This window comes from Bubalus kerabau, chromosome 11 (assembly GCF_029407905.1).
Source record: "Bubalus kerabau isolate K-KA32 ecotype Philippines breed swamp buffalo chromosome 11, PCC_UOA_SB_1v2, whole genome shotgun sequence".
In the NCBI taxonomy this organism is placed as follows: domain Eukaryota; kingdom Metazoa; phylum Chordata; class Mammalia; order Artiodactyla; family Bovidae; genus Bubalus; species Bubalus kerabau.
Window position 1 is genome coordinate 24,864,159 of NC_073634.1, and position 288,358 is coordinate 25,152,516.

The 288,358-nt window shown below is 40.8% G+C and overlaps 2 protein-coding genes and 1 long non-coding RNA gene across 15 annotated transcripts; 2 read left to right on the forward strand and 1 right to left on the reverse strand.

The window, feature by feature from the left end:
- Nucleotides 1–4,168: 4,168 nt before the first annotated feature.
- Nucleotides 4,169–146,555, forward strand: TMEM178A (transmembrane protein 178A). Of its 11 annotated transcripts, none has more exons than XM_055539899.1 (6): nucleotides 4,169–4,193; nucleotides 6,557–6,645; nucleotides 116,180–116,293; nucleotides 119,330–119,467; nucleotides 131,116–133,167; nucleotides 146,465–146,555. In XM_055539899.1, exons 2-5 carry the CDS (start codon nucleotides 6,585–6,587, stop codon nucleotides 131,355–131,357), a joined length of 555 nt encoding a protein of 184 aa, XP_055395874.1. In that variant the 5' UTR covers nucleotides 4,169–4,193; nucleotides 6,557–6,584; the 3' UTR covers nucleotides 131,358–133,167; nucleotides 146,465–146,555. The 11 variants fall into 11 exon arrangements, with proteins under 11 accessions (XP_055395874.1, XP_055395878.1, XP_055395870.1 ...); XM_055539895.1 differs by lacking the exons at nucleotides 4,169–4,193; nucleotides 6,557–6,645 and adding exons at nucleotides 72,744–73,206; nucleotides 135,804–135,955; XM_055539897.1 differs by lacking the exons at nucleotides 4,169–4,193; nucleotides 6,557–6,645 and adding exons at nucleotides 109,306–109,377; nucleotides 110,356–110,404.
- Nucleotides 60,147–61,196, forward strand: LOC129622960 (uncharacterized). The gene is made up of 2 exons (XR_008700203.1): nucleotides 60,147–60,284; nucleotides 60,360–61,196. It is a non-coding gene; the product is annotated as an uncharacterized LOC129622960 (long non-coding RNA).
- A 5,825-nt stretch (nucleotides 146,556–152,380) lies between the features above and the next one.
- Nucleotides 152,381–196,186, reverse strand: THUMPD2 (THUMP domain containing 2). Of its 3 annotated transcripts, XM_055539891.1 has the most exons (10): nucleotides 195,929–196,185; nucleotides 190,368–190,503; nucleotides 188,623–189,026; nucleotides 187,642–187,719; nucleotides 184,223–184,275; nucleotides 181,078–181,165; nucleotides 172,613–172,684; nucleotides 171,990–172,104; nucleotides 162,174–162,282; nucleotides 152,381–153,257 (listed from the first exon to the last, which is right to left on the reverse strand). In XM_055539891.1, exons 1-10 carry the CDS (start codon nucleotides 196,052–196,054, stop codon nucleotides 152,933–152,935), a joined length of 1,506 nt encoding a protein of 501 aa, XP_055395866.1. In that variant the 5' UTR covers nucleotides 196,055–196,185; the 3' UTR covers nucleotides 152,381–152,932. The 3 variants fall into 3 exon arrangements, with proteins under 3 accessions (XP_055395866.1, XP_055395867.1, XP_055395868.1); XM_055539892.1 differs by lacking the exon at nucleotides 172,613–172,684 and having other exon boundaries at nucleotides 195,929–196,186; XM_055539893.1 differs by lacking the exons at nucleotides 152,381–153,257; nucleotides 171,990–172,104 and having other exon boundaries at nucleotides 162,211–162,282; nucleotides 195,929–196,183.
- Between the last annotated feature and the right edge of the window lie 92,172 nt (nucleotides 196,187–288,358).

The window sequence follows — 288,358 nt, forward strand, 5'->3', positions numbered from 1 at the left end:
GGCTATTATAAACAGTGCTGCAATGAACATTGCGGTACACGTGTCTCTTTCAATTCTGGTTTCCTCAGTGTGTACGCCCAGCAGTGGGATTGTTGGGTCATAAGGCAGTTCTATTTCCAGTTTTTTAAGGAATCTCCACACTGTTATCCATAGTGGCTGTACTAGTTTGCATTCCCACCAACAGTGTAAGAGGGTTCCCTTTTCTCCACACCCTCTCCAGAATTTATTGCTTGTAGACTTTTGGATCGCAGCCATTCTGACTGGCGTGAAATGGTACCTCATAGTGGTTTTGATTTGCATTTCTCTGATAATGAGTGATGTTGAGCATCTTTTCATGTGTTTGTTAGCCATCTGTATGTCTTCTTTGGAGAATTGTCTATTTAGTTCTTTGGCCCATTTTTTGACTGGGCCATTTATTTTTCTGGAGTTGAGCTGTAGGAGTTGCTTGTATATTTTTGAGATTAGTTGTTTGTCAGTTGCTTCATTTGCTATTATTTTCTCCCATTCTGAAGGCTGTCTTTTCACCTTGCTTATAGTTTCTTTTGTTGTGCAGAAGCTTTTAATTTTAATTAGATCCCATTTGTTTATTTTTGCTTTTATTTCCAATATTCTGGGAGGTGGGTCATAGAGGATCCTGCTGTGATGTATGTCGGAGAGTGTTTTGCCTATGTTCTCCTCTAAGAGTGTTATAGTTTCTGGCCTTACGTTTAGATCTTTAATCCATTTTGAGTTTATTTTTGTGTATGTTGTTAGAAAGTGTTCTAGTTTCATTCTTTTACAAGTGGTTGACCAGTTTTCCCAGCACCACTTGTTAAAGAGATTGTCTTTTCTCCACTGTATATTCTTGCCTCCTTTGTCAAAGATAAGGTGTCCATAGGTGCGTGGGTTTATCTCTGGGCTTTCTATTTTGTTCCATTGATCTATATTTCTGTCTTTGTGCCAGTACCATACTGTCTTGATTACTGTGGCTTTGTAGTAGAGCCTGAAGTCAGGCAGGTTGATTCCTCCAGTACCATTCTTCTTTTTCAAGATAGCTTTGGCTATTCGAGGTTTTTTGTATTTCCATACAAATTGTGAAATTATTTGTTCTAGCTCTGTGAAAAATACCGTTGGTAACTTGATAGGGATTGCATTGAATCTATAGATTGCTTTGGGTAGTATACTCATTTTCACTATATTGATTCTTCCAATCCATGAACATGGTATATTTCTCCATCTATTAGTGTCCTCTTTGATTTCTTTCATCAGTGTTTTATAGTTTTCTATATATAGGTCTTTAGTTTCTTTGGGTAGATATATTCCTAAGTATTTTATTCTTTCCGTTGCAGTGGTGAATGGAATTGTTTCCTTAATTTCTCTTTCTGTTTTCTCAGTATTAGTGTATAGGAATGCAAGGGATTTCTGTGTGTGGATTTTATATCCTGCAACTTAACTATATTCATTGATTAGCTGTAGTAATTTTCTGGTGGAATCTTTAAGGTTTTCTATGTAGAGGATTATGTCGTCTGCAAACAGTGAGAGTTTTACTTCTTCTTTTCCAATTTGGATTCCTTTTATTTCTTTTTCTGCTCTGATTGCTGTGGCCAAAACTTCCAAAACTATGTTGAACAGTAGTGGTGAGAGTGGGCACCCTTGTCTTGTTCCTGACTTTAGGGGAAATGCTTTCAGTTTTTCACCATTGAGGATAATGTTTGCTGTGGGTTTGTCATATCTCTTGCTTTTTTTGATGATCCAGTGGATGTTGACAATTTGGTCTCTGGTTCCTCTGCCTTTTCTAAAACCAGCTTGAACATCTGGAAGTTCACAGTTCACGTATTGCTGAAGCCTGGCTTGGAGAATTTTGAGCATTACTTTACTAGTGTGTGAGATGAGTGCAATTGTGTGGTAGTTTGAGCATTCTTTGGCATTAACTTCAGTGTTGAGCAAATCTGAATTCCACCAAATTTTCAAATATGACCCCAAACTGTCATTCTCTTCTTTGACTTGGTTTTAGCTCCAACTGGAAGCATGAGTCTAAGCATTTAGTTTCATGGAAGAGAAATGCAAGAGGCACTCTCTAAAGTTACTACCTTCTATCCTGTGGGCTTTGGGCAGCCCAGAGTAAGTTTGTTTCCAGAACTAGGAGTCTGGCACAGTGACCTTGACTCAAAAGGATCCCTGTCCAGGCCAGTTAAGTGTGGAGTACCCTCTTTCAATGCCAGGCAGTTCAAAGAGGTACAGAAGAGTTGTGACCTGACTTCCTAATCCTGTGACTTGTGGGCACCTGTGTGCCTGCTTGGTTGTTGTGATGTCACACGGACTTCAGCTTCTATAGTTAGAATCGCAAGCCTCCATGAGGTAGTTGAGTAAACCAGGAGAACTTCAGAGCTGGAATGGACCTTTAACTTGGTCTAGTTCCATACTGCCTAAGGAAAAAAAAAAAAAGAAGAAGAAGAAAAGAAAAGCTCTGTCTAGCACCATGGTCAGAAACAGGTTTAAATACTTCCTGGGGAAGGAATACTACAATCTCTCCCCTTTAATTGGTACATTGTTAGGCAGCTCTGGCAGCTCCGAAATTCTTTTAAAATTAGATTATATATAGCTCTCTATAATTTTCAAGTTCTTCACCTGATTGATTTTCCTCAATTTTATCAGAAACTGATTGCTATAAAGTTGATCCATCAACCAAGTAGCTGGTGCAGATAGTTTGGACTAAGCAAGGTTAGTTCAGGCAAAACTTACAAGGCTCTCCAGTAGAGTTTACTTTCATTGTCTTAATCATGCTACCTTTCTTTAGGGACAACCCCTTCTCACCCTCTCCATTCTTTCTTCCTCCTTCAGAATTCCTGCTGTTATGAAAAGTTTGGAAACTTAGACACCATTGTGACTGATAAAAACATGACTGTCCCCTCTAAGGAGAAGGTTACATCTTGAATTTTTTTTTTAATTTTTTAAGGCTAAAACCTTGAAAGGTTTGGCATAAAGGAACAAATTCGAAATGAATCTTAGTATTCAGGCAGTTTGAGGGAGGGTGGGGCTAAGTGAATATAGATTCCCAGCACTTTTGATATTGAAACAGCATGTAAAACATCCATCAGCTTAAGCTAATTTTGTCTCCTTAAATAACATGTTAATTAATCAGATTGAAATGGCACCAGCTTACACTGGTTTTGTCTCTGTAACTAAGTTGATTAATCAAACCTGGAGACTTTAAGTGACAGGACTGAGCATGTGCAGGATGGGAACCCATGTCTCCACTATAACCCGGAACCCAGAGCCAGAGATCTTCATGCCACGAAACTCAAAGATGAGATATGTTGCCACGGTGCTCTTTAGGAAGCACTATGTCCTTCAATAAGGAAAATCTGGTTTCCTGCAATATGGACTAATTCAAGACTAGCCAATAAGCTTCCAAGTTTGAAACTCCCCTAGCTCCTTAAATGTCACTTGAAGCCTGGGTGGAAACGAGAAATTTGAGAACTTTGCTTCCAGTTTCCTTGCCGGTTAATCTCATAATAAAGCTCTTCCTTTCCTCAAAAGCTGATGCCATAGTAACTGGCTTCTGTGTGCCGCAGGCAGCCCGCCCTTTCTTGGTAACAATTTCGCCTCAGGTAGGACACCTGACTCACCAAGGTGAGCCTGGTTCTACATGTCCATCCTGGTCTGATGATGCTCTCCACTTGGTGAATACTGGTGGTCTCACAGGAGGATGGAATAGAGTGTAGGGAGGTTAGTGACCTGTGTTGCTGCTGCTGCTAAGTTGCTTCAGTTGTGTCCGACTCTGTGAGACCCCATGGACTGCAGCCTCCCAGGCTTCTCCGTCAATGGGATTCTCCAGGCAAGAACACTGGAGTGGGTTGCCATTTCCTTCTCCAAGTGACCTGTGTTACTTGACGTCTAAGTTCAATAGAAAGTGGCTCATTGGCTCAAAGAGTGTAGAGCCTGGTCCCAAGCAGCCCTTAGCATGCAGCGCCATTAGCCTCTCACCCAGTCAGAAGGAGTGGTAGGTAATCCTGCTCAGTCACTGGTCCAGGTTGCAGTGGGCCCCACCCACAAAGAACCAACTGTCAATGAGCTGCAGGATTCTTCCTCAGCCATTGGTTGGGGCTGCAGTGGCCCCGCCCACAAGCAACCAACTGTGACGGAGAGCCCATTAGTGAGGGGATTTTTCAGCCAACCATTGGTGGAGTGCTGGTCTTCGGGTGGAGAACGAGGTAAGAGGTTGATCCTGGGCTTCTCCTCTGGGGCCTTCCAGTTCACCTTGCCTTGGGCCTACGGATGACCTGGGGGACAGGGGGCAGGTGCAGGGAACATCCTGGGGATGTGTCCTGCAGGGCTCCAGAGCCCTTGCCAAGGCGAGGCCCAGGCCTTGAGGCAGCGGTGAACCTCCCTCGCATTTCTGCCTCCACAGCCTAATAGCAGTGGCAGTCAGCCTGGGTCACAGCCTGTGAGACCTGGCCCACTCTGTACAGGTGGTCTGAGGAGCCTAAAGGCCAGTTGGGTTGGGCACCTGGCTCCCTCAGCAATGACTGCTGGGCAGGGACTGAGGACCTAGTCCTGAGGGTGCCACCAGCTGAGATCTTCCTCTTCTCAGCCATGACCTGGACCTCAGAGGGTGGCAGTTGTGCCTTGGGACCTTGCCCATTTTTGTTAGAACAGAGAATAGCATTCATTTGATGGAGATTTACAGGAACATCCTTACCTGACCATGACCTGGCCTCAAGAACAAAGGATCTGACACCAAGAAGTTGGCAATAACTAACCATGCCCCTCCCTTACCATTCCTAGAAAGGGGCTTTGCTGAAAGCTTTCAGGGAATTTGGGGTTTTTAAGGCATGAGCCATTTGTCTTCTTGCATGGCCATCAGTAAACCTTTCTCTCCTCCAAATTTTGACATTTGGTAACAAAAGTAAAGCCCAGTAGGATTTGAATAGCCACCCTGGGTTTGACTGATGATCTGCTTTAATTCCTTTCTCAAAGATGACATCTCCCACAGCGCAGTCTATACTCCAGCGCTCATGCGGCCAAAACAGGAGCCAGCGATCATTTGGAGGGAAGTTTTCCTGAGAACAAACGGCTGCGTCTCTTGATGCAAGGCATAGATATTCCTTGAAAAGCTTTCTGTCGAAATACGCAAGGTCCCAGCCTGCCTTCCTTTCAGAGAGATGAAAATATCACAGCCTGTGGTGGTTGAGGGTGCGGTGGAAACTAAACTCCTTAGCCCTGAGGTTTAGGGATGGGTGTGTGTGTTTTATTTATTATTTACGGAGCAGCCTGTCCAAACACTGCGTTTTAGGAACTGGTAAGAAATACTGATGAAAATATGAGCACTCGAGGCATGAAAGAGCCTTTGAAACTAGGACAGACTTTCATTAGAGCCCTACCTGGATGGAGTCTGTGGGTGAGGCAGTTTGTATGCGCTACCCTCTCATCCTCACAAATCAATTTTTAAACTTGGTTTAGGCTCTGGGAAGCAGCGAAACTGGGGATTTCAAATGAGCCTCTCAGTCCAGATGTGTCCATAATAAAAACCACTGGGCAGTAGGGCATAATTAACCATCTCTCCTTCCCTGAGACCGCAGAATGGCATTCATTTCGCCAACTGGGCTTGACGTGAATTGGCTAGAATGTCTGAGTAGATTTCCAGCTGCTGCTCATGTAGTGCTGGCTCCCAGCAGTATTTGCATTCCAAATAAAACGAGGCCTGAAATAGATGTGCGATACATGTTCAAAGCTATTTTTAATCAATGATCACTTGGTTTGCTGTGAAAGATTATCAGGAGGTCACAATCCATTTTGGGTTTTGCTGTGTCCTGCAGAACTGATCTAAACACCCAGTGACTTCAGCTTCTCCTCCCATCCTTCTGCTTTGTCAGCTCGATGGATGAAGGGGAGGAGGGGCTTTAGTGGACAGCACAGACTTGTTTACAGTTACAAGTAGCAGAGCTGGAAAGCCATTTACTTCAACTGTTTAAGTTTGTCCTGGTCCCACACAGAAATTTTGTGGAGCAGTCGTAAGCCTGAGGAGTCTGTCCTCTGAACCTCCATCCTGAAACTCACCAGGCTACTGTCCAGCAAGCCAATCAATTTCAGTTCAAAGGAGGGCTCCAGAGAAATGTTTCTCATTTGCTAAGCCCCCTCTAGCTGTGCGGATGCTTCGAGCAGTGCACATTTCTTTATAGATAGTATCTTCCTGGAAGCTTGAGCTTTCTGTAGGGACTGCTGCCAATATTATCCACTAGTTATTGTTGTTGTTTTAAATAATGGCACCTTACATTTATTTAGCAGGATTACTGTTTGCAAGCAAATCTATAATCTCATTTGCAAAATGCATTTACATAGTGTGAATACTTAAATGCTTACAATTGCATATTAATTTTGTTTAACAGAGTATGCTAATATTACTTTCCCCTCCCCTGTTTCTCTCTTTTTCTGTAATGTGTTTTTCTTTTTCAGGCAGCTTTTCTGACTTTTTTTTTTTTTTTTTTTAAACTCATGCATTGGCAACTATATTTCAACGGATCCCCAGGATCAGTGAATGTTTGCTGTTACTGTGTTGTTTGTCTTCCTTCCCTAGAATATGGGCTTTGTGAGATTTGTGCTGAATGGCCTCCCTCCAGGTCCATGCTCTGCTTTCTCCAGCCTGCGGGTTGACCCAGCAGACAGGTGTGTATGGACCGCATTAACTCCTTACGTCTGGCTTCAGGTTGGCTTTTGCTCCTTGTGGAGCACTGGCAGGAGCCTGGAGGCAGTGGGGAGAGTGCGTTCAGGGCGTTTGTTCCTCTGGCTCCTTCCTTGGGGGAGTCACACCAGGATGGCTGTGTTCTTGACTGAAAGTCACGGGTCCTACCAAATGGCCTCTCCACAAACTCTCCAGGCTGCACTAACTACTTCCTTCCCCCTCAAGCCCCGTGCTGGTCACTGTGACCATCCTTTGTGATTCCCCTATGTCCTGCCGACCCTTTAAATTACCCCTGTTTAAAGTCCCCTCAGTTAAAAAAAAAAAAGTAATAAAGTCTCTTCAGGACTTCGCTGGTGGTTCAGTGGTTAAGACTCTACCTTCCACCGCAGGGGGCGCAGGTTTGATCCCTGTTCGGGGAACTAAGATCCCACATAAAAAAGTCCCCTCGAATTATCCAGTGTGAACATGCCTTTCTTGGTCTTCTATGACTTTGATATTTTTGAAGAGTCTGATCAGATATTTTGTAGAATGTTACTCAGTTTAGGTTAGCTTGTTTTTTCACATTGTGCTTGCAATTATGCATTTTGGGAAGGATACTTTAGGGGTTTTGTACCCCTCTCAGGGTATGTATTGGTGGATACATGAATCAGTATATTATTAGTGATGTAACCTTGATCATTTATTTAAGATGATGTCTGCTTAACTTCATTGTACAGTTACTATTTTCCCATTGTAATGAATAATTTTTTGATGATATTTTGGGACTATGCAGATATCCTGTTTCTCTTCAAGCTTTCATCCATTCATTTGAGCATTCATCAGTAGATCTTGCCTGTAGCGATTATACAGTAGTGTTCTAATGGTGATTTTCTATTTCCCTCATTCCTTCTACATTTCTTAATTGGAATTCATTCTCCTGTAAGAAAGAATTGTATCTTATTAATTTCATTGTGGCCTTGTCAATATTTTATTCTCTGGATTTTACACAACCCTATGCTATGATTATTTATTTTATCATGTAAGTTTCTTCAGCCTTGGCTCCTGGGAGCTCTTTTAGATTGGATCCTGTGTTCTTTTGACATACACACATTTTATTTTGAGCAATTTCTTATTTCTTGCACCAAAATATACTTCTGCTAATTATATTTTATTTGTTTTATTTAAATGAGTAGACTTTATTTTTTAAAGCAGTTTTAGGTTAACAAAGAAAGTGAAAAACAGTAGAGAGAGTTCCCAAATACCCACCTCAGTTTCCCCTGTTATTAGTATCTTGCACTGATATGGTATATTTATTACAGTTGATGAACAAGTATTGATATACTGTTATTAACTAAAGTCCATGGTTTAAGTTAGGGTTCACTCCTTGTCTAGTTCTATGGGTTTTGACAAATTCATATCATGTGTCCATAATGACAGTAGCATATAAAACCGTTTCCCTGCCCTAAGAATGCCCTATGCTTCACCTATTCATTCCTTCTTCCTCCCAACCCAAACTCCTGGCGACTGCTGATCTTTTCAGATTTGCCATAGATTTGCCTTTTCCAGAATTTTGTATAGTTGGAACCATACAGTATGCTGTGTCTTCTTTCATTTAGCAGTAGGCATTTAAATTTCTTTTATGTCTGTTCATGGCTTTATAGATCATTTCTTGTTATTGTATAATATTTCATTGTATGGATATACCACCATTTATCCATTCACTGACTGAAGGACATCTTGAGTGCTTCCAAGTTTTGGCAATTATGAATAAAGTTTCTATAAACATTTATGTGCAGGTCTTAGTAAGACATACGTTTTCAACTCATTTGGGTAAACACCTAGGAGTGTGATTGTTGCATCATATGGTGAGGCTATGTTTAACTTTGTGAGAAACTGCCAAATTGTCTCCTGAAGTTGCTGTGCCATTTTTGCATTCTCATCAGCAAGGAATTCTTGTTGTCTCACATCCTTCAGCATTTGGTGTTATCAGTATTTTGGATTTCATCCATCCTAGTAGCTATGTACCAACTATGTTGTTTAACTGGTCAAATCCAATAAAAGGTGCTATCTGAAATGTTTGATAAAGGATACGCCTGGAGAATCCGATTTTTTGGAATTGGGAAATGAGCCAAAGCAGAAGCTAAGTTGAAAACAAAGAAGAGGGACCAAATCTTAGCCTAGGATAGCAAAATCTACCTGAAAGCACAAATAAAACTTATTTCCTAAGTCTAGGGTCAAACTGAGGAAAGGAAGTATACTGGTGTTTGTTTAGTATCTGGACATGTCCTGTATTAATGCCTTAATTTTGGTTAGCTGGGATTCTTCAAGTACATTTTTTCAGAAAAGATAAGTGGATTATGAGCTTCCCAGGTGGTGCTAGTGGTAAAGAACCTGACTGCCAGTGCAGGAGACTTAAGAGATGTGGGTTTGATCCCTGGATTGGGGAGATCCCCTGGAGAAGGGAATGGCAACCCACTCCAGTATTCTTGCCTGGAGAATCCCATGGACAGAAGAGCCTGGTAGGCTCTGGGGCCATAGGCTTCCAAAGCATCAGACATAAGCAACTTGGCACACACACACAAATGGATTATATATTTTCGGATCTCACGAATATTGGGAATGCCTTCAGGCATTAGAAAACAAGTAAGTTAGAATAGTGAAACATCTCGGGTTTTCTGCTCAACTGATCCTATTTTGTTGTTTGTTTCCAGTTGAGGAAAATTTACTCCTTCAACCCATGTATTTTTGGTGTAATTATCACTTCAGAGTAGGTATGTACCTAGACCTGGTTAATTGTAATAACCTGTCCTTAATGTCCTTAATACAAGGGGTCAATTGGGATGACCTGTCCTTAATTATCCTTAATACAAGGGGTGGGCATATGATTCAAGTAGGGTCAGTCAGGGCCCTTGAGTTAAATTACATATATGGCTTGTGAGCTGTATGGAGGTAGAGCTGGACTGCCAGGGGCCATCTTCCCTGCCATGTAAACAGCGTTCATCTATGTAAGAGACAATGAGGCCAACATAAACAAAAGGAAACCAACAGATTTTAGAAATGGAGAGAAAGCAGACAAGCACTGGAGGGAAGAGAATGAGAAAGATGAATCCTGATGAATTGTTTGAGATGTTTGATCAGCTATGCTGGAAGTCTTGGACCTTCCAGTCAAACAAATCAATAAATTTTCTTTGTTTTTCTTAAGATAGTTTGAGTTCTGTCTTTTACAACTGAAAATGGTAAGCATAGAATTGTTATTAGGAATAGTCCAATGCTAGAAGCAGACTCTACAATGTAGATTTGGTTGAGTATAAGTGTAGCACAGAATGGAGAGGACCCCTATACTAAGGGCAGGAAAATTGTCCATCTTTGTTATGCTGTTTTGAAACACAGTTAAAGGGCCACCTCTTCTCTTTGGACTCAGACCATGTGCCTGCGCTGAGATTGGAGCTTTAAAGGAGTTGTCAAAATTCCAGGATGTTACCTGCTTCTTGCATGTCTTTCAAGAAAAGAAAGTGCTTTAGTGTAAATTGGTCCTTGTGAAAGTACGAAGGAGATAGTATATAACTTTGTTAAGAGATGCCTTTCTTTCCTTTGGATGTGGGCAGTAATCTAGGACTGCTAGGGATCAGATGATCATGTACTTCATGGAACTACAGAAGCCAAAACCCCTGCCCTAAGCTTGAGTTACTGCTGGCAGAAGTTGGGAGGTGGGAGATGGAGTAGGGGATATGAGTGGGACTCAGGAGGAATTTGAGAAGTCCAGAAGCCTGATCCTTTAAGCCCCTCCTCAAACTATCCTGCTGAGCACTGGCTGGTGGTGAAGGTAACAACAGTTCATTCCCTATTAAACAGCCAATGAACAGATTCAACCTGGGCCCAGCACTGCTGAGTTCTGCCTCAAGCACCTCAGCCTGAGTCATTTAGGACTCACTTAGCTGAGGGTTAAGACATGCTGCCAAGAAGCAGACATGCAAAAGAACCTGGTCTATAATCAAGGACAAGACCAGATTTCTGATTTTCACTTACAGAAATAGACTCAATCAGTAGATGACTAGGATTTTAAAAGTATTGGATTGCCAGAGAAATGTCAATCTGAAAGCACTTGGGATTGTTGGATTTCTAAGGCAATCCCCAGGTCCTTGTAATAACACCAAATACAAGAGAGTTGTTAAGGGGCAGGACCTCCAGAAGGATTTTTTTCCTGCATTCTTTGTTTTACTCACAGCTTTGAAGGATAATGAATTTGGGTGGTCTGTGCACAGGGAGAAGCCTGGTGTTGTCAGACTGGTTTCACTGTCAAGAGGTAAACTCTTGCTGTGTTATTCTGAAGGATCTGGTATGTGTGGCATACATTATGGCATACTATCTGCCTGGGGTTTTAATTGAAGATACCCAGTTTTCTTCCTCTACTGTCTAATGGAGGTGTAGGGGATCATTACATTGATCATTTAAACCATAGTTTTTTTTTTTTTTCATTATAACTATTACTATTGTAACTTTACAGTGAAAAATTTCAATCATAATCACAATAAATAGAATATTGAATGCTGATGTATCCAACCTCAATGATTGTCAATTTATAGTCAATCTTGTTTTATGCCTACCTTGACTTACTAGATTATTTTGAAGCAAACCCTACATATCATATAAATATTATTTTTAAAAACATGTAATAATAACACCTAAAAAGTGGTTATTATTATTAAATATTCAATGAGTGTTCAAACTTCCAGTTGTTTCATAAATATAACTTTGAAAGTATAAACTGCAGGTTATTGAATCAGAGAAGCCTATCTGTTTGTCAGAGGTGTGTGTATCACCCAGAGATCCTGGGCATGAAGATGGGGTGGTAACTGGGTGTGATTCTGTGTTGTTTCTCTTTGGAGTAAGTCTTTATTTATACATTCATTGGACAAACATGAGGTGGAGGGACTTTTGAAATTATATGAGTTTGTGTTAAGTGGGCATGGGGAAATGTAGTTGATATTTTCTCCTATTGTCTGCCCACCCCTCCCCCCACCTTTTTTTGTGAAGGCACTGCCTCCCTCCTATCTCATTAGGTTTTTGTGAAACTGTTAATCACAGTGTATGTCCTGGCCACAAGAGCAGTGTGTGGCCCAGATCTAACCAACAATGGACCAACTTCTCATCCACGGTGATTAGACATGATCTGAGTACAAGCAACCAAGGTACTCTCATGAGATTGAAAATATTACAGATACAGGGGAGTCTATCATCCATTTGAATCATGAACTAAAACAATATGTACATGGAATTGTTTCCTGGGTCAGTCTTCCTGGAATAAGGAAAGAGCATACATACTGTGTGAGAGAATGAGGCCAATATAGATAGAAAAGCAGAGACAGGATGAAGCAACAGTTGTGGGAGTTGATGGTAGGGAGGAAGAAGAGAGAGATGGGCACTGACAATATTTGAGCCCCTGGGTTTAGCTCTACCTAAAGTTACCTTGGACATTTTTTTGAACCAACTTACTCATTTATTTTACCTTAAGATAGTTAGAACCAGGTTTCCTCTCAGCTGCAACTAGAAAAGTCATAGAAGCTGGGTATAGAACCTTACATTACTTTTGCCCCTCAAAATTCTGTACGTTCTGCTTAATTTCCTTCTAATATCTAATAATACAAAGGAGAACTTTGTGACCAGCCTGATCCCTCCCTTTATTATGCAATTTATTACTCCTGTCTGGTTACTTGAAGAGTTTTTTCTTCATATGTATGTTTCCCTCTGAAACACTGTAGGCTCCTTACATTTGCATAATTGAGGTTTTTTCCAATTGGTGATTTTTTTTTTTTCATTTGTATCTTAGATTATAATTTCTATCCTACTTACTTTGGCTTATTTCACCTGTGTTTCATAGGCTGGATGTTTATAAATTGGGGAAGCTAGGAAATAACAATATTCTGGCAGCCTCCAAAAGCAGCAGCTAGTCAATAAAGCCTAGCTGTCTAGTTCCTGGATTGGAAGTCTTCATTCTTATTCTAGGAAGCCAGACAAGTTGGGAGAAATGAAAAAGCCTAGCTGTCTAGTTTCTGGATTGGAAGTCTTCATTCTTATTCTAGGAAGCCAGACAAGTTGGGAGAAATGAAAAATTAACCATTTTTCAAATGGTTAATCTTTCTATTAAGGCATCATAACACGAGTTATGTAGACTTAAGAGCCAGTTTCTCTCATGTACTTTGTGTTTTCAGCATTCACTTAATTAATTCAATTCTCAAACCAGTGTTATTAAAACAACTTTTATGTGTCAGACCCTGTGGTTGGCTAGGCTATCTAATTTTCAAGGACCTTGTAATCTAGTGGGTAGGTAAATGTATAAGACAACCAGCTACAGAGAACTGGTAAGCTTATGCTACACACAGTGGCAGCAAATTGGAGAGGGCTTCACAGGGGAGGTGACAAACATTTGTATCCAGCTTTGTAGAATCAGCAGGAGCTTACAAAATGAGAAGAAATTGCTATGTTATTCTGTTAACGTTGACATGTGTCCTTTGAATGGAATGTGATGGGGGCTCTGCCTGCATGTTGATATTTCCTTTCAAAGTTTCACTTCACTGCATTTGAATTTCACAAGTGTTTTCGTATGACTGACAGATCTGCGTGCCACAGACAGTATATGGAATGAGCCGGGCAGCTTTGTCTCTCTGTCAGTTTAATTTCTCTTTCTCTCTACCTCTAGGTAGAGGGATGTTGTGTTTTTACACATTTTAGTTGCTTATCTGTTGTAAAATATATTTATATAATTTTGAGGAAAAGCAATGATTTACATTAGCAGAGAATGCTATACTGTGCTTAGTCTCTCAGTCATGTCCAACTCTTTGCAACCGTATGAACTGTAGCCCTCCAGGCTCCTCTGTCCGTGGGGTTTCTCCAGGCAAGAATACTGGAGTGGGTTGCCATGTCCTCCTCTAGCGGGTATTTCGAATCCAGGTCTCCCGCTTTGAGGCAGATTCTTTACCAATTCAGCCACCAGGAAAGCCCTCCTCATTTCCTCTTCCATTTTCTAATGGTTAAGGTCATACAGGGTTTCTATGGTGGCTCAGTAGTAAAAACCCCACCTGCCAATGCAGGAGACATGAGTTTGATCACTGGGTTGGGAAGATCCCCTGGAGAAGGAAATGACAACCTACTCCAATATTCTTGCCTGGGAAATCCCACAGACAGAAGACTGGTGGGCTATATAGTCCATGAGGTTGCAAAAGAGTTGGACATGACTTAGTGACTAAACAACTAAGGTCATATACCTAAGTAGGACCAGAGTAGAAATAATAATCGTGATGATAAAGATTGCATCAGTTCAGTTTAGTCACTCAGTCATGTCCGACTCTTTGCAACCCCATGTACTGCAGCACACAAGGCCTCCCTGTCCATCACCAACTCCCAGAATGTATTCAAACTCATGTCCATGACTCGGTGATGCCATCCAACCATCTCATCCTCTGTCATCCCCTTCTCCTCCCACCTTCAATCTTTTCCAGCATCAGGGTCTTTTCCAGTGAGTCAGTTCTTCGCATGAGGTGGCCAAAGTTTTGACGTTTCAACTTCAGCATCAGTCCTTCCAATAAACACCCAGGACTGGTCTCCTTTAGGATGGACTGGTTGGATCTCCTTGTAGTCCAAGGGACTCTCAAGAGTCTTCTCCAACACCACAGTTCAAAAGCATCAATTCTTCAGCGCTCAGCTTTCTTTATGGTCCAACTCTCACATCCATACATGACTACTGGAAAAACCATAGCTTTGACTAGATGGACCGTTGTTGGCAAAGTAATGTGTCTACTTTTTAATAAGCTGTCTAGGTTGGTCCTTTTCTTTCAAGGAGCAAGCATCTTTTAATTTCATGGCTGCACTCACCATCTGCAGTGATTTTGGAGCCCCCAAAACAAAGTCTGCCGCTTTTCCACTGTTTCTCCATCTATTTGCCATGAAGTGATGCAACCAGATGCCATGATCTTCGTTTTCTGAATGTTGAGCTTTAAGCCAAGCTTTTCACTCTCCTCTTTCACTTGCATCAAGAGGCTCTTTAGTTCTTCTTCACTTTCTGCCATAAGGGTGGGGTCACCTGCATATCTGAGGTTATTGATATTTCTCCCAGCAATCTTGATTCCAGCTTATGCTTCATCCAGCCCGGCATTTTTCATGATGTACTCTGCATGTAAGTTAAATAAGCAGGGTGACAATATACAGCCTTGACGTACTCCTTTCCTGATTTGGAACCAGTCTGTTATTCCATGTTCAGTTCTAACTGTTGGTTCTTGACCTGCATACAGATTTCTCAGGAGGCAGGTCAGGTGGTCTGGTATTCCCATCTCTTTAAGAATTTTCCATAGTTTGTTGTGACCCACACAGTCAAGAGGCTTTGGCATAGTCAATAAAGCAAAAGTAGCTGCACAGCACTGGAGTGACTGTGAGGAGATACCCTACGTCCAAGGTCAGAGAAGCCCCAGCAAGATGGTAGGCACTGGAATGGTGGCTGCATGGCACTAAAGCAACTTTGAAGAGATAGCCCATGTCCAAGGGCAAAGGAGAAGCCCCAGCAAGATGGTAGGAGGGGCAAAATCATGTTTAGAATCAAACGCCATACCCGCCAGAGATGCTCAGAGGGCTCAAACATACCTTGTACGCATTAAGACACAGAGACCTCACAGAGACTGAGAGCAAAACTGTGTTTGGGTGTCTCCTGAGGAGGTATGGGTCAGGAGTGGACTGCTGCAGGGGCAGGGGCCCTGAGTGTAGTAGACCTGGGTATGACATAAGCCCTCTGGGAGGAGGTCGCCATTAACTCACCATAGAGCTGCCAGAACTTACACAGGACTGGGGAAACAGACTCTGGGAGGGCACAAACAGAACCTTGTGTGCACAAGGACCTAAGAGAAAGGAGCAGTGACCCCACAAGAGATTGACCCGGACTTGCCCATGAGTGTCCAGGAGTCTCCGGCGTAGGCGTGGGTCAGCGGTGGCCTGCTGCAGGGTTGGGGTAACTGAGTGTAGCAGTGCGTGCATGGGACCTTTTGAAGGAGGTCACCATTATCTTCATTACCTCCACCGTAGTTTGGCCTCAGGTCAAATAACAGGGAGGGAACACAGCCCCACCCTTCAACAGAAAATTGGATTAAGGATTTACTGAGCATGGCCTAGACCAAGTTTCCCCCTCAGTCAGTCTCTCCCATCAGGAAGCTTCCATAAGCCTCTTGAAAACCACAATCACAGAAAACTAACCAATCTGATCACATGGACCACAGTCTAACTCAATGAAACTATGAGCCATGCCATGTAGGGCCACCCGAAACGGACGGGTCATGGTGGAGAGTTCTGACAAAATGTGGTCCACTGGAGAAGGAATGGCAAACCACTTCAGTATTCTTGCCTTGAGAACCTCATGAACAGTACGAAGATTGCATAGCACTGGCAATTTTCACAAACATCGTTGCATTTAATGTTCACAAAGATTCTCTGAATGTATTACTATTATTATTATACCCAGTTTGCCAGTGAAGAAATCAAACTTAGCAATACCAAGATATTTGTTTTAAAATGTTTTATTAAATCTCTGGACTTCCAGTCTGGTACTTTGCCTGTTACTCAGTGAAACCCCATTGATTTTTGTTTAATTGAATTCTAATTAAAAATACTTTTCAAACTAGGATCTAGGATTATCTTTTTTCTTTTAGTATTATCTTTTAAAAAACATAATGAAATACATAAATAGTATCTGGTTCAATAGCTGATTTTCTATATTTCTTATATTCTGTATCACAAGTAATATTTCCCGTGTTCCTTGATATTATACTGCTTGTGTTATTGTCTAGTTTGTATTTACATGATTAGTGTTGTCTTAGCAAAAATCCTTTTCCCTGCTTAAAATCTAGTAAATTTCTTTTGTACCCTTTCTTTGTGACTTAAGTTCACCAACTGTCAGCTCTTTCCTGCCTCTCTATGGCAGACTGCCAGATTGCATAAATCATGCCTTTGGCTGTTTTTGTCAGCCACTGAAGCAGAATTTTTGCAAAAATCTTGTAAACAGTGTGTTGCAATGTCAATGGCCTCTGCTACCAATGTCTCCCTTTTCTTTTATTTAAAATGATGCTCAGTTGCCTTGTTTTATGAGGTGGACCATTCCAACTTTCTTCCATGTGCAGCTAGCTAGGCTTTTCTCACGGATTTAGTAGAAGTCAACCTTGAACTTTTCACATTGATGCTTCTCCTCTTGCTCATTTACTTTCCATCAGGATCCCCAATGTGAGCAGGGTTGAATACCCATCATGTCAAAGAGTCCTGTTTTTGAATCCTGGCCCTGCCACTTTCTGGTTGGGTCACCCAGGACAAATGTTTCCAACCTCATCTGAAAAATGAGATCACATTGCACATACCTAATGACAGAATTGGGAAGATGGAATTAGATGAGAATAGTGTCAGGTGCATAATATTTATTTTAAAAATGTTGATTTCCACTTTTATTATTCCTGTAAATAATTCTTTCTTTGGTTGAAGTTTCTCTTTGTTGTCAAGCTAACCATTCATATATCACAAACTTACCACTGCCCTCTCTCTTTTGAAACATTCTAAGTCAGTTGTTTTGTTTTTGCCTAAACTTTATTTCTTGAACATCTTGACTCAACTTTCTTTTTAATAGTGTTTCTTCATTCTTTCCCTACAAATTTTAGTGTCTTCTGCTCTCTGGCATCTTTAGATTGGAGCAAATGGTTCCTTCAGGTCATTCTTCTGACATTTTTAGCCACTTTTTATTTCCTAGGTAGTTTGCTTACTCCATAATAATCTGATAAACTGGTTCCCAAGAAGTCTGTTTTCAGATAGTGGAAAATTGATATCACTTTACAGTGATATTTTCTGGTAGTTCTACTGGCTCATTTCCCATTTCCCCCCAAGCTTTTAGAAAATTCATTTACATAAATATTCTTCAGTTCTGTGTTATTCATATTGATTTCACAGGCTGTGATTGATTATTTCAAATCCTATTCCTTTTAGCTGAAGGACAGTCAAGATCTTCTTCCAGTTCTTCTTTTTGTATTCAGGAAACTCACCATTTAATAAATATAATAACAACCATAAATGCTTGGATACAGAGACACAGAGATAAATAAAAGATAGTCCATCCTTCAAGGAACTTATAATTAAGTTATCCCTTCCTTAGTTCTTTAAAAGATATTTATATTCTTTTATTTTTATAATCATTAAACTTGGCTTCTTACATAAATGAGTATATAGTCTTACATCCTTGGAATAATTTTCACCATCAGGATTATCCTAAGGCTTATATTAAGGTGAAAAATATTTAGATGGTTCCTCAAAGAAGTGGTTTGGGTATAATTTGCTTAGTATTTGCATTTGCTTATTTTGAAAAGACTTCTTGTTTCCAGTTATAATACTAAGGCTATAAACGAGGCTAGACTTCTTGCTTCATGTTTGGCTGCCATAATTGATACAGATTAGATTGCTTGTTCCAGAAACATATAGCCTAAAGTGAGTCAACAGTTAAATGGAACAGAAACGGGTGGGGGTGGAGAAAGTCTCAAGAAATCTTCTAAGACAGCAATAGCCCTCATCTGGAATTTTCCTCTCCTCTGCAAGAGTTTTTGCAGCTAGAGTGCAGTGTGACCAGACTGCATGTTGTGAGCTGAGGGTTACTCCAAGTCTGCCCCATGCTCAACTGTTTCCCTTACTGGCCTTTGAATTAGAGCATGGAAGACCCCCTGTCAAAGTAGAAATGTTTAAACACAGAATTTTACTGTTGCAAGGGATCTTACAGATGAGTATACCACAGAGATTCAGAAATCTTCAAGTGTGAGAATCCCTTTTCAACCCCAACGTTGTTGGATTCCCATTCAGTAGGACTTAAACTTGTAGTATCCATGGATTGAGAAGGTGTATAATGACAATATGCCACTATGAATTCAATAATCATTTGCCTGAATTTAAATTTGTTAATCAGAACAGCAATTACATATATTTGAAACAAATAGCTACACTGGATGAATGAGACATATTGTTTATTTAACTGTAACCTATTAGGTGTACACATGGACTTGGAGATGCCATGAATTTAGAAGCCACCAGGGATCTGCACCTTGGAAATCATTGGTCTAATCTAGTCTCCTGTTTTAACAGATGAAGATAAATGTGGTTTGTGGGTATTAAGTGACTTTCCAAGGATACAGATAGTTAATGGCAGAGTCCAGTTCATTGGCACCTTTTCCACTTTGCCTCATCTGTCTTAAACTTACCTGAGATGATTATTCATCCAGGTCAGCAGAGAGAAGTGTAATAAATGAACTAGCTCAGAGGAAACTATGATTGTGTACCACACTCAGGAAAACATGCTCCTATATTTAACAATAATAAAATACCTTTCGGTTAATCAGACTGTATATATATAGAATTCTTGTATAACTTGTATTACTTGACAATTGTATATTTCTTTAGGATTTCAAAGAAATAGGGGCCTATGTTAGGTACTTTAGGAACTATAGAGTAAATTTGAAAACTATGGAATTTCTGGCCACAAATAATAACTCCTCTCAAAAAAATGCAGAGGAAAAATGAAAAATCTTAAATATTATGGGTTTCTGGCAATGAACAGGCACAAAAGTCAGCAAGAATGGACATCCTCAACTTCTGCCAAGTCAGGAGGAGCAGTTCTGGCTGCTGAGTTGAGAAGAGAAATGAGAAAAATCACCAGCCAAATAATGCATTATAATATTGGCAGACATAGGAAAGGGAGTGTGTCAAAGATATTAAAAAGCCATTCAGTATTAGAATGACTTGATTCAGCAGGGGGAAGATGAAAAGAATAATTGATATTTCTTGGATATTTATTAGTGTTTAGATACAAAGGGAGTATTGAGAGTAGCCAAGTCTTCAGTGCAAGGTCTCTTGAAGTGATTGATATGAGGTAAAAAGATGCTGGACTGAGTGCTGTTCAAATCCGTGTTCTCCCTGGGTGACTCACTTCTGCCAGTACTGCATTGGTTTAGAAGACTTAAGGGGTTTACTAGACTAGCTTTAGGTCTTTTTTGGTCTGGATGACCCTTGGGAGTCTAGTTGATTGTGATTCCTCAGAACATTTGGGTTATTTGCATGGTCCAATCATATCTCTTGTGTGGCTATAATAATAATAAGGATTTATTCAGTTAGATCCTGGAGTAGGAAATGGCAACCCACTCCAGCATTCTGGCCTGGAAAATTCCATGGACAGAGGACACTGGTGGTCTATAGTCTATGGGGTCACAAAGAGTTGGATATGACTGAGCTGAACAGTTAGATGCAGCTGTGTCTCAAGATGATCCAGGCTACTTAGCTAGATGTTATTGTTGTTATCTATTGTCCATAGATAGAGGCATCTATTTTATGAGCAATGTTTTCCATCTTCATTCCAACCAAATGATTCAAAACTATATTTCAGGGATTTCCCTAGTGGTCCAGTGGCTACAGCTCCAGTAGCAGGAGCCTGGGTTCAATCCCTGGTTAGGGAACTAGATTCCACAGACTACAGCTAAGTTCATATGCCACAACTAAAGATCCTGCATGCCACGACTAAGACTTGACACAGCCAAATAAATAAATACTTTTTAAAAATATGAGTTTCACAATCTTAGGGAAGATAGTGCTGGACATGAGCAAATCATTCTCACCACCAGAAACTGTAACTCCACCTGGATTGTCTTTGGGAAACATCCCATCTGAGTTCTTAGAGAAGCACAAGGTAGCTATAACTAGTGTTGACAGGAAAGCTGTACAAACAGATCATGATTAATTCTGTAGCCCCTACAGCTGAATATAATAAAACTGCTGTCCAGGGAGTGTTGCTTTGCCTCCGTGTCTTCTACCTTCTCATTCCCAAGACTCTAGGTGTCAGAAGGAGGGAATGGTCTTTGTCACAGAGCGGAATCCTTCCTCTTCTCAGTAACTCTCCTGTTAGAACTGCAGTGCTGGCAGAGATCCTGAGAAGGGCTCTGCAAAGTGGGCTGGTTAGCAGGAGCGTTTTCACCACAGGCAGATTCCGTTGCCTTGGTGAAGTCCCCACGCATCTGAAGAGTGGCTCATGTGTTTCCGGCTGGGGATCACTTGTGTTCACCCAGGCACCCACAAGAAACCTGGGAGACTGGTGAGCAGGTGCTGGGTGAACCAGGAACCTTGAAGAATCACCCAACAAAATAGATCATTTTATTCACTATAATTCCAGAAGGACTAATTCTTGGAGGAAAAGCAGTCAGAGAAGCATTTTCAGTATCAGGGGCCTAGGCCAGTAAAAGCAAGTTGAGGAGGAGGGAAAAGGAAGAACAGAACAAAGCAGCGAGGGGGTGAGTGGGGTGTGAGATTCTTAGCACTTGCCTTGGGTGGAGAGAGTTGTCTAAGAAAGGTTTTAAAGATGTAGCCCTTATGATATGCTTGTAAAAACTTTCACTCTGCACCTTCATGGGAATCACAGTAGACATCTACATTCTTCTCTTTCTATGTGGACATTAGGGCCGACCTTTGCCCATTGAGCCATTAAAGTGTGGCTGGTCCAAACTGAGACACGCAGCAAGTGTAGCATGCACAGGGGATTTTGATGACTTAGTGTAGAAAAAAGAATGTAAAATACCTATTTTGTTGACAATTTTTTATATTGAATACTCATTGAAAAGATAATATTTTAATATACTGGGTTAAGGTACATCTCCAACATTAATTTTAGCTGTTTCTTTTTACTTTTAAATAGTATCTATTAGAACTTTTAAAACATAATGTGACTGATGTTAATCTACATGATTCTTCAAAGCTACTGGAGTTAGATTTGTGTTTATTTTGGGTTGATAATGGTGTTGCTGCAGGGTTGTCCAAGCAAACTCTCACACCCATGTCTATTGAAGGGAGGGTCAGACTGGGTGTATCTCAGGCTCCAAAAGAGCATTTGTTAACAGTCTTTGATAAGAACATCTATGTGCTGAGACCTGCAGACATTTGGAAAGATTCAGGGAAATATCTGGGAGAAATGGGGCCTGACTTAAATATATCAAAAGGAGACCAAGTTTTCCTATAAGAATAGAACTGGTTTAAAGGAGTAAGCTCAGAAAGCAAGGATGGGAAATAGCAGGGGTGGGAGAGAGGGTGCAGCCTTCTCTGAGAGTGTCATGCCTCAGTAAGAATGCGTGGGAGGGAGGAGGAGGAGGAGAAGAAAGGATGGAGGGGGAATGGAGGAGAAGGAAGGAAATAGAACTGAACTGAGAAAAACAGCCAGGCAAGGCTAGATACGGTTCATGTGATTCCTAATAGATCTTGTGAGTTTGAAACAGCTTGAGAAATGACCATTCCATGGAGTAGAAATCCTCTGTAAAACCACCATGAGTAAAGAAAAGCAGGTTTCCTGAGTGTTCAGTAGCAGTGGTCCTGAGTCTGTTTATTTGTGAAATGGCTTTGAAGCTGCCCTAATTCTTTGTTAAGACAAGACTGGGGAGAAAGCAATATTGTGTAAGTGATGAGGTAAAAGAGCTCCTGATATCCTCAAAGTCTTGAGTGCTTCCCAGGGATGCTTCTTTTAGCATCCTCCACAGATTGGCCAGGAGTGCCTGGCTGCACCCCTGGCATGGCATGGTGTTATTCTGTAGCAGTGTATATAACTCAACTATTCAGAGCATGATCAGACCCTTCAAGTAACCAGAATAGCATCCTTCATTTCACTTTATGGTCAGCAAAGACACTCATTCCAAAGAATCAGTAGAAACACATAAAACCCTTCAACGGAGTTCAGACTATGCTCTGGGTCTGAACAAATTTAGTCCAATTTCTTACCCCATAACTCCTGTGTCTATGGAGCCAGGCAATGAAAATGAATGCTCTAAATAATGACCAGAGGCACTGTAAGAGTCTGAAGTGCCTCACAAATCATCCAAGAAAGATTAAATTATGTCCTGAACTTACCAAAGCCAAAAAGTGAACTAATAATATATTTTAGAAGCAGTTGCTCTGAAAGCTGAAACTGAAAACATGGTGATGTTTAACTCCAATTTAGTGAGACCATCTAAGTAATTAAAAGGTCCTACTCTTAAAACTTTCCAGTTGATTGGGGGTTCTTTTGCACATTGGAAACAAGTATGAGAAGGTTTTATGCGTTTCTTTGAGGCAGAAGTGTTAACACTAACACAGCTTGGTGGATTAGCTGCTTTGGTTTTACCTAGAACTAGTTGGAATTGCAAATTCTGAGCCCACCCCAGAATCTGCTTATTAGCAACATCTTTAGGGAATTCTAGGCAGGCACTCTGAAGTTTGAGAAGCATTGGCCTAAGGGACTAATCTGTTTCTTGGAAAGTAAGGAATACCTTTCCTTGAATAGGGCCTCTGGAGACCACAACTAATGCTTATTTTATGTTCTAGTTCCTATGCTAAGAACTTTACATGAGTTCAGTTCAGTTCAGTTCAGTTGCTCAATCGTTTCCAACTCTTTGCAACCCCATGAATCGCAGCACGCCAGGCCTTGCTGTCCATCACCAACCCCTGGAGTTCACTCAGACTCACACCCATCGAGTCAGTGATGCCATCCAGCCTTCTCATCCTCTGTCGTCCCTTTCTCCTCCTGCCCCCAATCCCTCCCAGCATCAGAGTCTTTTCCAATGAGTCAACTCTTCGCATGAGGTGGCCAAAGTACTGGAGTTTCAGCTTTAGGTGGATTTCCAAAGAAATCCCAGGGCTGATCTCCTTCAGAATGGACTGGTTGGATCTCCTTGCAGTCCAAGGGACTCTCAAGAGTCTTCTCCAACACCACAGTTCAAAAGCATCAACTCTGCAGCACTCAGCTTTCTTCACAGTCCAACTCTCACATCCATACATGACCACTGGAAAAACCATAGCCTTGACTAGATGGACCTTTGTTGGCAAAGTAATGTCTCTACTTTTCAATATGCTATCTAGGTTGGTCATAACTTTTCTTCCAAGGAGTAAGCATCTTTTAATTTCATGGCTGCAGTCACCATCTGCAGTGATTTTGGAGCCCCCCGAAATAAAGTCTGACACTGTTTCCACTGTTTCCCCATCTATTTCCCATGAAGTGATGGGACCGGATGCCATGATCTTCGTTTTCTGAATGGTGAGCTTTAGGCCAACTTTTTCACTCTCCAGTTTCACTTTCATCAAGAGGCTTTTGAGTTCCTCTTCACTTTCTGCCATAAGGGTGGTATCATATGCATATCTGAGGTTATTGATATTTCTCCCGGCAATCTTGATTCCAGCTTGTGTTTCTTCCAGCCCAGCATTTCTTATGATGTACTCTGCATAAAAGTTAAATAAGCAAGGTGACAATATACAGCCTTGACGTACTCCTTTTCCTATTTGGAACCAGTCTGTTGTTCCATGTCCAGTTCTAACTGTTGCTTCCTGACCTGCATACAGATTTCTCAAGAGGCAGGTCAGGTGGTCTGATATTCCCATCTCTTTCAGAATTTTCCACAGTTGATTGTGATCCATACAGTCAAAGACTTTGGCATAGTCAATAAAGCAGAAATAGATGTTTTTCTGGAACTCTCTTGCTTTTTTGATGATTCAGCGGATGTTGGCAATTTGGTCTCTGGTTCCTCTGCCTTTTCTAAAACCAGCTTGAACATCAGGAAGTTCATGGTTCACCTATTACTGAAGCCTGGTTTGGAGAATTTTGAGCATTACTTTACCGGCATGTGAGATGAGTGCAATTGTGCAGTAGTTTGAGCATTCTTTGGCATTGCCTTTCTTTGGGATTGGAATGAAAACTGCCCTTTTCCAGTCCTGTGGCCACTGCTGAGTTTTCCAAATTTGCTGGCATATTGAGGGCAGCACTTTCACAGCATCATCTTTCAGGATTTGGAATAGCTCAGCTGAATCCTTCAGCAGTCCTAAGGAAGCTGTGTAAGAATTAATCCCAACCGTCTTACACTGTTGGTTGGAGTGCAGACTAGTACAGCCACTATGGAGAACAGTGTGGAGATTCCTTAAAAAACTGGAAATAGAACTGCCTACTGCTGAGTATACACACTGAGGAAACCAGAATTGAAAAAGACACATGTATCCTAATGTTCATTGCAGCACTGTGTACAATAGCTAGGACATGGAAGCAACCTAGATGTCCACTGGCAGACAAATGGATAAGGAAGTTGTGGTACATATACACAATGGAATACTGCTCAGCTATAAAAAAGAATGCATTCGAGTCAGTTCTAATGCCATGGACGAAACTGGAGCCTATTATACAGTGTGAAGTAAGTCAGAAAGAGAAACACCAGTACAATATATTAACACATATATATGGAATTTATAAAGACAGTAATGACCACCCTATATGCAAGACAACAAAAGAGACACAGATGTAAAGGACATGCTTTTGGACTCTGTGGGAGAAGGCGAGGGTGGGATGATTTGAGAGAACAGCATTGAAACACGTATATTACCATATGTAAAATAGATGGCCAGTGCGAATTCAATGCACAAAGCAGGACACTCAAAGCCGGTGCTCTGGGACAACCCAGAGGAATGGGGTGAGGTGGGAGGGGGGTTCAGGATAGGGGGACACATGTGCACCTGTGTCTGATTCATATCAATGTATAGCAAAAAACCACCACAATATTGTAAAGTAATTATCTCCAATTTAAACAAATTAATTAATTTAAAAAATTAATCCCATTTCACAGATAGGGAGATTGAGCTATAAAATCATTAAGCAGTTTTCCCAAACCCTCTTGCTGGTGTCCTCAGAAGAACCAGGACTCACATCTAGACTGCCACTCACTGGCAGGGCATGATTCAGTCTTTTTCACTTGGGTTTTGAGCCACGTTCAAGATGGGCAGACAGGGAGTTCTCTGGGTCCAACCCCTATGAGTGTGCTTTGTCCTTTCTAAAAACCTGGGATTTCCTGCTTGAAAGTCTCACAGAATCTAGATGGTGGAATGACTTCTCCAAATCACACAGTTAAGTGCATAATCCTGGGTGGAGTGCAGGCTTTTTGACCTTTCATGTCATGTTACAATTTAAAAGAAAAAGCGGAGAAAATTGGTCTGAAATACCATCTTTCAGGGATAGTATCTGTTAAATTCAGAAGTTTACTCTTTATGTGATTCAAGATAGTTCAATGAAAGGTTTAAAAGTTAGGGAGAGGACACTCCTCCTTCCACACATCATAGTCTTTTGAAGCTCACGTTCTGTTTCTCTGTTCTCCTCCTTTCCTTCCTGCAGACAAGGCTCATTCAGCTACTCTTCTGCTTGCGAGTGAGTGAAAATGGCCATCCCTGCCCTAATTGGACAGCATCCTTCAGTTTATTCCTCAGCAATCATGAGAGCATGGTATTGTGTCTGTTAGTTCTTATCCTCCAGTCAAAGAATTCTGGCTATTTACTGATCCCACACTTTTATCAGCCAATGTCAAGCTGTTACTAAAACAGGACCAGGAAAGCCACCCCTTTCAGGTAGGGTTGTGGGAGTGATTCCCAATAATGAATTACAGACTACGCAACTGTGCCCAAATAGTCTACTACATTTTTTAAAAACAAAAATGAGGTCATACCTCTTATAATTATTATTTAAATTGAATTTTTTTTGCCAACATATTAAATACTCCCCCATCTATAAATATCATCATACCTCCTCAGTTTTTTGTGACAGTGCGATATATCCGTTGTATGTCTCTGCCTTAGTTTGCTTAACTATTTTCTGTTGCTGGGTTCTTTTCTCCAGGTACTTGCCAGTATAGTCAGTGTTATAATGAACAGTCTTGTCATAAATCTTTGTGCCCAGTCTTAGTTCTTTTTTTTTTTTTTTTTAGGATAAATTCTTACAAAGAAAAAGTGCTAGATTAAGAAATGTAGCCACTTTTAAGACTTTATAAGTACATAGTCCAATTACCTTCTGGAAAAGCCATCCCAATTTATACTCCTTTCAGCAAGGGAGTCAACCTTCTCACAACCTCACCAGCACTGGGGATTATTCTTTTTTTATCTTTGCCAATTTGATAGGTAAAAAAGGAGCTCATTCTTTTAATTTGTATTCTTGCTGAGGTGGAGCAATTTTTTCATATGTTCACTGGCCTTTTGTATTTCTGATATATCTTTTGAAAACCTCAGTAGTGCTTTACACAGGAAAAAGATTTTGGCAGTTGTCATTAAGTATCTGCTTGTTCCTTAGTTTATAATGGTATCCTTTAGTTGATAACCCCAGCCTGAAAATAAACCAGCATTGTATTATTAGGATAATATCATGTGAGTCTTAAAACAATAGGTAAAGCTAAGCCTTTAATTTGTTACATTGTCCTTTATGAAGCTGTTTTAGGAGTAGCACATTGATCTTCTAAGCTATGTGATAAAATGCTTGAGACCAGAACACCCAGTTAACTGAAATGGTGGGATTGGGGTGAAGTGGGAAATGGCAACCCATTCCATTGTTCTTGCCTGGAGAATCCCAGGGACGGGGGAGCCTGGTGGGCTGCCGTCTCTGGGGTCGCACAGAGTTGGACACGACTGCAGTAACTTAGCAGCAGCAGCAGGGAATGTGAAAGATGTCAAACTCACCTATTGTCAAGGCAGTTGGAGTTCTTAAAGGAAGAGAGTTTTTCATGCTATCCTAGTCTCTAAGGAGGGTAGGGAAATCTGTATGGAAAGTTGACTATTTCTTTTTGATCCAAAAAGAATTAAAAATCTTTGGGCCCCAAGATTTTCCATGCTGTTTTATTTTTCCATGCTTTGGGCCCAAATCTCCTGTGAAAGTCGAAGTGTGGGTAATGTTGAGTCTCCTCACAGTTACTTCCTGAGACTTTGAAATGATTCAGGATAGAAGACTCCCAAGAAGACTTCCCTGGTCCAGAGGTTGAAAATCTGCCTTGCAATGCAGGGGACGGGTTTGATCTTTGGTCCGGGGAGATCCCACAAGCCGCTGAGCCACTTAGCCCCGAGAGCCGCAACTGCTGCAGCCCGTGTGTCCTAGAGCCCGTGCTCTGCAACAAGAAGAGCGGCTGCAACGAGCAGCCCATGTGCCACCAACCGGACAGTAGCCCCTGCTCTCTGCAGCTAGAGAAGCCCTGCACCTGGCAACAAAGACCCAGTGCAGCCAAAATAAGTAAATTTTCTTTTTTTTTTTTTTTTTAAAGAAGACTCCCAAGAGATCAGATTGTGGAAAGAGTAGGCTCATTGACAATAATAGGTCAAGACACTTTGAGAAATGCAGGATGGGAGAGTTTGGCTACACAGGTCAAACATGTCCTTCTGTATAGGCAGTAGGCTCTGGTTTGATTCAACGGAGTTTCCCAAGCTTACCTCACGATAATGATCACCTGATGTAGTTACTAAAAATAGACATTGCCGGGTCCACTGATTCAGACTTTTCAGTCTAGGGTCTGATGATTCTACCCTCAGAGAAGTTTGGAAAACACAGATTCAAAAGTTCTGCAGGAAGGTCCTTTATAGCAGAGCTTTTAGGATATCCATTTAGCCTGTATAATACCTACCAATACAACTCCCTACCCCTCGGTAGGACCTTAGTATTCTGGTTGGGCTGTGTCATACCCATGTCCCTGGCCGCAAAGGAAGCCGGGCTGTGCCAGTCAGATTTTCTCCCTGTAAATTAAAGATGGCATTTAGAGGTAGTCAGTCAGTCTCTAGAACTGCAATGTGGAATCTCGAGAGCATAGTACAGCTTTATTCTGCCATGTAGATAAAGAAATTGTTAAAATGGTTTTTAGGGAGACAGAAAAATGAAACCCAGTTTCTCTCTTGGCTTGTGGTAGGTTGACTTGTTTTCAATAACTTGTATCTCTCACTAAAACACTCTCATATAAAAAATATTCTCTATATGTAACTAAAACCTTTACACTGACCATCAGTTGAATTTATTGGGTCTTTTATTGTAAAAATGAAAATTCTTCTGGAAACAGTAGGGTCATCAAAAATCTGTAATTTAATATTAATTACCTTAACCAGATTACTGCAAACTCTGGGAATAAGAGTGTAATTTGTAGGGACAAGTGTGAGGAGTGGGCCATGAAGGTGGGGAAAGGCATACTAGGTGAAGAGTCATAGCGATGGTTTTAGAAACCGAAAAGGGAGCGTGGAGCCTGGATAAGGTCACCTCTGTGGTGTTTACACGTTTTCTCCTTGTGCTAGAGAGTGTGCAGGTGTTTCCAGTCTAGGCTGATTTAACGACCCTTGTGGATATCAGTTGGCATTTGGGATCTGTCAGTCTCAGTATTTGTTGTAAATAATACCTGGTTAGGATTTTTGACTTAAAGCTTAAAAACATGAGTGGGTTATTTGAAGACAACTCCATGTACTCAGAAGAGTTGATTTAGTGTTCATTCAACTAGTCAACTCATTGCACAACTAGTTATGTTTAGCTCTTGCTCATCATACAAGGGCAAGACAAAATTTTCCTCCCTAACTCTCAGGGCTCTTCTGGGTGTCTTGATCCATTGTTCCCTTTTGTTCATGAGGGCTTATGAACTCCTTCAGGAAGTTGTCTCAGTGTTCCATTATGATCACAATTTCTAGACTTTTCTACCAGGTCAATGAATTGTTAGAAGCTCACCTTCAGGTTCCTGAAATACTCTTTTGCTTTCCAAACATTTGGTCCTCATCAATTCTACTATCTCCTATTTTCCCCACTATTTTCCTATTTATTATTTTATTTGTGTAGCTGGAAGGGGAGCTCCTTATTATCTTCCAGGAAAGTTTGATGTTGAAGAGCAAAACATCTGACTTCCCAGGACCTCTTTAAGGTTCTTCATGTCCTTTTAAAAAAAAAAGCCCCAACACTTGGAAAGAGGTGAAACCACTGAACTTCAAAAGTGTTGACAAACTTTTCAGTATCGAAGGTATTCCTGCCTTTAACACTTTATTGCCACATCTTTGATTCATTTTATTTTCTTAAGGACTTTCCTTCCTTGCTAGGGGCTTCCCTTGTGGCTCAACTGGTAAAGAATCCGCCTGCAATGAGGAAGACCTGGGTTCAGAAGATCTCCTGGAGAAGGGAAAGGCTATCCACTCCAATATTCTGGCTAAGAGAATTCCATGGACTGTATAGTCCTTGGGGTTGCAAAGAGTCAGACACTACTGAGCAACTTTCACTTTCAGTCTCTTTTCTTGCTAAGGAGGTAATTTTGGATTTCACTCTATGTTCCCCAGAAAGCTACAAATGTGAGCTCAATCTTAATTGTTTGATGGAATTATAATTTTCTCTGATGGTCTGAACAACAAATTTTGAAAAGGAGTATCTGAGGGCTGGTCCTGGAAGTCCAATTCTAGGTACCTGGCTGAGTTCACAAGGAAAACATTGCAAGGAGGTCATATCTGATTTCTGGAAGCCAAAGGGACCCTGAGGCTACTTTCTGCCTGAGAATGGCTGGCTGTGGCTGTCTGATGCTGGCTCTTCAGCTGTGGGCTGGAAAGGCTTATGAGAATGAAGCTTAGAAAATTTGTGCTTTCTCGAGAATTTTTTAAAAAATTAAAAAAAAATCATTTTAATTGAAATATAGTTGATTCACAATATTGTGTTAGCTTCTGGTGTACAGCAAAGTGATTCAGAGATAAATATATATAAAAGAATATATATATATATATGTTCTTTCTCAGATTCTTTTCCATTATAGGATATTGTAAGATATTGAATATAGTTCCCTGTGCTATATAGTACGGCCTTGTTTATCTATCTTTATATACAGTACTGTGTATCTGTTAATCCCAAACTCCTAATCTTTCCCTGCCCACCCCTTTGGGTAACCATAAGCTTGTTTTCTATGTCTGTGAGTCTGTTTCTGTTTTATAAATAAGTTCATTTGTATCTTTTTTAGATTCCACATATAAGTGATATCATATGACATTTGTTGTGACACCTTCTTAATGGGAAGGTGTAAAAATATGGAGATTTCTGTGTGCAATAAATTTTTATTAAGTCTTATGTGGGTTTTCAGGGTACTTGTTAATGTTAACTCCCAACTCTACCGTGCATGATTTTTCTTGTTTTATGGCTGGGCAAACAGAAGCATAAAGAGCAACAGTGACTGGTCTGAGATCACCAAATTAGTGAAATAGGCAGAACTCATAGACTGATTATCCCTTACTACAGCCCTTGCCCAGCCAGTCACCCTCACACTTAGTGTTCCCCTAACAGCTGCTATCCACAGCTCCTTAGGAAAAGGGAAATTCAAATGCAGATGAAGGAAAAGGAAATTGTTTCAGCCCAGTGTTCTCTTAACATTTAATTCAAAGCTGTGCTGTTGGGACTAGCCATCCCCATGTGACTTAATAGTCACAATTAAACCAAGTCTAAGGAGGAAAGTATATGTACAGTAGACTAACACTAATGCATTTTCAGGGTAGGGGGGACACTGCTGACTCAAGCGAAATATACATTTATTTCAGCCACATGAACTGTAGTGACTGCTGTTTGTTTCTTTCTGCTCACTCAGGGATTAAATTGAGTTTAAGCAGCCTGGAACAGTTTGATGTCTCTTCCTCTCAGCCGTGGAAAGTGCCGGGTGTCTTACCTCTAGAATCTGACATTCAATGGAGGGGGAGAACAATCCACAACTGAGATCTTTCAGCTCTTTTTAGGCCCATCTATAGACTGATTTAGGCTTCCCAGGTGGTGCTAGTGGTAAAGAACCCGCCTGCCAGTGCAGGAGATGCCTGAGACCAGGGTTTGATCCTTGGTTCAGGAAGATCCCCTGGAGGTGGGCATGGCAATCCACTTCAGTATTCTTGCCTAGAGAATCCTATGGACAGAGGAGCCTGGTGGGCTATGATCCATGGGGTTGCAAAGAGTAGAACACAACTGAAACGACTCACACATAGTCTGTTTTACGTTAGAGTTGGCAGTGACATAGGAAATCAGAATGATGCAGAGCTAAAATCATGAGCTTTGGGGACAAATAGTTTTAGGTTCGAATTCTGCCACATAGTAATGGAAACTTTGAAAGCATTTTCTTTCAGGTGATGATTAAATATTATTTGATAGGTGGGTAATAATGATAGTAGAAATAATAATTGTTATTCAAGCAGCTACCAGTAAATGAGTACTTACTACACACCAACCACTGCACTAAGTGGTCTCAATCTTGACAACATCAGTAAGAAATGGGCCCTCCTAATGAATGTATACTTAATCAATGTCAGTTTCTTTCTTCTTTGAGTAAGTATTGGGTTGGTCAAAAGTTCATTCATGGTTTTCCATAAGATACTGAAAAATCCCAATGAGCTGTTTGGTCAACCAGATATTTACCGAGCATTGGATACATGCAGACATTGTAATAGGTACTGGTGGCTCAGCATTAACTGGGTTGTGATACCATCTCTAGAGGAGTTCTTGTATTCCTGGGGAAATGGGGAAGAAGACAAAGAAATGCAGTATGGTAAGGACTCTCAGGGAGTATGATGGGAGCAAATGCAGGGGAGACTATGAGACAAACCACGAGTTGGGGAAGGTTGAATCTTCAAGGCTCTGTGGCCCAGGAGGTTGTTGGACTGCTAGAGGTCATGGACTTCTGAGTTCAAGTCCAGTGCCCTCTACTAATCCTTGCTTCCTAGATGAGCGTCATCACTAAGATAAGACTCTGGGAAGCTTCTTCCCAAGGAAAGGATTACTTTTGAGGAAAAAAAATGAGCCTTTATTGTGAAAGTTTTCAAATTCTCAAATAGATTAGAATAATAGACCCTTTTACCCACTCCCCCACATTCAACTATTATCAACATTTTGCTTCGTGCAAAGGGCACATTTAGTGGGGGGTGGCGGGGGGCAAGGGGAAGCTTCTGCTGATAATTCCAAAATAGCATCTCCTTTTAAGCTAAAGAATGGGCTATTATTGAGGTAATCATATTTGCATTTTGCATATATGCACTTTTAAAAAACATCAGTCATGATGCCTGGTTTGGTGAACATTGCCTTAATCATCACATGGTCAGTGTACTATGGGCATCTTTAACAAATGGATCAGAAACAACGGGCATCTTGGTTAAGATGCTAGACCTCATTGGGTGACTGTTGTCAGTCACATCTATTACTTGGCAATCATCTGTTGAATGAAAGATCTGATTGTGAAAATAGGTTTGCACTTTGTCTTTTTTCTCCTTTTTCTCTATCAGTCCCAGTCCCTGGAAGGGAGTCTATGTTAGGCAGCATGCTCTGAGTGGTGGTTTCGAAAGCAGGGAGAGGAAAAAACAAACAAACAAACAAACACGTGCTTAGACTTCTAACCCATGGAATTTATTTCAGGGTGCATATTTTGGATTACCAAAGAATTGATTGAGCTTATGAAACAAGAGTAAGTCATTTCTGGAAGGGAAATTTTTTTCTAACATTCAGTAGAGAGATTGATTGAGTTTGCCAAAGCTAGAATAAGGCTGCTTTTGTTTAAAAAGGAAGTGATTAGGTAAGGAGAAAGCTTTTTGGATTGTCAGATAAGCGTCTTAAGTCCTAGGCTCTGCTTTGATGAACCAGGTGATATTTGTCAAGGCACCTCACAACACTAGTTTCAGTTTCCTTACCTGTAAAACACACAAAATCCTCTTAGTTTCTGTTATTTTGTGACTTTAAGAGGGTTTAATGCAAGGCATTAAGACTTCCCTGGTGGCTCAGACAGTAAAGCGTCTGCCTGCAATGCAGGAGACCCGGGTTCCATCCCTGGGTTGGGAAGATCCCCTGGAGAAGGAAATGGCAATCCACTCCAGGACTATTGCCTGGAAAATCCCATGGACAGAGGAGCCTGGTAGGCTACAGTCCATGGGGTCACAAAGAGTTGGACACGACTGAGCGACTTCACTATATAATGCAAGGCAGTGATTAAAAGCAAGGTCCTTGGGAGTTGAATAAAGCTGGTTTTCAGGTCTATGTCAGCTGCTACTTAGCTGTATGATCTTGGAAAACCCACTTAACCTCTCTCTTCTCCATTTTCACAGTTTGTAAAACTAGTACAGTAGTAATAGCTCAGCCAAGAATTCCTGTGCTATACAGTAGGTTCTCATCAGTTATCTAGTTTATACGTACTATCAATAGTGTGTGTATGTTAACCCCAGTCTCCCAATTTATCCCCCTTACTTTCCCCCCTTGGTGTCCATACATGTGTTCTCTACATTTGTGTCTTTATTTCTGCTTTGCAAATAAGATCATTTATACCATTTTTCTAGATTCCACATCTATGCATTAATGTATGATATTTGTTTTTCTCTTTCTGACTTATTTCATTCTGTATGACAGTCTCTAAGTCCATCCAAGTCTCTGCAGATGACCCAACTTTGTTTCTTTTTATGGCTGAGTGTAGTATTCCATTGTGTATATGAACCACATCTTCATTATCCATTCCTCTGTTGATGGACACTGAGGTTGCTTCCATGTCCTGGCTGTTGTAAATAGTGCTACAACACCAGTTCTTTCTTTCTTAGTGCTTTCTGGAAATTCAGATTTGAAACTCAGAAGCTGCACCCATTTTTAAGGTTGCATTAAGTCAGATTCCTCTATGATCTGAGGTTCAGATGCTTCACCTGGTTATCTTCTCAGTCCACATAACTTCAGAATCTGCATGTTGAAGTTTATAATCAATTCAATTCTTCTCTTTCTAAAAAAGAATTTATTTGGAAGAATATTTGAAACAAACGGAAAATGTATAGATGTTTGTATGGCTATTTGAAACAAACAAGCAAACAAATGAAACAAGAGGAGTAAGTAGCCTGGTTCCACTTTGGAAAATAAAAACCTTAGTTAATTTCTGCTAAGTCCTTTCCTGAAGCCTGGCAGTGCTTGAAGCAATTCACATATAGTCACTTATTAACCCTCACAGCAGCCATGGTAAGTAGATTTGAGGATGATTCTCAGTTTTGCTGGTGAGAAAAACTGAGGGACTGACAGGGTGAGTCATTTGCTAGTCAGACAGCTAGGATGTGGCTAAATTGGGATTTAATCTCTTAATATCTGACCCCAGAACCAGGATCTTTTCCAGTGGTTTCTGAATGGCACAAATACTTGTAATAATTTTCTATTGTTTTATTAAATATTGAACTCAAGAAAATTAAATCACAGCAGACTGGAAATATAATTCAAACTTTTATTAAATGTCAGAATATCGGATCCTTGGATGCATTTTACTTCTGGGCATTGATCCAGGTTGGAAGCGTATATTTAAGTATTTGCTGCTATGATTATTGCATTGATGTACAGTGGCAAATTAGATTACTGTGTGAGGATTACGTTACTGACACATACATTGAGGAGGACACTTTTTGATCTTGGTATGGGAGCTCAGATGTTCCCAGCAGGCCTTCTGGGCTGACTATTTCCTTTGAACTACCTGTTCTATGGAGAAAGTTGTCATTTAACTTGAACTTGTGAGTTCTGAAAGGGATATTTATTCTTTTTCCTTCTTCAAGGTGCATGCCCACCAGAAATAAATGCTCTTGGTTTGTGAGTAAGTTTATAGCTACTATAATAACCATTTTTTGTTTAGTTTGGAAAACTCCAGACTGCTACCTACTCCATCTTTTTTTTTTCCCTCCTAAAAGTTCTTCCAAACATAGTTCTTTCAGTGGAAATAAAAGATTGTTTTCTGTCTTAATCTACTATAAATAGTCATCTTTTAAGTCTGTGTCTCCTGCAAGAGGAATCCAATCACTTGCTTCTTGGACCCTCTTTATTCTTCTGACTTCTTCCTCCCTAACTCCTTAAGGATGGACTTAAAAATAGCCCCAATTCCAAACTCCTGTCCACCTCAGTCCCCAAACCAATCCTGGTAGGAAGTGTGATAACCTCACCTCTGGGATTCGTTCACATTCCTGGCCTGGGTGCCCAGTGATATGGCCACAAATGCCGGGCCCATGCTCTTCCTTGTCACCCAATTCTGAAGCAACCTCTTACCTAACACTGCAGTTGAGCCTGTCTAAGACTCTCTTGTTCCTGTGTTCATCCTTTCAGGCTGCAACTCTTCATAGCCATAAAATCTGAACTGTGCCTGACCTCATTACACCCTTGGATGATTATGCCTTGAGACTGAGTCTGACTCTCTCAGCCTAGAGCGAAGAGCAAAACATTAGCTGAATGCTGGGCTGAACGCTCTGGTTGCTTAGGGGGGTAGTTACAGGACTGAGTGCCACAGACAGGCTCCAGGGGCCATGATGGCTGTGATTCTAGAAAAGCAGCTCAAGCATCACTAAATGATGAGCGAAAAGAAATGTCGTGAGCTTAGAGGTAAAGGGGTACATTACTGTAGAAAAGAACAGGTAGATGGAGGTGTCCAGATTGAAACTGGGGTTGAAATGAACAGGTGGCTAGCAGAGAGGCCAGGCAGGGGTCTAGGTGAGGGATGGTGGTAGAAGGAGTGAATCTGTGGGCCTTGTCACCCCATTATACACTGAGGAGTGTGTACCGAGGAGTCAGGCTGGACTCAGGACCTTCAATTTTGCAGCTGGCCTGGCTTGCATCCTGGTTCATGATGCCCATTCCTGCCTGCTCTTGGCTGCCAAGGCCCCAGTAAGCCTCCAGCAAGCCTCCTGCCTGCCTGAGTCTGGGTTCTGTCCCATTTTCACTTTAATAGAATTGATGCTACTCAGTGCTCCCAGGACACGTGGCATTGCTGTCTTTGGCTCTGGCCCTGATTTCAGCAGAAGGGGAAAAGAAACGAGGACTGCCAACAAGGCAATTTCCTTCAACTCTAAGTCCCACCATGCACCCTGGTTCTTATGAGCAACAAGCCTGAAGGATTCTGAATAGCATTTTTGAATTAAAGTATTTTATTTTATGTTTGCCTCATGGCTGTGAGGAGATATCCCACGTCCAAGGTCAGAGAAATCCCAGCAAGATGGTAGGCACTGGAGCAGCTGTGAGGAGATACCCCACGCCCAAGGGCAAAGGAGAAGCCCCAACAAGATGGTAGGAGGGGCAAATTTGTGTTTAGAATCAAACCCCATTCCTGCCAGAGACACTCAGAAGACTCAAACAAACCTTGTGCACACCAGGACCCAGGGACCCCACAGAGACTGAGACAGAACTGTGTTTGAGGGTCTCCTGTGGAGGTACGGGTCAGCAGTGGACTGCCACAGGGGCAGGGGCTCTGGGTGCAGCAGCCTTGGATATGGCATAAGCCCTCTTGGAGGAGGTCGCCATTAACCCTACTATAGAGCTGCTGGAACTTACACAGGATTGTGAAATAGACTCTTAGACAAACAGAACCTTGTGCACCAGGACCCAGGAAAGGAGCAGTGACCGCACAAGAGACTGACCCAGACTTGCCCAGGAGTGTCCAGGAGTCTCCAGTGGAGGCGTGGGTCGGTGGTGGCCTGCAGCAGGGTTGGGAGCAGTGAGTGTAGCAGTACATGCATGGGATCTTTTAAAGGAGGTCAATATTATCTTCATTACCACCATAGTTTGAAAGTGAAAGTGAAGTCGCTCAATCGTGTCCGACTCTTTGCAACCCCGTGGACTGTAGCCCGCCAGGCTCCTCTGTCCATGGGATTCTCCAGGCAAGAATACTGGAGTGGGTTGCCATTTCCTTATCCAGGGGATCTCCCCAACCCAGGGATCGAACCTGGGTCTCCTGCATTGCAGGCAGACGCTTTATCCTCTGAGCCACCAGGGAAGCCAACCATAGTTTGGCCCCAGGTAAATATCAGGGAGGGAACACAGCTCCACCCATCAACAGAAAATAAAACGATTTTAAAAAATTAAAAATTAAATTAAAAAGTTAAAGATTTAATGAGCATGGCCCCGCCCATCAGAACAAGACCCAGTTTCCCCCTCAGTCAGTCTCTCCCATCAGGAAGCTTCCATAAACCTCTTATCCTTCTCCATCAGAGGGCAGACAGAATGAAAACCACAGTCACAGAAAACTAACCAATCTGATCACATGGACCACAGCCTTGTCTAACTCAATGAAACTATGAGCCATGCCATGTAGGGCTGCCCAAGACAGATTGGTCATGGTGGAAAGTTCTGACAAAATGTGGTCCACTGGAGAAGGAATGGCAAACCACTTCAGTATTCTTGCCTGGAGAACCCCATGAACAGTATGAAAAGGCAAAAAGATAGGACACTGAAAGATAAAACTCCCCAGGTTGGTAGGTACCCAGTGTGCTACTGGATATCAGTGGAGAAAGAACTCCAGAAAAAATGAAGGGATGGAGCCAAAGCAAAAACAATACCCAGTTGTGGATGTGATGGGTGATAGAAGTGAAGTCTGATGCTGTGAAGAGCAATATTGCATAGGAACCTGTAATGTTAGGTCCATCAACCAAGGCAAATTGGAAGTGGTCAAACAGGAGATGGCAAGAGTGAACGTCGACATTTTAGGAATCAGCAAACTAAAATGGACTTGAATGGGTGAATTTTACTCAAGACGACCATTATATCTACTACTGTTGGCAAGAATCCCTTAGAAGAAATGGCGTAGCCATCATAGTCAACAAGAGTCCGAAATGCAGTACTTGGATGCAATCTCAAAAACGACAGAATGATCTCTGTTCGTTTCCAAGGCAAACCATTCAATATCACGGTAATCCAAGTCTATGCCCCGACCAGTAATGCTGAAGAAGCTGAAGTCAAACACTTCTCTGAAGACCTCCAAGACCTTTTAGAACTAACACCCAAAAAAGATGTCCTTTTCAATATAGGGGACTGGAATGCAAAAGTAGGAAGTCAAGAAACACCTGGAGTAACAGGCAAATTTGGCCTTGGAGTACAGAATTAAGCAGGGCAAATGCTAATAGAGTTCTGCCAAGAGAACGCACTGGTCATAGCAAACACCGTCTTCCAACAACACAAGACTCTACACATGGACATCACCAGATGGTCAATACAGAAATCAGATTGATTATATTCTTTGCAGCCAAAGATGGAGAAGCTGTATACAGTTAGCAAAAACAAGACCAGGAGCTGACTGTGGCTCAGATCATGAACTCCTGATTGCCAAATTCAGACTTAAATTGAAGAAAGTAGGGAAAACCATTAGACCATTCAGGTATGACCTAAATCAAATCCCTTACAATTATACAGTGGAAGTGAGAAATGGATTCAAGGGATTAGATCTGATAGACAGAGTGCCTGAAGAACTGTGGATGGAGGTTCGTGACATTGTACAGGAGACAGGGATCAAGACCATCCCCAAGGAAAAGAAATGCAAAAAAGCAAAATGGCTGTCTGAGGAGGCCTTACAAATAGCCATGAAAAGAAGAGAAGCAAAAAGCAAAGGAGAAAAGGAAAGATATACCCATTTGAATGTGGAGTTCCAAAGAATAGCAAGGAGAGATAAGAAAGCCTTCCTTAGTTATCAGTGCAAAGAAATAGAGGAAAACAATAGAATGGGAAAGACTAGAAATATCGTCAAGAAAATTAGAGATACCAAGGGAACATTTCATGCAAAAATAGGCACAATAAAGGACAGAAATGGTATGGACCTAACAGAAGCAGAAGATATTAAGAAGAGATGGCACAAATACACAGAAGAACTATACAAAAAAGATCTTCTTGACCCAGATAATCATGATGGTGTGATTACTCACCTAGAGCCAGACATCCTGGAATGTGAAGTCAAGTGGGCTTTAGAAGCATCACTACGAACAAAGCTAGTGGAGGTGATGGAATTCCAGTGGAGCTGTTTCAAATCCTAAAGGATGATGCTGTGAAAGTGCCACACTCAATATGCCAGCAAATTTGGAAAACTCAGCAGTGGCCACAGGACTGGAAAAGGATTTCATTCCAATCCCAAAGAAAGGCAATGCCAAAGAATGCTCAAACTACTGCACAATTGCACTCATCTCACATGCTAGTAATGCTCAGAATTCTCCAAGCCAGGCTTCAGCAATACGTGAACCAAGAACTTCCAGATGTTCAAGCTGGCTTTAGGAAAGGCAGAGGAACCAGAGATCAAATTGCCAACATCTTCTGGATCATCAAAAAAGCAAGAGAGTTCCAGAAAAACATGTATTTCTGCTTTATTGACTATGCCAAAGCCTTTGATTGTGTGGATCACAATGAACTGTGGAAAATTCTTCAAAATACAGGAATACCAGACCACCTAACCTGCCTCTTGAGAAACCTGTATGCAGGTCAGGAAGCAACAGTTAGAACTGGACATGGAACAACAGACTGGTTCCAAATAGGAAAAGGAGTACATCAAGGCTGTATATTGTCACCCTGCTTATTTAACTTATATGCAGAGTACATCATGAGAAACGCTGGGCTGGATGAAGCACAAGCTGGAATCAAGATTTCTGGGAGAAATATCAATAACCTCAGATATGCAGATGACACCACCCTAATGGCAGAAAGTGAAGAGGGACTAAAGAGCCTCTTGATGAAAGTGAAAGAGGAGAGTGAAAAAGTTGGCTTAAAGCTCAACATTCAGAAAACTAAGATCATGGCATCTGGTCCTATCACTTCATGGCAAATAGATGGGGAAACAGTGAAAACAGTGACAGACTTTATTTTTTGGGCTTCATAATCACAGCAGATGGTGACTGTCACTATGAAATTAAAGACTCTTATACTCTTTGGAAGGAAAGTTATGACCAAGCTAGACAGCATATTAAAAAGCAGAGACATTACTTTGCCAACAAGGGTCCATCTAGTCAAGGCTATGGTTTTTCCAGTGGTCATGTATGGATGTGAGAGTTGGACTGTGAAGAAGGCTGAGCGCCAAAGAATTGATGCTTTTGAACTGTGGTGGTGGAGAAGACTCTTGAGAGTCCCTTGGACTGCAAGGAGGTCCAACCAGCCCATCCTAAAGGAGATCAGTCCTGTCTGTTCATTGGAAGGACTGATGTTGAAGCTGAAACTTCAATACTTTGGCCACCTCATGTGAAGACTGACTCATTTGAAAAGGTCCTGATGCTGGGAAAAATTGAAGGTGGGAAGAAAAGGGGACAACAGAGGATGAGATGGTTTGAATGGGATCACCAACTCAATGGACATGAGTTTGAGTGAACTTCGGGAGTTGGTGATGGACAGGGAGGCCTGGCGTACTACAGTCCATGGGTTCGCAGAGTCGAACATGACTGAGTGACTGAACTGATCATAGAATATGGGGCTTCCCAGGTGACTTAGTGGTGAAGAATCTGCCTGCAATGCAGGAGACATGAGTTCAGTCTCTGGGTCAGGAAGATCCCTTTAAAAGGAAATGGCAACCCACTCCAGTATTCTTGCCTGGAAAATCCCTTGGACACAGGAACCTGGCAGGCTATAGTTCGTGGGATCACAAAGAATCAGATATGACTTATCAACTAAACAACAATTATAGACCATAAATAAAGGAAGGAAGAGATCATCTCTAATTAAAGTTAGCAAGCAAGTGTTTATCTAATGTCTAGTAGTTATCAGTTTTATTTATATCCCTAACCTTGTTATAAAAGCAACAGAGGCTAAAATAATGAAATATGTAGTTTCAGTCTCAAGGGTGTACCCAGAAATGTTTATGACTTAAAGTCATTTATTGTATTATAGAAATGTAACCAATATCACAATATGGTTCATGGATTTAAGTATACCATGACTTAAATTATGCTGAATGAAAGGAAACCACAGAGAAAACCTTGGCTGTGATCTTACTTTCCATAATCAGTCTTTAAGTTCTAGGAATCCTTTTGTTATAACTAGTAATGAAATCTCACACACATGTGTGTACACACACACATACACACACTTCTACCTTGCAATATTACTAGCAAGTTGGATCAGCCATAAGCTAGCCAGTGAATAGCTCCTGACTGACTGAATGATCAGCCTATACATTGTTTGGCAAACTGGATCAGGCCACAGAAAGCAGCCTCAGATAAAGTGAGTGATTTAACATGATTTACTTTCTCACAGTGAGAGGCTCTATTTAATTTTCATACCCCTGTATCTGATGTCTTCCCATGAAATATAGTAGACTACTTCTCCAAACTTCCCTGCTGGTGAAAAGAATGCATTTTTGAAAAATCCATTCTTAATTTCTGGTCCATAGGCATAAACCATGCCTCTGGGAAAGAAATGCATTGCATGAATGCACTTGGTGAAGGTAAACGCACAGAGGCATTCTACTTTCTGTTAATTAATGACAGAGATGCCAAGTTTTTATAGAAAACCAATTTTGCTTTTGAACATCAAGGAGATCTTTGAGCTTAAGAAACATTTCAATTTAGGAAAACTATAGCATGGCCAAAAGTCCAAATGTAACAAATAAATCACAGTTGGTGTGAAAAATTGGATGCATCAGGAATTGGTCCATGATTGTTCAGTAAATACAACTGGACTCCTGTAAACATTTTCTCAAAGCTGAAGACAACTCCAAAAGTTGGGATTTGTTTCAGCATTTTCCCAAGAGTTGGAATTTACATTCATGGGCTGGGACTGTGGGAGCTGAGAAAGGCTGCAGTTGTGAGCAACCCACTGGGTGGAACCATGCCTTAGGCGAGCCAGGGCTTTGCCTGGCTGATGAAGGATGGATGGTCACTGTCTCCAAATGGAGACTGAGTCTGACCTTTTTGCAGGATGGGAGTTTCAGTTTCCTCTTGTTTTTCTTCATTAAGAAGTCATTTATGAATACTCACTGTGACATGACCTCCGTGGTGTATTTAAAACAACCCTATGCTGATATTGTCATAAGTTTCATTGTACACACAGATGATTCGAGTCAGCAGGCACATGGACAGAGTTGTCAGGATGAGTGGCAAACAATGCGAGGGCTGAAGCACTGCAGAGCACGCCACACAGCCCATCTTATGCAATGGCTTCTATTCTCGTGTATTATAGACTCAGGCCCATCTAGATTGCATCTGCCTTGAGCTCCTGCAAATTTGTCTGCCTAGAGGTGCAGTTGGTGATGAAGAACAGTGAAAGTCAGGACAGTTACTTAAAGTGGAAAACCCCAAGTCTAGGTACTCTGAGCCTCCCAAACGGCGTCTGCCCTTTGACTTCCAGTAATCAATTCTAAAGAAATACTTAAGCAAGTGTTTCCATAAGTCCATCCACAATGAAGTTAATTACAGCATCATAAAGGCAATGGCAACCCACTCCAGTACTCTTGCCTGGAAAATCCCATGGATGGAGGAGCCTGGTAGGCTACAGTCCATGGTGTGGCTAAGAGTTGGACACGACTGAGTGACTTCACTTTCACTTTTCACTTGCATGCATTGGAGAAGGAAATGGCAACCCACTCCAGTGTTCTTGCCTGGAGAATCCCAGGGATGGAGAAGCCTGGTGGGCTGCCGTCTATGGGGTCGGACAGAGTTGGACACGACTGAAGCGACTTAGCAGTAGCAGTACAAGAATGAAAAATTGGAAACAACCTAAATGGGGGGGGGGGGTGATATCAATTATGGTGTTATTTATGCTGCAGAATATTATGTAGCTGTGAAAAAACAGTCAAGCAGCCTTATCTGAATAGAGTTGTCCACAATAGGTTGCTGTATAGCCGTTTCTGTGTTTAAAAAACTGTGTGTGTAGCAGTGCTGCGCTTGGGGACTGGAGTTGAGGAAGCTGAGGGAAGGATCATCACTTTGGCATTCTACATTTCTGCTTTATTGGAAAGTTTTCAGCTAACATGTATTACTTCTGAAGCTAAATATATATTTGCAAAAGGAGATTAAATAATTTAAAAGCTTTTCAGTCAAGATGCCCAGAGTAATCCTTGGATTACACAGTAGCCAAAAAGAATAAATCCATAATTACAAACAGAGGCTATATGGTTGTTTCAGGCTCTTGGATGAAGGATTTCATCTGAGTGTATTTCTAGAATATGTGTTCTGTCTTCTGAGAGAAGGTGGGACTGTAAGTTCAAGACGTTTATTGGCCTGACCCCTTTGTTCTATCAGCCTGTGCATGCTTTGTGTGCCAAGTCGCTTCACTTGTGTCCGACATTGTGCAGCCCTATGGACAGAAACCTGCCAGGCTCCTCTGTCCATGGGATTCTCCAGGCAAGAATACTGAAGTAGGCTGCTGTGCCCTCCTCCAAGGGATCTTCCTCACACAGGGATTGAACCCTCATCTCTTAAGTATACCTGCACTGGCAGGCAGGTTCTTTATAACTAGCACCCCCTGGGAATAACCTTAATGATACTCTTAATAACATTCTTAATGATACTCTTAATAACATTCCAGCTGAGCTATTTCAAATCCTAAAACATGATGCTGTGAAAGTGCTACACTCAACATGCCAGCAAATTTGGAGAATGCATCAGTGGCCACAACTGGAAAAAGTCAGTTTTCATTCCAATCCCAAAGAAGGGCAATGCCAATGAATGTTCAAACTATCATATATTTGCATTTTACCTGCTAGCAAGGTAATGCTCACAATCCTTCAAGCTAGGCTTCAGCAGTATGTGAACCAAGAACTTCCAGATATGTAAGCTGGGTTTAGAAAAGGCAGAGGAACCAGAGATCAAATTGCCAACACTGTTGGATCTTAGACAAAGCAAGAGAATTCCAGAAAAACATATACTTCTGCTTCATTGACTACAGTAAAGCCTTTGACTGTGTGAATCAAAACTGTGGAAAATTCTTAAAGAGATGGGAATACCAGAACACCTTACTGACTCTTGAGAAACCTGTATGCAGGTCAAGAAGCAACAGTTAGAACCAGATATGCAACAATGGACTAGTTCTAGAATTGGGAAAGGAGTACATCAAGGCTGTATATTGTCAACCTATTTATTTAACTTCTATGTAGAGTACATCATGCAAAATGCTGGGCTGGATGAAACACAATCTGGCATCAAGATAGCTGGGAGAAATATCAATAACCTCAGATACGCAGATGACACCACCCTTATGGCAGAAAGTGAAGAGGACTAAACAGCCCTTTGATAAAGATGAAAGAGGAGAGTGAAAAAGCTGGCTTAAAACTCAACATTCAGAAAACTAAGATCATGGGATCCGGCCCCATCACTTCATGGCAAATAGATGTGGAAACAATGGAAACAGAGACAGACTTTATTTTGGGGGGGCCTCCAAAATCACTGCAGATGGTGACTGCAGCCATGAAATTAAAAGACTCATGCTCATTGGAAGAAAAGCTATGACAAACCTAGACAGTGTATTAAAAATCAGAGACATCACTTTGCCAACAAAGGTCCACCTAGTCAAAGCTATGGTTTTTCCAGTAGTCATGTATGGATGTGAGAGTTGGACCATAAAGAAAGCTGAGCACTGAAGAATTGATGCTTTTGAACTGTGGTGGTGGAGAAGACTCTTGAGAGTCCCTTGGACTGCAAGGAGATCCAACCAGTCCATCCTAAAAGAAGTCAGTCCTGAATATTCATTGAAAGGACTGATGCTGAAGCTGAAACTCCAATCCTTTGGCCACCTGATACAAAGAAATGACTCCTTGGAAAAGCCCCTGATGCTGGCAAAAATTGAAAGCAGGAGTAGAAGGGGATGACAGAGGATGAGATGGTTTCATGGTATCACAGACTCAATGGACATGAGCTTGAGCAAACTCGGGGAGATGATGGACAGGGAGACCTGGCATGCTGCATTCCATGAGGTCACAAAGAGTTGAATATGACTGAGCAACTGAACAACAGCAAGCAATAACAAACATTATTCATTTTCTGTTTTATGGTTTGCCAATCACTTTTCATATCTTGAATACTACAACAAAGCCGTGAAGTGGTACTATTATCTTTGTTTTCAGGAAAAGTAATTAAGGTTTAGGGAAGTTTGTAGACATGTTCTAAATCACACAACTAGTTAGGGTAGAGAATCAGTAGGAGTTAGGGATTTTATCCCCAGTTAGCCATTAATTCTAGAAAAATCACTCTTTTTCTAGGTCTCTGATTCCTCAACTATGCAATTGGGATGGAGAAGTTTTCTAAGTATAAAAGTATACAATGGTTAAAATAAAACTTTATAGACCCTCCTTATCTATACTGCCCAATTAACTTTGGGACAATTTTATGGATGTGTTTAAAGATACATTGTAAAGACATGGCAGCCATCCTTGCTGCATATTAGCATATTTGGGTATGAAGTTAAAGGCTGTATATTTGTGAGGTGATTTAAAGGACAGATTATTGCAGATTGGTTGGAAAGAATCCAAGGTCACATCATCCCTGTCATGGCTCTGCATTCCAGGTGGCACAGATGATCATGGTGTGTCAGAGGTGAACTGTGGTTCTTTCCTGGTCTAGGTAATTCTCACTACTTACATAAGCATTCTATTTGAATTAGAATAGAGAGATGATTCAGAGAAGGCAATGGCACCCCACTCCAGTACTCTTGCCTGGAAAATCCCATGGATGGAGGAGCCTGGTAGGCTGTAGTCCATGGGGTCACTAAGAGTCAGACACGACTGAGCGACTTCCCTTTCATTTTTCACTTTCATGCATTGGAGAAGGAAATGGCAACCCACTCCAGTGTTCTTGCCTGGAGAATCCCAGGGATGGGGGAGCCTGGTGTGCTGCCATCTATGGGGTCGCACAGAGTCAGACACAACTGAAGCGACTTAGCAGCAGCAACAGAGAGATGATCATTTACAGAACTAGTTGGTACATGGTAGTTCTAAGGAAATATTTGCAAATAACTGGATCTGCAGTGTGAATATTTAGCCAATGGGTCATAAAAGAAATTGACTTTTCTTATAACTGAACTATTGGTCTTATTAATACCATCTCCCCAACAGCTGAATCCTAATCTTTTCACTCATCAACACAGTTTTCATGAAACCTATTCCCACAGAGGGTAGGTTTGTTTTTATTCAGGAATGGTGAGGACAATAGATCAAGAGATGATAGCGGTTGAGAAACTAGTTTGTTATTCACAGTTCCCAAGGGCAGGGGCATACCGGAGAGCAGCAGGATAAGACAGGAGACAGACAGAGCAGGGGAAAGTGAAGGCGAGAGCCCTTACTGTGGTTTCTGCAGGAAGAAACAGGTGAGGCAGGGTGAACAAGTTTAGGATTGACTAGTCTGAATAATTCCAGTGGGTTCTGGGATATAGGGGCTGTCTCTTTTTGATATTCTGGCCCTGGGGTGACTAGGGCACAGGAACAGTGGCTCAGCTATAAAAATCCACTCAAGGAGGTATTTAGGGCAAGGCTCTGAGTTGGTTGGTTTGTGTATGAGAGGTGCACTCCCACAAGTCCTTAATTCTCTCTGAAGTTGGCTAGCCCTCAAAGCGACAGGCTCTCTGGGGTCAACAGGACCCTAGGTGTTCAAGCTTCAGAATAAAAAGGCTGATCTAAATTAGGGTAGCCTTGGGGCTTCCCTGGTGGACCAGTGGCTAAGACTCAGAGCTCCTAATGCAGGGAGCATCCCTGATCAGGGAAGTAGATCCCATATGCCACAACTAAAGATCCCATGTGCCACAAGGAAGACCTGGCATAGCCAAGTAGATGTATATTTTTTTTAAAATCAAAGTAGCTTTAAAAGGAAGCAAAGAATGGGCAAGCAGGGGTGGGTTGGATATAACCTATCACTCTCTATAATATTATGTGTACTGACACAGCATACTTTCATCATGGATCACTGGTTTGGCATTACTAAGTTTGGAAAAGGCTTGTTCATGTTTTCTTCCAGGACCACTGAATTGCTTTGTCATTTGAGATAGTTTATTTTTTCAGTTCTCCTTTAATGAAACTATACAGTTACCAGGAGGCAGTGGGTTCTTAGTGATGGGATTTTTCTAGCCCCTCCCACCCCTTCCTATGTATACTTATATTATTAACTTGTATATATTGAGAGGTAGTATATGTAGTGCTGGGCTGGATGAGTTACAAGCTGAAATCAAGACAGGCAGGAGAAACATCCACAATTGCAGATATGCAGATGATACCACTCAAATGGCAGAAAGTGAAGAGGAACTAAAGAGCCTCTTGAAGGTGAAGGAGGAGAAAGAGCTGGCTTAAGACTAAATATTAAAAAAACTAAGATCGTGGCCTTTTCATACTGTTCATGGGGTTCTCAAGGCAAGAATACTGAGAAGGGAATGGCAAACCACTTCAGTATTCTTGCCTTGAGAACCCCATGAACAGTATGAAAAGGCAAAAAGATAGGATACTGAAAGAGGAACTCCCCAGGTCAGTAGGTGCCCAATATGCTACTGGAGATCAGTGGAGAAATAACTCCAGAAAGAACAAAGGGATGGAGCCAAAGCAAAAACAATACCCAGTTGTAGATGTGACTGGTGATAGAAGCAAGGTCTGATGCTGTAAAGAGCAATATTGCATAGGAACCTGGAATGTTAGGTCCATGAATCAAGGCAAATTGGAAGTGGTCAAACAGGAGACGGCGAGAGTAAACGTCGACATTCTAGGAATCAGCAAACTAAAATGGACTGGAATGGGTGAATTTAACTCAGATGACCATTATATCTACTACTGCTGGCAGGAATCCCTCAGAAGAAATGGAGTAGCCATCATGGTCAACAAAAGAGTCCGAAATACAGTACTTGGATGCAATCTCAAGAACGACAGAATGATCTCTGTTCGTTTCCAAGGCAAACCATTCAATATGACAGTAATCCAAGCCTATGCCCCAACCAGTAATGCTGAAGAAGCTGAAGTTGAACGGTTCTATGAACACCTCCAAGACCTTTTAGAACTAACACCCAAAAAAGATGTCCTTTTCATTATAGGGCCCTGGAATGCAAAAATAGGCAGTCAAGAAACACCTGGAGTAACAGGCAAATTTGGCCTTGGAATACGGAATGAAGCAGGGCAAAGACTAATAGAGTTTTGCCAAGAAAATGCACTGGTCATAGCAAACACCCTCTACCAACAACACAAGAGAAGACTCTACACATGGACATCACCAGATGGTCAACACCGAAATCAGATTGATTCTATTCTTTGCAGCCAAAGATGGAGAAGCTCTATACAGTCAACAAAAACAAGACCAGGAGCTGACTGTGGCTCAGATCATGAACTCCTTATTACCAAATTCAGACTGAAATTGAAGAAAGTAGGGAAAACCACTAGACCATTCAGGTATGACCTAAATCAAATCACTTATAGATTATACAGTGGAAGTGAGAAATAGATTTAAGGGACTAGATCTGATTGATAGAGTGCCTGATGAACTATGGACGGAGGTTTGTGACATTGTACAGGAGACAGGGATCAAGATCATCCCCATGGAAAAGAAATGCAAAAAAGCAAAATGGCTGTCTGAGGAGGCCTTACAAATAGCTGTGAAAAGAAGAGAAGCGAAAAGCAAAGGAGAAAAGGAAAGATATAAGCATCTGCATGCAGAGTTCCAAACAATAGCAAGGAGAGATAAGAAAGCCTTCCTCAGCGATCAATGCAAAGAAATAGAGGAAAACAACAGGATGGGAAAGACTAGAGATCTCTTCAACAAAATTAGAGATACCAAGGGAAGATTTCATGCAAAGATAGGCTCAATAAAGGACAGAAATTGTATGGACCTAACAGAAGCAGAAGATATTAAGAAGAGGTGGCAAGAATACACAGAAGAACTGTACAAAAAAGATCTTCACGACCCAGATAATCATGATGGTGTGATCACTCACCTAGAGCCAGACATCCGGAATGTGAAGTCAAGTGGGTCTTAGAAAGCATCACTATGAACAAAGCTAGTGGAGGTGATGGCATTCCAGTTGAGCTATTTAAAATCCTGAAAGATAATGCTGTGAAAGTGCTGCATGTAATATGCCAGAAAATTTGGAAAACTCAGCAGTGGCCACAGGATTGGAAAAGTTCAGTTTTCATTCCAATCCCAAAGAAAGGCAATGCTAAAGAATGCTCAAACTACCGCACAATTGCACTCATCTCACATGCTAGTAAAGTAATACTCAAAATTCTCCAAGCCAGGCTTCAGCAATATGTGAACCGTGAACTTCCAGATGTTCAAGCTGGTTTTAGAAAAGGCAGATGAACCAGAGATCAAATTGCCAACATCCGCTGGATCATGGAAAAAGCAAGAGAGTTCCAGAAAAACATCTATTTCTGCTTTATTGACTATGCCAAAGCCTTTGACTGTGTGGATCACAATCAACTGTGGAAAATTCTGAAAGAGATGGGAATACCAGACCACCTGATCTGCCTCTTGAGAAATTTGTATGCAGGTCAGGAAGCAACAGTTAGAACTGGACATGGAACAACAGACTGGTTCCAAATAGGAAAAGGAGTACGTCAAGGCTGTATATTGTCACCCTACTTATTTAACTTATATGCAGAATACATCATGAGAAACGCTGGACTGGAAGAAACACAAGCTGGAATCAAGATTGCCGGGAGAAATATCAATAACCTCAGATATGCAGATGACACCACCCTTATGGCAGAAAGTGAAGAGGAACTCAAAAGCCTCTTGATGAAAGTGAAAGTGGAGAGTGAAAAAGTTGGCTTAAAGCTCAACATTCAGAAAACAAAGATCATGGCATCCAGTCCCATCACTTCATGGGAAATAGACGGGGAAACAGTGAAAACAGTGTCAGACTTTATTTTTGGGGGCTCCAAAATCACTGCAGATGGTGACTGCAGCCATGAAATTAAAAGACGCTTACTCCTTGGCAGGAAAGTTATGACCAACCTACATAGCATATTGAAAAGCAGAGACATTACTTTGCCAACAAAGGTCCGTCTAGTCAAGGCTATGGTTTTTCCTGTGGTCATGTATGGATGTGAGAGTTGGACTGTGAAGAAGGCTGAGTGCCGAAGAATTGATGCTTTTGAACTGTGTTGTTGGAGAAGACTCTTGAGAGTCCCTTGGACTGCAAGGAGATCCAACCAGTCCATTCTGAAGGAGATCAGCCCTGGGATTTCTTTGGAAGAATGATGCTAAAGCTGAAACTCCAGTACTTTGGCCACCTCATGTGAAGAGTTGACTCATTGGGAAAGACTCTGATGCTGGGAGGGATTGGGGGCAGGAAGAGAAGGGGACGCCAGAGGATGAGATGGCTGGATGGCATCATTGACTCGATGGACGTGAGTCTGGGTGAACTCTGGTGTGAACTGAGTCTGGGTGAACTCCGGGAGTTGGTGATGGACAGGGAGGCCTGGCGTGCTGCAATTCATGGGGTCGCAAAGAGTCAGACACGACTGAGCGACTGAACTGAACTAAGAGTACATCATGAGAAATGCTGGGCTGGAAGAAGTACAAGCTGGAATCAAGATTGCCGGGAGAAATATCAATAACCTCAGATATGCAGATGATACCACCCTTATGGCAGAAAGTGAAGAGGAACTAAAAAGCCTCTTGATGAAAGTGAAACAGGAGAGTGAAAAAGTTGACTTAAAGCTCAACATTCAGAAAATGAAGATCTGGTCCCATCACTTCATGGGAAATAGATGGGGAAACAGTGGAAACAGTGTCAGACTTATTTTTGGGGGCTCCAAAATCACTGCAAATGGTGACTGCATCCATGAAATTAAAAGACGCTTACTCCTTGGCAGGAAAGTTGTGACCAACCTACATAGCATATTGAAAAGCAGAGCTATTACTTTGCCAACAAAGGTCCGTCTAGTCAAGGCTATGGTTTTTCCTGTGGTCATGTATGGATGTGAGAGTTGGACTGTGAAGAAAGCTGAGTGCTGAAGAATTGATGCTTTTGGACTGTGGTGTTGGAGAAGACTCTTGAGAGTCCCTTGGAGTGCAAGGAGATCCAACCAGTCCATTGTGAAGGAGATCAGCCCTGGGATTTCTTTGGAAGGAATGATGCTAAAGCTGAAACTCCAGTACTTTGGCCACCTCATGTGAAGAGTTGACTCATTGGGAAAGACTCTGATGCTGGGAGGGATTGGGGGCAGGAAGAGAAGGGGATGCCAGAGGATGAGATGGCTGGATGGCATCACTGACTTGATGGACGTGAGTCTGAGTGAGCTCTGGGAGTTGGTGATGGACAGGGAGGCCTGGCGTATTGCAATTCATGGGGTCTCAGAGAGTCGGACACGACTGAGCGACTGAACCGAACTGAACTGAAGATCGTGGCATCTGACCCCATTACTGCATAGCAAATAGAAGGGTGAAAGGTGGAAGTAGTGACAGATTTCCTCTTCTTGGGCTCCAAAAGCACTGTGGATGGTGACTGCAGCCATGAAATCAGAAGATGATTGCTTCTTGGCAGGAAAGCGATGACAAACCTAGACAGTGTGTTAAAAAGCAGAGACATTACTCTGCCAACAAAGGTCCATATAGTCAAGGCTATGGTCTTTCCAATGGTCATGTATGCTTGTGAGAGCTAGACTGTTAGGAAGGCAGAAAGCCGAAGAATTGGTGCCTTCAAACTGTGGTGCTGGAGAAGACTCCTGAGAGTCCCTTGGATAGCAAGGAGATCAAACCAGTCAATCTTAAGGGAGATCAACCCTGAATATTCACTGTAAGGACTGATGCTGAAGCTGATGCTCCAGTATTTTGGTCTTCTGATGCCAACACGCAACTGATTGGAAAAGTCCCTGATGCTGGGAAAGATTGAGGGCAGAAGAAGAGGGTGTCAGAGGATGAGATGGCTGGATGGCATCATCGATGCAATGAACACAAACTTGGGCAAACTCTGGGATATGATGAGGGATAGGGAAGTCTGGCGTACTGCAGTCCATGGGGTTGCAAAGAGTTGGACACAACTGAGCGACTGAGCAACAACGTATATTTACAAATATGTGTGAGCATATACAAGCTGATATATACACATATCTTTTAAAGGTACAGGAAGACAAAATATAAGCCCTAAGTGCCAAGGAATTTCAATAAAAATGCATCTTAAAGTTGAAAAAGTTTATCACTTTATTGCCCCTCCACTCTCAACACCTGCCCCTTCCCTTGTCTAATTAGAGCTCTCTGAAAAATGTACAAATAAGCACACATCTTTCATCTTTTGAGGAATGACTTATGTAAAGACATCATCAGGATCAATAGATTTGTTTTCTGTAATGTAACACACTCTTAAGCAAGTCTACTTAAAAAATTAGCCCACATGTATTATTGAATACTGGTCATATTTTTACAATGAGTGATGAGTGTCACTGACTGCCTCTTCTACATGCACCCACGCGGCTGGCACACCCTCTTCAATATCAGTAAGGCAGAGCAAGTCACCAGCTTCTACAGAGCACCGCTGGCTGTGTGCTGAGAAATTTCTCCCATGCAGACCTGGCAAGACAATGCTTATACACAAACACATTGTATAGCCATTTGCTGGCTCCGTCAGAGCAGCAACAGGGCAGGGGCAGGGGGTCTCTGAGCCGGCAACTCTCTCTGTTGGAGGAGTCCCTCTTAACCCTTTAGAGGTAACTAATTTCATGAGGTAACTAATCTCATTCATGGCTGCACAACTGCCTTCCTCTAAACCCCTCCTAAGATCTCTCAAAATGGTGCTAATTAGACATCTCATGCACTTTTTGTCTTATCATAACATCATTAACAAGGGAAGTAAGCCCCAATGCTGACCAGCTAGGTGCTAGGGCATACCTTCTGCACTTTGTCTATACCCCACCTGTGTTCTTGACACATTTCACTTATGGTGCTAAGAATATACAGTTTCTCTTTCTTTTGTTTGTTTGCTTTTGGCTGTTTCTCCATAAAGTATTCATGACCTGTCCACATTCTCCTGGATTTATTAACTTAGCTCCTTTTATATCTACTAGTTAACCTTGATGTCTTCCCTTCCTCCTGTACAATAAATCCCTTTTCTGGATCAATACTCCTTATTCAGTACACACTTGCCTTATAAGTAACTCTCAAGATACTTGGGTCCTTTTACAGAGTCCATGTTTGCAGTTCAAAGGCAATCTCTCAGGCTTTAATAACTTGGATTCAGGTAATCAGGGCGGTAGCTACATATGCTCCATTCTGTTAAATGCCAGGTGGAAATCCATTCTGATTGAGTTCAAAGTGAAATTAGGAAAAAAGTCTTTCCAGCTCTTTGGTACAGGAAACAGCTCGGGGTTTTGCACAAATCTGAAGAGCTCATTGAATGCATCTTTCCTGTGACTTTAGTGGACACAGTCACTGGAGCTTATTGGTACTCAGGCTTCTCTGTTGCTTTCTGGAGCATTCACTACAATCATCCTCCAGCCTTTCCTATTCCTGGGTGGCAGGCAGAGCACGCCTGGAGGGAATGAGTGCTCAGCTGAGATAAAGGCACGGAGAAAGTGGACGCCAGGATCTAAGGGAAACTGGCGAGACATTCACTCTCCAGCTGTTAGGAACTTTAATTGTTATGTCTGTTGGAATTCCATAGACCCTTGGAACATGATCAGAGGGGTAAGTGGGTCAGAGAAGAGGGGAAATAGTGGTGAATTGTGGGCTACCATCTTATAAAGAAAGCAATTTAAAATACTGGTTTCCAATTGCTGCTATAACAAATTACCACCAATTTAAGGACTTAAGACAATTCATTACCTTACAGTTCTATAGGTCAGAAGTCCAAAGTTAGTCTCACCAGGCTAAACCCAAGGCGTCATCAGGGCTGCATTCCTCTCTAAAAGCTCTATAGAGACACAAATGTAGAGAACAAACATATAGACACCCAGGGGGAAGGAGGGGATGAACTGGGAGATTGAGATTGACATATATACACTATCGATACCACGTATAAAATAGATAACTACTGAGAACCTACTGTATACTTCAGGGAACCCTACTCAGTGCTCTGTGGTGACCTAAATGGGAAGAAAATCCAAAAAAAGAGGGGATATATATACACACACACACATACATATAGCTGATTCACTTTGCTGTACAGTAGAAATTAGCATAACATTGTAAAGCAACTACACTTCAATAAAAATTAAAGATAAACCTGAATATTGAAATAGTAAAAAAAAAAAAAAAAAAAATCTCTTGGGGAGAATCTGTTTGCTTGCCTTTTCTAGCCTTGAGAGGTTTTCTACATCCCCCAGCTTGTTGTTTACTTCCTCTATTTTCAAGGTCAGCAATGATGCATCTCGCTAACTCTTTTTCCATTTTCCACCTGCTCTAATGGTACTCAGGAAAGGTTCTCTGGTTTTAGGAATGCATGGGATTTGCTTGGACCCACTGGAATAATCCAGGATTATCTCCCCATTTCAAAACTTCAAGACCTTAATTATATCTGCCAAGTTCCTTTTGCCATCTAAGGTGACATAGTCATAGGTTTTGGGGGTGGGATGGGCAGATTATTCTATCCTACTGTGAAGAAGGCTGAGCGCTGAAGAATTGATGCCTTTGAACTGTGGTGTTGGAGAAGACTCTTGAGAGTCCCTTGGACTGCAAGGAGATCCAACCAGTCCATTCTGAAGGAGATCAGCCCTGGGATTTCTTTGGAAGGAATGATGCTGAAGCTGAAACTCCAGTACTTTGGCCACCTCATGTGAAGAGTTGACTCATTGGAAAAGACTCTGATGCTGGGAGGGATTGGGGGCAGGAGGAGGAGGGGACGCCAGAGGATGAGATGGCTGGATGGCATCACTGACTCGATGGACGTGAGTCTGGGTGAACTCTGGTGTGAACTGAGTCTGGGTGAACTCCGGGAGTTGGTGATGGACAGGGAGGCCTGGTGTGCTGTGATTCATGGGGTCGCAAAGAGTGGGACATGACTGAGTGACTGAACTGACTGACTGACCACAGCCACAAATGGAGAAGTAAATGGCAGCCCACTCCAGTATTCTTGCCTAGAGAATCCCATGGACTGTATGTAGCCTGTCAGGCTCCTGTGTCCATGGGGTCACAAGAGTTGGACATGACTTAGCAACTAAACCACCCCCCACCCCACAACCACAGAGTTGATATCCTCACTGAGATAGAAAAGGGAAGCGTCTACCTTTAGACCTACCTTTTTTTGTCTCCTTCAGGTCTAATGGGGCTTCCCAGGTGGCTTAGTGTTAAAGAATCCTTCTGCTAGCTGCCGTCTATGGGGTCACTACTGAAGTGACTTAGCAGCAGCAGCAGCAGCGGAGATATGGGTTTGATCCCTGGGTCAGGAAGATCCCCTGGAGTGGGAAATGGCAACCCACTCCATTATTCTTGCCTGAGAAAGAGGAGCCTGATGGGCTACAGTCCATGAGGTGACAAAAGAGTCGGCCCAGATGGTGCAGGGGTGAAGAATCCGCCTGCCGATGCAGGAGATGCAGGAAACCAGAGTTTGCTCCTTGGGTTGGGAAGATCCTCGGGAGGAGGAAATGGCAACTCACTCCAGTATTCTTACCTGGAAAATCCCATGGACAGAGGAGACTGGTGGGCTACAGTCCATGGGGTTGCAGAGTTGGACACAACTGAGCACGCATGCTGTGCTGTGCAGATCTAATGAGATAACCATAGATTGTTAAAAATTCTTGATTTGACCAGTTAATCTATGATAAGTGAAATTTTATTATTGGCAAGCAATAATAATATTAATTCCATAATAATTTTTCTTTATGCAAATTATTACTTTAGTTTCAGTTTGGGGGATAACTTTCATTTCTCCTCTCCATGTCTCTCCTTTGAACATCCAGGAGCTTTCTCTGCCTTCAAAATCTTTAATCTTCTTGACCTCTCTAGCTATGGAATGATTTCTTCTACAGTTGACTGCCAAAGTTCTCTGACAATTCATCAACATGTGTTACTGTGTTTTCACTCATCTTCTATCCATCCCTCAGACCCCAGAAGTTTGATTCCTGCCTTAACTCCTCTATTGATGATCACTTGCCAAAGGTCCCAGGTATTATGTCACTGAGACCCTTTCTTACTCTTCTGTCTGCTGCTAGATATTCCCATGGTTCTCAACACCCTTGACCAGGCCCTTCTTGAAACTCCCCGCCCTTGGCTTGCGTGGCTCTCCTGACTCACTCACAGCATGCCGCTAGGCCCTGGTTCCTTGTCCTCCTCCAAGGTCTACCTTCAGACACCACCTCTGCTCTTCTACCCCAGTTAATCATGGGCTTCTCAACATGTTTGCATCTACGTAGATACCTGCCAAATCTGCTTTTCTGACTATCTGGTGGACATTTCTATACAGGTATCCCTCTGTCCTCTCATATCCAAAAGTCCAGAGCTTAAATCTCCAAATCTGTTCTCCCTCCTGATTTATATACCTACTTACTTATATAAAGGTTGTTTATTTATTTTAGTCAACAAATCCATCATGGTCCTAGTCATCTTGGCTTGAATCTCCAGCATTGGCGTCTGACTCTTTTAATCCCCTCTGGTTAACTTATTCACTATTTTTATTCCTAGTACTTCTGGCATCTTTTCCTTTGCTTCCAGTACTGCCCTCCTGATTCTTATCACACATGCCTGGGTGATCTGAAGTCCTTCTCGGCACTTTCTTCACCACCACTGCTAAAGCAGTTCTTAATCTCTCTTCTTCCATCATGTCATTCTTCTTTTCTTCATTGCCTAAGATCTTAGTGCTGTTTGAACCCTCTACTCTCTCAATCTAATCGGTATTTCCATATTTATCTTAAACTTTTCATTACAAAAATTCTAGGAGGACCAGGCTGTTCACTCTCCCATAAACATAACTTGTTCATTACTGTTTCTGGGTTCACATGGTTTTCCATTCCTGAAATTCAATCTCTTTCTCCACTAGTTTACTCTCATAGACCTTTCAAAGCTCAAGTCTCAATTTCCCCATCAATACTTCTCTGGCCATCTCTGTTTTAAAGACTTTTTTCTTCCTCTGAACACATTCACATTTGTAGAGCACACTGCAAATCAGCAGAGAACTTCCATAAGGCACAGTCAACCACTCACCTGTCTTTCTGCAACTGTTACCATGTCCTAAATTCTTTCCACTGTTACTATGGATGAACTCTGCAGGTATCTACCTAAGTCAGCCTGTCCACTTATCTACCAGATTCCACTTCAGCATTTCTGCTTCTCTTTTCTGTATCAATTTCTCCATCCCTCCTGGATAATTTCCATCAGTACATAGCATGCTGTTATCTTCTCATTTTCAAAAAATCTAACAAACCCTCTCTTAATCCCACTTCTGCCTCTATTCATTTCTTTCTCATTCCTTTTACAGCAAAACTCCTTGAAAAAGTAGCCAGTCTGCACTGCTCTAACTTCTCTCTTACTGTTCTGTCTTGAACGCATTCCAGACGAGCTTGCATCCCCAATGGTCTGCTGAAAATGCTGTTAGTAAGGTCACCAAAGACCTCCTCTTTTTCTTAAATCCAATGTTCAATTCTTATTTCTCATCTTGCTAGACCAATCAGAAACGTTTCAACCTTGATGACTTTCTTCTATTTGAAACACTGTTTTCACTTGGCTTCCCAGACTTCTCTCTGGCCATGCCTCTCCAGTCTTTTTGCTGGTTCCTACTCATCTCCTGGACTTTCCTGATGGCTCAGATGGTAAAGCATCTGCCTACAATGCAGAAGACCTGGGTTTGACTCCTGGGTCGGGAAGATCCTCTGGAGAAGGAAATGGCAACCCACTCCAGTACTCTTGCCTGGAAAATCCCATGGATGGAGGAGCACAATAGGCTACAGTCCATGGGGTCGCAAAGAGTTGGATACGACTGAACGACTTCACTTTCTCATCTCCTAGACCTCAACTTGTAACAGTTTTCTATGTCTCAGTCCTTGCCCCTCTTGTCTCATCTCATCTCATGGTTTAAAGTAACATCTATAAGTGGATTCTGTTAGCCTCCAAATTTATATCTTTACCTGAACCTCTTCCCTGAGCCTTAGATGTGTGCAATCCAATTGCTCACTCAGCATCTCCACTTAGACCTAATAGGTATCTCAGTGCATCCCAAATCCAGCTACCGAGACTGTTATTGCTTCAACCTACACTTTCCATAGCCTCCCTGTGTCCATTGCTGATAACTCCACCCAGTCCCTTTCTTACTCTCTCATTGTATGCACTAGCAAATCCTTTTGGTACTGCTTTCAATATTGATCTGGAATCCAACCACTTATCATCGTTCTACTATTATTACCCAGTTTAAAACATTGCCATCTCTCTGCTGCTGCTAAGTCGCTTCAGTCATGCCCGACTCTGTGCGACCCCATAGATGGCAGCCCACCAGGCCCCTCTGTCCCTGGGATTCTCCAGGCAAGAATACTGGAGTGGGTTTCCATTTTCTTCTCCAATGCATGCATGCATGCTAAGTCACTTCAGTCGTGTCCAACTCTGTGCGACCCTATGGACAGCAGCCCACCAGGCTCCTCTATCCACAGGATTCTCCAGGCAACAATACTGGAGTGGGTTGCCATTTCCTTCTCCAAGTCATCTCTCTATAATGACACAAATAACAGGTAAGAGTGAAGGTCCTGAAGTCATAGCATGCAGGCTTCAGTCCAGGCTCTGCCACTTACTGAGGGTATAGTCTTGGGCAAGTTATTTACCCTTTCTGTGATTCAATTTCCTTATTTGTAAAATAAGGATAATGATGATAATGATTGTTACAAGGTTAAGTAAAAACAATATATATATAATAAAGCGCTTAGAACAATGCCTGGCAAATAGAAGGTGATCAACACATGTCAGATGCATATCATAATGTATGTATAATCTATAAAGCCATAAAAGCTCCATGACCATAGATGGGAAATAGTAGGCAAGAAGATAAGGGGAACTGTCAAAATGGCCATTCTCCTAAGCATCAGCCATCCAAAATTTTAAATACCCAAACCCATACTGAACTAGGCTGGGGGATAATTGTTCCCACCCACTCTGGACTGTGCCTAACGCTTGATATATTGCTTATTTTGTGAAATTTTTACCTACAGATTTATAGAATGATGGCATGTAGCGAACATCTCCTGATCACGCTGTGCTGTGCTTAACTATTAGCTATTGTCACCTCTTTTTCCTTTGTCTCGAGAGTACTTCCTATGCTACTCTTCTCCAAATCTCCTTTCAGCTCCCAGGAATCCCAGACAACCTTAATTCTGATCCTGGCTCTATTCTGGGTTGACCTTCTCTTTTCAGGATGCTATATGTAGTTTGCTGTCATTGCTACCAAATATAACATTTAAAAGAGTGTTCTACAAACCCAGTTAACAATGCTGCCCTGAGAGCCATTTTCAGTTCTCATTTTATTGACACAAAGAACCTGGGATTCTTTGCAAAAGTGGTTGATATGGAAAAGGCTGAACTGCTGAGTGAGGATGGAAAAAGCAAGTAATTCAAACTATGTCCATACTATTCAGGACCAAAAAAAACAGGTAGCTTTCAGAAAAGGAAATTGAGAAATGAAAGAATTTCCCTAAATATTCAGCAAGTCCTGAAGCAGGGATCAAACCTCACTGTTTAAAACTTCAGGTATTTCTTTTGGCTAAATTCCAAGATTCTTTGGAGAGAAGAATCTGTTGTGTTTTTGTTTCAGTGGGGCTCATAAGGGCACATGGTGGCCTGGCTGGGAAACACTGAGCAACATCTCCCCCACCATCTGCCCCCTCCATGACCTGCCACTTGTTCAAGGCTCTTGATCACATGCAGATCGCAGACACCAAATAAATTAGGCAGATGGAGCTCATACATCAAAGCCACCTACTTGGACTCCTTTTTGACCATTGGTGCCTTTTCTCTCTCTCTCTCTCTTTTTTTCTTTTTTCAATCAGCCTCATAAATCTGACCCTGACAAGGTCCTGTCTCTCCATACCGATAGTCAGAGGTGAAATGGTCATTTGTCCTCAGGCTTTCATCTGCTTCTCCACTTGAGTGACCATCAGCGCCATGTGGTAGGTGGCTCAGTGGTAACGAATCCACGTGCCAATGCAGGAGACCCAGGAGATCGGGAAGATCCCCTGAAGGAGGAAATGACAACCCACACAGTATTCTTGTCTGGAAAATCCCATCAACAGAGGAGGTTAGTGGGCTACAGTCCACGGGGTCTCAAAGAATTGGACATAACCGAGCATCCACACACACCCATTTATTACAGGGGCTCAGGTGTAGCTGCGCAGAGATGTGTGCCAAGTCCTGCCAAACTGGTGACTCCTTCCAAAAGAACGGGATGGTTCTCCAAGCACTGTGCACATCTGATGATTACACTGCCAAGAGCTGTAAAGAACACGATACATTGTTATGTCTTCTTCAGAATATCTGCTTCATTATAGCTATTCATGTACTGGCTAATGATTACCTGGAGTCAAATAATTTTTCAAGAGGCTTATCCAAGTCAAGGATTGAAGGAAAAAAACAGAGTATCCAGGGTGGTAACATTGCTCTCTGAGGGGAGGAGGGCAAATGCCTCTGTGTTGAATTCACCATGTTCAGGGACGTTTGACTCAATTGTTGTGCCCTGGTCTTGAGCCTGTGAGTCTGGGATGTCAACTTTGGTCGTGTGTGCAAAGTTTAGATTTCTCATCACTTGTGGAGAGCTGCCTTCTGCCTTCTGGGAGCTGCATCTTGGCTGGGTCTTGGGTCATTTCTGAGTCTTTGCCTTTTTCTGCCTGCTCTTCTTAGAGGAGGCTGTCTCTTTTTCTCCTCTCGTCCAGATGCTATTTATATGTGGCTTATGTTCCCCTGTCCTCTCTGGGTTTCCCCAGCTCCTTGCATGGGGACGGGACACCCAGGTTCTCCCTCTGTTCCTCTGATGTGATTTGTATCCATAAAAATGGGCAGTCATTTTCTACAGAGGCCTTTCTATCTAGTCCATTTTAGAGACCTTGAGGGTTGGAGATACCTTATCATACTCTGGCAGCTTATTTTGGCTATTTACAAAATACCATTAAACTTCTTTCATTGGTTCATAATAAAATAACCTATTGAAAGAGCATCATGCTTTCTCATACTTTTGAATGCCCATCATTCCACCAATACTATAGATGATTTATGTTTGCTGGTGCTGTATGGTAAACTCCAGGCTTTTCACTGGGTACAGTCCTTGGGAGAATAGTGTTCTGTACCCCGTGGAGACAGTGGCCTGCAGGTGTGAGCAGCCACAGGATACCTGTGTTGGAGATGATGAATAACAAGCCATAACTGCTGCCATGCACATGGTGCAGTTATTACAGGCCAGCCTTCTCATTCTCTGTGATGCTAATGCTTCATTTTCATTATGTGTTTGGTTCTCATAGCAGCTCTAAGAAGGATATTATTACTCTGATCCCCATTTTACAGATGAGGAAACAAAGGCTTGGAGATGCTAAGTAAATCCTGCTCCCCACAAAACAGAGGAGCTTTGCAGGCTACAGTCCATGGGGTCGCAAGAGTCTGACACAACGTAGCGACTAAACCACCACCACCACAAAACAATCACATAGAATTTGAACCCAAGCCCCTCTGACCTCACACCCTGGACTCCATATGTCTTGTTGCTATGTCATCAAAGCATATCACTAGACTCTCCCGGCTTGGCTTTGGGGACACGCATTTTATTGGTTTCCTTCCTACCTTTCTTCGTGGTCTCTTCTGTGGCTCTTCCTCTCCCTGTGGAGCTTTCAATGCTTGAGAGTCTTAGAGTCTTGACCAGAACCTCCTAGTTTTCCTAGCTACACTCTCTCCTAAGCAATCTCACCTAGTTATGTGAACTTAAATATCAACATGCATTTAACACCTATCTGCTGACATCTCTACAATCAAAACTTCCTTCCTTGACTCTCAGATTCATGCATCCAACTGAGATTTCTAAATGGCATCTCAAACTTTTGTCATTATTCAATTGCTCAGTCATGTCCAACTCTTGGCGACCCCAAGGACTGCAGCACACCAGACTTTCCTGTCCTTCACTATCTCCCAGAGTTTGCACAAATTCATGTCCATTGATGTCAATGATGCCATCCAACCGTCTCCTCCTCTGTTGCCCCCTTCTCCTCCTGCCCTCAATCTTTGCCACCATCAGGGTCTTTTCCAGTGAGTCGGCATTTTGTATCGGGTGGTCAAATTATTGGAGCTTCAGCATTGGACCTTCCAATGAATATTCATGATTGATTTCCTTTAGGATTGACTGGTTTTATCTCTTTCCTCTCCAAGAGACTCTCCAGAGTCTTCTCCAACACCACAATTCAAAAGCATCAGTTCTTCAGCACTCAACCTTGTTTATGGTCCAACTCTCGCATCCATACATGACTACGGGAAGAACCATAGCCTTGACTATACGGACCTTTGTCAGCAAAGTGATCTCTCTGCTTTTTAATACACTGTCTAGGTTTGTCATAGCTTTTGTTACAAGGGAGCATGTGTCTTTTCATTTCATGGCTGTAGTCACCATCTGCAGTGATTTTGGAGCCCAAGAAAATAAAATCTGTCACAGTTCACATTTTCCCCCCACCTAGTTGTCATGAAGTGGTGGGACCAGATACCATGATCTTAGTTTTTTGAATGTTGAGTTTTAAGCCAGCTTTTTCACTCTCCTCTTTCATCTTCCTCAAGAGGCTCTTTAGCTCTTCACTTTCTGCCATAAGCATGGTATCATCTGCATATCTGAGGTTATTGATATTTCTCCCAGCTATCTTGATGCCAGCTTGTGCTTCATTCAGCCCAGCATTTTGCATGATGTACTCTGCATAGGAAAGGCAAAATGATAGGATACTGAAAGAGGAACTCCCCAGGTTGGTAAGTGCCCAATATGCTACTGGAGATCAGTGGAGAAATAACTCCAGAAAGAATGAAGGGATGGAACCAAAGCAAAAACAATATCCAGTTGTGGATGTGACTGGTGATAGAAGCAAGGGCTGATGCTGTAAAGAGCAATATTGCATAGGAACCTGGAATGTTAGGTCCATGAATCAAGGCAAATTGGAAGTGGTCAAACAGGAGATGGCAAGAGTGAACGTCGACATTTTAGGAATCAGCAAACTAACATGGACTGGAATGGGTGAATTTAACTCAGATGACCATTATATCTACTACTGTGGGCAGGAATCCCTTAGAAGAAATGGAGTAGCCATCATGGTCAACAAAAGAGTCCGAAATGCAGTACTTGGATGCAATCTCAAAAACGACAGAATGATTTCTGTTTCCAAGGCAAACCATTCAATATCACAGTAATCCAAGCCTATGCCCCAACCAGTAACACTGAAGAAGCTGAAGTTGAATGGTTCTATGAAAACCTCCAAGACCTTTTAGAACTCACACCCGAAAAAGATGTCCTTTTCATTATAGGGGACTGGAATGCAAAAGTAAGAAGTTAAGAAACACCAGGACTAACAGGCAAATTTGGCCTTGGAATACGGAATGAAGCAGGGCAAACGCTAATAGAGTTTTGCCAGGAGAACACACTGATCATAGCAAACATCCTCTTCCAACAACACAGGAGAAGACTCTACACATGGACATCACCAGATGGTCAACACGAAATCAGATTGATTATATTCTTTGCAGCCAAAGATGGAGAAGCTCTATACAGTCAGCAAAAACAAGACCGGGAGCTGACTGTGGCTCAGACCATGAGCTCCTTATTGCCAAATTCAGACTTAAATTGAAGAAAGCAGGGAAAACCACTAGACCATTCAGGTATGACCTAAATCAAATCCCTTATGATTATACAGTAGAAGTGAGAAATAGATTTAAGGGAGTAGATCCAATAGACAAAGTGCCTGATGAACTATGGAATGAGGTTCGTGACATTGTACAGGAGACAGGGATCAAGACCATCTCCATGGAAAAGAAATGCAAAAAAAGCAAAATGGCTGTCTGGGGAGGCCTTACAAATAGCTGTGAAAAGAAAAGAAGTGAAAAGCAAAGGAGAAAAGGAAAGATATAAGCATCTGAATGCAGAGTTCCAAAGAATAGCAAGGAGAGATAAGAAAGCCTTCCTCAGTGATCAATGCAAAGAAATAGAGGAAAACAACAGGATGAGAAAGACTAGAGATCTCTTCAAGAAAATTAGAGATACCAAGGGAACATTTCATGCAAAGATAGGCTCAATAAAGGACAGAAATTGTATGGACCTAACAGAAGCAGAAGGTATTACGAAAAGGTGGCAAGAATACACAGAAGAACTGTACAAAAAAGATCTTCATGACCCAGATAATCATGATGGTGTGATTACTCACCTAGAGCCAGACATCCTGGAATGTGAAGTCAAGTGGGTCTTAGGAAGCATCACTACGAACAAAGCTAGTGGAGGTGATGGAATTCCAGTGGAGCTATTTCAAATCCTGAAAGATGATGCTGTGAAAGTGCTGCACTCAATATGCCAGCAAATCTGGAAAACTCAGCAGTGGCCACAGGACTGGAAAAGGTCAGTTTTCATTCCAATCCCAAAGAAAGGCAATGCCCAAGAATGCTCAGAATACCACACAGTTGCACTCATCTCACACGCTAGTAAAGTAATGCTCAAAATTCTCCAACCCAGGCTTCAGCAGTATGTGAACCGTGAACCTCCAGATGTTCAAGCTGGTTTTAGAAAAGGCAGAGGAACCAGAGATCAAATTTTCAACATCGCTGGATCATCATAAAAGCAAGAGAGTTCCAGAAATACATTGATTTCTGCTTTATTGACTATGCCAAAGCCTTTGACTGTGTGGATCACAATAAACTGTGGGAAACTCTGAAAGAGATGGGAATATCAGACCACCTGACCTGTCTCTTGAGAAACCTATATGCAGGTCAGAAAGCACCAGTTAGAACTGGACATGGAAAAACAGACTGGTTCCAAATAGGAAAAGGAGTATGTCAAGGCTGTATATTGTCACCCTGCTTATTTAACTTCTATGCAGAGTACATCATGAGAAACGCTGGGCTGGAAGAAGACAAGCTGGATTCAAGATTGCAGGGAGAAATATCAGTAACCTCAGATATGCAGATGACACCACCCTTATGGCAGAAAGTGAAAAGGAACTAAAAAGCCTCTTGAAGAAAGTGAAAGAGGAGAGTGAAAAAGTTGGCTTAAAGCTCAACATTCAGAAAACGAAGATCATGGTATCCGGTCCCATCACTTCATGGGAAATAGATGGGGAAACAGTGGAAACAGTGTCAGACTTTGTTTTTTTTTTGGGCTCCAAAATCACTGTGGATGGTGAGTGCAGCCATGAAATTAAAAGACGCTTACTCCTTGGAAGGAAAATTATGACCAACCTAGATAGCATATTCAAAAGCAGAGACATTACTTTTTCAACAAAGATCTGTCTAGTCAAGGCTATGGTTTTTCCAGTGGTCATGTATGGATGTGAGAGTTGGACTGTGAAGAAAGCTGAGTGCTGAAGAATTGATGCTTTTGAACTGTGGTGTTGGAGAAGACTCTTGAGAGTCCCTTGGACTGCAAGGAGATCCAACTAGTCCATCCTAAAGGAGATCAGTCCTGGGTGTTCATTGGAAGGACTGATGCTAAAGCTGAAACTCCAGTACTTTGGCCTCCTTATGCGAAGAATTGACTCATTGGAAAGGACTCTGATGCTGGGAGGGATTGGGGGCAGGAGGAGAAGGGGACGACAGAGGATGAGATGGCTGGATGGCATCACCAACTTGATGGACATGAGTTTGGATAAACTCCAGGAGCTGGTGATGGACAGGGAGGCCTGGCGTGCTGTGATTCGTGGGGTTGCAAAGAGTTGGACACGACTGAGTGACTGAACTGACTGACTGACTCTGCATAGAAGTTAAATAATCAGGGTGACAATATACAGCCTTGATGTACTATTTTCCCAATTTTGAACCAGTCCACTGTTCCATGTCTGGCTCTAACTGTTGCTAGTTGACCTGCATACAGGTTTCTCAGGAGGCAGGTAATGTGGTATGGTATTCCCATCTCTTCAAGAATTTCCCACAGTTTGGAAATGGCAACCCACTTCAATATTCTTGCTTGGAAAATCCCATGGACAGAGGAACCTGGCAGGCTACAGTTCATGGGGTTGCAAAGAGTCAGACACAACTGAAGCGACTTAGTGCATACACAGTCAAAGGCTAACATGCCCCAAATAGAATTCTTTATTTCCTTCTCAAGAACATCAGACACCTCAATACATGATACCACCATGCAAACACTCAAACCAGAAGTGTCAGCCTGGTTCTTGATTTCACCTTTTCTTCTTCTAGACTCCCAGTAATTCTGTGAGTTCAACCTTGACCCACTTTTCTTCCTCCGCTGCTGTGTCTTTAGTCTAAGTACTAACATCCCTTGTCTGAACTATTGCAATAGCCCACTTTCCCTGGTTTGCCTGCTTTCATACTTGCCATCCCCAGCCCCAATTCATTTCCCACTTAATGATGTTTACAGTAGGAATCAGGGAGTTCCCTGGTGGCATAATAGCTAAGGCTCCACGCTCCCAAAGCAGGGGGCCAGGGTTTGATCCCTGGTCAGGGAACTGATCCTGTGTGCCACAACCGAAGATCCCTTCTGCCAAAGCTAAGACCCGGCACAGCCAAACCAATGAATTTACTAATTTTTTTTTTTTTAAAGAAAGAAGAAAAGGACTAATTACATATACCTATAGGTCCAATATTGCCCATGGGCCACCAATTTAAAAATAATAATAAATACAATTAAAATAAAATATAAATCAATTTGGGCCCCTCCCCTCCTTGAAACTCTCCAAAGATTTTCTTTTGACTGAAGACCAAACTCTGTAGAATGCCCTTCAAGGCTATGCATGAACTGGCAGTTGACTAACTTTGCAACTGAATCTCATAGCTCTCATTGCCTCATTCACTGCTCTTTAGCTACAGGTCTGTCTTTCCAGTTCCTCAGTGATATGAAGCCCTTTTATGCCTCAGGACCTTTGCACTGGCAGTTCCCTCTCCTTGGAACACTCTCTCCCTGACCCACAGGTTCTCACTACATGTTAACTGAACAAGTGAGAAGAGTATGGATAGATTGCCTCTCCTACAAGAATAAGATGAATAATAACATGAAAAAAAGTATGTCATTAATAACTTGTTTAGCTATTAGTATTTATGACATTTAAGCGATATGGGCTTAGTATGATTAGGCTATGGGTTTTCTGAAGCATGTTTCAGGGAGGAGTGGGAGGAAACATATTTAGCATGTGTTAACGATGACTCATTAATTCTGAGAGGTAGATGCTGATATCCCTGTTTTTCAGAATTTGTGTGGCTCGGCGAGGTTAGGTAACTGGCTAAGGATGAGTGGGTAAGAAGCAGTGGGTCCGGAATTTCTAGGTGGTCTGAGTCTAGTGCTTGTGTGTTTCCCGAATCCTGGTGCCTTTGGGAGGGTAAAACTCAGAGAAGAGATTCGAGGTAAAAAGGAGAGACACCTGGAGACACTAGCTTTTTTTGTTCACCTGGACAGCATCTCTAGCTGCTGTGATCAGAGAGACTAGGTATCTCTGCCTTGGTTGTCAGATACGGCCTGAGTGAGCTGAACTAGCCCGCAACTTAGAAACCCAGTATCCATACACACAGATAAGGCAGGGAATACAGTTAGGTATGGCAATTAATGAGCCACCATCTGCTAAAACATCACACTCTGAGTGGGACTTAACATGGTTATGGGTTTCTTTGAACGTGGTTTTTTTTTTTTTTTCTTCCCCACCATATGTGCTTAAAGGCTTTAAAAAGGAAACAGCTTAATCCAGGAATGTGAAAAAGAATGGTGACATTCCGTGGTGTGTCAGTGAAATGAGAAATTTATCAGGCACCATCTATTTTGGGGCTTTGTGGTATTTTCTGGTTCCAGGCTTCCAGTTAGTGATAAAATGGCAAGATGAATTGCCACATGTGTGGGGTAGGTAGAGAGGAGCACCATAGTAGGTGCTAATTCTAAAATTTACTTTTGGCTTTGCCCTGGACTCAACTGACACATATACAGAAAATACCCTGTTTCCTCCAAGGCCTCTCTGAGATAGCCTGTATTCCACTTGGCTTAACCATGTTCTTCCCACTGAAAATGGATCTGTCTGTGCCAGATTTCCCTATCTGTCTGTGTTGAATATTGTTTGCACCTTCATGATAGCACTCAGTCCAAGCATCTCTCTTTATAGCCTCTTGCGTTTCTCTCTTCCTCCTCCTCCGCTAACCTAAAGCTCCCTGAGGGCACAGGCCATGCTTTTCATCATTTCAGCATCATCCAGTACAACCCAGCAAAATAACTTACATTGGGGGTGCTCAATAAATGTTGAATTAAAATAAAATTGTTACAGGGGAACAGTTTAGAATGATGACATTAATGTAAGATACCTCAATTATTTACAGAAATGACATATTGTAGGTCAACAACATATTGAGTCTATCTTTACATTAAATGCTGGAAAAATGTCTGATAGTACCAAGAATAAACCCCTACTCTTTATGAAAGCCAGTGTGTGATTTTGGTTAAACTTCACATTTTAAAATCTGTGGAATCGAAACATTTGAAATGAGGAAAGATATTACTTTTGGTCTCAGCACTGGGGCAAAAGGGCCTTTTAGAATATTCATGGTTATAGCATGGTTAACTTAGCATGGGTATGTCAATAAATCATTGCCATAGCTCTGTGATGATTGGGTCTCTCTCTCTCCCTCTGTGTGTGTGTGTGTGTGTGTACATTTTTGTAAGAAAATTTAAGAACTTCCTGACTATATAGAGAAATGCAATGAATGTCATAAAGCACCTAGATATTATGATAAGTGTGAGAAGGCAAAAGTGTTTTGTTTTCTAAATATTTAAAGATAGCCAACACATCAGTTGGTATATTTAAATGCTATGGGAATATTGACAGTAACAAAGAAGGCTCTAGAGTAAGATAAAGGATATTTCTTTTTAACTTAGAAAGGAGAGTTGGACACTGAAGGATGAAAGTCACGAAGACAACACTGGAGGAAGATGCATTGGGCAACAATGTCCAGGATAACTTCAGGAAGAGCTGCCCACGAACCCAGATGTCCTGGAATTATGGGAGCCAAGGAGGGAGCTGGAATAATAATCCAGATGTGAATGATAGAGGCATAGTGATAGCAAGAGGTAGAAATGTAGAGAAGAGATTGGCTAGAAAGATATTTCAAAGGAAGAATCCCTACCACTTCGTGAGTATGATAGAAAATTCTAAAATATCTACTGATTTGTCAACACCAGAAAGAGGGATAAGTGAGGAGGGGCAGTTGAGCCATAGGGGAAATATAAGAACTGACCTTTGAACGTACTGAGTTCCACAACACAGTGAGATGCCCAGGTGGAAATTCTCTAGCTCTGTCCCTGTCACTTTAGGGTACTGTTACTCTCCAAGGGAGGTACTGGTAATGTCAAATCTGGAGATGGAAGAGGGAAATTTAAGACAAGTGAAGAACAAGCTAAGTTTGAAAGCACTGTGGGCACAGCACTGCCACAGCCAAGACATGCCTTGGTGTTCCGGATGGATATTTGATCTCCCATCATTTTGACTCCCTGCCAGGCTAAATGCTCTCCTGAATCAGCTGTATTCTGGCTTAGGCTTCTGGGTAGGGTAGGCTTTTCCTGGTCTGCAACTACTTAGCTTGTATTCAGGAATTAGAAGATGTCAACGTTATGATTTAAAGATGTAGAAAAATATTCTTCTTTTACAGTGGCCTCAAATATGGAAGCCTCCAAATCTGTCAGGCAGATATATAAATCAGAATTATATTGTGGCCACAATGCCAATCTTTTATCTAGTCCTCCTGGCAAAGTTTAACACATCCTTTGAGAACTTACTCAGAAGTTACTACCTCTAAGTAACCTTCCTGACTCCCCCAGGCAGTTAGTCTTTTCATTGGCCACATTACCACACACTTTGTTCTGATTTCTATACTACAGGGCATAGAAAAAGCTCTGTCTCTCTCACTACTAGTCTGGGAGCATCCAGAAGATGGGAACCATCGATTCATCTTTGTATTTCCCACTCCCCCAGCAGAGTGGATGACAGTTCATTGTTGGAAATATCCAAAAGAGAAATTTTGAGAACATAGATGGAGCGATGCTCAGTTACTGTAGCAAAACCTGTGTTCACATCATATGTCACATCCCCGCTGATGCTGTTAATGCTGCACCAGCAGAAGCAGGGCTCTCATTACATGCTGCTGGCCCATATTTGTAATGTGTGACATTTTTTATGAAATACTGTCAAGGGTAATCCATCATATAGTAACCTTTGGATTATATGCTGAGACTGGTCTTAAACATAGACATAAATGAACTTCAAGGATAATGCTGTTTTCAGAGAAGAGTATGATCAAAGGGTTCTGGCTAAGAAAATAAAGCAGAACATTATTTTCTTTTAAGTTAAACAGAAGTGCCTGAGAAAGAGTTTTCCTTCTGTTGGCTCCAGTTGGGGACATGGTTATTGTGTGAAGATAATCAGGTGACTCTGAAATGTGGCAGAATATTTATTTGTTGGAGTACATCAGGATTTGTAAAGGGAGTGAAGAGTTGCTTAAGGTTTGACTATCCTTGGGACTTGCAAGGTTTGTAATATCTTGATCTCAAGAGGCATTTTCAAAAAATAAAAGGACATATGACAACTAGAGTGAGTTTCAGATATCAGCTGTGGGTTCACAGTGAAAGATATTCTTTCTGTGTATCCATAAAGATCGAGGATTTTACACATATTATAGAGTATAAATAAAAGCAAGCTTCTAAGTCTCATCATTTTTTCGTGTAAATCCAGATAAGACTCCTTTGATGAGCTTAGCATTTCCTGTTAAGGAAAAGCTTATAGGTGAGAGGAACACTAAAATTATAATTCTTTGTCTTTCTTAATTAGACTGAAGCTCACCATAGATCTTGCTGAGACAATCCAAGTAATAATTCACATTGTCAGGTCAGCAGAAATAGGCAGGGGGTGCCCAATATGACTGAAAGATTTGCTCCAGTGATCTATCTGTGAAGGGAGGTACACAGTCTTCATGCGCAATATACCCTCTGAAGATGCTGAGTACAAACAGCAATGAAAACAAATCCCAGAAAGATTCTTATACCACCTTTACAGATGTCATTTCAGAGGAAATATATAAATCATATTCATACCAACTGATGTGGGGCACTAATTAATAAGTCCCATTAAATCGTGGAGTAATGACATTTAGCATCTAATGAATGCCTCATCATCTTTTGATCATTAATATAGCAAAAGAATACAAAACTTGGTATCCTTGGGCTCCCGCACCATGGTTTTCTGTCTGTGATGTGGCCTCCTGGGCATTAAGTGGCAGGAGGGTATTGCTCCTCTATCATCAGATTCCACACAACACAGCGATTAACTCTTTCAGGACCCTGAGTCCTAAGGTTTCCTCATTTTAGAAAATGTGAATCTGCCTGCTATTCTCAATTAATACCTCTGAGTGCCCTAGAAAACAGAAGCAAGCTGAGATGTTGACTTTGGTGTGTAGTATTGCCACGCTATTGACCCTCCTAGCCCATCTAAGTTGCACAGGAGGAAAAAAAAATCATTCCCTTTATTTATTACTAAGGACTTTCTTTATTTAAGGACAAGAATCACCTCACAGACCAGGTGCCATTGCAAGGGCTTATTGATCACTATAGACTTGTAGAAATTCCAGGAGGCCGTCATTCCAGCCTGAGATGGAGGTGGTCGACGAAAAAGAAGTCCATCTCGAGCAGGCTGGAGTGGGAGAAAAATCTCTAGCCATTGGTCCATCGCTCTAGAGACACTCGGTGTCTTTTCTTTCAGAAGAGGGTCTGGAGCGGACAGAGTGCTGAGAGGTTGCCGTGGGGGAGGGAGAGGGAAAGCGGGGGATGGCAGGGTGACAGAGCCGCCCAGGGGTCTGAGAGGCTGCTTTCTTCAGTGGAGGGAGAAAGGGTCTTCGGATCCCGCTCCAGATCGAGATTCCTGAGTTAAGTATCACCGTGCAGCCCGACCCAGATGGGATTCGCTTCTGGTTACAAAACGGGACACTGATCAACATCAACTTGGACAAGTGACAAGACTGAGTCTGATGTGGGTGGATGTCTTTTCAGGTCGTCGGAGGGGAGAGGACGGCTGAGCGCTCGTGGGTAGCTGGGGAGAAGCGTCGCGGCCAGGGCAGGGACAGAAAGGGACAAGAGCGGGGAGACAGGGACGAAGAAGAGGGAGGACGAGTTGAAGAAAAGTAGGGGCAAAGTAGGGACTGGGTGAAGGGGAGAGAGGAGGAGACAAGGGAAAAGTGAGGGCGAGGAGAGGGATTCGAAAAGGAAGAAGAGTCGCGGGAGGGCAGGGCGGAAGGATTGATCGATCAGGCGGTGTGGACAGCTAGGGGTGAGAAGGGTGGGGGGCTCCAAGAGGGAGGGGAAGGGGCTGCGGGAGCGGCGGTGAAAGCGGGGTTGGGGGCAGCGAGAAAGTGCTCGAGGCTCGGGGTGGCGCGGAGCGGCGGGCCCGGGAGGAGGCGGGCGCGCGGTCGGAGGGAGCCGAGGAGGGAGCGCGCCGGGCCGGGAGCCGGAGGCCGCGGGCGGCAGGGGGCAGGTGGGGGAGCGCGGGAGAGAGAGAGCGGAGCGAGCCGAGGCCAAGTGCATTGTGTCTGGCGGCGGCGTGCGGGCCCACTGGCGGCGGGGCGAGCAGCCATGGAGCCGCGGGCGCTCGTCACGGCGCTCAGCCTCGGCCTCAGCCTCTGCTCCCTGGGGCTGCTGGTCACGGCCATCTTCACCGACCACTGGTACGAGACCGACCCCCGGCGCCACAAGGAGAGCTGCGAGCGCAGCCGCGCGGGCGCCGACCCCCCGGACCAGAAGAACCGCCTGATGCCGCTGTCGCACCTGCCGCTGCGGGACTCGCCCCCACTGGGGCGCCGGCTGCTCCCGGGCGGCCCAGGGCGCGCCGACCCCGAGTCTTGGCGCTCGCTGTTGGGGCTCGGCGGGCTGGACGCCGAGTGCGGCCGGCCACTCTTTGCCACCTACTCGGGCCTCTGGAGGAAGTGCTACTTCCTGGGCATCGACCGGGACATCGACACCCTCATCCTGAAAGGTGAGCGCCGGGCGCGCCCTGCGCCCCAGACGCCCGCTCGCGGAGCGCAGCTCGTGGCTCCCCAGGGGCTCCGGTCCCCACGGCCGCCTCCCTGCCGCGTCCCCGGCACACTCTTTCGTCTTCCCCGCCGCCTCCTTTCTTTATCCGTCTCCCTTTCTTTCTCCCGTCCCTCCCTTCTCTCTCGCTCTTCTTTCCCCGACTCTTCTTTCCTCTTCATCCTCTTCCTTTCCCTCTTTTCCCTCAAGTCCCTTCAGCCCTTCACCTCTGTCTCCTTTCCTTCCTCGACCTCCTTCCTCCCCCTCTTCTCCTCTCTCTCGTCCTTCGCTCTCTTTGTACACCTGCCCGACTTGGAATGCATGTGTCGATTGTCGCTGGCGAGGAAGGGAACCCTCAAAAAGACCCGACCTTGCCCAGCTGGGCTCCTTCCCTCAAGTTGTGCTTTCCTTTTAGAAATACCTTTGGAAGAAAAGTGGTGCAAATCTCAGAAGAGGAGGAAAGGGCTTTATTCTTGTCCTGCTTTAATGTTGGTAGCAGACGGGACTGATGTGGTCATGCCAGTCTGACCGGCTAATGGGGAGCTCAGGAGGCTGGAGGAACCTTCCTCTAAACCCTGAAGTGCGGGGTTCCTTTGGGTTAGACCTCAGACGACAGTAATGCTCTGGTGGAGGCAGCTGAATGCAGCTAGGACATCGACTGTTTTGCAGCCTTCCTCCTGATGACTGGGCACACCATCCTCAGTTCTGGGCGAGCAGAGTGGAAAACCTGCCCAAGCGTTTTAAAGTAGAGCTTTTTGTATTTGCACACAGAGTCTACAGAATCACCCTCTCAGATTTTGATACCTTGTTAGCCTGTTTTGTTGCTGTTTTGTTACTTGACACTGAGTTGTAGAACATCAGTTTGCTCTTCTAAAGTCTAGACGAAACCTGGCTCCCATGGGTGTTGGATCCATTGAATTTATTTATTTATTTATTTTTTGTAACCTCATTCAGTGTGACAGTCCTATTGCTGAAGCTTTCTTCTAGCTGTCAGAGCTTGACCCTTATGATAAATTCTTTTTCTCTGAGACGGAAAAAAAAAAAAAAAAAAAAAAAAAACACCCCACGTTCTTCCCTGGAACTCATTATTGCAAAAGAAAAAAGAAGACGTATAAAATCAGTACATCTACATTTTTAGTAGCCATTCAGGAAAGCAAAGAAGCAGATTTGTGTTGAATTCTGGTTTGGAATGGAATTACATAAAAAGGAGGGAGTTAATAACATATTGGCCTCAGAGTCTTCTTAGTTGGCGTATTCCTCATTTCTCAAACATGTCAACTTCCTCCTTCCCATGGCTAGCTCAGCTGGGGACTGCCATCTGAAATCTGTCTGTGGTGGAAGGACTCCAGTGCTTTGGGGAGCAGGGAGCAGATACAATAACCTTCTTTTGGAAACTGCGCTTTATTCTTTCCTCTCCTACCTCACATCCAAATCTGGTTTCTCCTCATGAAGATGCTGCATAATTAATGTTGATAGTAGCAAAGTACATGAGCAAACTGTAAAAGCTCAAAGTGGAAGCTCAGTTATGGAATGCTCATTTAGGCAAGGCAGTTTTGAAAGCTAAGCAGTGAAGTCTGTCTTTGGGAATGAACAACAGAGCTGCATTTCCTTACACTCTTCCTGTGCCCAGGGTATTTGATTGCATGTAAATTGGATATGGAATAATGCCTGAAACAGCAGGGTAGAGTTCATTCAATCCAAGGGCAGGAGAGGATGCCCCTCAGGACTATTGCACATTCCCCACCTCCTCATCCGCCCTGGCTAGCTGAGCTGTTCAGCTCCTGGGAAGTTCAGAATCCAATAATCCTAGAGGCTGAAGGGACTTTAGACGTCATTCAGTCCAACTTCCCACCTATTGTTTGAACTCCCTTCTACATCTTTCTGACATGGTTGTCCACCCTAGAACTTCCATAAGATGGAACTTGTGTTCTAGTTCAAGCATTACAGTTTTCTCATCATAAACACAAGTTTAGATTAAAATGATCTCAGCTTTGTAATATTGATGGTGTTTAGCTAATTCTTTGTGTGGAATACTAAAGAGGTTGTCATCAGAAGACCTGGGCTCCCTTGTTGCCCGTACCACTAAATCTCAGTGTTTCCTCCAAGTCCAGGCCTCCTTGGTCTTCAGTTTTCTTGTTCCTTGTAAGAAGGCTCAGTATCCTTTAGGGGATTTTTTTTTCTAGTTCTGAAATCTGTCATTGTTGTACTAATAGCAATGTAAATTTAGCTTCCTAGGAAGTTAACGAGCTGCCATTATTAAGACGTGAAGAGTTTGGAGAAATGACATTCAGTACATTGTAGGATCATAATTTGTTATTTGGGAGATGGCCGAAAGGGCCTGCGATACTTTCAATTTTGCTCCCCATCTACCTTGGGCTACTTACGTAACTCTTTTGGATCTCAGTTTTATCATCTGTGAAATGAATGGGTGAAATGAATAGCTTTAAAATTCTGTGATTCCAAGAATAGTTTGAACAGATGATTTTTGACACTTCTATTAGGTAAACATTACTTTTGTTTTGGCATCTGTGGTATAATTTGGCGTTTGTGGTATGTGCTGGCATTTGTGGTGGTGTCTGAATTTCTTAAATGAGCCCCCTATAACTAGAAATTGACATCACAGCTAATTTAACAATTTGGACCACTAGTGTCCCATGTTTCGTCCTTACTTCTCTGAATTACCTTATGAGACTCAGATAAGAGAGAGGGGAGGGATGGGAAGGGCCACAAGAAGTACCTGACTTGTTTAGTGAACTTTTGAGAGAAAAAGAGATCAGCTTTCTTTGTGTGGATTTAGAGCACAAACAGGAGTTGGGTGAAAGTTGCAGAGGGGAAAGTATAGAATTTTTAGTATGTAAAACTTCTCACAATTTGAACTGTTTCCATTTCCTGTTATGAGAGGCAGGGCAAGTATTTCTGAGAGATGTAGAGGAAAATAAACAGACAATGTGGACTATAAGAGACTGGCTTAGAAATGCAACATAAAAGTCTATAGAATGTCCATCTACTTTAGAGAAATCATATGAGCCAGAAAAGCAGCCGTCTTTTTGGGACAGGTATTTGGGAAAATTGTCAAACTCTGAATGTCACCCTTTCATTGTGATTCTAGTTTACTTTTAGCCCAGAGTGACCCTAGAAGGTCTAGATTGGACCTCCAACCAGGACCTTCAGTCAGAGTGGAGGTAAAGTTATTGATAAACCCATTAAGGACCAAGACTAGAACTCGATGCTACTCTCTTAGGCTGAGGAAGGACCAGTCCCCAACACAATTTGAATATAGGTTTTCCAGCACCAAGTCCTCTTACTATATTGACTAATCCACATTTTACTATCTTGCCCACTGGGATAACATGGGAACTTACAAATGCTGTAGAGATATTAAGTTTGCACTGCATTATAGGAATAAATGCCCATCAAAACCCTGTTATTTAGTCAGTTAATATTAGGAAGATTTCAGCTACACATGTGAGAATTCTTTTGTATTTGAGTTGGTCAGTTGACTAACTTATTGTTCCTTGTAGATCCTTCTTGCAGCTAACTCTTGTTGCTAACAAAGCTTTGCTATTCAAAGTAAAGACAGATTCTGGTAAGTTTGCAAATTAATCATCGTCCATCCAGCAGCAGGAGGGCTAGAACAGTTAAAGAAGCCTTGTGGTAGAAACTTGAAAGAATGGGTTTAAAGAGGAGGGCCTCAGGCCCCTTTGTGCCCCTGGGAATACCACATTGGAAAGAAGCCTTTATGTATAAAAGAAAGCCAGGAAGGCAGGTGGCATGGATTGTGTACAGAGCCCAGGAAATGAGAGGAGGTGACCTAAAGATAGATTCTTTTTTTCCACCATTCACCCAATTTATTTACTCTGTAAACATGTATTGAATGTCAGGTATTGTTCTATGTATAGAAAATTTGGCTTCCCTTGTGGCTGAGCTGGTAAAGAATCCGTCTGCAATGCAGGAGACCTGGGTTCAATCCCTGGATTGGGACGATCCCTTGGAGAAGGGAATGGCTACCCACTTCAGAATTCTGGCTTGGAGAATTCCATGGACTGTATAGTCCGTGGGGTCGCAAAGAGTCGGACATTTCTGAGTGACTTTCACTTTCACTTCAAAAAATAGAAAATACAGAAGTGAAAAAAAATGGATAAAAACACCTGCCCCGATGGAGTTTCTGTCAAGTACTGTAGTTATTTTCTAGTAGGTTATAGAGTAACTACTTTTAGTTAGGCTGTGGGATAAACACTTTGGGCAGGCTGCTAGCACTGGTAGGTAAATGACAGAAAATACACTGCAAAGTGATGGAGAGCCGGAGCCTTCGGGTGACACCCAGGCATTCTGTTCCCAGTGCAGTTCTTACGTTTAAACTACTTGATGAACAGTAAAATAGGAGGAGAGATGGAAAGAGACTCAGTTGGAAACATTCTATAATGCTTCTTTCAGTTACCAAAAACACTGACTTTAATAAATAAACACTGATGAGTCTTGTGAATACATTATATGGAACTTTGGAGAAATTAATTTTGAGTAGGGATTAGTCATTGAAATGATATCAAAAGTGCCAACTGTTCTTACTAGCCTTAAGTTTAATTGAAAAAAAATTTTAATTAAAAATTTTCATTAAAAACAATCCACACTACTTTTCAAATATATGTTCCTTGTTTATGTAAACTGAATCCTAATATATATTGCCTGCAATAAACAAAAGGGAAATGAATGTGGTAGTGTTCTGTTTTTATGAAGTTAAGAATGATAGAATTTTAGAAATGTGAAGATTACGATTCTGTAGTCATATTGTTCACTTGTATAAATCATTTGGGATTGAATTCTTAAAACTTGAAATAGAATATGTCCTTGTGGTTTCAGAAGCATTTTTCCTTTAATGAGATAAACAGAGATATCAAAGACAGTGGGACATAAATACTTTGTCATTTTACTCTCTGCAAGAAAGAGAAAGTAGGAGGGTTGGTAGGCATTTATTTGGTCTCTTCCTCACTCTGCTAATGATTTATCTGTTTTCCCTGTTGGCTTATTTTCCATGAAATTAATAGTCTGTACAGGACCCACCAAGTTCTACCTGACACAAAAATAGATTGATGATTTTCTCCAGCTCATTTGTAGACCAAAGTATCATTTGTGTTAGAATAATTATCTCCCAAGAGCAGATGTATCTGGGAAATCTGAGAGGCGAGCACTGTTTGTCCTTCCTGACGCATTAGTTTACACATTGTTCTTGGACCTTCTCTTGGACCAGAAGATGCTGCTGGCAAAGGGATTCTTCAGTTTTGGGGGTGCTGGGGATATCATTAAGACTTCCTTTTTCTCTCTCTATTTCTCAAGGCAGTGGTCTCTGAAACTGTTTTAAACCCCACTCTATGTAATTTATATTTTTTTATTTAAAAATTAGATATAGGAACTGTACTTTCATGGGCTTCCCAAATGATGCAGTGGTAAAGAATCCGCCTGCCAAGGCAGGAGCTGCAGGAGACATGGGTTTGATTCCTGGGTGGGGAAAATCTCTTGGAGGAGGAAATGGCAACCTACTTCAGTATTCTTGCTGAGATAATCCAATGGACAGAGGAGCCTGGCCGACTACAGTGCAAGGGGTCGCAAAGAGTCAAACACGACTGAGCATTTGAGTATGCTTGCACACTCTGTTCACTTTCACTTTCATGCCTTGGAGAAGGAAATGGCAACCCACTCCGGTGTTTTCGCCTGGAGAATCCCAGGGACAAGGGAGCCTGGTGGGCTGCCGTCTATGGGGTCACACAGAGTCGGACACGACTGAAGTGACTTAGCAGCAGCAACAGCAGCACACTCTGTACTGAAATATATTGGCTTGTCCAAAAATTTCATTTGTTTTTTTGTACACTTGTGTGGAAAACCAAACAAACTTCATCATGAAACATGAATGAACACAAACTTTGAAGGGATGGGGTAATATTAATAAATAGAAAAAAAAGTTTATCTATGTTCCAGGGGGTACATAAGAGGACTGCTTATGTACCGCCTGGCATATCCCCCTTTCTCTTGGAAGACTGCTTCTCTCATTGCCCATCAGCAAAGCCCGGGTTTCTCATCTGGGCAGAAGATGGATCGTTCCTTTACTATCGTGGCTGATCTCTGTGGTGGGTCTCCCAGCACCATTGTATCACATATTCATCTTGCACAGGCAAGAGAAGAAGATGCATTTTATTTCTGTATCATTTCTGACATGAAACAGTATTACCTGCGACTTTATGATTAAACAAGTGCTAGCTCATATTACACAGCTCTTAATGACTAGATTTGTAGATTTGTGCTGCAGTGTCTTGGGGCTGAACATACCTGAGTGTGATATCCTATGCTTCAACACATCCTATTGATAACACTCCTGAAGGTTATCTTGCATAGAAATTAAATTCTCACTTGCCTCTCTGATATCAAAAAAAGACATTTGCTTCTATTCTTTCCATCTGCACAGAGAAGTCACCTTTTAATAGTGATTCATAAACACAAAAGTGGATGGTGCTTTAAGTGGTTTGTGATCAAAATTGCCAGAGTCAATGACATTTGTATCTACCATGTCTCATGGATTACATTTAGCAATGGCCTTGAGGGGAACAACAGAAGTGTTTTTTGCTATGCCATAGAACATTCACATCCAATCATACTAGAGTTGCTGCGATTTTTTTCTTAGCTCCTGATTTCTCTTCAAAGCTCAGAAAGAGCCCTTAAACCCCATCAGGCAGACTACTCATAATTGCAAGTGTTCTTGATTGCAAGAGAAGATAGCTTTTGTTGGGGGAGCATCCGGGAGTTACATTTCATTGAGGGAGTAACTGAGACACCCAGTGTCAATGGTAAATGGGAAATGATGGTGAGTGGCCACATTAAAGGAATTTAGGCTGGTCCTAGGGTTTTCCCAACAGTTACCAAGAACGAACCCTCCTTTCCTCTTTGAGTACACCTGCAGGGCAGTATACCCCAGGTAACTGAGCTGTGACCTCTGCCAGCTTACAAGCAAGCTGTAACATCAGGTTGGCAGTGTCCTTAAGCCCATCTTTCTTGTGTCCATCTTATCTTTCAGAGAGATTCCATTGTCCTTTGATACTCAATTATGTGACTGACCATCTGAGGCCTATTTTCCTGTATTATTTTCTGGTTAAAAGAATAGAAATAATCTGATTTGGTCATCCCCTTCACTTCCCTGTCCCTTGCAGAAGCAACTGGTGAGATGGAAGGAAAAAGTTGAAAACAACTAAGCTGGAGGTTTGGCAAATAGTACAAGTAGTAAATGTGTCTCCTTTGGAGTAAAACATTAGCTCAGTAATTTGGGGGCAATTCAGACAAGATTATCTTAACCCTGTAGACTTGCTTTAAGTGTAACAAATTAGTTTTTTCTACAATTTATATATATATATATATATATACACATACACACATATATATGTATTTTAAAAACAACATACCATTACTATTGTCTAAAGCTTTGCACAACTGGTTGTAAAGATTTTTATCAAAATAAAGGCATCTGACAGTAGAAAATGGACTTTGTCTTCAAAACCTGGTAAAACTGATGCTGGTTTATTTATTTATTTATTTATTTTCACTTTCTTATAGTGCTTCCCTGTGGTTAAAAGTGATTGCAGTGATTAATCTGTTTTATTGCAAGTTTTAACTAAAAGGATGTAACTGAACTTCTTGGAGCCCGAGAGAGTCCGCATCAGCCATCATGAAGCTGACAGCCTTTGTTTGCTGTAGAGTACCAGGAAACTCCAGGCTGCACTCCATCTTTCTTGTAACTCAGCCAGATAAGCTGATTGCAGACCAAACAATAATGTCATGGGGACACCCATCAGGAAATGCATTAGCAAGTGAAAAAAGGGGAACAATACACACCATATTTCAGTTTCCGTTATCTTGACTGACTGAAGACACGCTGAATTATTTCTACAACTTGCTGGATGTCCCCCAGTGTTCAGACTTTTAAGTGTTTTGTTCATGGGAAAAAAATCAATCAACTCATTTCTCCTCTAAGGACCAAAAGGATGTAATCTGTTCCCTTCTGGTTCCACCAGGTTGTTTAATACCATACAGGTAGACAGGGAAGTGATTCCAGAAATATGTGAGAAACTTTGAATGTATAGATAATCCAGAAGGCTTTAGTGTCCCTTTAAATAGGTCCCTCAACTGTAAATCAACACTGATGCTTCCATCTGCCATGCCAGAGAACACTGACGTATATTCTTAGGGTCTTTAACTGGCAAGATTGAGAGAATGAGGGTGGGGGTAGGGGTAGGAGGCTGTATGTGACTTGGATCTCTTTTGCCTATATTTTAAGGAATTTTTATTTGGTGTAGGGGATGTAAGCATTTGCTTCATTCAGAAATCAGTCAGCAAATGTTACTGAGTGTTGAAAAGAAATGCTTTTGAAAATAAGAGGCTGCTTAGTGAAACACGTGGGTGCTGTGTCCTTGCCCTGTGAGATTTTGCTGTCTCTAAGGACACCCTCAGTAGTGAGGAAGAGGGTCTGAGGAGGTGGGCTGGGGCTTTTGGTTAATTTGAGTTTGAATGCCATTCCTTATGTTCTCACAGTTTTGAAAACTCCTTACAGTAATGTTTATAGTTGTCATGGAATTTTTAGCATGGGCATCCCATTAAATGGTATTTAAGGAAGTTATCCTGAAAAACAACAGAATTGATCACTTGTCATGGAATTGAAAGATTATGAAACTGATCATCAGAGCAACAATTTGACTCAGCAGAAGATAAACTGTAGGAGAGGAGAAACTAAAAATAGAATGGCCAAGGGCAGTAATGGAGTCTTTGTCAAAGTCCAGTATTTGCTTTATGCCACTAATACTTAGTCACTTATTCCCGGGGGTTTGATCCTTAGCATCTAGGGATCCTTAGCATTTTAGTTTGATCCTTAGCATTTTAGGGAAACTTCGATGTTCAGACAATGAAAATGTTGGTTTTAAAGAAGCTAAAACTAACAAATACTAGAGAAAGAAAGAGCTAGGCTGAATTCAAGTGGCAGAAGAAGCAACAGTGACTGCCGATAAGAACGTTTCTGAAAAATATTGTCTTTTTGTTCAGTTTTTTGAAAGAAACAAAACCAAAAAGGCACAAGAAAATCGCTTACTATTCAGCAGTAGAAGATAGAATCCAGCCAGAAATGTCTGCTGAAGAAGCATCAAAGTCATGTATTTCTTTCCTTTTTTCCTCAAGGGTTACCTTTTGTTTCTGAAAGAAACTCAAATTGGTTGGAGGACAATGGGTAAGCACATGTTGAATTAAAGATTCATAGAGTTGAAAGGAACTTTGAGCTGTGATCCTCACCCAGTTTTTTTACTATGATGCCGTGATAGAGAATTTTCTTGTGCGCTGCGCACTTCTGCCCATTACATGTAATTCCTGGCACACCAGCTCTAACTCACTGTTTTTCGCTCAGAAAGTGTTTTTAGAATGTCTGTGAAGGAGGGAATGTTGTTATCAGCAAAATCTTAAATAAGTTTTAATTTATAAAATAGACTCTAGCTTTTGCACAGGGGAGGTCCTTTGATCTTATGTAGAAGAAACTTAGAGAAAGCAGTCTGATCGGCTGTGGGAGTGGAGGCTTTATCCAGTTTGTGTATTTTTTAGGAGCGAGGCTTGTACAGGAAGCTGATGGATATAGTGAGCATGTGTACTTCAATCTCCCAAAGTCGTCCCCAGGCACCATCTCTGATTTGGAAATTGGGAACTTTATTAAGAACTCATTACCTGTTAGTCTTCTGAACCCATCCCAACACACTTGATTTGAGAAAGTTAAAAACAAAATGACAGGAGGAATCATAAAAGGTCATAGTTTTGTTTGCCCTCCAAGTGTAACAGAGTTATTGAAATAAATCTGTCTGAGAGACCCTGAGAGGCATTAAACAGAGTTCACTATTCAGTAAACCCATGATTTAAACTGATGATTCTGCAGTCACATTTGAATAGGCCATGGGGGAAATTGAATGTTCCTTACTAATATGCCCCAGATTTTCATTTTGGAAATTTGTGGCATGGGTGTTTTTTAGAGCATGTTTTTTATTTTTTCAATTATCACACGGTTCTTGTTTTAGCACTCTTCCTGTTCTATTTGTAGGTTAAAATGGCAGACCTATTCCTCCCCCATCCCCCAGCTAAGTATTGTCCCATATATGTAGGTTTCCGGAGTTTTTAATTCCTGAAAAGGTCAGGTATGAAACATTATAATTTTGGTTGTAAGTCTAATTTTTAAAAATGCTATTAATAAAATGCTTGATAAACATTTATCTACTTGCGTAAGCAGGTTTACTAAAGATCTTTTAGAGCTAAATAATAGAAAACCCAGATAAAAATGACTTAACCTACAAGAAGAATGTGTTTTCTCCCATAACAAGAAGTCCAGAGGAAGCCTGTACCTAGGCTGGTCAATTGAAGATTGAATTCTGTTGGGCTTTAGTTGTTGCAGCATGGGCAACTTTGCCTTCAGGCTTGTCTCTTCCTGGTCACCAGCAGGACTGATGGTCACTTCCTCATACAACAGTAGTTCAAAGGCTAAAGCAGGAGAGAGGCCATGCCCCTTTTCTCCTAAACATTCTTAGAATGAATGTAATGCTCCAGAAATCGCCCAGATTTCCCACAGACCTCATTGGTTAGAATTATGTCACATGACCATTCATAAACCAATCCCCAGTGAATTGAATGGAATTATCATGAGCCCCTTAGACCAATCAAGCTTCTCATGACAGAGGCTAAGATTTCAGTGTCCCCAGGAGGCACTTGCCTGCCTGATACCTGAAGGAAGTCTGGCTACTGTTAGCTAAAGGAAGTGTGGCTGCTTTAGTGCTGCTGCAGCTCGAAGTCCACACAGTGGTCCAGTCCTACCTGCGATCGTTCCATAGGGAGAACAGGACTGAGAGAACCCAGATTTCTTGTTGGTGCTTCCAGATTTACCACATTCCCTCTCTACAACCTGCCCTGATGGGAATGCTGCTGCTGCTAAGTCGCTCCAGTCGTGTCCGACTCTGTGCGACCCCAGAGACGGCAGCCCACCAGGCTCCCCCGTCCCTGGGATTCTCCAGGCAACAACACTGGAGTGGGTTGCCATTTCCTTCTCCAATGCATGAAAGTGAAAAGTGAAAGTGAAGTCGCTCAGCCATGTCCGACTCTTAGCGACCCCATGGACTGCAGCCCACCAGGCTCCACCATCCATGGGATTTTCCAGGCAAGAGTACTGAAGTGGGGTGCCACTGCCTTCTCCTCCTGATGGGAATAGGGAAATAAAAGAACATCTTTTCCTCTATATCCCTAAATTCTCAGATTGTTGTTGTTTTTCAGTTGCTCAGTCGTGTCCAACTCTTTGTGACCCCATGGACTGCAGCATTCCAGGCTTTCCTGTCCATCACCATCTCCTGGAGCTTACTCAAACTCATGTCCATTGTGTTGGTGATGCCATCCAACCATCTCATCCTCTGTCGTCCCCTTCTCCTCCTGCCTTCAATCTTTCCCAGCATCAGAGTCTTTTCTAATGAGTCAGCTCTTCGCATCACGTGGCCAAAGTGTTGGAGCTTCAACTTCAGCATCAGTCCTTCCGATGAATATTCAGGACTGACTTCCTTTAGGATTGATTGGTTTGATCTTCTTGCAGTCCAAGGGACTCTGAAGAGTCTTCTCCAGCACCACAGTTGGAAAGCGTCAGTTCTTCAGTGGTCAGTCTTCTTTATGGTCCAGCTTTCACATCCATACATGATTACTGGAAAAACCATAGCTTTGACTGTACGGACCTTTGTTGGCAAAGTGATGTCTCTGCTTTTTAATAGTGTCTAGGTTTGTCATAGCTTTTCTTCCAAGGAGCAAGTGTCTTTTAATTTCATGGCTGCAGTCACCATCTGCAGTGATTTTGGAGCCCAAGAAAATAGTCTGTCACTGTTTCCATTTTTCCCCCATCTATTTGTCATGAAGTGATGGGACTGGATGCCATGATCTTAGTTTTCTGAATGTTGAGTTTTAAGCCAGTTTTTCCTTCTCTTCTTTCATCTTCATCAAGAGGCTCTTTAGTTCTTCTTCACTTTCTGCCATAAGGGGGGGTGTCATCTGAATATCTGACGTTATTGATATTTCTCCTGGCAATTTTGATTCCAGCTTGTGCTTCATCCATCCCAACATTTTGCATGATGTACTCTGCATAGAAGTTAAATAAGCAAGGTGACAGTATACAGCCTTGATGTACTCCTTTCCCTATTTGGAACCAGTCCATTGTTCCATGTCTGGTTCTAACTGTTGCTTCTTGACCTGCATACAGGTTTCTCAGAAGGCAGATAATGTGGTCTGGTATTCCCATCTCTTTCAGAATTTTCCAGTTTATTGTGATCCACACAGTCAAAGGCTTTGGCATAGTCAATGAAGCAGAAGTAGATGTTTTTCTGGAACTCTCTTGCTTTTTCGATGATCCAACGGATGTTGGCAATTTGATCTCTGGTTCCCCTGCCTTTTCTAAATCCAGCTTGCACATCTGGAAGTTTTTAGTTTACGTACTTTTGAAGCCTAGCTTGTTTACGTACTTTTGAAGCCTAGCTTGGAGAATTTTGAGCATTATTTTGCTAGCGTGTGAAATGAGAGCAATTTTGCAGTAGTTTGAACATTATTTGGCACTGCCCTTCTTTGCGATTGCAATGAAAACTGACCTTTTCCAGTCCTGTGGCCACTGCTGAGTTTTCCAAATTTGCTGGCAGATTGAGTGCAGCACTTTCATGTCATCATCTTTTAGGTTTTGAAATAGCTCAGCTAGAATTCTGTCACCTCCACTAGCTTTGTCTGTTAAATTCTCAGGTTGGGTTCCTGTAAATTGACTGGTAAAAGACAGATGAAGAGAGAAAAACAGAAGTTAACATGTGCATCACGCATATGGAGCCCTCAGAGACTGGTAGCTCAAAGTGGTGTTTAGGACTTAGGTTTATATGGCATCTTAATGAAAGAACAGTACATTTTTAGAGAAGTGGTAAGACAAAGGAAAAGGACTTTGAGTTTCCAGGGCTTACAGATTGTGGGAAGGCAAATATTAGGAGAGACTGGTAGTAAATCAGGGCTAGAAATTAGCAAGGATTGTCATGTAGATTCCTCTGCTACCATCTCTTCACTGATGAGAATCTAGAGTTATCCCTGGTAATTAACTTCTATCCTTGGTAGAAGAAGGAAGCAGCACCTTTATAAATTTATGTCCTGCTTTTAGGCAAGTAGGAGAAGGGCAGAGTTTTTCTTGTATCTGCTTCTTCTCGATTGCCTTCAGCTCAAAATGATTCTTGTATCAGAGTGGCATATTTGGGAGCAGCATATTCTATTTTTCATGGGCATATCGAAGCACCCTGAAAGCTCTGTGCTTTGCTTTTCTAAAGGCTGGTTGGTAACTCTTTTATCTGTAGTAACCCAGGGACTGAATGGTTGTTTTATGGCGGCTTCTTCATAATTGCAGTTAACAAAATGGAATGTGAAATTTTCAAAACTGTACATTTTAGAGAATTTTGATGCACTCTTAAGATCTGATAGTGCAGTTGCTATAAATTTAACACAAATTGGGTTGATGAGGTCAGTGTTGTTCAAACCTGGAAGGTCACCTAAGGAAGTGGTTGTTCAGCAACATGGAATTCTGTGTTTGGAGGAGTGGGATGGAGAGAGAGCGTATTAAGATGAAGCTCAAGCATCTCAGCAGGAATGTTCAAGTCACAACACTCCAGGGCACTTCACCTTTCCTGATGGAATTTTTGTGCTCCTCTTGGACCTCTTATTTGAAACTGAGAGGCCTATTTATTAAAGCTTGATACCTCTTTACAGCAGGAATTACAAAGCAAGAAAACAATCTGAACTACTGCAGATGGGCTGAGCTAGCAGGATTTCAGCCCAGAAGCCTCAAAAGATGGTGTAGAGCCACAAGGTATGTGGGAGGACATATTTTAGGACCACCAGATTGCATGCCAATTTGCAGGTTCAAAAAGAAAAAAAAAAAAAAACAAGTGGAGAGGCAGGAAATAAAGGAAAGCAGGAAAGAGCAAATGAACAACTATTCGGTAGATCTTTGGGGAACCAACCCTCTAAGATCTTGTTTCTTTAAATACCTATCAAGTTCATTTATCTTTCTGAAATACAATCTTACCATGCCTTTACTTTGATTAAAAATCACTGTCTGATGGATTCCCCAATAAGGTAAAAATAGACTGACCCAATGATCCAGCAATTCCATTCCTAGCAATATACCCTAGAATGGAATATACTCTAGAATGGAAAACAGGGGCTCAAACAAAAGCTTGTACATGAATATTCATAACAGTGCTGTTCCAAATAGGCAAAAGGTGGATACAACCCAAGTGTTCATGAGCTGATGAATGGTTAAAGAAAATATGCTATGTCTATATCAGATCAGATCAGATCAGTCGCTCAGTTGTGTCCGACTCTTTGCGACCCCATGAATTGCAGCACGCCAGGCCTCCCTGTCCATCACCAACTCCCGGAGTTCACTGAGACTCACGTCCATCGAGTCAGTGATGCCATCCAGACATCTCATCCTCTGTCATCCCCTTCTCCTCCTGCCCCCAATCCCTCCCAGCATCAGAGTCTTTTCCAATGAATCAACTCTTTGCATGAGGTGGCCAAAGTACTGGAGTTTCAGCTTTAGCATCATTCCTTCCAAAGAAATCCCAGGGCTGATCTCCTTCACAATGGACTGGTTGGATCTCCTTGCAGTCCAAGGGACTCTCAAGAGTCTTCTCCAACACCACAGTTCAAAAGCATCAATTCTTCGGCGCTCAGCCTTCTTCACAGTCCAACTCTCACATCCATACATGACCACTAGAAAAACCATAGCCTTGACTAGACAAACCTTTGTTGGCAAAGTAATGTCTCTGCTTTTGAATATGCTATCTAGGTTGGTCATAACTTCCCTTCCAAGGAGTAAGTGTCTTTTAACTTACTCCAGTCACCATCTGTAGTGATTTTGGAGCCCAGAAAAATAAAGTCTGACACTGTTTCCACTGTTTCCCCATCTATTTCCCATGAAGTGATGGGACCGGATGCCATGATCTTCGTTTTCTGAATGGTGAGCTTTAAGCCAACTTTTTCACTCTCCATTTTCACTTTCATCAAGAGGCTTTTGAGTTCCTCTTCACTTTCTGCCATAAGCGTGGTGTCATCTGCATATCTGAGGTTATTGATATTTCTCCCAGCAATCTTGATTGCAGCTTGTGTTTCTTCCAGTCCAGCGTTTCTCATGATGTACTCTGCATATAAGTTAAATAAACAGGGTGACAATATACAGCCTTGATGAACTCCTTTTCCTATTTGGAACCAGTCTGTTGTTCCATGTCCAGTTCTAACTGTTGCTTCCTGACCTGCATACAAATTTCTGAAGAGGCATATCAGGCTATGTCTATATAATGGAACATTAAAAAGGAATGATGTACCGATACATGCCACAGCATGGATGAACCATGAAAATACTATGCTCAGTGAACACAAAAGGCAAAATATTATATGATTCCATGAATATGAAATATCCAGAATAAGCCATAGAGATAGAAAAATAGGGGGGAAGAATGGGGAAGTGACTGATTCATGGATATAGGATTTTCTTTGGGGTGGATAGAAAAGTTCTAGAGATAGATGGTAGGAATGGTAATGTACTAAAGAACAAGAGATTACATGCTTTAAAATGGCTAATGGGGTCAAAACCAAAACAAAATCATTACGTTGCCCATATCTAAAAGTCTAAACTTCTTCGAAGTTCATAAAAAAGCCTTCTCCATGTGGCTCCAACTCCTTTCCTTGTTATGTACTCAGACACTTCTCCTTGCAATCTGGGGTCAGGCTTCACCAGGTCATTTGCTCTTCTTTCAGTACGTATGCCCTTCACTCTGTGTCACGGTGGAATTTGTTTCTTCTGCCTGAAATGCCACCGCTCCTTGTCCATTTGGTCACTCCTTAAAGGCTCCCATTGTTTTTTCCTCTCTAGATTTCCTTGACTCTCCCCTTAGTCTCTCATTACCTGCAGAATTAATTGCTTTATTAGTTAGGACCCCAGTGTGCTTTGCACATACCTCTATATTATTACTTTCTACATTGTATTGTGGGGTTTCCCAGGTGTTGCAGTGATAAAGAACCACCTGCCAATGCAGGAGACACAAGAGAAACGTGGGTCTGATCCCTGGGTCAGGAAGATCTCCTAGAGTAGGAAATGCCAACCCACTGCAGTATTTTTGCCTGGAAAATTCCATGGACAGAGGAGCCTGGCAGCCTACAGTCCATGGGACTGCAAAGAGTTGGACACGACCGAGCCACTGAGCATGCAGGCACATTATATTGTGGTTTATTTCCTTGCCCACTTTGCTCCCTACCTAGGTTGGGAACAGATGCCACTTAGCTCAGTATCTGGCACATGGCTATCTTCCCATGGAATAGTTGTTGAAAAAATTCCACTGGATTGATTCAAATACCATCATATTTGGTCCATTCTTTTTCACCCACTCATTCAATTCAAGGAAAGGGAGAAGAGAGACTTATTCTGAGCTTTCAAAGACTATGCTATGCTAAGTCACTTCAGTCGTGTCTGACTCTGTGCGACCCCATAGACAGCAGCCCACCAGGCTCCCCCGTCCCTGGGATTCTCCAGGCAAGAACACTGGAGTGGGTTGCCATTTCCTTCTCCAATGAATGAAAGTGAAAAGTGAAAGTGAAGTCGCTCAGTCATGTCCGACTCTTAGCGACCCCATGGATTGCAGCCTAACAAGCTCCTCCGTCCATGGGATTTTCCAAGCAAGAGTACTGGAGAGGGGTGCCATTGCCTTCTCCAATAATTCAAAGAAGGCAAAGCAATTGGTATTTTAAAAAAGCAGTTATAGTATTACGTAAAACATAATATTTATGGTTGCTTTTGTTTTTGATGTATTCTAAAAACCAGTGTAAAACCTAACAGGGTGCTTCTCTATGGAGGATTTTCCTCACAAAATGTTCTCCAATTCAGTTCAGTTCAGTTGCTCAGTCGTGTCCGACTCTTTGTAACCCCATGAATCGCAGCACACGAGGCCTCCCTGACCATCACCAACTCCCGGAGCTTGCTCAAACTCATGTCCATAGAGTCCGTGATGGCGTCCAGCCATCTCATCCTCTGTCATCCCCTTCTCCTCCTGCCCCCAATCCCTCCCAGCATCAGGGTCTTTTCCAATGAGTCAACTCTTCACATCAGGTGGCCAAAGTATTGGAGTTTCAGCTTTAGCATCAGTCCTTCCAAAGAACACCCAGGGCTGATCTCCTTCAGAATGGACTGGTTCAATCTCCTTGCAGTCCAAGGGACTCTCAAGAGTCTTCTCCAACACCACAGTTCAAAAGCATCAATTCTTTGGCGCTCAGCCTTCTTCACAGTCCAACTCTCACATTCATACATGACCACTGGAAAAACCATAGCCTTAGCAAAAGGATTACATTTTTGTTATGATTTTCTTGTCTTTCAGCTTATATCCCGTAGCAGGAAGTCCCTACCTTCAAGGAACTTTTCCTTTATTCTCTCACAGGACCTGATTTGGTGGTTTTTCAGATACCAGGAACTCAATAGATACATAGTGTTTTCCCAGGTTTATTCTAAGTATTTCCTTGTACAGTTTTGGCTTATTAAATGTTCTGTTTTTCAGTAACGCTGTTCAAGTCCAGTTACATACTTCCTTTCACCAGGAAGCACAAGAGCTAGAGTGAATCACTGAAAGACTCTTGGTGGCTGCCCTTTGTCAGGCTCATTTCTGAGCTATTTAGATACTGTGTCAGGTGTCTTAGGCAGGAGGCTGTTTGCTGACAAAAAGCCTGGAAGACCATGTAGGGTTCAAGTGTACTCTTCAGACTCTTCAAACTGAGATAGCTCTCCAAGAGACTGGTGCTTTTCTGGCATGCTGAAATCATCTCCCTCTCAGCAAGTTTATTTTGCAGTTTATTGAGGTGACGAGTCAGAGACTCAGGGCATCTCCTTGCCTCTGCTATTAACTAGCTATGTGACCTTGGGCGAGTCACCACACCTCTCAGATCTTCATTTTCTCATTTGTGAATATAGGGGTTGGATTGGTATAACCTGCTGGGTCTTTTGCAGCATTAAGTGGCAGTAATTATAGGATGCCCAGCAAACAGCAGCTTAATTAACTCAGCAAACTGTAAGGATAGAGAAAGGTCATTTCTCTCTAGAAGCAGGTAAGCATTAGGACAAGCCAAATCTGAGAACCTTTCTCTCTTTTCAATTGTTCACCCACATTTCTTTCCTTTGCTCTTTTGAATGTGACATGCTTTCTTTTTACTAATTTTCTTTTTCATTTCCTGAGGGTTTCAAAGGAGAAAGCGGGACTTTCCGCATTATTCCAGGAATTCTTTTCTGCCCGAGCAATGTTTGCCATTTGGTTGGAAGGAGTCAACTGTGTAATTTTTTTTTCTTCTTAGATAATTTCACAGGGAATTGGTAATAATAAGTTATACCTGGCTTTAGGAACTGAAGTTAGAGTTTATAATAGAGAGCAAAAAAGAAGTGCCCTTTAGAAAATTGTATCGTATAATTTAAATTTTGCTTTACTTGCTCATTTTAAACTTCTTTGAAGAAGCTTGAAAGATTTCGATGAAAGAAAAAACTCATACACATTTTTTTTGTTATTACAAGTAAAAAAAAATCCTACATTTATTACTTTTTTGCTTCATGACAGTATTTAATACTCACAAGCCACGTGAAGTCAGAGAAATCCACAATTATCTACTATGATTCATTTTGTTCAAAGGTTTTAGAGATGTACTCTCTGAATTTAATAATCCACTGTGTTAAATACCTGGAAGTTATATTTGATCACTTTAATTCATATTATGAATCTTGATTATTCACTTGGTTTTTTTTTTCTCCCCTCAAATGATATTTTAGGTGGCTTGCCACATATTGTAACTGGCATAATAGTTAATTTCACTGGCATAATAGTTAATTTCACTGAAAGCCCTATTCAAAAAATTTGAATTTGATATGACTTTCCTTGCCCCCAAATTTTCTCTTTAATGTAGATGAAAGGATATGCCCAGGTAAGCTTCTTTAGGCATCCATGGCAATGATTATAATGGTAGATCTGTTGCTCCACTTCTGATGTTTGATTGGACCAGTTGTTTTCACTTAAATCCTTCCAGACAAAGCAGAGATGGGTAGACAAGATCATCATCTGAGTTATCCCCATCAGAGTCGGGCTGATTCTTACTGAGAGAGAGCGTGAGATCTAGAAGACTGTGTATATGGTCTGGAGGTTGAGCGTACCACCACCTCACCTTTCCCCATCATAAGCATTTGGGTCATTTGGAAGATTTAGAAGTTTATCTAAGAGGAAGGAAAAAAAAAGAAGAGAGACCTGTTTTGATTGGTGATGGTGAAGATGGGGGAGACAAAATTCCAAGGAGAAAGAGTCATCACATAACGGTCTTCACTGTGGTCTGCTGATTTGGGGATATATTTCTTAGAAAGTCTCTTCATTCTTTTGGAATTTGTTTGTTTCCTTTTACAAACAGTAACGCTAGGAAGACTCTTACAAAATCTGTGGGAGATAATGCACTAGGAAACTGAAATTACTCTGTAGAAGCCATATGACAAGGAGTGTGATATTCATGGAATTGAGGAGAAAAAAACACCTTAAATTTACACAGCAGATTCCTTCCGTATAACTCAGAGCAGTTTTTACAACGAGAAAAAGGAGACATGTTCTCTGACTCAGCGCTGAGGAGAATAATGTAGGGACTGCCGTTAATTACTGTTTGTATACGGACGGAGGGGAAGATGGCCACGTGGAGTGGGGAGGAGATGAAGAACCCTGGGAACCGGGAATTGTGGGCCTGGTCCTGGCTTTTGTGCCACCCGTGGGACCTTGGCAAGTCATTTAAACCTCTCTAAATCCAAGTTTCTCATTTTTAAAGTTGAACTTCATGATTTCAGAGTTTTCCAGATTATTACTTTTTATGGCTTATTTATAGTGTCAGGAAGGAAAAGGTGAGTTTTCCAGAGGGCTAAAACCTACCTTTCTGTGCCTCAGAAACTTGTTTTTATCTAACTGGATGGATCTATTATTCAGTGCATTACACACTTCTCATCTGCCTTCTGAAACAGAGAGCACTAAATTTAACTTTTGCTGAATGACTCAAGGTTGTTGCTTTGAACTATGATATAATAACTGGGATATAGCATATTAACATGATATATTCCTCTTGGGCAGCATAGAGGTATGTGGAACTATGTGCCTCAAAACCAAATGACACGGTAACACTATACTTTTCACGAAAATGATTGTGTTGGTTCTGATTTTTTTTTTTTAATGCTTGCTGCTTTCTAAATATCACTTCCTTCTGTTTCCAATGTCTGTCTTGAGCTGTCCTTTCCTGTAGTCCACCTTGCTGCTTCTAATGGGCCAGGAACAGGGAGCTGTAGGTGAAGCAAGTTGGAGTTAGGTCTGAAGTTTGGGCAAATTGTCGCAGGTGAGGTTTCTGGAGGGACTCCAGCGTGTGAAGGTTTGGAGGCATCCTCGGGTCACTGCCTGAGGCCTTTGGGGTGTTCTCTGTTGCAGTAAGAGACCCTTGGATAAAGTGTCCAACTCTTCTTGTTTATGGAATTATCTAATGTTTGTGACCATCCTTGCGGGGGAGAAAGTAAGACTGAGAGCTGGGCAGAAATGACATAGCCCAAGGGACTAAAAAGGGCTCAAAAATAGAAAGGCCACTGAGAGGGCAGATGTGTGGGTCTGTGAGAGTATCCAGGAGACTGACAGACAGGGCTAAGTCATGTTTATAGGGCATTCCACAAGGTCATCCTGTTCACAACCTTGACTTGCCAGCCATGCTCCACCATGACCTCCCATTTCCACCTTCTTTAGATGAAGCAAAGCATGTACATGGGGGTCTACTGTGGCAAGGTTAATTTAGGACCCCTGGATACTGAACTTCCAGTTAATTGTTATTCTATTGGTCCTCAGGACCACTTGCCGGGTAGATTGAGAAAATGTAAATTGGTTATTCATTTTCTGTATATTTACATGTAAATGCCATTTTATTAGCTTGCAAAATCCAGTGTTGTCCATTTTAGCATAAACTTGGACACTGACTAATTTGTGCTTCTTTAATCTGCAAGCTTGGCAATTTGGGGCAGCCTCTTCCCTTTCCCATCCTCCCTCCCCGTGACCTCACCCCTCCCATCCAGCAAAGCCAAGAATGTTATTTTAGGCTGTAGGAACTATATTAAAAAATACCACTGGGTTTCTCTAAGCTTTTCTAAAGTTTTTAAACAAATAAATGAATAAGGATCACATGGGCCAGTCTCCCATGAGGCTGTTTTTGCTGTGTTTTCTGGGCACTCATGGAAGCACAGCGGTCAGGCCTGGTGCTATCCTGGGACCACAGCTGCCTGGCCTAGGATGGAGATAGGAACTCATCCTAGGGAGGAGGGAGCCAGGAGGGTTCAGTATATGTCACTGTGGCTTCAGCCAGGATTATGTAGCTCCTGGAGCTGTGGGGAAAGCCAGGAGATGACCAGTAATTAGAGAAGTAGAACCATGCTACCTCTTCTGGCATGGGAGTTAAGTGAGCAACTACTGTGTCCCGCTTGTGTTGGAATTTTCCTCTCTTTTAACACCATCGGGAGGCATGAGGATGGGCACAGTGTGGAAGCAGCTTCTGCTGTCTTCCCTTATAAGGCTGGCCCCTCCTCACTTCTAGAAAAATACTGTCATAATCTCACTCAGGATTCTGGAATCACAGTCCTTGTAACGGTGTAGCCTGTGGCCTTGTCTATCCACAGCTGTGCATTGGCTTCTTCTTTATTGATCTGGGCTGATAATCGTGCAGTCTGTTGGGCTGGTTCTAATTATTTTGGCTGTCTTAATTATGGGATTGTGCATGAACTGTTGTGTTCAAATAATTTCTCAGCAAAAAAAGGATTTGAACCAGCTCAAGGGTCCATGCGTCTACCTTGTTCCTGTCTGCTTCTGCCTCCAGCCCTTTGTGTCAAGTTAAGTGAATCATTTTCCTTCCTTGTTTTTCATTTTCCTCTCTTTGAACACGGAGAGAATGATATTTATCTTGTGGCTTAAGATTTAGGGTCACTAAACATCATGCACTCACGAAATGTAAATTGTTGCCATCGGTGTGATAGGATGGTTCATGCTGTCTCCGTGGTTTATATCTTTCTTTCTTAACTATGAACTTTCATTAACATGCGCTCGTTATAGAAAATGCAAAAAACTGCAAAGAAAAAAACAAACATCAACTGTAGCCCTCCAACTTACTTATATAATCCTGTTCAAAGTTTGATTTCTTTTCATCCAGTTTTTATGCAAATATATAAAGACACATATATATATATTTACTTTTTATGTTATATGGGAGTATAGTTGATTTACCCTGTTGTATTAGTTTCAAGTATACAGCAAAGTGATTCAATTATACATATACATGTATCCATTCTTTTTCAAGCCCGTTTCCCATTTAGGTTGTTACATAATATTGAGCAGAGTTCCAGTGCTATACAGTAGGTCCTTTTTGGTTATCCATTTTAGATATAGCAGTGTGTACATGTCAGTTCCAAACTCCCTAACTGTCCCTTCCTCCCACCCTTCCACCCTGGTAACCATAAGTACAGAGACATATTTAGATAATATGATATATACTGCCTTGTAGCCAGCATTGAGCCACAAGAGTTTTCCAGTTTTAATCTTTTTTTAATATCTGCAGAGTATTTTAATGGACTCATAGCCTTCTAGGTAACTAATCTTTCTGACTCTTGTCTCTCCTCCTATCCTCTTTTTTGTCCGCCTGACGGAATCATCTACTGGAGAGAAAACTTGATCCTATCACTTCCCTGCTTAAACCCTTCTGTGCTTCCTGATAACACTGGATGAGGCCTTGCATCATGGGGGAGGGAGCTTTTCCTGTTTGGTCTCTGACAACCTCCCCTCTTAGCTCTTTATTTCTCATCATGCTCCATCTCACACAGTACTGAACCTCTGATCAGTCCCTGTAAACGCTCCTTGCCTCTCTGCCTTCCCTTTTGCTATTCTTCTGGCTGGAATGCCCATTGCTGCCTCTAATGTCACCACCCCTGTGACCTGGCTAACTCTGGCTCTGTTTTAAGATTCACCACAGGAGATCTTCTCTGCCTTCCTCTGGTCGGGAACCTGTTTCTCTGGGCAGTTCTGTAGACACCTGCTTGTATCTCCTTCACTCAAATGACTCTGCGCCCCCTCCCGTCTATTCTCCATTTAGGAGAAAAAAGGGAAGTGTTTTCTGGCTGTTTTTTTTTTTTTAAAAATCAATTCTCATCATCGATTCTGGTCATTTACAATCTGGGGTGGTTCCACTGAGGCTCACAGTGGAGTTTCACAGTAGAGATCCACCTTCAGGCTCTCTGTGATCTAGCCTCCACCTCCCCTCTGGTACCATCTTCCCTGACCCCTCCTCGGCCTCTGCACCCCAGTCTCACAGGCCTCCTTCTTCAAAGCCCTCGTGTGTGCCTTTCCTTCTGCTCCAGGAGGATAATCCTGCTCATCCTCGAGACCTCAGCGTTCCTGGACTATCTCCACCTTGTCCTCAGCACTCAGACACACTCCTCTGTGGTTTCCAGTCACTGCGTGCATCTCCTTTATGTCAGAGTCATAATTTTGCATCTACTTGTCCTATTAATTTCAATAATGCCACTGTCCTTCACTAGACTCGCTGAGGGTAAGACTTGTGTTTGTTTTCACTTACAGGTAGGATTGGATTGGGGGGAAGTCACAAGGTTCATTTGCTGATGTTAGAACTGTTCCCAACACATCAAACTAGATAAGGCCAGGTCAGTCCCATGCCCCCACGTGGGGGCAATGCAGGAGGTGATCAAGCATCAAAAGTACCTGTGCTCCCTCTAGTCCTTGGAATAGACTGTGAAATTAAAGGTAGCAGGGAGTGGGGTCGTAATTTAATGTTAAGCCAATTGCGAGGAGAATGGAATGAATAACATGCTGGCCCAGGCTGTCTATTGGGAGCTGATGGATTACCTGGTGTGTGGTAGTGGAGGTGTGTGTGTGGGTGGGTGGGTGTGTCTGTCTGTCTCAGGGTGTATTTTGGCAGCTGGCAGGCTCTGTTTATGGTTTTAAGCCAGCCAGGCAGCTAAGTGGTGCAGCCAGATGCAGGGAGCACTGCACGGGCGCTCCTGGGGGTTCATGGGGTTCTCTCAGTCCTTTTGCACTGCCTGATAAAAGTGGGGGGAACTGCTGGCTGGGCTGCCAGGGTCCTTAGAGGGTACTATGCGAAGTCCTGAGCAAGAAGTCTCCAGGTGCTCAGACCTCAGAAAACTCAGATACTTCTGAGCCTGAAGGAGGAATGGAAGTGGCCTTTCTGCTTCTAGTCCAGGGCTTTTAAGTTACCTTCAGAGGAGGCTGGGGGCTGTGGATGCCCTCAAACAGTGGCGATCTAGCTCTGGGCTTTGAAAAGCAGACAAAGGCAAAACCGAGGTCTCTGTAAAAGAGGATAATCCATAAAGGATGTTGCCAGAGGGTTTTAAAGCATTTCTTCTGAATTTTCTTAAATTAGGTTTTTCTTTTAATTACCTAGTTATCCTTCAGAAACTTGGAACAGTCCCACTTCTTATCAACATATTCCTTGTCAATTATGCACAGGCTCAGGCTTATGGTGCTGAGGGTGATGCTTAAGTATGAGGCAGCTGGAAGTTTTTCCCCTTGGATTGAGGAGAGTGATAGGAATGCTAATGGGCTATAGCTCTGGGCTGAGCTGGTAGCTGAAGGAGAGAGCTCACTGAGCACAGGCTGGGGGGCCGGGTGGGGAGCAAAGGAAAGGTTCATTGCTGCTGACCGGACTAAATGAGTGGGGGCTAAGGGTTAACCTGTAATTTTTGTCATTCAGATCAACTCTGCCTACTTCCTGGATTCTTAGCTCCATATCCACAAATAGCTGATTGAAGTGATACTTAGCCGAACTGCCTATTAGCACTTTTTTTTTTTTCCTGCCCGGTTGTCTGTGTCTTTTATTCTGACTGATGTAAAATTAGGGCTGGAAACATTTGGTGGGGTTGTTTGGATGAGATGTGGGCTGAAATCTGGCAGTGTGTATAAGTGTGTGTGTGTGTGTGTGTGTGTGTGTGTGTGTGTGTGTGTTATAAGGTGCAGTGAGAACCGTAGTAAACAAGATACAGTCCTGGACTATATTCAGGTTATCTCGTCCTGTGCTTGTCCTCCAGTAAGGACTTGTGATGACTAGATGTGATAAGCACAGGTGGAAACAGAGAATTACAGCTGTCCTTCACACTATCACTGGAACTGGACAGAGGCACATTTATGCCTCAGGATTAAGCATCCAGTGGTAATTTTGGCTGCTTGGACTGTGTGGGTAGGTGGTTAGTTCTGGTAGGGGGAAGGATGGGGACTTCAATTTAGAGTAGGGAGCTGGGGGGTGGGCCTTCCCTCCTCCTGCCCGTTCCCCCTCCCAGCCCACACAGAGATTCCCATCAGAGGTAAGTTCTGCTTGGTCAAGGGGGAAGTTTATCCTTTCCATTCTCATTTTAGGTATTGAACCCCAACACCCCCCACCCCCACCCCCGCCACTGGATTTGGGACCCATGTGTGTCCAGGGCTCTGAGGTGGAATCTCTGCCTCGAATGGCCCTCCTGCCCCTCGCATCCTTTCTACACCTTCCTTTCTCTCCCCAGCTACTCCTGTGCCCTTTTTGTTTTTCCTCTGCCTCTGTGGGCACCTGGAAACCTGCTCGCCGAGCAGGGAAAGAAATTTTGTCTGCAGAGCTTTGGATAATGGTTTCCTTCGGTCTTTGTTTCTGCTTCCTTGAGGGTAAAGGGCAGTATGAGAGCAAAGAGGATGGAAATACACACATTAATATTACAATAAAAGCAACGCCATATGTCCATCCATGGCTGCCTGCTTTGTCCTTGTTCATGTAAGAGGACTAATTAGTTATGATCAGATGTGGTCAGATATGATCATAGTGATGCTCATCTGACAGAGTCTGTTAAGATATCTAAGAACTGGTTTTGGAAGCAGATGCAAATTCAGTGCCAGCTCTGTCACTTGTTAGCTGGGGGACTTCAGGCAGATCATTGAACCTCTGAGCCTCTGTTTTCTCCTCTGTAAAACAGAACCTATCTCACGGGGGAAATGTGGGTTAAGCTCTCAGCATAGACCCTGGCACAGAACAAGTCCTCGGTAAACTATCGTCATCACCATTTAGTTGTGTGGCCTAAGGCAGACCACTGTGCCTTCTTTGTGAAGGGACAGGAAAGGTGCCTTATGTAACGTATAAGGATGCCCGAGAAGGCACGTTGACTATAGCGTCACAGGCTATATAATAAATAAGAGCATGATTATCATTTTCCTATAACTACACTATAGCAATTCTGGGGGGTCTCAACAGTGTGCTATCTGGCTGCAGATTTATGTCATGATTTAGAAATGCCCATAGAACTGTCGGAGGAGCCAGAACTCATGGGAACTGGTGTAAAAGCTGCTGGATACAGGGGCATCTTGCCCTGCCTATTGTCTTCCTGCTGCGGCTACAAATGACTTTGAGATTTGGCTTCTTCTGCTATAAGGTTCTTGCCACTGGAAGGTAGTGAGTGCCATCTTCAGCTCTTGTTGGAGTGAATAATAGATAATTCATCCAATTTGGAGATTTTCTTGCTCCTTTGCTTCCTGCCTCTGGAACCTACCAGGCCACCTAACTATGAGAGGGTAGACTGAAACAGTAAAGGGAGTGAAGTTCAAACCTGTCAGTTTTGCTTAAAATTGCTTCAGTTCAGTTCAGTTCAGTCGCTCAGTCATGTCCGACTCTTTGCAACCCCATGAACCTAGCACACCAGGCCTCCCTGTCCATCACCAACGCCCGGAGTTCACCCAAACTCATGTCCATTGAGTCAGTGATGCCATCCAACCATCTCATCCTCTGTTGTCCCCTTCTCCTCCTGCCCTCAATCTTTCCCAGCATCAGGGTCTTTTCAAATGAGTCGGCTCATCAGGTGGCCAAAGTATTGGAATTTCAGCTTCAGCATCAGTTTTTCCAATGAACACCCAGGACTTATCTCCTTTAGGATGGACTGATTGGATCTCCTTGCAGTCCAAGGGACTCGCAAGAGTCTTATCCAACACCACAGTTCAAAAGCATCAATGCTTCGGCACTCAGCTTTCTTTAGAGTCCAACTCTCACATCCATACATGACTACTGGAAAAACCATAGCCTTGACTAGACAAACCTTTGTTGGCAAAGTAATGTCTCTGCTTTTTAATATACTGTCATAACTTTCCTTCCAAGGAGCAAGCATCTTTTAATTTCATGGCTGCAATCACCATCTGAAGTGATGTTGGAGCCCAGAAAAATAAAGTCTGACACTGTTTCCACTGTTTCCTTATCTACTTGCCATGAAGTGATGGGACCAGATGCCATGATCTTCGTTTTCTGAATGTTGAGCTTTGAGCCAACTTTTTCACTCTCCTCTTTAACTTTCATCAAGAGGCTCTTTAGTTCTTCATTTTCTGCCATAAGGGTGGTGTCACCTGCATATCTCAGGTTACTGATATTTCTCCCTGCAATCTTGATTCCAGCTTGTGCTTCCTCCAGCCCAGCGTTTCTCATGATGTACTCTGCATAGAAGTTAAATAAGCAAGGTGACAATATACAGTCTTGATGTACTCCTTTTCCTATTTGAAACCAGTCTGTTGTTTCATGTCCAGTTCTAACTGTTGCTTCCTGACCTGCATACAGGTTTCTCAAGAGGCAGGTCAGGTGGTCTGGTACTCACATCTCTTTCAGAATTTTCCACAGTTTATTGTGATCCACACAGTCAAAGGCTTTGGCATAGTCAATAAAGCAGAAATACATGTTTTTCTGGAACTCTCTTGCTTTTTTGATGATCCAGCAGATGTTGGCAATTTGATCTCTGGTTCCTCTGCCTTTTCTAAAACCAGCTTGAACATCTGTAAGTTCACGGTTCACGTATTGCTGAAGCCTGGCTTGGAGAATTTTGAGCATCACTTTACTAGCGTGTGAGATGAGTGCAACTGTTCAGTAGTTTGAGCATTCTTTGGCATTACCTTTCTTTGGGACTGGAATGAAATCCTTTTCCAGTCCTGTGGCCACTGCTGAGTTTTCCAAATTTGCTGGCATATTGAGGGCAGCACTTTCACAACATCATCTTTTAGGATTTGAAATAGCTCCACTGGAATTCCATCACCTCCACTAGCTTTGTTCATAGTGGTGCTTCTTAAGGCCCACTTGACTTCATGTTCCAGGATGTCTGGCTGTAGGTGAGTGATCACACCATCATGATTATCTGGGTCATGAAGATCTTTTTTGTACAGTTCTTCTGTGTATTCTTGTCACCTCTTCTTAATATCTTCTGCTTCTGTTAGGTCCATACTATTTCTGTCCTTTATTGGGCCCATCTTTGCATGAAATGTTCCCTTGGTATCTCCAATTTTCTTGAAGAGATCTCTAGTCTTTCCCATTCTATTGTTTCCCTCTATTTCTTTGCATTGATCACTGAGGAAGGCTTTCTTATCTCTCCTTGCTATTCTTTGGAACTCTGCATTCAAATGGGTATATTTTTCCTTTTCTCCTTTGCTTTTCGCTTCCCTTCTTTTCACAGCTATTTGTAAGGCCTCCTCAGACAACCATTTTGCTTTTTTGCATTTCTTTTCCATGGGGATGGTCTTGATCCCTGTCTCCTGTACAGTGTCATGAGCCTCCATCCATAGTTCATCAGTCACTCACTCTATCTATCAGATCTAGTCCCTTAAATCAATTTCTCACTTCCACTGTATAATCATAAGGGATTTGATTTAGGTCATACCTGAATGGTCTAGTGGTTTTCCCTACTTTCTTCAATTTAAGTCTGAATTTGGCAATAAGGAGTCATGATCTGAGCCACAGTCAGATCCTGGTCTTGTTTTGCTGACTGTATAGAGCTTCTCCATCTTTGGCTGCATTGAATATGCTGCTGCTAAGTCGCTTCAGTCATGCCTGACTCTGGGCGACCATATGGACAGTAGCCCACCAGGCTCCTCTGTCCACAGGATTCTCTAGGCAAGAATACTGGAGTGGGTTGCCATTTCCTTCTCCAGCAAAGAACATAATCAATCTGATTTCGGTGTTGACCATCTGGTGATGTCCATTGTAGAGTCTCTTCTTGTGGTGTTGGAAGAGGGTGTTTGCTATGACCAGTGCATTCTCTTGGCAGAACTCTATTAGCCTTTGCCCTGCTTCATTCTGTACTCCCAAGGCCAAATTTGCCTGTTACTCCAGGTGTTTCTTGTCTTCCTACTTTTGCATTCCAGTCCCCTATAATGAAAAGGACATCTTTTTTGGGTGTGAATTCTAAAAGGTCTTGTAGGTCTTCATAGAAGTGTTCAACCTCAGCTTCTTCAGTGTTACTAGTTGGGGCATAGACTTGGATTACCGTGATATTGAATGGTTTGCCTTGGAAACGAACAGAGATCATTCTGTCGTTTGTGAGATTACATCTGGGAACTTAGCCTTGATCTTTACTCAGAAAAAGTTGAAAATATTATTTTAAAATAGTTTGTATGGTTTTTGAAATTGATTTCAATCATCTATCAAAGCCCAAGACTACAACCCTGTTAGTAATCAAGCCAGCAATAGAACAGGCTCTCTCTTGAGATCCTAAGGGCTGGTTTTAAAGGGGCTTCTAGTTTCCATTTATCTTGATGTGTGTCTGTGACACATCCCAGCATAAATCCAGCAGCCCATCTGGTGAAGGGGACATGAGAACATTGTTCATGATAGTAAATATGTTTAGATTTTTTTCACAGTCTGAGCAGAGCTATTGCTCTTGTCCATATTTTCATAAATTAGCTCTACCAAACTGCTTTCCTCATCTCCATGTATAGTAGCAATTAGTCAGTTCAGCTCGATCCAGGGCTTATCTTCATGGAGGAAACAAACTTTTGAAAGTGTAGTCAGTTTGAAGAATTCTATGAAGGCACCTGGAAAGGGCCAAGAGTGCATTGTTTTTAAGGATAATCTGCCCTGGGACACTGCCAACACACTCTACAATTGGCAGCTTTTCTCCAGAAAGTTGCTCTTTTTTGAGTAGTTGGCGAATTGCTAAAGCCATCAGTATTTATAGGTCATCATGTGGCAGGTGGGAGATTGCTCCCTCTCACTCCCCATTCATCCTCCACTCTCTCCCCCTTTCCCCATTTTAGAGTTGTAGTTTGGTTTGATATTGTTAGTTTTCAGTTTTTGTGGAACCACGTTCTAGATTCAGAAAGCAGGTTCTCCATCTAAAGGGCACTTGCTAAATGAATGTTGAATGAATGAGCAAATGAAATAAAGAATAAATGATGAGGTGATTGACTCTTGATGGCAAAAGATAGTGATTGACACACAGCCAGTATTTTTTTCCCCAAATGCTGGTGACGAGGATGAAATTCCTGCCATCTCTCAGGTCAGGACTCACACTGTAATGGTCCTGCTTATGAAAAGGGCGGGAAGAGAGAGATGTGAATGGACACTAGCGTTTATGAAGCATCACTTATGGGCTAGGCAGTGTTAGAACACTCCATATATGTGACCTCGTTTGACCCTCGTGAACAGTTCTATGAGATTTTATCACCTCTGTTCTACAAATGAGGAAACGGAGGCTCAGGGTAGTCAAGTGTATTGTTTAAATTACACAATGTGCTGGTTCCAAAGCTGATCTTCTAGTTTGCACTCTTGCATGAAGCTTCTTTGTGGGGCTTCCCAGGTGGCTCAGCAGGTAAAGAATCAGCCTGCAATGCAGAGACGCAGGAGATTGAACCCTGGGTTGGGAAGATCCCCTGGAGAAGGGAATGGTAACTGACTCCAGTATTCTTGCCTGGAGAATCCCATCGACAGAGGAGCCTGGCAGGCTACTGTCCATAGGGTCACAAAGAGCAGGACATGACTGAGGTGACTGAGCACAGTACTGCACATGCTGCTTCTTATAGACATATATTAAATGCACACACAAACCCCGCATATTCCCAAGTTTCTCCCAATATGTAGAGTATAAGGGTTTAACCTTCTGATTAAAAAATATATACTCATTGACATTCACATGAATTGAAAAAGTCCTGGGGACTGCAGGGGGAAGACAGCTTCGATGTGCTTCCCACACTGACTGTTTGGATGCCTTCCTGAGTCCAGGAGATTTTAACTTCAGGTATGTATTAACAGCAGACCCAGGTACTATTAAGACAGCTATTGTCCAGACTGTATTGATCTCTTTGAGGTCAGCATGTTGTGACCAGAGCAGGAGTAACTAGAAATGACTGTTGGCCTGTCCCTGCAACACGGTATCCCCTGTGGGTGGCAGGGAAAATACACAGCGTGTGATGCTCCTGTATCCACTAGCTGATGGCTGTATTTGGTTTCACATGAGCCGGGGCTCAGGGAATAGGGCGAGGGAGGGAGTATCGGTTACTAGTGCATCTGCCTTCTCTCCAGTGGTGGAATCACTCCCCTGTTTCCCATCCTGCCGCCTCTGAGATGGAAAAAAAGAGGCCAGGACCTGTCTCTACATTTCAGTTCTCTCATATCCTGCTAGAGAGAGCGGGTAGAGGAGGGAAGAGAAGAGGGAGGGCGGGGGGGAAGGAAGGGAGAAAGAGAGAGCTGTACAGAGTGTTCAGCTGGGCTAACATCCCCCATAAGCCACAGAAAATCACATCCTCTCTTCAGCCTCTAATTGTAAATCCCGAAGCCACCAGATACGTCCCTGATGGTGTACCATTATGGTTCAAAACTGAGAATCCCTGGTTTGCAAGTTTTAAATGTTTTATTATGTTTTAGACCCAGCAACATAACTAAATTCAAGGAAAGTTAAATTCAGCAGACCAGTCATCACCCTAACCCAGTGACAGTGTCCACCTTTACACAGGACTGGGCCTGTTTGACCAGTATTATTTCTGGTTTTCTCCACTGTCACTTTTTAAAAAAAATTTCCTGTGTTGATGTTCACTATCTGTGCAGTAGGTTGAATCCATCAGACTTGGCATTGAACTGTCCCTCTGGCATTGAACCCCAGAGATCATGTGTTTCCTACAGTTCAAGGAACTCACCAGCATCTTACCTTTAATAGTGTGGTTGTCTGGGTTTGTTCAAAATAGCAGCAGTAGAAATAGTAACAGTAGTAGTATTAACAATAGTAATAATAATTGCACTAATAATATGACATGAGTATTGTAGAAGTACTATATATTTACTCCTCTGTGTGATAGATGAACTGTCATTGTCTATATATTACAACAGAAGAAATTGATGCCCAGAGAGGTTAAGTAACTGGCCAAGGGCACACAGCTAGTGAGTGGTGAAGCCAGAATACAAATCCAGGTTGTCTGGCTCCAACAGATTGAACACAAAGACAATTCCACATTGCTAAAAATTGACTCTCCACTAGTATTAATCATAAGTAATTATAGTAGAACAAGCTAGTATATTGTAGAGAAAGAGTCTCAGCAAAAAATAACATTCACATCTTTCAGGCACTTCCAGTATCCAACCTTCTTGCTCTTAGTTGCTTTTATAGAGTCTTATTCACCTTCATCTGGAAACTTCCTCTCTCCAGTGCAAGAGGCACCAGCCACAGGAGACTTATGGGTGCTTGAAAGGAGACTTCCAAAAGGAGATGTGCCATAAGGGAAAAACAAACACCAGGTTTTGAAGACTTGGTGTAAAAAAAAAAGCACATCAGATATCTCATTCATAATTTTCAAAATCTTGATTGCTTGCTAATATATATTAAAATTAATACCCCCTGTTTATTTTTATAATGTGACTATTAGAAAATTTAAAATTATTTATGTGGTGTGTTACATTTCTAATGGACAGCAACACTATAGGTTTACTGATTTTATATCTTTCTCCCTTCAGTTCTGGACACTTCATGATGGGTTTGCTCTTCAGGACTGGTTTTGGTCATTTTAGGCTTAAAAGTCAGCTTTAAGCTACTAGGCTTGCTGTACTTAGTTTATTTATCTAAGTGAGAGCTGTTCATGCTGATTCAAGGAGGTGATGAGGAAAACCTTTCCTTTTTCCTGTTTAGTACCTGACTTCCTCTGAAATTAAATCTCTTAGGGAAGAACGTGGTGGCCACCCTGCCCTGTGACCCCACAGTTGATCTTTCCTTTTAACCTGGGATGTGTGCAGGTAGTGCTGGTGGGGAAAGAGTTCTTCATTCTTCTGCTCATGGGCCAGTTATGGAATTCCAAGTTGCTTTTGAAATGTTTTAGGAAACCATGCACACTATTCACCAGCCCTTTCACCTGCTAGAGGACCCGAAGTATCAGTTACACTGCATTCGTCAACAGCTGTGGCCGATGTACCTCTTAAACATCACAGACCCAGAAGGGAAGGCACAGCCTGGCCCTTAAGGAATTTGAGATTTTGGGGGGAGGCAAATTTGCTGATTTGTTAGGAAATAAAGACTGAGTAATTAGAGCCAGATTGTGTGGCTCAGCCTTGAACATCAAAATAAAGCCAGAGGAGGGGGTGAGCTGCATGGGCCATGTGCTCAGAGAAGACTTTTTGAATGAAGACTTTGAGCCTTGAAGGCTTAGTAGGTTGTGGGTTGTTCTAAGGGGAAGGTTGGAGGTATAGGAAGAGATGGGACATGTCTGGGAGGGGTGGGGGGAGCCACTGGGGACCAGTTACAGGTAAGTGAGCTGGGAGTCAGGGATAGAAGGTAGGGGCTTGTAACCTGGGCTTGACTCAGGAGGAAGCTGATGGTATGGTCTCAGAAGGAGCAAGACGAGTTGGACAATGAAAACTCTGAGCTTATTGCTCTGAGTCCCCTAGAAATGTTCTTATCTTCTGTTCGCCTAAATGTGGACACTGCTACATTGGCACAGCTTTAAAGCTATTCATTATACAATTAAATGGCACCTACCTTGTGCAAGACACCTTGTTTTCAAATAAATACAGAATTCTAAAACAAATACAATGTTACAGGATGGCAAATAAAACTGTCCCACTTCAGTTCAGTTCAGTTCAGTTCAGTCTCTCAGTCTTGTCCGACTCTCTGCGACCCCATGAACTGCAGCACGCCAGGCCTCCCTGTCCATCACCAACTCCCCGAGTCCACCCAAACCCATGTCCATTGAGTCAGTGATGCCATCCAACCATCTCATCCTCTGTTGTCCCCTTCTCCTCCTGCTTTCAATCTTTCTCAGCATCAGGGTCTTTTCAAATGAGTCAGCTCTTCACATCAGGTGGCTAAAGTATTGGAGTTTCAGCTTCAGCATCAGTCCTTCCCATGAACATCCAGGACTTATCTCTTTAGAATGGACTAGTTGGATCTCCTCACAGTCCAAGGGACTCTCAAGAGTCTTCTCCAACACCACAGTTCAAAAGCATCAATTCTTCCGCGCTCAGCTTTCTTTATAGTCCAACTCTCACATCCATACATGACCACTAGAAAAACCATAGCCTTGACTAGACAGACCTTTGTTGGTAAAGTAATGTCTCTGCTTTTGAATATGCTGTCTAGGTTGGTCATAACTTTCCTTCCAAGGAGTAAGTGTCTTTTAATTTCACGGCTGCAGTCACCATCTGCAGTGATTTTGGAGCCCCCCAAAATAAAATCATCTACTGTTTCCACTGTTTCCCCATCTATTTGCCATGAAGCGATGGGGCTGGATGCCATGATCTTTAGTTTTCTGAATGTTGAGCTTTAAACCAACTTTTTCAGTCCTCTTTCACTTTCATCAAGAGGCTCTTTAGTTCTTCTTCACTTTCTGCCATAAGGGTGGTGTCATCTGCATATCTGAGGTTATTGATATTTCTCCCGGCAATCTTGATTCCAGCTTGTGCTTCCTCCAGCCCAGTGTTTCTCATGATGTACTCTGCATATTAAGTTAAATAAGCAAGGTGACAATATACAGTCTTGACATACTCCTTTTCCTATTTGGAACCAGTCTGTTGTTCCATGTCCAGTTCTTTTTTTTTTTCCATGTCCAGTTCTGACTGTTGCTTCCTGACCTGCATACAGGTTTCTCAAGAGGCAGGTCAGGTGGTCTGGTATTCCATCTCTTTCAGAATTTTCCACAGTTTATTGTGACCCACATAGCCAAAGGCTTTGGTAGAGTTATCAATTTAAAGAAACATATTAAGTTCATGATACTGTGAAAGGCAGGTGGATATAGCAACAATCATAAAGGTTTTCCTATCCTACCTTATAGATGAGCACCTAAGGCTCCAGAGGCCCCACACCTTCACACAGCAAGTTTATCTGTGGCATGCAGGGTAGGGTAGAAGGTGGGGAAATAGTGGCAAATTGGCCAGTTAGCCAGCTGTTCCGGTGTGAAGTGAAGACTTGATAGGAGTCTTGAGAGGTGGTGAAGAAGGAGAGGAAAGAGGAGAGCCACTGGTTAGACCATTGTACAGTCAGGTGTTTCATGAGTGTGTGTATTTCTCTGTGCATTTGGGTTGATGTGCGATGCTCATTTTGGAGAAGGCAATGGCACCCCACTCCAGTACTCTTGCTTGGAAAATCCCATGGATGGAGGAGCCTGGAAGGCTGCAGTCCATGGGGTCACTGAAGGTCGGATACGACTGAGCGACTTCACTTTCACTTTTCACTTTCATGCATTGGAGAAGGAGATGGCAACCCACTCCAGTGTTCTTGCCTGGAGAATCCCAGGGACAGGGGAGCCTGGTGGGCTGCCGTCTATGGGGTCGCACAGAGTCAGATACGACTGAAGCGACTTAGCAGCAGCAGCAGCAGCGATGCTCATTTAAGGTTCAGACTCCTAGTGTGTCTGATTGTTCTGGTGGTGAACATGGGCAGATGCTGAGAGATAACTCGTAATCCAATGCTGACGTTTACTGAGCCTTAGAGTGGGCCACATCCTGTGCTATCTCTGTTTCTCACAATAACCCCATGAAATATCTGCCATTGTTCCCACTCTTTTACAGATGAGGGAACTGAGTCGTAGAGAGGTTACGTAATTTGCCCAAAATCGTACAGCTGGGATTCACATCTGAGCCTGGCTGACTGCAAGGCCTTTAGCCACTGCATGTACTGCCTCATCATTGATTGATGATTTTTTACAGCATCTTCTGCTGTTTCTCACTTTTCTCAGTCATTTTACCTAGAGTATGTGTTTCTGTAACTTAGCTCAGAATTTGATTCATTTTTCTTAAGCATCAGAAACAACAGAAATTCACCAGCCCCTAAGCCCCGTCTTTAGCATAGTCTATATATCTTATTCTGTGGTTTATATCATCATTAGAGTGGCTCTGTTGTTGGTGATGGACAGGGAGGCCTGGCGTGCTGCGATTCATGGGGTCGCAAAGTGTTGGACACGACTGGGCGACTGAACTGAACTGATTGGCCCTTTAAGAAGCTAATTAATCACTAAATATAGACCACGAGTTGTTCTTTTCAACCCCCTGCGTGTCTCTTCCCCCCATTGTGTGATGCCATCTGGTGCTATGATCTCATGCTTTTTGTGTTCCTTTCCAGAGAACCAGATTCATTGCTCTCTAAGCCCGGAAAGCCAGTTAATTTCAAAGTTTGCATGCATGGCTTTGAAAAAATTTGCATCTAATGCCTCCTTGTGGATTTTCACAGTATCGCTCTTCAATATATCTCACGGAACTTCTATCTTGACCACCCTCTATGTATATACATATTCTTGTCTTTTTATCAGAACTTTGTCTTTAGCAAACCATCAAGCAACTGCAGGTCTTTTCCTGTGTGATTTTCATGAAGTTTCATTTTGTCAGTTTTACGTGCATGCTATAGGAAATTAGAGCTTAATAATATACTTTCCTTTTCAAATCGATTTGACTTTCTGCTATGATGGTGGAACAAATGTTTAAAGGATATAAAAGAGCTAATGGCAGGCCTCTGACCCTACTGCTGATCTGTCCTTTCTCCATCTTTACCCCCACTTCTGCCTGAAATCTCGAATAATCTTTCAAGGGAGTGTAACTCCTGGGCTGTAGAGCATTTTCTTGCAAACTCAAGGAAGTTGCTCTGGGTTCCCCACCATACTCCTAATCTTTGGGATTTTAGATGCTCCATTCAGACCTTGTCACTCTCCCCACTTCCTATGTCTTCTCATTTCAGAGTTCTTGGCAGTTTAAATTTAGCCTGGAAGCCTCCTGGGGAAGGAAAGGTAATTTGGTTGTGTGTGCACTGCTTACCTCACTCCTGGCACGTGTGGGAAGCAGAAGAACACCGGGCTGGCAGCCCGCCTCCTTTCTGCTACTGCCTCTGCCCCCTGGGATCACACCCATTTCCAGCAGGGGTGGAAGAGGAGATGGGCTCTGAGAGTATTAGTAATGATGTTTAGCAAGGGACCAAAGATTTTCTTAGCACAGGAGATGGTAGAAGGCCAGCCCTCTAAGTCTGAGAGCAATCTTCCCAGTCCAACCCCATATCTAGCCTTAAGCAGCTTCTGTGAGATGCAGGAAGGATGAGGCCACTGAGTCAACCATGAGCCAATGCAGTCTCTGAATAATGTGTGTTGAAAGGTATGGAAAATGTACAGACAGAAGCCTCAATTTCGGTATCAGGTTTGTTTCCAAAAGAGCATATGCTTGTACTAAACTGAAAAATTTGTTTTTCACTTCAAACTGACAGTTCATTTAATAACTACAGTTTTTGAATTTATGATTACCAGGGGGGAAGGATGAGAGGAAAGGATAGATTGGGAGTTTGGGATTGACATTATATACTCCCGTGTTTAAAATAAAATGCCTTTCCATGAAAACAAACTAACTACAGGTCTCACCACCCAGAGAATTAAGAGGCATTTCTAAAAGAGTAAGGATTCCTAACTTTCCTGAGTGAGCATTATGCAAAGTTTGGGTGACATTGTATATGTTAAAGTGTGGTTATTGCTTTGTACTTTGTACTATTGCTTTGGTCTAGTTACTTAACCTTTGTGAGCATCAGATTTTTCCTCCCACCTAATGGAATTAATAATACCTATTTTATGTCTAGTTCTTAGGGGAATTGGTGAGTATCAAATTTTGACAAATGCTTTTTTTTTTTTTCATTTATGAGGTGGTTTCTGCACTTCATTCTATTGATAAGGCATATTATATCAATTCATCTTATGTTGAACCAATCTTACCATCCTGGCATAAATTGCATTTGGTCATGATGTTCTATCCTTTTTATATGTTGGTGAATTCAGTTTGCTAGTACTTTATTGAGGACTTTTGAATACATAATCATAAGAAATGTTTTGTAATATTCTTTTCTTGTGATGCCTTTGTTTTTCGTATCAAGGCAAACCTGGCCTCATCCAATGATTTGGGGATTGTTCCCTCCTCTTTTTTTTTTTTTTAAGAGTTTATGAAACATGGTTAATTTTTCTTTAAACATTTGGTAAAGTTCACCAGTGAAGCTCTTTGGTTCTGGACTTTCCTTTGTGGGAATTCTTTTTTTTTTAAACTAAGTTGATAACTAACTCAAGGCTCTTTAGTTGATATCGATCAGTTTACATGTTCTATTTCTTCTTGAGTCAGTTTTGGTAATTTGTGTCTCTCTAGGAAGTTCTCATATAATCTGTAGTATCTAATTTGTTGACATATAATTTTTTCACAGTATTCTCTTGTTACCATGTTTTGTTTTTGTAAAGTGTTGTCTTCTGTTTCGTTCCTGAATTTAGTAACTCAAGTCTTCTCTCCTTTTGCCTTGAATGGTCTAGATAAGGATTTATCAATTCTATTAATCTTTTAAAAAATCAATTTTTTAAAAAAACTTTCCTCATTTTTCTAATCAGTACTAACTTTACTTCTACCCTAATTATGTAATCTCTCTGCTTTGGGTTTAGTTTGTTCTTCTCTTTTTAGTTTCTTCAGAAAGTCAGGCTGCTGATTTGAGACTTTCTCTTTTAATATAGGCATTTACAGGCGTAAATTCCCTCTAAGCAGTGCTTTAACTGCATCTCATGCTGCTGCTGCTGCTAAGTCGCTTCAGTCGTGTCCGACTCTGTGCGACCCCATAGATGGCAGCCCACCAGGCTCCCCCGCCCCTGGGATTCTCCAGGCAAGAACACTGGAGTGGGTTGCCATTGCCTTCTCCGAGCTGCATCTCATAGATTTTCCCATATTGTGATTTTGTTTTCATTAATCTCAAAGTGTTTTTAAACTTTCCTTGTAATTTCTTTTTGACTCATTTATTGTTTAGAAGTGTTACTTAATTTCCACAAATTTCTGAATTTCCAAAATTTCCTTCTGTTATTGATTTCCAATTTCATTATATTGCAGTCAGAGAACATACTTTGTATGACTTTTAAATGCATTGAGACTTATTTTATTGCATAAAATATGGTGTATGCTGGGGAGTGTCTGATGTACGCTTGAAAATTACGTATATTCTGCTGTTTGGTGGAGTGTTCTGTAGATGCCTGTTTTGTCGAGTTGGTTTATAGTGTTGTTCAAATCTTCTGTTTATTTCTTGACTCTCTGCTATTCTACCATTATTGAAAGTGGAGTGCTAAAGTCTCCAAATATTACTGTTGAATTGTCTATTTCTTCCTTTAATTATGTCAGTTTTGTTTTTTTTTTAGTATTTTGGGGCTTTGTTGGTAAGTGGATAAAATGTGTTTAAAGTTGTTATATCTTCTTAGTGAGTTGACCCTTTTATCATTATAAATTGTCTTTCTTTGTCTCTAATAACAGTTTTTGTCTTAAAGTCTAATTTTGTTTGATTTTAGTATAGCTATTCCATCTCTCTTTCGGTGACTATTTTCATGGTGTATCTTCTTTCATCTTTTACTTCCAACCTACTTGTGTCTTTGAATCTAAAGTGTGTCTCTAGTGGGTATCACATAAGGATCATGTTGTTTTATCTGTAATGCAATCTCTGCTTTTGTTGGAATGTTTGGTCTATTTATATTTAATGTAATTCCATTTATGTTTCCCTGTTTTGTAACATTACAAATGGTTTTGTTGTTTGCTTGTTTCTCCATGTGGATTCAGTTACTGTTGCTTCATTCAGCCTGAAGGACTTCCTTTACTATTTCTTATAGGCCAGGTCTGCTAGTGACACATTCTCTCAGTTTTTGTTTAACTGGAAATGTCTTCATTTCCTGTTCATTTCTGAAGGATAACTTTGCTGCATTTAAAATTCTTTGTTGACAATCCTTCTTTCAGTGCTTTGAATATGTCATTCTACTCCCTCTGACATCCATGGTTTCTGATGAGAAATCAGTTTCTAATCTTTTGAGGAGTCCTTACATATGATACATTGTTTTATTTCTTGTGGTTTTCAAGAGTCTCCATCTTTGGCTTTCAAGAATTTGATGATGGTGTGTCTGAATATGAGTTTGTCCTTTTTTTACTTCATCAAACTTCTTAGATGTATAGATTCATGTTTTTCACCAAATTGGGAAAGTTCTGACAATTATTTCTTCAAATATTCTTTTTGTCCCTTTTTCCTCTCCTCATTTCTGGGACTCCCATTATATTCCTCAGACTGGATAATATCAATTGATCTATCTTCAAGTTGACTGATTATTTTTCCTGCCTGCTCAAAACTTTGTTGAGCCCCTCTAATAAATTTTTAAATTTCAGTTATTACACTTTTCAACTTTTGATTTTCTATTTATTTTTCTTTTCATACATTTCATCACTTTACTGATATTCTCTATTTGGTGAAACATCATTCTCACACTTGCATTTAGTTCCTTGGACATGGTTTCCTTTAATTCTTTTAACATATTTAGAACATTTGATTTAAAGTCTTGGTTAGGGACTTCCCTGGTGGTCCAGTGGTTAAGACTCCACATTTCCACTGCAGGGGGCAGGGGTTCAATCCATTGTTGGGGAGCTAAGATCTCACATGTTTTGCAGTGTGTTAAAAACAGAAAACAAAAACCAAGAAACAAAGCTTTGAATTGTGAAGTCTTGGTTAAGTAAATCCAGTGTCTGGGCTTCTTCAAGTGATAGTTTCTATCGACTGACCTTTTTTTTCCTATGTATGAGTCATATGTTCCTTTTCTGTGTTTGCTTTGTAGTTTTAAGTTGAAACTGGGCATTTAAAATTATATAGCAATTCTGGAAATTAGATTCTCCCTCCTGCTCAGAGTTTGTTATTGTTTTTGTGTCACTGTTTTTTTTTGTTTGTTTGTTTGTTCAGTGACTCTACTGAACTAATTCTGTGAAGTCTGTATCCTTTGTCATATGTAGGCCCTAGAGTCTCTGCTTGACTAGCTTAGTGGGAAGCTAATGACTGTACAGAAATGTCCTTAACTGCCTAGAACCAATAAGTTACCAGTCTTTGCTGATGGATGGTGTGTGTGTGTTGGGGCATGTCGTTCAACTCTGCTTTAGCCCTTCAGTTCCTGCTTAGAGCCTCAAAGTTAGCCCAAGGATGAGTATCAAGTAGAATGATAATTTTGAAAAACACAAATGTAAACCATTAATACATTTTCAGTCTGTTATCTATTATTATTCTCAGCCCAGATCATTTGCTCTTTGTAAGCACAGGAATTTTCTGACTTATAAACACATAACATATATAAACACGGAACTTATATGCCTTATAGACCTCACAACCAAGGAGAAAAATAAAAGGGAGCTTTGAGCTTTTTGGAGAATCTGTGGTTTCATAAGGAAAAGAAAAATAAGCTTCCAAAAACCAGAGATAGTCTTGGGTAGTATTTTTCAGCTGCCTGTATCAAAATTACTTGGGATGTTTGTTAAAAGTCAGGTTTGTGGCTTTGTCCCAAATCTTTTGATTCAGAAGATCTTTGGTGAGGTCCAGGGTCTGCATGTTAAACTATCTCCCCAGGTGATTCTTACGTACACTAATGACTGAGAAACTATTTATGAGAGATGATCCTGTAGGTGCCTTCATATCAGGGGCTAACTGGCTCATGATATTAACTGTGCTCAAATATTAATCTCCCTTTTCAATGTCTGATCTTTAAAAAAAATTTCACTTTATTATTACATTTACTCAAAGTCTACCAATTAGAGATTTATTTGCATCTATGAGAATATTTTTTAACAGCTGCTTGAGTTAAAGGATTAACATTTACTCACAGCTCTTTAAAATTAATCTAATCAGTTTGCATTTATCCAAACAACTGATCACGGTGATTTACAAGGAAAGAACAAAGTTTTGTTATATTGTACTTCGAAATGAAGATAGATACTTTTGTTGGATTCAGCAAATTTTAGGGGAAAGAATAGGCCTGTGTTAATCTATGCAATAAAAGCATGGATTGGAAGGGAATATAGAAGAAGTTGCTAGATAAAGTAGTGAGTATTTTCCCTTTTCAAAATATTATGCAAACAACCAGAAAAGGGAGGAAACACATTTCTTTCTCCTTTTAATATTACCCTTTCTCTTAGGACCTTGAATTCAGATCAATAAAATTTGTATTAAGGAATTACTTCAGCTACTCTAAGGCTAGTTAGGCTCTTGTGGGTTGTCTGGAGACCTAATTACCACTTAAACCATCATGTGGAAGGCTCTTTATGGAAAAATGTCTTCTGGTTTACAAACAACACACTTCCTGATGTACTTTTTGATTATTTGAGAGTTTGAGGTTGGATCAAATTTGGATGCATGAGATTTATCTGTGTTAACATTCCAAGCTGATTTCTCCCAATCCTCTGTATACTTTTAGACCATGTCTCCTTGAGGAGTTTTGTGTTTAATTAACACAAATTCAGTGTTGAAAAAAACAATTAAGGGAGTTTAGATTCTTATCAAATTTAATACATTCAAAGGTAGAAACATGATTTAAAAAATTATTTCATGTTTTGGGTTTTTACTGCTTTGACGTGTCTCTATTAATGAGAGTAATCAATAGATTCTTCTCCCTTGTCCCTTCAAGCCAGTTTAGGATGCATTATCCTGCCTTCAGTTTCCAGAATTCTATTACAAATGCACAAACTAGTAGCTCACATTTCTTATTTCCTTCAAGGTATTGCACAGCGATGTACAGCCATCAAGTACCACTTTTCTCAGCCAATCCGCTTACGAAACATCCCTTTCAATTTGACCAAGACAATCCAGCAAGATGAATGGCACCTGCTTCGTGAGTATTTCCGGGAAAGGGTCAGAGAGGAAGCGGTGTCTTTCTGAACAAAAAGCATTCCCACCAGCCGTTTCAGATCTGGACTGAAAGATGCTGTGCTGATCCTGCGTGGGCCTCTGGGCCCCATCTGACTTGGGCAGAGACTCAGAGGGTCATGTCACCATGCCAAGGTCACAGCTTGTTTGCAGATCGGACGTGTGAGAGTGAGGCTTGGGGTTCTGGGAGACAGTGCAGAGAGCTTGTCTGTCCTGGTGGCATCTGTATACAAGCCACATCCTGGGTGTTTCCTTTACCAAGTCATGGGGTACAAGGCCCTGATCTGGTAATTGTCTCAATGAGCCCAGGAGATTATACCTTAGGTGCTCTTATTTTTGTTTTGTTTATCCAATATTCATTTTAGTTACCGTTTCTGTCTCAGACCTTGGTTTTTCTACTCAAATATCTTTATTGAGTGTATGTTATAATTTTCTCAGAAGGTGTCTGTTACCTCCACATCTTGATGGCAGGAACTCTTTTGTTACTGTCAGGAAAATGTGAAAGTCAGAAAGGATTGTCAGAGTGACACTGAAGAAAACTGATATTTACCTGAAAACTATTGATTCACGTTGCCTAGGGATAGCTAATACAGGAAAGTAAAAAAAAAACTAGGCCTAATTCTTTTTAGTGTTTACCCCAGTCAGAGGTTGACATTGTCATTTCCAATGCAGTGAGTGCAAGGACTTCAGTGATCTTGTTTGGTGACCAAAGTCACTACAAAGGCAGAGTTTTATTTTGCAAAGTAAAATCTCTCTGCAGAGCAAAGGGCTCTATTTTGAATCTCAAACACATAAATGGAAGCTCTTAAGATACTGCCCACAGCAGTGGTATAATATTATAGATATTGTGATCGGCACATTTAGAACTTGGAAAGTCCTTGGCTTAAATGTGGTTTATTTCTTAATAAACCTGAAAATTCCTGAAAATTATTTTTGGCTGGCTGATCTTAATGGTCATTTCTCAACAGACCTTAGTTAGAGCCTTATCTAAGTGTTCTTATAATTACTTTTGAGCATGTTTGGGGTTCTTTGCCTTAATCATCTATCCAGAAAGCCACATAGTCATTGGTTTTAGGTGAGAAAAGATCATTACTGGGTCCTGAAAAAGAACCTTATCTCTTTACTCTGAGTTTGTACCCTGTCACTGCCCAACAAGACCACGTTGAGCACTGTCCTAATCCTCTTTGAGGTTCTCATGGAAAGATGCTTTCAGCAGTCTCAGGCGTGGCTCTTTCCAAGACAGTCACACTTGGTGATCTGTACCATGTTTACCAGATAAGCTTAACATGTCTGGTACTAATACAAATCCCATGTGGATTATATCTGAACCTTGTGTGTATACGTTTTAATGGCCATAGAAAATAAAACTTGAATCACAGGGAATTTAGGAGGTTGTGAGATTATGGTGGCTGAGCTATGATGATATTGAATGTCTCAAAATGACCTACACTGTAATATTAAACAACCCCTTTAAATGAACTGTGTCTGTGACCCCTAGCTCTGTGATGTATACACTTTCCCTTCTAGGCTGCAATGCCCTGATTCAGTATAGATGCTCTGAGCTGGAAATAAGAAATTCTTTTGAAAGAAAGGGATGAACCATGTGTGACAAGGCCAAGACCGGACGCTACTGTAATTCACCGTGTATACGCCACCTTGAGTTGCCGGGGAGCCGCAGGAGCACACAGTGAGGTGGTGTCTGCCTGGGCACCCTGGCAGAGCCGCCCACGCTCATGCAGCAGGGTGTGCCTATTGCCTGGGCTCTGTAGGTGCATAGGTGTGCATGATCCACCTTGCCCAGGACTGGTGACTGGCCCCAGGGTCAGCCTTATGTTTGGGATCTATTGCTTTAAGAGGGATCAGAGAAATTTAGCCACAATTTTTAAAAGTATCTTCATTCAAATTTTAAAAAGGAGAGAGGAAAATAGAAAAAATAACAGGAGGGTGGGCAATCAGAGTGTGTTCTTTGCTCAGTCATGTCTGACTCTTTGCAACCATGCGGACTATAGCCCACCAAGCTCCCCGTCCATGGAATTCTCTAGGCAAGAATAGTGGAATGGGTTACTATTCCCTTCCCCAGAGCATCTTCCTGACCCAGGGATTGAACCTGCCTCTTCTGTATTGCAGGCAGATTCTTTACCATCTGAGCCACCAGGGAAGCCCAGTGCACCAAAGTACATGAAGTCAGTCCATCTCTTGGTTATGGCCCAGCAGGTGGGGAGGGGATGGGTTCCTGGCCCCGTGATCACAACCATTGGTGGTTTTGTGATAGACCAAACTTGACAGTTGCATATACAGTGGGCTTGGCCATGAAAACAGCCCTTCCTTAACCTGAGTACTTGGATGCATGAGTTGTAGGACCTGTGTTTAGGGGAGAGGGCCTTTATGAGCAGATGTCTTATATGTGCATCTTGGGTCCCATTTTAGGTACAACTGCTTTCACTTTCTCAAATTCTTTTTGAAAATAGGCAGGAGGAACTATAACTGAAAAATAAAATAATTGGCATCCTTGGTGTGCAGGTAAAACCATGTTTCACTGTAGCTGACTTTTTAGACTTTTTCTCCAAAGTCAAATTAATTAGTCACTGTAGTTGGTGGCGACCTAGGTTTCTGTTGCTCTTTGAAGGATAATAAAGATCTTTTGCAAACCTTCTTCAGTTTGTTCAGTACAACCTTGTTTGTTTGCAAACAGACTCTTAGTTTGTTACGTAACTTGTTATCTATAATCCTTGTTTGCCCTGGTGTCCTCTGGTCTGTGTTCTACTTGGTATGGACTTTTCCATGGATTTAGAGAAGGCAGATGCTGATACCTCAATTCGTTATACCCCATCTGTCCTCTTACTGAATACCTGGGAAGTTTATTTCCTAAATCACCTTGGCCCTATAGACGCTATGCCTATCCATGCAACTTATTAATTTTCACAGTGTATACAGAGCTCTTCATTCTCTAATTTTCAATAACTCTCCTTCTTGTTATTTTGATGTTTGTATTTGAGATTAGATTTAAGAAGAATCACTGCTGGCTTCCTGGGCATGGCTGTGGCTGTCCTGCTTTGTGGCTGCATCGTGGCCACGGTCAGCTTCTTCTGGGAGGAAAGCCTGACCCAGCATGTGGCTGGACTCCTTTTCCTCATGACAGGTACGTGGAGCACCTCTGACACCTTTCCCAGAAAAAGTGAAGGCTATTCTGCAGCATGTAGCTTCACTTTGTTATCTCTCTGTTAATTTTATTTTCACTTGTGAGAAAAGCAACCAAAAGGTTCTTTGGCTTTGGTAGGCAATACAGAATTTAAAGAAAATAGCAATGTTAAAAACACAGTCCTGATTTCCCTATTGTGGTGCATTGCAAGATTAGATGGAGATGTCTTGGGTTTAATCTCCGTATGAGGCAGATCTGATTTTTCTGTCCCATTCTTTCATATTGCCCCCTAGCTCTGATGTGGACTCTTAGCAAAAGTGGACCATTGGTTCTCAGGAACCCTCTAGCAGAGGATGATAGCTCAGCACAGTCCACGCCTCTGGGCAGAGGGTCAGCTCAGTCCATCATTAGTGATGGAGTCCCTGGTATCATTTTTATGCACAAAAACACATTCATTCATTTTATTCTACAGATATTTTTTGAGGACTTACTGTGGGCCAGGCACTGCTTTACATACTAAAGACACACAGAGATTAAGGCAATAAAATCCTTCTCCATTTCTGTTGTGGGAAGACACAAATGATCATTTATGACAGCCATAAAAGCTGTGAGAAAGAGAAATGAGTTGGCCTAGGGGACCCTATTCTAAATGGGGAGTGTGCTGCGGGCAGAGGAAGGCACAATGCCACGCCCCAAGGAGGGCTGGGGTGATGCTTGTGTTTTGAGCTACTGAGAGACCAGTGTGGTGGGAGAGCAAGGAGGGGAGGGACAGCATCCTGTGAGGCAGAGAAGCAGGCAGTGGCTTGGATTTTAATCCAAGGGTGATGGAAGTCACCAGAAGGTTTTAAACCGAGCAGTGATTTCATTTCAAAGCAGGAGGTTGGGTGGGGAGTGTGTGGAGAAACAGCTGGTCTTACCAATTAGCAGGTGAAGGACATTTTTGCCTAAGAAGGAGTCAAAAGAGCTGAATTGAAGGCTGAAATTGAACGTGGCTTTGGGGAAAAAAATCTTTCCTCCTGCTGCTTCTCAGGACATGAGTGTGATAGTGATGAGTGAGTGCCAAGTTAGCAGTCTCACCCGAGTACACTTAGCATCTGGGCGCTATTACTCTAGATGTGCAGGCACTTTGAATAAGCCTATTTTTGCTTCTCTGGAGTCCTGTTACTCAAGTGAGCATGACTGGGTTTTCTGACACTTCTCATTGTCATGGCCACTTACTCAAGCCGGTGTTAACTGGAGGCAGCAGCACCCGTTGGTGGTTGGCACTGTCTTCTCTGTCTTTCGTGACTGACAGGTAAATGGTCAACCAGTCAGCCCGCCTAACCCAGTTCTGCCACAGAGGCCCTTCCTTCTAAGTTCTGTGGGTGCGTTTTCTACCTGGTGATATGAGGCTGTAACTGGCAGTGATCTGGAATCTGGATGATCACTGTAAACAGAGCACTTAGAAGTCACCTGGGTCTGGAAAAGTTCTTAGAACATCAACTTTTCCAAATTTGGGGGATTACACAGAGACTGAAGGACTGTAGCCCTGGGAGGCTAAAAATCTTCTCCCTTTTCTTCCCTTCCTTTATTAGCTGAGGCCTCATTTTTCAAACTCGCGTCCTCATAGACATCAAAGTACAGATTCACTACCCCCAGCCCTGAGAAGGCCCCACGTTGTATTCTTAGGAAAATGAAAGGGGCTGAGGGTCAGACAAAAGCCTCAGTAGTACTAGTTTTTAAAGGACACTTTTAATGTGGGTAATGCATGGATAATTTAGGATGCTCTTAGATATAAAACAATTGTTGCCATAAAAATAAATCATAGGGCCATAAAAGCCAGCCTCAGTGAGCATTCCTTGGGAGACGGAGGGGCTTGTTTAGTTTTAAATGAGAGGAGGTGGGAGTTCAGTCTTGGGTCTCTAGGAGCAGAGTTAGGAACAGAGTTTCTTGAGCCAGGCCCACCTGCCTCCACTCAACCCTCAACTGAGTGTGTAACTTTGGGCCAGACTGACTCAGGACTCAGCAGGATTTATCATTCAAAGTCCTGTGCAATTGTTAAACAAAAAAGAATAAGCAGAACAATAGCCACAATAGCAAAACCCCACTGCAATCCCCCTCCAAAATCCCAAACTTGTGAACTTGAAGTTTGATGACCAGTCCCAGAGGATAAACAGACACCACATAACACTGTTTGGCTTTTTTGTTTTTGACTTTGATTGTCCAAACAACATTTTTTTTGGACTAAAGGGAAAATCCACTTATAGATGTCACCATCTGAAAAATTAGGTTGTTAAAATATTTTCCTTATCCTAAACCAAGTCTTGCCCACATCTTTGTCTTATGAAAAAAGTAAACAAAGGGGAGAGAAGTGGCTATGGCTGTAAAAGGGTAGATAGTTCAGGGCATTCTCATGATGGAAATGCCCTGTATCTGGACCATGAAAGTGGTCACATAATCTGCACACATGGTGACATTCCGTGGAACTAAGTGTGCACACACACAAGTGAGTGTATAAAAATGGTGAAATCTGAATAAGGTGGATGGATTGTATCATTGTCAGTTTCCTGGTTGTGCTATTATCCTAGAGTCATATAAGACATTACTGTTTGGGGAAATTGAGTGATGGGTAATGTAGGATCTTGCCTACACACAAGTTATTTTTTAATTGGGTTATAATTACAATGTTGTATTAATTTCTGCTGTACAACATGAATCAGTTGTAAGTGTACATGTGACTCCTCTTTCTTGAGCCTCCTTCCCACTCATCCTCCATCCTACTCACCATTTTACTTCTTTCAACTGCATTTGAGTCTACAGTTATTTCAGAAGAAAAAGTTTAAAGAAAAAAAGAAGAAAAATGTTTGCAACCTTCATCATTTGGGAAGTATTTTGTTTTCTAGGCTTCCATTTAACATTCTACCAAATCCATTCCCCATGTCCCTATATTGTTCTGTGTTTTGTTTTTAATCAATTTTAATAGCTGCATTTTCTTCCATGGAGGGGATTTGCTGTGCTGTAGTCCTGTACTATGGGATTCAGGGAGGTTTGTTTCATTTTTGCTACTACAAATAATACCTTTCCATTTCCTTGTAAACACTGAGATAGCTGTGTTAATCCGCTGCATGAGATAAATTAGCTATAGGACCTTTCCATGTAGCAGCAGCAGATGAGAGCAAATAAGGGTTAAAAGAATTGATTTTAATTAAGCAGAAATGTCTTCGGCAGTCCTAGTCAGCGTCACTCCCACCGATTTTTGATGCTAATCTTAGCCTCTTCTAAGGCGCTGGCATCTTCACTCTACCTGAATTTATTAGTCAAACCTTCAATGAAGATCCTCAGTGATGTGACAGTTAAGATGTTAAAATGGAAACTTGGAAACCATCTCTCCTTCTGCCGTATTGCATACAGACAGCTCTTGATTACCCACATGTGGAACAGCAGGGCTGTAACGCTCACTTATCCTAATTCCCTTGGGGCTCTCAAGCAGTCCGCCAGCAGGGCCAAGGGCACAGGGCCCCAAATAAAACCTTCTGACTTCATGTCCTCTGGGGTTACACACCCTGTCACTGAGGCGTATCCAGAGGACAAAGGAAATAAGACTAATGATCCAGGGTGGGAGGCTGCCCTTGACCAGACAGCACTGTCTTTGGGCACTGCTAGTGAGTATGTGCCTCAGCTTCAAATGATGCTTTCATTTGATCACCATTGTGATAGAATGATGATTATCATTTGTTACACATATAAATCACCCCATTCCAGTACTCTTGCCTGGAAAATCCCATGGACGGAGGAGCCTGGTAGGCTGCAGTCCATGGGATCCCAAGGAGTCGGACACGACTGAACGACTTCACTTTCACTTTTCACTTTCATGCATTGGAGAAGGAAATGGCAACCCACTCCAGTGTTCTTGCCTGGAGAATCCCAGGGACGGGGGAGCCTGGTGGGCTGCCGTCTCTGGGGTCGCACAGTGTCGGACACAACTGAAGCGACTTAGCAGCAGCAGCAGCAGCAGCAGATATATAAATATTTTCAAAAGTTAATTTATTCAATGCAAATATTTTGGGGCCTCCATTCCCCTTTATAGGCTGTGCCAGGAGTGACCACTGCTAACAATACAGGGCTTTTGGGACAGCAGAGAAAGAAGAAACAGTCCAGGCCACCCCAGCCAAGTTCCGGGATGGGTAAAACCCACATTAGGCAATCCATTGTTTTGCTTCAATACATTCAATTTTTTTTTTTTAAAAAGGCCTCCTCTGTAGGTATATTGACTTATCTAGGGTATCCATTGATTATTTCCTAAAACTATAGGTTCTTAATGCTATATCTGAGACTCTTGGCTCCAGGTGCACTTTGGAATTCAGGATTTAAAAAATATATATTTTTTAGATTTTTAGAAAGGTAATATAGTGCATGTATTCTGTATTATCTAACACCCTAAGCAGGGTCTAAAATCAAATACATTAACATTTTTGCAGCCAAACATATGAATATTCACACTAGGCAAGATCGATAAGGACTGTCAATAGCCTTGTGTCACATCAGGCCAAGATTTGCTGGTCAATTACACTGCTGCAATCTCTCAGAAGACAATTGGATGCTTTCTGGGTTTAGTAGTTTACAGCCTGTGGATCATGTATTTGATTTTTTCAAGAAGTGTCATCTGTCTCTGTTAGTCCTGCCCAGTCATTTAGTTAAGGCAACTTAGCAATGGCTCTTTGAGTAATCTGTGTGAAAAGTAGCATGAAGCTTTGTGTGTGTGTGTGGAATTGCAGAGACCAGAATGATGGGCAGGCCATCTTTTGAAGGAGTAGGGGAAGAAAAAAAAATCAATGTTTATGCCTTTGGGTGTTGCAGCTATGTTATTTATCAAACAGGCTAACCAGGATGAAGCAACTTCCGCTCTCTTCTGCCTTTCAAGCACATCAAAGGAGGATGGTGAGAAGAGTGGGCCCAGTTACCCTAATTATACTGTACCAGCTGGCCACGGGCACTGAGAAGAGTTTAGGGAAGGAAATTAGGTTGATGATCTGAGATGCAGCATAAATTCACTTCTTTCCTGATCTGAAAATATCCCTTCCAGTCTTGTAATTCTGTGATATCACCGTATCTTCTAATTAAGAATTTTGGCAGAAAACCTTTTAATATTTTATAAGAAAAGTAACTGCCTACAGGGCTCTTCAGAACCAGTAATTATTCACCCTTTTGATGATGCTACCAGCAATAGCCAGGACAGAGGCTTGGGGCTTATAAACTCCTTTCCCTTGGCACCACTAGCTGGGCTGAAAAGTATCAGTGCTGGTTGCCCCAGGGAGCTCCTGGTTGGTCAGGAGAGAGGAGAAAATGAAGGAAAAGTCTAAGAGAAGAAGAAAGAGAGGTGACCTCTCTCCTCGTGGATTTTTAAGAAGGATCATTTGATTTAGAACTTTGAAATGCAAGGTTGGTACCTTATCTTTACATGCCCTCATCCCGTATCTTGCATTAACTAAGTTGCTGCTGACAAAAAGGCAACATTATCTGAAATAACTTGCTACCTAGATAAACCTTGCATGCTAAGTCACTTCAGTTATGTCTGACTCTTTGTGACCCCATGGACTGTGACCCGCTAGGCTCCTCTGTCCATGGGATTTTTCCAGACAAGAATACTGGAGTTGGTTGCCATTTCCTTTTCCAAGGTAAATGTTACAGAAGGCAGTTTGGAATGAATTGGTTCTTAGGTGTGTAGAACTCACTGCATTGCAGAACTCAGTTTTGTTCAGCAGGTTTTGCTGACTCCCATATCCTCTGTGCTATTAGGCCCCATGTGGAACTTACAGGAAGTCTGGGGTGGGGAGGGGTCTCTACTCCTTTTCCCTGAGATGCGTGCTTGGAAGTGAATGGAAAGAACATTTGGGGTTCATGATCACGTTAGTGTCAAGAAAATGATGGCTGTGGCCATCAAGAACTCATTCAACTCAGCTACCTCTATGATAACCAGAACTGGGTCTGGAACCTAGGAGGGGCTTACAAATAATTCTTTTTTATTTTTTGGCTACGCCTCACAGCTTGTGGGAATTTAGTTCCCTGACCAGGGACCTGTGTCCTTGGCAGGGGGAGTGCAGAGTCCTAACCACTGGACCTCCAGGGAATTCCACTTATAAATAACTCTTGAACAACTGAGTGAAAGTGAAAGAAAGTGAAAGTCGCTCAATCCTGTCGGACTCTTTGAGGCACCATGGACTATGCTGCTGCTACTGCTAAGTTGCTTCAGTCGTATCTGACTCTGTGCGACCCCAGAGACGGCAGCCCACCAGGCTCCCCCGTCCCTGGGATTCTCCAGGCAAGAACACTGGAGTGGGTTGCCATTTCCTTCTCCAATGCATGAAAGTGAAAAGTGAAAGTGAAGTTGTTCAGTCATGTCTGACTCTTAGCGACCCCATGGACTGCAGCCTACCAGGCTCCTCCGTCCATGGGATTTTCCAGGCAAGAGTACTGGCGTGGGGTGCCATTGCCTTCTCCATAGTCCATGCAATTCTCCAGGCCAGAATACCAGAATGGGTAGCCTTTCCCTTCTCCAGGGGATCTTCCCAACCCAGGGATCAAACTGAGTAAATAACTCTTAAAATAGTAAAGTTTTGCTTAGGCCTCAAAGGTTCGTCTAGTCAAGGCTATGGTTTTTCCTGTGGTCATGTATGGATGTGAGAGTTGGACTGTGAAGAAGGCTGAGCGCCGAAGAATTGATGCTTTTGAACTGTGGTGTTGGAGAAGACTCTTGAGAGTCCCTTGGACTGCAAGGAGATCCAACCAGTCCATTGTGAAGGAGATCAGCCCTGGGATTTCTTTGGAAGGAATGATGCTAAAGCTGAAACTCCAGTACTTTGGCCACCTCATGCGAAGAGTTGACTCATTGGAAAAGACTCTGATGCTGGGAGGGATTGGGGGCAGGAGGAGAAGGGGACGACAGAGGATGAGATGGCTGGATGGCATCACTGACTCGATGGATGTGAGTCTGAGTGAGCTCCGGGAGTTGGTGATGGACAGGGAGGCCTGGCGTGCTGTGATTCATGGGGTCGCAAAGAGTCGGACATGACTGAGTGACTGATCTGATCTGATCTGATCTGATAAAAGGGATAGAAATGTACTTCATACATTGAACACATGCACACAATGTTATCGGCTGGATTGTGTGGCCCGCCTCCCATTCATATGTTGAAGTTCTAACTCCTAGAACCTCAGAGTGTGATTGTATTTAGAGGCAGAGTCTTTAAAGAGGTAATTAAATCTAAATGAGGTCATTAGGGTGGGCCCTAATCCAAGGTGATTGGTGTCCTTATAAAAAAGAAGAAATTTGGACTCAAATAGTTATCAGGGGAAGGATGTGTGAAGGCACAGGGAGAAGACCACCAGCTTTAAGCCAAGGAGAGAGGCCTTGCAAGAAACTCACCCTTCTAGGACCTTGATCTCAGACTTCCAGCCTCCAGAACTGTGATAAAGTAAATTTCTGTTGTGTTAGCCATCCAGACTGCTGCTACTTTCTTAAGGCAACCCAGGCAACTAACACACATGAAGACTATAAGACATGTGTAGGGAAATAAAATAAAATTCAACAGGGTCAAAACTGACCAAGACTACTAATCTAGCTGCACCAAAGATGTTTTCGTCTTTTAAACACTTTTCCTTAGCGTCTTTGAAGTTAGAAGGGTTTTTCTTTCCTCTTCTTATATCTTGAAAGGAGTAGGCCTCTTTTCCAAAAGCTGGTTTCAAGCATTGGAAACACTGCTTTGTCTCCTGTCCCTACATTTCTTTGTAATAATCAGAAACAGTGCTGCCCAGCCCATGAATAAGAGCTGTGGCAGCTATGTGTGTGCAAACTTCCTTAGAGCTGTGAGGGCCAGAAAGGGGAAATTCCTACATATGCTCTTTGGCTCATCTTTACTTTTCTCTCACTCAGAACCACTTCAGGAGCATCTTGGAGGGAGAAAACAACGTCCCCAGAATAGCAGCCTCTGGGGACAGTTGTGGGGAGGGGGAGGGGCAGATATCCGGCATATTTATGGGCTCATGGAGTCTCTTCTACCCCATCCCAGCTGACAGAGTAAAGGCAGAAGGAAATAAAGCAGGTTTTCATCAAGGTTTGGTGATGTCCTATTCCAGAAAGAACTTAAGTGGCACAGAGATGTGTATATTTCAAGATAAGATAAATAAAAATAAGAAATACAAATAAGACAAAGAAGCAGTCACGTTTGCGAGGCAAGATGGATCCAAGGGTGAGGTCAGTAGCCAGAAAGCATGCCATGAATTTGCCAGTTTTTGCTGCTGGGTGTGGGGTGTGGGTACAAATGTATACATTAGGGGAGTTTCAGCTCTCTGGCAACTTGGTGGGGGGAAAAAAAAACTTTTATTAGTGATATCATTCACAGTGTCCATGAGGTGAGCACAAAGTAAGTGCCCTGGGCATGACACTCAGGGCAGAGAGAGATTAAATCCTTAGGTTACAATCTTTTTCTATTCAGTATGAGCTGGTGTTGTTACGCTGAAATTCATTTCACTCAATAGATGACCAGCCCAAGTTTCGATGCATGAAGCAGGGTACTTAAAGCTGGTGCATTGGGACAACCCAGAGAGATGGGATGGGGAGGGAGGCGGGAGGGGGGTTCAGGATGGGGGGTGGGGGACACATGTACACCCGTGGCTGATTTATGTCAATGTATGGCAAAAACTATCACAATATTGTATTATGTGCATTTTCTAATTGTTGTACAATCATTGTTTATATAATAAAATGAGAAGAAACCAAGGGAAAAAAAATTCATTTCACTCAAAGCAGTTTTGGGTGTTGGCAGGGGATAGATGCCAATAAAATCTAAGTTTAGTATAAAATCAAAAGGAGTACGTGCAGAAAGAAAAATTCATGACTCTTTCAATTTTTATTTAGCTGTATAATACTGAGTACTAGATTCACTAGGAAATTTTGGGAAATGGCCTGGCTCTATGCTATATTGTGGAATAATAGAGTCTCTGAAAATTGGCACAGCGAGGGACTTCAGGAACCAAGCCCTCATTTTCTTTCCTAGATGAAACTCAGAGAGGTTAGGTAATTTCAAGGTCACACAGTGATTAGTAGTAGAGCTGGGGACCAGAATACATATTACTTTCATCCCAGCCCAATGCATTTGGACATCAAAGGCTGCTTAAGTCTTAGTTTGAACTCATACTTTCTGAGGTCATTAAAAATATATTACTTGTAAAAAGCTTCACTTTCAAGCACTCAGCTGTGTGCAGACACATAAATGCAGATTAGAGTTGGTTCTCCTGTGAGCAGGTTACTGTTCTATTTTTAGTATTTTACCTGTTGATACTCTAGAGATCAAATTCTTCTGCCTATTGTTCTATTACCAGCACTCATTAGACGGGCCTTGTATAAAACATTGTCTTTGTTTTGCTGCCAGTGAAAACATTCATGTAGATGCAAGAACATTTGCTCTTTACATGGTTTGAAAAAAAAGCAGAGTAGTATTCTGGTTTTAACTGGACCAATCCTTTATGAAAGACTTATTTCCATCATGATCTTTCTTTAGAGAACTCAAAAAGCAATGTGTTTACCATAATAATTTGGAGCAAGAAGTCAGAAAATAAGATTTTATAAAACATAATTGCTTTAGAGTCTAAAAATAGAATTATGCCAAGAGTAGGCGATATCAAATCACCTCAGATCAAGTGTCCTTTTCATTTAAAATATTTCTAAATGCACATTTGGAAAAGGATTCAGGCAATGTGTCCTTATGCGATTTAAGTGCAGACAAATTCTAGCACTTAAAAATGTCATTAAGGGGGAAAAAGGAGGCATTAAGGTGATCTTTATTTCCTCCTGGTTGCTGCCTGTTCTGAGTTTGTTTTCTTCTGGTGTTTCTGATCCCCAAAGCTCTATTAAAAAGGGATGCAGCGGTCTGTTACTTTTCACCCTGTCTTTACAGTTCCAAACCTGTCTCCGAATCCTATGGAGATGCTGCAGAGATCCCTAAGGTTACCAAAGCAATTTTCCAGCAAATGGATATAACCTCCTTTGTACACAAGGATAAACCAAAATACTAAAAACAGATGTGTAGGACTCAGAGCAGAACGAAACATTCTGATACTTGACTGGATTTTTGTATTTATTACCCACCTTCAGCTCGGCAACTGCCTTATTGCAATCCCATGCCTACCAAAAAGGAGCATCCTTGGGGGTCCACTGTGGTGAAATAGAACCATCTACATCCATGAGTACTAAGAATCCTGTCTTTTGGGCTTTTGAAGCATTTTTATCAGAATGCTGATTTTAGTGTTCTGAAAGGACAATTGTATATAACATGTTGACATGAACAAATTAAATTGTTCATTTTCCTTCAGTTCAGTTCAGTTGCTCAGTTGTGTCTGACTCTTTGCGACCCCATGAATTGCAGCACGCCAGGCTTCCCTGTCCATCACCAACTCCCGGAGTTCACTCAAACTCATGTCCATCGAGTCAGTGATGCCATCCAGCCATCTCACCCTCTGTGGTCCCCTTCTCCTCCTGCCCCCAATCCCTCCCAACATCAGAGTCTTTTCCAATGAGTCAACTCTTCGCATGAGGTGGCCAAAGTACTGGAGTTTCAGCTTTAGCATCATTCCTTCCAAAGAACACCCAGGACTGATCTCCTTTAGGATGGACTTGTTGGATCTCCTCGCAGTCCAAGGGACTCTCATTTTCCTTAAGCCACCCAAATTGCCTGCATTCTGAGCGGTTGAGTTATAGATCTCCTATATATGATGTCAGCTATTTTACATCAACTCCAGCTTCTTGGATTTAATTTATGTTATTTTAAATTTTTGTATCCATTCATTAAAAAAAAAAAAAGATTTTTGAAGCCCTAGAACATGCCAAGCTCTGTGCCTTAAAAGAAACTTGTAAAAATTAATTTGAGATATTATTCACAGACAACCAGAGAAATTTCAAGGATAACGTTAATTGAAAAAGAAAGACTTGGTATGACTGCAGCTCTCTAAAAATGCATCAACTCAGGTATAGAACAAAGGGAAATGAGACTTGGGACTTCCCTGATGGTCCAGTGGTTAAGAATCTGCCTGCCAATGCAGGGGACACAGGTTCAATCCCTGGTCCAGGAAGATCCCACATTCCTTGGAGCCACTAAACTCGAGCACCACATCTACCGATCTGGCACCCTAGAGCCCGAGCACCACAACTAGGGAGTAGCCCTTGCTCACGGCAATTAGAGAAAGCTTGCACACAGCAAAGAAAATCCAGTGCAGCCAAAAATAAACAAAAATAATCAAAAGGAAATGAAAATTGTTTGTATTAGGGTTGAGTGATTATAGAAGATTTTTTCCTTAAAAATAATCAAAATTTCTAAGTTTTTAAGAAGAAAAAAATTCATATATACATACCATTTAATTTAGATAATTCTGAATAATTCAAGTTACCAGAATTTCCTATATCTTTTTTTTTTACTCCTGTGTCTCCAGAACCTAGCAGCATACAGTCTGGCACATAAAGGTTTTGCCAATGTTTGTTGAATGAAGTAATTCAAGTGAAAGAATTGTGGGTCTTTTATTAATTTGGACTCATCATCTCATCTGTTGATCTGATGTTCACAAAGGCCTGTCTGGCAAAACAGTAACGGATCACTCTGCTCTCTTTGTATTATTTATAGGAATATTTTGCACCATTTCCCTCTGCACTTACGCTGCCAGCATCTCCTATGATTTGAACCGGCTCCCGAAGCTAATTTATAGCCTGCCTGATGATGTGGAACACGGCTACAGCTGGTCTATCTTTTGTGCCTGGTGCAGTTTAGGCTTTATTGTGGCAGCTGGAGGTCTCTGCATTGCTTACCCATTTATCAGCCGGACCAAGATTGCACATCTAAAGTCTGGCAGGGACTCCACGGTATGACTGTCCACACTCCAGTTCACTGCTTGGTGGCCCCGTCCACAGTGCGGAAGACTCTTGAAGGGGACGGAGCAGAGTTTGAGTCAGGATCCCAAGCACAAATACCATCTTTTACATTCCAGTCTGTTGCCTGCCAGCCCCTTGTGGATGACTGATATCTAATCATGCAAAACCTCCATACTTTTCTAAGGACAAGACTACTGTGGATTCAAGTGCTTTAATGACTATTTTGCTTTGACTATGAGGAGTAGGGAATAGTGCCATGGAACATTTCTCGGTTTAGAAAGAGAGGAAACTGCAATGGAAAAATTTGTACGATTGCCACTTATTTCAGAAAGTTTGTATATAACAATTACCCGAGAGTCATTTCTATTTGCAAAAGGATTCATAACAAAGCGAGTATAATTTTCTTGTTGTTGTACCATGCTTGTTAAATTTTCATGCTGCACCTTCAGAACTTGTCCTAACGGTGTCTTGTTGCGTCAGCTCCAAATATTTGTGCATTATTTGTTGATGTTTTTTGTTACAGGAAGATTCTTCTGTTGCCTTATTTATTTTTAATTGAAGTCTCTTCTCCTTCTTCGTACTGGAATCAAAATCATAAGAGAAACAGACCAACTGTGGAAGAGTTACCCTGTAATACTATGCAGTATTGTTTGAAGTCCTATCTGTTGTTCAACCTGTCTCTTTATGTTAACCGGATCTCTGCATTAAATGACTGACTCCTTGTTAATCTGGGTGTGTTTTTCTGTCTTTCAGCCGTGGCAGTAGGTCTTCCTAGCCATTTGGACAGGTGAGAACTCTTTAACAGACTTGTTTCATTTCAGTGAGGTTGGTCATTTTTATTTATCTTTTGTGGCACCCACACATATGCTATTGACAAAAGATATCATTTTTCAAGCTTCTTTTAAAACCTCAGTGAAGTATTTTGAGTTTTCTTCTCTCCCTCTTCCTGTTTGCGGTCTGCCTGGTATTTAGCCAGTGATAAGGATTTACAGTTTCTGGCCTTATCCTTGGACCCCCTAAGCCAATGGGTTTCAACCTTGGCTGCACATCAGAATCACCTGTTAATCATCTTCACTTGTACCTAAACTGGGCCCTGTCCCAAACCAGTTATCATAGAATATCTGCAGCTGGGCCTCAGCTTGAATAATTTTGGAAAAGAAACACCTCAGGTATGATGTGCAGCTGTGATAAAGAGTCACTGTACTGTGTCAGAGCTGTGGTTATCTCCTTAATAGCTAACATTTATTTAGCACGTACTGTGTGCCAGTAACTGGACTGTTTTTTCCAGGTATAATTTCATTCAAATCCTCTCAAAAGTTCTATCAGGTAGTGTTAGGCAGCACCCTGCAAGCCTTGTGGATGACCAGCCTCAAGATGGAAGAAAGAGCCCAGAGACAGCGACAGAGAGACATCAACAGTTTATTGGACATGAAATCTTACACATCTGAAGCAAAAAGGATCTAGAGCAATACCCCTCAGTAGATGGCAGGCAGGCTATGGCAGTGGTCTTTGCTACCTGGGGGAGAAGGAGGCTACCATTTCTCAGGGAATTGATGTCAGATTGGCTCATTAGTTACCAGGGAAACAAGAAGCTGAGACACCTTCCCTCATAGCCCCCGCCCCGCAGGTTAACAACTATCATGAGGATGTATGGTTCCCTTTAATAAACTAGCAGGTGGAGCCATTCTGGCCTCAGGGGCAGGGGGGCAAGCATATTCCCTTGAGTAGGGTGTAGGTAAAGCAGGGATGGATCAAGCAGAGGATGTGCTGAGAGCAAGAGACTATCTTGAGTGGCCTGATCATCCAGGTAGATACTTTTATTCCATTTTACTGACAATGAAGCTGAAGGGCAGACTCAGAGCATTTGCTTCATTTTTTTTTTTTTTTTAATGTGTGGGTATAGGACAAAATTAAAACTCTTTTATGGCGTTTCCTTATCTTTTAAATGAAAGAGTGTGTATGTTCAGTTCCTAAGCTGTGTCCGACTCTTGATGACACCACAGACTATATATAGCAGGCTCCTCTGTCCATGGGTTTTTCCCAACAAGAGTGCTGGAGTGGGTCGCCATTTCCTCCCCCTGGGGATGGTCCCAAACTAGGGATTGAGCCAGCATCTCCTGTGTCTTCTGCATTGGCAGGCAGATTCTTTACCACTATGCCACCTGGGAAGCCCTAAATGGAAGGGTGGGTTTACTAGCTAACTTTTTTGCTTTTCCTTTTAAAAACTTTGGCATTATCTGATATTCTACACACAACATGTGAGAAAGATGGTCTATAAAAGAGAAAAGATGTTACACCAGGAGTACAGCAGTGTTTCAGATTTTAATTTTGTAAAAGATTTTTCTCTCTTCATGATGAAACTTGATTTGGTGATTGTAGAAGGACAGTGATAATCTACCTACCCCTGCCCAAAAATCAAACTTGATTTCCAAGAGATGGTGTCCGCATATTTTCACGTAAGCCTTTCAGAAGAGGTTAGATGATCTGGGTGATCTCATAAGCTCTTGTTGAGGCCTGTGGCTATATTCCCCGACAATCTCTCAGGCCTATTTAATAAACCCATCCCTCTGGATGAGATCAGAGATGTATAGAAAGGGGCAATTATTTTCATTTATTACTTATGTGGGAAATTTTCAAAGCCGGAGAGCCGTTTCTTTGAAGTTTTCTTCAAAGAGTCCCATAGAAGATGTCAGGACTCTTGAGCATTTATATTCCAACCACCAGAGCAGCGTCTGAGTAAGTGACTTTTGAAGTTTCTGAAAAGCTTCCCAGGGGCTTGAGGTGTGAGTGGAAGAGAGCCTCAGAGTGACAGAAGGTTGAAGGGTTCATGTACTAGAAAGATTTGCCCAGAAGCCAGGGGAGTACACTTAGGATTCAAACGTGTGTTGGCAAGAACAGAGCTTCCCTGCCTTTCAGCCAAAGGGAGCTCAGAGCAAGGTTTCTTGCTTTCTATTTACTATCTTAGAGTGTGAGTAAATGTTGCCAAAGACAGGCATTTGGCTTCCAGTCCTTAGGCTTCTCATAGAGGTGTTTTCTTAATTGTCTTGCAAATGAGGAGTGATTGAAATGGCCACACAGTACTGCATGTGCAGAAGAATTAATTAATGTTGTTCTCATGTTCTCTCTCTCTCCCACTTGGAGTTGCATGCCTGTAGCTAGGCTATGTGTGTGTGTGTGTGTGTGTATTATTTTTTGCCTCAGGTATTTTTGCAGAGCAGAAAGCAGAGGTAGCTGATACCCTTGAAGAGAGGATGCAGAAGTCCAGAAGGGAGGCCAGGCTAGAGGACTGACTTTGTGGGCGAGAAGTGCTCAAGGGCATCCCGGAGACTGGAGAGAGAAAAGGGTGGCAGGCCTGTGATTAGCTGGGTCTGTGCATTTCTTGGAAGGATTTGACCAATGACTCGGTGAAAGAATCCACCTGCAGTGCAGAAGACCAGGTTTGATCCCGGGGTCGGGAAGATCCCCTGGAGGAGGAAATGGCAACCCGCTCCAGTATTCTTGCCTGAAAATTCCCATGGATGGATGGAGTCCAGAAAGGTCACATGGAGTCGGACACAACTGAGTGACTAAGCACAAGCACATGAATTTCTTGAGGTTATCAGGACCTTGGGAAGGATGGCTGTGTGGGTGTCCAGAAATACTGGGCCCTTAGTACAATGGCTCTCATGCCCCAACCATGGTTTCAGAGCAACAGAATCAATGGGCTGGGAGGGACCACTCCTTGGAATAATGGACCTCTCAGTGGTGGCCTGTCTGACCCTTGGGAGGTCTGGGAATGTTGGTACAGTTTGTGTGTGTCCCCAGTAATGACTGAGAGCAAATACCCCCTAGACCTGCAAGGAAGGGCTTTGAATAAAAAGTAAATAAATTTACAGAACACCCGAGATTGTAGACTAAGATTCAAGTCCATCTGCCATATATAGATAACATTTACCGAAAAAGAGAGCTCTACCCAAAGCCTTGATGAGATAATGATAGGCTACATGGACCCCTCCTTTTATCAGTATCATTTTTGGTTTATTTGCAATGTTAGAACATTGCTGCCCACTCAAAGGAAACCCTATCCCCTCCTTCTTTGAAGCACCATGGACCCTTAATAAGCAAGAGTCCTGGTATACTTTAAATATTTGTTGAATTCTAAGTGGTTTTCTAGGCACTTGGGGAACACCAATGAAGCAAAACAGACCAAAATTATTGCCCCTGTGAAGCTTTTTCTAGTAAAATGCAATAAAGTACAAATAAAAAATTTGTTACCCTTTCAAGCCCCATGTGGATGCTAAGTCACTTCAGTCACAACTCTTTTCAACTATATATTTCAACTATATATTCAACTATATATTTCAACAACTCTTTTCTTACTATATATTGTAAGTCGCCATGTTCCTCTGTCCATGGGATTCTCCAGATGAGAATACTGGAGTGGGTTGCCATTTTCTCCTCCAGGGGATCCTCCCGACCCAGGAATCAAGCCTGCATCTCTTGGATGTCCTGCATTGGCTGGTGGATTCTTTACCACTAGCACCACCTAGGAAGTCCCTTCAGGCCCCACACGATTCCATAAATCCAGGATTAAAGTAATTCAATCCAGTTATTAAGTAATTTTCTTTTGAATTATGTTTTCATTGGCTATGTACTTCACTTCATATCATTGTTATTTGAATCTATCCTCAGTAACATGAAAAGTACATTATTAATTTTTTTTGGCGGGGGGGGGGGATGAGTTTGCCTCTTGAAGACTTCCCAGTTGACTGATCACCTACTCACCCCTAACTGGATGAGAGACTCTTGGAAGGTGTAAACTGTGTCTTGTTTGAGTTTTGTCTCCAGTGTTTAGCTCTGGAACCCAACAGGTGCTTATAAACCTTTGTGGAATAAATGTATGAGTTCAGTCATAAAAACAAACTCTCCTCTTCTCTGGACAGAACTGACTTTGTTAGCACCAATTTTAGGGAACCCATAAAAAAATAAACAGTAGTATAATAGGCTAAATGGAATGAGAATATAGCTTGGCAAGCAAGGAAGTCTCATTAGAATAATTAAAAGGACTATGAACCTAAACTATCCCAGATATAACTTGAAATGTGTTACAAACTAAGTACCATGGGACATTTATTTGATGGTTCAAACAGTACTACATTAGTGACCTCAATATGGTCCTGCACCTCATTTAAAGTTTTTCCATTTATGTGCTGATATGTTTCAAATCTCTAATTGGAATTCTGAAAGGAATGCTTCAAAAATGATTTCCTTTGAACGTAAATAGCTATACGGACCAAGAACCCTTTTAAATTGCATTATTTGAATTTCCCTGGGGCCCTGTCGTTTGACCGGAAGTTCTCCTTGCTGTAGGACAACCACAAATGCCTGAAGATGCTCAGGTCACCCCACTGCATACTGGAAACATGGCCATCCACTCTATTTCCTCTTTGTATACAACCTATATTTTGCCATCCTTCAAAAGAAAGATTTCTAATTGTCCTAAAATCTAATAGAATATGTCTTCTTACAACATCTGTAAGAGGAAAACAAAATGGTTGGCTATAAAATAAGATACTTTTCTGTCTTCCTATTTTTTCCTCTGTCAGCATGTACCGTACTATAGAATACTGTCTGCTATGTGCAAGGCCTTGGGCTCCACGTGGACTTTCGTCAGGGTCTGTCTGCAGACAAGAAATGAGGGAAGACCACTGACTGGAGGGGCAAGAGCAAGGGGCAGTGGTGTAGGAGAGACTTCCAAGATGGGCAGGGCCTTCCTGGTCACCATAAGGAGATGAGGTTTTATTCTGGCCTTGAAAGGCAATGAAAGTCTTTAATGAAGGACAACAATGGGATCTTATTTCTGTTTTAACAATGTCAGTGTTGTTGCTGGATGGAGAATAGATTGGAAGGAGGCAAGACTTGAAGTGGAGAAGCCCATTGAGAAGGGGGGGTGGTTGTTGCTGGAGTTCTGGAGGTGTAATGGTGGGTACGAATATGATGAAGATAGAAGTGGGGAGGTATACTTTATAGATGGAATTGACAAGGCATGCTGATAAGGTAGATGGAGAGGGGGAAAAGAGGGGACATTATCAAGAATGACAACTAAGTAATTCTTGGTTGTTCAGTTACTAAGTTGTGTCTGACTCTTTGTGACCCCATGAACTGCAGCACACCAGGCTTCCCCATCCTTCACTATCTCCCAGAGTTTGCTCAAACTGTGTCCATTAAGTCAGTGATGCTGTCCACCATCTCATCCTCTGTTATCCCCTTCTCTTGCCCTCAATCTTTCCCAGCATCAGGGTCTTTTCCAATGAGTCAGCTCTTCCCCTCAGGCAGCCAAATTATTGGAGCTTCAGCTTCAGTCCTTCCAGTGAACACCCAGGACTGATCTACTTTAGGATTGACTGGTTGGATCTTCTTGCAGTCCAAGGGACTCTCAAGAGTCTTCTCCAGCACCACAGTTCAAAAGCATCAATTCTTTGGCACTCAGCCTTCTTTATGGTCCAACTCATACATCCGTACATGACTACTGGAAAAACCATAGCTTAGACTATTATGGACCTTTGTCGGCAAAGTGATGTCCCTGCTTTTTAATACACTGTCTAGGATTGGCATAGCCTTTCTTCCAAGAAGCAAGCATCTTTTAATTTTGTGGCTACACTCACCATCCACAGCAATTTTGGAGCCCAAGAAAATAGGTTATTTACTAAGGAAATTATGGTTCTTATATCAAAAAAGCATATAGTAATTTGGAAAAAAGAAAACAATACAAAGTTTTATGGCAAACACAGTGTCACCTAGGATGGCACCTGGGTTAAGATAGATCTTGAGTGGAGCCCAGGATTGAAAAGCTGTAGCTGAGAATGTGTTCTAGTGACTGCAATGTGCCTTCTCTCTAATTGATCCAATGCTAGCCTCGTCTTCTTTGGTTTATAGTTGTTTTCCAAAAGTGCTTAAACCAGTGTTGGCAAATAGGATTCAGTCTGAGTGGGAACTTGATCAATTACTGGTGTTTGGGAAGATTTCAGTCCAGCCAGAGAGGAAAGGATGTAGTGATTGTAAGTGAATGGGGAAGGCAGATGTCATGCCCTGGCTACCCCTAGCTTAAATTCGACCTGACAGACTATTGGCCTGCTCTCATTAAGTCTCCATCATGTCTGAGGGCTGGAATTACTGACATTCACCAAATGCACAGACCACTACCCCATCATCTGCTTGTTCTGGATGGCCAAGTCTTAGATGATGCCACCACCTTGAGAGTGTGGGTTGTGAGTGTAGAGAACTGTATTCTCAAGCTATTTAGGAAACATTCTAAATCTACACAGGCCCCTAGAGGTAAATCCCCTAAATACTGTTTAGATGTGGAATGACATTCTCTGGGAATTCTGGAAAGTGTATGGAATCTTTGCTGGAACAGGGGTTCATGAAGACTCCACTAGATCCTGGCAAGAAGGGCCTGGGACCCCACTGACAGTGCCCCCAGAACACAACAGATCCCTCAAAAATCACAGAGAGATGTCAGGCTCTGGATGTTTAGTTCTTGAATTATAAAACACCATTTATTTTTATCCTCCTGGCTTTGCCTGTCAATCAAGTTGACTGTGATGAGACCTCAATACTTGCTTTGGGAATTGGGCCATGCTGGAACCTAACTTCACTGGATGTGGCATCAGTGGGCTTCAAACTAATTCCGCACACATGAAACACATCACAGCTCTCCACACCGGTGGAAGCTGTTAAGCACTGGGCTGCAGAAAGGGACCCAGGCAGCTGCATAAATTGTTGAGGTTTTCTCATCTCTCTCTAAGCCCTGGTTTCCATTTGTTAGTTCTGGACTCTCTTGGGTGCTCAAAAAAACCACTTCCCATTTTCAAAGCACTTGAATTTAAGAGGCTGGTGCTGGAGTTTTATTCCTGTCAATTTCCAGGTCTCCTTCATTCTTGTAAATGTTAGATATAAATGAGAAGTGGTAAAGAAAGCTCTGATTTTTAAGTCCTCTCCAGTTTTGTCTCTTGACATTGATGAGATGCTGAAGGGAAGGACTGAGTTTTCTTAGGGACTGTTCCAGGCCATCTTCCTTACAAACATTTAGTTCAGTTCAGTTGCTCAGTCATGTCCAACTCTTTGCAACCTAATGGACTGCAGCATGCCAGGCTTCCCTGTCCATCACCAACTCCCGGAGCTTGCTCAAACTCATGTCCATTGAGTTGGTGATGCCATCCAACCATCTCATCATCTGTTGTCCCCTTCTCCTCCTGCCTTTAGTCTTTCCCAGCATCAGGGTCTTTTCCAATGAATCAGTTCTTCACATCAAGTGGGCACAGTATCGGAGTTTCAGCTTTAGCATCAGTCCTTCCAATGAATATTCAGGACTGATTTCCTTTAGGATGGACTGGTTGGATCTCCTTGCAGTCCAAGGGACCCTCAAGAGTATTCCGCAATACCACAGTTCAAAAGCATCAATGCTTCTGCGCTCAGCTTTCTTTATAGTCCAACTCTCACATCCATACATGACTACTGGAAAAACCATAGGTTTGACTAGACAAACCTTTGTTGGCAAAGTAATGTCTCTGCTTTTCAATATGCTGTCTAGGTTGGTCATAGCTTTTCTTCCAAGGAATAAGCATCTTTTAATTTCATGACTGCAGTCACCATCTGCAGTGATTTTGGAGCCCCCCAAGATAAAGTCTGTTACTGTTTTCATTGTTTCCCCATCTATTTGCCATGAAGTGACGGGATCAGATACTATGATCTTAGTTTTCTGAATGTTGAGTTTTAAGCAACTTTTTCACTCTCCTCTTTTACTTACATTACTTTCATAAGTTCTTCTTCACTTTCTGCCATAAGGGTGGGGTCACCTGCGTATTGGAGGATATTGATATTTCTCCCAGCAATCTTGATTCCAGCTTGTGCTTCATCCAGCCCAGCATTTCTCATGATGTACTCTGATATGTAAGTTAAATAAGCAGGGTGACAATATGCAGCCTTGACATACTCCTTTCCCGATTTGGAACCAGTCTATTGTTTCATGTCCAGTTCTAACTGTTGCTTTTTGACCTGCATACAGATTTCTCAGGAGGCAGGTCAGGTCATCTGGTATTCCTGTCTCTTGAAGAATTTTCCAGTTTGTCATGATCCACACAGTCAAAGGCTTTGGCATAGTCAATGAAGCAGAAGTAGATGTTTTTCTGGAACTCTCTTTTTTTCGATGATCCAACAGATGTTGGCAATTTGATCTCTGGTTCCTCTGCCTTTTCTAAATCCAGCTTGAACATCTGGAAGTTCATGGTTCATGTACTGTTGAAGCCTGGCTTGGAGAATTCTGAGCCAGAATTTACTAGCATGTGAGATGAGTGCAATTGTGCGGTAGTTTGAGCATTCTTTGGCATTGCCTTTCTTTGGGATTGGAATGCAATCCTTTTCCAGCCCTGTGGCCACTGCTGAGTTTTCCAAATTTGCTGGCAGATTGAGGGCAGCACTTTCACAACAACTTTCACAAGATTTGAAACTTGAAGTCCATCACCTCCACTAGCTTTGTTTGTAGTGATGCTTCCTAAGGCCCACTTGACTTCGCATTCCAGGATGTCTGGCTCTAGGTGAGTGATCACGCCATCGTGGTTATCTGGGTCATGATCTTTTTTGTACAGTTCTTCTGTGTATTCTTGCCACCTTTTCGTAATATCTTCTGCTTCTGTTAGGTCCCTACAATTTCTGTCCTTTATTGTGCCCATCTTTGCATGCAGTGTTCCCTTGGCATCTCTAATTTTCTTGAAAAGATCTCTAGCCTTTCTCATTCTATCGTTTTCCTCTATTTCTTTGCATCCATCACTGAGGAGGGCTTTCTTATCTCTCCTTGCTATTCTTTGGAACTCTGCATTCCAATGGATGTATCTTTCCTTTTCTCCTTTGCCTTTCGCTTCTCTTCTTTTCACAGCTATTTGTAAGGCCTCCTCAGACAACCATTTTTCCTTTTTGCATTTCTTTTTCTTGGGGATATTCCTGATCCCTGTCTCCTGTACAATGTCATGAATCTCCATCCATAGTTCTTCAGCCACTCTGTCTATCAGATCTAATCCCTTGAATCTATTTGTCATTTCCACTGTATAATCATAAGGGATTTGATTTAGGTCATACCTGAATGGTCTAGTGGTTTTCCCTACTTTCTTCAATTTCAGTCTGAATTTGGCAATAAAGAGTTCATGATCTGAGCCACAGTCAGCTCCCGGTCTTGTTTTTGCTGACTGTATACAGCTTCTCCATCTTTGGCTGCAAAGAATATGTTGCTGCTAAGTTGCTTCACTCATGTCTGACTCTGGGCGACCCTATGGACAGCAGCCCACCAGGCTCCTCTGTCCACAGGATTCTCTAGGCAAGAATACTGGAGTGGGTTGCCATTTCCTTCTCCAGCAAAGAATATAATCAATCTGATTTTGGTATTGACCATCTGGTGATGTCCATGTGTAGAGTCTTCTCTTGTGTTGTTGGAAGAGGGCATTTGTTATGATCAGTGTGTTCTCCTGGCAAAACTCTGTTAGCCTTTGACCAACTTCATTTTGAACTCCAAGGCCAAATTTGCCTGCTACTCCAGGTATCTCTTGACTTCCTACTTTTGCATTCCAGTCCCATATAATGAAAAGCACATCTCTTTTGGGTGTTGGTTATAGAAGGTCTTGTAGGTCTTCATAGAACCATTCAACTTCAGCTTCAGCATTACTGGTTGGGGCATAGACTTGGATTACTGTGATATAGAATGGTTTGCCTTGGAAACGAATGGAGATCATTCTGTCATTTTTGAGACTGCATTCAAGTACTGCATTTCAGACTTTCTTATTGACTAGGATGGCTAATCCATTTCTTCTAAGGGATTCTTGCTCACAGTAGTAGATATAATGGTCATCTGAGTTAAATTCACTGATTTCAGTCCATTTTAGGTTCTATAGCTCCTTTCTAAGTGGAGAAACTAAGGCTCTTTGTGGTTAAATCACCTTCTCTAAGGTATCAAATGGCAGAGCCAAGGTTTAGATTCTGGCCTGCTGACTCCAAAGTCATTGCTTTTTCCACTTTTCCACATGACATCCATACCACCTACTGGAGCCCCAGGACAAACACTGCCAGTCCACTTTTAGCTATATTTGATTTTATTTTTCAAAGTTGTGTACATCTAGATATGTTCATACTCCCCCACATTTTTTTTATGGTTCCCCTTGGAAGTTATTGCTCTGCAGTTTTTAATCAAGCTACTGCATTTCTAAACCAGAGCACACACTGACCTTTGTAATTCCCTAAAGAATGCCAGACCTATTTTTACAAGCACAGAACCTCTCCTTACATGAGTGACCTTCAGCAGCCTAAAGGTATGACAGCAATTTTAATTACCTTCTTGGCACTTCCCCCACTGAACATTTTGAGAAATTCCCATGTCACCAGGGTGGCTCAAAGATTAATATTTAAGTGGGTGGGTCTGCCTTCTTTTGTCCTGAGAAAGCATTCCTGATGGCTTTTTAAAAATCATTAAATGAGAGCAATGACTCAAAGGAGGCTATACGGTTAGGAATAGTATCAGATTTCAGAGACTCATGGATTTTAGTCCTTGTTTTGTGACTGTCTTGATGTACAGTATTGAAAACCAGTCACCTCTCCTGAACCTCTAGACACATCCATGAGCTTATGTGATTTCCAGGGATGTTGGCAATCACCACACTTTTGAGAAGCCCATGAAATACTTTGAATACTTCTGTAAACGTCTATTTATCCAAGTTGAGTGCAACTTTGAAAATATAGCATGGCGATTACACAAACAGTAAAGTAAAGCCATCTGATGTTGAGTCAAAAAAGGATATCCTACAGGTTCTTCTTATTTTTTTTCCTAATGAATCAAGGAGGGTACTTCATTTTATGTTTTCTCTTGGAGAGGTTGATCACTGAGTGGTGAGTTCAAAACCAAACCAAACCAAACCAAACCTCAAGGCAGCCTTGGAAGGTATATGGAGGCCCTCATCGTCATCCCTGTTGACAAGAGAGGAAACTGAGACTGAGTATTACCTAAGATCTCTCAGCCAGTCTCTAGTGTGTCTAACACTAGACACCTCTGTTAGAGGTGTCTAACACCCTGAACAGAACAGCTAAGTAGATTTTGAGGTTGAATAAAGTAAGCATCTGTATTCCTGCAAACATGTCAATCGGGCATCTGTGTCTGCTTTATATGCCTCTGCTGTGACTACAGTAAATCACTATTGTGCCAACACGTTTCTCAGATAAAGTGGACTGGGGGATGGAAACTAAACCAAGTGTGAAAGGTAATCTGGAGGAGATAACACAAGTGATTAATGCGGTATTGATTCAAAGGATGAGCCAGTTCTTAAAGAATTTTCCAAATCAAGTAACAGTTTAAAGAGTGTTCATAGGAGTGAGGAATGGTTTTCAAGGGAACTGAGGTGAAGGAGAGGGAGTAATGAGGGTGAGCTGGAGAGAGATGGATTAAGGGGCTAAGAGTTTTGTGGAGCTGGACAGGGCCGGCTGCATGGATGCCCGCTTTTCACATCCTTGTCCAAAAAAATACCAGTGACTGCGGGAAGCCAGAGGAGTGAAGAATGCAATGGGTTAAAGTGAAATTTAGTACAACTTCATTATTTTTAAAAGCAGTCAGCCTGTGGGGCTGTGATACGCCTACATAATCAAGAAGGGTGTCACAGAAAATGTCAAGCTTTTACCTAGTAACGATTGAGCAGCTGGTTCTGGGCTGCGCGATTCCATACATTCTAATGTCACAAAGGAAAAGAAAGCGGGTGGGGTGAATTTCCCTTCAGGGAATAACAGTTGAACATTTCTTCTTTTTTGGAGTGCATGTGTTTGTTCAGAGTGAGGGGGAACTTGGTCTAGCACCCAGGCCTTTCTGGCTCTGTTCATCTGGTTGGCAGATGACCGTGGAATGGAATCTTCATGTGGTCTTTTATTGACCAAATCTATATTGAGTGCCTAGTATGTGTCAGAGACTGACTTCAGTACAGGAGAGAAACTGTGAGCAAATCAAGAAGGCCACTGCCTTCAAGGACCCGCCACTGTCATGGTGGGCAGAGAGCCAACACACAAGCATGTCATACATACAAAGAGAAATGGAGAAAGAGCTCTGAGACTAGGTGTGAGGGGTGAGGTGGTGGCTGGCTTAGGTAAGGAGGCCATGGATGGCCTTGCTTATCAGAGGGCATTCAACTGAGAGCCTGAGCAGTGCAGGATAAGGGGAGGTGCCCAGGGAGAGGGCTAGCAAGTCCAAAGGCCTGAGATGGGACAGAACTTTGCACATTCCTGGGTTGGCAAGGGGTCAGAATGAAAGAGGATGTGTCAGAGATGAAGTTAGATGGGTACCAGGGGCCAGATCAAGACTTTAGGTTTTATTCTGAGAAAAATGGGAAAATCACTGGAGGGCTTTGAGCAAGACAGTCATACATATTATCTGACTTCAGTTCAGTTCAGTCGCTCAGTTGTGTTCAACTCTTTGCAACCCCGTGGACTGCAGCACGTCAGGCTTCCCTGTCCATCACCAACTCCTGCAGCTTGCTCAAACTCATGTCCATTGAGTCGGTGATGCCATCCAACCATCTCATCATCTGTTGTCCCCTTCTCCTCCTGCCTTAAATCTTTCCCAGCATCAGGGTCTTTTCCAAGGAGTCATTTCTTTGCATCAGGTGGCCAAAGTATTGGAATTTCAGCTTTAGCATCAGTCCTTTCAGTGAATATTCAGGACTGATTTCCTTTAGGCCACCATCGTTTGGTCTCAGGTCAAACAACAGGGAGGGAACACAGCCCCGCCCATCAACAGAAAATTGGACAAAAGATTGACTGAGCATGGCCCCACCCATCAGAATAAGACCCAGTTTCCCCTACAGTCAGTCTGCCCAACAAAAAGCTTCCATAAGCCTCTTATCCTTATCTGTCAGAGGGCAGACAGAATGAAAACCACAATCACAGAAAATTAATCAAATTGATCATATGGACCACAGCTTTTTCTAACTCAATGAAACTATGAGCCATGCCATGTAGGGCCACCCAAGATGGACAGGTCATGGTGGAGAGTTTTGACAAACCATGGTCCACTGGAGAAGGGAATGGCAAACCACTTCAGTACTCTTGCCTTGAGAATCCCATGAACAGTATGAAAAGGCAAAAAGATACAACACTGAAAGATGAACTATCTGACTTACATAAAAACAAAACCAAAAAACCTCTGGCCCAGTGAATCATGTTAATACACAGAGTCCAAGACTGGGCATTTGGGGGCCCCTGGCAGAACACATGGTTAATATGCCCACTCTTCCGAGGTGAATTCAATCTAAATAGTGTAGACATATCAAGGGCAGGAGCCACAGAAGGGCAGCTAGGAGGAGAGCCACTCAATGGTAAGAAGAAATGTGAAGAGGAGGATGGGCAGGGAGAGGACCTGGTGTAATTGTTCTCATTTATTACACATTTGAGAAGGCCATTACTTGCTGAAGGAACTTGATGAAAACTGACAGTACTAAATGGTTGTGGCATTCGGATGGCAAAACAATACTTCAAATTCTTGCATCTCTCGAGTATCATAAATTCACAGACTTTATATGAATGAGAGGGCAGTGCCCGGGGGACAGGAGTGGGCTTCAGTAACCCAGGTGTGCAGAACAGGGTTCCCAGCTGCAACTGACAGAATCTACTCTAGGTAGTTTAGCAGAAGAGACGTCATTAAAAGATGATGTAACTAAAAGATGAAGCTAGCCACACCTAGCATTCAGTTTTTCTTAACTCCCCACAAATCCATTATTTTTTGCTCTCAATCCTGGACTCTGTCCATCTTTCTCTGTCAAGCTCTTTCAGAGAGTGATTTTGTCCCTCTGTCTGGAGGTCGGGGATAGCCCTGTCATACGTGGAGACCTCTGGCTGCTGTCTTCCTGCTCCCTGCCCGCCTTTTCACTTTACTAATGAGCATCCCAGAGCCTGACACACAGCAGGTACTCAGAGACGCTTGGCAGTCCAATGAATGAAGGAGCAAATGAATGAGTGAATAAGAGAATTGAAAACGCTATAAACACTATGTAAAATTGTGTTTGTATAACATGCATGAAAATACTCACTTAAGATTTCTTTATTACCAGGATTTTTCTGTGAAGACCTCTCGTCTTGCTAATTTTGCCCCAAAGCTTTCTTGCATGGCTCCTTGAACGCTTATATTTACCCAATATCCAAGTGAGTGATTCCTCTTGAAAAATCAATATATTTAGAATCCCTGAGGAGGCTTAGTTTTCTAGGTTATGTAGAAAGTAGGCCTCTCCCCAGACAGCTGTCTGTCTCTCACATGGCTTTCTGGGTGTCTCTTTAATTAACTGTCCTCAGATCCACAAACATCTATTTGTTCCCTTCCAACAGGAGCCAGTTTAATTTTGTTAAAGGATTATTAACTGTTCTTGGGGGCCACACCCTGTGCAAAGGGTGGGGGAAAATACGATAGCATACTCCCACTAGAAGATATCCTCAAATTTTGGAAACTTATTTTAAAAAGCTTTATCATTTTGTGCATTTGATTATTAAAGCTGTTTTGACAGACACTGAAACCATGATTTAATTCTGCCAAGTATGCAAAGATAGTTAGAACCACTGTCTTTGAGGATGTCCACCAACTGTCATTCAAGTCCATGAGGAAACACATTTTCTACCTGCCATTTGCTACATCTTGGTTACACACACAAAGATGTGCAACTTTGCACATTTCTTTTTTCTCTTCTAAATATTCAAGTAAGGTTTAGGCACAGAGTGAAAAAGACTGTATTATTGTTCAATGTCTTTAAGAGGCCAAAACATTAAAAGTAATTTTGGTGAAGGGGGGGGAGTGTGGAAATTATATAAAATTAAGACCTGTGGCAAAAGGACAAATGCACACCTGGCAAAAGGATAAATGCAGAACAGGTGAGTGCACCCCACCGAGCAGGAGAGGGCAGTGCCCGGAGGACGGGAGTGGGCTTCAGTAACGCAGGTGTGTGGGACAGGGTTCCTAGCTGCATCTGACAGAATCTATTCTAGGCAGTTTAGCAGAAGAGATGTCATTAAAAATACGTACATTAAGGTGTTCGGGAGGGCAGGAAATTAGTTTGTGTGGCTACACAACCAGAAACACCATCCAGCTGCCATGACAGGGCTGCTGTCACAATGAGCCATTGCAGCCTCTGCTGGGCTCCCACACCGCAGCTTGTACCGTTGCTTTGGGGCCCTATGACTCCTGAGGCCAGATCCTTCTGCTGACACCCTTCCAGAGAGTGGATTCCATCATGGTGCCTGCTTAGATGGGGTATGGTAACAGGCTTGCCTTCCACTTTACCCCCGATCCCTTTTTTCTGACTTCGGGAGAAAGAGCACCATCTATTGGTGTCTGGCTCATAGTGCACATAGCATTCTGCAAGGAGGCCTCTCGGCCTCTCAAGGACTTCTCTATGCTGGCACAGTCATTGAGTGTCGAGTAGCCCTTCCACCCTGCCATCAGGACTTCTGTTTTAGGTGATGGGGCAGATGGTACAAGACTAGAAATTCAATGAACCTTGGTCTCACAGATCTCATGGTGGTGTGTCTCACACACAGCACTGTAAATGAACTCCGATGAGAAGTATTGTTGCAGGGAAACACGGTCCACGAAAGGCGTGGCTGGTCTGGAGAGTTGGGGTCCAGAGTGAGCAGTTAGTCTAGTGAGAACAGATTCTTGCCCTCCCTACCAGGGAAGGGTCTCCACTCTAATTCCCCTCCTCCATGTGGTATTATATTGAAGTCTTAGGGCTGGTCACTGCTGCTGAAAATTCATCAGCTGGGGCAGTAGGCAATCAGCCTTGGTGAGAAGTCCTTGTTGGGCCAGCACCTCATCTCTGTGTCTGAAACCACGCCCACTTTGTCCATGAGGCTGTTGAGTGAAAAACGGGGAAGGCACAGGTCAGGCAATCTGCTGCTCACACACTTGAGTCTCATGCGTGGTGGGAGTTCTTGACCATTCCAGTGACTGAGACCCAGTGATTCTCCCATATGGGGGCCCATCCTGAGATGTCCATCCACATTCCTCTTCCCACACTTCATGTTGCTCACCATCCTTTCAAACTGGTAGTCACTGCCCATGACATGGGGGGCATCCTCCTCCCAGGCCATCTCTCCTTTTAGGTAAAGTGGACATTGCAGACCACTTCAAGTGGTACTCCCTGGGAATGTTTCCTTTCCCCATCATCCCTTGACCCCAAGTGGGGCTGAAATGCTCTGGGAGTTAAATGCCAGTAGATAACAGCTAAACTGGCAGAGCCATCTGCAAACCAGATTTGGCTTTTTTTCCTCCTTGGTGATCTACTCATTGGGAATTCCCTGTGGGACCATGATTATGAGGGAGGGGAGTGGCAGGCAGGAGGCGCCTCGCTGGATGAGGACTGTCAGTCACACACACTCAGTGCTGGTGTATGTCACTCCCATCTGATGAAGGCATGCTGTCAGACTGAGCCCTCTCACTCTTGGCTTGCTGGATCGAATCTCAGGATGGATAGTTTAGGTCACATGGTCACCTAAAATCCTATGGTCAAGCCCTTAGCAGCAAGAGTTATTTCTAAAAGAATAACTACTTGCATAAGAAAGCTTGGCTTTGCTCCAAAAGCCAAGAGGCTGCAGCTGCACTTTCCCTTTTAGGACCTGTGGCAGAGTCCACGAAGCATCCAGGCTGATCCCAGACTGTCTGGGCATCATTCACTCTCCTGGGTCCTAAGGGCAAAATGCAGAGCTGCTTCCATTGTGCCTGGACCAGCTAGAGAGCCGTCTCCTACCCAGGCCTCCAGGAGAAGTAAATGAGCCAGAGCAGCAGACCCAAAGCTGACACACGTTGCATTCAGATGCCACGTGATGGGATCTGTGCCCTTGAGCATCTGTGCCTCATTCTTCTTGGTGGCAGCAAGATCTGCAGTTCCTACAGACGTACAGTGTTGCTTTTGTTTGGTCATTTTGATAGGAAGGGGGAGCCTAGGGAGTATGTAACCTTAGTCCTTCAATAATAGACACCCCAAGCCCCTGGTTTGGAACTCATTGTGTGGATTCTTTCACTGCACAGGGAAGCTGTTCCAACCACAGACTCAGAAACTGGAGAAATAACCACATACTTTTTCACTGAGAAAATGGAAGTGGTAGGAAGACTTCAACAGTCTTTCACCACCACATCCGCCCACCTTCCAGCATCTGCTCCCACTTACAGTCTGTTCTCCTACGCTGTGTGTTTCTGTGACAGGCATTAAATATTATTGCTAAGTAGGGGGATGATGTCACTGTAATATGGAAATTGGGCTGGATCACAAGTGATTTTTTCCCCAGCACATTAATATTTTGTTCCACCAGATAAAAGCTGCCGAATGGGAAGGACGCCAGTGGGGTGAGCTGAATGGATGAGCTGCAGAATAAGGTACTTGACGTAACGCCGCTCCTTCCTGGTCCTTCCTGGTCTTGGTGGTTTGGCCACAGGTTCTGTCTTGGAGGGGGCTTCCCTGATAGCTCAGTGGGTAAAGAATCTGCCTGCAATGCAGGAGACACAGGAGATGTGCATTTGATCCCTGGGTTAGGAACATCCCCTGGAGAAGGAAATGGCCACCCATTGGCGTGACTCAGCAGTTCCTATCTTTCCTTCTCCTAAATTCTAGCAGGCTGTCTTTGCCCTTTTCTTGGGAAGGTGGAGTCCTTTATTTTCTGATTTATTTATATGAAATATAAGGCTTTTAAAAACAAAAAACAACTATGTCAGTTTTTGCTAGCATGCAGTTTGCAAAATTGGATAGGTTTGGAATGGTCTGCCCCAACCCTACTTTTCCATAAATTGTTATTTTTAGTGCATGGATTTTGGATTGAAAAAGTGTTCAGAAACACATTTATCATGTTATAGCAGAAATGCCTGTATGTTTCTTCCCACTTGTCACCATGGAGAAATTATTCATGCTCTTATCAAAAGCTTATTCCTCCATGTATGGACTCGTACCATCTCCTTATTCAAGGATGTTCTAGCATTTGGCCCCTTTTTCCTGGCTCATCAGTTTTTTACCTTTCTTGGAACAGTCTCATCAACATAAAAAAATGCTGCTACTTCTCTCATCTTAAAAAAAAAAAAAAAAAATCATTCAACACCACGTCCCCGACCAACTATTACCTCGTTTTTGCTCTTTTCAGCAAAACTAGTTGAAGGCGTTGCCTATACATACTACCTCTGGTTCTTTTCCTGTTTTCTCTGAAGCCCAATCCAGTGTGGTTTTTCTCCTTCTCTACAGCACCAAAACTCCCATTACCAAGGTCCCATATGACCTCTTCATTATCAAATCCAATAGTCAATTTCCAGTCCTTCTCTTACTAGGCTGGTTAGCCGTGTTTAGTAGTTAGTCACTCCCTCCACCATATTCTTTATTTGCCTTCCAGGCAACTGCTCTTGTTTTCCTCCTGCCTCACCGCTTGTTCCTTCTCAGTCTCCCTTGCAGATCTCTCTTCTGTTGAAGGAACCCAGGGCTCAGCCCTGCTCCTCTTTCTTTCCTCCACTCCATCCTATGGCGACCCCATTCAGTTTCATGGCAACTTTATGCTGTAAATTCCCAAATTTCTATCTCCAGAACAGACTGTCAGCTTAAACTGCAGATTATTTATTCAACTGCCTATTCAGCTCCTCCACTTGAGTGTTTAATATATATCTCAAAGTGAGCAAGTCTGAACCTGAACTTCTGATATCTCACACCAAGCCTGCTCCTCCTGTGGTGCTGTTCCCTGGTGAGTTGACTGGAAAACTCCACTGTTCCAGGTGCTTGGCCAAAAATCTTCTGGTTATTCCTGCATCTTCTCCATCAGCAGATCCTGCTGGTTCTGCTTACAAAATACATCCAGAATGCAGCTGCTTCTTACTACTTGTGCTGCCACCATCCTGGGGCAAGCTACCATCTTCTCTTGCCTGGATCATTGCAAAAATTCCCAACTGACCTCTCTACTTCCACCCTTGCCTCCCTACAGTCGCTGTGCAATACGGCAGTCACAGTGATCCTATACAATGTACGTTAGATTGTGACTTGTTAAATACTCTATACTGCTTTTGAGTCAAAGTCTTCCTGTAGTCTTCAAGGTCCTATGTGATTAAACCCACCCACCAACCCCTCCCACCCTTACCTGCCCCTCACTTTCTCTTTAACCTCTCATTCTCCCCATTCACTCTCCTACAGCCACATGTGCTTTTCTGCTGTTCCTCAAACACATCAGGCACTCTCTTGCCACAGGGCCTTTGCAACGGCTGTTCCATATGCCTGGAACACTATTCCATGTCCTTTAAATATCTGCTCAAATCTCACATTTTCAGTGAAGCTGGAGCTGTTGTAAGCAGAATGCAAAACATTTGCCCCCATCCTCCTATGTTCCCGTCACTACTCTGCTTTATTTTCTCCCTGCAAGGTCCCTCCACTTACCTAGGTTATCTTTTAACCTAGCAAATAAATGACTTACTATGTCTATCATTTCTTATCTGTCTCCCCCACTAGATTTAAATCCTATGAGGGTAGGGATTTGCTTGGTTCACTGATAGCTCCAAGGGCTGAGAAGGTGCCTTGGCAGATAGTAAGTTTGCAATGAATATTTACTGTATGAATACATAACAGATTACTGTCCCACTGGGCCCACTATGAGGTGCTCTGGGTAAAAGTCCCATGTATCACCTACCCCACTATCCCACCTATCGCACGTACCCCACTCACCCCACAATGACAGTGGACCTTGATAACTGAGCTGAGGTTACACGTTGCACCCTAGCCAGAAAACAAGTTTTTGCTTCTATTTTGGAGAGGTGGGATTCACAAGGTGAGAATTTTCTCCAAAATGGAAACATTGTTCAAATGGTACTAAAGCAGCCATGAAGCTATATTAGGCTATGGAAAAAAATATTATTTTTCATCAACTTTAAGAAGTGAACACAAAGGATGCATTTAATTTAAATAGGAATGAAGTGACAATGCTTTTAGAACAAAAACAAAACTTTACTTTCCATCATGTTGGAGAATATTGGTTTAATTCATATTATTATTCCCACTGATGCTTTACGTAACAGGGGACATAAAAAAATGTACTGTGAATAAAAGTTCTTTTCATTCAAATGGAGAAGAAAATTATAGGTTCAAAAAAATCGAGTTAAATATCAAAAGAAGTTAATATCAAAAAATAAAAGTTTCTATGTTTCAAAAAACCTGACAATGAAGATAGTATCAAATTTGTGATGATTGAGATACACTTGATGGTGAGCCTCTGAAAACCTTGGCTTTGAAGTTGAAGCTTCTGCTTAGAAACAGCGTGGGCAGAGCAGACCTGTTCACATTTTGACAGAAGGGCAAGTTTAAGAGTTCTTTAGTTCAAAGATCTGTTAATTATCCTCTGTTAGAAACACTCTTCGGAGTGTTAAACAGAATTCTTATGGAAGAACAGGCGTCCAGAAGCCACAACCCTGTTTTAGGGGAATCTGTTGACTTGGAACTCTCTGGCACTGTTAAGATCCCTGAAACAACGTCCCTCTACTCTGTTCAGCTGACAAGTAAGGACTCAGTAGCAGCAAGCCGCTATCGCCCAGGGGAGTACGACTTCTTATACTTGGAGATGAGTGCGTCTGTTTTTCCAAGGCTCACTCTGTAGCAGTCCACTGGCACCAAAGAGCCAAGCGGTGGCATTCTGTCCAAGCACTCCTGGTTACTGGCTGCGAATGAGGATGAAACTGGCTCTGATACAGCAGCTTTTTCTGCAGGAGTCAAGCACTCTTCACCTCCAGGTTCCTCTGTGTGGCCGCCCTGGGAATTCAAAGGGCCGCTACTCGCCTCACCACCCTTAAGGTGCCTGTGGTGATCTTCACTGAGCAACAGCACGATGGTCCCACCAACACGAAGCACTCTGGCACAAAAAAAAAAAAAAGGTAATTAGTATGAGTATTTCTTTCTTTGTAGACAACAAACAATCCCACTTTGTTTAAAATATTTGGTGTTCTTAATTTGAAATTTAATTTTAGCCATTTAAATGCGAGGATTTTGATAATTAGGTAGTATCTTCCATAATGCATATTCATTATAGTAATTATGAAATCACTAGTACAAATCTGCTTTAATTATCTATTTTTACTCTATTTAAAAGGCAAGCCTCAAAGTAATTTGTAGTCAGTTTAATAAGTGATTGTACAAAGGAAAAGGCAAATGAAAGGATCCTGAGGAATCTGAGCACATGAAAGGCAGCAGGCTGAACAACAGCAGAACAAAGTCCCCAGGAAGGACTGAGGACAAAAACAAGAAAGGGCGACAGGGAAGGCCCGGCAGTGTCAGCCTGTGGAGGAGGATTCGCTTTCTCAATCGCTTGACCAAAGTCTATACAGCACTTACATGGAAACAGTGATGAATGAGGACATACAGTCCCGAGTTGCTAAAGAGACGACTGAGCAGTGGTGGGGAGAGGCAAGGAAAGAGCTAAAGAGCATGTGTGGCAAACGCCACTATCGAGGCAAGGGTGAGGGGCTCCGGAAACACCTTAGGTGGGACCCAAACCTGGGCACTCGGAGTGGGGGAGACTCTCAGAGGCTGAGAATAGCTGCAGTGGGTGTGAAGGACAAGCAGGAGTGAGCTGGGCCGAGGGACTGGGGGACTGGAGCAAGGGGGTGCCCGAGGCAGGGAAGGGAGCAGAGACAGGAAGCTGTGGAGAAGAGCACGTACTGAAGGCAGTCCAGCTAGGGGAACCAGAGCGGGGGAGACGAGGGGATGGAAGAGCTCAGTGTGGAACATGCTGAGCGGGGGGGCCAACAGACAGCTGGGCGTAGGGCCTGGAGCTCGTCAGAGAGACCAGGGTCGGAGGTGGAGATTTGAGTTTCCCATAATAAATGGTAGATAAAGCCAGGTGGTGCTAGTGACAAAGAACCCACCTGCCAATGCAGGAGACATGAGAGGCAGGTTCCATCCCTGGACGGGAAAGATCCCCTGGAGGAGGAAATGGCAACCCACTGCAGTATACTTGCCTGAGAAATCTCATGGACAGAGGAGCCAGGTGGGCTACAATCCATGGGGTCGCAAAGAGTCCGACACAACTGAAGGACTTAACAAACACAAAGCAATAATGGGGGATGAGATCACCTAGGGTGGAAGAACAGAAAGAGGAGAGAAAAGGGGTCAAGGAGCAGGGACTTAACATTCAAGGAAGGATGGAGAAGGAAGAGCCCATGAAACAGCCAAGGAGAAGGTCTGAACTATGGTGATAGCACGGAAGCCAGAAGAGCAGAGTTTCAAGACGGGAATGAATGGTCTCAACAGTGTCAAATGCTTCAGGACTAACAAGTGATGAGGTATTAGTGACCCTGGGGCCGCACTCCTAGTCGGGGCCAGGAGCCAGTACTGGTCTGCAGAGGCAAGGCGGGGGTGGGAAGGTGAGGAGAACAAGTATAGACTTTTCTCTGAAGAACTTGGTTGCAGAGGTTAAGAAACCAGGTGCCAGCTGGAGGACCAAGACTTAAAGGGAGCCCTGCCCCCACCACACCCAGAAATGAGGTCAGGAGCTGAAGTGGCATTCCCTCATCTCAAAGGTCCGCCAATCTAAACGAGTCTGTCTGCAAACGACATCACAGATTCATCCACTTCATTCTATGCTCTCCTCTGCCCACACTACCGCAGCCTGACAGGTCTTATTTCCAAATCTGTCCTCATCCCCCAACCTCCCCTTCTGAGTTTCCACACCAGACAAAACTGTACATCCCTGCGAAGCTCTCCACCATTAAACTTCAAATAAACTCTAGACTCCCACTTGCCTGCTTCCCTTTGCTCACCGTGTGTTCCACAAACTGACCGCCCTTCTTCTTGCCCCAGGACATCCAGCTCTGCTGTTCTGGGGCACTGACACCCACTCCCTTGTGTGCTTCTCATCATTCAGGTCTCAGAGTTGAGACGCCTCCTTGGAGAGGCCTTTCCCTGATCATCTATCTAAGGAAGCCACTGCTGCTCTCTCAGTCACTCTCTGGCAAAAATGTCGTCTTTAGTGTTCATCGTATCTATCATGATCTGAAATTACTCTGTTGATTTATTCATGATCTGTATTCCCACGCTGGAGTGCCAGCCCCACGTGGGCAAAAACTCTGTCCTCTTCACAGCCAGATCCCCACGGCCTAGTACAGTGTGTCAGTATGAAAGACCACAAAACTGTCTGAGGAAGGGATAACTGGATCTGGACAGAATGAGGAGGTGGACAGGTTGAAGGTAAGAAAGAAGTGGGCAGAGAACAGTTCCTGAGGAGGCAGAACCACGGGGATAAACTCTTGCTACTGGGAGAGGAGGAGGTGAGATAACAGGTGTGGCTGGACACCAGGTAAAAGAAACAAAAAACACAGGTATCTCTGAACACATAGGAAAAAACACAATTAAGATAATAAATGAGATTCAATTTTTCACCTACCATATTAACAAAAATAAAAAGACTACCACACTCAAGATGGCAAGATTAGAAAAAAGAAGAGTATTCCTAAAGACAAAAATTGATATAACTTTTTTGACAGTAGTTTAGCAATAATATGGAGGCTTGACTATTGGCTCAGACGGTAAAGCGTCTGCCTACAATGCCGGAGATCTGGGTTCAATTCCTGGGTCAGGAAGATCCCCTGGAGAAGGAAATGGCACCCCACTCCAGTACTCTTGCCTGGAAAATCCCATGGATGGAGGAGCTGGTAGGCTACAGTCCATGGGGTCGCAAAAAGTCGGACACGACTGAGTGACTTCCCTTTCCCTTTAGCAATAATATATCAAAGATATGAAATGTACATAACCTTTGACCCAGCAATCTCACATCTAGGAAATTATTCTAAGATATAAGAGCAGAAGCTGTAGCAGTAGTAGAATAATAGTGACAATTAATGGCAAAGACGGCTAATACTTATCAGTACCAAGGGCTTCCTAGGTGGCACTAGTGGTAAAGAACCTGCTTGCCAGTGCAGGGGATGTAAGAGATGCGAGTTGGATCCCTGGGTCAGGAAGATCCTCTGGAGGAGGGCATAGCAACTGACTCCAGTGTTCTTGCCTGGAGAATCCCATGGACAGAGGAGCCTGGCGGGCTACAATCCATAGGCTTGCACAGAGTCAGATGTGACTGAAGCAACTTAGCACACACGCATGTATTATGTGATGAATGCTGTTTTAAATGCTTTGTATATCATTTAATCCTTAGAATTCAAGTATATTCTGTTGCCATATCCATTTTGCAGATGAAGAAACAGAGGCACTGTGGTTTTAAATAACTTGCTCATTATAGTCAGTTTGAAAAACTGTTTGTGCAAAGATGGCTCAGAATGTTATTCTTTATTAAAATGAAACAGTGGAAGTTACTTAAATACCCATCCCTAAGTTCTGTAGGCTACATAAAGGTATATACATATAATGCAACCACTGTGGCAACCACTGAAAATTATCATGTACATTATTATAACGACTCATCAGAATGATTTCTGACATATTTCTGAGTGGAAAAAACAAAGCAGATTATACAGTGCAGTAAATTAAGGATGATCCTATTAAAATAAAGTTGAAAACGTCTATTTGTGTATGTGTACATGGAATGATGTCTAACAGGACGTTCAGCAATTAATTTATTTTAACTTTTTTCACATAATGGAAGAAAATAAGAAAGTAAAAATCACCTGGAATCCTGCTATTCAGAGGTAACCATTTTTGATAAAATGTCCTTCTAAGCATCTTTCCACATTCATATACACATAAATTTCTTACTAAGAAAGCTATTCAGAAATTATAAAGCAATATGTCTCAAACTGGATTCCTCTAAACACTAGTATAGTATGAGAGATTATTTCTTGTATATATAAAAAAGAAACCAACTAGAATTATGTGGTCAATAAGTTGGGGAAGCTCAGTATCAAACAACATAAAAGAGATTTCTCTTTTACATGTGAACCTGCAAGGCTAGGGGTAGATGACACAAACACCCAACTTATTTGGACTTGGATGGCATTAGGCCTTAACCTTCTACCACTCATCTCTATTCCAAGCAGTCTGGTATATTCATTGTTTTTTGAACATTCTTTTTGCTTCATTATTACCCAAGAAGTACTTGCTGGAATATCTGCATGTATAAAACATGATGTGGTCTCCTTTTTCATTCTTTGCAAATTTCTAAATTTCACTGAGATCATGCTTCTTCCATGAATCCACCTCAAATCTTCTGGGCATTTAGTGACTTCTTCCTTCAAGCCGAACAAGTTAGATTTCTAATTTTGCTCATCTGGTTGAGAAGAAAGCTCAAATATTATACTTCTCTGTATTTCTCCTTTGCATACATGAGATTGTTATTGCTGAAGTAAATTAAAGGAGGAAATAATTGAGCTGAGAGTGCAGTGCTCACACCACCAGAGCAATCATCTGTCCGACAATTTAAAATTCTGATTGCATGTTCTTTCTTGAAGAATCCAGTGCTCTGTTACACTCAGGACCCAATATTTCCATTGCCTATTATAAACATGTTTATTTTGTATTTTTTCTTATATTTAATATAATTCCCCTCCATTCCCTTCCACTTTATATCTAGAGCCTAAACTACTGGTAAGTCATTGGGAAAAAAGGTATGTGTACTTTAGACATATTTATGTATATCCCCACCTAGTTCTCAAAAGCACTGGGACTGTTCTACACTGAAAAATCAGCTCTGAGCTAACAGTTACTGAGAGCTTTCAAGGCACCTAGCACTGTCCTTGCTTCCCTAGTGGCTCAGCTGGTAAAGCATCCGCCTGTAATGTGGGGGACCTGGGTTTGATCCCTGGCTTGAGAAGATCCCCTGGAGAAGGGAACAGCTATTCACTCCAGTATTCTGGCCTGGAAAATTAGCACTGTCCTAAGAGCTTTAAATCTACTGACTCTTCAGGCTAACGCTATCAAGTATGTACTATTATGTAAAGATGAGCACAGGGTGATCAAGCAACGTGCCTAGGACAGAAATGACAGAAGAACTATTGAGTATTCTGACTCTAGAGACTATGCTCTTCACCATTGTGTTACGATATATGGCCTGTATAAAACCTCAAACCAGAAAAAGTCAAAGGCCAAACCATAAAGGCTGAGGGCATGTGGCAAGGAAGTTTGGGCACAGGAGCCAGGAACGTTCCTTATGTCCATAAGCATAATTTTTTTTTCTAAATTTTATTTTTTAAATTTTTTGCTTTTTAAATTTTTACAGTGTTGTGTTGGTTTCTACCATACAATTCGAATCAGCTGTAATTATAAATACATCCTTTCCCCATCCCATCCCTCCCTATTCCATCACAGAGCACCAGACTGCGCTCCCTGTGTTACACAGCAACTTCTCACCAGCCATCCATTTTACACATGATAGTGTATATACGTTGATACTACTTTTTCCGTTAATCCTACTCTCTCCCTCCCCGACAGTGTCCGTAAACCCATTCTCTACATTTTCATCTCCATTCCTTCCTTGCAAATAGGTTCATCAGTACCATTTTTCTTTCTGGGAGGCACCTGAATCACACGGGAAATCTTGAATGTCTTCCTGATTCTCGCGTAAATATTTAAATTTCCCAAAACAATGTGAGGGTGGTCATACCTGTTAGTTTCATTTTCAGTTACTTAGAATAAAAATCAAAACTGACCGAGAGAAAGTCAGGTTGGTCTAATTTTACTAGCGATGAAAGGACAGTCTACTCCAAACACTGCCCTCCAGTGACTTGTGAAGATGTTTAAAACACACAGCACTAGATCATCAGGTAGGCTAAGCTGCCACCTCTAGTGGAAAGTTCCAGGTTGGGTGGAAAGTTTCATATTAAGTATAACATGCTCTTACAGTAGTATCTCACCACGGGCTAGCTTAATAGTACAACTGGTAAGTTACCTCGCTAGGCACAAATGCTGTGGTTATTAATCCTGGGGGCACCACAGAATCGCCTTGGGAGATATTAAGAAATACTGGATGTCCAGGTTCTACCCTGGACTGATTAAATCAAAGTGTCAGTGAGGAGGAGTAGAGAATGGGTATCAATGTTTCTCAGAAGCTCCTGAAATGATGTTAATATGAAATCAGCATTGCAAAATCTCGAGGGGAATGCTCCATCAAGCAGAAGGGGATATAGGAGCTCAGGAAATGTCTGAGTTACAGGTGCTGAGACCCCAGGTGACGTCACAAGTCAGGTAACTGTGGAACAGGGTTACACACAGGCTCCCGACCATGTACTACGTTGTCTTGCACCATTACACGCTCAGTTGAGACAATTTAATACAAACTGACCCCTTATCCATGTCCCTTCATTCCTCTGTGTTCTAGGTTCTCTCCTTTATCAGCTGAAATGATCAGGAAAATTTATATTCAGGTCTCACTGTTTGAACCTCTCAAAGAAACACTTTCACTTCACTGCATTATATTCCCTGAGGGTTGACCTTAGAAACATTACATGACTAGCACTTCTGCATTTTCATTTCAAACCAATAATGAAGGCATCCATTCTATATGACTGAATGTTTCGTATGTAAATTCTGTCCTGTTACTCAGTAGCTCTGTGATCTTGAGAAGGATAATATTACTGGGTCCTGGTTTCTCTCCGGTAAAATGTGGGGGATTAATAAAATACTTAGGAATATATCTACCTAAAGAAACTAAAGACCTATATATAGAAAACTATAAAACACTGGTGAAAGAAATCAAAGAGGACACTAATAGATGGAGAAATATACCATGTTCATGGATTGGAAGAATCAATATAGTGAAAATGAGTATACTACCCAAAGCAATTTATAGATTCAATGCAATCCCCATCAAGCTACCATCGGTATTCTTCACAGAGCTAGAACAAATAATTGCACAATTTGTATTGAAATACAAAAAACCTCGAATAGCCAAAGCTATCTTGAGAAAGAAGAAGGGAACTGGAGGAATCAACCTACCTGACTTCAGGCTCTACTACAAAGCCACAGTTATCAAGACAGTATGGTACTGGCACAAAGACAGAAATATTGATCAATGGAACAAAATAGAAAGCCCAGAGATAAATCCACGCACCTATGGACACCTTATCTTTGACAAAGGAGGCAAGAATATACAATGGATTAAAGACAATCTCTTTAACAAGTGGTGCTGGGAAAACTGGTCAACCACTTGTAAAGGAATGAAACTAGAACACTTTCTAACACCATACACAAAAATAAACTCAAATGGATTAAAGATCTCAACGTAAGACCAGAAACTATAAAACTCCTAGAGGAGAACATAGGCAAAACACTCTCCGACATACATCACAGCAGGATCCTCTATGACCCACCTCCCAGAATATTGGAAATAAAAGCAAAAATAAACAAACAGGACCTAATTAAACTTAAAAGCTTCTGCACAACAAAGGAAACTATAAGCAAGGTGAAAAGACAGCCTTCAGAATGGGAGAAGATAATAGCAAATGAAGCAACTGACAGACAACTAATCTCGAGAATATACAAGCAACTCCTACAGCTCAACTCCAGAAAAATAAATGACCCAATCAAAAAATGGGCCAAAGAACTAAATAGACATTTCTCCAAAGAAGACATACAGATGGCTAACAAACACATGAAAAGATGCTCAACATCACTCATTATCAGAGAAATGCAAATCAAAACCACAATGAGGTACCATTTCACGCCAGTCAGAATGGCTGCGATCCAAAAGTCTACAAGCAATAAATGCTGGAGAGGGTGTGGAGAAAAGGGAACCCTCTTACACTGTTGGTGGGAATGCAAACTAGTACAGCCACTATGGAGAAGAGTGTGGAGATTCCTTAAAAAACTGGAAATAGAACTGCCTTATGACCCAGCAATCCCACTGCTGGGCATACACACTGAGGAAACCAGAAGGGAAAGAGACACGTGTACCCCAGTGTTCATCGCAGCACTGTTTATAATAGCCAGGACATGGAAGCAACCTAGATGTCCATCAGCAGATGAATGGATAAGAAAGCAGTGGTACATATACATAATGGAGTATTACTCAGCCATTAAAAAGAATACATTTGAATCAGTTCTAATGAGGTGGATGAAACTGGAGCCTATTATACAGAGTGAAGTAAGCCAGAAAGAAAAACACCAATACAGTATACTAACACATATATATGGAATTTAGAAAGATGGTAACAATAACCCTGTGTACGAGACAGCAAAAGAGACACTGATGTATAGATCAGTCTTATGGACTCTGTGGGAGAGGGAGAGGGTGGGGAGATTTGGGAGAATGGCATTGAAACATGTATAATATCATGTATGAAACGAGTTGCCAGTCCAGGTTCGATGCACGATACTGGATGCTTGGGGCTGGTGCACTGGGATGACCCAGAGGGAGGGTATGGGGAGGGAGGAGGGTTCAGGATGGGGAGCACGGGTATACCTGTGGCGGATTCATTTCGATGTTTGGCAAAACTAATACAATATTGTAAAGTTTAAAAATAAAATAAAATTTAAAAAAAATGTGGGGGATTAACACATAGGAGGCAGGGTTGGGGGGAGTATTAGAAGTAAATATGTAAATTAACTAGCTCAGTGACTGAAATATATGTCACTATTTTAGATTTTCAAATTTTTGGCTATAATGAAAAATTATTTTTTCCTGAATAAAACTTATAGTATGATGATATAGAATAACTGTATCAAGTTTATAACTATATAAACTTCTGATTTTAAATCTTAGAACATTAAGCTATAAAAACACGAGGAAATTACTAAAATGTAATCAAATCTTAACTGAAGAGCTACAATACATTTTGCTTAAATGCCCCATGGCTCAAAGATTTTGGAAAGAGACTCAACAACTTACCTTTCCATCTCCTGCAGTGTCCTTTTGATGTCTTTTCCTAACTTAAACTTTTTTCCAAATGGAATATCAGAAATAATAATATCGACACTTTCTGAAGGCAATGGCAATTCTGAAATACAAAAATGAGAAAATTCTATTACAGGCTTCTTATATTATTTCTAAGAAATGACAGGATCCTGAAGGCTTTCAGAATCACTAAAAATAGATGTTACAATTGTTATATTTTGTTCTTTGAAAAGTGGTTTTTCAAGTGTGATAAAATATGACATAAGCAGAATTTTAAATTAACCAGAAAATTAAACTCTTTAAAAATATTACATGAAAAGAAAATTGCTAGATCCAAGAAGAAATCTATTAGGATACCTAGAAAAACCTTTTACAAAATTATATCCTATAATTTTCATTTTTCTTTTCCTGATCATATATAAAATCCATTTGTAGATCTATTTGTTTTTAAGAAAAGTGACCCATATGTTTCATTGTATTTTTAATGGCAACCCCAAAGGTTAAGAACATCCACTTAAGTCCTAAGACTAGAGAAAAAGTTAAACAATCAATAATCAAGAAAACGACATCACTAAAACAAAATATAGTGTTTGATTATCAAATCTAAATTTCTTTCTCAACTTTACATTTTATTCTCAGAAATTAATTACCACAAGGTAATACCCCAAATCTCAACTTTCACATTTTCTGATTATACTTTTCACTTTGCACTCTTTATACTACTACCACCATCTAAATTTAAATAATTATTTTAATTTCAGACAGCACCTAATTCTATAGAAATACAATAGAATTTAAATAATCTTTACTATTCTGAATACAAATTTTTGTTGGCAGGAAATTTAAAAACAAAACAAAAAATCCTGTTATCTGAGCAAGTCTAATGAATGAACATTTGCTAATAGAAGAAAGAGTGGGTTGTTAGAAAACAAGTAATGGGATAATATTTTGTTAGAACTAGGCAGGAAATCTTTTTTTCCCCCCAAGTCACGTTTTAACGTCATGGTGGCTCAGAGGGTAAAGAATTCGCCTGCATGCAGGAGATCCGGGTTCAATACCTGGGTCCAGAAGATCCCCTGGAGAAAGGAATGGCAACCCACTCCAGTATTCTTGCCTGGAGAAACCCCATGGACAGAGCAGCCTGGTGGGCTACAGTCTATGGAGTCGCAAAGATTCTGAAACAACTTAGTGACTATGACTTTCACTTTCTTTTTTCATTTAGTTTTAGGGTGTTGATATAGAGTGGGGCTTCCCAGGTGGCTCAGTGGTAGAGTCTGCTTGCTGACACAAGAGATGTGGGTTCTATCCCTGGGCTGAAAAGATTCCCTGGAGGAGGAAATGACAACCCAATCCAGTATTCTTGCCTGGGAAACCCCATGGACAGAGGAGCCTGGAGGGCTCTAGTCCATGGGACTGCAAAGAATCAGACATGACTGACCAAACTGCACACGCACATACTGATATAGGACACATCCACTTGAACACTGTAACTATACTTGTAAAACTACTCAAGACAATGAGCAAACATGGTTATCAAACGTTCATACGTGAGGAACCAGGCAGTAATTTTATCTTGAGATTGAGCCCAAGTCTTTTGCTTACATAAACACACAACAAACACGAGCTGCCCATCTTCCGGTTTGGATTTTTTCCCCTGCTTGTTAGTCTATTTTCATTTGCAAGTTTTCTACTCTGTATTATAATTTACCGAACTGCTTTAAATCATTTTAGAAGATGAAGGAATAAACATCACTGAGACAGAAGGGAGTAATTTTTTACATAGAACCAGTGTCATCTTCCAATAATAGAACAGAATAATCTGAGCTTTTGTGCAGGCTCTGGTGTCAGCTTGCATTTGGCGCTGCCACTTACCAGCTGTGTGACTTTGGGAAATTATTGCTTTACTTTTCTCATCTGTAGAATGGGATAAGAGTACCTATCTCAGAAGTTAACATGTGAGGAACCTACAGAAAGTATCGACAGACATTGCCTGGCACACAATGAGCAGTCAGTAATTGTCAGCTGTTGTCAGCATTTACAACGTCCTCTCCCGTGTGTATAAGGAGATGACAGCCAGGGGGAGCCAGTGGGTCAGAATCCTTCCAGGAAGCGCTGCAGAGCTTCACAATTCCTTCTCAGGGCTCCTCAAAGACCTAGTGGGGCTGCTACTTCCAGATGGGTCTCTTTCCAACTTGCCTTTCCCTTAGCAGTGGTTCTCAACGTGCGGTCCCCAGAGAAGCACCGTCAGTATCACCTGGAACTATAAACGCAAAACCTTGGGCCCTACAACCAACCTTGATGTTTAATGTGGATCAGAATCAACTGAAGGGCCTGGAAGAACGCAAACTGCTGGCCCTACTTCCAGGGATGCTGATGTATAAACTCCTAAAATCACGAGCATCTGACCCATAAGAGTCAACACACAGTAAAATCTTTTAAATTATTAAATGTTTGAATTGCCTGTGAACAAAGAGTTTGTAACTAAGGAGATAAAATTCTGAAATAGAAACATAGCTTAAAACAAGTAAAAAAAATCATCTTTTTTACATCTCTGCAGGATGATTCAAAAACATGAAAAAAAAAAAAAAAAAAAGGTAAAAGACTGGTATGTCTTGAATAAAACTGTCCTATTTACTCCCTCCTTCTGGGATAAGTTTGAGTAAGAACTGCTTAAAACCAGGATATAGCCCTAAGATATTTTCTCTCCAAAAGTTTTAAGAGCCTTTAAAATAACTTTCATGTATATATGTAGACAAGAGACTGGGTAAACTGAGAACTTTTACAAGGTTGAGCACATCCTTTTTATATTTTCTTTCATTGTACTTTGTTATTCTTTCCATCATCTAGGTTTATAACAATGGCATTCTATCTTGTAATTCTCAGTTGCTCATATAGTTGTATATTTGATTTAATCCTCATGACCGGCCATTTCACCTTGACTTTTTCTATTCCTCAGTTGGTTCATCTCTTAAATGTCTGGGTTTTAATAATTTTTAATAATTTTTTCCCCCCTGACATGCTTGTTAGTGAAACGTTGCCTGAACTTTTTATATTTGAAAATATATTTGTACTAAAATGATATCTTGGTTGAGCATGATATTTCTGGGTCCCACTTTGCCTTAGTAACCTTGTGCTGCTGCTACTGCTGCTAAGTGGCTTCAGTCGTGTCCGACTCTGTCCGACCCCATAGACGGCAGCCCACCAGGCCCCGCCGTCCCTGGGATTCTCCAGGCAAGAACACTGGAGTGGGTTGCCATTTCCTTCTCCAATGCAGGAAAGTGAAAAGTGAAAGTGAAGTCGCTCAGTCGTGTCCGACTCTTAGCGACTCCATGGACTGCAGCCTACCAGGCTCCTCCGTCCATGGGATTTTCCAGGCAAGAGTACTGGAGTGGAGTGCCATTGCCTTCTCCTGGTAACCTTGTAAGTAGCCACTATTTCATTGGCTATTGCTCTATAACTTTGTTTCCATTGTGGGCAGAGTTTGAAGTTTACTGCATTAGATTATGCCTTTTCTTTGATTGCTGCTGGTGAAATTTTTCTCTTCTGCTATCTTTCTCTTTATACTATTCTTTTTGATTTCATAAAATAGAGAATACAAATACTTCAATGAAGTTGAAATTTCTATATGTATTGCTAATTCAGAATTCCATAATTAGTCTTGAATATGCAAAATGTAGTTTGGCATCTGGGAGATAATTTTAAAGTGCTGTTGCCAGTTTTGTTTTTAATGACTGCAATTTATCAAAAACTTTAAAAACTTAAAAGTTTTTTTGCACTCCATTTGTTGAATTCTTTGATTACAGATTTCCAATAAATTCTGAAAAAACTGCAACTACAATTAGGCAACTTCTTTATTTAAAAAAGTTTATAGCACAATTATAAGATACTCTGGCTAGGTACATCAGCCATCAGTACATCTTCAAAAATTTAAACATTTTTAAGAAAACTGAAGTATAGTTGATTTACCATGTTGTGTCAATCTCTGCTGTATAGCAAAGTAACTCAGTTATACACATACAGTTCTGTGTTTATATCCTTTTCCATTATGGCTTATCCCAGGAGACTGAACACAGCTCCCTGTGGCATACAGTAGAACCTTGTTGTTTATCTATTCTAAATGTAATAGTTCACATCTACCAACTCCAAACTCCCAGTCCATCCTACTCCCTCATCTCTTCCCCTTGGTAATCACAAGTCTAATCTCCCTGTCTGTGAGTCTGTTTTTGTTTTGTGAACAGGAAGACTGTTTTCTGTTTTGTTCACTGTGCCATATTTTAAGATTCCGCATCTAAGTGATGTTATATGGTATTTGTCTTTCTCTTTCTAACTTACTTCACTTAGTATGATAATCTCTAGTTGCATCCATGTTGCGGCAAATGGCATTATTTCATCTTTTTTACGGCTGAGCAGCATTCCATTACACACACACACACACACGTATGTACCACATTTTCTTTCCCTATTCATCTGCTGATGGACATTTAGGTTGTCTCCAAGTTTTGCCTATTGGGCATAGTGCTGCTGTGAACCTTTGGGTGCATGTATCTCTTTGAATTATACTTTTGTCCGAGTATATATGCCCAGTAGTGGGATTGGTGGATCATACGATAATTCTATTTTTAGTTTTCTGAGGAACCTCCCTATTGTTTTCCATAGTGACCGCACCAACTTACATTCCCACCAGTGGTATAGGGAGGGTTCCCTTTTCTCCACATCTTCTCTAACATTTGTTATTTGCAGACTTCTTAATGAAGGCCATTCTGACCAGTGTGAGGTGGTACCTAACTGTAGTTTTGATTTGTATTTCTTTAATATTTAGTGATGCTAAGCATCTTTTCATATGCCTATTGGCCATCTATCCTCTGGAGAAATGTTTATTAAGGTATTCTGTTCTTTTTTTTTTTCTCGGATTGCACTTTTTTTTGTGGTTGTTGTTGAGTTGTATGAGCTGTTTGTATATCTTGGAGATAAAGCACTTGTTGGATGCATCATTTACAAATATTTCTCTCATTCTGTAGGTTGTCTTTTTGTGTTCTTTTCTCTGTGCAAAAGCTTATAAGTTTGGTTAGGTCTCTTTGTTTATTTTTATGTCTATTGCCTGGGAGAATGGCTGAAGAAAACATTAATACGATTTATGTCGGGGAATGCTTTGCCTATGCTTTCTTCTAGGGTAGGAGTTTTATGGTATTATACCTTTTTTTTTTTTTTTAATTGGAGGATAACTGCTTTACAATGTTGTGTTGGTTTCTGCTGTACAGCAATGAGCATCAATCACAACTGTACATATATCTTGTCCCTCTTAAGCCTCTCTCTCACCTCCAGGGTTATGTTCATCTTTAAGCCATTTTGAGTTTATTTTTGTGCACAGTATGAGGATGTGTTTTAACTTCATTGATTTCCACGCAGCTGTCCAACTTTTCCAGTACCACTTGCTAAAGAGACTGTCTTTTTCCCATTTTAAACTCGGATTAAACATTTTCAGTTCAGTTCAGTTCAGTCGCTCAGTCATGTCCGACTCTTTGTGACCCCATGAATTGATTGCAGCACGCCAGGCCTCCCTGTCCATCACCAACTCCTGGAGTTCACTGAGACTCACGTCCATCGAGTCCGTGATGCCATCCAGCCATCTCATCCTCTGTTGTCCCCTTCTCCTCCTGCCCCCAATCCCTCCTAGCATCAGAGTCTTTTCCAATGAGTCAACTCTTCGCATGAGGTGGCCAAAGTACTGGAGTTTCAGCTTTAGCATCATTCCTTCCAAAGAACACCTAGGGCTGATCTCCTTCAGAATGGACTGGTTGGATCTCCTTGCAGTCCAAGGGACTCTCAAGAGTCTTCTCCAACACCACAGTTCAAAGCATCACTTCTTCGGTGCTCAGCTTTCTTCACAGTCCAGCTCTCACATCCATACATGAACACTGGAAAAACCATAGCCTCGACTAGACGGACCTTTGTTGGCAAAGTAATGTCTCTGCTTTTGAATATGCTATCTAGGTTGGTCATAACTTTCCTTCCAAGGAGTAAGCATCTTTTAATTTCATGGCTGTAGTCACCATCTGCAGTGATTTTGGAGCCCAGAAAAATAAAGTCTGACACTGTTTCCACTGTTTCCCCATCTATGTCCCATGAAGTGATGGGACAGGATGCCATGATCTTCGTTTTCTGAATGTTGAGCTTTAAGCCAACTTTTTCACTCTCCTCTTTCACTTTCATCAAGAGGCTTTTGAGTTCCTCTTCACTTTCTGCCATAAGGGTGGTGTCATCTGCATATCTGAGGTTATTGATATTTCTCCCAGCAATCTTGATTCCAGCTTGTGTTTCTTGCAGTCCAGCGTTTCTCATGATTGACTCTGCACAGAAGTTAAACCCAACAAATGATGGGCAAACAAAAAAGCATGTACTGTCAGGCTGAATTTTTTTGCATTCAACCATCTTTATAGATAGTCTACAGTTTAGTTACTCTGTGTATGTTAAAAAAAAATTTTAAGTCTATTATTTTGATAAGTTACTATTTCAATTCAGAACATCACAGCTTGTTTGGAGGTAATTATGAATTATGTAGGTACCATGTCAAATTCTAAGTACATTTCTCTGTCATAGATTTCTTTAATAAGAACATTAATCTTCGCCAGGATTCTGTGGTCTACCAAACAATGCATAAACAGACACAGGTGCAGTGCTGAGCTGAATCTACAGTAGCGTTCACAATAATGAAAGATGTTTCATCTCTGACAGAAAAAAAATTCCTAAATTCACAAGTATTGGGAGGGGGTAGGAATACTAAACCATTACTGGTTTGACTTAGCTAATTTTCTTTTTGAAGGATCTGGTAACACTGATACAAAACTGGTAACATTTAACTTTCTGCAGAGGTCTTCTGCTAATGGAGCCAATGTATTAATAGCTATAGCTTCATTTTGTTTATATACATAAGAAAATTTGGAATTGAAAATGAACAAACTTAATTTAGAAGAGTGGTCATTTGATCTAAATGAAAAGTCATGCTTCACAGAGTGATAGTTAAATGCATTTCTTTCTGTTGCATCTGATAAACACTTAATTTTGGCTTGCTCTCCTTAAAATAATGACTAAGTTTTGAAGTAAATGCTAGATGCCTCTATAAACAAGTTTATTTCATTTGGTTACTGCTCTCACCATGGCCCTCACAGTGCATGATAAAAGTAAATAAACATTTTACTCTAATTGTATGTTCATCAACAGCTTTCTTGAGAAACAGTAACTCAGTATATAATTTTTCATTAAATATGCAGTTTTAAAAACTTATTGCTGCTGAAAGAGTTTGTTACAGAACAGTGTCGCCAAACAAAGGGACTTATAGCATATGATATATGATAAAGCCACTGTAGCAAAAACACTCAAATTCTCTAAGGTGGGCTTCTCACCCCCTATTTCCCACACATATTTCACACCCAGCCTATCACTTCTCACATCTCCCCTGACTTCCCAGATGCCAGGGCAGCTTGGCAGCTTCATGAATTGTGCAGAATATGGTGTGAACCACAACACACCTGGTAGAACGCCAACTTTCCTGTTTCCCTTACCAGCCCAACTACCCAAAAGAATGATGAGAACTAGCTGTCTTCAAGTTACCTCTTCCCGTTCTCTCCAGGTCCCATTCAGGCAGGCAAGCCTTTGTTCCTGCTGTTTCACGGGACCAGTTAGGCCTGAGTTTTGCTCCATGGAACCGGTCAAGCCTGAGCTTTGCTTCACCAACCAGCAGCATCTGACACAGCTGCTCATTCTTGCTCAGATTCTCTTTTACTTTCTCATCCCTGGTTGTTCCTTTACTAGATTCTCACTCTCCAGAACTCTAGGCATTTCATCCTCAGAGAAAGCCTCTCTCTTCTCTATTTGTGCTCATTTCCTAGGTGATCTCATGGATGTAAACATTATCTAGACTAGTGACGTGCACTGTCTCCCCTAAACTCCAGATTTGTATGTTGACTACTACCTTGAGATCTTAACGGTTCTTAATCATCATGTGGAACTGAACAAGCCCCCAACTCTTGTTCCTCCTGCAGTTTTCTGCAACTCAATAAACGGCAATGCCACCCTCTAGCTGTTCAAGCCAGAAAGCTTAGTCATCCTTGTTCTTTTTCTCACATTTAATCCACTAACAAATCCTGTTGGCTCTACATTCGATGTATATATACATATACATACATATGTGTGTGTGTGTGTGTGTATATATATGTCTGACCTCTTTTCAACACCTCCACCAATGCCACTTTGTCCCAAGCCACCACCATTTACCTGGATTAATGCAACAGTCTTGCAACTAGTCTCTTTGTTTCCATCCTTGCTCTACTACTGTCTGTTCTTAACAGACAATAAAAAGACTAATTTTTTAAAAAGCTAGGATTTATTTGGCTACTAGGTATAATAGAAAACTTTAAAAAAAAAAAACAACTTTTCTTTATTAACAATTGAGCACTTAATGCTTGTTTTTAAAGTGAAATCTTATGGGAAATACCCAAAACATGAGAACTGATGAAAGCTGAGCTGGTACAGCAGCGATGTTCTGATGGACAAATTAGTACTTCCTTTCTCACGCAACCAAGGCACTTTTGAGACTGTAAAGGGTTGGAAAAACCACTGCTCTGGAACAATTTATAGAGCTATTCTATTTTTCTTGAAGATCTCAAAAAAAAAAATAAAAAAAAACAGCTTTCTTAAAGAAATGTATATGAAAACTTGATTTCAATCTAATCATCCTTCAGCTTCCTCTAGAAACTTGTGTTGCACAGAGTCCATTTAAAAACCTCGACAGAAAGATTGAAAAGATAGTCACTGGCAGCAAACAATTATGAAACTTCAACCAACAATACAATTTCTTCTTTGAGGCTACTTTATTATGCATCTATATAGAAAAGTTATCCTAATATTTTGTTAACAATGCATTTCTACTACTTTTCTACTATCGTAGAACAATTTTTTTTAACAATATACTGTTTCTCTAGATTACAGGGACTTGTCTATCACCTATTCTCACTGTGCCAAGAGAATATGATTTTCTTAGCTGAGAATTAAATGCGGTCACTTTTAGGGAGACAGGCACACTGATGGAAAGATAGGAGGAACGTGAGGCTTCTCTCAGTCTAAACACCATGGTGTTGGTAAAATATTATTTTGGACTCCACAGACTTGATTCCTTATAATGTTTCTTGCTATTGACTCCCCATCAGTAAACAGGGAGTAATGGCTTTCCTCTGCCTCACAGGGTGATGAATCCTGGTTTGCCCTAGAATTTCTGTTTTAGCATTAAAAGTAGTACTGGTGTAGCAAACTGGGAAGGCTTGTTACCTCATTCCCCATAACATAGGAATACTATCCAACTGAAGCAAGGGGAAGGTAAGATAATTCAAAACATCTCATATAGTTTATTGCAAAGAATTCACAGATTCTCAACAAATTATTGTTGCTATTATTCTGTTTATTTTATGCCTATACTAAATGATCCCTTGTTATCATATGAGAAATGGTTCAGATGCAACAAACACATCTTAAAATTTCTTAAGATGCTTTTACTTTGTACCATGCTTTTAAGGCATGCCTTTACTTAGGGAAACTACATAAATATAGTTCCTGACAATGAGTCTTTTGAAAAAATAAAAAAGTTACAATTATCATATTGGAAGTAAACTGAGTATTGGCCCCACAGATATATCACAAGGTATAAATAATTCAACCTTTATATTAACATATGAAAAGGGAGTGGTATTCTATATTATGATTCTAAGTGTGTTTACACATGTTTATTTCCCCCCAAAGTTTGCATTTTTAATATCTTACCTATAACAGAGACTTTAAGTAACTCAATCTTATCCTTGAGGCCTGCAGCTTTCAGATTGTCATATGCACCTGATAACTGGGAGTCACTGACATCAGCACCCATGTAATACACATCCTAGGAGGGGAGAAATTCAAATTATAAATAAAACCATATTTTATGTAGTTAAGAAAATCTACTTGCATTTTTTCAAATGATGAAAATGAAATCAATAGATTTGTTAATTCACATTAAAAGAAATTTATGATATTTCTTAAATAACATTCAAGGACCAAAACCCGAGAAGTTTTTGGTAAAATGTTAAAACATTAATTTTTAACATTTTACAATTAATATTTTAAAATACAAATGTCTAAGGAATTGAGGGATTTATATAATGTAGGTCATGACTAGTTATTGGAATTCTGTCATAATTTCCTAAATTTATCACAGTATTTAAAGAAATAACACAGTAATTTAATTAACCTTTCATAGTCTACTTTGACTACAATTAAATAGTAACTCATATAATTAAAAATAATAATCCCTAAACAGACAATCTACCTATAAATAATTGTTAAGCGTATACACAACACACACTGATTAAAGTAAAACACTGCTTGGTTTACCAAACTTTAGAACTTACTGGCCATTCCTTAGCAGCTTCCAAAAGTATTGTTCCAAGTCCACACATTGGATCTAAAACAACTGCACCAGCCTATAGATAGAAATGTGGATTTGCTACTGTTAAATCTACTGTAACAGGTATTATACAAGAAGCCTAAAACTTGAGCAATCAATCATTTCAGAGTAAAGATTCCTTTCTTAACTTTATTAGGAATTTCAGGTAGTTAAAGCCGTAGGGCAGGTGTCTGCTTGGCACATTTAAAGATTAGGCAGGAGACCAGTGTGGCCAAAGCACAGTGTGGGCCAGGCAGCTCCACCAAGATGGGCTGTGTAGAATTACAACCACCACGTCCTACAGGTTCAAAACACTGTGCAGCTCATGGTACAAGCCTATAGTATGACACCTGGGGCTTCTGCTTCTTACCCGGAAAGAGACACACTGAAGGGGTCACCAGCAGAGGCAAAGAAAAACACAACAAATCAGGCAAAGGCTTTTAAAGTGCCATCTGGAAGTTGACACACATCATTTCCACCAACATTTAATTGGGGAAAGCATGTCAGTCGCATGACACACACAATGTGAAGAGGTTAGGAAAGGGGCCGTCCTCTCTGTACCTGAGAGGAGAGCAGGAAATCTGGAGGAAAGAAACTAATGACTCTCCCCTCTGGGGGACAGAGGGTGTCACACCATGTCTGATCTTGTAGCTGTTACCAGGATTCTGATTCTATTCTGAAGGATGGGAACTACTGCAGGGTTCTGAGCAGAGGAGAAACATGATGTTAACATTTCAAAGGGATCATTCTGGCTGCCCTGGTGAGAAAGGACCACAGAAAAGTAGGGGAGTTACAAGGAGGCTAGTTAGGGAATCCAGGCAGAGATAATGGCATCCCGAATAAAGAGTGAAATTGGTGAAGGTGGGGAGTAGTTGGATTCTGGGTATATTTTAAAGAAAGAACCAACAGGATGGATGGCACTGTGGAATATTACAAAATGACAATGGTCTGATGTGACTGAAGTTTTTAAGAGAAGGTAAAAAAACTATATAAGCCTATCATCTGGATGCTGGTGATCTCCTAAGTAGCAACGTTTGGGAGATAAAGGCCCAGCAGTGCACCCTGACAGCAGAGGACCCTGACACAGAACCTAGGCTGGTCCTCAAACAAAGGGGAAACATCCCACAGGCAGGAGTGGTGACAGCCTACCACGTGCGGGTAGGCTAAGCAAGGTGAGTGGTTTCAGTGGTGCTAGTGAGAAGAGCCTGAGGGAAGGGGGGCACCAGAGAGCACGGGAAGGAAGACGTAGACACCGAATATGGATGGCTGGTCCTAAGTGTTTCTCTAAAGGGAAGCAGAGGAGGGGGTGAGAGCTGACGGATCATGTGGGTTCAGGAGAGGGTCAATTCATTTTTAAGTTGCAAGATATTATAGCACATGCACATGCTGATGGGAATGACCCAGTAGAGAAAAAAGTCCTTAAGGAGGCACGAGGGATGGAATCCAGCACACAAGTAAGGGAGCGAAACAAGGACAGTTCTTTTATTATAATGATTATAATAATTATAAGCCATTGTAATTCCAGTATGTTGGTAGACCTCGTGAGAACATGTTAAACTTCTCTTTTGATTCCAGTATTTATGTCACTTAAGAAGCAGAATTACAAGTATGCTCAAGGGAATGACTGTAATCATAGAGCCTAAAATCCAAGTGGGGAGGGAGGGCTGAGTACAGGTGAGCAGGGCCGCCTACTGGGCTTCCTTGGTAGCCCAGCTGGTAAAGAATCCGCCTGCAATACAGGAGACCCTGGTTCAATTCCTGGGTCGGGAAGATCCCTGGAGAAGGGCATGGCAACCCTTACCAGTATTCTTGCCTGGAGAATCCCATGGACAGAGGCACCTGGCGGGCTACAGTCCATGTGGCTGCAAAGAGTCGGACACGACTGGACTAAGCACAGCACAGCACAGGGCCACCGGTGACTAGAGGTCTCATGGAGTTAAAAAACGATGGCAGGGCACAAGAGAAGTGCGTGGGAAGGAGGAGGAGGATAAGAGCAGCATTGTTGGGATTTGGGGAAGGTATACTTTTCTGGGTATGATAAATCCTAGGATGTGACTATAGCAGATCGTGAGAGGCAGGGAGAGCAAGACACTAAGGGATCAGATAGCGCAGACACTGAGTTGATAAAGATTTCTGACAGGAATAATGCTGTATACTAGTACAGCGGTGACAAGAGATCTGTAGATGACCAGGATAATTGGATGGCACGTGCTTCTAAGGCAGCGAGAGATCCTGGGCAGAAAGGGCAGCGAGGTGCAAGCCGGACACCTACCCCAGCGCCAGGCCCAGAGGTCCCTTGGTCTGTCTACAGAGGAGGCAGAGTGCTCAGAAGACAGCGGGGTTCAGCCAGAGCCAGGGGTTACCTGATGAAAAGAAACAAAATGTCCTTCAGAAGCTTCTCCCTGACACTAAATTCTACCAGAGTGTCATATGTATCCCCCATGAAGGGGCAGAAAAGTAACAAAAAGAATAATGATTTAAATGACAATTTTAAGATTAATAGAGGTATGAGAACTAATTTTTATTAACGACTTAAAATGTACCAAACTCCATGCTCTTTCTCCCCACAGTCCCTCTTTGATGAGGTGATCTGCCCTTAAATATTTTTCAATGTCCTTATTTTACTGCAGGACTTTTCTAGTCATGACACCTGGGGACATAGACAGTGGCAGAGAAGTATTTCCATATCCTTAAAGTAATAACCAAGATTTACATAGAACTTGATTTTCCTTGCTTTTATGATCTGTATGAAGGAGAATGGTTTACATTGAACATGAAAAATACCTAACACCCCCAGGTTTAAATTTCAGTTTCCATGGCATTGGCCTACTCAAGGTTGAGCTGCTTGTGCAGAGTTTTAGGTACCAAGTTCCAAAGAGGGGCCGCCTGGATCAAGGCTGGATACTGGGATCATTTATACGGTGGGTCACACTGTGTTCTCCCAAAGAGAACCATGCTGTGCACATCTAAGGGGAGGAAGTCCCTCAAAAGCTAGAGCGAAAACAGGCAGAACAAACAATACACATTTAGTGAAATGAAACTTCTGAAGGGAACAGATAAATATGTGAAAAAAGTTAAAGCTGCTAGAGATATCAAATATAGCATGTGATGTGTGCTAAGTTGCCTCAGACTCTGTGTGACCCCATGGACTGTAGCCCTCCAGGCTCCTCTGTCCATGGGATTCTCCAGGAAAGAATACTGAAGAGGGCTGCTATGCCTTTCTCCAAGGGATCTTCCCAACTTAGGGATTGAATCCAGGTTTGTTCCGTTTCCTGCATTGGCAGACAGTTCTTTACCAAATATAGTATGCTGCTGCTGCTACTAAGTCGCTTCAGTCGTGTACGACTCTGTGCAATCCCATAGATAGCAGCCCACCAGGTTCTTCTGTCCCTGAGATTCTCCAGGAAAGAATACTGGAGTGGGTTGCTATTTCCTTCTCCAATGCATGCACGCATGCTAAGTCGCTTCAGTCGTGTCTGACTCTGTGCGACCCCATGGACAGCAGCCCACCAGGCTCCTCTGTCCATGGAATTCTCTAGGCATACACATACACAATTTCCCAAAGCTAAAAAAATCCATGATTTTAAAACTAAACATTTCAATAAAGTACAGCACATTTTGGTTACTCTGGTTATCAGTTCAATTCAGTTCAGTCGCTCAGTCGTGTCCGACTCTTTGCGACCCCATGAATCGCAGCACGCAAGGCCTCCCTGTCCATCACCAACTCCCAGAGTTCACCCAGACTCACGGCCATCGAGTCGTGATGCCATCCAGCCATCTCATCCTCTGTCGTCCCCTTCTCCTCCTGCCCCCAATCCCTCCCAGCATCAGAGTCTTTTTCAGTGAGTCAACTCTTCGCATGAGGTGGCCAAAGTACTGGAGTTTCAGCTTTAGCATCATTCCTTCCAAAGAAATCCCAGGGCTGATCTCCTTCAGAATGGACTGGTTGGATCTCCTTGCAGTCCAAGGGACTCTCAACAGTCTTCTCCAACACCACAGTTCAAAAGCATCAATTCTTCGGCACTCAGCCTTCTTCACAGTCCAACTCTCACATCCATACATGACCACAGGAAAAACCATAGCCTTGCTAGACGAACCTTTGTTGGCAAAGTAATGTCTCTGCTTTTGAATATGCTATCTAGGTTGGTCATAACTTTCCTTCCAAGGAGTAAACGTCTTTAATTTCATGGCTGCAGTCACCATCTGCAGTGATTTTGGAGCCCCCTAAAATAAAGTCTGACACTGTTTCCACTGTTTCCCCATCTATTTCCCATGAAGTGATGGGACCGGATGCCATGATCTTTGTTTTCTGAATGTTGAGCTCTAAGCCAACTTTTTCACTCTCCACTTTCACTTTCATCAAGGGGCTTTTGAGTTCCTCTTCACTTTCTGCCATAAGCGTGGTGTCATCTGCATATCTGAGGTTATTGATACTTCTCCCGGCAATCTTGATTCCAGCTTGTGTTTCTTCCAGTCCAGCGTTTCTCATGATGTACTCTGCATATAAGTTAAATAAGTAGGGTGACAATATACAGCCTTGACGTACTCCTTTTCCTATTTGGAACCAGTCTGTTGTTCCATGTCCAGTTCTAACTGTTGCTTCCTACCTGCATACAGATTTCTCAAGAGGCAGGTCAGGTGGTCTGGTATTCCCATCTCTTTCAGAATTTTCCACAGTTTATTGTGATCCACACAGTCAAAGGCTTTGGCATAGTCAATAAAGCAGAAATAGATGTTTTTCTGGATCTCTCTTGCTTTTTCCATGATCCAGCAGATATTGGCAATTTGATCTCTGGTTCTTCTGCCTTTTCTAAAACCAGCTTGAACATCAGGAAGTTCATGGCTTACATATTGCTGAAGCCTGGCTTGGAGAATTTTGAGCATTACTTTACTAGCACGTGAGATGAGTGCAATTGTGTGGTAGTCTGAGCATTCTTTGGCATTGCCTTTCTTTGGGATTGGAAGGAAAACTGACCTTTTCCAGTCCTGTGGCCACTGCTGAGTTTTCCAAATTTGCTGGCATATTGAGTGCAGCACTTTCACAGCATCATCTTTCAGGATTTGCAATAGCTCCACTGGAATTCCATCACCTCCACTAGCTTTGTTTGTAGCGATGCTTCCTAAGGTCCACTTGACTTCACATTTCAAGATGTTTGGCTCTAGGTCAGTGATCACACCATCGTGATTATCTGGGTCATGAAGATCTTTTTTGTACAGTTCTTCTGTGTATTCTTGCCATCTCTTCTTAATATCTTCTGCTTCTGTTAGGTCCCTACCATTTCTCTCCTTTATCGAGTCCATCTTTGTTCCCTTGGTATCTCTGATTTTCTTGAAGAGATATCTAGTCTTTCCCATTCTGTTGTTTTCCTCTATTTCTTTGCATTGATTGCTGAGGAAGGCTTTCTTATCTATTCTTGCTATTCTTTGGAACTCTGCATTCAGATGCTTATATCTTTCCTTTTCTCCTTTGCTTTTCGCTTCTCTTCTTTTCACAGCTATTTGTAAGGCCTCCCCAGACAGCCATTTTGCTTTTTTGCATTTCTTTTCCATGGGCATCGTCTTGATCCCTGTCTCCTGTACAATGTCATGAACCTCATTCCGTAGTTCATCAGGCACTCTATGTATCAGATCTAGACCCTTAAATCTATTTCTCACTTCCACTGTATAATCATAAGGGATTTGATTTAGGTCATGATTCTGGTTATACCTTGGAAATGATGTCTAAGGAAAACTCAAAATACACAGGCAAAATAAAGAGATGGAAAACATGTGAGAAAGGAAGCTTAACATGTTTATCACAGGAACTCCAGAAGCAAAAAAAAGGAAGTTGTTTAAGGTAAAAGACACTAAAGCAAAATAGTTGAGGAAATAATGAGTAAATAATGGATGAAAGAGTACCTGAGCTGGAGGAAAAAATGATTTCTATAATTATTATATATACTAAATAATAGTTATTATAATTATTATTATTGTTGAGGTCCAGGGCAGGATGCCTCAAAATATGCTTTAATGGCATACTGATTATTTTGAGTTAAAGTTACTTAAGAAACAGCAGGTAAAAATAAATGATATTAAAAAGAAAATACACTCTGACCCACTTCTCTTCTCCTGAAAACAGGAATTTAATCTCCCAAGTGAAGATATCTTCCCTCTATCAGGAGGATAGAAAGCATGTTTATCACCTGAGTTAGGGAATTCAATGCTGTATACATGAGAGAGCGGGATAAACAAACTGTTACTTCTTCACTAGTCTGCTACAACAAGCACAAACCCCTTTGTTTTGTTAAATCTCCACAAGTGTTTCTTTGTCTAAAAATAATACATAAATAGCCTGCTTCCATCACTTCAGGGGTCCCACTTCTATGAGAGTTTCATGCATACAAATTAAAAATTTTTTTCTCCTGTTAATCTGTCTTGTGTCAATTTAATTATTAGATCAGTCAAAAGAACTCAAGAGGGGATAGCGAGGTAATTTCTCCCTCCTTGACATTACCATAGCAGAAGTTAACACTTAGGTACCTCCTATATGCTAGGTATTGTTCTAATCCCTTGATAAATGCTAATTCAGTTCGTCCTCACATGGTCCTATGAGATGACTATTTTCATCCTGGAAATGAGAAACTGAGGCACAGAGATGTTAAGTATCTTACATGAAGTTTCCCAGCCTGTAAGTGGTAGAGTTGGAAAGGGAACTCAGGGAGTTGGACTCAGCTAGTTCTGGGCTGAATAGAAAAGATACTTACACAAGTACATCTGGTAATATCCGTGAGATTAGAGGATTAAAAAGAAAACTCTTACAAGCTTGCAAACAAAAAGAACAAGATAGCTATCAAGGAAAAGAAAAATCTTACCGGCAGGAATTGCTCCCCTAAAACACTGGAAATGAAAGGATAATGGAACAGCATCTATAGACCTCTGAGATAAAAGGACTGGAACTCAAGGATATCATACCAAGCCAAAGGCGGATACCCAGGTGACAGGAAGAAATGTAAGGAGATACTGGAGTCCAGAGCGTATATTATTCAAATACCAAGTTTGAGGAAAGTACCAAGAAAAGACTATCCAAGCAACAAATAAAGCAGAGCAGAGACCTCAAAGAGAGAAAGATAAAGTGAAGAAGAAAGGTGAGAAGCAATGTACCTCACACTATACCTGTGTGTTTATACAGAAATGCATGTTACACATACTGCATCTTAATGATTACGGATGGGTTGTGTAATATAAGTGCAGTATAAGAACTTTTGAAAACAGGGATATACTTGGAAATTTTGATGCATAATAAATAATTTAGTTCAAGCTGGTAGTTGGGAGTGGAAGAGGGTAAACATGTTTCAAAGGTCTCACTGTAGGGAGGAGCAAAGGTGGGACAGAAGAAGAGAAAAAATACCCTGGAGGTCTCATCTCATGACAAGGAGGAGCGGACAGAGGAGGAAGTTCAGAGTGTCGGTGGTAAAAACAGTGTGTTGGCAAAGAAAAGAGTTGACGTCTTGTTTTAAAGTAAGAGTCAAGTCTCGTGTGTTTAATTAAGAGAGCTGGGAGAGGGAGCCATGATCCAACCTCAGGGAAAACAATGAGATGATTCACTTGATGAAAGTAGCATAAATAAAGAGTAAACTGCAAGAAGTTGCAAAGCAAATCTATCATAACTGGTGTATCTATCATAATACTGTACTGAATTCTCTCACTGAAAGAGCCTATCATTGTGGGATAAAGATAGAGTTCTACGTTTATGAAAAATACACACTGAAAAAAAGTTGAAAACAAAGCAGAACTACAAAGGAAAATGCAAAGAAAAAAAAGAGTGGAAATACTAAGACATGGTGAAATTTAAGTTTAAACTTACAAATCAACATGATGAAAACTTTAATAACAATAAAAAGGAACACTTTACAATGAGGCAGTAATAGTCAAAAGAGTATAAACCAAGCTATAGAACAAACTATCGAATGAGGTGACAATGAATAAAAATGCAAAATCTTAAAAAATATAATCTAATAAATTTCAAAATACCTCTTTCAGTACTGAGCAGATAGTAAAACAGCAAGTAAAAGATACAGAGGCCATCTCTTGACTAGAAAATAAAATTATTTTCTTATGTTCATGGAGCATTTACAAAAACTGATCAAGATCTTGGTTAAATTTTAAGTAGAAGTTGTACAGGCCACATGACTGTGACAAAAAATTAGAAACAATAAAATGTAGTTATCTTTTGACTCAGCATTTTTATAGCCAAAATACTCCCAGAAGTTTGACAAAAGCCTATCTCTGCAGTTCGTAAGTGTAATGGCAAGAAAAGAAATAGAAAAACAGAATAAAAAAGGTTAAAAGAACCAAAGAGAAAAGAAAGCAACCATCAATAAGAGGCTGTGTAAATTAATTATGGATAGGACCTTGGTATTCAATTAAAAGGGACCAGAACAGGTTCCTTACCTTAATTTCTGCGAGGGAGGCCATTGCCCAGGCTATGGTAGATCTCAACCCTGCTGTCTTGATGTAAGCTCTGCAGGCTAAAGGAACCCTATTAATAGGATACAAACAAAAATAATTAACCCATTCATACCTGTACATCATGCACTGAAGTATTGCCTAAGTTAGAGAGTATATAACCTTTTTATTAATACAAAATTACCTTCTCTAACTGGTACCTTGTCTAACCAGCCAGTGTGGTATTTCAGAAAGGAAAATTTTTTAGATAACTGAAATTTAAACCCTTAAGTGCTTAACTTAAAAAATTTAATCGTATGAGTGAAGTCTTTCTAACTTTATATGCTTCCCTGACTTCCCATGTAGAATAGACCTTTTCTCACTGATCCAGAGTCATCAAGAGTGAACTGTACTGTGCTACAGATGCAGTATAGGATGCACGGCTGAATGGATGCCAACCCTTAAAGAATTTCTAAAAGGTCCCTTTCATAAGTTTGCCTTTTGCTCATTTGCACCTTTCTCTAAAGTTGGAATGAAGCTTGACACTGCATTGTCGAAAATAATTTATTGAATGAAATGCTGAAGCAGAGGACTCCCCAGTGAGTTCACTGGTCTCCATTACCTATCACTTCATACTTGATCTTCTACCCCATTATTGCTAATATCGGTGTTTCCAGATTTGATACAGATTTTCAAAATATTATTTCTATGTTTCTGGTGCAGTGAACAACATTGCCTTGCAAATTTCAATGCACTTATCTATTTTGTGTATACAATTTATTGGTAAGACATGATGTATGATTTCAAAAATCAATGCTTGGTTGTTTTGCGGTTAGGCCTGTTTTAAAGCCACTAAGAGGGCTCTTCTACTAACAATACACCAAGCCACAGTGTTTTCCAAACCCTATTTCCTTTCATCATTTTCTTTCTGCTCTTAAAGTTTTCTTGTTTTGTCTGTATTTATTGCAAGCCTCTTAAGATCTTAGAATTAGATGAGGTATGTCTTTTAAATAAAACAGTGTAATTGTGTATTTAGTATTATGATGAAGAAGCCTGCATGATAAAACTACGAGAGGTTGTTTTTGTTGAAAAGGTTTTTCAGGAAATAAAATTTCATACTGTAAATAGTACTATATCCAGGGATTTGGAATCTGGGATATAAACTTTGTGGGTAGAAGAATTATAAAATAATCTGATCAACGAATCTTGCTTTAGCAGGCTAAGTGCAGCAATTATCTCGCTACAAAACACATCAGGTAAAATCAAAACTGAGAAATTACTTTCACTCTAGACACACACACATAAATAGAATTGGTATGGAAAACTGTCTCTGTCCATACACATTACGAAGTCCTTTTCTACGCATCGGGGATTTATATAGAACCTTTGAAATTTTTGACTATTGTGTGCATACTTTTGCTAATAGAGGTTTATTTTATGGTAGCCAACTCTATTAATGTGTGACACAAGGGTACCCATTCTTATTTTGCTTGGACAAAACTAATCTGCTATTACTTCAACAAAAGCGCCTCATTATATCAGTAAAATAAAATTATTCAGGGAAAAGAACTGTTCAGAAATAAACTCTTTGAAAATAAAAATAATTCTCTACTTTCATAAGACCTGGCTAATGTGTTTATTCGGAGTTTTGGCTGGCTTTTATCCCAATACAAAAATAAATGGCTTTTGATCCTCTTGTCCTTATATATGAATCTCTTCTTTATTTTCTTACACACCATTATCACCAAGTTGAAGACATTCTCATCTCCATCTCTAGCCTAGATCAGTCCCCTGAATCCCAGATCTTTATCTTCAAACGTGTGTTTGGAGACCTTTGACCTGGAAGTACTGCAAAACTTACAGATATAAACTAAGCATACTCTCCTTTCCCTGTATTTCATATCTTATGAAATATCTTTCATATCATTTCTTCATTTTCTTAGGCCATTTCCTATCTACAATATATAGGGTATCCCCATCTACATCTGTAGGGGTTAGGGCCTGGCACTCCAAAAGGCACTGAAGTAGGGAAGCCTGGACACGTCGTAGGTGTATATGTGAAACAGTGGCTTAGGTTCGGTCTGGGGGAGCTGGGAGGGACTGGAGTAGGGGGCCAAGGGAAGCCGACAGGGCCTTGAGGCATGTGGCGACCTCGTGTGTGGTAAAGTGCCTACTGGCGCATGATTTCTGTGATCTCGAGGCTAGTGCGGCCTGCCCTATAACTAGCACACAGAGAGAACTCAACCATTCAGCATTTCTTGAACATCCAGAATGTCCTCAGCACTGTGCTCATCAACTGCCATGGTGCACCATTTGATAAAACTGTTACAATGACCTTAAGCATTCTTTTTACATCCAGATCCGGGCTTACACATGTACAAATGTGACCTCAGGGTCAATGGGATCTTTCCATAGGATTTTTATGATTTTAAAAATATTCCATACCTAGAATCACCTAGAGAAAAGATATCTAAATCACTTTATACTATGTAAACATGGCTATGCATGTAAAATGTTTTGAAGATGTCAACAATATTTACATGCTCCCAAGAAACTGCAAATCACTATTTCCATCATCCAACCATCCATTCCTTCCCAAAGCATCTAAGAAAGTACTGCTGTATGATAAACATTCAATAAATATTTCTGAATGATAAATATTCAGAAAAATTCAACTGCATTTATTATTATATAGTACCCTACATAACTAGGGAGAAAACCTGAAGAAGATTTTAAAAATTGGAATTACTCTCCCACAAAAGAAACTGCAGTAAAATGCGAAGTATGTTCAAGATGAATTTTAAGAACTGTGATGTATTTTCTATTTTAATGAAAAATCCAAGAGGCCAATGGACTAAAATTTAGTTTAAATGTGGGCCTGTGAAAATCATTTAATAAAAAAAGATATGATTTTCAATATGAAAAATGTAATCAGTCGACTATTGTGATCAAATCTTTCACAACTCTAACCAGTCCAATCAGGATCCAAAGTTCCATGCAAATACTTTACTGGTTCAAGCAAAGAACTCAAAGGCTTTGATTTAAGCTCCCTCTGATATATCAGTGTTTCATACTATGAATAAAAACACAAAGTTTTTAGTTTTACAAACTCTCCTAAGACACAAACCTGAAGCTTAGAAATAATACGTACCTGAACACAGGAATTCCCAGCACAGAGTAAATGTCACTTAGATGTATAAAAATCTGAAAGAACAAATATTGACGTTAGAATGGACCAGGTAATGCATTACCCAATGAGTGACAATTTGAAAGCTTCCATTTGGAACCTATACAATATATATTTTAATAAATTCCAAGGCCTCTTCATATCTGAAAAAATGTTCCCTAGTATTTTTTATTGAGCAAAGTAAATTTTAAGTACATCTCATAGAAAATTCTGAAGTCAATTTGGTAAACAACTTATATTGAGAATCACATTACAAACAACTCAAGATCACTTTTCTTTACAGTGATTCTTTGAATTACCCTAACTAAATTAGATTTTTAAGCATTTTAGGTTAGAGCTGCTGCTGCTGCTAAGTCGCTTCAATCGTGTCCAACTCTGTGCGACCCCACAGATGGCAGCCCACCAGGCTCCGCCGTCCCTAGGATTCTCCAGGCAAGAACACTGGAGTGGGTTGCCAGCGCCTTCTCTAATGCATGAAAGTGAAAAGTGAAAGTGAAGTTGCTCAGTTGTGTCCGACCCTTAGCGACCCCATGGACTGCAGCCTTCCAGGCTCCGCCGTCCTTGGGATTTTCCAGGCAAGAGTACTGGAGTGGGTCGCCAGCGCCTTCTCCATTTAGGTTAGAGACAATTACCCAAATCTACCCTAATTCTAGCCTCAAGTAAGACTTGATACCATGGTTAACAGAAAACCTGCTTAAGCTAATATACTGTAGCAAGAGTGACCTTTCACTCTATTATTTATAGGGACTGCTTTTTCTTTTCTTTTTAAGATTTTTATTGGGGTATAGTTAATCCACAAGCTGTGCTACTTTAAGGTGTACAGCAAAGTGCATCAGTTATATGAAGAGTTTATTCCTTTCTATCATGGCATCTGGTCCCATCACTTCATGGCAAATAGATGAGGAAACAGTGGAAACAGCATCAGACTTTATTTTTTTGGGCTCCAAAATCACTGCAGATGGTGACTGCAGCCATGAAATTAAAAGGCGCTTACTCCTTGGAAGGAAAGTTATGACCAATCTAGATAGCATATTCAAAAGCAGAGACATTACTTTGCCAACAAAGGTTCGTCTAGTCAAGGCTATGGTTTTTCCTGTGGTCATGTACGGATGTGAGAGTTGGACTGTGAAGAAAGCTGAGCGCTGAAGAATTGTTGCCTTTGAAGTGTGGTGTTGGAGAAGACTCTTGAGAGTCCCTTGGACTGCAAGGAGATCCAACCAGTCCATTCTGAAGGAGATCAGCCCTGGGATTTCTTTGGAAGGAATGATGCTAAAGCTGAAACTCCAGTACTTTGGCCACCTCATGCAGAGAGTTGACTCACTGGAAAAGACTGATGCTGGGAGGGATTGGGGGCAGGAGGAGAAGGGGATGACCGAGGATGAGATGGCTGGATGGCATCACTGACTCGATGGACGTGAGTCTGAGTGAACTCTGGGAGTTGGTGATGGACAGGGAGGCCTGGCGTGCTGCGATTCATGGGGTGGCAAAGAGTTGGACATGACTGAGCGACTGAACTGAACTGAACTGGTCATCTTTCTCCTGTTATTTTCCCCCCAGTTTTATTGAGAAATAATTGACATACATCACTGTCTACGTTTAAGGCATACAGTATGAAGGTTTGATTCATGTATATTATGAAATGATTATCACAATAGGTTCAACTAACATCCATCTTCTCATGTAGATGAAAAGAAAAGCAAAAAAGGGGAAAAAAATTTCCTCACCATGAGGACTCTTAGGATTTACTCTTCACAACCTTCCTATACCACACAGCAGTGTTAGCTATAGTTCTCATGTTAGGTCATGATGAGGATTTAAATGTCTCAAGTTGAAATTAGTAGCCCACATAAATTTTAAAAGAATCTTACTCCTTTAGCCTGATGAGGTTTATGGAATATTCTAACTCTGCTCTTTGACCTCAACAACATTTGACTCCTGATACTTTTACCCCAAAGGTATTTTAATATAGTTTAATCAGAACGATTCCAATATTGATAAGCTTTTACTAAGAAAAGAATAATCTGGAATGAATTCCATTTAGTTTAATTCTTTGATCATTGAAGCTAAACTTTACAATTTTTTTTATCTTATTCATGTTAGCAAAGCTACTGATTGGTATTGATTCTTTGCTATTTAACAGTTAAAGTTATGATATACTGATATTTTTATATACCAAATGTTATCAGGTACAGCTTTTTGCACTATGAAGTTTTCTCTGTTAATTGTACAGAACAAAATCTGCTAAAATTTGATTCTTCTGTCAGTTTTGGTCACACGGATTTTACTATGTGTGATTCTGTTGTCGATTTTGTTTTGTGTTAATTATTTCTACCAATAGCTATTATTTGCATTAAATGGATGATAGGAATTAAATTAGATATATTTGTTTATGAGCTAAACTATGAGAAAACTGTGGTTCTGAGACACTGAGATGGAGTCAGGGAGAGATAAGAGGAGGAAACCAGACAGAAGATAAGAAAACTATAGACGGGGAGATGAAAGAAGATACACTTATATAAAAACATTCTCAGCGTCAAAGTATTTTGCAAAACAGCAATAAAGGATATACACTAGGCATGCCTTTTTAAAAGCAAAAAATATCAAATAACAAAACAGAAAACAACACAAAGCCTTCTGGTTTGACTAGCCATTACTCCTTTTAAAGCTATATAAAAATAATCTACCAATTAATGAATCATAAAAATGACTGGTCAAACTTATGGTCTTCAAAAAACATTGAAGAACATTTGTTATAGTCAGAATTCATTTTCCCATGTGTTTACTTTGTTCCAATTAAAAATGGTATAACCTCATTAAATTAATTTTGAAAATAGAGAAAAGGGAAAGAAAAATAATTCCACAAGCCTAACAAGGCCACTATTAACACAGGTCTGTTTTCCAATTTTATTTTTTACATTAACTAGAATTTCTTACAGATATTTGTTATGTATTATAGTGATTATAGAGAGCATCTCTAGTGTTTAGTTTAACTGCGACTAAACAATTCCATTCCAAAAGTTCAATTTGAATGAGACATTTTCACAGTGAAAACTACTAGCAAAAGAATCTGCAGTATTCTGTTGCAAAGGAGGAATCAGACTGCTGGATCCATGTAGACATGACTTAAAACTTTAAAGCAAAGTTAAAAAGCACAGTAAAAGTTGTTGACATTGCAGCTGTATTGTAATAACTTTGAATGGAGACAGATGGCTATTAGACTTGTGATGATTTTATAATGTATGCAAATGTTGAATCACTGTGTAATTCACGTGAATTGTAATATTTTATGTCAACTACATTTCAATTAAAAAAAAAAAGAATAGTTAGCATTGTCTTTAAAGAATTAGGTTATGAGCATATAAAATAAAATGAACATTCATTACCTCCAAATTTGGATTCCTCAAATCTGCTTTCCATCCAAACTGTTTCATAAGAGCAATTCCAATTACTCTTCCTACCTCCTGAAAAGGCAACAGGTTAAAAAAGATAAGAATACTAAAAATGAACATTTTAAGTTTAAATGTACGCAGAAAACTATCAGGGAAATCAATCATACTATCTGATGGTAATTTAAGGTTACAATATTAAAATACTACACGAAAGCATTTTCTATTCAAGGCAATAAGGGTGCATTGTACCTCTTCCACCCCAACAAATCTTATGGCATTGACGTTTACTTGTGTGTAATCTCTCTCCTCGTAATTTCAGACACATGAAATAACCAGATTGTGGCCTGATAAATATGGTCATTCTGGGTTCCAGGAAATAGATGCAAACTGAAAGATGAACTATTTTAGCTATGGCAATTCTGTATATTTTAAAATTACCCATTTAGTAGCATTAGGTTCAGACTGAAGAGTCTGTCTGATTTTAAGACTGGCCCAAGGACCCACACCTATGCCCTCAATATCACTAAATTTTGCAGGGTCCTTTTGTGGTGTTTGCTCTCCCTTTAAGTACACCTGTGTATCTCAGTCTGGGTCCTGGGAAGATCCCACATTCAAGACCTGGTGCAGAGCAACCACTCGATCAACACAGAACCGAACTGAAGAGAAAGCCAAAAAGCTTAGGGCCATGATATTAGAATTTCCAAATGTAAACAGTATCTATGAGTTTAAGGAAACTTTTAGGGAGAAAGTAAAAGGAAGTCTTTATGTAGACTGGCACAGTATTCCTCTTAAGCATCTGAGGTAAAGTTAAGAAGGAAAATGCATTTTTAGAAGAGATTTAGTTATGTGCGATTAGGTCGAGTGATCTGTCTGGGCCTGGTTATGTATTCTGTGAAAGGTTTTCACCTCATTTTTGATCTAAAGAGTAATTAATTCTTTTAGAAAATGGGAACCCACTCTGGGGGGCAAGTGTACCTGCGCAGTAAGGGTCTTTGAAATGGCTCCACTGCAGCGACAGGAAACTCTAAAAGTTAAGTTGGTCTGGTTACGCGTATCAACAGCTTCCGTTACATCATTCTGAAGTTCTTGAAATTTTTCTCCTTCAGTGATAAAATTTCTTTGCTCCGATATTTTTTCTTCTATTTGTTTTTCCAGCTGGCATTCCTTAGTCTCTTGTAGCTCTTGGATTTGTTCTGTTTTCAATTTCTTAGCAGTGATATCATCTTCTCCCACTTTTCTTTTGAGTGGGTTAGCATTTTTGTGAGAAAGTTTTTCCTTTTTTGCATCAAGTTCAAGAAGATTCTTCCAAATTGAAATGGCATTCATCCAACTTTCAGGATCATCATTTATAAGTCTTTGTAGTTCATTAAATATTTTTCCTAAATAAGTAAAATCTCAGTTTATCCTTTACTGAAGCTATTCACATCCTCAAATCCCATTACCTTTATTTCTTGAAAATAAGAAATTTTATTAAATTGCTACATGAATACTGATTTCCCTTTTATCTGGAACTTATATAATTTAAGAATACTATGCAGAATAAAGTTCATTCATGTATTCCATACTTAACATCAAACCTGTTTTAAAATTCCTATCAAGTTACCATTTACTTTAGCAAGATCATTTGTCCTATGATAACATATGTATCTCTTCGATATACACAGAGATGTACAATGTGTGTTGATCTTTAAAGTAATGCTGATCTTGCCTATAAAAAACTAAGTTTTAAAAAATAGAGTAAATTGCAAAATAGAGCTCAAAAACAGAGCAACTGAATCTCGAGACTATTTAAGACCACAAAATATTAGCACAGATCATAAAATGAGCTTCCATAAAGTAACATTTCAAATACATAACTCATTCATAATTTAGGAACTGGCAGTCATACTTAGTAAAATGTAATCTTTTCTTGATAAACAAAAGCCATCAAGATGATAAAAGAGTAATTACTGTAGTTCTTTAAAGATGAAAGTGTGTGGAATAGTGGGATGAAATTATACTGACCTTGCAATATAATATCTGAGGATTTGTTTTAAAACAATTTTTCTGCCCCATCTTGATTTCTCGCCATTTGAACTGCTCTTGACACAGTTTATTATAGGCTGTGATGGCATGATTTCTTGTGCACAAGCAGCAATCAAAATAAGGTTTAAGGCAATGTTTTATCCAGCTATAGCTGATCCTTTTTTGCTTTTGTCAATATCTTTACATTATTTCAGGAGCATATTTATAAAAGTAGGGAGTGGACAAGAAATCTCTTAAGCTTCTTTAACTCTAATGCTTTATCAATTTAAAGTTCCCCACAATAGGAAATTTTACTATGTAGTATTTTCCAGTTATATCACTCATCAGGTAAAATTTATAAGTTCTGACCAATTATTTAAATCAATGCATTTGGGGTTATTACATGCTCTTAAATCTAAATAAATGCACCAACCATATATAGCCTTAGAGAAGGTGTCTGATCATAATTCTCAAGGAAGAAATGTGACTTAGGACACTAAAATCTCAGAAGGAAGGCAATATATTGGTCAAAACTTGTAAAAGAGAAGAAACACAATTAGATGATAATATTCAGGAAATACAGAAAAATAACTAATAAATGATCCCAGGGGTATGAATGATTCTTAAAAATGTGAAATGGCTACATATTAATTGCCAAGCAAAAAACTATGGAGTGCACTATGTCATGTAGGTAAAAGCAACAGGTATACACCTACCTTTACTTACAGAAGAAACAGGAAATGGAAGCTGCTTTTTAATCAGCAAAAATAACCTTTCTGCAGATTTCAATTGTTTCAGCATATTCAAGTCAGAACAGGTGGTGAAAAAAACTTTTCCTGAAATGTATTCAACCTAGAGATAGAAAAAATAGATATTAATGTAGTTCAATGTCAGATTAAGAATCATTTCCCTTCCCTCCCCCTTAACGCATTAAAACATAGCATCTAACAATAATAAAAATGCCTGTTTCTGAAGTATCTACTATTTATTAGACTATCCTAGGCACTCTGAATACGTTTTTCCCCCTCATCCTGTAACAACCCTCCAAGGTAGATTTTATCATCTCCATTTTATAGATTAGGAAATTGAAGCTTAGAGTGGTTAAATAATTTGTATGAAGTTACACAGTCAGTGACCAAGACCATAATCTTTCTGTGTTACCTTTTGGAAAGTGTGTGTGTGCACTCTACTAAAAAAAAAAAAAAGAACACAAAATACTGATTAATTATCAAATCTCACACAACTACTAAAAGTGGGGAAAGGAAAGGCAAAATGGATAGAACAAATTAGGTGTCTAGACCAAGTTTAACCTAATCAGTAGGTATTATTAAACATGTACCTCATGGTCTACAAGGAAGCATAGAGTATAAATCCTACAGATGAATAATAATGTAAAAGGCATATACTGACATACAATTAAAATGTAAAATGTATAAGACAATAACTTGCATTAAGCCCAGGAGAAAAGTAAAATGTTAATAAATGTTCTGGTAAGTTGCAGGTACAATAAGCATTACTAACAATGGAAGCCATCATTAGTAAAAGTCTTGGGAAAGAATCCTATAAGATTTGGTAAGAGGGATTCTCACAAAAGAATGCAGGGGAAGAATGCAGAGGTGGGCGTGACAATCTGGCTGAAGTAAACTGTAAGACAGCATGGCAACCTTTGCTGTGTGATGCTGACTGGATGGTGTCAGGCGGATGGATGGTGCGCCTCAGGCCCAGCTTGAAAAACAGTAACGATTTTACCCCAGATGGTAATGGTTCACCATTATAGACTTCTGGCGAAAACTATGACAGCACTAAATTAGCTGGAAGAAAGATTTCTGTGGACGGGGCATAAAGGACTGAGTGCTGAATGTGATGCTGGAGGGAGAAGCAGATTACTGAGGAAGAAATAATGAACCACTTGGCTGCGGGAACCGGACAATGGATAGAAGCAAGAGTATGCATCAAACTGAAAGAGGCTTGAAAGACAAGATAGATATGTAGACAAAGTCAGAGAAGAAAGGAAAATGAAAAGAGCACTGATTCAGAGAGAGTCAAATGAGGTACAGCAAATGACGTTCAATGCCAATGGAACCCTAAACCTTTTGGGTCAACCCAACCCCCTCAAGTTCAGGATGGATGTGGATGCTCCTAGCATTCTCCTTTTAGCAGTGGCCTCAGGCTAACCAACATGGTTTTAAGTTCTCTCCTAGGACTGAGGCAACCATGGAATCAGGGGTGTTCCATGTGTATAGACAGCTCCCACTCAGTGGGAACTTGAACTCCAAGTGTATGGTATGTTTGATCTGACCTGTTCTAATTAAGCTTTTGGGATGGTAATTTCTAAAGTTATACTCTAGCTTGATGATGAAGAATCTCTGCTGGGGAAGCCCTAAGTTGATGACAATTAAAACCCCAATACTTCTATAGTTTTAAGATGAACAAGATCTGGGATTCTGATGTATAGCATGGTGATTTTGGCTAATAATTCTGTATTACTTAGCTGAAAGTTGCTAAAAGAGTAGATCTTAAATGTTCACATCAAAAAAGTAATGCTGATTACATGATGGGATGGAGGTGTTGGTTAATGCTATGGTGGTCATCATTTTGCAACATATAAATGTATCAGATCACCTTAAACTTAAATAATGCTATATATCAATTATATCTAAATAGAGCTGGAAAAACAAACAAATTTTAAAAACTCCAAAGACTTTAGGTACTAGCAATGTACCTAAGAAAGACGGAGGAAGTAGGGAATGAAAGAATGTTTAGGAATCAATATTTAAGGGGATAATGAAGTAACTAAAACAAGAACTTCCGGTTTTTACAATTTACTTCTTTCTCATTACAAAGGTGACATTTTCCCACTAAAGTCAAAATTGAATATATACCTCAAAATGCTTAGAACTTGGAAACAAAGTTTTAAAAGGTAAATTTTTTTGAAGTTTAGATTTTGTTACTTGATCTAAAAGTATAGTTGATATTAAGCCATCACATTAAATAGCCAGTTAAGATTCTGGGGGAACTGAAATAAATATTTTACTGTAAATCTATGGTTCTAAGATTCAAGTCCTATAAATAAACTGATACAAACATCTAGACCAGTCTAGACATTAAATTAGTTATTTAATAGTACAAAGATCTTATCTTTTCTCATTTACTTGAGTATCAAGGGAGATAATTTATATAATGAACTTCTAAAAATATTTTATTGGAGGAGGGTGTGGAGAACAAAAAATTTTTTTGACTGAAAATCAAGTTAATTAAGAGGAAGAGGACCTAAAAGGTCCTTTAGGAGAAGGCAATGGCACCCCACTCCAGTACTCTTGCCTGGAAAATCCCATGGATGGAGGAGCCTGGTGGGCTGCAGTCCATGGGGTCGCTAAGAGTCGGACATGACTGAGCGACTTCACTTTCACTCTTCGCTTTCATGCATTGGAGAAGGAAATGGCAACCCACTCCAGTGTTCTTGCCTGGAGAATCCCAGGGACGGGGGAGCCTGGTGGGCTGCCATCTCTGGGGTCGCACAGAGTCGGACACGACTGAAGCGACTTAGTAGCAGCAGCAGCAGCAGCAAAAGGTCCTTTAATCTACTGGGGTGCTCAATCATAAGAATAATATGTGTTTAGCCACTTAAAATGTTAAATACATTCTAAAAATCAACACCAACACTGGTTTATTCTGTTTATTTAAAAAAAATTAACATTAGGCCTACATTCCTTTTATAAGAAATGAGCATGTAATCAGAAGTAGTTTATGAAATGGTAAAATAGCCACGGTGAGAATCAATCATATATATGAAAGTGCTTTAATAGTTCACCTTTTATAAAGTATTCTATCTCAAAGTAGTAGAAAAACGAGTTTTGGTGTTTATGATTTCAAACACTGCTGAAGCTACTGTTACTCATTTTCTTTAGTTTATTGTTTGTAACTGATCATATTCAATTACAATAATTAGGGAGGACTGTGGCATTTTAGAATATTTCACACTAGTATTTGTTACTTGAAAATTTATTTATATATCCAATCTGTTTTTTCCATTTGGAATTAAATCATTAAAAGTGTCTAAAACCAACTGGTTTTATGTCTAACACTTCAGAAGATGAAACAACAGCCTTTATTAAAAGAAAAAACAGCTCTGTTGTCAGCTAGAATATCTAAGCAGTTAGTATTTTTGCCTTTCTTTTAAAATTTAGGGAGTCAGATCTAATGCAAGATGAAAAGCCTAAGCCAAGGCAAAAAGGTAAGGTACAGTAACAAGGAAATACCAGTTTTCCTAATTCTACAGATGCCACTTAATTTTAGAATTAATTTTTAAGTGCTAGGTGAAGGACCGAGGTGGGGTGTGAGCTTTTGTGTTTCATTTTAGAAAAGAGAATTAAAAATATATATTTTACTTAATTTTTAAAAAAGTATCCAATCTACAGGGAATGCATAGAATCTAGAATCTTATGCAATCATCCCATTAAATGAAATAACTGAAATAACTCGACTATCTGCTTAACCCTACTATGTAGGCTAACTGTTTTGCTATGTGGGTTTATAAAGGCTAATTAATTAACTGACTGGGCCTCCTGGCTCTCTGGCATTGCAGACACCTCTACTACAATGAATTTTATCTTCAAAATTACTGTTTCTACTTTTATTTTTATAATAACAGTATTTAACACATTAAACAGAATTACAAAGTAAAGCTTAATTTTACCCAATACATTTCTTTAAGGTATGCTATACACTGCATACTAGAGTATATATTATATTTATATGCTGTAAATATTTAAAAATACCCAGGAACCTATAAAGAGGCTTGCCCCAACACCGGAGGAAAAAAATCAAACCTGAAGGTGACCAAGTGCCAGCTATAACTTATACGACTCCAACTGATAGGAAATACAGAAAACAGAGGAACATGTGAAACTACACCACGGAGGTGCAAATGGCACACACTGAGAACAAGCAGAGAGGTCAGTTTTCTAATACTGAAGCATACGCAGATTGGGTCAAGCCTTCTATTTTTCATACACCAAGAACTCTAATGAACATTTGAAAAAAAAAAAAAAAAAAATCAGCGCGGCATGATGTCATGGCTTCGCAGTGTTCAAGGACCTGGAACCAGGTGCCAACCTGCCTGGGTTGAACATGATAACATGTCTGATTTCACAGATAGCTTGGGTGTGAATCCCAGCTCTGCCATTTTCTGGTTCCATGACGTGAATATTTTATTGGACTTACTTGTGCTTCATTTTCCATTTCTGTTAAATGTGGAGCCCACCTCAAAAGATAGGGTTGTTGTGAAAATTAAGTGTCTGACATATTAAATGCTTAACCCATGTCGGCAGTTGCTATTATACTGTTGCTTTTTTAGACTAGCTACATTTAACACTCTATGACATTTGGTGACTAAAACCACAAACGGCAGTTAGTCTAATAAGACTGATGTCATTCTTCATGATCCTCTCTGTCCTCCTCTCTCCAATCATCATCACAGAAACTCCTTTTGTGAGCTTTCAACACTTCAGGAGTCCTGGGAGTGGAGTGGTCAGTTTCTTTCAATAAGCTTTCATTTTCCAAAAATACGTCATCCACACTGTCATATATAATCCCATCAAGACACTGGAGCCTTTTTCTATTACACCCTTTCCCTGTTTTCAAGAAACAGGCTCAGCATGTACTAGAATGTAAACTGATGTTTACAACTTTCTTCATTTCATCGAAATTAACATTGTAATAATACCAGCAACTGCTAACTTCCTTCTCTGAGGCATCCTAGGGTATTTTTCTAGCTACTATTTACTGCGGATTTACACTGTACTTTACATAACCTTTATCACTGAATCCTCCCAACAGTCCTGAGATAAACAGTGTCAGGAAATTGACAAAAATAGCTGAACCTGACGATTATATTTGCATTTAAAAGCTGGAGAAAGAATTCTTACAGGTCTAATTCTAATTATAGGCACTATCAAACATTTTTCTTTAAAGAATCTAGGAAGTAACTCACATCAATCGCTCTTTTTGGGAAAAAAAAAAAAAAAAAACCTTCAGCCGTGACAGTGACAGATGTGTAGGGGGAAAGGGCTGGCGGGTCTTTCTGGCAGTAATTAAGGGACCTGCCAGCAGAACTCCGAGGGCCCGGCCGTCGCCTCTGTGGGTTCGCGGGCAGACAGTGAGGGGTTAGCGTCGCTTTCGCGGGTCGAGGACCGACCCCAGCGGGAAGGGACCACGGGCAGGGGCGGGGCCTGGGCCGCCCTGCTTCTCGCCCCGGCTCGCTGCGAGGCCGACTCACCTGGGTGGCAGCCAGCCGCTCCCGCACCTCCCGCATCAGGAAGGGCTCCAACCCGCGGCCCGCGGTGCAGAAAAACTGGGCGCCCGCTGCAGGCCTGGAGCGGGGACCTCCGGGAACCACCGCCATGGCAGTTCGGGGTCACGTGGCCTCGGGTGCGCGCGGCGCGGCCCCGAGGTCCCGGAGGCGGCGCGCAGGGGCCGAAGGGCCGGGTGTAGCCAAGGGCGAACCAGGCCGGAAGGTCCCAGAAAGGTCTGATCGGCTGGGAGGGGCCCTGTGGGTCTCCTAGGTTAACTGATTGGAACCTCGTTGATTAGGCATCTGGAATTATTTAGAATCGCAGGTGGAAGGGATGTGATTGGGATATATAACTGGGAATAATAAAGACTGTCACTCATCTGGTAGATCCTTAGCAGATGCTCTCATGGCACATCTTTGCCTCTGATAGCATGGCTTCGCTATGCTAAAGAAATGAATGATGACTATAGGAAACAACATAAAATGTGAAAGACTGGAGGGAATGAATAACTGATGGCGTTGCTTAAAATATCCATTATATTTTACCTCAGTTCTTCCCCGGTAGTGAGATAGGGGATAAGATTACTGGTTTGTGCTAATAATGAGACATCCTATTCCAAACGATTGATTGTTGGTGTATAAAATAAATGAATAATATTTTCAAATCAATATTTTTTAAGGTGGGAAAATGAAGCATTAAAAATGATTTCCCTATAACATCTGTGACTGCTACTCTTTAAATGACTATAACAAAGGAAGATACATCAGTAACAGGTCTTTCTGTTGTACCTTGGAGAAAACAATAAGTCGGAACTTGGATAAGAAGTTGGAACTTGGATAAGAGGGCAACCCCACTCCAGTACTCTTGCCTGGAAAATCCCACGGATGGAGGAGCCTGGTGGGCTGCAGTCCATGGAGTCGCGAAGAGTTGGACAGGACTGAGCGACTTCACTTTCACTTTTCACTTTCATGCATTGGAGAAGGAAATGGCAACCCACTCCAGTGTTCTTGCCTGGAGAATCTCAGGGATGGGGGAGCCTGCTTGGCTGCCGTCTATGGGGTTGCACAGAGTCGGACACGACTGAAGCGACTTAACAGCAGCAGCAGCAAGAGTATAAATAGTGTACTCTTATTTTTAATCTTTGACTATAATAATATAAACAGGCAATAAAAAAATATGATATGCATTAGCGTGGGCTTCCCAGGTAGTGCTAGTTGTAAAGAATCCACTTGCCAATGCAGGAGACATAGAGAGGTGGGTTTGATCCCTGGGTGGGAAAGATCCCCTGGAGGAGGGCATGGCAAGCCACTCCAGTGTTCTTGCCTAGAGAATCCTATGGACAGAGGAGCCTGGCATCCTATAGTCCTTGGGATGGCAAAGAGTCAGATTGAAGTGAGGTAGCAGGCTCGCACTCATTAGCATAACTTTAAAACAAATTATATCTCTGACATAACTTTTAAAAATAAAGATGTGAAATATTTTTTAAAAAGGAGGTGTACTATCATCTCATTCATCTTCTTATTTTTCAGATAGAGGAAGTTTATGCTTAAAGAGGCTCAGGGACAGAGAGTTAGGGGCACAGCTCAGGCTAGAACCTAAGTCTTGATTTATACTGTACATACCGAGCTTTGTTCCATTCCTACCAACTCCCTCCCCTGATCTCCATCCCTCCCCACTACTCTCCTAAGATAAGGACCAGGCTCTGTCTTCTCCAAGCATTGGGCCCAAACTGGGAATTCCTAGGCCCAAGAGCAGACATTTCCATGCTCCACCAAAATGTCTTTATATTCATAAAAGAGGTAATATTTCTGCACTAAATTAACTATACAGTCTGGGCCACCTGATTTGACTGACTCTCTTAACAGTATTTGAAGAGGTGTCTTTTAAACTCTGAATTTTAAATTGACAATGAATACATCACTTGAAGACTAGAATTCATATTATTTAATAAGCAGCATTAAATTAGCTCTGTAGTTATATAAATCAGGTATACAGAAACTACTAAATGTGCCTCTCTATCAAGTGTGTCTCCTGTTCTTCACAATAGGATATCAAGTTCAGTAAGTGGATATTCCTCCACTCTGCCCTGCCCCCTACCCAGCTCATGGTCCGCTAGGACATATTGTGAAAATTCTTATGGAGTCAGGTTACATGAGCTTTCCAAACTTCAGTCCTAAAACTCTGCAGCCTTGGGTCAGCCGTGGTTCTATCCAGGAGAGTACATTGCTGGCCAGCCTGAGGCTGGAGGAGTTATTTCTTCTTCTGCCTTGGGCAGCACTGCCATGACCTGGCCCCTACTGATCTCTCTTATCTCTTGATATCAACTCATGTAATTTATGCTCTGATAATTTGCAATTTTTTAATGTTTAATGTTCTGATAGAGTGCCTGAAGAACTATGGATGGAGGTTCGTGACATTGTACAGAAGGCAGGGATCAGGACCATCCCTAAGGAAGAGAAATGCAAAAAGGCTAAATGGTTGTCTGAGGAGGCCTTACATAGCTGTGAATAGAAGAGAATCATTGAAAGGCAAAGGAGAAAAGGAAAGATATACCCATTTGAATGCAGAGTTCCCAAGAATAGCAAGACAAATTAAGAAAGCTTTCCTCAGTGATCAATGCAAAGAAATAGAGGAAAACAATAGAATGGGTAAGTCTAGAGATCTCTTCAAGAAAATTAGAGATACCAAAGGAACATTTCATGCAAAGATGGGCTCAATAAAGGACAGAAATGGTATAGATCTAACAGAAGCAGAAGATATTAAGAAGAGGTGGCAAGAACACACAAAACTGTACAAAAAGATCTTCATGACCCAGGTAATCACCGTGGTGTGATCACTCACCTAGAGCCAGACATCCTGGAATGTGAAGTCAAGTGGGCCTTAGAAAGCATCACTAAATTCCAGTTGAGCTATTTCAAATCCTAAAAGATGATGCCATGAAAGTGCTGCACTCAATATGCAAGCAAATTTGGAAAATTCAGCAGTGGCCACAGGACTGGAAAAGGTCAGTTTTGATTCCAGTCCCTAAGAAAGGCAATGTCAAAGAAAGCTCAAACTACCACACAATTGCACTCATCTCACACACTAGTAAAGTAATGCTCAAAATTCTCCAAGCCAGACTTCAGCAGTTCAGAACCGTGAACCTCCAGATGTTCAAGCTGGATTTAGAAAATGCAGAGGAACCAGAGATCAAATTGCCAATATCCATTGGATCATCGAAAAAGCAAGAGTTCCAGTAAAACATCTATTCTGCTTTATTGACTATGTCAAAGCCTTTGACTATGAGGACCACCACAAACTGTGGAAAATTCTGAAAGTGATGGGCATACCAGACCACCTGACCTGCCTCTTGAGAAACCTGTATGCAGGTCAGGAAGCAACAGTTAGAACTGGACATGGAACAACAGACTGGTTGCAAATCGGGAAAGGAGTACGTCAAGGCTGTATATTGTCACCCTGCCTATTTAACGTATATGCAGAGTACATCATGAAAAACGCTGGGCTGGAAGAAGCACAAGCTGGAATTAAGATTGCCAGGGGAAATATCAATAACCTCAGATATGCAGATGACACCACCCTTATGGCAGAAAGCGAAGAAGAACTAAAGAGCCTCTTGATGAAAGTGAAAGAGGAGAGTGAAAAAGTTGGCTTAAAGCTCAACATTCAGAAAACTAAGATCATGGCATCTGGTCCTATCACTTCATGGCAAATAGATGGGGAAACAGTGGAAACAGAGACTTCATTTTGGGGGGCTCCAAAATCACTGCAGATGGTGACTGCAGCCATGAAATTTAAAGATACTTGCACCTTGGAAGAAAAGTTGTAACCAACCTAGACAGCATATTCAAAAGCAGAGACATTACTTTGCCAACAAAGGTCTATCTAGTCAAAGCTATGGTTTTTCCAGTAGTCATGTATGGATGTGAGAGTTAGACTATAAATAAAGCTGAGCACCAAAGAATTGATGCTTTTGAACTGTGTGTTGGAAAAGACTCTCGAGAGTCCCTTGGACTGCAAGGAGATCCAATCAGTCCATCCTAAAGGGAACCAGTCCTGAATCTTCATTGGAAGGACTGATGCTGAAGCTGAAATTCCAATACTTTGGCCACCTGATGAGAAGAACTGACTCAATGGAAAAGACACTGCTGCTGGGAAAGATTGAAGGCAGGAGAAGGGGATGACAGAGGATGAGATGACTGAATGGAATAACTGACACAATGGACATGAGTTTGAGTAAACTCCAGGAGTTGGTGATGGACAGGGAGACCTGGTGTGCTACAGTCCATGGGGTCACAAAGAATTGGACACGACTGAGAGACTGAACTGAACTGAATGTTCTGTTTGTGACATTTTTAAAAAATAATTTTTGACTGTGCTGGGTCTTTGTTGGCTGCACACGGGCTTTCTCTAGTTGCTGCAAGCAACGGCTACTCTTCATTGTGATGCTCAGGTTCTCATTGCGGTGGCTTTTCTACTTGCAGAGCACAGGCTCTAGGAGTGTGGGCTGCAGTAGTTGAAGCTCATGGGCCCAGCTGGTCCTTGGCATGTAGGATTTTCCTAGACTAGAGATCAAACCCCTGTCCCCTGCATTGGCAGATGGATTCCCAACCACTGGACCACCAGGGAAGTCCTGATAATTTGCAACTTTGCCTACTATTTCTTCTTTGCCCATCATCCCTTCTACACACTTTATAAATAACGTTTGTTAACCAGAAATATTCCTCAGAATGACTTGGGGAGTTGTTTCAATATGTCAGGCTTCAATACGTCATCCCCTGTATTCTGGTACAGTTGAATGGGGTTGGTGGTGAGCCAAGGCTCGTCTTCCCAGGAGGGAACCAGAGCTATATACCAACCAATTCAACTGCCAACTTCCCCAAATCCCCACTCTTTCCCCTCTCTCAGGCCTTCGCTTACACTGTTCCCTTTGTCTAGAACCTGCTTCCTTTTCTTCTCTTTAAGCCTAAGCTAGAACACCACATCTTCTATGATGCTCTTTCCTTGCCTTTACTGCATAAAATTATGCTTTTATCATTTATTTATTCATTAATAAATATTTATTGATTCCATGGCAATGTGTCAGTTGATATGATAAGGCCCCAGCCTTTGAGAACCTATCAGTTTAATGAGAAGCAATGTGATGGTGCTGGATTGCCCAGAGAGACATATAAAGGATGATATATAAAATATGACATATGGGAAGGGAAGGAAAGTAACTGGGCCTGACATATAGTAGGCACTTTATAAATAAGATTGAATGAATGAACTTATTCTGAAGTTGAGTGAGCATTTGTCCTGTTTGTGGCTTCTCAGCAACTTTTGGGCTTCTTTGCCAAGTCAGGACATTCTCTGCCTTCGGAAGCCCACCTCCCTAAGGTAGATATGCAGGTGGTGGGCACTGTGGAGGTATGATGAGCTCTTGTTCACACAGGCCAGCATGGTAACTTACAAAGAGTAGAATTTTATAAATATTTTTAGAGTTCAGTTGAATTGTGACATTGTGGTAAAAGCTTAGATGCAGAGATCTGCTGGATACACGCATTCCAACCAAGTCAATGCAGCTGTGAAAGAATAAACATATTTTTATGTTTGCAATGGCAAAAGCACTTTGGAAAAAAGCTCTTGGCCACATACTGATCATTTAAACCATTTACATGCACTCATCCTGAGTGTACAGTCAAAAAAGAGAAAATTTAGCAGAAAATTATTGCATTATGTATGTAAATACTGCCTTTAAAAGCATTATTTATTCATTAGTATTTATATCTCTGTAGTTTTTGTGTAGCATCAAAATTCAAAAGATGCAACTGCCATGCTTGATCTAGAGAGATAATTCTTTTATAGATATTATCTTTCTCTAGTTATGCAGTACATGAAATTCTTTTGATGTACAAATAAAGCCTAGTATATTCAGTGCTTTTTTTCAGAAAAGCATGCGGAGTGTTTAATGCATGTTTCAAAACACTAGGGTATTTGATGTGATTTTATTTGTTTAAATGTATTTTGAGCCCATAAAACCATATTTATATTTGATAGACCTTTATAGTGTCCCCGTTAGAAGACAGTTTGGAAATTATTTTTTTGATATATTTGCTGACTGAAAGAATGACTGAATCTACAATTTTCTTCAATTTACTTTAATGGGCTATATTGCCTAAATAAAATAAAGCCACTTTATTCTTGCAGTTATACTCACTTTACTGAGGCTGCTGTTTTAATATTCCTTTTCTTGTGCTGCATTTGTATGTTATGTTTACTGTGAACTGTTTTCCTTGAGAGCTTTGCTCTTAACCTCTCTTTCTATTTCCTAGTCCAAAGAAAGTCCCAGAAACTTCCCAAACCACCTAGGATACACATATTTTTATATTTTCCTCCTTCCATTTTCTCCTCTTACTGCTTTCTAGTAGATGGCCATTTATTTTGCCTGGTTTATCAGTGGTCATTAAAAAAAAAATCACCTTAAAACTCAAGCAGACATGAACTACAAGTAAACAAAAGCAACCAAAGGACAGATTTTATTTCTTCAAAAGTACAGAAAAAACACCCTGTTTTAATGTGAATGGTATTTGGCAGAATAGAATATGGAGATTTTATTAGAATGTTGGCTTGATTCAGTTACTTTCCTTCCATTGTTGGCACGAAATGTTGAGAGTGGAGTGTGGAGCAAGCAAACTTACTTTATTATGTATTCATATCTTTCTGTTTTTCTTCTTGTTGAAGGGTGATAATTCTTTGCTGCCCACAGAGATTTTGTGCTGCTTTGAAAAACAAGATTTTTTTTTAGCACTCTTGGAAAATTCTTTCTGATACATATCCACACATAATCAGCCTTGTCTTCCAACAATTTTCTGTAAAAAAATTTTTGTGCTGTGCTAAGTCGCTTCAGTCATGTCTGACTCTTTGCAACCCTGTGGACTGTGGCCCACCAGGCTCCTGTGTCCATGGGATTCTCCAGGCAAGAATACTGCAGTGAGTTAATCTCTCCTTCTCCAAGGGATGTTCCCAACCCAGGGATCAAACCTGAGTCTCTTATGTCTCCTGTTTTGGCAGGCAGGTTTTACCACTGGTGCCACCTGGAATTTTAATAACTAAGAATATTCTATTTATATTTAATGCTATAATTTTTAATTACAGTATTAATTACTTGGCTTAACAGAAAAACAATACAGATACAAAATAAAGGCTGCAGTCTGTACCAATAACTTAGGCAATCGTTTGAGGCTTTCATAAAATACCTTCAGAATAGGACATAATGTTGGAAATTATTTGGTACTGCATGAACTCCTTATTGCCAATTCAGACTTAAATTGAAGAAAGTAGGGAAAACCACTAGACCATTCAGGTATGACCTAAATCAAATCCCTTATGATTATACAGTAGAAGTGAGAAATAGATTTAAGGGCCTAGATCTGATAGAGTGCCTGATGAACTATGGAATGAGGTTCATAACATTGTACAGGAGACAGGGGTCAAGACCATCCTCATAGAAAAGAAATGCAAAAAAGCAAAATGGCTGTCTGGGGAGGCCTTACAAATAGCTGTGAAAAGAAGAGAAGCGAAAAGCAAGGGAGAAAAGGAAAGATATAAGCATCTGAACGCAGAGTCCCAAAGAATAGCAAGATGAGATGAGAAAGCCTTCTTCAGTGATCAATGCAAAGAAATAGAGGAAAACAACAGAATGGGAAAGACTAGAGATCTTTTCAAGAAAATCAGAGATACCAAAGGAACATTTCATGCAAAGATGGGCTCAATAAAGGACAGAAATAGTATGGACCTAACAGAAGTAGAAGATATTAAGAAGAGATGGCAAGAATACACAGAAGAACTATACAAAAAAGATCTTCATGACCCAGATAATCACGATGGTGTGATCACTGACCTAGAGCCAGACATCCTGGAATGTGAAGTCAAGTGGGCCTTAGAAAGCATCACTACGAACAAAGCTAGTGGAGGTGATAGAATTCCAGTTGAGCTATTCCAAATCCTGAAAGATGATGCTGTGAAAGTGCTGCACTCAATATGCCAGCAAATTTGGAAAACTCAGCAGTGGCCACAGGACTGGAAAAGGTCAGTTTTCCTTCCAATCCCAAAGAAAGGCAATGCCAAAGAATGCTCAGACTACCACACAATTGTACTCATCTCACACTCTAGTAAAGTAATGCTCAAAATTCTCCAAGCCAGGCTTCAGCAATATATGAACAGTGAACTTCCAGATATTCAAGCTGGTTTTAGAAAAGGCAGAGGAACCAGAGATCAAATTTCCAACATCCTCTGGATCATGGAAAAAGCAAGAGAGATCCAGAAAAACATCTATTTCTGCTTTACTGACTATGCCAAAGCCTTTGACTGTGTGGATCACAATCAACAGTGGAAAATTCTGAAAGAGATGGGAATGCCAGACCACCTGATCTGCCTCTTGAGAAATTTGTATGCAGGTCAGGAAGCAACAGTTAGAACTAGACATGGAACAACAGACTGGTTCCAAATAGGAAAAGGAGTACGTCAAGGCTGTATATTGTCACCCTGATTATTTAACTTATATGCAGAGTACATCATGAGAAATGCTGGACTGGAAGAAACACAAGCTGCAATCAAGATTGCTGGGAGAAATATCAATCACCTCAGATATGCAGATGACACCACCCTTATGGCAGAAAATGAAGAGGAACTCAAAAGCCTCTTGATGAAGGTGAAAATGGAGAGTGAAAAAGTTGGCTTAAAGCTCACCATTCAGAAAACGAAGATCATGGCATCCGGTCCCATCACTTCATGGGAAATAGATGGGGAAACAGTGGAAACAGTGTCAGACTTTATTTTTCTGGGCTCCAAAATCACTGCAGATGGTGACTGCAGCCATGAAATTAAAGGACGCTTACTCCTTGGAAGGAAAGTTATGACCAACCTAGATAGCATATTCCAAAGCAGAGACATTACTTTGCCAACAAAGGTTCGTCTAGTCAAGGCTATGGTTTTTCCTGTGGTCATGTATGGATGTGAGAGTTGGACTGTGAAGAAAGCTGAGTGCTGAAGAATTGATGCTTTTGAAGTGTGGTGTTGGAGAAGACTCTTGAGAGTCCCTTGGACTGCAAGGAGATCCAACCAGTCCATTCTGAAGGAGATCAGCCCTGGGATTTCTTTGGAAGGAATGATGCTAAAGCTGAAACTCCAGTACTTTGGCCACCTCATGCGAAGAGTTGACTCATTGGAAAAGACTCTGATGCTGGGAGGGATTGGGGGCAGGAGGAGAAGGGGACGACAGAGGATGAGATGGCTCGATGGCATCACTGACTTGATGGACGTGAGTCTGAGTGAACTCCAGGAGTTGGTGATGGACAGGGAGGCCTGGCATGCTGCAGTTCCTGGGGTTGCAAAGAGTTGGACAGGACTGAGCGACTGATCTGATCTGATGTGAACTTCTAGATCCCAGATAGATAAAGGTATTTGTATCTTTAATCACTATATGTATGTTGCTCTATTTCTCTGTCACTTTGATCAGTTTAGGTGATGCAGATCTTCTGCCTCACAAAATTCAAAATCTAAATGTAGCCAAGCTGAGATAAATAATCTTAAAAGTAGCTTCAGAATGCACCTTAGCTACACATGAGTCTTTAAGAGAATTCCTTGATGGAGTTCAGCAAGGCTTCAACTAGAGAAATCTAGAGATACTAATAATTAAACTGTGCTGCTTAAAAAATCAAGGGGAGGTAGGGAATATGGTGAGGGGGAAGCTCAGGAAACGAAAGGAGGTTTGGGGAGTAGTGGGGGAAGATGAGGCCAGAGGGGAAAAGTAGCCAGAGAGAGGCTGCCTGTGGTGTGCTTGCTGAAGGACTTCTAAGAAGAATCTTCAATACTGAATTACATTTGTTTCTGGTATTGGCGTGTTAGACCCTCTCAAGTAGCCCAAACTTTCAGTAAAACAAATAGAAACAGCTATTTGCCTCAGGTATTTTAGGATTCAAGGTTATCATGGTGTTGGTCTTTGTTAAATTAAAATATAGTTGATTTACCGTGTGGTGTTAGTTTCAGATATACAACAAAGTGATTCAGATATATGCAGTTTTTATATAAGCTTTAAGATTCTTTTTATAGGTTATTATAAAATATTGAGTATAGTTCCCTGTACTATACCGTAGGTCCTTGTTATCTATTTTATATATAGTAGTATGTTTTGACGGAGAAGGCAATGGCACCCCACTCCAGTACTCTTGCCTGGAAAATCCCATGGACGGAGGAGCCTGGTAGGCTGCAGTCCATGGGGTCGCTAAGAGTCGGACATGACTGAGCGACTTCACTTTCACTTTTCACTTTCATGCATTGGAGAAGGAAATGGCAACCCACTCCAGTGTTCTTGCCTGGAGAATCCCAGGGACGGGGGAGCCTGGTGGGCTGCCGTCTCTGCGGTCGCACAGAGTCGGACACGACTGAAGCGACTTAGCAGCAGCAACAGAAGTCAAAACTCAGAGTAGAGTCCATAAGGAAAACCTAAGTGTCTGAATTTATCTCTTACCTGAAGCAATAAACCAGTGTCTAATCCTTAAGTGCTTATTTCTTATTCTTGACAGGTATAGGTGTTGCAATTTTGGAGTGTCCCAGGGCAGATAAACTAATGGGGATTAAAACCAGAGGTTGGGCTCAACATCCTCAATTTTACATTTTTAGATAGTCATTTTCTTATAATTTTATTACTATTTTTTAAATAGTACTAGCTTTGAACATGGATTAATCACACAAATCAGAATTGCTCAAGTTCGTTATCTGGTATTGTATGCAGTTTGCGGTGGATATTCTATTGGCTGTCTACATTGGATGTAGATTACTGTGCAGACGTGCCAGACTTTTTAAGACTTTGGGAGTACACATCCTTCCAATTTAATGATGTGATGATGAACTTGGGTTCTTTAAAAAGCAAGTTTCTAAAGTTGTGAAAGAATGTGTATATGTGTTGGGGGACGGAGGGAGGGAATGCTGTTACAAACCCTGAGGCTCTTTGTTTTGGGCCTGAGAATACCAGTCACAGTTCTGAGAGTTTGATTTCCTTGAAGGCAACTTTGATACTGAGTGCCCAGTTAGGGCAACTGGAAGACAGGGCCCTATAACAAATACTGGAGACGACTTATAATCCAGTTGCAGGTAAACTTGGCACTCATATGTTTTAAATGTATGGCTCATATATGGTAAGTAATGCTATTTGCTATTTCAGAATGAGTATACATAGAATTTAAAACATTCATGTACATAACTTGTTGAAAACGGTGTTAGGTGATAACTTGATTTGGAAATTCCTTGCTCTTCTTCAAATTAGAGTTGGCTCTCTACCTAGATGCTGTCAAAGAGATATTCAAACACTTGAGACAAAAATCTCAATAATAAGATAAATCTCATGGGGACAAATGCAAGGGAAAAAATGAGGAAAGACTGACTAGATATGTTTAATCCAAATTTAGCTGTTTATAAGCCTAAACACTTAAAGTGGACCCCAAAATGACCACAATCTATATCCATTTGTCAATCACATTCTAAGCAAGAAAGTGTCCCAAGGAGAAGGGGAAGAGAGTGGCAGAGGATGAGATGGTTAGATAGCATCACCAACTCAATGGGCATGAACCTGAGCAAACTCCAGGAGATAGTGAAAGACAGGGAAGCCTGGCGTGCTGCAATCAATCCATGGGGTCGCAAAGAGTTGGACATGACTTAGCAACTGAACAACAACAGGTTGTCCCAAGATCAGGTCATAAAGGATGGAACTGGTGAGTAGAGACAGATGGTTACCGAAAAGAATAATTGGGCGATTATTCACTTTCAAAGGCTTTGAAAGTGAAAAAACAATCTTGTGTTCTCTCATAAGCTCTTTAGCCTTATTCCTCTATTAGGATTCACCATATTGTTTTTCATTTGTTTTGCTTTCATTTAAAAAAATTGTGGTAAACACCACATAACATAAAATTTTACCATCTTAACCATTTTTAAATATACAGTTCGGTAGTAACTATATTCATATTGTTATGCAACTAATCTGTAGGACTTTTTCATCTTGTAAAACTGAGCAGCCTCTGGTTTCCCCCTCTCCCCTGACTTTGGCACGTTGGATTTTTTTCTTTTTCCTGCTTCCTTCCTCACTCTGGCCAGGGATTGAACTCACACCCACTGCTGTGGAAGCACACAGTCTTAAGCACTGGACCATTAGGGAAGTCAGGGATATTGGATTTTAATGGATCTTTTCCCTATGTATTTATGTCCCTTATTAGTCTCTAAGAATTTAATCATCTTTTGTCCCCAGTGCCTTACATTTCAGTTCAGTTCAGTTCAGTCGCTCAGTCCTGTCTGACTCTTTGCGACCCTATGAATTACAGCATGCCAGGGCTCCCTGTCTATTATCACTCCTGGAGTTCACTCAAACTCACATCCATTGAGTTCGTGATGTCATCCAGCCATCTCATCCTGTCGTCCCCTTTTCCTCCTGCCCCCAATCCCTCCCAGCATCAGAGTCTTTTCCAATGAGTCAACTCTTCGCATGAGGTGGCCAAAGTACTGGAGTTTCAGCTTTAGCATCATTCCTTCCAAAGAACACCCAGGACTGATCTCCTTTAGAATGGACCGGTTGGATCTCCTTGCAGTCCAAGGGACTCTCAAGAGTCTTCTCCAACACCACAGTTCAGAAGCATCAGTTCTTCAGTGCTCAGCTTTCTTCACAGTCCAACTCTCATATCCATACATGACTACTGGAAAAACCGTAGCCTTGACTAGACAGACCTTGGCCTTACATTTAGCAGATATTTAATAAATGTCTTCTGAAAGAATGAGGGAATGAACAACAAAGTGAGTCCTTTCAAGTAGAGTTATGATAACAACATTAAGTTAACAAATGTGGCTGATGCTATTTGCTTTCCCAACCCATTCCCTGTCCTTAATCATTTTTTTTTTTTTTTTTACAAAAGCCAGATTATTTCATTCACGATGGCCATGGATGTGGTTGATTCTGTCAATAACTCTAAAATGGCCCAGTCTGTGATTCTCATCCTTGCCTGTGCATGACAATCACCAATGCTGCTTTTAAAAATACCCGTGATGAATGGATAAGAAAGCTGTGATACATATACACAATGGAGTACTACTCAGCCATTAAAAAGAATACATTTGAATCAGTTCTAATGAGGTGGATGAAACTGGAGCCTATTATACAGAGTGAAGTAAGCCAGAAAGAAAAACACCAATACAGTATACTAACGCATATATATGGAATTTAGAAAGATGGTAACAATAACCCTGTATGCAAGACAGCAAAAGAGACACAGATGTATAGAACAGTCTTTTGGACTCTGTGGGAGAGGGAGAGGGTGGGATGATTTGGGATAGTGAAATTGAAACATGTATAATATCATATATGAAGCAAATCGCCAGTTCAAGTTTGATGCATAATATTGGATGCTTAGGGCTAGTGCACTGGGATGACCCAGAGGGATGGTTTGGGGATGGAGGAGTGAGGGGGGTTCAGGATGGAGAACACGTGTATACCTGTGGTGGATTCATGTTGATATATGGCAAAACCAATACAATATTATAAAAGAATTAGCCTCCAATTAAAATAAATACATTTATTTAAAAAAATAAAATAATGGGGAAAAAATAAAAGGGAAGAGAGACACCAAAAAGAAAAAAAAATACCCATTTGAAAAAAAAAATAGATACCTGCATATGTATAAATGAATCACTTTTCTGTATACATGAAACTAACACAACATTGTTCAACTATAATATAAAAACAAACAAACATAAGACAGAACAGGAGAGAATGCCATGAAAAAAAGAAATTCTTAAAAAAATAAAAAATATGATTCCTGCTTTCCTTCCACGATTCCGATTTAACTGGTTTGAAATGGGGCCTAGGCATTAGCATTAAAAAAAAAAATCTCTCACTAGGTTAGAAAACCATTGTCAGGAAATCCCGTTCTTTGCCAAATCTTTGCTTTCTTGGCTTTTTAATCTCTGTGGTTGGCCATGTGATTTAGTTCTGGACAATGAATCTCTGCTGTATGTTCTAGAACCTCTTTTGCTTTCCTAATAAAAGAGACAGATACCAGAGAACTCAATGGTATGGCATTTTCCTCCTTTTTTTCTGTCTTGAATGCAAGTATGATATCTTATGCCTTGGCAGCCCCCTTGCAACCATGAGGCAACAAGCATTATGATACAAAAAAAAAAAAAAAAATCCAAGTTAATGGGGAAGCAGAATGTTGGAAAGAACCTGGGTCTTTAATAACATTGTTGAACTCTGAGGGTGCTTATTTCATTATGGTTTAATCTCCCTAACAGTGGCTCTTCTGTCATTGAAGTGAAGTGAAAGTCTCCCAGTCGTGTCCAACTCTTTGTGACCCCATGGACTATATAGCCTGCCAGACTCCTCTGTCTATGGAATTCTCCAGGCCAAAATATGAGTGGGTAGCCATTCCCTTCTCCAGGGGATCTTCCCAACCCAGGGATTGAACCCAGGTCTCCTGCATTGCAGGCAGATTTTTTACCATCTGAGCCACCAGGGAAGCCTAAGAATACAGAGTGGGTAACCTATCCCTTCTCCAGTGGATCTTTCTGATCCAGGAATCAAACCAGGGTCTCTTGCATTGCAGATGGATTCTTCTGTCATTACCTGCTTACAAAAGCATCCTGAGCTGAAACAAAGGTTATCATAGACAATACTCAAACTGGATGTAGATAAATCCCAGAATGAAATGTTTTTCAGAAAAGCTAGCTAAAACTCTAAAACTATTTGCCTAAATATATAACTGTTATTACAAAGGTTTGTGATATTTCCTGTAAAACACTCCCTGACATGGCTATCAAAAACAGACCAAGGTTGGGTATAATTCTTACTCAGTTTTGCATTTATGTTTTTTATATTTCCAGTAATTAATGTCAGCAGGGTAGAATAGTAATAAATAAAAAATAAAATTTATTCATTGTACAAATGTTTATTGAATGTAAACTCTGCCAGGCACAATTTTAGGTAAATATATGGGAAATATTAGTGAATGAAACAAATCATTCTGTTTTTAAAAATACCCCTATGGTGCTTACATTCTAGCTGGGGGCTGCAGAGGGCAAGCAAAGAAGCCATTTTTATAATAAGTAAGATATGTGATGTGTTAGAAGGTGAAAGTTCAGTTTAGTCACTCAGTTGTGTCTGACTCTTCATGACCCCATGGACTGCAGAACACTAGGCTTCCCTGTCCATCACCAACTCCCAGAGCTTACTAAAACTCATGTCCATTGAGTCAATGATGCCATCCAGCCATCTCATCCTCTGTCGTCTCTTTCTCCTCCTGCCCTCCATCTTTCCCAGCATCAGGGTCTTTTCAAATGAGTCAGTTCTTCACATCAGGTGCCAAAATATTGGAGTTTCAGCTTCAACATCAGTCCTTCTAATGAATATTCAGGACTCATTTCCTTTAGGATGGACTGGTTGGATCTCCTTGCAGTCCAAGGGACTCTCAAGAGTCTTCTCCAAGGGACTCTCAAGAGTCTTCTCCAACACCACAGTTCAAAAATATCAATTCTTTGATGCTCAGCTTCCATTATAGTCCAACTCTCACATCTATACATGACTACAGTAAAAACCATAGCTTTGACTAGTGGACCTTTGTTGGCAAGTAATGTCTCTGCTTTTAATATGTCTAGGATGGTCATAGCTTTTCTTCCAAGGAGCAAGTGTCTTTTAATTTCATGGCTGCAGTAACCATCTGTAGTGATTTTGAAGCCCCCCCCCCCAAAAATAAAGTCTGTCACTTTATTTCCCCATCTATTGTTTCCCCATCTATTTGCCATGAAGTGATTGGGACCAGATGCCATGATCTTAGTTTTCTGAATGTTGAGTTTTAAGCCAACTTTCACTCTCCTCTTTCACTTTCATCAAGAGGCTCTTTAGTTCTTCTTTGCTTTCTGCCATAAGGATAGAGTCATCTGCATATCTGAGGTGATTGATATTTCTCCCGCAATCTTGTTTACAGCTTGTGCTTCATCCAGCTCGGCATTTCACATGATGTACTCTGAACATCAGTTAAATAAGCAGGGTGACAATATACAGCCCTGATGTACTCCCTTCCCGATTTGGAACCAGTCGTTGTTCCATGTCCAGTTCTAACTGTTGCTTAGAGGGTGAAAAGTGCTATTAAAAGATAAAACAGCTAAAGAAGGGCTAGGAGGGCAGGAAAGAGCAAGGCTTACAGTTTTAAATCAGGTGAAGGCAAATCTCAATGTTTTTACTTTTGACATGATATACCTTTAAATATTCAGATAAAAGCATCATTTTAGAGAGTGAAATTAACCTTAAGTACTAGATTCATTTTCTGAGCATGTACTATAACCAATGTGTACTCTGCAGAGGGCTGGTGAAATTTATATATGTTAGCCACAGATGAAAGGAGGAAGATTGGACAGAGAAGGACATTTTGATGGTGACATGTTGCTCTGTTTGAAAACAGGGAAGGGATATAGTCAGTCGTGGGCCTTCCTTCTGACCTGTGACAGGTGTCACTCTTGTTACTCCCTGCTGGCCAGCTCACTCTGGTTGATATAACAGCAGTTTTGTGAATGCCTAGGGAAACCCCACCAATCAGAAATGCAAAGAGGGCGAAAGAGACAGATTTAGGAATTAGTCTCTCCTAAGGGGGGAAATAGATGGGGAAACAGTGTCAGACTTTATTTTTTTGGGCTCCAAAATTACTGTAGATGGTCATTGCATCCAGGAAATTAAAAGACACTTACTCCTTGGAAGGAAAGTTGTGACCAACCTAGACAGCATATTCAAAAGCAGAGATGTTACTTTGCCAACAAAGGTCCATCTAGTTAAGGCTATGGTTTTTCCTGTGGTCATGTATGGATGTGAGAATTGGACTGTGAAGAGAGCTGAGTGCTGAAGAATTGATGCTTTTAAAAAAAAATAAAATAAAAAATAAAAAAAAAGAATTGATGCTTTTGAACTGTGGTGCTGGAGAAGACTCTTGCGAGTCCTTTGGACTGCAAGGAGATCCAACCAGTCCATCCTAAAGGAGACAAGTCCTGGGTGTTCATTGGAAGGACTGATGCTAAAGCTGAAACTCCAGTACTTTGGCCACCTCATGTGAAGAGTTGACTCACTGGAAAAGACCCTGATGCTGGGAGGGATTAGGGGCAGAAGGATAAGGGGACGGATGGCATCACTGACTTGATGCACATGAGTTTGGGTGAACTCTGGGAGTTGGTGATGGACAGGGAGGCCTGGCATGCTGCGATTCATGGGACTGCAAAGAGTCGGACATGACTGAGCGACTGAACTGAACTAAACTGAAGAGTCTTCTTTGGGCTTCCCTGGTGGCTCAGCAGTAGAGAATCCACCTTTAGTTAGGAGCTGTAAGAGATGTGGGTTAGATCCCTGGGTCAGAAAGATACCTTGGAGGAGGGTGTGGCAACCCACTCCAGTATTCTTGCCTGGAGAATCCAATGGACAGAGGAGCCTGGAGGGCTACAGTCCAAAGAGTTGGACACAACTGAGGAGACTCAGCACGCTTGCAAGGGTCTTCCTCAGATTTTACCTCAATTAATTGCTTGAGATATTGATAAAAGTCATATAGATAAAATTTAATTTTTATGTAAAGTATTTAGAGACGTTTGTAAAAATTGCTTTTGAGACAACGGTAAAAAAAGTCATTTAAAAATGACCTATAGTTGATTTTACGATGTTGTATCTAACTTCTGCTGTACAGCAAAGTGGCTCAATTATGCATTTATATATTCTTTTCATATTCTTTAGCATTATGGTTTATACTAGGATATTGATTATAGTTCCCTGTGCAATACAGTGGGACCTTGTTGTTTATCCATCCTGTATATAACAGTTTGCATCTGCTAATTTCAACATCCCAGTCCTTCCCTCCAGCACACCCACTTCCCCTTGGCAACCATGTCTGTTCTCTATGTTTGTAAGTCTGCTTGTGATCATTGGTGTTGTGTTTTAGATTCCACATATAAGTGACATCCTATGGTATTTGTCTTCCTCTTTCTGACTGACTTTGCTGAGTATAATCTCTAGATCCATCCATGTTGCTGCAAATGACATTATTTCATTCTTTTTTATAGCTGAATAATATTCCGTTATATACAATGGAATATTTTATATATATATATCACATATTCTTTATCCTATACATTCATCTATCGATGGACATTTAGATTATTTCCATGTCTTGGCGATTGTAAACTGTGCTGCTATGAACAAAGAGGTGAATGAATCATTTCAGAATTGTAGTTTTGTCTGGACATATGCTCAGGAGTGGGATTTCTGGATCATATGGCAAATCTATTTTTAGAAAATTAGTTATATAAAAAAAACCAAGATCTCTGTATACCTGGGCTTGACTATTATTGGTATCTACTTCTTAGCAACTAAATATAAGGGTTATTATAGGGAACCTAGTGGGGAAAATTCTTTACTAGCTAGCCCATGGCTTGTTTTTCTAAAGAAAAGTCTTTTAAATGTACTTGAGTCTGGTGCATGGCTAGGAAATAGAGAAAACACCAAAAACCAAGGAGAATGGTTTTTGTTTTGCACAATGTTGCTCTTTTGTACAGCAAAAGAATGCTGTTCTTTTGTACAATATCCAGGAAAAGGGACATGGCTTCACCTTTAGCCAAACTACACAATGTAAGGGGTTTCTCATGGTCACTTTTAAGAGCAAACAGAAGTCTCTGGAGCCTTTGAGAGAGGTGATTGAGGGCTGGTTGATATTTTATGGCTGCATGGTTTTAGCCTAGTTTTGGTTTTATGAAGTGAGAGGAGGAAAAAAAAATATGTTGGTTGGAGTGCTCTGTGTTTTATTTACTTTCCTGAGTTATTGTGATGGCCTTCTAGGCTGAAGTTTTATGGCATCAAATGAAAACTGTTTATTTTACCCAGGCTTCAACATCTGACAGAGGCAAATCATCCAATCTTACATCCTGGATTACTTGTAAACAGAAGTGTGATAAGATACAACCCAAGGAACAAATTTTAAAACTATTAATCATCACTCAGATACAGTTTTTATAAGCTTTTTCCTGTTTATTTCACTTGATTGCATTAACACTAGCATTGCCTACAGAAATGAGCTTTTGTGATGTGTGACATTATTCTCTTTCTTTATTTACTGTTGAAATTGAAAATAAATGTCTCAGTAAATAAATATCAGAAGAAAACCTGTATAAAATTTCAAATTGCTTGCTGTTGTTTCTGTGATTTTAAAAATCAACACACCTATGTATTTTGTGTGTGGTTAGATTTACTTCAATAAAAATATTTGGAAATCAAAGAAAAATCTTGTTCTTATGTATCCTAGGAAAAGGATTAGTAAGATGGAGTGTTAATGAATCTATTCTAATTATTTTTTTCCTTTGGAGTTGATAGTGTAATTTGTTTAAATACAAGATTTAAATTCAGCCAGTCCATAATTTGACAAGAACAGTAACACAACTCAAACTATTAATTTTTCAGAGTTTATTTTGGGTTTATTTCTCAGTAACAGTCTAAAATAAATGACCAATTGTGATAATTATTGATGAGGCTTGAAGAGATAATAGTGTGAGTTGCTCTGGGGGGCGGTCAGTCGCTCAGTCATGTCTGACTCTTTGCCACCCCGTGGACTGTAGCCCACTAAGCTCCTCCGTCCATGGGATTCTCCAGGCAAGAACACTGAAGTGGGTTGCCATTTCCTTCTCCAGGGGATCTAGGAAGGCTTAAAAGCTTAAGAAAAAAGTTTTTAGAAAAAAAATTTTAATTTAATTGATTTAAAGGTTTCCAATAATCACTTAAGAGATTCCCATATTTTATGTAAAGGGTCTCAGATCAGATGAAATCCATGGTACACAAGGTTAGCTGTGAGTCCAACAGTCCTATTTAAACGGTCAGATCAGATCAGATCAGTCGCTCAGTCGAGTCCGACTCTTTGTGACCCCATGAATTGCAGCACGCCAGGCCTCCCTGTCCATCACCAACTCCCGGAGTTCACTCAGACTCACGTCCATCGAGTCAGCGATGCCATCCAGCCATCTCATCTTCTGTCGTCCCCTTCTCCTCCTGCCCCCAATCCCTCCCAGCATCAGAGTCTTTTCCAATGAGTCAACTCTTCGCATGAGGTGGCCAAAGTACTGGAGTTTCAGCTTTAGCATCATTCCTTCCAAAGAAATCCCAGGGCTGATCTCCTTCAGAATGGACTGGTTGGATCTCCTTGCAGTCCAAGGGACTCTCAAGAGTCTTCTCCAACACCACAGTTCAAAAGCATCAATTCTTCGGCGCTCAGCCTTCTTCACAGTCCAACTCTCACATCCATACATGACCACAGGAAAAACCATAGCCTTGACTAGACGAACCTTTGTTGGCAAAGTAATGTCTCTGCTTTTGAATATGCTATCTAGGTTGGTCATAACTTTCCTTCCAAGGAGTAAGCGTCTTTTAATTTCATGGCTGCAGTCACCATCTGCAGTGATTTTGGAGCCCCCAAAAATAAAGTCTGACACTGTTTCCACTGTTTCCCCATCTATTTCCCATGAAGTGATGGGACCGGATGCCATGATCTTCATTTTCTGAATGTTGAGCTTTAAGCCAACTTTTTCACTCTACACTTTCACTTTCATCAAGAGGCTTTTGAGTTCCTCTTCACTTTCTGCCATAAGGGTGGTGTCATCTGCATATCTGAGGTTATTGATATTTCTCCTGGCAATCTTGATTCCAGCTTGTGTTTCTTCCAGTCCAGTGTTTCTCATGATGTACTCTGCATATAAGTTAAATAATCAGGGTGACAATATACAGCCTTGACGTACTCCTTTTCCTATTTGGAACCAGTCTGTTGTTCCATGTCCAGTTCTAACTGTTGCTTCCTGACCTGCATACAAATTTCTTAAGAGGCAAGTCAGGTGGTGTGGTATTCCCATCTCTTTCAGAATTATCCACAGTTTATTGTGATCCACACAGTCAAAGGCTTTGGCATAGCTAATAGAGCAGAAACAGATGTTTTTCTGGAACTCTCTTGCTTTTTCCATGATCCAGTGGATGTTGGCAATTTGATCTCTGGTTCCTCTGCCTTTTCTAAAACCAGCTTGAACATCAGGAAGTTCACGGTTCACATATTGCTGAAGCCTGGCTTGGAGAATTTTGAGCATTACTTTACTAGCGTGTGAGATGAGTGCAATTGTGCGGTAGTTTGAGCATTCTTTGGCATTGCCTTTCTTTGGGATTGGAATGAAAACTGACCTTTTCCAGTCCTGTGGCCACTGCTGAGTTTTCCAAATTTGCTGGCATATTGAGTGCAGCACTTTCACAGCAACATCTTTCAGGATTTGGAATAGTTCAACTGGAATTCTATCACCTCCACTAGCTTTGTTCGTAGTGATGCTTTCTAAGGCCCACTTGACTTCACATTCCAGGATGTCTGGCTCTAGGTCAGTGATCACACCATCGTGATTATCTGGGTCATGAAGATCTTTTTTGTACAGTTCTTCTGTGTATTCTTGCCATCTCTTCTTAATATCTTCTGCTTCTGTTAGGTCCATACTATTTCTGTCCTTTATTGAGCCCATCTTTGCATGAAATGTTCCTTTGGTATCTCTGATTTTTTGAAGAGATCCCTAGTATTTCCCATTCTGTTGCTTTCCTCTATTTCTTTGCATTCATCGCTGAAGAAGGCTTTCTTATCTCTTCTTGCTATTCTTTGGAACTCTACATTCAGATGTTTATATCTTTCCTTTTCTCCTTTGCTTTTCACTTCTCTTCTTTTCACAGCTATTTGTAAGGCCTCCCCAGACAGCCATTTTGCATTTCTTTTCCATGGGGATGGTCTTGACTCCTGTCTCCTGTACAATGTCATGAACCTTATTCCATAGTTCATCAGGCACTCTATCTATCAGATCTAGTCCCTTAAATCTATTTCTCACTCCACTGTAGAATCATAAAGGATTTGATTTAGGTCATACCTGAATGGTCTAGTGGTTTTCCCTACTTTCTTCAATTTCAGTCTGAATTTGGCAATAAGGAGTTCATGATCTGAGCCACAGTCAGCTCCCGGTCTTGTTTTTGCTGACTGTATAGAGCTTCTCCATCTTTGGCTGCAAAGAATATAATCAATCTGATTTCGGTGTTGAGCATCTGGAGATGTCCATGTGTAGAGTCTTCTCTTGTGTTGTTGGAAGAGGGTGTTTGTTATGACCAGTGCATGTTCTTGGCAAAACTCTATTAGTCTTTGCCCTGCTTCATTCCGTATTCCAAGGCCAAATTTACCTGTTACTCCAGGTGTTTCTTGACTTCCTACTTTTGCATTCCAGTCCCCTATAATGAAAAGGACATCTTTTTTGGGTGTTAGTTCTAAAAGGTCTTGTAGGTCTTCATAGAACCATTCAACTTCAGCTACTTCAGCATTACTGGTTGGGGCATAGACTTGGATTACTGTGATATTGAATGGTTTGCCTTGGAAACGAACAGAGATCATTCTGTCATTTTTGAGACTGCATCCAAGTACTGCATTTCGGATTACCATTTAAATGGTAGTATTCCCAATTAGAAATTTCCCACAAAAGAGACTTAGTCTTACAGGAAACTTCATCCAAAACAATGAATATTTTCTAGTCTTCCTCCCTAGACTTCCTTTATTATAGAGGTTGTGGTTATGCTTTGTCAATGTTAATAATATTAAGCCAAAGTGAAAGTGTTAGTTACTTAGTCATTTCTGACTCATTGAGATTCCACGGACTGCAGGCCACTAAGCTCCTATGTCCATGGAATTCTCTGGTCAAGAATACTGGAGTGGGTAGCCATTCCCTTCTCCAGGGGATCTTCCCAACCCAGGGATCAAAGCTGGGTCTCCTGCATTGCAGGCAGATTCTTTGCCATCTGAACCACCAGGGAAACCCATTAATAATATAATAGCCAGTTATTTTACCAGCAAAAGCAAGCCTATTCTGAAATAGTCAGAAGAACTGCAATGTGGGATATGTGAACTATGGTGGACCATAGGCAATTCAGAAAACAAGGAAGGCAAATAGGTTCTTATGGGGAAAAGGGAGGAGTAGAGAGGGGCTGTAATAACCAAGGGGACCACTGGAAGAAGCTGGAAGTCCAAAGTATGGAGGCTTCTTATCTGTTGGGGCTGCTAGCAGACTGGATTGTCAGTGGCCGAGAGTTTTATTTTTCCTGCTGGACAGCTGAGTAGGAGATGCCTTCCTATCAGAGATGTAGGCTTATACCTCTTCCTGTTTGGAGTAATTGATAACACAATGCAGGGCAAAGACAGCTCCTTAGAGAGGCTGTCCTGGCTCCAATTTTAGCTTAGGATTTCTTTAATTCTACAAAGTAAACATTCAAATTAAAATATTTGTCCAGAGAGATGCAAAGTTAAACTTTCCCCCAAAACATCATTAATGACATATTATGGGTCCAAGTTCTGCTATTAAATCAGATCTTTGAATCATGGGTTTTGCCAGTTTCTCTTGCTCTGCCTTTATTAACTGTATAATATGAAATGAATCCACCTAAATATTGGTAAACCTTTATTTCTGTTAGTCTGATAACATTGTCTTCTATTTCTTTTCAGTCCTGATCATAATGAGATAGAGATTTTTGACCTACAGCATCATGGTTATAGTTAGATTTAAGAGAAAATATACTTTGGACTTTTGTTCTTAAAATTGATTTTTTATCAGGGAGGACCTTGTTTCTAGAAAACATCTTGTTTTCTAGGATATTGATCATAAAAACATATCTGGCTTGACCATCATCCGAAACAGTCATTCTTAGGAGATAGTCACAGAATTGACAAAACATTGGCTTTTAAACTTGGATTTCCTTACATTTTGAGTCTATTCTCCCATCAGTACATATGTCAGACTTTTACCCTGTCCACTCCCCACAATGCTCTTGCTTCTAAACTTGGATTATTCTTAGTGAATGAAAGAAAAGAGGAGACCAGAAACTTATATTCTCAAACATAACTGGTTCAACATATGGTAACAACAGAAAAATTTTTTTGAAAAAACTTAAAAGCAAGTAATTTCATAGTGCATTGTTTCTGGAGTCATGATGGTTTCCCAAGGATCAACTGATTGATATCTGAATTACTAATAGATTGAAAACTTCCTATGTGCTAGGAGCTATGCTATGCTAAGGCCTTTCCATTTACATCATTTCACTTATTCCTCAATATTTCCCATCTAAATAGATGGAGAAACAATGGAAACAGTGACAGACTTTATTTTTTGGGGCTCCAAAATCACTGCAGATGGTTGACTGCAGCCATGAAATTAAAAGATGCTTGCTCCTTGGAAGAAAAGCTATGATCAAGCTAGACAACATATTAAAAAACAGAGACATTACGTTGCCAACAAAGGTCTGTCTAGTGAAAGCTATGGTTTTTCCAGTAGTCATGTATGGATGTGAGAGTTGGACCGTAAAGGAAGCTAAACGCCAAAGAATTGATGCCTTTGGACTATGGTGTTGGAGAAGACTCTCGAGAGTCCCTTGGACTGCAAGGAGATCCAACCAGTCCATCCTAAATGACATCAGTCCTGAATATTCACTGGAAGGACTGATGTTAAAGCTGAAACTCCAATACTTTGGCCAGCTGATGTGAAGAACTGACTCATTTGAAAAGACCCTGATGCTGGGAAAGATTGAAAGCAGGAGGAGAAGGGGACGACAGAGGATGAGATGGTTGGATGGCATCACCGACTTGATGGACATGAGTTTGAGCAAGCTCTGGGAGTTGGTGATGGACAGGGAAGCCTGGTGTGCTGCAGTCCATGGGGTCACAAAGGGTCCGACATGATTGAATGACTGAACTGAACTGACTTATTACTCCCAATAACTGTGGTTAGTTGGGTACTAGTCTCATCTTACACATCAGAAAATCGAGGCACAGAGTGGTTAAGTGACTTTCTGAAATACACACAGTGCTCAGTGGCAGAGCTAAGAATGAAATTTGTGCTGCTTGACCTCAATGCCCAGGCCCTTATCTGTTATTCTCACTTTTTCTCCTTCAAGGGATGTGCAGTGGATGATTCAATAAATGGAGGGTAATGCTTATTTTAATTCTGTTGATGAATGTTCACAGTTGCATTGAGACATTTTATTCACCTATTCTTCTACTGTCGTTTACATTAGCACTAAAGATCTGTGCCTTTGACTGTCACATTCAAATACCTTTTCTTAAGGAAGACACTAATTTTCATCTTACTTTCCTGGTCCTTGTGTTTGTTTTATAATATAATATTGTGATTAGGGTTATATTTTGGACAACTGTGTTTTTGTGCATGGGGGATGGAATTAGAGCTTTAAGGTAATGAATTTGCTATACTGTTTGGGAGATGTGCAGATGCTATTCTCTAGGTATAAAATGCCCTATCTATCACTGGTTCTTGTTAACTTTGTTGTTTAAATCTTCTACAGCAGATGCTGGCAATCTTTCCTTAAAGGACAGATAGTAAATATTTTTGGCTTTGCAGACCATACATTCTCTGTCATAGCTACTCAATTCTGCTGTTGTAATGCAAAAGCAACCATAGACTATATGTAAATAAATGAGTGTAGCTGTGTCCCAATAAAATTTTATTTTCAAAAATTGGCTGCCAGCCAGCAAGGCAGAATTTGCTGATCCATGTTCTGTTACTTTATTTATTTGTTATCTACCTGATCTATCATTTTCTGTAGGGTGTGTTAAAATTTCCAAGTAAATTCATAATTTGTTCTTGATTTATCACCCTAAAAACTTGTCGGTTATTACTTTATAATTTAGAATAGGAGCGGAAAATAGGGGTTGAGAAGGTGAACTCTGAGCCATGTAGTCTGAGCATGTCCTTGTGCAAGCCTCTTCACCCTCTATGACTCAGTTCCCTACTCTGCTGAATGGAGGTTAATATTTACAGCATAGGTTTGTTGAGGATTAAATGAGTTAATACATTGAAAGCTCTTAGAAGAGTGCTTGGAATCTGATAGGCACTAACTGTAGATGAACTATTATTATTTGAGATGTTGCTAATCCCATGGACAGAGGAGCCTGGTAGGCTGCAGTCCATGGGGTCGCTAAGAGTTGGACACAAGTGAGCGACTTCACTTTCACTTTTCACTTTCATGCATTGGAGAAGGAAATGGCAACCCAATCCAGTGTTCTTGCCTGGAGAATCCCAGGGACGGGGGAGCCTGGTGGGCTGCTGTCTATGGGGTCGCACAGAATCGGACACGACTGAAGCGACTTAGCAGCAGTAGCAGTAAGTGCACTTAGGGATATAATCATTATACCCTTATATTCTTTTAACCTGTATGTAATATTCTTCCCTGCTATTTTTGGCTTGGCATTCACTTTCAGCTGATGTTAAAACCACCTCTCTGGCTTTCTTTTGCTTCACACTTGCCTATTACATCTTTTCCCTTCCTTTCATTTCCAGCTTTTCTGTACTAATGTCTCTAGACAATGTATTTTTAAATCTTATTTTTTGTTTGTTGTTAAACCAAACTGACACCTTGTTTGTTTTTGTTGGTTAGTTTAATGTAGTGATTTGCATTTATTTTAGTTATTGTCATATTTAGAGTTATTAAAACTTTCTGATTCATCTCATCTCTTTATCATACTTTCATTTGGTCAATTTATTTTTCCTTTCCTTACTTCTGATCGATACATCAAATATTCTTATGCTGGTTAGACAGGTATACATTTAAAATTTTTGAATGTCTGGTGGTTACCTTAAACTTAAGACCTACTTTTATGTTTTTTTTTTTTCCCCTTTCATAGTTCTTGATTTTTATTGATATCTATATTTTCTCCTTGAAGGTTGAGCTCTGAGTCATACTGCCTGAATTTGAATTCAGGCACTGAATTTGGCCCTGCATCTTAGTGGCTGTGTGTCCTTACATAGGTTTTTAACCTCTCTGTGTCTCAGTTTCCTCATCTGTAAAATGGTGTCTTCTGATGGCAACCTCTTCTTTCCTCTTTTCTCAAGAAAGTCCACCTGGTATCATCCCCCTTTAGCTCAGATTATTAACTTTTTGCTCTGTTGCTTTTTAAAGGCAAAATAACCCTTTTTAACTTATTTACTCACTCTAACTTCCTTTATATCAGACTTTAGTTTTTTTCTTTCTTTTGGAGTACTTATTGTAAAAGTGTTTTCACAGAAGGTCTTTGTGCTATGCTGAACTCTCTTTTGAGGCTTTGCATACAAATAATACTTACTTATTGCCTTCTTATATTTCAATGACACTATGGAGAAGGCAATGGCACCCCACTCCAGTACTCTTGCCTGGAAAATCCCATGGACGGAGGAGCCTGGTAGGCTGCAGTCCATGGGGTCGCTAAGAGTTGGACATGACTGAGCGACTTCACTTTGACTTTTCACTTTCATGCATTGGAGGAGGAAATGGCAACCCACTCCAGTGTTCTTGCCTGGAGAATCCCGTGGACAGAGGAGCCTGGTGGGCTGCCACCTATGGGGTCGCACAGAGTTGGACACAACTGAAGCGACTTAGCAGCAGCATTGGGCATAAAATTTTAACTTCAGTGCTTTCGTCTTTAAACACTTTAAAAACATTTTGCATTGTCTCTGCTATGGCTGTCGAGACAACTAATCATCTGAATTTTATTCTTTGTAGTTGAATTGCTCTTTCTTACTAGAAGCTTTCCAAATTTTCTCTTGAACTTTGAAGTCCTTTAGTTTTCCTCTACTGATGTCTAGATTTTGGATTTTCTTTTCCACTTCTGTTTGCCCTTTGGTGTGCTATATGCCTTCTTCATCTAAGGCATCTTTCATCTTTATTTCTGGGAAACTATCAGTCATTAATTCTTCAAATATTTACCTCCTTTCATTTACTATCCCTTTACAATTGACCCTTGAACAACATGGGTTTGAACATGAGTTTCAACATGGATCCACTCATACAAAGATTTTTTAAAATAAATATGTACTGCAATACTGCATGATCTGTGGTTGGTTAAATTTGTAGATGCTGAATTGAAGATGTGGAGGAAAGACTAATGTTAGATGCAGATTTTTGATTGTATAGAGGGTAAGCATCTCTACCTGCTGTGTGTTTAAGGGTCAATTGTATGTTATTAATATTATGTAGATGGTAACACTCTCCTTCATATTTCTTAAATATATTCATAGTATCTCACATATATTCTATCTTAATTCATCCCTGAATCCTTCTGTAATTCCTTGGCCCAGGATGGGGAGTCTGAAACTGGTGTCCTGGTTTGTAAACCTCCTGAGCAGACTGTTATTTCCTTTCCACTTAAGGTCATAACCACTTTCTAGATCTTCAGGAGGCTCATGTGGATTTTATGTTAGCTTTTAAAAACATAAAACGCATATGTTTCCTCCCTGGTTTTTAGTTTCTTTTTCGTTTTTCCTTTGTTTTGGTTTTTGCTTTTTAAAAATTGAGTTCAGGAGAGGAATTTAGCAGTCTTGGTTAATTCATTGTCATGCTACAAGGGTACTTTTTTTTTTAGTAAAATATTGCCAGTTCTCAAGTTATATGTGAGTGAAAGTCGCTCAGTCTTGTCCAGCTCTTTGCGACTCCATGGACTATACAGTCCATGGAATTCTCCAGGCCAGAATACCTGAGTGGGTAGCCTTTCTCTTCTCCAGGGGTCTTCCCAACCCAGGGATCAAACCCAGGTCTCCCGCATTGCAGGAGGATTCTTTACCAGCTGAGCCACAAGGAAAGCCCAGTGTTTAAAAAGGACAGTGTATACAGTTGCTTCTTCCCAAATTTAGTAAGTTTATTAATCATTGCATATCATATATATTAGACTTAGCCATATCAATCTCCACCTCTGAAGACTGCTGATATGAATAAAATGGTATGTCTGTAGTATATAGACTTGACTCAACTTTTCTCTTCTTGATGAGGCTGAAAGGGCCAATACTGTACTTCAAGGGTATAATTTATGTACTTGAATGATGATTCTCTAGTTCTATGCATAGTAATTTTTACCAGTCTTGCTGATTTATGACAACAGCAAAGTCATATCTTAAAATTTATGGTATTTTAATACAAAATTTAAATTGAATTTTACTTTCATTGATTTCCACAAAGTCAAGCAATTCACTTCAGGATTATAAATTCTGCACCTACAACCAGGTCTGTCAAGCAATGATGATGAAGACTGATGCTCTTTCTGTTCTTTTCATTTTCATGCAACGTCCTGGTTTTGTAAGTCTTCTTGTGGGAAGGTTTGCCTGAGAGTTCAACAGAGCGTCTTACCACCAGCCTTATGTAACTTGTATGATATTTATTTTCCTGGAGGGAAAAAAAAATAGATTTAAGGGTTAGGTTAAATTAATTTAGTTTTTTAAAAGATATTCCTATTAAGGTTCTGAATGATAGTTGATAAAAACAGTTTGTGTCAAGTGTTGAAATTAATTACTGAGATGGCATGTAAAATCTTTCTCTGGAATTCTTTAAATGCAGGATATATTTTTATCTTTCTGAGGTGGCTAGTTTAGGGGTATTTTTAAAGATTGAAGGACTGAAATGATATCTTTTCTATTTGAATCCTTTGACTGAAACTGCTTTCCAATTTTAGCTGAAAAATGCATTCTTTAAAATGCATCCTTTTGTGCCACTGATATTCTTTAAAGTAAAGCCTTGAAGAAATTATATTTTATTTGAAATTTTGTATTGATCACTTTTTCTTCTCTTTCTTTCCTAATAATTTGTATCTGCTCCTTCATTTTTGTCCTAATAGCTCCTGGAAATACCTGAGATGTTCTCTCTAGCTTTGGCATAGATTTTATAGCTTTTTAAAGAATTGCCTTATTTGTATCCTTATTTTCACCTTCCCTAACTTTCCTTCTTACACCCCTCAAACAAATATGTCTCAGTGACATCAGATCAGATCAGTTGCTCAGTCGTGTCCGACTCTTTGTGACCCCATGAATCGCAGCACGCCAGGCCTCCCTGTCCATCACCGACTCCTGGAGTTCACTCAGACTCATGTCCATCTAGTCAGTGATGCCATCCAGCCATCTCATCCTCTGGCATCCCCTTCTCCTCCTGCCCCAATCTCTCCCAGCATCAGAGTCTTTTCCAATAAGTCAACTCTTCGCATGAGGTGGCCAAAGTACTGGAGTTTCAGCTTTAGCATCATTCCTTCCAAAGAAATCCCAGGGCTGATCTCCTTCACAATGGACTGGTTGGATCTCCTTGCAGTTCAAGGGACTCTCAAGAGTCTTTTCCAACACCACAGTTCAAGAGCATCAATTCTTCAGCGCTCAGCCTTCTTCACAGTCCAACTCTCACATCCACACATGACCACAGGAAAAACCACAGCCTTGACTAGACGGACCTTTGTTGGCAAAGTAATGTCTCTGCTTTTGAATATGCTATCTAGGTTGGTCATAACTTTCCTTCCAAGGAGTAAGCGTCTTTTAATTTCATGGCTGCAGTCAGTAGATTAGAACAATTAAATATTACTATGACCATGGCCTGAATTTTCCCTAGTTTTATTCAGACATTGTAATATTCTTAACCCCTCTCTACCTCCTCACACATCCTTTCAGGAGAAAAGTGATTTATTTGCCTGGTTCAGTTGGAGACAGGAAGTGGTCATTGCAGGGTTCAGATCTTTCTCCTCTTATCTCATAGAACCCAGTTGCTCTAAGGAAGAATGCATTTTTTCTCCCCTGCTTTTCCATGCTGCAGAGTTTATGGAGCAGCTTGCTTCTATCTGTGTCTGAGTAAGGCCTATGATTGTTTCAAAACTCCCTGTGACTAGGTGAGAAAGGCTTTCTAATTCTGAGATTCTGCCCACTTAACTACTGAGTGTTTGGATGTAAATCTACTATCTTATTGTCTTCTATTTGTTCCACTTATTCTTTGTTTCTTTTTCTTTTCTTTATTGCTTTCTTTTAGGTTTAGTTATGATTCCATCTTTTAAAAAAGCATTATTTTTTAAATTAAAAATTTTATTCTTTTAGGGCTTACCTTCAAAATTAGAAGATGCATTTACAATTACCAAAAATATTCAGTAATAATTTGTGAAAGTCTAAGTTAATGAAAATTTTCACCTAGATAATACAAGTACCTTGGAAAACTTCATTAATTATTGCCATAACTAATATGCTGTTGTGTCCAGGTAATATTCATTATTAACATTTTAGAAATCATAAGACATTTTTATTTTATACATTTAATATTATTTCATATTTATACTTTTTTACCACCTTATTCATCCTTTATTCTTTGCTGCATTTCAGAGCTTCCATCTCAGATAATCGTTCTTTTCCATTAAATATGTTCTTTAGAATTTCCTTTAATGTGAGTCTTCTGGTGATAACTAAACCTTTTTTTCCTAATTGAAAATATTGTACTTTATTTTTGAACGATATTTTTACTGAATATGGAATTCTAGAGTACTATTTTCTCCCTTACCTCTCCCCTCTCCCACCCTCCTCTCACATTGAAAGTAGTCCAATGTACTACTTGGACTACTTGGAAAGTAGTCTTGGCTTTCACTGTCAGTATTGTGAAGTCAGCTAGAATTCTAACTTTTGAGCCTTTGGAGCACTTTTTTTCTGGCTTTAAGACTTCTTAGTCTTCTGTTTCTGCCCTTTTTGATATGGTGTCTATGTGGATTTCTTTTTAATGTACCCTGCTTAGAATTTATTTGTCTTCTTGAATCTGTGGATTAACATCTTTCATCAGTCTTCACGTATTCTTAGCTATTCTCTTTTCAAGGTATTGTCTCCAGCACATTCTCTTGTCTTCTGGGTCTCTGAAAAAAACATTTATTATATCTTCTCAACATATCCTCTAAATGTCTTTTCTGAATTTTCTGTGGTATATTCTGGATAGTTTCTTTTGACCTGTCTTTTAGTTGACTAATTTTTTTCTGTCTGTGTCTAATGTATTATTCAAACCATCTGTTGAGTTCTTAATTTTAGGAATTATGTATTTCAATTCCAGACTTTTACTTGATTTTCTTTTAGCCTTTTTTTTTTAAATAGTTTTCAATTTCTGTCTTAAACTTAAATATTGGTCTTTATTTCTTTCAACATAATAAGCACAATTGTTTTTTGTTGTTTTGCTTTCTTAGTAGTCTTTGCCTGATAATTTCAATGCATCATATATTTGTGAGTTATTTCTGTTATGTATTGTTTATATATTTTTTAGGGTCTTTGTTTCCTTCTGTGTTTGATTGCTTTTAGCCTATGCTGCACATCATATTTAAAAAATATTTGGAGAAATATTTGATGCCTAGGATGATGGTGCTTTACTCAGAGAGAACTTTCATTTGGTTCAAAGCTTGAGATTCCTGGACCTCCAGCTGATTGGAGATTAGGCTACAAATCGCTGCTATTGCTGATTTAGTTTTGGTTAACATCTACCCTGAGGGCATGATTTTCATAATTTTAAAGTGGGAATTAATTTATCAGAATCCTATTCCTTGGCAGTGTCCAGACCTTGATTTCTGTCTCCTTTTATTTAAGAGGTTTCCAAAATACAGATGAACTTCATAGTTTCTTTTCCAACATAAGCAAATGTCTTCGGAAAAAGTATAGCTTTGAGTGCCTCACCTTACATTTCTCATTTCTTGTGTTTTAATCATGGTCTTGCAATACTGCATTATTTTGTAAGGTTTTTGGTTCGCTTTTGTCTTTTTTTGTTGTTGTTTTGGTTTTGGTTCAGCTTTCTTAGTTGTTCTCAGTGAGGAGCTTAGTTCAAATTATCTAGTCTGCTATTCCTTTCTTTTCCATGAGAACTCCCTGCCTACAGAGATCAGGATTTTTGGTTTGCTCCTGACCATGACTTTACTTTGGAAAAAAGGTACTGATGAGGTTATTATTTCTATCACATGCTTCTTATCTTGTATTTGTCAATTGACTTATTAAATAAGATGAACTTTTTTTTTGTTTTTTACTTCTCTGCTGCATCTTAATCTATTTTCCTATAGGCTTTTATTTTTTTTTCTGAAATGAAGATTTTTTTCAAACTAGGTATGTATCCTTACATGCCATGATATTGGCATGGATCTTTATAATAAAGTCAGTGGACAATACTGAAAGATTTGACAAGACAAGGAGAGAGAAAAAGAGATAAAGTAAGCTATGGTAAAGTATTAAATACATTCGCCAGGCAAGAGATCATTTTTCTACTTGGGCAAGAGTCATTACTGGTGAGGTGGCAGGAAGAATGAATAGGAGATGAGGGAGTAGAGATAGTTTGTTTACTTCAGGGTTAAGAGCCTTTAGGATTCATTCTAAATGTCAACTCTCAGAGTAAGTTCTCTTATATGCTCCTAAAACTAAGATCCTGGCATTCGGTCCCATCACTTCATGACAAATAGATGGGGAAACAATGGAAACAGTGAGAGACTATTTTCTTGGGCTCCAAAATCACTGCAGATCGTGACTGCAGCTGTGAAACTAAAATATGCTTGCTCTTTGGAAGAAAAGTTATGACCAACTTAGATAGCATATTAAAAAGCAGAGATATTACTTTGCCAACAAACTTCCATCTAGTCAAAGCTATGGTTTTTACAGTAGTCATGTATGTTTGTGAGAGTTGGACTATAAAGAAAGCTGAACACCGAAGAATGGATGCTTTTCAACTGTGGTGTTGGAGACTCTTGAGAGTCCCTTGGACTGCAAGGAGATCCAACCAGTCCATCCTAAAGGAAATCAGTCCTGAATATTCATTGGAAGGACTGATGCTGAAGCTGAAACTGCAATACTTTGGCCACCTGATGCAAAGAACTGACTCATTGGAAAAGACCCTGATGCTGGGCAAGATTGAAGGCAGGAGGAGAAGGGGAAGACAGAGGATGAGATGGTTGGATGGTGTCACTGACTCGATGGATATGAGTTTGAGCAAGCTCTGGGGGTTGGTGATGGACAGGGAGGCCTGGAGTGCTGTAGTCCATGGGGTCGCAAAGAGTCAGACATTACTGAGTGACTGAACTGAACTGAACTAAAGTGAACTGTGATGCAATTACCACTGTCTGGGAATGCACAGGGTGTACCACTGCAATGCCTTGATGTTTCAGTCAATAGACCGTTGTGAAGATCACTTTGGAAGAACTGAAAAACCTTCCAATTCCTTCTTCTAGTAAAAATTTAAAAGATTTCCTCATCAAATAATATAATGTGTCAACATTTTTGAAGGTGATCTTGAAGATAATAATGAAGCACAGAGGGTGACATTTCATAGCAAAATATGGATTTCTATAAATCTGAGCCTAGAGGGAATTAAACTCTGTGAGCGTGAGAAAGTTTTAGGAATCCCTAAATTCATTTCACTTACATTTTCCTTTTTATATATGCACAGTAGTGATAAATAATAACATTTTATAAATAAGTCTGAAAGAGAGCTGTCATGTTAAAATGAAAATTATAACTGATAAGAAAACAGGTAATAGTTTGAGAGTTTTGTAATACTTTGCTTTTAATCACTTGCACAATATACCACTGGATAAATATGCAATAATGTATTTAACTTGTCTATTGATGATCACTTAGGTTGTTTGCAGGCTTGCTTTTACAAACAATGCTACAGTAAATGCCTTGAACATGAATCATGGAGTTAGTAGGGAGGTTTTGGTAGGATAAATTCCTAGAAGTAGGATTGTCCTTGTGCTCAGCTGTGTCTGACTCTTTGTGACCCCATGGAGCCTGCCAGGCTCCTCTCTCTGTGGAATTTTCCAGGCAAGAATACTGGAGCAGGTTGCCATTTCCTACTCCAGGGAATCTTCCTGACCCAGGATCGAATCTGTGTCTCTTGTGTTTCCTGCATTTGAAAACAGGTTCTTTACCACTGTGCCACCTGGGAAGCCCAATAGAACTTCCTAATTGGCTTCCAAAGATATTGTTGTTTTTCTTGTCACTTTGTTTCAGATTTACAGATTACCTTGAGGGCAGAATTATCATCATTATTGATGTGATTTTTCATAATTTCAATGTATCCTTTTGTTATTTTAGGAGTAGTCTTTTCCTTTATATATGTATGTATGTGTGTGTGTGTGTATTATATACACACACACACACATATATACATACACACATACATCAACATCCATTGGATCATAGAAAAAGCAAGAAAATTCTAGAAAAACATCTAACTCTGCTTCACTGACTACATTAAAGACTGTGTAGATCATAACAAACTGTGGAAAATTCTTAAAGAGTTGGGAATACTGGACCACTTAACTTGCCTTCTGAGAAACCTGTATGCAGGTCAAGAAACAACAGTTAGAACTAGACATGGAACAGCAGACTCGTTCAAAATTGGGAAAGGAGTACTTTCCCAAGGTTGTATACTGTCACTCTGCTTATTTATCATCTATGCAGAGTACATCATGTGATGTGCCGGGCTGGATGAAGCACAAGCTGGAATCAAGATTGCCAGGAGAAATATCAATAACCTTAGATATGCAGATAACACCACCCTAATGGCAAAAAGTGAAGACTAACTCCAGAACCTCTTGATGAAGGTGAAAGAGGAGAGTGAAAAAAAAAACTGGCTTAGAACTCAACATTCAAAAAACTAAAATAATGGCATCTGGTCCCATTTGCTTCATGGCAAATAGATGCGGGAAATAAGCTCCAAAATCAGTATGGATGGTGACCGGACCCATGAAATTAGAAGACATTTGCTCCTTGGAAGAAAAGCTATGACAAACCTGCTGCTGCTGCTGCTAAGTCGCTTCAGTCGTGTCTGACTCTGCGACCCCATAGACAGCAGCCCACCAGGCTCCTCCATCCCTGGGATTCTCCAGGCAAGAACACTGGAGTGGGTTGCCATTTCCTTCTCCAATGCATGAAAGTGAAAAAATAAAGTGAAGTCGCTCAGTCGTGTCCGACTCCTAGCGACCCCATGGACTGCAGCCCACCAGGCCACTCCGTCCATGGGATTTTCCAGGCAAGAGTACTGGAGTGGGGTGCCATTGCCTCCTCCATGACAAACCTAGACAGTGTATTAAAGAGCAGAGACATCACTTTGCCAACAAAAGTCTGTATAGTCAAAGCTATGGTTTTTCCAATAGTCCATGTATGGATGTGAGAGTTGGACCATAAAGAAGGCTGATCACTGAGGAACTGATGCTTTTGAGCTGTGATGCTAGAGAAGACTCTTGAGAGTTCCTTAGACAGCAAGGAAATCAAACCAGCCAATCTAAAGGAAATCAACCCTGAATATTCATTGGAAGGACTGATGTTGAACCTGAAGCTCCAATACTGTGGCCACCTAATGCAAAGAGCAGACTCATTGGAAAAGACCCTGATGCTGGGAAAGACTGATGGCAGGGGGAGAAGGGGGAGACATAGGATGAGATTGTTGGATGGCATCACACTGACTCAATGTACATGAGTTTGAGCAAACTCCAGGAGACAGTGAAGGACAGGGAAGCCTGGCATGTTGCAGTCCACGGTGTCACAAAGAACTGGACATGTGTTAGTGACTGAAAAACAACAACAAATAGTGTGTGGTTAGAATATTTAAGCACTCCAAGGATGAAAAATAAAAATAACTTTTTTTTTCTTTCTACCCCAGACTTTTTTTCCAACTACTGTGGACATATTCCTAGATATAATTTCCCCCAAATATTTTTGCAGATATACTTATTCACAATTTTGTACACATGCATGCACACACACACACATTTCTTTTTAAAAAGGAAATCACACAAAATAAATTACATTATACACAGTATTTTGTTCCTTATGTATTTCACTTATGTCTTTAGGTCTCTTCATATAAATACATGAAGATCTAGTTCATATGACAAGCAGACGCACATATGGACAGCTATTAGTGGACATTAGGGTAAGAACAGATTTTTGTTTGTTTGTTTTAAACCAGGCTACAATAGACATTCATATTAGGATTCGGAACACTTCTGAGAGTTATCTCAGAGCAGGCTGTGTAGCATGGTGACTAATAGCATAGATTCTGATGCCAGATTGCCTGGAGTTTGAATTTATTACTTGTTCCTTATTGGCTTTGTGAACTTGGGCAAGTTATTTGACTTCTCCATGTTTCACTTTCTGAAGAATAGTACATACTTGATGTGAGGATAAATATATACACAAAGAGCTTGGTATGATGTTTGGTATATAGTAAGCGATCAATAAATGCTATCATTAATATCATTGTAAAATTTTGTGATGTATACATGATAAAAGTTTTTATTCTGGGAGAAAAGAAGAAAGAGTTGAAAAAGAATGGAAAGAAGAGATGGGGGAGGAAGAAAAAATAAGAACAGAGAGAAAAGAAAGGAAATGGTGGAGGAGGAGGATCAAAGGGAAAGAGAGAGGAAGGACTAGGAAGATGAGGACGAAGCAAAGGAGGATGGAAAACAATGACATAAGGCTTGTAGAATAATTGAAAGCTCACAGTGATGGGTTGGGGACTTTCTTGATTATCATTATTACTTCAGAGCCCAGTGCAGAGAGTTGGGTTAATCTCACCCCTCAGTTCACTGCACATTGTCCTTGAAAGGAACCTGGCTCGTTTGTTTGCTTACACACTCATGCTCTTTTACCCTCAATCCCAACTCCGTTCCCTTCCTCTCACCACAGGCTGCCATTGTAATGTGTAGTTGTTTGTGTTCAATTTGTGTCTTGTTGTTTTGTGTATGACTGGTTTTAATTTGCTTAAATGGTTTCATATTCTGTATCTCAGGTTTTTAAAATTTTCATAGTTGTATTCTTACAACTTTAATTTGTCTTATATTAATGAACTCTTAATTGGCTTTCCATTTTCAGAATTTTTCCCTTCTAGGCTATTCTAAACCAGTTCTTCTCAGATTTTAATGTGCTGCATGTTCCCTGGGGGATCTTGTCCCCATGTAGACTCTGATTCTGTATGTTTGCATTGGAGACTGAGAGTCTGAATTTCTAACAAGCTGAGATTAGATACTGATGCTGCTGGTCTGGGAACCACACTTGAAGGAGCAAGGTCTATACAAGATTGTTAATTTTCTCACTACCAAAATTCTGATCATCTTATTTATCTGCTTAATATCCTTCTATGTCTCAAATATCCACCCTTACTTATTAAAATATTTTTCATCTTGATGTGTGTGCCTTCCATAGTATGGCTCCAACCCACCTTTCCATTTATGTCTCTCATTTATCTCCAACTTATTCCTATGCTTTGGCTTACTTGATAAGTTCCTTGAACTTTCTTTTTTCTTTGGCAGTACCACATGGCATATTGGATCTTAAGTTTTTCCAACCAGAGATCAAACCCACGCCCCCTGCATTGGAAGCACAGAGTCTTAACTGTTGGACAGTCAGGGAAGCCCCCCTAGTCTTTCCTTTTCCCTGGCCTCCTTCCATGAATCTCATCATTTTTTATTTTAAAATTTTTTATTGAAATTTTTAAAAAAATTATTTATTTTAATTGGAGGCTAATTGCTTTATAATATTGTGGTGGTTTTTTGCCATACATTCACATGAATCAGCCATGGGTGTACATGTGTTCCCCATCCTGAACTTCCCTTCCACCTCCCTCCCCATCCCATCCTTCAGGGTCATCCCAGTGCACCAGCCCTGAGCACCCTGTCTCATTCATCGAACCTGGACTGGTGATCTATTTCACATATGATAATATACATGTTACACTGCTATTCTCTCAAATCATCCCACCCTTGCTTTCTTCCACAGATTCCAAAAGTCTGTTCTTTACATCTGTGTCTCTTTTGCTGTCTCACATATAGGGTCATCATTGCCATCTTTCTAAATTCCATATATATGCATTAATATACTGTAATGGTGTTTTTCTTTTTGACTTACTTCGCTCTGTATAATAGGCTCCAGTTTCATCCACCTCATTAGAACGGGATCAAATGCATTCTTTTTAAAAGCTGAGTAATTATCCATTGTGTATATGTACCACAGCTTTCTTATCCATTCATCTGCCGATGGACATCTAGGTTGCTTCCATGTCCTGGCTATTGTAAACAGTGCTGTGATGAACATTGGGGTACATGTGTCTCTTTCAATTCTGGTTTCCTTGGTGTGTATGCCCAGCAGTGGGATTGCTGGGTCATATGGAAGTGGTCAAATAAGAGATGGCAAGAGTGAATGTCGACATTCTAGGAATCAGCAAACTGAAATGGACCGGAATGTGTGAATTTAACTCAGATGACCATTATATCTACTACCGCGGGCAGGAATCCCTCAGAAGAAAAGGAGTAGCCATCATGGTCAACAAAAGAGTCCGAAATGCAGTACTTGGATGTAATCTCAAAAATGACAGAATGATCTCTGTTCGTTTCCAAGGCAAACCATTCAATATCACAGTAATCCAAGTCTATGCCCCAACCAGTAATGCTGAAGAAGCTGAAGTTGAATGGCTCTATGAAGACCTACAAGACCTTTTAGAACTAACACCCAAAAAAGATGTCGTTTTCATTATAGGGGACTGGAATGCAAAAGTAGGAAGTCAAGAAACACCTGGAGTAACAGGCAAATTTGGCCTTGGAATACGGAATGAAGCAGGGCAAAGACTAATAGAGTTTTGCCAAGAAAATGCACTGGTCATAACAAACACCCTCTTCCAACAACACAAGAGAAGACTCTACACATGGACCTCACCAATTGGTCAACACCGAAATCAGATTGATTATGTTCTTTGCAGCCAAAGATGGAGAAGTTCTATACAGTCAGCAAAAACAAGACCAGGAGCTGACTGTGGCTCAGACCATGAACTCCTTATTGCCAAATTCAGACTGAAATTGAAGAAAGTAGGGAAAACCACTAGACCATTCAGGTATGACCTAAATCAAATCCCTTATGATTATACAGTGGAAGTGAGAAATAGATTTAAGGGACTAGATCTGATAGATAGAGTGCCTGATGAACTATGGAATGAGGTTCGTGACATTGTACAGGAGACAGGGGTCAAGACCATCCCCATGGAAAAGAAATGCAAAAAAGCAAAATGGCTGTCTGGGGAGGCCTTACAAATAGCTGTGAAAAGAAGAGAAGTGAAAAGCAAAGGAGAAAAGGAAAGATAAACATCTGAATGCAGAGTTCCAAAAAGAATAGCAAGGAGAGATAAGAAAGCCTTCTTCAGTGATCAATGCAAAGAAATAGAGGAAAACAATAGAATGGGAAAGACTAGAGATCTCTTCAAGAAAATCAGAGATACCAAAGGAACATTTCATGCAAAGATGGGCTCGATAAAGGAGAGAAATGGTATGGACCTAACAGAAGCAGAAGATATTAAGAAGAGATGGCAAGAATACACAGAAAAACTGTACAAAAAAGATCTTCATGACCCAGATAATCACGATGGTGTGATTACTCACCTAGAGCCAGACATCCTGGAACATGAAGTCAAGTGGGCCTTAGAAAGCATCACTACGAACAAAGCTAGTGGAGGTGATAGAATTCCAGTTGAGCTATTCCAAATCCTGAAAGATGATGCTGTGAAAGTGCTGCCCTCAATATGCCAGCAAATTTGGAAAACTCAGCAGTGGCCACAGGACTGGAAAAGGGCAGTTTTCATTCCAATCCCAAAGAAAGGCAATACCAAAGAATGCTCAAACTACTGCACAATTGCACTCATCTCACATGCTAATAAAGTAATGCTCAAAATTCTCCAAGCCAGGCTTCAGCAATATGTGAACCATGAACTTCCTGATGTTCAAGCTGGTTTTAGAAAAGGCAGAGGAACCAGAGATCAAATTGCCAACATCCACTGGATCATGGAAAAAGCAAGAGAGTTCCAGAAAAACATCTATTTCTGCTTTACTGACTATGCCAAAGCCTTTGGCTGTGTGGATCACAATAAACTGTGGAAAATTCTGAAAGAGATGGGAATGCCAGACCACCTGATCTGCCTCTTGAGAAATTTGTATGCAGGTCAGGAAGCAACAGTTAAAAAAAAAAAAAGAAGCAACGGTTAGAACTGGATATGGAACAACAGACTGGTTCCACATAGGAAAAGGAGTACGTCAAGGCTGTATATTGTCACCCTGCTTATTTAACTTATATGCAGAGTACACCATGAGAAACGCTGGACTGCAAGAAACACAAGCTGGAATCAAGATTGCCGGGAGAAATATCAATGACCTCAGATATGCAGATGACACCACCCTTATGGCAGAAAGTGAAGAGGAACTCAAAAGCCTCTTGATGAAAGTGAAAGAGGAGAGTGAAAAAGTGGGCTTAAAGCTCCACATTCAGAAAACGAAGATCATGGCATCCGGTCCCATCACTTCATGGGAAATAGATGGGGAAACAGTGGAAACAGTGTCAGACTTTATTTTAGGGGGCTCCAAAATCACTGCAGATGGTGACTGCAGCCATGACATTAAAAGACGCTTACTCCTTGGAAGGAAAGTTATGACCAACGTAGATAGCATATTCAAAAGCAGAGACATTACTTTGCCAACAAAGGTTCGTCTAGTCAAGGCTATGGTTTTTCCAGTGGTCATGTATGGATGTGAGAGTTGGACTGTGAAGAAGGCTGAGCACCGAAGAATTGATGCTTTTGAACTGTGGTGTTGGAGAAGACTCTTGAGAGTCCCTTGGACTGCAAGGAGATCCAACCAGTCCATTCTGAAGGAGATCAGCCCTGGGATTTCTTTGGAAGGACTGATGCTAAAGCTGAAACTCCAGTACTTTGGCCACCTCATGCGAAGAGTTGACTCATTGGAAAAGACTGATGCTGGGAGGGATTGGGAGCAAGAGGAGAAGGGGACGACAGAGGATGAGATGGCTGGTTGGCATCACTGACTCAATGGACGTGAGTCTGAGTGAACTCCGGGAGTTGGTAATGGACAGGGAGACCTGGCATGCTGCGGTTCAGGGGGTCGCAAAGAGTCGGACACGACTGAGCGACTGATCTGATCTGATCTGATCTGATGGCAGTTCTAGCTCCAGTTTTTTAAGGAATCGCCACACTGTTCTCCAGAGTGATTATACTAGTTTGCATTCCCGCTAACAGTGTAAGAGGGTTCCCTTTTCTCCACACCCTCTCCAGTATTTATTTTTTGTAGACTTTTTGATAGCAGCCATTTTGACCGGCGTGAGATGGTACCTCATTGTGGTTTTGATTTGCGTTTCTCTGATAATGAGTGATGTTGAGCATCTTTTCAAGTGTTTTTTAGCCATCTGTATGTCTTCTTTGGAGAAATGTCTGTTTATTTCTTTGGACCATTTTTTGATTAGGTCACTTATTTTTGTGGAATTGAGCTGCAGGATTTGCTTGTATATTTTTGAGATTAATTCTTTGTCAGTTGCCTCATTTGCTATTATTTTCTCCCATTCTGAAGGCTGTCTTTTCACCTTGCTTATAGTTTCCTTCGTTGTTACAAAGCTTTTAAGTTTAATTAGCTTCCATTTGTTTATTTTTGCTTTTATTTCCATTACTCTGGGAGGTGGGTCATAGAGGATCCTGCTGTGATTTATATCAGAGAATGTTTTGCCTATATTTTCCTCTAGGAGTTTTATAGTTTCTGGTCTTACATTTACATCTTTAATCCATTTTGAGTTTACTTTTGTGTATGGTGTTAGACTGTGTTCTAGTTTCATTCTTTTACAAGTGGTTGGCCAGTTTCCCCAGCACCACTTGTTAAAGAGATTGTCTTTTCTCATTGTATATTCTTGCCTCCTTTGTCAAAGATAAAGTGTTCATAGGTGCATGGATTTATCTCTGGGCTTTCTATTTTGTTCCATTGATCTATGTTTCTGTCTTTGTGCCAGTACCATACTGTCTTGATGACTGTAGCTTTGTAGTATAGCCTGAAGTTAGGCAGGTTGATTCCTCCAGTTCCATTCTTCTTTCTCAAGATTGCTTTGGCTTCTTGAGTTTTTTTTTTTTTTTTTTTTTTTGTATTTCCATACAAACTGTGAAATTATTTGTCTAGTTCTCTGAAAAATACCATTGGTAGCTTGATAGGGATTGCACTGAATCTATAGATTGCTTTGGGTAGTATACTTATTTTCACTATATTGATTCTTCCAATCCATGAACATGATATAATTCTCCATCTGTTTGTGTCATCTTTGATTTCTTTCATCTGTGTTTTATAGTTTTCTATATATAGGTCTTTTGTTTCTTTAAGTAGATTTATTCCTGAGTATATTATTCTTTTCATTGCAATGGTGAATGGAATTGCTTCCTTAATTTCTCTTTCTGTTTTCTCATTGTTAGTCTATAGGAATGCAAGGGATTTCTGTGTGTTGATTTTATATCCTGAAACTTTACTATATTCATTGATTAGGTCTAGTAATTTTCTGGTGAAGGCTCTAGGGTTTTCTATGTAGAGGATCATGTCATCTGCAAACAGTGAGAGTTTTACTTCTTTTCCAATCTGTATTCCTTTTATTTCTTTTTCTTCTCTGATTGCTGTGGCTAAAACTTCCAAAACTATGTTGAATAGTAGTGGTGAAAGTGGGCACCCTTGTCTTGTTCCTGACTTTAGGGGAAATGCTTTCAATTTTTCACCATTGAGGATAATGTTTGCTGTGGGTTTATCATATATGGTTTTTATTATGTTGAGGTATGTTCCTTCTATGCCTGCTTTCTGGAGGGTTTTATCATAAATGGATGTTGAATTTTGTCAAAGGCTTTCTCTGCATCTATTGAGATAGTCATATGGTTTTTATCTTTCAATTTGTTAATGAGGTGTATCACACTGATTGATTTGCAAATATTGAAGAATCCTTGCATCCCTGGGATAAAGCCCACTTGGTCATGATGTATGATCTTTTTAATATGTTGTTGGATTCTGTTTGCTAGAATTTTGTTAAGGATTTTTGCATCTATGTTCACCAGTGATATTGGCCTGTAGTTTTCTTCTTTTGTGGCATCCTTGTCAGGTTTTGGTATTAGGGTGATGGTGGCCTCATAGAATGAGTTTGGAAGTTTACCTTCCTCTGTAGTTTTCTGGAAGAGTAGGAATAGGTGTTAGCTTTTCTCTAAATTTTTGGTAAATTCAGCTGTGAAGCCATCTGGTCCTGGGCTTTTGTTTGTTGGAAGATTTCTGATTACAGTTTCGATTTCTGTGCTTGTGATGGGTCTGTTAAGATTTTCCATTTCTTCCTGGTTCACTTTTGGAAAGTTATACTTTTCTAAGAGTTTGTCCATTTCTTCCAAGTTGTCCATTTTATTGGCATATAGTTGCTGATAGTAGTCTCTTATGATCCTTTATATTTTTGTGTTGTCTGTTATGATTTCTCCATTTTCATTTCTAATTTTGTTGATTTGATTTTTCTTTTTTTTTTTTTTTCATTGTGGAAATAATTTCTTTTTTGTTGTTGTTTTTTAATTTTTTTTAATTTAATTTTATTTTTAAACTTTACATAATTGTATTAGTTTTGCCAAATATCAAAATGAATCCGCCACAGGTATACATGTGTTCCCCATCCTGAACCCTCCTCCCTCCTCCCTCCCCATACCATCCCTCTGGGTCGTCCCAGTGCACCAGCCCCAAGCATCCAGTATCGTGCATCGAACCTGGACTGGCAACTCGTTTCATACATGATATTTTACATGTTGTTTCTTGATGAGTCTGGCTAATGGTTTGTCTATTTTATTTATCTTCTCAAAGAACCAGCTTTTAGCTTTGTTGATTTTGGCTATGGTCTCCTTTGTTTCTTTTTCATTTATTTCTGCCCTAATTTTTATGATTTCTTTCCTTCTAGGAAAGAAGGGGGAGCTTCATTTCTTCTTTTTCTAGTTGCTTTAGGTGTAGAGTTAGGTTATTTATTTGATTTTTCTCCTGTTTCTTGAGGTAGGCATGTATTGCTATGAACCTTCCTCTTAGTACTGCTTTTACTGTATCCCATAGGCTTTGGGTTGTTGTATTTTTATTTTCATTTGTTTCTATGCATATTTTGATTTCTTTTTTTGATTTCTTCTGTGATTTGTTGGTTATTCAGAAGTGTGTTTTTTAGCCTCCATATGTTTGTATTTTTAATAGTTTTTTTCTTTTTTTCCTGTAGTTGACACCTAATCTTACCAGATTGTGATCAGAAAAGATGCTTGAGATGATTTCATTTTTTTTAATTTACCAAGGCTAGATTTATGGCCCAGGATGTGATCTCTCCTGGAGAAGGTTCTGTGTGCGCTTGAGAAAAAGGTGAAATTCATTGTTTTAGGGTGAAATGTCATATAGATATCAATTAGGTCTAACTGGTCCATTGTATCATTTAAAGTTTGTGTTTCCTTGCTAATTTTCTGTTTAGTTGATCTATCCATAGGTGTGAGTGGGGTATTAAACTCTCCCCCTATTATTGTGTTACTGTTATTTCCCCTTTCATACTTGTTAGCATTTGCCCTACATATTGTGGTGCATATATATTTATAATTGTTATATCTTCTTGGATGGATCCTTTGATAATTATGTAGTGTCCATCTTTGTCTCTTTTCATGGCCTTTATTTCAAAGTCTATTTTATCTGATATGAGTATCGCTATTCCTGCTTTCTTTCGGTCTCCATTTGCATGAAATATCTTTTTCCAGCCCTTCACTTTCAGTTTGTAGTGTCCCTAGGTTTGAGGTGGGTCTCTTGTAGGCAGCATATATAGGGGTCTTGTTTTTGTATCCATTCAGCCAGTCTTTGTCTTTTGGTTGGGGCATTCAACCCATTTACATTTAAGGTAATTATTGATAAGTATGATCCCATTGCCATTTACTTTGTTGTTTTGGGTTCGAGTTTATTAACCTTCTCTGTGTTTCTTGTCTAGAGATGATCCTTTAGCATTTGCTGAAGAGCTTGTTCTGTGGTGCTGAATTCTCTGAGCTTTTGCTTGTGTGTAAAGTTTTTTATTTCTCCTTCATATTTGAATGAGATCCTTGCTGGGTATAGTAATCTGGGTTGTAGGTTTTTCTTTTTCATCACTTGAAGTATGTCCTACCTTTCCCTTCTGGCCTGAAGAGTTTCTATTGAAAGATCAACTGTTATCCTCGTGGGAATCCCCTTGTGAGTTATTTGTTGTTTTCCCTTGCTTTTAATATATTTGTTCTTTGTGTTTGATCTTCATTAATTTGATTAATATGTGTCTTGGGGTGTTTTGCCTTGGGTTTATCCTGTTTGGGACTCTCTGGTTTTCTTGGATTTGAGTGGCTATTTCCTTTCCCATTTTAGGGAAGTTTTCAACTATTATCTCCTCAAGTATTTTCTCATAGCCTTTCTTTTTGTCTTCTTCTTCTGGGACTCCTATGATTCAAATGTTGGGGTGTTTAACATTGTCGCAGAGGTCTCTGAGATTGTCCTCATTTCTTTCAACTCTTTTTTCTTTTTTCCTCTCTGCTTCATTTATTTCCACCATTCTATCTTCCACCTCACTTATCCTATCTTCTGCCTCAGTTATTCTACTGTTGGTTCCCTCCAGAGTGCTTTTGATCTCAGTTATTGCATTATTCATTGACACTTTTTTATTTCTTCTAGGTCCTTGTTAAACTTTTCTTGCATCTTCTCAATCCTTGTCTCCAGACTATTTATCTGTAACTCCATTTTGTTTTCAAGATTTTGGTTCACTTTTACTATCATTATCCTGAATTCTTTTTCAGGTAGACTCCCTATCTCCTCCTCTTTTGTTTGGTTTGGTGGGCTTTTACCATGTTCCTTTACCTGGTGAATATTTCTCTGCCTTTTCATCTTGTTTAGGTTGCTGTGTTTGGGGTGGCCTTTCTCTATGGTGGCAGTTTGTGGTTCCTCTTTATTGTGGAGGTTCCTCCCTGTGGGTGGGGTTAGATGTGTGGCTTGTCAAGGTTTCCTGGTTAGGGAAGCTTGCATCAGTGTTATGGTGGGTGGAGCTGGATCTTTTCTCTCTGGGGTGCAATGAAGTGTCCAGTAGTGAGTTCTGAGGTGTCTGTGGGTTTGATGTGACTTTTGGCCACCTATATTTTTGTTCTCAGGGTTATGTTCCTGCATTCTTGGAGAATTAGTTTGGTATGTCTTGCTCTGACACTTGTTGGCTCTTGGGTGGAGCTTAGTTTCAGTGTAGATATGGAGGCTTTTGGATGAGCTCTTGTCAATTAATGTTCCCTGGAGTCAGGAGTTTTCTGGTGTTCTCAAGTTTGGGATTTAAGCCTCCTGCCTCTGGCTTTCAATCTTATTCTTATAGTAGCCTCAAGACTTTCTTCTTCCATACAGCAATGATGATAAAAACATCTAGGTTAATGGTGCAAAGACTCTTCACAATGAGGGACACCCAGAGGTTCACAGAGTTACATGGAGAGGAGAAGAGGGAGGAGGGAGATAGAGGTGACCAGGAGGAGAAGAGGGGGGATCAAAAGGGGAGTGAGCAATCTAGCCAGTAATCAATTCCCTATTTGCTCTTCACAGTCTGGAACACTCAGAGAGGTTCACAGATTTCCATAGAGAAGAGAAGAAGGAGGAAGGAGATAGAGGTGACCAGGAGGAGAGGAGGGGGAGTCAAAAGGAGAGAGACCAATCTAGCCAGTGATCAGTTCCCTAAATGTTCTCCACAGCCTGGAACACCCAAATTGATTCACAGAGTTAAGTAGAGGAGAGAAGGGGAAGGGAGGAGATAGAGGTGACCTGGGGGAGAAAAAGAGTCAAAAGGGGAGAGAGCAATCAAGCAAGTAATTACACTCCTAAGTAAAAATGGGTACTGAAGATTGGATTCTTAAAGGTACAAAATTGATAACAAATACCAAATTGCAAAGATTAAAAATCTAGAGTAGAGGTTAGACTCTCAAAAACACTATATTTTTAAAAAATCGCAAAAGTTATAAAAAAATATGAAATTTGCTTTAAAAATAGAGTCTTTTTTTTTTTGCAAGGTAATACTAGGTCTTAAAAATGAAAATTAAAGGAGTTAAAGAACTTAAAAATAAAAAACATTAAAAAATTAAAAAATGATAATAGTAAAATATATCTAGGAATTTCTCTGGAGCTGTTGAGGGCAGTGTGGGTTCAGTTCAGTTTCGGATAGTTCCTTGTTCCAGCTTATACTTCTTCTCAAGGTCTATAGGTCCCTTCCAATGTAGTCAATGCTAACTACAGGGTTTTAATCTGTTGCACCTATCACTTTTGAAGCGGTTCTCTCTTCTTTGTTTATTTTGTGTTCCTCTGTTTGCAAGTCTCTTCAGTATCTAACTTCTTCCCTAACGCAAGGTGGGAAGGTGGTCATTTATTTAGGCTCACTTGTTCAATTGTGCTGCAGGGAGGAAGAAACACTGCAAACAAATATCACTGGCATGTGCAGGGAGTGCTCACAGTGTCTGGGCCACACTGGGTTTATCCCCACTCATGGCGAGTGTGCTTTCCTGGTCTATACTGCTCAGGCTCCAGGTTGCTCTGCAGGAACTGAGAGGTTGCTCTAAAGCAGGCCCTGGGTTGTGTGTACTTCCCAGGTCTAGGCTGCTCAGGTTCAGGTTCTCAAATCAGTTCAGTTCAGTTACTCAGTCGTGTCCGACTCTTTGCAACCCCATGAATCGCAGCACGCCAGGCCTCCCTGTCCATCACCAACTCCCGGAGTTCACCCAAACTCATGTCCATCGAGTCAGTGATGTCATCCAGCCTTCTCATCCTCTGTCGTCCCCTTCTCCTCCTGCCCCCAATCCCTCCCAGCATCAGGGTCTTTTCCAATGAGTCAGCTCTTCTCATGACGTGGCCAAAGTACTGGAGTTTCAGCTTTAGCATCAGTCCTTCCAAAGAAATCCCAGGGCTGATCTCCTTCAGAATGGACTGGTTGGATTTCCTTGCAGTCCAAGGGACTCTCAAGAGTCTTCTCCAACACCACAGTTCAAAAGCATCAATTCTTTGGCACTCAGCTTTCTTCACAGTCCAACTCTCACATCCATACATGACCACAGGAAAAACCATAGCCTTGACTAGATGGACCTTTGTTGGCAAAGTAATGTCTCTGCTTTTGAATATGCTATCTACTTTGGTCATAACTTTCCTTCCAAGGAGTAAGTGTCTTTTAATTTCATGGCTGCAGTCACCATCTGCAGTGATTTTGGAGCCCCCTAAAATAAAGTCTGACACTGTTTCCCCATCTATTTCCCATTAAGTGATGGGACCGGATGCCATGATCTTCGTTTTCTGAATGTTGAGCTTTAAGCCCACTTTTTCACTCTCCACTTTTACTTTCATCAAGAGGCTTTTGAGTTCCTCTTCACTTTCTGCCATAAGGGTGGTGTCATCTGCATATCTGAGGTCATTGATATTTCTCCCGGCAATCTTGATTCCAGCTCATGCTTCTTCCAGTCCAGCGTTTCTCATGATGTACTCTGCATATAAGTTAAATAAGCAGGGTGACAATATACAGCCTTGAGGTACTCCTTTTCCTATTTGGAACCAGTCTGTAGTTCTATATCCAGTTCTAACTGTTGCTTGTTTTTTTTTTTTTTAACTGTTGCTTCTTGACCTGTATACAGATTTCTCAAGAGGCAGGTCAGGTGGTCTGGTATTCCCATCTCTTTCAGAATTTTCCATAGTTTATTGTGATCCACACAGTCAAAGGCTTTGGCATAGTCAAGAAAGCAGAAATAGATGTTTTTCTGGAACTCTCTTGCTTTTTCCATGATCCAGCGGATGTTGGCAATTTGATCTCTGGTTCCTCTGCCTTTTCTAAAACCAGCTTGAACATCAGGAAGTTCACGGTTCACGTATTGCTACTCCACAAAGGCACAGACTTGGTCGGGCATGCATTTTGTGCCCTTCCCAGATCTGAGCAGCTCAGGTGCCCAGGAACTTGGCGAATGCACTGTCCCCAGGTGGGGTGGGGTGTTTTATCAACTCCCCTGTCCCTGCCACTTGGTTTCCTGGGTGTGCAGTGGTAGCACCTTCTCAGGTGTGTCATGTGTCTCCTCTGGAGAGCTGATCTCTGGCTGCGAACCTCCTGGTGGATGTCAACCATCCAGGATCCCAGGAAGACTTAGTTAGCAACTGGGAGCCTGCTTGCAGTTTGGTAGAGGATGCCATCTCTGGGGCCAAGTTTGCCCCTTGCCTTCCAGCTCTGGCTGTTGCATGCCTGACTCCCTGCCTCTGGCGGGGAATGGGCTGGTCTACTGCCGGCTAGCTCTCCTCTGGTATTCACTCAGTCCTTTGTTCTGTGAGCGGGCCTGGCAGTGCCTTAGGTTAGAGCTTTTTGTGGGAAAGTTCTCTCTCTCTCTTTCCTCTCTCTGGCTATCCCACAGTTTGGGTTGCTATCTCACATTAGCTCCCTCAGATTGTCCTCAGGGTGTTCAGGCCCAGTCTTTACCCTAAGCAATACAGCCCGCACCTCCCTGTTCAGCCTCCACTTGCTGGTGGCCTTCGCGAGTGTCTGGGGTACCTCTCCGCTGGGAGTTGCAGTTAGGCATGTAATCTGTGGGTTTTATTTATTTATTTTTTCCTCCCGGTTATGTTGCCCTCTGAGATTCCAAAAATCCCCACAAACCCGCCACTGAGAGGGTTTCCTGGTATTTGGAAACTTTTCCTCTTTTACGACTCCCTCCCCGGGATGGGTCTCCATCCCTAACTCTTTTGTCTCTCTTTTTATCTTTTATATTTTGTCCTACCTCTTTTTGAAGACAATGGGCTGCCTTTCTGGGTGCCTGGTGTCCTCCGCCAGCGTTCAGAAGTTGTTTTGTGGTATTTTCTCAGAGTTCAAATGATCTTTTGATGAATTTGTGGGGAGAAAGTGGTCTCCCCGTCCTATTCCTCCATCATCTTAGGGCCGCCCCCATTGAAATTTTTAATAGTTGATTTATAATGTGTTAGTTTCAGGTATACAACAAATTGATTCAGCTATATGTATATGTGTATATCTATTAATCTATTCTCTCTCAGATTCTTTTCCATTATAAAGTTGTTAAATGATATTGAATATAGTTTCCTGTTCTATACAGTAGGCCCTTGTTGATTATTTATATATAGCTGCTGCTGCTGCTAAGTCGCTTCAGTCGTGTCTGACTCTGTGCGACCCCATAAACAGCAGCCCATTAGGCTCCTCTGTCCCTGGGATTCTCCAGGCAAGAACACTGGAGTGGGTTGCCATTTCCTTCTCCAATGCATGGAAGTAAAAAGTGAAAGTGAAGTCGCTCAGTTGTGTCCAACTCTTAGCGACCCCATGGACTGCAGCCTACCAGGCTCCTCCATCCATGGATTTTCCAGGCAAGAGTACTGGAGTGGGGTGCCATTGCCTTCTCCATTATATATATATATAGCAGTGTGTGTATATGTTAATCCCAAATTCCTAATTTGTCCTTCCCCCACCTCTCTCCCCTTTGGTGGCTATAAGTTTGTTTTCTATGTCTATGAGTCTATTTTATAAATAAGTTCATTTGTACCATTTTTTTTTCAGATTCCATATATAAGTGATATCATGTGATATTTGTCTTTATCTTACTTCACTTAGTATAATTATCTCTAGTTCCATTCATGTTGCTGCAAATGGCATTATTTCATTCTTTTTAGTGGCTGAGTACTATCCCATGGTATATATGTACCACATCTTCTTTATCCATTCATCTGCCTATGAACATTTAGGTTGCTTTCATCTCTTGGATATTGTAAATAATGCTGCTATGAATATTAGGGTGCATGTGTGCTTTCAAAATAGAGTTTTTTTTTCAAATATTTACCCAGAATTGGGTTTGTTGGATCCTATGGTAGCTCTGTTTTTAGTGTTTTAAGGAATCTCTATACTATTATCCATACTGGTTATATCAATTTACAGTCCCACCAACAACATAGCAGGGTTCCTTTCTTTCCACATCCTCTGAATCACATCTTTCTTATTTCACTTTCTTTTGTATTCTCAGTATTGTATAAACCTCATAGTCCACCTTTGTTTATAGTTGTATAATTTTCTTATCTCTGCCTTGGGATTTTTAGTTCTTTGTCAACTGAGTCTATGTATTACTCACTTTGAATCCCTGTAGCCATGAAATTAAAAGACGCTTACTCCTTGGAAGAAAAGTTATGACCCACCTAGATAGCATATTCAAAAGCAGAGACATTACTTTGCCAACAAAGTTCCGTCTAGTCAAGGCTATGGTTTTTCCAGTGGTCATGTATGGATGTGAGAGTTGGACTGTGAAGAAAGCTGAGCACTGAAGAATTGATGCTTTTGAACTGTGGTGTTGGAGAAAACTCTTGAGAGTCCCTTGGACTGCAAGGAGATCCAACCAGTCCTATTCTGAAGGAGATCAGCCCTGGGATTACTTTGGAAGGAATGATGCTAAAGCTGAAACTCCAGTACTTTGGCCACCTCATGAGAAGAGCTGACTCATTGGAAAAGACTCTGATGCTGGGAGGGATTGGGGGCAGGAGGAGAAGGGGATGACAGAGGATGAGATGGCTGGATGGCATCACTGACTCGATGGACGTGAGTCTGAGTGAACTCTGGGAGTTGGTGATGGACAGGGAGGCCTGGCGTGCTGAGATTCATGTGGTCGCAAAGAGTCGGACACGCCTGAGTGACTAAACTGAAATTGAACTGAGCATTTAATTATGTATTATTAACACATTTGTGGAAATGAATCTTTTCACATCATGCACATCAACTACAACACTTTGTAAGAGAAAAATGCCACTAGTGGTCAATATATTATTTACATTATTTATTTTATCATTGGTATCCTTTATTCTTTCATTTGTTGTTATTTACCAGTGCATTTACCAGTTATTACTTTGGTAATAACTTTGGCAAAATGCATTACTTTGCCAACAAAGGTCTGATGTGAGAGTTGGACTATAAAGAAAGCTGAGCACTGAGGAATTGATGCTTTTGAACTGTGGTGTTGGAGAAGACTCTTGAGAGTCCCTTGGACTGCAAGATCTAACCAGTCCATCCTAAAGGAAATTAGTCCTGAATATTCATTGGAAGGACTGATGTTGAAGCTGAAACTCCAATACTTTGGCCACCTGATGCGAAGAACTGACTTATTGGAAAAGACCCTGATGCTGGAAAAGAGTGATGGCGGTTGGAGAAGGGGATGACAGAGGATGAGGTGGTTGGATGGCATCACTGACTCGATGGACATGAGTTTGAGCAAGCTCCAGGAGTTGGTGATGGACAGGGAGGCCTGGTGTGTGGCAGTCAGACATGATTGAGCGACTGAACTGAACTGAACTGACCTTACTAATTAAAATAACTGTTCCTGTTGCTTCTAATTTACTCTTATTAAGCCAATGAATTTTAATTTACCTGTAATTCTAAGTTCTTCTCTGGCCTAAAGGTGACTTTGCTTCAGTAGTACAGGTAGTTTTATGGTAGTTAATGCTTTTTCACTTATTTTCTCAGTTATTGTCTGTGTTGTGGATAATTGAAGTTCCAGAACTTAAGCTATCTTTTTTTAACATTTCATAATAAATGGTTGTGCAAATATATTGAATAATGACCATGGCATTTTTCTTTACAGCTCAATAAGTTTTGATTAAATTCCACAAATGTTAATTGGACGCCTACTACACACAAGCCCCTGTGGGTGATTCAAAAATGAATAACACACACTCCCTGCCAAATGAGAACTTTCATCTGATGCAGCCACTTGGAGAAGCTCCTGGAGCTCTTCCCTTTTATATTTCCTTCATGTAGGGGTGAAAGGTAGAGAGTAACAGATGGAACTTCTCATTTTATTCGGTTTGCAGTTTTGATAATCACCAAATGTGATAATTCTATTTTACATTATAAATTGTTTCACTGTATCCAAGTCTTATTAAACTATGATTGACTCATTTTATGCAGGTGGTAGCATTGTATAATGCTATTATACAATGTATATTTGACTATATTAAAATGCATATTTGACTAAAAAGATTATAATTGCATATGGTGTACATTTTTTTTTAACTTTGAAAAAGAATTTTAATCCATGTGGTTAAAGTTACTGAATTCTTTTTAAAAGTGTATTGGTCTAACCCCAAGGCATGAGACAGTGAGCTAAAATGAATGCTTTTTTATAGTTACATATGCACCGTAGATGTCAGCAATACATCTTAGATTTAATATGACCAACAGTCCCCTCTTGATTCCTGCATGTCCCAACCTGTTCCTCCAATCATCTTTCCAATCTCAGGAAATACTCTCTCCAATCTTCCCTTTTCACAGATCAGAAACACTAGTGCCATCTTTCTCTCAAATCCCATAGCTAACCCCGTTGTATATACTATTAGCACTAACTTCAGAATATATCAAGACTCTGCAAGTTTTTACCACCTGAACCCAAGATGGTGATCTTGACCTAACTTACAATTACCTCTGGTCAATACATCTATATCTCTCTTATAAAACAAATAATTGAATGTTATAAAAATATGGATATACTATAGTTTATCTAACTATTCTGCTTTTTAGTAGGTTTTTTTTTCCAGTTTTAAACATTAAAAATAAATTGCATTGAAATAAATCAATCACAAAAGGCAAATACCATATGATTTCACTTATGTGAGGTTCCCATAGTCATCAAATTAATTTGAGAAAGAAAATAGAATGACAGTTAATGGGGGCTTGTTGTTTACTGGGTACAGAGTTTCAGTTTTGCAAGATGAAACAATTTTGGAGTTTAAATGCCTAGCATTATAAATATACTTAACATTACTGAACTGTACAGTTATAAATAGTTACAATAGTAAGTTTTATGTTATGCATACTTCACTAAAACTTAAAAATGGTAAAAAATTAAATAACATTAGGACAAATTTCTAAAACTCAAAAGTTATTAGAGAGAAGGTATATAAATTCAAGTGTGCAAAAAATTAAAAACCTCTTTGGTAACTAGGGAAATGCAAATTGTTTAACTGAGATATTATCCACTTATCCATTATTTGTTAAAAGTCAATAAAACCTAATGTTTTGGTGGGCCACTAGTCCATTTATATAAAAATTTAATTTGGCTTAGCAAATTCACGTCTATAAAATATATGCTTAAATATGCACAAATAATAATTTTACAAAGACGTTAATTGACATTTCACCCATAAAACTGAAAAATTATGCTGAAAAATTTCTTGCATCACCTTTGCATATAAGTGTAAATATTTTTCTAGGGAACATACTTGTGGATTTCTGAGACAAAGAGCTTGTACATTTAAAACATGAGTCAGTACTGTCAAACTGCTTTCCAGAAGGGCTGTGCCAATTTCCACTCAGATGAGGGTTTTTGCCAGTTTTCTCAACATTGGATATTGTCAAATTATTGATTTTGGCAATTTTGTAGATGAAAGGATAACATCTAATTGTTGTTTGACTTTGCATTTCCCTGACTACTATTTATTCTGAGATCTTTTCACATGTATATTCATCATTTATATATTTTTCCTGTGAATTTTCTTTTTAGGTACTTCACCCATTTTTACTGTCTTTTTATTGTTTTGGAGGGGGTTAAAAATATCCATAATCTAGATGTTGATTTCTTCATTATTTTTATCTACCTATCTACCTACTTACCTATCTGTCAAGGTATGAGTCTGTGACTCCAATCAGGCATGTAAGAACTGCTACTTTACCTTATGTTCTTTAAATGAGATTACATGCATCTCTCCTAACACCTTACCAGTGATGAGAAACTCAGGATCAGTGATCATGGGGATTCTTCTCCTAAACCTTCACGGATGTGGGAGGGTTCTCTTACACAGAGCTGTGTATTTGGCCAAGCCCTTGGGCTTGCCAGTCCATGTGGATATCATCCACTTGCCTGCTATTTAAGTCCTTGGTGTCTGTCTTTCATTACTGCACTTTGCATGAAAAAATTTTTTAATGAGACTCATAGCCTTTATTTCTTTCATTTCTTTTTCTAATTCATTATTTTATTATTTCTTTCATTTTCATTTATCTTTCTATCTTAAACTCATCTGGAATTTGTGCATGCCTCTGTATATGTCTGTTTGTGGTAAGAATCTAAGTTTTATAACCTGTTAGCCATCCAATTGTTTTATCACCATTTATTGAATAATTAGTCCATTCTTTTCAGACATGAAACACAGCCTGTTGCAAATGCTAGACTGATAAAGGAAGAAAGTCAACTTCTGGTAGGAATAAAGGCTATAGCTCTTAGGCAAGTGAAAATGCGTTAGAAAAAGAAAAGAAGAGGCTACTGGCAGATTTAAGAGATAAACAGATTGAACTAGAATTTTTAAAAATTGGAATTGAGGTAAAATTGAGAAAATGGGGACATTTTTTACTTAAATTGTAAATAATTGACCTTGTACAGAAGAAGATTGGTCCAATTAATATGAAAAGATATACAATTTAATAGAAAAATAGGCAGAGTTTGAAGGAATGAAAACAAAGGCATTCATATGAAGTGAAAACATAAATATTTTGTCTGCTAGAAATCATACAAGTTCTTCCTTTAGCTATGAGACACTAGTTTTCACCTATCAAAATAGTAAGGTTTAAATAGGCAATAAAACTCAAATTGCTGTGTGAAAATGTTGCTGGGTGGAATGTAAATTGGTACAGTCTTTTAGATGGCTACTTCGGTAATATATTTAAAAACTCTTAAAATATGCATAATGTTTTACTCAGAAATATTTTTAGGATTCCTTTCCCAAGAAAGTAATCAGAAATGTGCATGGAGATTTGCAAGTGTTATTTATAAGAATGGCATAAGTGCTGAATAATTGGGGGGATTCCAAAATACATCTACCAAGAGAGCCTATGTTGGCATTAAATTTCATAACATGGGGACATGCCCACATATATATTATGTACATTGGAACAATGTGCTAATGAAACAATTGTGCATCATAGATATTTTTATTAAAAAAAAGAGTAGGGAGAAACTAGAAGCTATTAATACAAGTAAACATGGTTTAAAATATCTTCACAAACCTTTGATGCCACTTGAAAAGTGATAGGTTGTGATCCAAGCTATGGAAGAAATGAATGGATGGATGGCTGTGCTGTGTGCATGTGTGTCTGACACACCAGTGGTGTGATTCCAGCATGAGGAGCAAACACAGTTGGACCTCAGTCTTAAGTGTCACTGACAAGTGAAAGAAGACATCCTTCCAGGAAAGTTGACTGTGAAGCCCTTTATTGTGTTGAGGTAGGTTTCTTCTATGCCCATTTTTGGAAGAGTTTTTATTATAAATGGATGCTTAATTTTGTTGAAAGCTTTCTTTGCATCTGTTGAGACGATAATATGGTTTTTATCTTTCAATTTGTTAATATGGCATATCACATTGATTGATTTGCATATATTGAAGAATCCTTGCATCCCTAGGATAAACCTGACTTGATCAAGGTGTATGATCTTTTTAATGTGTTGTTGAATTTTGTTTGCTAGAATTTTGTTGAGGATTTTTGCATCTATATTCATCAATAATATTGGCCTGTAATGTTCTTTTTTGTGTGATGACTTTATGTGGTTTTGGTATCAGAGTGATGGTGGCCTTGTAGAATGAGTTTGGAGGTGTTCCTTCCTCTGCAATTGTTTGGAAGAGTTTGAGAAGGATAGGCATTAGTGCTTCTCTAAATGGAATTCACCTGTGAAGCCATCTGACCCTGAACTTTTGTTTTCTTGGGAGATTTTTGATCACAGTTTCAATTTCAGTGCTTGTGATTGACTTGTTTATAATTTCTATTTCTTCCTGGTTCAGTCTTGGAAGGTTTGAACTTTTCTAAGGATCTGTCCATTTCTTTCAGATTGTCCATTTTATTGGCATATTGTTGCCCATGATGGTCTCTTATGATCCTTCGTATTTCTGCATTGTCTGCTGTAACCTCTCCTTTTTCATTTCTAATTTTGTTGATTTAATTCTTCTCCCTAATACAATTATGTAAAGTTTAAAAATAAAATAAAATTAAAAATAAATAAATAAAACAACAAAAAAAATTAATTCTTCTCCCTTTTTCTCTTGATGAGTCTGGATAATGGTTTGTCAATTTTGCTTATCTTCTAAAAGAAGCAGCTTTTAGTTTTATTAACCTCTACTATTGTTTCCTTCATTTCTTTTTCCGATGTTGATTACAGCACTATTTACGATAGCTAGGACATGGAAGGAACCTAAACGTCCACTGAGAGATGAATGAATAAAGAAATTGTCGTACATATACACAATTACTCAGCTATAAAAAGGAATGCATTTGAGCTTGTTCTAATGAGGTGCATGAACCTAGAGCCTATTAAACAAAGTAGAGAAAAAATATATCGTATATTATTAACACATGTATGTGGAACCTAGAAAGATGGTACTGATGAACCGATTTTCAGGGCAGCAATGGGGATGCAGATGAAGGGAACAGACATGTGGACACAGTAGGGGAAGGAGAGGGTGGGACGAATGCAGAGAGCACCATGGAAACATATATATATATACTACCATATGTAAAATAGATAGCCAATGGAAACTTGCTGTATGACTCAGGGAACTCAAACTGGTGCTCTCTGACAATCTCGGGGGTGGGATGTGTGGGAGGTGGGACAGAAGTTCAAGAGGGAGAGGACATATGTGTATACCTATGGCTGATTCATGTTGATGTATGGCAGAAACCAACACACTATTGTAAAGCAATTATCCTTCAATTAAAAATAAATAAATTTAAAAAAATCCGTGAAGGCAAAAGTTTACAATTAAAGTTAACTCCCATGAACATCATTATTATGGCAGAGTTCCTGCCTTTGTTCAATATGAAATAAGCTGTTTTGGAACATTTTTGTGTCTTTTTCTCCTGGTCCCAACTGTGCAGGGCTTTCCTTCTTCCCTGCACTGTGATTAAAATGCTAAGACTGAATTGCTGTAAACCCACAGCTACCATTCTCTATCCCAGAAATAGGCTAAGTGCTTTTAGAAGCAAAGTGCTTGAGACTGTAATTATAGGAAGGGTTAATCATGTAGGCTAAGTCAGCAAGGAGAAAAAAAACCTCAGGAAATCTAAAAAGCAGGGTTCCCTGCCCCACTCAGGAGAATAGGGTGGGGAATGGGTGAGTGCCACTGTTCCAGAAGCATCTACTCTGGTGGTTTGGCTGTCAGATTGTGTTTAATAAGCCAAGCACCTTCCACCCACTGCCCTTGGTCTCCTGACAGCAACGGCAGCCACCAAAGGGCAAGAGCAGGGCTGGTCCTGTAGGGAGAAGAAATTTAAATGCTCAGAACCCGATGCCATTTCCCAAACTGTTTTGCTCACAGGGAAAGTAAGTTTATTGAAGCAAGTTATGTTTGTACCACAAGATGCCACCCTTCCCTTGAAAAGAAGAGAGTAAGGCAACTGAGTAAAATACAAGTGTTTTATGAGTCCATCTTGCTTACTTTTATATCAAGGAGCTTCATCTTGGATGAAGAAAAAAGTGTTGTATTTTGTTCTGTAACATTTGCTATAAGGAAAGAAACTAGATCCTTGCTAGCAATATCTAAAACTCTTTTAAACTGCTACAGAAATGCTGCTTTTGCATCTAATCTGACAATGGATTACAATTTGCCTGCAAGCTTTATTACTTTGAGAACCTGTTGTTAGCATAGCTTTTGGTGGATAGTTAGGCTGTTACAAAAGGCCACAAAATAACATGTTGTTACTCTCCACAATTTTAAGCTAACAATTTCTTCAAGAGAGGTGTATAAATCTCTTATTTGTGGAGGCAAAAACTGGATATGGGATTTGTTTTTAATTATTTGTTTAATGGGTTATTTCAATGAATCCCCACAATCCTCTCTGTGTGCATCAGTGCATAGTCACCTGAATGCAGAGTGGAAGGCTGCCATGGAGAAAAGTTATTGACTTGGAAATCAACATAATGCATAATCAAGTATTCTTTATATTCTTAGTGGAAATCAATACATAGTTACTAATCATAATCCTTGAATTCATCTTTGAGTTGTACTGAAAGCAAAATGTCAAGAATTATCTATATTGCCCTATTTTGTGCGTTTGGCTTGAAACTCCTAGTCATAGTAAATCAATGTGCTGTTGTCAATGGTTGGTCCTCAATCACCTAGCTGCACTGGTGAGAAAAATGAAAAACTTTCCATTTTTCTTCCTAAAGGGAAGCCACAGTGTAGATGTGACCTTGAAGAGTTTACTTAACCTGTCAGCACATCCATTTTTATTTGTAAAATGAGGCATTTTACTGGCTGCTCTGTAAGTTGTCTTCTATACTTTTAAGGAGATTTTTATACTTCCTCATTTAAAATTCAGATAGCCAGGCTATTGTTATGGTTGGTAAAGGAAAACATTGGGAATTTGAAATCTTATTTCCACAAACCATTCTGCCTACTATTAGCAACATGCTAATAGTATTGCTATAAAAAGCTTGTTTGCATATAGATACACTAATTTTCAAGGTTGACATGATGGAAGCATTTTGTATTTTATTTTCTCCATTTGGACTTTTGTCATAAAGAGGAGGCTAGAAAGTCTAACTGCCTTTTACTCCCCATCAGAGAAAAGGGGTTGAAATTTTAATTTCTGCATGAAATTTCTGTGGTTTGTACCATATTTGCAAAAATGGTTCACCACGTGTGGCTGTATTAAGGATTGCTATTTAATTCAAAGGCATCCTGGGATGAGTTGGTCATTGCAGAAACTGGTATGAATCTCTACCCACTTTGGGGAATTCCACATTAATAGTGACAAACCAAGTCTGACATAGCCTTTCTCTTTGGAGACAAGCGTAAGAAGAAGACTGAGCACTCAAGTTTAAATAATCTTTTCCTCCCAAACACTAACCTCTTTTCCAGTTCTCCATTTGACTTGTTATGTTGAAAGAAGCCAGAGTTGCCTGATAAAACACAGGATATCAAGTTAAATTTGAATTTTCAGTTAAAAAATAAAATTGGGGGTATATAAATATGTATTCAAATTACATGCATACTATGTTAAAAAGTTAAACTATTATATTAATTATATTTTACACTAATTATACTAAATATTAGTTGGCTTAAATCTGAAATTAAAATATGCCTAGTATACTATATTTTTATTGGCTAAAGTCAACCTTAATTAGGATAGAAAGCAAACGTGAAGATGATGAGATACTTTCTGATGTAAATTTTTATAAGGTGGAAATTACCTGGTGCATTAGTTTGCTTTTCTCAGTGTATCCATATGTGTGCATGATTCGTTCAGAGTTTGAGACATATATTTTGCTTCTCTATTTAACATATACAATATTTCTCTATCTACATTTTTTAAATGCTGTAAAATTTTGTTGTAGACAAATTATTGAACATTTCCCTCATAAATTTATGTATGTTATATCCTTTTTTTCTGCTATAAATATTACATCAACTCTAACATCAACTATAGATACACTTGGAGAAGGCAATGGCACCCCACTCCAGTACTGTTGCCCGGAAAATCCCATGGATGGAGGAGCCTGGTGGGCTGCAGTCCATGGGGTCGCTAAGAGTCAGGCATGACTGAACGACTTCACTTTCACTTTTCACTTTCATGCATTGGAGAAGGAAATGACAACGCGCTCCAGTGTTCTTGCCTGGAGAATCCCAGGGACGGGGGAGCCTGGTGGGCTGCCATCTATAGGGTCACACAGAGTTGGACATGACTGAAGCGACTTAGCAGCAGCAGCAGCAAAAATACACTAATTTTCAAGGTTGACATGATATAAGCATTTTATATTTTGATGCACATAGTAATTATTTTTTGTTAAACTGGTTTTCTAGAATACATACCTAGGAGTTAGCTGAGTGGCTCACTGGGAATTGAGTGATCAAGTTCTGCCTGAATAATCATATTCAGGCTTTCCTTTTCATCCCATGTTAGAAGGGATACAGTCTGGGAAAGGAGAAGAGATAGGAGAAATGTGTGTGGATGCAGTTTTATGTCTTACTAGTTTTCCAGGGGGACAATCCCTTTACAAGAATACTTCAAGTTTGAGAGAAAGCCATTTCTAACACTGGTGGTAAAATAACAGGCTTGGAAGTGAATTTTGAAAAATTCAGCAGAACATGAAATAGTTTAGTGACCAATAACTTTCCTCTGTCATTCATTTCTTATGAGTATGCCTACCAGGCTTCTCTGATCATTATGAGGGCCCTCATAATGGCTTCTGGACTGACAGGATGGCTCTTAAACATGTTTTCTATGGTTCCATTATCAGAGGAAGCTGCAGTGTGCATCTGTTCATAAACTAATCATGCACGTCTCCCTCAATGTGTTGGAGATGAGAAATATGTCTGAAAAAATTGCTTCTACAACAAGCTGGTCCAAGTGATAAACCAATACCCAACTGATTTAATAATCTTACCCAGAAAAGGAAAGGAAACATATAGCAAACCAGGCAGGATTATTTATTTTCTTTTAAGGAAAAAACATAAGGGGAGGGTTGGGGAGAGGCAAATAAATATAAAGTAAGAGATGAGGGTGTAGAATTGTAATTTTCTCTCCTTTTTGACCCTGAATGTCATTGAAAGTGATTTCAAACTGAACATACAAGATTAAATGAAATAAAAATATAGAGAGGTTTAAAGACTCCAAGCTAGATTTTTCTCATTGCTGTGGCTGTTTAACTTTAGATTTATCCAATTAGAATTGTCACTATCAAGAGATATGTTACTCCTCACAGCTCCCCGGGCAGGCTCACAGGCAGATAGCTTAGGCTTTGCTGGGAGTACTGTGCTGTAAGATATTCAGCTTTCATGGGAATGCTGAGTTCAAGTTGACAGTACAGCAGTATTTCAATAGAAAGCAAAAATAAGAGGAAAATAGTTCAACTAGGTATTAAACATCTTCCTAAGTGCCCTAGCTGGAGTTGAGAGTTCTATCAGCATTTACAAACTGTACTCAGAGTTAATACCAGTGGTCCATCAGGATGCTAATAGCTTATCTCCAAGACTGAGGTAAGACTGTGTACCCCTCCCTCCCAGGTCCAGAGTGCCAATTAGAACAGTGAAGACTCTAAGAGACTGGCAGTGGAAAAACTGGTTTTATTTATAACTTATCATAATTATCACTAAGGAAGTTGTTTTTATACAACCTGTAAACATTTCAAGGAAGACCCATGGCCTAAAAGGACAGTTTATGCAAAACTCTGAGTTAAACATGTCTCAGTGATAAGCAAAGTGATGTATAAAGAATTGGCTGGAGGCCCTTTCAGATGAAGTGCTGATGTGTACTGTGGACTTGCAGTTTGTCCTGCTCACCCTAAAACGTCTCTGCACTTGCTGAGTCACCTAGAGGAGTAATCTGTAAGAGATTTGAATCTCTGGGTGATAAAGGAAAATAAAGGAAAGGTCATTCAGATTTTATATTCATTTATGCTTCTACTTAAACCCTATGGCTTTAGACTAGAAGAGAGGGTGGGAAAGTGAGCTGGTTGACTCCTCATATAGTTTAGCAGAGCAGGATTTATCTACTAAATCATGACTTCTGAGTCAAAGGACAAGACAAAGAAACAAGACATCTCATAAACACTGAGAAGAATGTGGTTAGAAAGAGGAAACTTTAATTGATTAAGAGGGCTCCAAATTGAATTGGCTGGTGGGAGCAAGAGGCTGGGACAGAAGGATCAAGCTGGGTTCTGTGAGGGGTGATGCATGGCAGAAAAGCAAGCATCCCAGTGGAGGTGGTGGTGAATTATTTTCAAGTGAAATTGCAGTGTAATGAGCCGAAAATAATACGTATCATTTCAGATGCCTATCCTTAATGTTGAAATGGTAGAGTGGAAAAGAACATTTTATGTCTTCTAACAATGAATAAACTTGTTATTCATGAATAAATATTGATTACCTATCATGTGTAGTTTAGTAAAAAGGAATTTTAGAATATGAAGGACAAATACTGCAGTCAAGAAAGGAATACTATAAATATTTTAGTAAGAAAGCAAATACATACAGATAACTCATATATGGCAGAATACTGTATGATTAGTAATGTGATTAGAGCTGAGTTTTAGAATATTAATCTATCAGTGATCTCTAGAATAGGGTGGAATACAGATAGTGGAAGCAACGAGACTAGAATATCAGTAAAAGTCTTGATTTTCAAAGTGGAAATTAAATCAGAGGACTAGCAAACTTTTTCTGTAAAGGATCAGGTCAGTTCAGTTCAGTTCAGTTGCTCAGTCGTGTCTGACTCTTTGCGACTCCATGGATTGCAGCACACCAGGCTTCCCTGTCCATCACCAACTCCTGGAGCTTACTCAAACTCATTCCATTGAGTCAGTGATGCTATCCAACCATCTCATATTCTGTTGTCCCCTTCTCCTCCTGCCTTCAATCTTTCCCAGCATCAGGGGTCTTTTCCAATGAGTCAGTTCTTCACATCAGGTGGCCAAAGTTTTGGAGTTTCAGCTTCAACATCAGTCCTTCCAATGAATATTCAGGACTGATTTCCTTTAGGATGGACTGGTTGGATCTCCTTGCAGTCCAAGGGACTCTCAAGAGTCTTCTCCAACACCACAGTTCAAAAACATCAATTCTTCAGCACTCAGCTTTTTTTATAGTGCAACTCTAACATCCATACATGACCACTAGAAAAACCATAGCTACGGTTGTAAACGGTCAGATAATGAATATTTTTGGATTTGTGTGCCATATGGTCTCTGTAGTGTGCATGCAGCCATAGGCAATATGTAAATGAGTATGGCTGTTGTTTTCCAATAAAACTATACAGAGAAACAGGAAACAGCCCTGACTTGGCTGTACTTCTCCAACCCTTGAATTAAATAAAGGAAGCATAGTCAACTGCTAATGAAAATATAAAATCTATGACTGTATCTTAAGGATCTGACAAATGCAATATTTAGAAATATTAGCAGACAAATCATGGTTTACTTATTGCATTTAAGACAGAATTACTTGGATTTCCCAATCCAACAACAACAGGCTAGCTGGTTACTGACCAATTCTTCCACTGGAAAAAAAAAGCCAGAAAAGCTGAGTATGTGAGTGTGTGTATGTGTGTGTATACATGTACATCAGAGAGCTACCAAAGAAGTAAGACCCTATGGAGTTTAAAATATAGGGAGAATTAAAATATGTGACAATAGTACAAGAGGGGTAAATCACATCAATATGTTCAAAGATCCTTGCATTGTTCATCAATTGATAAAAGTGTAAATTTAAATTATATTTTAACAAGAGTGCATGTGTAATTTCTATGGTTACCATTACAAAGATAATAAAAGAATGTATTATCTAGCTGGGAAGCTAATAAAGGGAAAAATAGAATAAAATATTAAAATAGTACTTAATACAGAACAAGGCAAGAAGATGAGAAAAAAGAAATGTAGAACAGATAGGACAAAAAAAATCTACAATGGTAATTGGTAGATTTAAACCCAAATATATCAGTAATCATAGCAAATATAACTGAGTTAAATACACTAGAAGATAAAGGTTGTTCAACTCAATTAAAAAAAAATTCACCTGTATGTATGCTGTTTATAAGAGATATACCTTGTACACGGACAGGGCTACAGAAACATTCAAAGCAAAAGGGTATAACAAGTATATTTTAAACAGAGAAGATATTGGTGGTTGTGGCGGGTGGGGTTGGTGGTTTTGGATGGAGGGAATGGGTGAAGGTGGTCAAAGGATACAAAGTTTCAGCTTCAGTAGGTTCTGGGATGTAATGCACAGTGTGGTGATGACTATCGTCACTGAGAAGGGCCAGTTTTGGTGACTCCCCCAAACTGTGAAAAATCAGTCCCTTAAAGTTATAATCCAAGTAATTTGACCCATCTGTAGTGACAACATCAAATAAATTTGGGCTTTTCAGTAAATGTGGTAGAAATGTAGCCAGATTTTTGAGTAAATAGAGCTTTGAAATATAGGTACCCTCAAGCTCTTTACCCTCTTCTGCTAATATTTTCCTTTAATTTTTCCATAAAAGGAGGGGGAAGCACAGCATCCACTCATGGTTTCTTCCGCAGAGGTCACCCTCCACACCTTGTTACTTGCAGCACCCACTGAGATTGGCCACAGGATCACGAGGGGGAGGCCTGTCTTGTACTTGCTGTCCCTTTTTCATTTCTTCACTGTAGAGAATCCACATTTGCTTATGCCTGAGTGCTGTTGACATAAATATTATGGTGGATGTGTAGGAAAATGAATGTGTACTTTTTTGAGAAAGGACAGAGGAAAAGCAGAGAAGACAGAAGGCAATTACCCCATTAAAGGATTATGGCTGAAGCCCCAGTACCTCAGGGTATTTGACAGAGTCTTGCTGCAGGTGCCCAGACATTAGGGAAATGCCTGAATAGCACCCCGTGTGTGGAGAATAAGGTGACCCCAAAGGAGCCAGAAGTGGGTGTATATTACATGCAGGCTTCAGACAGTCTATAAACTTCTAGAAACAACTAAGAAGAATTGTGGTCAGAGGGTAAATATCATGAGGGGTGGGGACTTGGGGGATGAGATAAATGTGAATTTTTATTTTGAATGTGATGATTTTCTTCTCCCTCTTGAACAAAACATCCTCTTCTGCATCAGTGGAAAAATTGAAGTTTGATATTATTTTTAACTAGAATCTGATCCTCCTGTCCTTTGTCTGGAGCCATGGGGCTAACAGGCTGAGCTACCGTCAGGGCGTGACTGACTAATTTTTTGTGAGGAATCATGTCCTGTATCCATCATCTATATGTGCAATTCCATGGACTGGGTAGGTAGGGTCATTTAGTTTCTTAACAACTTGATTCTCTTTCTACTGTAGAAACTACCAGAAAGAATTATACTCACATGGTCAGAGGCTACTTAAGAATCTGTTAAGTACACAGTAACTATTTTGACTTTTTAAGGATTTTCTTAATTCAGAGCAGAAACATGGAGGATGAGGTAATGAAACTTTCTCTGGTTTGAACAGTCATTTCATATGCTTCTTAAAGTCATTGTTTTTTATTTTTTAGTATGGACCATTTTTTAAAGCCTTTATTGAATTTGTTACAATATTGCTTCTGTTTGTTTTTTTTTACGTTTGGGGTTTTTGGCCATGATGCATATGAGATCTTAGCTCGCTGACCAGGCCTTATGCCCTACTTTGGAAGACAAAATCTTAACCATTGGACCACCAGGGGAGTCCTCGTCATTGTTTGATATTAGGAAAAATATTTTTAAAGATTCTACAGTGATTTAACTCTTATATCCGAATGTAGGCTTAAGGAACCATAGTTGTGTGAATTACATCTTAAACTGGGTGTGATGTTCATAGTTTATGTAGTCAAGAGGTGTAAGTGTAGGATTGCAAGAGAAACCATCAGTATATTATTTCCAGTTTTGGGGAACATTTTTCAAGTTTAGAAGACTTTAGGATGGTTTTGAAGGCATGAAAAGCTAAATGATAGGGATGATACCTTGCTTCTCAGTATTAGGTCTGTCAGCATCCCCTCTGCTCTCTGTTCCTATTGTTGTTTTCTCATGATCGAGGTCATGCTGTCATGAAATAAAAATAGCTTCTCCTCTCAATATAAATTTGACTGGATATAAAGTCTGTATTAATAATTAAGCTCAGAAGTTCCTGAATGTATATCGGTTCTCTTTAGTTTATTTTGCATGGTTAAAGTTCCCATTATTTTGTAAGTGGGTTTTTTATTAAGCAACTCTTACAATTGCCTTAAACCTGACACATATATTGTCCTCAGTCACTGGAAAGGTTTCGTGAGTCATTTGAGAACAGAGGCAATTCTATATTCTGGAGATCAACTTTACATCCATATTTTGATTTTTACCAGCGATGAAAATTAGTTAGGTACTGAAAACTAAACATGATACTTTGCCAGAGATTCATCTGGGTACTAAAAGTAATTTATATTTTCCCTATTTTCTCTGCTCATCTTTTTCTGAGATAATGTTTCCTTCATGGTATGTGTTTGGGCAGGCATGATTTTCATCTTAAATCTATCCATATCTTTGGAAACTAGCTTGAATGGTAGTATTAGGAAACTCAGGGTTTTTCCTGATCCGAATTCTCAAATGTGTCCCGATGCTTTGTTGAAAGAACATATGGGAGAGATTTGGGGCTAATCTCCCCAAATACCTGAGTTTGAATTTGCCAGGAGAGGATTATGGGTTCTTTTCTGAGCCACTAGGGGAGGCTCTCTTGATATGGAAACCACCAGGAGCTAAGGGAAAGTTCGCACACCTGTGTCTTCCCTCAAACCCCAAAGACTTGAGAGACATGACTAGGGTTCCTAATCCAATCCTAAGAGATCCAGACTAAGTTCTATGCAAGAGTTATGTCTTGGATGACATAACTGTTAATTAAGAGAGGGCTCAGCAGAACCCTTCTGGGGTTCTGAAACACCACCTCTCAGTAAGAGGCCAGGACCCACACAGGCTGGAGGGAATGGCTAAGGGATGGCCTGACTTTGCTGATCAGTATACCTGCCAGGCTGGGAACTCTCTTGAGAAAGGGCTAAGTCCCAATTGTCAGCTTAAGAGCTTAAAGCTTAAGACTTGTGGGAAGGCCACAAATTTGGGGGTTTATTGTACTAGTCACCAAGGAAGAGGAATAGCAATTATATCCTAAAATACTGGAGATGTAAAAGCAGGGTCTTGAGTCAGTTATAGAGTTCCTTAGATTTTTGGCTGTGTGGATGCAGCATTCAGAAAGAGGGTTTTCCACAAAAAGTGCTTATTCCTATAAAGAGTGACACATGGTTCTCTCTTTCTACCTGAGTGAAGAAGCCCTGTAGGCATTTCCTCTGCGCTGCGCTTAAGAGGCGTGTGTGTGTGTGTGTGTGTGTGTGTGTGTGTATATATATATATATATATATATATATATATATATGTTTTATATTCTCCTGGGAGCTCCTGAAGCACCTCTGAGGCTGGCCTTCCCCAGAATCTGTTCATAGAGCCTGCAGAGAGGGTTTTAATGCAGGTAATCAAGAACTCTCGTTTACAGCCAAAATCAAACTGTTTTGCCGCAAGCCCAGCCAACAAAATAGCACACTGTTGGCAGGAGACAATCATTGCTCTAATATCTTTCAGGCTTCCAAAGTTGAAAACACTTCAGTAAAACTGCTGTTCTATGCAAAAAAAAAAAAAAAAAAAAATCAACTTTTAGACCTGAACTATTTTACAGGGCACCCGCCCAATCAGATCTTGTGTGAGGTGAGGTTGTTCATGGTGATACACGACTCAGATCTGTTATTTCCTAATTTCCTATCTCTATCCTTCTGTGGCTCATGCTTCTTATGCACTCCATATTGTGTTCCTCTTGCCCCTTCCCACTCAGATACTTTTTATCTAGGCTGTTGTCTTTGTTAGCATTTTTCTGGACCAGTCTTTCTCCCTGTTTTCAGCTTCTGCATCAAAATGTTCCCTTCCCGTGTACCTTTCCCACAGCACCTTGACAGATGGTTTGCTTTCTTATCAAGCATTAGATATTTAGGATTTTTTTTCAAGACATTTATTTATGCTAGCAGTGAAATCAGACAATAGGCCAACTTTGGGTTTATAGTTATACAGCTTTGCTTCATTTTAAAGCAGCTAGCAATCATGCAGAGAAGTTAAATAATAAACGTAGGCTTTCAGTGGTCAGAGCTTTATTAATTTTATGACTTTATTAGTAGGAATGCTAGTTGCTCAGTCATGTCTGACTCTTTGTGACCTCATGGACAGAGGAGTCTGTCTGGTCTCCTGCACTGCAGGCAGTTTCTTTATGCCTGAGCCACCAGGGAAGCCCTATAGATTAATTAATTAATAATTTTTTTTGATGCATTCAATTGCTCAACAAGTAACTATTGTGTATACGCTGCATGAGAAAAGTGAGATTTCGTTTTTACCCTTGCAGAGCTTCTAGTCTAATGGAAAAGCTGGCAGTATTCAAATTATCATGAAACAGATGGAAAATTACAACTGTAAAAATACTATGAGCATGCATTATAAAGAGAATTGATATCATATGAAGGCAAGAGAAGCTCCTCTGAGTAAGACTTGAGATAAGTTCTGATGGAAGACTACATATAGAGCCGTGATTACATTTGCATCTTTTTGCTGCTTGACCAAGCCTATCTTTAGCGTCACAAAGGGACGAGGACAATTGTAGTGAGATGAGCCCATGAGGTAGGCATACTCCCTTTCCACTGCCTCAATGATTCTACTGTTGATGAAAATTCAAAGCTAAAATATTAGAAGAATATAGGTGTTCATGCTTTCTTTTAAATTTTACTATCATTGTGAGATTTGAGAGTTCTGTTTACATTTGATATTTCCCTTATATCTAAATATTAGTAACCCATTGATAGGTAGGATTTGATTGCCCCTGAGATTCAACGGTATAACTCCAAATAAATTGATGGAAACAGATAGAAATTGATTGCAGTGTCTTGTCATGTACTTCAATGAGAAAAAATGTGCATATCTCTGCAAGATTCTGTATTTAAGCACTGCTATGGTCTCTGTTTTAGAAGACATAGGAGGAAGTAGCATGCGAGGAAAACTGAAGGAAGACTCCAGTTATTATTAAGGTCATACAGGGGCTATTGGAAAAAGCCTCTTGTTTGTGTATGTCATAATGACAAAGGACCAATGCATCCCTTCTTTAATTCGTCATGCTTGCTCTGAGAGCAAAGTATATAGAAGCAGTGAGCTGTTAAATACAGGAGCTTCACATTGTTATAATTTTCTAGTGCATGTGCTCAAAACAGCATTTTAAATGTTAATGGTACCATTAATTCCCAAACTCTACTTTCAAATTTAGAATCACCTATTCTTCTGCAAGGTTGAAACCTGACTTTCCATTGTGTGGCATAAAAATGTCTCAACTTTTTGATTTGTTTTTCAAGGGAAAGATGATTTAAATGTGCTTCGGTGCCCTTTCTCCTGTCTCAAAGATGCTCAAGGGGTTTTTAATCTTAAAATTTCCATTTCAATTAAGTCTGAAGCTGCATAGCCAAGATTGCTGGCAAACTCTCCCTTCCTTCATCTTTTACTTCTTTCCTCACTTCCACACCCCTTATTCTGAAAGTCTCTGGGACTAACCAGGCAAAGTCATGTGTGATAGTCTCATGGCAGCCTTGTTTTTCTGGGTTCATTTTCTTGTGTTCTCACTGTTTTGCTAGGATTTGCTTTGTTCACCACTTGTTGAAGTGAACTTTTAAGTGGAAAGACTGTGATGCCATTTGGAGGGCACCAATATAGTATGTTTTTAGGTCCATAAGAAACACCTTCAATCACTACTACCAAATAGCCTCCTTTTGAATTCTAGCATGAAGTTCCAAACTCCTGTGTTCGTTATGGAGTCAAAGCATTGAAGTGTGGGCCTAGATGTGACCAGCAATCTTCCAGTGAGGACTTGGATATAGGAAAAGGTAAGTGAAGTGGACAAAGAAACCACGAATACATGAAAAATGAAATTAAATTACATGAATTCATGTAACATTTAACAGTCACCAAATTAATGCCTCTTATGATACTCACTCTTCTAGGCCCTGAGGATAAAATTGAACAATACAAACGAGGTCCTTTTCTTTATAGACTACAGTTTTAAGTGAATTAATATAGTGACTCAAGACAATTCCCATTTTTGGCCAACACTTCTGTGCCAAATGAATAGTATCATTTTAAATATGTGGATCATACATCTTAGGGGCTTAGGATTATATCAGATTCATGAGTGACTTTATACGTGTACCAAGCATTGTCTGCAGGACTGACTGAACACATCAAAGTGTAGTTGTTGTGTTGGAGTCTGTGTCCTGGTTTAATCTCAAATAGATGTTACTTGGATAGTCGAAGTGTTTTGTTATAGATAGAAGAAGATATAGATTCACTGAAGAGGGGGATTCTATATAATAATGGCCCTGGGTTCGGGACTTAGAACTAGTGGTTGGTTGGTTTATTTTTGCTCCAGGGTTATGTGGAAAAAATGAACTGGCTTTCATTTCATGCTTCATTGGCACAGCAGACCACACAGGTCTCTTTTCCTCTCTGTTAGGGTCACAGATCTAACAGCACTTTATCACAACTGGCCCCACAACACAGTGCTTATTAAGCAGTTGCAAAATAACCTGTGAAAGAGGGGAAATACCTACAGTCATCTCTTTTTCACACCAAAGCAAAACACGAGGCGCCCTGCTTTGAACATCCACCACAATGTAGACTCCTGATCAGCTCATGGATGACTTGAGGGAAAGCAAGGATGAGGCAAGATGTTGGCATTTTAATGGGGAGACTGACAGTGATGATGTGACATCCACTCTGACGTTGGTACCGAGCAGACCTGTTCTGCACTTAGACCAGTACTAACTTATACCGGTATTAACCGTTGCAGAGCATGTCTTAACCAGCAGTGAGACCAGAAACAGTTAAAGACATTCCATCATGATATTATTATACATAAATACATGAGGAGTTGAATAGCAGGCAAGACACTGGTTCCTACTGAAGGCAAGACCAGATGGTCAGCACTCCTTAGTAGTTCTGTTTAGGTATGTTACATATTTCATAGCTCTAGCCTGGAAGATCAGATTTCAAAATTCTTGCTCAGCTCATGGTGAAAAAAACAAACAAACATGAAGAGGCAATATAAGTTTTAAAAGCTTATTCTATTATAGTGCTTTCAAAAGTTATCTCAGAAAAGGAAATAAAGAGAGATTTTGCAATTCATTTGACCAAACTATAGAGGTGATGAAAATAGCTCTAAAACTATACAGTCTTCAGGAAGTACAGCTCCAAAGATAGGGGGCTGCAGCCTGAGTGTTCAGTGTCTTTGACTTACTACTTCCAGCAAAGGGCTGCAGACTGATTTGTAATGCTGCTGTCTATCATTTTCGAAATCCCATTGGTTAATGGTGGAAGCTGCTAATATGAGCCGGAACATTCTGGATAATAAATACTATGTAAGGGATGGGGGAATTATTGCAAAGAAAGCTGTTAGAACAAAAGAATTTAGGCAGTATTGTGTCTCTTGGCTAAAATTGCTGTGCCTGAAGAAAAAAATATTATCCCAAGCTGAAAAGAATGTCAGCATTGTTAACAGACATTGACTTGTTTCAATTCTGAAAGTTGATTTTTCTCAATACTGGGGTAGATTTTAAGCAGGTTTATGTGGGCTGTAAAGTAAAACCAACAAGCAAAAGCAACACATTCTATTTTTGACTATTCTCACCAGGTACTTTTATATTATTTCAGAATTGTCAGTATTAATTCCAGCATGTCTTATTATTAGAACATACATAGAAATGAATCATACTAATCTCAAGATTGTGATTACCTCTGGGTAGAAAGAAAGGAAGTGGACTGGAGAGGAGTTAATAGAAGACTTCAGTAATTTCTGCAATATTTTATTTCTTAAAATGAAAGAAAACAAACAATATTTGAAACACTGGCTATATGTCAACATTTGTTCATGTGGGTTCACATGGGCTCATTATTCTTTATACTTTTCCATACGTTTGAAATATTTTGGGCTTAAAAGTCATTAAAAGAGAATAAAAATTCTATCTCTGAATGCTTATGTTAGCAAAAGAATGAAGTTTGGTGGGCATCATGTGTTCCCTAGGATACTGCTTGATAATTTTCCAGGGACTGTCATGAATCTGTTACCTGTTTTTAATTAATTTTAATTTTATCTGTTTTTAATTAATCCCAGGGCAGGTATTGGCAAATTACTCAGAGCTATCACAACATAGTCCGCTTTAACTTACCACCTCTTCAATGTAAATAAAGGCAAATGTCAGTTGCATTTGTAGCCCAAGAAAAAGTACATATCACCACTTGAAGTTATGTCTGTGTGTGCCTGTTTGTGGGAGTGCTTTTATGCTTGACACTTCATAACTAGTCAAAATTTTTTTTTTGTATCAGTATTCATCCCCCCCCCCCATCAAAGTTATGCGTTTTCCCTATATTTTTTGTCACTTTCTAAAACATATTTTGTGTTTTATTATTGACTAAGCATATAACTTTTACCATTTGGGGGGAAAACGTTTGCTAAAACATTTACTCTTGACAAATACTAATATTAATCTTCTCACAGATATTCTTAGATTTATGTATAGAGAGTATTTTAAATGCTTTTAGAAGCATGCTCTTCTCATATTCTGAGTGCTGCTGCTACTGCTAAGTCACTTCAGTCGTGTCCGACTCTGTGCGACCCCATAGACGGCAGCCCACCAGGCTCCCCCGTCCCTGGGATTCTCCAGGCAAGAACACTGGAGTGGGTATTCTGAGTGCAGGGTTTGTTAAAAGTATTTTCTTTAAATATTTTTAAAAAGAAAAAGTAAATTATTTTCTTTACATTTTAATAGATAGTAAGTAGATAGATAAAATCCGATTTCTCACTTTAATACACCTCTATGTGTAGTGTAGATTTTAGCAAGCAGAAACGTAGAGAAACAACCGCTCTGATTGTAGAGGAGTGGTGTGCACATGCTTCCTAACCCACTAGGTGGCGCTGTGGAGAGCCAGCGCTTTTCTGATCTGGCTAAACGGGGCTACCTGCAACATCAAGAAAATTATATCTTTGCTCAGTAAATAGTATTGGGATGTAAATGTCCAAAAAAAAGAAACTAAAGTGATACAAGAACTTCATCTTAATATTGCAGGAAAGAAGGTGGGGGAACTTAGAGGTTTGATCTTCATCAAAAAACATATACTTGATAAGATGGGTTAGATTTTTTTCTTCCTTCAGAAATAACCCTTTTTTTAAAAACTAAAAATTAACTTTATTCAGAATAACTTGGTGTTTTCTCTGATGCGTGGTCAATTCAGGGATGCTGATATATTGAATATAATATAATAGGACATGAGTTTGAGTAAACTCCGGGAGTTGATGATGGACAGGGAGGCCTGGTGTGCTGCGATTCATGGGGTCGTAAACAGTCGGACACGACTGAACGACTGAACTGAACTGAACTGATGCATATATAGAGCTCTCATATACGTGGTCGATTTTTACCATAAGCCTTTGATGCAGATAAATGTGTAATTTTTAAGATGAGGAAATGAGGTTCAGAGATAGCATGTCTTTTAGTGTTGCTCAACTAGTGTGTAGAGGAACTGGGGTCAGATCCAGGATTTCTGACTCCAAAATATGTCCTCTTTCTTTCACTGGGCCATACATCCTGGGTCCAGTGTAAAGATGAAACAAAACAAAAAACTGTTCTCTAGAAATTTATGTCTGAGTCAAACAGATGTCTGACACAAATTTCTTTCAGAGTACCATACTCACTTGTACCTAAGAAAACACCTCCTTTCTAATATGAATATTTGTTTATTCAAGTCATAGAGGTCAATTTAGTAATAAATGTCTTAGTATCCAAAAAGAACACTTTATCTTCTTTTGTACAGTATTTCAAATTATAAATAATTTTGCATAGCATATAATTTCTAATTCTAATTCTACAACAATTTGAAGTGTGGAGCCTGGTGGGCTCCAGTCCATGGGGTCGCTGGGAGTCAGGCATGACTAAGCTACTTCACTTTTGCTTTTCGCTTTCATGCGTTGGAGAGGGAAATGGCAACCCAGTCCAGTGCTCTTGCCTGGAGAATCCCAGGGATGGGGGAGCCTGGTGGGCTGCCGTCTATGGGGTCACACAGAGTCGGACATGACTCAAGTGACTTAGCAGCAGCAGCAGCAGGATATCACAAATAAGTAAATGAAAATGCCAACTCCTAAGAGATCCAACTTGAATTTGGAATATCTTATTCTAAGGTGATTGTATCTATCAACTTCATGACTCTTTACATTGTTTATTAATTTCATCCACTTTCTTTTCAGTTATTTTTCTTTGGTTGATGTTATTTTAACCCTTTTAAGGCACAATAGCGATGGTGAGGGAAATGGTGTATCATTATAACCTGTGGATGTATGTGCATTTTGAAAGAATAACTATGATCATACAACAGTTCTATATTTAATAACAAAATATAATAATTCATATTTGGAAAGTAAAAAGAGTGCCTATTATTTTTGTAATATAAACTACCAAAGGGAATGCCTAGCAAAGTTTTGGGGGAAAATCACTGCAGATGGTGACTGCAGCCATGAAATTAAAAGACGCTTACTCCTTGGAAGGAAAGTTATGACCAACCTAGACAGCATATTCAAAAGCAGAGACATTACTTTGCCAACAAAGATCCATCTAGTCAAGGCTATGGTTTTTCCAGTGGTCATGTATGGATGTGAAAGTTGGACTGTGAAGAAAGCTGAGTGCCGAAGAATTGATACTTTTGAACTGTGGTGTTGGAGAAGACTCATGAGAGTCCCTTGGACTTCAAGGAGATCCAATCAGTCCATTCTAAAGGACATCAGTCCTGGGTGTTCTTTGGAAGGACTGATGCTAAAGCTGAAACTCCAGTACTTTGGTCACCTCATGCGAAGAGTTAACTCATTGGAAAAGACTCTGATGCTGGGAGGGATTGGGGGCAGGAGAAGAATGGGACGACAGAGGATGAGATAGCTGGATGGCATCACCAACTCGATGGACATGAGTTTGGGTGAACTCCAGGAGTTGGTGATGGACAGGGAGGCCTGGCGTGCTGCGATTCATGGGGTTGCAAAGAGTTGGATGCGACTGAGCGACTGAACTGAGAAATACCCACGTATTACCGGGAGCCACAAAGGTTATGGAGTCAGAGATTTAGGTGCAAAGCCCATCTCCACAGCACAATAGTTGTGTCCCTGAAGCAAATAGTGAAAAATGGAGAGAGTGAGAATTGTTTGATAGATTTAGTGTGAGAATTTATCAAGTAAGATGTAGACTGCCTAAAACGGTATCTAGTCCATGGAAGATTTAAAAAAAATTTTTTTTCCCTTAAAAAATTCATTTTTATTTTCTGCCTTTTAAAAAGCAATTTAATTATCTAATTCTACTCTGGCTAAAGAATTTATTGCCTTCTGCTAGGAGGCTATAGCTTGAACTGTCTTATTTGCCACTAATATAATAAGAAAAAATTTTCATGGTTATAAGAGAAGACCTTGAAACCATAAGGTTGCAGTTGGTAGCTACTAGCAGATATTTTGCGGAGAAGGCAATGGTGACCCACTCCAGTACTGTTGCCTGGAAAATCCCATGGATGGAGGACCCTGGTGGGCTGCAGTCCATGGGGTTGCTAAGAGTCAGACATGACTAAGTGTCTTCACTTTCACTTTTCACTTTCATGCATTGGAGAAGGAAATGGCAACCCACTCCAGTGTTCTTGCCTGGAGAATCCCAGGGATGGGGGAGCCTGGTGGGCTGCTGTCTATGGGGTCGAACAGAGTTGGACATGACTGAAGTGACTTAGTAGCAGCAGCAGCAGCAGCAGATATTTTGAGAATGGCTGGTGGTGTCCTTAAGTCTAATACAGTTTTAGAAAACTCAAGTTCTCAGTAGTATAGGAACGTATTGGAACCTATATCCACCGTGGCTGTACAGCTCTATCGGATTCCTAAACCTCAGCTACTCTAAAAAAAATTCACCCTTGCATTCAGATGTTTTGCTGCATAGACTTAGTCACATCTGGTTAGCAGCCCATCTGACATGAAGGCAGGCAGAGACATACTGATTAAAATCAAGGTGATTTTGGAAAAAGGGAATCACTGCAGCCCTTTTAATTTCTTGGCTTCAGAATTGGGACAGGGAAGTGTTTCATTTTGCCTGGGTTGGACTGGGATGGCCTCTCTCCCTGCCAAGTCCTTGGTGTGCCAGATGGAAATACGAAGGGTTGGGCAGGGTCCAAGTGGTGAGAGGCCAGAACATGACAGCTCTCGGAAAGTGCTTTACCTCTCACAGCCTGCTGAGGGGCAACTTAGCACCATCTGTACCCCTCTCAGGCTTGGGAAAGAGCCTCTCAACGTTTGAGACTGGGAGGAAGTCAGCCCATCATCCCTTGCTCTGGTCATACCTCTGATGGGTAGCAAACTTTGAGGGTCTTCCTTGTCACCAGGGAAATATTACAGAGTTCCCAGGGCAAAGTTGGTTGTTTAGCACAAAGGATTGACTTTGCCTTTGGACAGAGCAGGTGCTTTCCTTTATGGGCCATTTGCTGGATGACTGAGAGGTGTTCTTACTTGACTATGTACACTTTCAAATACTTCTTTAGAGATTCACTTCCTTTCTGTTAAAAAGGATGGGATGGGCACTGTGTCTCTCAACAACCATTTCCATGTTTCTTGTGTGCCCTGTTGTACCGCAGCTGGACAACTATGAACTTGCTTTCCCAGCCTTCCTTGCAGTAGGGATTTGGATATGGTTTGGGTTTCACCACTTGGATGTACTTCAAGGAGACTTAAATTCAAACATCAGCTCTGAGGGTAGAACAGTGGTGGTGCAGGAAGCATCTGTTTTGCTCACGAGAGCTCAGCAGGTGATGCTTTCCTCCAGGGCCAACTGTCCTAAAGGGGCCCCTGATGCGCAGATCACAGTGGGCCCAGTGGGACCTGGAAGCCAGCAGCAGAACAGCACCATCCTCGTTCCAGGTCCCTGCCTGGGGCAGAGGTAGGAGTTCCAGGGGCGGCCCGTTTTGTCATGGTGTTTGGAAGTCAGGCCCCGCCCAGACCCCAGACCTTCAGTAATTTTGTAAGCATCCAGTTGGCTGTGTGAAACTTCTTTTTCCCTAACACGGCCACAGTGATTTTTTAAATCAATATTTGGACCTGAATCCAGCAATTTTATTTCAAAAATCTTAAGATGTTTTGGCTCACTAGATTTCATCCTTCACAATTTTTGTGATCTGTGCATGGAAATGGTAGGGATTTCTATGGGATGAAAAGAAAGAGAAGCAGGGTGGTACAGGGAAGACAGCATAAGCCATGGAGTCAGAACACTGGTTTTCACTTCTGCTCTGCCATTTACTAGTTGTGCGTCCTTGAACAAATTGCTTTCTCTCTGTGCTTCTCTCTGTGTTTCTTCTAAAACAGGAGAAATACTAAATACCTTTCAGGAACGCTGTGAAAACTAAGTAGTATGGAAATATAGCATCTTCTGGGGCTTCCCCAGTGACTCAGTGAGTAAAGAATTTGCCTTCAATGCATTAGACGCAGGAGACGCAAGTTTGATCCCAGGTCTGGAAGACCCCTGGAGGAGGACATGGCAACCCACTCCAGCATTCTTGCCTGGTGAATCCCATGGACAGAGGAGCCTCACAGGCTACAGTCCTTTGTGTTGCAAAGAGTCAGACACGACTGAAGCAACTTAGCACACACACATGCATAGCATCTTCTTATATATTAGGCACTCTATAAATGTTAGATATAATTATAAAGAACTACATATATGTGTGAATATATAAAGAAGATATGAAAGACTGCCAAAATGAGTGTGTGTGTGTGTGTTTAGGAGGATAGAGGTAGAATGGTAAGGGAGGATATGCACACAGAGAAGGCATCAGGAAAGGAATAAAACATTTCAAAGGGCTAGTGAGAGGCCATTGCAGTCCAACTTTGTGGCCTCATAGACACTACCACATGCCATTTATTACTAAGGGACATAATTCTCTCACAGAGAAATGTTCCCTAATACCGTAGATATAATTAGCTTTCATATAGCTTTTGAATATGGATCCTATTCAAATCATGGTTCCAATCCTTACTTGCTCTAAGACCAAGTTACTAAAAATTCCTTTGCTGTAGTTGGTTCATGTAAAATGGGGCTAAAATTAAGATCTCATTGAATTTTTTGAGGTTTAAATAACTTAACACATGTGAATCATTTAGAAAGGTGCCTGGCATGCAAAAGTAATTGCTAAAGTGAAGAGGAACTAAAAAGCCTCTTGATGAAGGTGAAAGAGGAGACTGAAAAAGTTGGCTTGAAGCTCAACATTCAGAAAATGAAGATCATGGCATCTGGTCCAATCACTTCATGGGACATAGATGGGGAAACAGTGGAAACAGTGTCAGACTTTATTTTTGGGGGCTCCAAAATCACTGCAGATGGTGACTGCAGCCATGAAATTAAAAGACGGTTACTCCTTGGAAAGAAAGTTATGACCAACCTAGATAGCATATTCAAAAGCAGAGACATTACTTTGCCAACAAAGGTCCGTCTAGTCAACGCTATGGTTTTTCCAGTGGTCATGTATGGATGTGAGAGTTGGACTGTGAAGAAAGCTGAGTGCCGAAGAATTGATGCTTTTGAACTGTGGTGTTGGAGAAGACTCTTGAGAGTCCCTTGGACTGCAAGGAGATCCAACCAGTCCATTCTGAAGGAGATCAGCCCTGGGTGTTCTTTGGAAGGAATGATGCTAAAGCTGAAACTCCAGTACTTTGGCCACCTCATGCGAAGAACTAGTTAACTCATTGGAAAAGACTCTGATGCTGGGAGGGATTGGGGGCAGGAAGAGAAGGGGCTGACAGAGGATGAGATGGCTGGATGGCATCACTGACTTGATGGACGTGAGTCTGAGTGAACTCCAGGAGTTGGTGATGGACAGGGAGGCCTGGCGTGCTGCGATTCATGGGGTCGCAAAGAGTCGGACACGACTGAGTGACTGAACTGAACTGAACTGAAAGTTGCTATTGTTTTCATTGATTAATTATAATTTATCATGAAAACAGTGTGTGTATATATATGTACAGAGGCATAACTTTGTATATATGTTTGTATATGTGATGTGAATGTATATGTTTGAGCATATGCATGTGTGCATATGTATGGATGTACATACATACACTTTCATGTATGTGAACATATGTATGTTAGATATATTTGTATTATTTATATGCTGTTATGTATTTGCATGTATGCATCAACCCTTATGTATGGGTATATTATTGTTTGTGCTGTGTGTATATGTGCCTGGGTATTTGTGTATATGTTTAGCATCTATATATGGATATGTGTACTTCCCTGGTGGCTCAGTGGTAAAAAACCTGTCTGCCAACACAGGAGACACAGGAGATGCAGATTTGATCCTTGAGTCAAGAAGATCCCCTGGAGGAAGTAATGGCAACTTACTCCAGTATTGTTGCTGGGAAAATCTCATGGACAGAGGCGCCTGGTAGACTGCATTCCTTAGGGTTGAAAAGAGTCACACACACACACACACACAACACATATGGATATGTGTATGTGTATATGTTGGTATGTCTATGTATATATTCCACATATATGTATATGAATGTGTGTATGTTAGCTATATATGTATTATACATGTGATGTATGCTGTACTTGTATTTTCATGCATGTGTTAGTATTTAGATAGGTGTATTTGTGTTTGGTACTGTGCGTATCTATCTATATATATGTGTAATACCTTGGTTTGCATGTATATGTTTGGCACAGTTGTACAAATATGTGTATATATTGGCTATGTACACACAAATATGTTCACATGTGTATGTACAAGACTTGTGTATGGTTGTCTTGGATGTGCAGTATATAATCTGGAGAACGGCATTCATATTACAGTCTGCATGGATGCACAGCCCTGTGAGGTAGCCCTGTGTGTGACTTAGAGAATAGGAGACACAGTAAAGGCATCATTAGTGGCCACCATTCCCCTTTCAGGCAGAAATGCTGTACAAGAGCTCTAGATTTCTCTCACCTTCCCACTCTGCTGGAAAGAAAGGAAAAAAATCAGGTAACACTAGCTTGTGCAATACACAGTTGCCTAAACTACTTTATGCCTGTTTTGGTTTAATGGGTTTTACATTTATCATTTATCATTGTTTGAATCCAGCGCAGCTGGTTTGGCAATGTAAGGAACATTACCACTTTGGAAAGCACACACGAGCCCTAAAGCAACCTTGGGTTAGGCCATTCCAGAGATCTTGGCAAGAGCATTTCCTGGCAGTTCAGGGAAGCCATGGGCCTTCCAGGGGTAGGACCAGATATAACCCAGAACTTACTTCTCATTTGCCGAATGCAGTTTTCATTAAAACCACAGGATTTTAGACCTGGATGGCACTTTGGGCAGAGATCTCGAGCTTGTCTTTACCTGCCTCCATACTCGTCATGTGGATGGTACTGTCTTATCAGCAACATCACTTCTACTTGAGAACCACTCACTGAGAGCAGTGACTTTTAAAATAAATGAGCCTTCCCAAGGCTTTAGAGCCAAGGAGTTTTCCCATCGCCCCACAGCCAGACAGGAACAGAGCTAGACCTCAGGGTCTTGAGATCTTAGCTCACACTTGAACCTGAGCATTTATATTTGCTTTTATTTCAGTTTTCAGGCATAGATCCTAGCCAGGTGCTCCTGAGGCCGTCTTCTTGCATTACAATTTCTCCATTTGATAGAGGATGAGATGTGGAGACCCAGGAGGAGTGGACTGCATTTTTCCAGTCTGCATTTTCCCTACCCTGCTCTCTTCTTAGCTTTGGAGTTAATTCCTGCAGTTGAGTCCTGACATTAAAGAGAAGAAGCCTCTGTTAAAGATATGTGTTGAGTGGGGTTCAAATGGTCCCTACATAATCTCTCTTGGCTTCTGAATAAAATATCCTGGAAGACACTGAAAAATATGGGGAATATGACTGGCAGCCCATTGCTCAAACTTGAGAGAAATTTCCACAGACTGCACAGCTGAAGCACTGGGTTGAAAAACATAATCAGCAGCCCACTTATGCTTAGAAATCAGTTAAGATTGTCTTCCTAAGAGTCGGTGCTGAGCACCTTTGCAACCACTCCACTGGGTGACCGGAATGTGAAATGCAAGATTGGTATCAACTGGAAAACTAGGTAACCATCTCCATTAGCGCTTGGCTGATATATTAATAATTTAATGTCACCACGATATAATCTCCTTTCTTGCTTTCATTATGACCCCTCCACTGAGAGATTGGAGCCTCCATGGGCAGAGAGTGGTGGGGGCCATAAACTCGTGGGGCTCATGATCCCCTCCTTGGGGCTGACTCCATGAGTAATGGGCTGAAGGCAGGCTTCGAGAGAGGTTTTTATTCACTCCATCTGTTCAGCTCGCCAGGGAAGCAGCTAGTCAGAGTAGGGAACGATGCCACTGAAGCCTGGCAGAGCTGCTCTTGAGGAAAAGTCCATTCACGACTGGAAATTGGTCTGAGCTGCACACAACAGCTTATGGACCTGAGAAAGGATTTTCAATAAGGTCCAGATGAAACAGAGAATTGGGTCAAGGACATTTCAAACTCCTTATTTCTTGGGAAATGCAGGCCTGGGTAGATAGCTCCTCATTTGAGTTTTAATAAAAATAAGACAAAAACCATAGAAATATGTTTCCTATGAGACAGAACTTTCTGCAAAATAAGTGAGATGGTATATCATCCTGAAAATTCATAGGAGGTGTAGATTTATCAAAATTATTTACTGGAAGGACACAAGAAAAAATGTAATAATTATTTAGCTGCCTTAATAAAAATGTAGAAGATATGGCATCTGCACAACAAAAGCAGAAAATTAAGGAGAGAACAACCAGAGATGTCATCAGGGCAACCGATGTAATAAGATGAAAAAACTTTTAAATGAAGCAGAATTTAAATTCTTATTAGTGGCAGTAACATGAAGAATGGACATTACAGATTTCAAATCAATGGTGTAGCAAACAGAGAAGCTCAGAATTGAGAGGAAAAGTACAATGAAATAATGAAGGTGAAAGATAAGATGTTATTCTATATACATGCATATCAGATGATATATACTTATATATAGGAGAATAGAGAACCAATTTAATCATTTTATATGATCCCAAAGATGTACCAGAACATTCCAAATAGAAGCACTAACAATATATTTAAACTTAAAGAAAACTTTCCTAAGTTGAAAAAAGATTCATATAGGCTGACTGAAAGCAATCTATGTTTCAGAGATCATCAGAAGTGACCCTGACTCAGAGTCAAATTTTGAATTGAAAATATACAGGAATAAAGCTTATGTAAGTCTGAAAAAGCAAAAAGAGAGATTGCATAAAACAAATGAATCAGCATGGCCTCTGACTTCTCTGCAATAATAAATGTCAGAAAACAATGAAAACCAAATGTTCACAATCTGGAGAAAAGACTGCAGCTCAGTCATTCTGTGATTATTTCCTTTCTTTTTATCAGGAGGTGGTCATCACTCCCTACCTTGTTCTCAAGCTCTCTGTCTGCATGGCTCTTCTCCTAGGGCAGAGTCTGAGTCTGAGACATCATTGGAATGGAACCTTACGTGGAGGGACTCGCTAGAAATTCTTGGTTGGATGGAAAGAAGAAGGTGTAATGGCTTAAGTCAGAGCTCTCAGATCTAGTGGGCTGTGGCTTCCCACTGCAGTTGGACATGCTCAGTTCAGTTGGATATGGTTCCAAGTGGGCACATGATAACGTTGTCCACAAGAACTCTTTTCAGTTATGAAGACTTATCAGAATCATCCCTTTGCTTGAAACATGTTAGTGCCATCAATTATTCTTAGCAGAAAGACCATGGACTTAGCAGTTATTGTTTAGTTGTTGTTGTTTAGTCACCAAGTCGTGCTGATTCTTATGACTCCATGGTGGTAGGGGGGTGGGTGGTGGGTAGCCCATCGGGCTCCTCTGTCCATGGAACTTCCCAAGCAAGAATACTAACTAGAGTGGGTTGCCATTTCCTTCTCCAGGGAATCTTCCTGACCCAGAGATCAAATGCCAGTCTCCCTCCTTGCAGGCAAATTCTTTACCATCTTAGCCACCAGGGAAGCCCTGAAGCCCCTGTTAACCAGATGCTGCACAATCTAGCTCCCACCTACCTCCCTAAGCTATCCACAGTCTCCTTTCGGCTGCTGCCAGGTTGGCATTCTTAGAATTTCTGGAATGCACAGGCTGGCTGTAGGTCAATTCTCCTATTATCACCACCATACCTCTTAGCATATCTGTGATGCTACATTTACTTCTGTTATTAGTCAAGCACTCATCCCCTTAATTAGCTCCAAGGTCCCTAAGGACAGTCTGTGTGGTTTTTTTCCCATCATTTTATTCCCAGCCCCTGGCACAGTCTGATCTGGAGTAGATCCTTCATCATTATTTGCTGAATACATGGATATAGAGCCAAGCTTAGAGACCTGATTTGACCTGTGGTATCTTAAGGTACTTACTTTGCCTCCAAGAGGCTAGTTTTATTTACCGGTCAAGTGGGAACTATGTCTAAGTCACAGAGTTGTTCTGGAAAATGATTTAGACAATGGAAATGAAGGTATTTTGTAGACTACGTTCTATAAAAGTAAATTGCGATTTTTGATTCTGTTGACTTATTATTATTCTAGAGCAGATGGGATCAGGGCTACAAAAAGAGAGAGAGAGATAAAATTCATTGTTGGCCCCAAAGGGAGACTTTTGCTTTTTTTCTATTTTTCTTCATTCAGTAAGTCTCCTTTTATTGCTTGGTTGTCACAGCCTATATTAAGTAAAGGATCTGACACAAACCATTTACATCTTAATGTCAGTTTAAACACTGGGAATATTTGCATTTTGAACATGATCTCTGATTGAAGAACAAAGGCTTTGTCTATTTTTAAATAAATGGCAGACATCAGTGAGGAGACAGGGACTGATCCCCTAGGGGTGGGTCACTGGAGACAATAGCAGAGAAGCCCACTCTTCCTGCCCAGAGCCCTACCATCTCTTCTGCCTGCCACTGAGCCCCACCATTCACACTGATGTCTCCTCTGTTACTGAGGGGGCTTTTTCCTGGTCAGTGATTCCCCATTCTTCTGGAATTCCACCATCTTTACTCATTTCAGTTTAGAATACAGTGTTTTGATCTTGAGAACTTTGGAGGACGGTGTGCTTGTTTCTGAAGAAATTGGAGTTTCTTTCTTGGTCCTGCAATCTCCAGAGTTTCTGGACAACTAAAGAACAGCCAGGGCTTTGGGTCCTGGGATGCAGAGAACTAGGAAGTAGAGGACAGTGATAAGTGAGGGAAAGACAGACTATCACTGCTCTTTTGGGCTCTGTTGGGAGAAAAACTTTCGGAGTGGTTATTAGTGTTGACATATTGGTTGTCACTCACTGATCGTAAGTGCCTGTGGTAATTTTCTTAGGATAAATGCTGTGATGGGAGGGCATGCATGGGGATATTTCTTACAATCTATGACTTTAAGGAGTTTATAGTTTAGTGGTAGAGATGAGACATACACACAAGAAATTGAAGGATAATACAAGTAAGTTTAAGCACCCAAGAATCAAACAGGACAAGGAGGGTTCCAGGGACTTGGGAAAGGAGAACCCACTGTCGGCTGTAGACTGGTCAGTCAGAGAGAGCCAAGTGACTGGCTGAGGGGAGCTTGATATGACTTGAAAGGAGGATGAAGAAGGTTAAATGGTACTCATGTTGGTAGAAATGGAGGGGATAGTGGGAAGAGACCGTTTCAAGGGGTGAAACAAGGCCCACATATCTTTTCTAAATTTCTGACATGATTAATGCCCCATTATGTCAGGGCTTGTCCCTGAAGAGGCTGCAGGTGGAAGTGGAATGTGGTGGGGGCAAGTTCATCAGTGGCAGGACTTATAGGCTCAGCCTAAGAGCCCACACGTGAGAGACCAGGATGGCGGCCAGGCTCACCCATGTACAGGGGAGGACACTGAAGCGCCAGTGGAGAGGGAGAAGCCAAGGTGATGTTTGCCTCCACACAACTCTCAGCCACTGGCTTTCCTAGACCGCTGCTGCTTCCCTCCATGTATATTTCAGCAGCTGCCATAACTGGAGAAAAGGAAAACGCAGTACATCTGGTGATAACCTGGAGGAAGGAGGAACCAGGATTCCCTCCAGCCCCTGTGAGCTGACTAACGACCCCACAGACATGCTGGGACCAGAGAGGTGTGAGCCCTCTATCATGTGATTCATTTCCTCCCCAGACGGTACATTAGAGCAGCCTCTGCAGCTTTCAGCCAAATGGCCGCAGCGCTGCCACCAGGGGTCTGGCTGTGCTGGACCGACCTGTGGGTTTTCCTTGCTTGCCCCAGGCAGGCCCGGAGCTCATAATCCCAGCTCTCCCAGGTTCTGAAATGCCTGACGGGCCTTCTGTTATGAACCAGCTCCTTGGAAGGCTGAGGTCTGTCTCCTGCAGTGCTGAGCGCACAGGAACACGGTTCCTTCCAGAATGGCTTTGCTTCCATAAGATACACATTGACCAGAGGTCTGTTCAGTCCTGGGAGAAGGGAAGCCACTGAAGGATTCCAGATGCTGGAAAGGAGCTGAACTTCACTGAGCAAAGAGCATCAAGAACATGGGGGGAAATTCTCCATATACTTCAGCAAATTTTTAAGTCCCAATATGGTGCTTGAGAAGGAAATGGCAACCCAGGCAACCCACTCCAGTATTATTGCCTGGAGAATTCCATGGACTGGGGAGCCCGGTGGGCTATGACGGTTCGTGGGATTGCAAAGAGTCAGAGGACTAAGCACACAGCACACAGTGTTGCATAGTGTTGAACAGCAGGTCTCTAGAATTTATTCATCTTGCTTGACTGAAGCATTACCCCCATCAAACAGCAGCTCTCCATATCTCTATCCCTCCTGGTGCTTGGCAACCACCACTGACTCTCTGCTTCTCTGAGTTTGACTCTTTTGTGCTGTTCTGTGCTAAGTTGTCAGAGAAGGCAATGGCACCCCACTCCAGTACTCCTGCCTGGAAAATCCCATGGACGGAGAAGCCTGGTGGGCTGCAGTCCATGGGGTCGTGAAGAGTCAGATACGACTGAGTGACTTCACTTTCACTTTTCACTTTCATGCATTGGAGAAGGCAATGGCAACCCCCTCCAGTGTTCTTGCCTGGAGGGTTGCACAGAGTGGGACACGACTGAAATGACTTAGCAGCAGCAGCAGTGCTAAGTTGTTTCAGACATGTCCAACTCTGCGACCCTATGGACTGTAGCCCACCAGGCTCCTCTGTTCATGGGATTCTCCAGGCAAGAACACTGGAGTGAGTTTCTGTGTGCTCCTCCAGGGATCAAACCCATGTCTCCTACATCTCCTGCATTGGCAAGTGGGTTCTTTACCACTAGTGCCACTTGGGAAGCTCCTTGACTCTTTTAGATGCAGGGTTTATGTGTGAGCACACAGAACATTAGACCCAGTAGGTAGTACTTAGACATGAAGTTGAGTGCACTTTTTTCTTTCTCTTTTTTCACTGTGGTAAAAAACTCATAACATAAAACTAGTGTTCAGTTCAGTAGTATTAAGTGTATTCACATTGTTGCAAAACATCTCCAGAACTTTCTCATCTTGTCAAATTGAAGCTCTCTACCCATTAAACAACTGCCCTTTCTTTCTTCCCTGTAGTCCTGGCCACCATCATTCTACTTTCTGTTTCTATCAATTTGACTACCTTAGATCCTTCATAAGTGGAATAGTATTGTATTTGTCTTTTTGTGACTGGATTATTTCACTTAGCCTAATGTCCTCAATGTTCATCCATATTGTAGTGTGTGATGGGATTTCCTTCCTTGTTAAGGCTGAATAATATTCCATTTCATGTATATTCCACATCTTATTAATCCATTCATCTGTCAATGGGCATTTCAGTTGCTTCTACTTTTTGACTCTTGTGAATGATGCTGCTGTAAACATGAGTGTGAAAATATCTCTTTGCAATCTTGCTTTTACTTCTTTTGGATATATAACCAGAGTGGGATTGCTGTATAACTAGTTTTGGTGAGGAGGTGGAGAAATTGAAACCCTTGTGCACTGTTGGTGGGAATATAAAATGGTGCAACTGGTATGGAAAACAGTATGGAGGTTCTTAAAATTATTAAAACTAGAACTGTCATAGGATCTCAGTTCACTTTAACATAGCAACATGCAGACCAATCCATGTGTTTTCTCACTGATTGGATGTTGGGCTAGATGCTCCTGTGATAAAGATAAAGCTTAACATATTCAATTGAGCAAGCATTAATAGGTTAAAACAGGAAGATTCCAAAATGTAGAGATTAGTACTTGCTACCAGGAAGAACAGAATTATAGCACCACAAATAATGACAAACCTTATTCTTAACTTCTCTGCTTAGGCTATAACCACAAAGCAACCACCATAGGTGTGCACAGAGAGCTGGAAGTTGTTTCCATAATATTTGTAAGGGTTCCATACTATAAATACCCAAATTATCAAAATATAGGATTTCTTAAATTATGGTAAGCCAACAAAAAGGACCACTGTGCTGACATAGAAAATGAACTAATGGGTACCAATGGACAGCAGGAAGGAGGGAAGGGCAAGACAGGGGTTGGGGATTAAGAGGTACAAACTATAATATATAAAATAAACTACAAGGATATATTGCACAACATGGGGAATAGTCAGTGTTTTATAATACCTGTAAATGGAATAAAACTTTTAAAAGTGGTGGATCACTATATTGTGCACTTGCAACTTATATAATATTGTATGTCAACTATATTTCAATTAAAAAGATAACTTATATTCATAAGGGGCTTCCCTGGTGGCTCAGACAGTAAAGAATCTGCCTGCAATGCAGGAGACCTGAGTTCAATCCTTGGGTCTGGAAGATCCCTTGGAGAAGGAAATGGCAACTCACTCCAGTATTCTTGCCTGGAAAATCCCATGGACAGAGGAACTTGGCAGGCTACAGTCCATGGGGTCACAAAGATTCGGACACGACTGAGCAACTAACACATAACGTAATTATTCATGAGAGGGCTACTGTGCTGTCATTATGAGATGGGTGATTAGAAATATTAAAGACAAAATATTCATGATTATATCTTTCATTGAAAAAACAGTTTCTAAAAGGATATGTACCCTTGATTCAATTTGGAGGATATATGTATTTGGAAGATATTCATAAAAATGTGAATTGTGGTCAAAACTGCAGTGTGATATAACTCAGGTTGTATTGTGTAAAACACAGCCCTGGAGTTGTGCAATGCCGTAGAGCAAGTTTCATTCACAAGGGAGCCAAGCGAGGAGACAGGAAAACCAGTTTCAGATCCTCCACAAAGGCAAGGGTCAGGGATATTTATGGGATAAAGATTAAAGAAGCAGGGCCATTTGGGGCATGCGGAGGTGGGGAAAGGTGACTGGGAAAAGGTGCAGTAATCTTCCTTCTGCTGACACCTAACTAAGCTGGAGGCCTCTGCACATTGAAAAATGGAGGAGCTTAGCACCATCTGAGGGTGGAGTTTTCCGCCCTCTGACATCAAAAGGTCACAGATTAGATGTGCATGCCCAGTTGGAGGAGTGGGTGGTCCCATCCAGTCTTAACCAGCTCAGTTCCAACTAGACACAATTGACTCTAAGTTTCTGGAAAACAACTCAGGTAAACATCTTATTGTGTAGGCTGTGGGCAGCTTGGAGGAATTGCAAGTCTTAAAGAGACCTTAATTAGGGAAGGCAGGTGAAGTGGATTTGACTAATGGGTTATCCACAATTTCAACATGACTTAAATTTTTCCTAATGATAAAAAGTGGCACATGAAGGGAGTATGCACTGAACCCAGGACCACTTCAGGCACTAGGGACAGCATCCTAAAACCAGAGATGTCATTCTTTTTCCGGTATACTGTGAAGTGAGTGGAGATGCTCACACTTAATTGTGCATCAGAATCACCTGAAGGACTTGGTAAACCATTGCTGGGCTCCACCCTCAAAGCTTTTTAGCCTTCTGTCGTGGGTCAGGAGAACACTGCAGTTCTAATAATGCTCTGCTCTCTCTGCAGCTGGCCCCAAGCTGGTTCTCTGCACTTGGAGCACCTCTAAAGAGAGATTTGTAGAAAAGGGCCCCAGGCACACTGGGTCTTAGCTCTGTTTTGGAATGTTTGTGGTGACAGGTACTTCTGAAGCCTTAATTCTGAACTCAGTCTTCCGCAAGCTCTTCGGTTAGCGCCCCAGGCCATGGAGACTCTTGCCCCCAACAAGGTAAACTCACACAAGGTGGAAACTGAACTTTCAACATCTTTTCCAGGCCCAGTGCTAGAGAAACTTTACAGATACTTGAAAGGTCTTTTTGGCTGATTTGTTCATTTTGGGCTTCTGTTTCCTTCTCTCCAAAGTGATGGAAATACAGTAATTGTCCATGGCAGGTCCAACATGAGAAAACAATGTATTTGAGAGATTATGAAAAGATTTGTTTGGAAAAATATTTCCAGTTTCTTGTCCATTTCAAAGAAAAATCTGCACATTTATGTATACAACAATTTCTACTGAGTTATGTAAATTGATTGCTTAATTCCTGTAAGAACTCAAATGAGGCCTTAGACAGTGGCGTTCTATTGTACTTAAATTGAGTGTATATATCACCTAAGATTTATCTTAGGCAGATTTGCATACATTATGCACTTTGTTAACATATCGCCATTTACCTATACAGTCAGTCAGTTTTTTGGACAAAGTCGTTCATGAAGACTTCAGGATATATTACAAGGGTGAGAATTATTCTCTTTCTCTGGAGGTGTAAAATAAAGGGTGCCTAGCAGCCTTGCTGGGATGGGTTGACGGCTTTAATGATGGCACTTTGTGTTTGTTTATTGCTTTGCTTTTCTAAAACACTTTACTGTGTTTAAAGTGCTTTCAAATTGCTTCATTTTCTCAACCAAATGAGGTAGGCTGGGTTGTATGCTATTCATGCCTACTTTTACAGATTAACAAACTTGAGACTTGAAGTGGTTGTGTTGCCTAAGACGGAACTTGCCTTAGACAGGTGGGGAACTGGTATCGAAACCTGGCTGTTTTCCCTCCAGGGTTTTTCTTCCAATACATGCTGCTGCTTGTTAACCTATTGTGTATGTTAGTTGCTCCTTCATGTCTGACTCTTTGTGAACCCATGGACTGTAGCCTACCAAGTTTCTCTGGAATTCTCCAGGCAAGAATACTGGGTCAGATAGCCAGTCCCTTCTTCAGAGGATCTTCCTGACCCAGGGATTGAACCTGGGTCTTCTGCATTGCAGGCAGATTCTTTACCGTCTGAGCCTTCAGGGACGCCCCTGCTAACCCATTGGTCACCTTTTATTTTGAGTCTCTAGGGGATTAGAGAAGACAAAGCACTGCCTCTTGGAAAGCTTTAGAACTGTCTTGGTGGAACTGCATACACAACATTGCTTCTGATTGTCATAATTTTAAGAAAAAAACAAATGTCAACTGTGTTGACTTCTGTTGCTTGAAAGACAAAGTTGGCAACATCATAGGATTGTGTAACAGAGCATAATTGTGTAATTATTTATAGAAACAACTCTCAAATGAAATCATCCTAAGCATTAGACTAGAAACAGCCTAATGGTTTCTAATTCAGGTGGAAAGGGATTCTACATTTAGAGAAAAGATCTTTTAATTTCATTATTTGGCACTCTCCTCTTCCCATAATCTGCATCTTGGGATCTGGGTGATTTACTGGCAAGAGTTCTGCAAAGCCAAGGCCAAGCATTCAGCCAGGAGACGCAGGCATGCGGGGGCAGCCTGACACTGTTTGGATTCTGCTTAGTCATAGTTTATATAAAGTGTGCGTCTCCACCTTGAGTGGAGAAAAGCCTAGGGAGGCAGCTCCTTAGAGGAAAATAGTCAGTTTTCAAGATGCCTTTGACAGGAGGAGCCTTGACAACTCTGCAAAGCATTTCTGGAGGATGCTCGCAAGCATGCCGGTATATCTCCAGAGGGAAGTATTTCATGGCAGACACCTTTATCTTCAAGTTGTGAGGGGAAAAAATGAGAAAATACCAAGTCTGTTATCTGAGGGTCCCCACAGGGCTTGATGTTCAAATGCCAGGGATTGAGTTCTGAAGCTCAGGTCAGAAAGGTCCACAGTGGGGACTAATACACGTCAGCC

Excerpts from the sequence above, each read along its gene's own strand:
- THUMPD2 (XM_055539891.1), bottom strand. The coding sequence starts at position 196,054 with ATGGCGGTGGTTCCCGGAGGTCCCCGCTCCAGGCCTGCAGCGGGCGCC. Across the intron at positions 184,276-187,641 it reads TGAGGAATCCAAATTTGGAG|ATTTTTATACATCTAAGTGA; the intron begins GTAATGAATGTT and ends TTGTTCTTTCAG. Across the intron at positions 172,685-181,077 it reads CCTCCCTCGCAGAAATTAAG|GCTGGTGCAGTTGTTTTAGA; the intron begins GTAAGGAACCTG and ends TTCTATCTATAG.
- TMEM178A (XM_055539895.1), top strand. The coding sequence starts at position 72,807 with ATGGAGCCGCGGGCGCTCGTCACGGCGCTCAGCCTCGGCCTCAGCCTC. Across the intron at positions 73,207-116,179 it reads CGACACCCTCATCCTGAAAG|GTATTGCACAGCGATGTACA; the intron begins GTGAGCGCCGGG and ends ATTTCCTTCAAG. Across the intron at positions 119,468-131,115 it reads ACTCCTTTTCCTCATGACAG|GAATATTTTGCACCATTTCC; the intron begins GTACGTGGAGCA and ends TATTATTTATAG.